The sequence below is a fragment of the Esox lucius genome, chromosome 12 (genome assembly GCF_011004845.1).
Source record: "Esox lucius isolate fEsoLuc1 chromosome 12, fEsoLuc1.pri, whole genome shotgun sequence".
Lineage (NCBI taxonomy): Eukaryota > Metazoa > Chordata > Actinopteri > Esociformes > Esocidae > Esox > Esox lucius.
The window spans coordinates 15,327,974-15,568,417 of NC_047580.1; the positions used below are offsets into that span (position 1 = coordinate 15,327,974).

At 39.2% G+C, this 240,444-nt stretch overlaps 9 protein-coding genes across 21 annotated transcripts in view; 3 read left to right on the plus strand and 6 right to left on the minus strand.

Annotated features, from left to right (window-relative positions):
* tbc1d25 (TBC1 domain family, member 25) overlaps window positions 1-9,061 on the minus strand; it is a 13,320-nt gene extending 4,259 nt beyond the window's left edge. Inside the window, exons 1-4 of one of the 2 annotated variants that reach the window (XM_020051971.2) lie at window positions 8,875-9,061; window positions 1,038-1,213; window positions 506-615; window positions 1-82 (exon numbers count right to left, since the gene is read on the minus strand). The exon at window positions 1-82 is cut by the window's left edge and continues 73 nt beyond it. In XM_020051971.2, the coding sequence (XP_019907530.2) occupies window positions 1-82; window positions 506-603 (180 nt within the window). In that variant the 5' untranslated portion in view covers window positions 604-615; window positions 1,038-1,213; window positions 8,875-9,061. The remainder of the gene's footprint in view (window positions 83-505; window positions 616-1,037; window positions 1,214-8,874) is intronic. The other variant, XM_010875649.3, reaches the window with a different exon arrangement.
* An 8,181-nt stretch (window positions 9,062-17,242) lies between these two features.
* Window positions 17,243-28,552, plus strand: nt5dc2 (5'-nucleotidase domain containing 2). Its single transcript, XM_010875648.3, has 14 exons — window positions 17,243-18,012; window positions 22,096-22,280; window positions 22,797-22,871; window positions 22,979-23,034; window positions 23,160-23,253; window positions 24,239-24,367; window positions 24,954-25,014; window positions 25,363-25,465; window positions 25,604-25,705; window positions 26,314-26,395; window positions 26,700-26,786; window positions 26,943-27,083; window positions 27,239-27,303; window positions 27,445-28,552. The coding sequence occupies exons 1-14, from the start codon at window positions 17,652-17,654 to the stop codon at window positions 27,704-27,706; spliced, it is 1,803 nt and encodes a 600-aa protein (XP_010873950.1). The 5' UTR covers window positions 17,243-17,651; the 3' UTR covers window positions 27,707-28,552.
* A 4,809-nt stretch (window positions 28,553-33,361) lies between these two features.
* ccdc22 (coiled-coil domain containing 22) lies at window positions 33,362-55,119 on the minus strand. The gene is made up of 15 exons (XM_010875647.3): window positions 54,700-55,119; window positions 54,096-54,273; window positions 52,681-52,813; window positions 52,185-52,291; window positions 51,806-51,890; window positions 48,109-48,278; window positions 41,312-41,524; window positions 41,005-41,196; window positions 40,047-40,283; window positions 39,863-39,964; window positions 39,648-39,755; window positions 38,155-38,250; window positions 37,722-37,781; window positions 34,467-34,541; window positions 33,362-34,340 (listed from the first exon to the last, which is right to left on the minus strand). Exons 1-15 carry the CDS (start codon window positions 54,747-54,749, stop codon window positions 34,227-34,229), a joined length of 1,920 nt encoding a protein of 639 aa, XP_010873949.1. The 5' UTR covers window positions 54,750-55,119; the 3' UTR covers window positions 33,362-34,226.
* Window positions 55,120-58,629: 3,510 nt separating this feature from the next.
* slc38a5b (solute carrier family 38 member 5b) lies at window positions 58,630-93,463 on the plus strand. 2 transcript variants are annotated; one of them, XR_828266.4, is made up of 16 exons: window positions 58,630-58,909; window positions 79,331-79,469; window positions 79,934-80,009; window positions 80,122-80,237; window positions 80,918-80,991; window positions 81,327-81,419; window positions 81,712-81,793; window positions 83,798-83,880; window positions 84,125-84,183; window positions 85,915-86,043; window positions 86,347-86,426; window positions 86,712-86,812; window positions 86,955-87,079; window positions 89,856-90,000; window positions 91,256-91,390; window positions 91,754-91,844. XR_828266.4 is itself a non-coding variant. In XM_010875644.3 (16 exons), the coding sequence occupies exons 2-16, from the start codon at window positions 79,411-79,413 to the stop codon at window positions 92,185-92,187; spliced, it is 1,431 nt and encodes a 476-aa protein (XP_010873946.2). In that variant the 5' UTR covers window positions 58,634-58,909; window positions 79,331-79,410; the 3' UTR covers window positions 92,188-93,463. The 2 variants fall into 2 exon arrangements, 1 of the variants encoding a protein (XP_010873946.2); XM_010875644.3 differs by lacking the exon at window positions 91,256-91,390 and adding an exon at window positions 92,083-93,463 and having other exon boundaries at window positions 58,634-58,909; window positions 91,754-91,857.
* A 6,751-nt stretch (window positions 93,464-100,214) lies between these two features.
* LOC105013835 (semaphorin-3F) lies at window positions 100,215-150,285 on the minus strand. 4 transcript variants are annotated; one of them, XM_020051366.2, is made up of 19 exons: window positions 149,708-150,285; window positions 144,837-144,902; window positions 130,270-130,403; window positions 113,084-113,244; window positions 112,087-112,149; window positions 111,229-111,348; window positions 110,968-111,061; window positions 110,749-110,868; window positions 110,496-110,641; window positions 108,224-108,338; window positions 107,989-108,058; window positions 107,702-107,846; window positions 107,323-107,545; window positions 106,834-106,922; window positions 106,124-106,165; window positions 105,840-105,997; window positions 105,622-105,689; window positions 105,191-105,321; window positions 100,215-105,076 (listed from the first exon to the last, which is right to left on the minus strand). In XM_020051366.2, exons 3-19 carry the CDS (start codon window positions 130,370-130,372, stop codon window positions 104,648-104,650), a joined length of 2,277 nt encoding a protein of 758 aa, XP_019906925.2. In that variant the 5' UTR covers window positions 130,373-130,403; window positions 144,837-144,902; window positions 149,708-150,285; the 3' UTR covers window positions 100,215-104,647. The 4 variants fall into 4 exon arrangements, with proteins under 4 accessions (XP_019906925.2, XP_019906926.2, XP_010873944.2 ...); XM_020051367.2 differs by having other exon boundaries at window positions 149,684-150,285; XM_010875642.4 differs by lacking the exon at window positions 144,837-144,902.
* Window positions 150,286-161,235: 10,950 nt separating this feature from the next.
* On the minus strand, window positions 161,236-175,297 carry foxp3b (forkhead box P3b). 4 transcript variants are annotated; one of them, XM_010875639.4, is made up of 13 exons: window positions 175,250-175,297; window positions 174,672-174,731; window positions 168,873-169,048; window positions 168,534-168,614; window positions 168,235-168,364; window positions 167,503-167,683; window positions 167,227-167,314; window positions 167,021-167,095; window positions 166,378-166,528; window positions 165,028-165,104; window positions 164,288-164,389; window positions 164,077-164,198; window positions 161,236-163,849 (listed from the first exon to the last, which is right to left on the minus strand). In XM_010875639.4, the coding sequence occupies exons 3-13, from the start codon at window positions 169,038-169,040 to the stop codon at window positions 163,792-163,794; spliced, it is 1,233 nt and encodes a 410-aa protein (XP_010873941.2). In that variant the 5' UTR covers window positions 169,041-169,048; window positions 174,672-174,731; window positions 175,250-175,297; the 3' UTR covers window positions 161,236-163,791. The 4 variants fall into 4 exon arrangements, with proteins under 4 accessions (XP_010873941.2, XP_010873942.2, XP_010873943.2 ...); XM_010875640.4 differs by having other exon boundaries at window positions 166,378-166,525; window positions 167,227-167,317; XM_010875641.4 differs by having other exon boundaries at window positions 161,236-163,705; window positions 167,227-167,317.
* Window positions 175,298-192,668: 17,371 nt separating this feature from the next.
* On the plus strand, window positions 192,669-211,062 carry gpr173 (G protein-coupled receptor 173). 2 transcript variants are annotated; one of them, XM_010875637.4, is made up of 4 exons: window positions 192,669-192,686; window positions 192,814-193,649; window positions 193,825-193,913; window positions 208,123-211,062. In XM_010875637.4, the coding sequence occupies exon 4, from the start codon at window positions 208,343-208,345 to the stop codon at window positions 209,504-209,506; it is 1,164 nt and encodes a 387-aa protein (XP_010873939.1). In that variant the 5' UTR covers window positions 192,669-192,686; window positions 192,814-193,649; window positions 193,825-193,913; window positions 208,123-208,342; the 3' UTR covers window positions 209,507-211,062. The 2 variants fall into 2 exon arrangements, with proteins under 2 accessions (XP_010873939.1, XP_019907027.1); XM_020051468.3 differs by having other exon boundaries at window positions 192,814-193,550.
* A 7,817-nt stretch (window positions 211,063-218,879) lies between these two features.
* On the minus strand, window positions 218,880-232,839 carry suv39h1a (suppressor of variegation 3-9 homolog 1a). 3 transcript variants are annotated; one of them, XM_020051370.2, is made up of 7 exons: window positions 232,559-232,839; window positions 232,155-232,246; window positions 230,779-230,924; window positions 224,107-224,769; window positions 223,528-223,674; window positions 220,754-220,883; window positions 218,880-219,919 (listed from the first exon to the last, which is right to left on the minus strand). In XM_020051370.2, the coding sequence occupies exons 2-7, from the start codon at window positions 232,198-232,200 to the stop codon at window positions 219,786-219,788; spliced, it is 1,266 nt and encodes a 421-aa protein (XP_019906929.2). In that variant the 5' UTR covers window positions 232,201-232,246; window positions 232,559-232,839; the 3' UTR covers window positions 218,880-219,785. The 3 variants fall into 3 exon arrangements, with proteins under 3 accessions (XP_019906929.2, XP_010873938.1, XP_019906930.1); XM_010875636.3 differs by having other exon boundaries at window positions 232,155-232,244; window positions 232,512-232,839; XM_020051371.2 differs by having other exon boundaries at window positions 232,155-232,839.
* An 850-nt stretch (window positions 232,840-233,689) lies between these two features.
* On the minus strand, window positions 233,690-238,274 carry si:dkey-16n15.6 (organic solute transporter subunit alpha). 2 transcript variants are annotated; one of them, XM_010875635.3, is made up of 8 exons: window positions 238,001-238,274; window positions 237,568-237,719; window positions 237,384-237,457; window positions 237,119-237,274; window positions 235,627-235,738; window positions 235,201-235,453; window positions 234,583-235,044; window positions 233,690-233,713 (listed from the first exon to the last, which is right to left on the minus strand). In XM_010875635.3, exons 1-7 carry the CDS (start codon window positions 238,119-238,121, stop codon window positions 234,620-234,622), a joined length of 1,293 nt encoding a protein of 430 aa, XP_010873937.1. In that variant the 5' UTR covers window positions 238,122-238,274; the 3' UTR covers window positions 233,690-233,713; window positions 234,583-234,619. The 2 variants fall into 2 exon arrangements, with proteins under 2 accessions (XP_010873937.1, XP_010873936.1); XM_010875634.3 differs by lacking the exon at window positions 233,690-233,713 and having other exon boundaries at window positions 234,364-235,044.
* Window positions 238,275-240,444: the final 2,170 nt, after the last annotated feature.

Genomic DNA, 240,444 nt, shown 5'->3' on the forward strand with positions numbered 1-240,444 from the left:
ATCCCAGTCAGACAGAAGTGAGAGATACACTTCTACACCTCCACGGTCTCGAGAGAGGTAACTTATCCCAAAGTTACGCTTGCTAATGAGAAAAGAAGAAGACAGGTGGATTGTATCTATTATACAAAGCATACAATCAAAAGAATTCCATACATCAACCTCCATAATTTCATTCAACTGTGTTGTGGGGAGAGCTCTAAAAACAATACTTTGCAATATTGTCTGCAGAATAGCAAATGTGCATATTGGGGTGTTAAACACAGTTTATCACACCAATACATAATTATCTAAAAATACTCTTGCAGTTTTTCAAATTGCCCGCATCATGGATATAAAAATTTGAATCACGTATTCTGAGCTAATGCCAATAAAATACAAATTGTAAAGATCGGGCAAACAAGGTATTTCTGGTAAATGTATTGCCATCTGTATGCTCCTCCATTATGCTGCATACCATGCCAATCAACAGCACAGTACACACAAAGATGTCAGTGATGCTCCTCACCCATTTAACTCGAAGGCTCGGATGAGGATGTGCTGTAGCACCTCCAGTGATGTAATCTGGGGATCCACAGCAAATGAGCGAAACTCCACTGGCAGCATCCCCTCACACTTCTGACAAAGGTGAGAAATCAATCATGTAAACATTCAGGGAGATACAGTACATTGTAAGCCTATTACTGATCATATCTGCATACATTTCTTACATTTTCAGTAAAAAGCTAAGCCTGGCTTCCACTCCTAATTAATTTCAAAACTTAAACCCAGGCTACCATTCTTAACCCAGTGACATGCAGTACCAATCAAAGATTTGCACACACCAACTCATTCAAGAGGTATTCCTTTATTTTTTATTATTTTCCACATTGTAGAATAGTGAATACATCAACATTATAAAATTACACATATGGAATCATGTAGTAACCAAGGGTTTAACAAATTGAAATACATTAAATGTTTAGATTAGCCACTCTTTGCCATGATGACAGGTTTGCTCACTCTTGGCATTCTCCCAACCAGTTTCATGAGGTATTCACCTGGAATGCTTTTCCAACAGTCCCACATACTGAGTACTTGTTGGCAGCTTGTCCTTCATTCTGCAGTCCAACTCATCCCAAACCATCTCAATTGGGTTGAAGTCGAGTGACACCCCTTCACTCTCCTTGGCCAAATAGCCCTTGCACAGCCTGGAGATGTGTTTTGGGTAACTGTGCTGTTGAAAAACAAATGACAGTCCCACTAAGCGCAAACCAGATGGGATGGCGCATTGCTGCAGAATGTTGTGGTAGCCATGCTGCCAGAGTGTGCCTTGAATTCTAAATAAATCAACAACACACTTGCAAAACAACCCCACACCATCAAACATCTCCTCTTCCATGCTTCACATTGGGAACCAAACAAGCAGATATCATCTGTTCATTCACTCTGCATGTCACAAAGGCACATCGGTTCGACCCAAAAATCGAAGATCCACTTATTCTCTGCAGCAGAAATAACTGGGTCTTTCTATCATATGGCAGTCCTCATGAGACCCAGTTTCATCATAGCACTTGATGGTTTTTGAGACTTCACTCTTAGAAAGTTACAAATGTCGTGACATATTTCTGGTTGACTGACCTGTTCTTCCCATAATATGGCCTACTACAGTAATGATGGTCTTCTATATACCAACACAACCTTGTCATAATGCAACATATTGGGTCTAACGCATTAAGAAAGAAAAGTGCCACAAATGTTCTTTTAACAAGGTACATCTGTCAACTGAAATGCATTCCAGGTGGCTACCTCATGAAGTTGGTTGACACAATGCAAATTGTAAAAAGCTGTCATCAAGGGAAAGGGAGGCTACTTTGAAGAATTTACAATATGAAATGTATTCTGATTTGTTTAACACTTCTATGGTTACTACCATGATTCCATAATGGTTATTTCATAGTTTTGATGTCTTCACTATTATTCTGTAATGCAGAAAGTATTACAACTAAAGAAATACCCCTGAATGAGTAGTTGTGTGCAAACCTTTGACTGGTACAGTTTATATAAACACAGTACAGGGTTAATTGCATCCTAGCCCTATGTTTCAAATGCATTTAGGACACTATAGGCGGTCTAGACTACTTTACCCATTGATATCCCACTAAATTGTTTCTTTTGTATTACAAGCATATCTCTTATCTATATGTTTTGTTTACTATGTACGCATTTCACTTACATAGGAGTATTTAACCGGTGATGCAGAGCTACTGCAGGCGGTCCTTGGGAAGATTTAAAAACAAGAAACCAGCCAAGCCTAGTTCAACAGGCCCGCGATAAAAAGAGTTGCCACCTCGAGATTCAAACCTTGGTCGCCCGCTTGAAATGCTGTGACGTTAACCACTACACACAGAGCTGTACATTTGCTGGCTGTCAGTATAGCCTCTTGTCTATACTGACACCCGGCATCTGTATATCCTGAACAAATCCTGTTTTGCCACTGGTCGTTTTAATAGTTAATTGGCCATTTATGAATGACATTGATACAGTTACTGACTAACGTTTCTTACTAGGTTTACCTACACGACAAATAGCATCTATGTATGCTGTTTGCCACTGGCATTTTTAACAGCGTATTAGCCATTAATAAGCTTTACCGGTATCTACTAACTTACTGGAACAGTCATAAGAATTGAGCAATTGCTGAGTCTGACAATGCTATTTCGTTTCATGGCATAAGAACATATTTTTTTCTTTCATGTCAGAACAACATACTTTTTCTTTCATTCGTGGATGCCATTTATACAGTAACTATCAATAAAGGCGATGATAACTTACTTTTTCATTATATGAAAAAACAAGAGAATCGTGCAATCTAACAGAAATAATTAATAAATGTTGTTGCTCTCAATAGATTCTAACTTAGGTCTTCCACATGAGAGGCATTGTCTTTAACCACTACTTTATGGCATTACACATTTCAGCAGTCATTAGACTCAGAGGATTGTGTTGAACTGACTAACGTTTCTTATTAAGTTTACCTCCACCATAGCGTCTATGAACTGTATTGCTTTTGCCACTGGCTGTTTTAACAGCTTATTAGCCAGTAATAGGCTTACTAGTATCAATGTCAAATGTATTTAAAAAAGCACATTTAACTGTCATTGACCAAAGGGCTGTACAGGACAAAATAACAAAGTATACAAAATATATGAAATTTACAGGTAAAGCATTACGTAGATACACATAAGACACAGACAAAATAGCAGCACAGACATTTAAGGCCAACTCAGCTATGATTAGAAGCCAGAGGGAAAAGGTGGGTCTTTAGCAATGACTTAAAAGTGTGTATAGTCTGGGCATTTCAAATATGCAGTGGTAGTCTATTCCAGAGGATGGGACCACCCACCGCGAAAGCTCGATCCCCTCTAGTTTTTAGCCTGGCTTTTGGGACAACTAGAAGTAACTGGTTAGCTGACCTCAGTGCTCGGGCTGGAAAATGACAATGTAAAAGTTCAGACAGATATAAAGGGGCCAATCCATTTAAAACCTTAAAGACAGCAATCTTAAAATCAATCCTGAAACGAACAGGAAGCCAATGGATAGAGGCCAAAATTGGTGTTATGTGCTCCTGTTTTCTTATACTGCTTATAAGTCGAGTATCTACTAACTTCCTAGGAATAATCATAAGAATTTAGCAACTTCTAGCGAGACTGAATATTAATTATTTTAGGACAGCAGACACCCTTCCCATTTTGCAAAAACCTCTGAAACCCTACCTTTCAAGAGTTTCTAAAATAATATGACCAGTTTAACATGTCTAGCTAACATAGGACCTAAATGTTCAAATTCTACAACTCCCATTTACTATGAATCTTGGTAATTAATCTTTCTGCAATATTTGAAATTATCAGAAAGCATATGTTTCTAAAACAAGTGTTTAAATCAGGGGTGTCAAAATGGTTCCACGGAGGGCCGAGTGTCAGCAGGTTTTAGTTTTTTCCTATACATTGGTTCCCTCGGCCCTCCACAGAACAATTTTGACACCTCTGGTTTAAATGATCATCTAAAGAATTCTCAGTAGGAATTCTCAGTAGGAAAAACTCAACTATCCAAACTGAAGATCACTGATGTGTGACTGACTTTTTTCATTCTTTCTTTCTTCTCAGTCTTCTTGAACACATACTTTGATGTGCTTAGAAGGAAGAGCAGCTCCCTCCTCACAGAAATCCTTGTTCAGAGCTCAATCTGTTTATGACTGGGCTTCTGTTGTGTGTAGTAGCAATGTAAGTTTTCCTAACAAAAATAGAAATACTTTTGTAAAGTGATGGTCATGTTTCTTTGCCATAATATTTCATATTTTCCATGATAATTAATCCACCTAACAGGTTTATCATATCAAGAAGCTGATTAAACAGGATGATCATTACATAGGCGCACCTAGTGTTGGGGACAATAAAAGGCCATCGTAAATGTGCAGTTTTGTCACACAGTGCCATGGATTTCTCAGGTTTTGAGGTACATTATTGTGCAATCGGCAAGCTGAATGCAGGAATGTCCAAGAGCTGTTGTTGGGGAGTTTAATTTTAATTTGGTAGTATGTCCAACCGGCCTCAAACCACAGACCACATGTAACCACACCCGTTCAGGCCTTCCACATGGGGCATCTTCACCTGTGGGATGATCCGAGACCAAGGCTTGCACAACAGATGCATTTTGTGCAAACTGTCAGAAATGATCTCCTCTGCCAGCTCATCGTGCTCACCAGTGGTCTTGACCTGACTGTAGTTCAGTGTTGTATCCAAGTTTCATTGGGCAAATGCTCATCAAGGCCAAAGGCACCCTGAAGAATGCTAGCTATGAGTAACTGTAGCCAACATTATATAAATGACAAGTACTTTGTTAGCTTGATACTGTAAGTAAATTAATAGAGCCACATGCCTACACTGAAAGAATAGCAGAGACCATGTCTGTAGTTACCAAAACATGGAAAGGCACACTTTCATAAATAATAACTTGTATACTGTGTTATAAGCTGGATAAACCCAACTCTTCTGTACATGAACTTGGAAAAATTGTGGCATTGCTGATTATTATTCCAAAGTAATGTGCAGAACGATTACAAATTCCTGCCAAGTTATTAGGCTTACATTACTATAATTGCAGCATCTTGGGGAAGTATTTATACCCATTCACTTTCTCCACAAGACTTGATTCAAAATGTATAAAACATTTCTTACCATCAATCTACACACAAGATCCCATAATGAGATAACAAAAACAAGTTTTTAGAAATGTGTGGCGATTTATTTAAAATAGAAATCTGAAATATCTTATCTACATAAGTCTTCATCCCCTTTATTCAATACTGTGTGGAAGCGCCTTAAGCAGCAATCCTCGCAGTAAAGTTTTCTTGGTAATGCCTCTACTAGCTTTGCTTTCCTGGATTTGTTTCTCTCATTCTTCCCTCTAGATTTTCTCTGTCTGATTTAATGAGGAGCATCAGTGAACTGCGATCTTCAGGTCATAGGCTGTTCAATGGGGTTCAGACCAGGCTTTGGCTGGACTACTCGAGGAGATTCAGACTTGTACCGAAGACACTCCGGCATTGTCTGGGCTGCGTGCTTCAGATTGTTGACATGTTGAAAGATGTATCCCCATCTTAGTCTGAGTATATTTACACTCTGGATCAGGTTTTCTTCAAAGACCTCTCTGAATTTTGCTCTGTTGCTCTGTCCTGACCAGTCTCCCATTCCCAGCCTCTAAGAAGCATCTCCATAGCATGATCCCGCCACTACCATGCTTCACCATAGGGAAGGTATTTTGTTTACCTTAATTTAATCATGAATTACAAAAAATACCTGTTTATAAAAAACAAATACAAACCTATTTCCAAAAGAGTTGGGACACTGCATTAAATGCAAATAAAAACAGAATGCAATGATTTGCAAATCATTTATCCCTATATTAATTTGAAAAAAGTACAAAGACAACATTATCAAATGTTCAAACTGAGAAATGTTATTGTTTTTGGAAAAACATGCCCATTTTGAATTTGATGTCAGCAACACGTTTCAAAAAACTTGGGACAGAGGCGTGTTTACCAATGTGTTGTATCACCCTTTAACCATACTCTGTCAGTGTTTGGGAACAGAGAAGACCTTGCTGTAGTATTGAAAGTGAAATGTATTCACATTCTTGCTTGATATCGGACTTCAGCTGTAGTTTCATTATGTGACAAATGTTTTCAATGGGTGACAGGTCTGGACTGCAGGCAGTCTTTTACCACCGAGTCGTGCTGTTGAAATACGTGCAGGATGTGGTTTGGCGTTGTCTTGCTGAAATAAGCAAGGCATTCCCTGAAAAAGACGTTGTCTGGATGGCAGCGTATGTTGCTCCAAAACCTATATACTTTAGTCTAGAGGATGCAGCGTCCATGATCCCCAAAAATAATTTCCGATTTTGATTTGTCAGCCTACAGGACAGTTTTCCACTTCGCCTCAATCCATTTTAGATGAGCTCAGGCCCAGAGAAGGCGGTGGCGTTTCTGGATCTTGTTTATATACTGTGTTCACAGACAATGTTTTTTGGAAGTGTTGCTGAGCCCACGCAGTGATGTCCACTACAGAATCGTGTCTATTTTTAATGCAGTGCTGCCTGAGGGCCCAAAGACCATGCCCATCCCGTATTGGTTTTCAGCCTTGTCTCTTGCAGAGATGTCTCTGGATTCTCAAAATATTTTCTCCGGATTCTCTAAATCATCACTATAGATGGTGACATCCCCAAACACGTTACAATTTTATGTTGAGAAACGTTATTCGTAAATTGTTGCACTATTTGCCCACGCAGTCTTTCACAGAGTGGTGAATCCCACCCCATCCTCACTTCTGACAGGCCCGTCCTCTCTGGAATGATCTTTTAATACCCAATCATGTTACTCAGCTGTTGCCAATTGACCTAATATATTCTATGGAATATAGAGTTTAAATGATTTGCACATCATTGCATTCTGATTTAATTTACATTTTACACAGCGTCACAACTTTTTTGGAAATGGGGTTGTAGAAATAAACCATTAAGAGCTGTTTGTCACAGCATGCCTTTTACAGGGTTCATACACATTTTGACAATTCCATGACTTTTAACGAAATTTTGAAGATACATTTGTGGCATTTACATATACATAAAATTAATTATGCAAAATTCAGCAAAACAAAAAACATTATATTGTAAGTCCCACTATTGCAAAACTAAGTAATAACTGAGGAATTACACAAATAGGTTGATTCAAACATTTATCAATAGATTTTATATAGAAATAAGCTACAATAACAGCATCAATATGTAAAATTATAAATATGCATACGGTACCTTCACATATGTAACAGCAAAACATTGAGGGCCGGTTTCCCGGACAGGGATTAAACCTAGTTCTAGAGTAAAAATTACTCTCAGTGAAGAATCTCCATTGAAATAGCTTTTTAGTCTAGCACTAGGCTTAATCCCTGTCTGGGAATCCGCCCCAAAATGTACATAACGGGTATTACTATGCATGCGATGGGGGTAAAGGTCGCCTGAGCTGCCACACAGCTGATGTGTTTTGTCCCTCTCATAGAGCTTGATAACGAAGCCTCAACCATATTTGAAACATCAAACTCTTTAACATATACCTTGCATTTTTTACACCCTGGGTTTGGATCTTTGCCCATCGAATATTGTGGCATGTGTAGCCAGGTGTTGTTGAAAGAGCATTGAAGTGTGGGATCTAATTTTATGTGTATGCCTTTCTGTACGATCAATTGAATTTGCCAAAGGTGGACTCCAATCAAACTTTAGAGACATCTCAATGATGATGAAAGGACACAGGATGCCTCCGAACTGAATCTGAAATCAAGGTGAATACTTACATACCTGAGATATTTAAGTATTTAATTTTCAATAAATTGGTACACATTTCTAAATACGTGTTATAATTTGTCATTATTGGAAATTGTGTAATGGACTTCTCTCACTTATACATTAGGTATATAGCACAATAAAATGTGGAGAAAGTTAAGGAGTCTGGATACTTTCTAAAGGCCATCTGGAGTTAACTGAACATCCTTCTGACAAGGCAACATGTGAACTATGGGCAATGGTATGTCCTACCCTAATAAAATGAAGTACTGTGTTAATGAGAGCTATATAACCCAGAATACACAGTAGAGCACTGTTGCTTTTTATCACCAACACTATAAGAATGTTTTTAATTCTACAGACCTTGTCATGAGGAAAAGAAAACCTTTTTAATTTTCAGGTGACTGGTAATGGCAATATTTACTCAATGACTCACTTGTATTAAATATCCAAATAAGCTTTAAACCAACCAGCCACGTCACTGTATTTCATATGAATCACTGAGTTCATTATTTGAAATAAGATAATTACCCTTGCTGTCAAGACTCTCGTGCTCAGTTGACTAAGAAATTGGTTTCAATTTTTTTCTCCTGTGCACGACCACAACGCATCATCACAACAGCAAGTAGGGCCCCCATTATCAATAATCGAATCGTCCTAATCCGTTATTTTAGCATGATACTTAATGACTTTCAATTTCAAGTCAAAAGATCCAAGACAGGGTTACGTTATAACTGTCCACCTCATTAGATGTTAGCAACCAATGCTAAAAACAACAAAGCAATCATCTGGACAGGGGAGATGGTATTGGATGGCCATACGGTAAGCCAAACATAAAGCAGGCTAGCTACAAGCTTGATAAAAGAAAACTGGCTAAAATACATAAGCCACAGAAATGTCAATTGCTAGCTATCTCTACCTGGAAATGTGATACCTGTCAAAAAAACGACAGCTTCGGTACGTTACAGCCGCAGCAATTCCATCATTCATTATAGTATTCCTCACCTTGACTTTGACACGCACAACGCCCCTCTCCTCCTCAGTTGCCATGTTGAGGAGTCCACTGGACACACGATGGTTTTATTTAGTTATTTTTTATTTACATAGCCATTTTCAAAACGAGAAGAGGACGATTGCAGCGACTCATATTTTTTCTGTCGCCGCTTTGTCCAGACATGTACATCAGCGAGAATAAGAGCGATCTATTCTATTTCCTGTTTGTAGGAATGAGCTTTCAAAATAAAAGCACTTATCCTTTTTAAGGACTACATTTCAATTGCAATAAAACATATTTATATTGCAAGGTAATTAGAGAATAAAACAGCTACAATTAAAATAGTAACAAAAGCAGACAATAAATAATCTGAAATATAAGGAAAAATATAATTACTAATTAATAGCATGTATGTACCATGATGGCGACAGAGCATGGCCAGGCAGTGCCACTTGTATAGTACATCCAGAGTTGGGGAGTAACAGATAACAAGTAATTTTCTTACCAAAAAAACAGTAACTGTAATCCATTACGTTACTAACAAAAATATTGTAATTGGATTACAGATCATTTAGATTTTTTTTCCCATTACTTTTGGATTACTTCAATTGATAATTATGACACATTGCATGTTTGAGTTTATTATTTTGTTCACTATAGGCCTTGTTGACCCCTCTCCAAACATAGCACTGATGGTTGTGACCATAAAGCTCTATTTTGGTCTAGTCACTCCAAATTACAGTGTGCCAGATGCTGTTAGGCGTGTCAAGATGTTGTTGGGCATTTTGTAACCAGGCTTTTTTGTGGCATTGGCGCAGTAAAGGCTTCTTTCTGGCAAGTCCACCATGCAGCTCATTTTTGTTCAAGTATCGTCGTATCGTGCTCCTTGAAACAACCTCACCTTTTTCCAGAGCAGCCTGTATTTCTCCTGAGGTTGTCTGTGGGTTTTTCTTTGTATCCCAAACATTTCTTCTGGCAGTTTTGGATGAAATCTTTCTTGTTCTACCTGACCTTGGCTTGGTATCAAGAGATCCCTGAATTTTCCACTTCTTAATAAGTGATTGAACAGTACTGACTGGCATTTGCAAAGCTCTCTTTTTATATCCTTTTCCATCTTTATAATGTTCTATTAACTTGTTACGCTTGTCTTTTGACGGTTCTCTTCTGCTACCCATGGCTCAGTATCTAGCCTGCTCAGGACATCCACGTAAGACCTAAGAGCCAAAAAACTATGTGATAATAAATGGCTTCATATGATCCCTATCCTTAAATAAAATAGAGTTTTTTTTGCAGTATATGACTTTTTTTCAGTCATATTTTCAAAATCAATGCCTAAATTTCACAATTTCTGCCAGAGTATGCAAACTTATGAGCACAACTGTATTACCTCATCATAAAATTGCAGCATTGCACCAGGACACTAGAGGACACTGCTGGTCAGGATCTAGCTATTCACAAGGCTCAAACATGCACCTGCATCCATCAGTTATTTCTGTCTGTTGCCATTTATATTTACATTTGTTATCTTATCTTCTAATAACCTGTCATTCTGAAAACATTCTGGGATTAGTAATAACAGAATTCAGTCCTAAGCTTAATTTGCTCACATAATAACGAAACTATAAATATACAATTCAGCAATGGAACCAGCCACTTAACAACATGAAAACATATTATGGAGAAATAAAGTAGGAGACTAACTACAGATTCTAATTCATCAATTTGCACAGGAAAACATTGAACCTTGAGAAAGTGACGATTTAAAGTTTTATTTATAGCTAGAGCATTGGGCCTCATTCACCAATATTTTCATTCGTTTTTTCTTAAATTTGTTCTTGAGAAAGGTCCTAACAAATGTCTGTCAGATTCATGACATGTTCTTAAACTACAGAATTGTTCGCACCTATGTTCTTATAATGATGAATTCCATTGTCCTCGTAAATTGAAAGCATGTGCCAGTTGTTCCTAATTAGCATTGGTAAATGCCCCGCCAAACCCCATAGAAGGGCATGATGCAGCAGTTCTGAATCTCTGAATCTCAAATTGCATACTTGCATACTATATAGTATGCCAGATTAGTATGCGAGAAGATGTATGTTCCAAGTATGTTCCAAACCATAGTACGCTGAAAATAGTTTGCCAAAAGTTTCCAGGTGGTCTCCAATTTCTGGTGTATTTTTGAAGTATGCATCCGTGCATGCTTTTTGGGGTAAAATAGACCACAACCCCTTGTACAGTAGAGGTGTTTCTACAATTCTTTCTGTCACAATTAGGACAACAAAGGATGTAAACCAAACAGAACAGGTTACGTTCAGGGACAACAGTAAAAACTAAACGGAACAAAACAGAACCTCTCACACTTTCGTCTTTTCACTTGACCAAATAGTCAGTCATCATAACCTACACTGAACAAAATTATAAAAGCAACACTTTTGTTTTTGCCCCCATTTATCAAGACTTTCTCTATATACACAAAAGACCTATTTCTCTCAAATATTGTTCACAAATAAAAAATTATCTAATGCTGAGATGCAATCAATGACAAAGTAGTATAAAACTGTAGAATTGAAAAAAATGCAATAACTTATAATTTGGCACAAACATGCATGTCAGCACTCAAGTGTGCTTAAGTGTGCTCTTGAGTGTGTATAGATTCTGTTCTTACCATAGAACAAATCCCAAATAAGAAAACATTGGTGAATGTCAGAATCTTCGTGGAAACTGCTTAAGTGGGTTTTAACAAGGACTTTCTTCTTCAGAATGGTTGGTGAATGAGGCCCATTGATATCACAGCAAGTAACAATAACAAATGAATGTGCCTAAAGCATCTGAAATTTACTTTTACAATGCAGGAGCCAAAACTTCAATAGAACATGCACTTTCATTACTATTGTAGCAAGAGCTACAGATGATTGCACTTCTTGAGTCCAGGAACAGTCATTAGCTAGAAATTTCCTATGTAGACAGTTTATCAAGCAATTTTCTAGACTGATGTCTAGACTGACTGAATCTTTACATTTACACCAACGTATATATTAAGATCTGTCAGCACAAGAGGAAGGCCTCCGGTCAATTACTCAAGTAGACTATAACACCGCCTTAAGTAGACAGGAAAAGAATGATTCGACCTTCTTTTCAGTGTTCACCATCTTAGGTGCAGAGTAAAGCACACACATTATCTTAGTAATTTGTGTACACCCAACATAAATGTGTTGGGTTTAAGCCAATGTTTTATTATTATGTTTGACAGGCAGTCACCTTGTCCAGTTATTCAACCACTTGGCATCGTATACACATTGGTCACAAGGTCACGGCTGTGTGTAAACAAACACTCTCAACCCAGCTAAACAGAAACCTTACCACAACTGTAGAGAATATCCCTTCAAGAGTTAGTTCAAGAAAAAATCTTGGCTGAGGATTCAGGGTCTTTTTTGAAACATTATTTTCCTTAAGTTATGAACAAACATGCCCATCTCAAGAAAGTCTATAGCAAAAACTATTATAGCCCCTGGTTCAGTTTTAAACTGTCTGAGCTGGTCCACCATAAACACCTGCTTTGGTGCATAACGTTGGCTACTCAGGCAATTAGGAAATTAAAGGTAGATTTTTACAAGAACCAGTGGTTCTGGTCCTAAAAAATTATAGAATACAGTAAAATCCATGGGAAATATATCTACTGACAATCTGCCCAGACTACTACTACTGCCCATACTGGTCCTTCTACTCTCTACAGAGCTCCCCCTCTGGATACCGCCCCATTTCCCCTTTAGGCCTTTACAAGTAAATTAGGTGCAGAAGGAGTTGCTAAAATTGTACCCATACAAGTCTGCTGGTATGGATGATATAAACACTTATCTTTTTAGGCTGTCTGCCAAATAAAATCTCTGCCACTACCACCTGCCTTTTAAACCTCTTGCTACAGTCAGCAGTTATTCTACAATTCTGCCATGCCTTTCTAAAGTTTTTGGGTGACTTGTCGATAGACAGCTCTCCCATCATCTGGAGTCCCATAGTGTTCACTCAGTGGTTAAGTCAGGCTCCAGAGCTGGCCATGGCTTTTTCTCAGCTTCTTTAGACAAAAAGCAGTACTGTGCCATTGTTTTTCCACTTATTTTCTCAAGATCCTCTCAAGCCCTGTCAGGTTGGATATGGAATGTCACTGCGCAGCAATTTTAAGGTCCCTTCAGAGAGGTTTGTTCAGGTTCCAGTCTGGGTCCTTGGCTCAAGGACACTCTCAGACTTGTCCCAAAGCCACTCCTGGGTAAATGTCTTCTTGTAAGGTGAACTTTCTTCCCAGTTTGAGGTCTTGATGAGCAGTACCTGGTTTCCTCCAGACAAAAGATTTCAGTCTTGGATTCATCAGACCAGAAAATCTTGTTTGTCATGGTCTGAGGGTCCTTTAGGTGCCTTTCTGGGAAGGGCTTTTCCAAGCAGGCAGTTATGTACCTTTTACTGAGGGGTGGCTTCTGCCTGGCCACTATACCATCAAGGCCTGATTGGTGGAGTGCTGTAGAGACCATCTCCACACAGAAACTGTGGAGTCTCCTCCCTGACCAAGGCCCTGCTCCACCGAATGCTCAGTTTGGACAGGCGGTCACCTCTAGACTGAGTGTTGGTGGTCACACATATAACATTTTTAACTTCTATGTCTGACATGCTTATTTGTGTAGTAATTTTGTCCCAGGGTGATCTACTACATTAAATACTACATCACTGGGTCTCTGTCAAGTTGGTCAGGAAGTATGACTGTAAAAAGTCGAAAAGGAAGGTTTTGAGTGAGGAACAGAAGCGTTCAATTTGCAGTGGTCTCTTAATTTTAACCCTTCTGTTCCTCACTCAAAACCTTCCAAAAACTTTAACATGCAGGATAAGCTGAACGATGTTCCATTTGAGGTTGGATTGGAACGATTCTAGGGTGAAGCCCTGCAGAATTGCTTGATATCAGTATACATTCACTTTTGTGTTTCAAAGAGTATGAATACGCTGAAAGCAAAGAGGTTTGAAAATGAAATATACTGATTTGAAATGCCATCTTGTCATCAACATTGTAATCAGTGATATTACTGAATGTTATGCAAGTGATTGGAAGGCAAGTAATGAGACAACAAACTGTGAGGTGAGGGAGTTATTTCTTCCAATGAACAGGAACTCCACGTGTATGCTCAAAGTGATTACTACTATCACTTAAACAAAGTCTTGCAAAATGGACATGTGAGTTCTTAGTTAAACATAAGACTGTCAATGTCTTCCTGAAGATACTAAAGGAATGTGTCTATACAGAGCTTCCTGTTACAGCAAGGACCCCGCTTGGCAACAAAGGTGTGATGAGTTTAAAGATTAAGTGCGGAAGCCAGAAATACACGTAGAGTTCTTACATCATGCATCTAGAGAACTATCCTAAAACAGGTGTGAGTGGACCAAAAACCTTAGAACTGTCCCACTGTTTTCATTTATTTGTTTGCCTTGTATGTGTGCTATTCATTTATCCCCAATCACCATATTTTTAAAACCTAAAGTCATTACTTTCTTTAGAGCTCTATTCTTGTGCTTAAAGATATAATAATGTCTTGAAATGGGAAAGCAAAGTGATCCATGGAATCCTAAAATGCATCACATTTTAAATTGTTATCTGGATAATATTGTTTTAAGGATTTTACATCTCACAAGACTGGGTCCATATGAAATGGATTATGTTCCCAGACACAACTGGACTTAATCGGAAAAACGACCAATCTTTCAGAGCTTTTTCAATATCAATCAAAGGATAGAATTTTCTCTGCAATCTTCCCATGTTCCAAATGACTACATGCACCAATGCTGCTTGGGTATCAGGAAGCTCATTTTCATGTGGATGAGTTATAAATCTCCGGGAAGGATGTCACTTCAGCAAATCAGTTAAATCAGCAAAAGACTAGCTGATCGTAAAGCTGTCAATCGCAACTACTTTCGCACACAAGTCCAGTGAATTGGTTCAGATAGATTGCTGGAAAGCAACTGCTGAGGCACTTTCCTTTGTACAAAGGAATGGCTGTGCTTCATGATATACTGCCAGATGACCAGTAAATTCAACATTCCTCCATGCATCCTGATTTGCCCTAAAATTGCCTGCAAGTACAATGCCTTTTCAAGAAACCTACTTCTTTACTTTATAGTGGAATGTATTAAGTTATATTTAAAGGAGCTTGCAGTGTATTATATTAGAACATCTTCCACACTGATTATGATGCAGAGATTTTTGGTTCCATTAATCTCAGTTGGGTAGTGGCCAGAAACAACAGCAGTCTTTTGACAGAAACTAGATCAACAACACAACCATCTCAACTTGGACAGGGAAGACCAGGTGGGCTGTGGAATGCTACAGCAGCAGTCATCAGGCATTATTTAAATAATCAAATCAACCAGGTGGACTTTGGACACTTTGAGTCTTCAGGCCAAGTAGTCCTGAGGTGTGTCCTTAGGGAGCTTGTCAAACTTCAGATCTAACAGGACAACGGCATACATTTTTACATTTTAGTAATTTAGCAGGCACTTTTTCCAGAGCAACTTACAGTTAGCAAATTCATGTTAATATTGTTAGGTTGGACAACCGAACGATCCATGCGCAAGATAAACAACACCAGACACCACCTAAGATAAATGACACAAAACGAAACCAGACGATCCATACCTACCTAGGATAAATGACACCAGACAATCCATTCCTACCTAGGATAAACGACACCAGATGATCCATTCCTACCTAGGATAAACGACACCAGACAATCCATACCTACCTAGGATAAACGACACCAGACAATCCATACCTACCAAGGATAAACGACACCAGATGATCCATTCCTACCTAGGATAAACAACACCAGACGATCCATACCTACCTAGGATAAACAACACCAGACAATCCATTCCTACCTAGGATAAACGACAAGAGGGCAGGACCGACTGACCACAGACCCTAGCAAATATTGTCAATACTGGAGTTTAATACGGGGGAGGGGGGTTTAGGGGCACTGTCCAAAGACAAACAGAAATAGGGCCAATCCACCCATTTTGCCAAACTTAGCCTAACACCAACAACCACCTTGAGACAGAACAAAGTATAGCCCACAAGACCCCATGAGATGCAAAGCCAGATTTGACAAAAAGCCAGAGATTGTGATTCACCCTCCTGAGGAAAATTTTAAAGACAACGTGCTCTTACAGAGGCTAGCTAACACAAGCAAGCAAGCCCCTGTAAGAGCACTTCTGAGAGAGAATGCCAGTAAAGAGAGGGGAGCACCGCAGGAAGAAACAGAAAAGGTTGTTTGTCAATCTAGTGCCTTGCCGTTCACCATCATGCCACTGGGTCAGACTACATTCATTCCCACTAAATAAAGAGTCTGGGTCTCATGCAGGTCAGCAAATCTTTCAACAAAGATTGAGCTCTATGAGCAAAAGCCCAGCCTCCAGCTAGAAATTCTATAAACAGTAAGGAGGCCTGTGTCTTTTTGCAGAAGTGTATATATAGGTTTTCATTGCAGGACCCATTCAGAGAAAAACATAGGAGCAAATCCCTGTAATGTTTTGTAGGCTAGCAGTAAAACTTTGAAATCAGTCCTAGCCTTAACAACAAGTACATGTACAGAAGCTAGCACTGGAGCAAAATAATAATTTAGTTTCTAACTGTTTTTTTCGAAGAAAGATCAGGGTTCAGAGTAACCGCTTCTCACATTAATTCATTTTCATTTCTTGGGAACTATAACTAACATCTCTGTTTTATCACAGATTGAACTATAACATCAACTTGCATATGTTTTCTCCATGTTTCACTGATCAGCTATGAGATGTTTACATTGAACATTATGATATCAGTAAAAGTCAGTATCTATAGTAAAAACAGAAACTATCCCAAACGGAACCTTGAGGAACATCAAAACTTACCATTGATTTGTCACAGGACAGACCACCCACAGACTCATTATATTTTAGAAGATAGGATCTAAACCAGGAAAAAAACGTAGAATAGAATACCAATCTCTGAAAAATAATGTGATGATCAATGGTGTGGAAGAGGCACTAAAGTCAAAAAGTGTGAGGACAGCCTGCGGAAAGATAACAAAGTTAACAATACCACTACAACAACTTACAGTATTACTACATGGTTGTGTAGACACGGTTTCTTCCTTTTCGGTACACTGATAACCCTTGTCAGATAATTGTTAATGAAGCTGTGCTATGTTTACCTTTAGATAATAGTTTTGTCCATTTCTGTACATAGTTAACCATTTTCTGATAATTGTGAATGTAAATTTGCTATATTTACCTTTAGGTGATTGGATCAACTTACATGCACGTGATGTATCATCCAACCAAAGTGGCGCTACAGGCATGCTAGGAGCATGAGAATAGATGGAATACAAGGACTGGGTGTGGAACTCTATGGAAGGGAAATTGACCCCACTGAGCTAACGTGGTTACTTTCACGTCCAGTACCGGATCTAATAGTGCTGGAAAGAATACAGAAAGACGGAGGTTTTTTTAGTCAAGTTGGTAAGAAGGGTTTAGTCCCTCCATGTCTCAGACCCACACTCCAGTACAGCAGATGGCGCTAAAAAAACAGTGAAGTTGGATGGCAACCCCACCGAAGAAGTAGTTGAGCATTGAGTTCCGTCTCTTGTTTGTGCAAGCAATTTTTTTGCAATAGTGTCTAGCGCGTCAGTTTGGGCTGCTGTGTAGTGTACATCATCCACTTTGCTGCGCAGTCTTAATGAGATAGTGTTCTGAAGATACTTTTGACAATTGACAGGTAGTAATGTCCTGTACAATCAGATCGTTTTGTACTGCGTTAAGGCAGACTACTAAGCCGAAATCGCTTTGCAAAGTTTTAAAAACTTCGGTCGCGTCTGTTAGTAGCGTGGCATCTAGTCCGACGACTCAAATAGGACAATGCTGCGAAAACGGACAAAGCTGTGGATCAAATTCAGGTTTCCTGCATGCAACATCGCCAGCCATACCAACTTCTCCATCACCCGCAAATCACACACAAGTAGTGGGCAAGAAACGAAAAGAGTTGTCGCCTGCATTGTCTGAAAGGGCATTAACCACAACACCCAGTATAGATTCCAAGACTTACCTTTGGTCCAGGTATAATGAAATGAAACGACTTGTGCATGGTAAGATTTTTTTTTTGTGTTATGTACGTATACGCAGACATTTTAACAATCGGTCGTACCGTTTCTATATTTGCAAACATTTCTGCCTGAGGGCGTTGCTCTCCACTTTGGCAAAACGCAGGGAGTACCAGACTGCCAGCAAAACAAACAAAAACACTATCGCTTGCTTTTGGATGTTTTTGAACGGATGAAACGCCCTGTTGTATTTGCAAATGCATTTAACGTAAACTAAAGGCTGGTTAGCTGTTGGCACTTCAGCATGTTTATGCAATACCCTTACAAAAACATATTGCAGTCAGATTGTAGTGTAACAGCTGTATATTACCAATAATGCGTCCACTTATATATATATATATATATTTATTATTATTATTTTTATTTTTTATATGTAAACTACAAAAAGACTGCAGAGTGAATCTAGCATTTTGCAACATACTGCAGTTATACTGCAGTCCGACTCCAGTTTTTCCAACAAAATAAGACATTTGATGCAATTTCTAAAAGGCAATCTGCATTGTTGGATGGGTAGTTTAAAGCTTAACTTTTTAAGCCTCTCCGATAGTCCCTTTATGTAGCAAATTTAAGTGCACCCTCTAGTGTTGCCTCTAATAACTGCTGCTGTATTAAAGCCATCTGTAGACGTGTCTTCTGTAGTTATGAAAATCAACAGGCTTGAATAAAATTTTAGGCATTGCGTTTGGAGTCGGTTGCGAGTGTCTGAACACGTTGTCAAAAGCAGTGTCAATGCAAGGCAAGCGGGTCGTCATGATTCAGATGAATTAGAGTAAGTCAAGGACATACGAAAAACTGTCAGCCTCCAATTTTAACCTCTTCAGCAATATTTTATTTTGAAATCCAGTATGCTGGAATACAGAGACAAAACAAAAAAGTTGTGACTGTCCAAATGCTGTAGTGTATGAATGTGACCTGTTAGCTCTGATAACTAAATCATGACACTGTTTATTTTTTACTGTAAGTTAATGAGGCAATAGAGTTGTGCTCAAAAGTTTGCATACCCTTGGAGAATTGGTAATATATGTGCAAAACACGTTTTTTTATTTCTTATGGGATTCACATTCAACTAGAGGTCATAACAGAATGGCACCACAATAAAACAAAACATGGCAACAAAGAAAAAAATGAACTGACCCCTGTTCCAAAGTCTGCATACCCTTAGTTCTTAATACTGTGTATTGCCCCCTTTATCATCACCGACAGTGTGCAGTCTTTTGTAATAGTTGTCTGTGAGGCCCCAAATTCTTGCAGGTGGTATAGCTGCCAATTCGTCTAGGCAAGTTTTTGGTTGTCTTGCATGACCCGCACGTTTGAGATCTCCCCAGAGTGGCTCCATGATATTAAGGTCAGGAGACTGTGATGGCCACTCCAGAACCTTCAGCTTTTTCTGCTGTAACCACTGGAGCAGTGGGGATTTCTTTAAGACTGCAAGGGAAGCTCGGCTTCCCCATAATGTCAAAAAAAATGATGGTCAAATATGTACTATTGTGTAAACATTTTATTGACAAAAAATGTGTTAAAACACATTCATCTCTAAAACTAGTTAGTTCAGAATCAGCTACAGGTCGACTGACTCGATTTTCTTCTCATACAATCCCGCAGCGTCACAGTGCATTTCCCTGTTGAAGCCGAGTGTCCATTGACTTCAATGGGGCTGCTTAGAACAGTTTTTTTCAGTGCTCCGAAAGTAGACTGTGATTGGATAAATGCTGCGATTATGTCCCGCCCACGGACGCTCAGTGTCTCTGGGGGTGAATGAAGAGTGGGCTGGCCCGGACTCCGGGCTTCCACGTGATGATTGGAGGATCTGACGATCTGTCGAACTGCATCTCCTTTTGACTGACAGCGGTACTATAAGAAGTCACTGAAGCTATTTCGCGCTGAGTCCCATGGCAGATTTAAGTGTATTCGAAAGACAAACTGCTGCAATATTTCTTGATATTTGTTTTGTGAAATTGCTAGCCGATTTGCATCATACATTTCACACAATTATAGCCTACACCACAATCCTTGTTTCAGTTTTACAAAGTTTAATGTTTGTTTAGATAGTTCGTTTGTTCGTTCATATACAATAGTAGGCTAGGCTAGCGTCGTACGCGGGTGAAACTGCGCACGATGGCAGACAGTACTAATATTGTCGACCTGATTTTAGCGAAGCTATTTGGAAGTCTTCCTTACGAGGAAAAAATTTGAATTAAACAGCAGGGCAGATCAACACCTAAGATAGATTTAGATGTGTTATTTGGTCAAAGGTGGGGTTAGCCATCTAGTGGTTAAAGTGATTTATAAAAAAAATTTAACTGAATTTTCCAAACAATTGGCAATAATCTTACATTAAACCTTATAAAATTATCCATGGGATCCCCATGAATGAAAGTTAGAAATCTGGGTCTTTTATAAGGTGAATTTTACGTCAAATGCAGTTTTTTTTGTGAAAAGTCTATTTAAATAAATATGTATTTATAGACATTTTAAAGATATAGATCCTCCAAAAACTGCACAAATGTTGAGTAAAAACACTAATAAACAGAGTAAAATCATATTTGTAAAAAAATTTAATGTTCTGTTACAAAATAAATGTTATTGTCTGGGGTCCAAAAGACCCCGAGTGTCACTACAAATGAAGACCATCAGAGGGTTGTTATAATGTAGGGCGAAAATGAGCTTCCCCTCTTTGAAAGACCAGTAGCCGCCACTGCACTGGAGGGTCAATTTGGCCTTGTGCTTAAGGTCAGTGTTGTGCTGGAAAGTCCAAGAGCGTCCCATGCGCAGCTTTCGTGTAGAAGAATGCAAATGGTCTGCCAGTATTTTCTGATAACATGCTGCATTCATCTTGACATCAATTTTCACAAGATTTCCTGTGCCTTTGGAGCTCACCCTCCTTTCTGCCAACTCGACCATGCAGCTCATTTTTGTTCAAGTATCGTCGTATCGTGCTCCTTGAAACAACCACTCTGTTTTTTTCCAGAGCGGCCTGTATTTCACCTGAGGTTACCTGTGGGTTGTTCTTTGTATCCCGAGCAATTCCTCTGGCAGTTTTGGCGGAAATCTCTCTTATTTTACCTGACCGTGGCTTGGGATCAAGAGATCCCCATATTTTCCACTTCGTAATAAGTGACTGGAATTTGCAAGGCTTTAGATTCCTTTTATTTATATCCTTTTCCATCTTTATAAAGTTCCATTACCTTGTTACGCAGGTCTTTTTAGTTATTTTCTGCTCCCCATGGCTCAGTATCTGGCCTGCTCAGTGCACCCACATGAGAGCTAACAAACTCATTGACAATTTATACTCTAATTGCAATTTAAAAAGCCACAGGTGTGGGAAATTCACCTTTAATTGCCATTTTCACCTGTGTGTGTCACCTTGTGTGTCTGTAACAAGGCCAAACATTCAAGGTTATGTAAACTTTTGATCAGGGCCATTTGGGTGATTTCTGTTATCGTTATGATTTAAAAAGGAGCCAAACAACTATGATAATAAATAAATGGCTTCAGTCATATTTTCAAAATCGATGGCAAAATTTCACAATTTCTACCATTTGATTTGACTAAAATGACTAAAAACCAGAGTAAATAATTATTATAAATGTATTAGAACCCCAAATATTTAATGTTTAGCAGTAATAATTACTATGTAAATGTAGGCAATGTTGAAATTGTGGAGATATATTGTTTATATTCTGATTTGCATACTAGTAGTGCTTCGTTCATAGCATAATTAAATGAAATTATAAATTTCTGCATAGAATTGTTACCCCAGACTGGTGTTTAGTTACAAAATGCGTTGATAATGATAGATTTTGTAGATTTGTTCATGTAATGTGTCCCACATAGGGTGGGATAGAGGACACATTTCTGTACATTTCAAATAAGTGCTTTCCCCATTTTAAAGTTGGGTGCCAGGACGTCCAGCTTTATTGGCCAAAGAAACACAATAAAGCTAAAAGTTCCACCCAGTTAACTACTTTAAAATAGTGGACAAACTAAATTAGGATGCCAATGCGATATCAGCCCTTTGTCCAGTAGAGGCTTTTATCCTACTCTATGGTCTCTCCTACTTTTCTTCAGATCTGATTCCTCCAGGTGTATGTAACATACTGAATCCCTCCACCATCTATGCCAACAATGAGGTTGATTTGGACAAAGTGGACATCTATGGCTTTGACTATGACTACACGCTTGCTTTGTACTCCAGCGCTCTGGACAGAATGATCTACGATAAAGCTCGAGAGTTCCTGGTCAAACACTACAAGGTTTGTTTGATGGAAATGATAGTTTGCTTCATATTTTCATATATAATGTTTGTGATGAACACAACTGAAATTGTTACTTTTAAATGGAAATAACAATGAATATGTAAGATATTTCTAAGTTTCTAAATCGCTTGAAGTAATTGTTGGACTGTATTTCTACACACGCAACTCTTTCAGATGGAGCAAGGTAGAGCTAGTGGGAGTGCTGCATCAGATGGTTACATCAGTCGCAGGTTATTCATTTTAACTGTGACAAACTTTTGACACTTAATGTAAATGATATATACCAGAATCCATTGGGGTTATGTTTTTGTTGTTACAGAACATTTAATTTTCACCAAGATAATCGCTTTTTCACAAATTTCACAATTATGTTGCATTCGTACTCACTCAAGCCGGCTCCTCATGAGAGCGAGAGTTGCGTGACCAGAGACAATCCAACAATGATTTCAGGATTTATGAACTTAGACGAATCTTCGATATTCATTGTTGTTCCCCTATAATTCCCCCCAACAGTATCCAGAGGGTATTAGCAAGTATGACTATATTCCCAGCTTTGCTGCACGCGGTCTTCACTATGACATTCAGAAGGTATGTTATTTTATTGGTGCCTGAAATGTTACAAACACTGGAAAAGTATGAAAATAGTTGGAATAGGGTAGTGAAATGGTATTTGAAGCAATTGTTTTTTTATTTAGGGACTTTTGATGAAAATAGATGCCTTCCATTACATCCAACTGGGGACTGTATATAGGTGAGACATGTTTATTTAATATATGGGCATACTTTTGTTTCTAATAACAATACTCTTTGCTTTGCTATGTCTTGGGTTAAATACTGTGGTAGGGAGACTAATGAGAACGATATTGATTCCCACAGGGGTCTGAAGCCTGTCCCAGATGAGGAGGTTTTGGAGCTTTATGGTGGAACTCACCATGTCCCTCTTCAGGAAGTCAGTGGCTTCTATGGAAAGGTTATTACTTCACCACATTCCTTTACAACACATTCTACTACACAACCCTGACCTTCTTGAATAGATGAGATTGATGAAAAAGACCAGAAATTTAAAAAACGAATGTTGATAAAGCATGCATATTGTGGGTAATAGGATTACCCAACTGTAAAACCATTGCAATATGCTGTGAACTTTGAAGTAAAATAGTTAACCGTAACTTTAAGACACATGCTCAAAGACCAAAATAATGCGTGCAATTATCCATTGTTTTCACAAATGCACAATTACAAACTACTACCAAAAGAAACAACACTACAATGAAATGGTTGAGGTTTCTGCATTTTAAAGTCATAGTTGCTACTCACACAAATAACTATTGAAACCACAATGCACTGCGCAACTCGACGTGGCAATTGTAGCCTAACTTAGTCAGGCTGGAACTACCTCAGGGATGAACATCATTTTAAGTTTGAATCCGGTACCTGGTAAACAAGCACTCATCTGCTCTTGTTGCGGCCACTTAATTGACACCATCCCAGCTGTGGTAATTTCATGTAATGTAAAGCTCTGGAAAAAATGAAGAGACTGCAGAGACACTGCAACCCCATTAATCCCCAGTGATCATCTGTGGGGACACTGGATGATTGCAGAGATTGATGTGATCTAAAAGGAAGTATGTGAGAAACTGCAAGTAATGCAAAGCTGGTAGAAGCATACCCAAGACTGAAAGCTGTGATAGCTGCCAATGGTGCTTTTCCAAACTACTGAATAAAAGGGTCTGAATAGTTATGTACAATGATAGTATCCTAACCACATTTTCAGTCTTGTGCTGTACTATAAGAATACTAACATTTAAACTTATTGGTATGCATGAATGTATAACTTTGTAGGATTGTTTGTTTTGGATTGTTATACAGATTTTATTTATAAGATCTTCTAACAGGTAAAATATCAGTTATATTTCTGATTCTCAGCTTGATCTTCTGTCCTGTTTGGCCTACAGGGTCCTGTGATGAAGCAGTTTATGGATGTTTTCTCCATCCCAGAGATGACGCTGTTGGCAGCTGCCAATGACTACTTCAACTCCAATGGAATTGAATATGACCCAGGGCATCTCTTCAAAGATGTTTCAGTGAGTGTATTTGGCAACAAAACACCCAGTCTGAAACTGGAATCCTTTGATGATATAATTTTTATTGTAACATTCAATGTGAAAACAGCTTTGAAAATGGCAGCAAATATCTGGTTCGGAAAAGATTTTAACAAAAAAATACTTTAATGTAGTTAATTTTACAGCTTCATACTGGCTTCTGAGTTAAGCTAGAATCATAATCAAAACCTGAGTGTTCGCTACACATGCTTTGATCGAGAAGAATGGCTTCTTCTTTAGGAAATGTAACTACATTTGAATTAATTTAGCCGATGTGCTCTTATCTAGAGCAACCTACAGTAGACAAATTCATATGTTTTTCTACTGGCCTGTGCATCAGGAAATGTTTTCATTATTGGATTAGTGTTTGAGAACCCTACTATAGGCATATTGTGTACAATGTTTTTATTTTTCTGCATTTCTTCAATTTCTGTGACATTAAAAGCCATACTGCTAATCTCATTTTAAAATACTTGTAGTCACTTTTTTAGGTTCTCTTTCCCATGCCTTTCAACCAAAATGGTGGTACTTTAAAGCGGTGTCAACACTATCTGTTTATTTTCCTCAGGATGCCATTGGAATGGTGCATATCAAAGGCTACATGTACAAGTGGATAATGCAAGACTTGGGTGAGATGCACTGTCATGTTTTTTTCCCCTATTTGCTTTTAGACATAAATGCCAAACATGTTTTAATTAGACTGGAACTAAATACTATAAAAACCTCTTGTTTAAAAAGTGTGTGGTGTATTAGAAAAACAGAAAAGTATTGCAATTCAATGGCCCGGCTGAGAAAATTAAGTGCTTGTAACTTTGCCCAATGGACAAAATGTCCTTCAAGACCCAACATGTGCTAACATGTTATTTTTGTGGAAGTGTGAGATTTTCATGCTGCAATATACTCAATGGGAGATCGTTCTGCTTGAAGTCAGTGGATCCAGTCTAAATTTACCCTCTATTCTCATTTTCTTCCAACAGAGAAATACATCATCAGAGGAGATGAGACGTATGCAGTTTTACACCGTCTGGTCAGCCAGGGCAAGAAGCTCTTCCTTATAACCAACAGCCCTTTTAGCTTTGTGTGAGTGGTACCATCAACCAAGTTAAACTGTCCATCAAATGAATCAGATATAAAGTACTTACAGGTTCATTTCTCTATTTAGTTTTGTAACGACCTTTCCTGATCGTTGCCTAACCAACCGTAATTCTCATTGTTTAGGGACAAAGGGATGAAATACATGGTAGGAAAGGAATGGAGAGATTTCTTTGACGTTGTCATTGTTGAAGCTGACAAACCACACTTCTTCAACAACTGTGGCAAGTAAGTGTGATACTTTGCATATTTTTATATTCCCAACCAGGAAGTTGCTCAATTCTGAAACCTTAAAAGCAACTGCCTCAGCTCGTTAAGACATTGTTTCATGCAGCAAGACAATAATCCAAAAACCATAGACCCTTGGGTATCTTTCAGCGCCAAAGAAAGTCAATCTCCAGATTTAAATCAAGTTGTACATGCCTTTCATTTGCTGAGCATCACCAGAGAACTACGGCCTGGTAAAGTCACTGAGTTGCAGATTTCAGGCAACTATAGCATGCTAAGGATATTAGTAAACATAAAAAAAATATTTTAAAATTGGTACAAGCACTTTATGCTTGTCTGTTGAAATGTTGGTATTTAATCATTGCATCAGAGCATCCTAATGTGCGGCTATTTCCTTTATTCTGTATAATTGTTGTACTTCACTAGTTAGCACCTTGCCTATTTAGTTGTGCGTTAGGTGTGAATCCATTACCATAAACACTGCAAATCTATACTTGTTATTAAGACTTGTAGTATAGAGCCAAAACAAGAAAAAAAGCTTGCTGTCCCAATAATTATGGAAGGACTTTTATTTAGTCTCTATATGACACGTTATTTGCCACTTGCAGACCTTTCAGACGTTTGGATGGCAACGGAGACCTTCAGTGGGACAAGATCAGGAGCTTGGATAAGGGCCAGATCTACAAACAGGTAAGAGTGGAGACTCCTCCCAAGGGTATAGATACAGTTCAGTATAAAAATGAGTCTATTTTGATGCTATGACTCATCCATGCAGTAGTTCCCACTTACCCGACGAGCACTGCCAACATCAGTGACTCACAGTCCAGGCCTATACTTGTCGGTCTTATTCAGTCAAAGATTATATATTGTCATTGGTTTGTTTTAGTTTGCCAATCCACAGTGAACTTTTGTCTTTCTCTGGTTGTAATTTAAACATTGCCGTTTTAAGTTAACCATCCTTTGTAGTGACATTCACAATGTCTCCATGTTGCAGGGCAACTTGTTTGACTTCCTCAGGCTTACAGGATGGAGAGGATCCAAGGTGCTCTACTTTGGAGACCATCTGTACAGTGACTTGGCAGTGAGTCATAATGCATCCATCAAAATGTGTGGTTTACTGACGTTAGTGTGGCTGTGATTTCAGTTAGTGGGAACTGTGTGCTCTTTTGTTGTGGTTATACAGTGGTGTGCTGTGGTTACTCATGATATTGGGCTGACTGCTCATTCTCTCTTGCAGGACCTGATGCTGCGTCATGGCTGGAGGACAGCGGCCATAGTGCCAGAGCTGGAGATGGAGACCAGGGTGGTGAACACAGAGCAATACGCACAGAGCCTCACCTGGCTGCAGGCCCTCACCGGTTTATTGGAACGCATGCAGGTAAACCTACAGTGTTAGGGTGTTTTTGCATAGTCTTTGAGATTGATGCCATAGCTTCTGCTATCCTTCAGCTTTGCAGTGGATACCAGAGACTATGTATGCCCATGTTGAGCTTAATGTATTACAATTACTTTTGTATTGTCACACTTGTGCAGATGCATCGAGATCTAGAGTCTAAGGAAGTTCTGCAGGATTGGTTGAAGGAGAGAGAAGAGCTTCGGTGAGTGTAGTGTTATTATATACTGTATGTCAGTGTTCATTGTAAATATTTAATTCATCAACAGTTGGACCCAAAGGATTCACTGTTATTTTCACCTGAGATTTGTACAGACCTGTGAACTTCCATCTTTTTCTCTTACAGAGCTGTGACAAAGAACCTGTTCAACCCTCACTTTGGCAGCATTTTCCGCACCTGTCACAACCCCACCTTTTTCTCCCGTCGCCTGTGTCGCTTCTCTGACCTCTACATGGCATCCCTCAGCTGTCTGCTTAACTACGACCTCTCCTACACCTTTTACCCCCGTCGCACCCCTCTGCAGCACGAGGCACCCCTGTGGATGGACCAGCTTTGCACTGGCTGCATGAAGACTCCCTTCCTGGAGGAGATGGCTCACATCCGCTGAGAGGGCCTCACGGAGCTCTTGCAGACCTCAACCTTAACACGAAGAGGCAGGAACTGAGCCTAAGCCAAGAATAAGGACCATTGGGTCATAGTGCACAGAACATGCGTGCCATCTCCAGGGTTGTAGTAGCAAAATGTAGAAATATCTGGCTATTGAGGTGACCCATTATCCCTTTTTAGGCCAGGATATTTGGTCATGTTTAGTTACTTTTTAGGTTAGTTTTCTTTAGGTTGTAAAAACATGACTTTATAGACAACACATGGTGTGAAATCTGTTACTTTATTACTTTTTCCCTTATTTTACCATTGTAGCCTTTTCAATGTAAGACTGATACCATGTAGAGACAGATCTTATGGCCTTATCTGTTTGAGTACTTAATCTTGAATAGGCAAATAGTATTAGCTGTTACTTTCTGAGAGTAGCTAAGTTGCATTAAATGTGTTGGGTCATTCTTAAATTGGTAGTTTTGTCCTGTAACTTTGCAACCATGGATACAACTACAAAGACAAATATTATACAACAGCTGTCTTTGTTGATACTGAACTCTTTAAACGCACATGCTTTATACCACAACTCAAAAACCAAATGAGCATTTTAAACAATACGTTTTTACTTTATCTTGAAATGGAGGAGAGGTTAATTTTCCATGTGTCAGCAATTTTATTCAGCAAGGGATTAGGACAAGTTTCCATTTGCTGCAGATGGATCATAGGTGTCTGAGGGTGAGATGTCATCGCGTTCTATGAGTGCGATGTCGTTTCACTGTTCTGACTTGTGAGTCTGCTATTAAGTGATTCATGTAATCCAAGGAAAAGTTCCAATAAAATCATAATGCCTTGTGAAAGTATTCTCCTGATCAATTTTATATATTTACTGAATTATAAATGGTACATTAAAATTGTTTTCCTTTATGTTTTAGGACACTGCAACTCAATCTGTTATGTGGCACTGGTTTTATGTTAATAATTATTTGTCAAAAAAAATTAAGACACTAACCATTTGCCTCCACCTGTGAACCATTACAGTTGCTTACACATTTTCTGGCTAACAACATCATTGTTGTAGGAATATTCATCCGGTTGTGGATCTAAAGGAAAATTACAACCATTCTTCAATATTTAGAAATGAAGTGATACAAATGTAAAGATAAAAAAGGTACACCGTAATATGTTTTAGGTATCCCAGTAAGCACAGCCGGCTCAATGTCTTTCAAACCAACAAGTTGAAGCTCCATCACATCATCCATCCCCAGGCTGTTCCTCAAAACTTAGCTCTCAAACAGGAAGGAGACAGAGGCCAACAATAACTGAAGGAGCTAATCGAGTTCAATGGCCGAAAGTGGAGTAATGTTGTTTCAGTCAACCATATCAGCCGCTCTGCATAAAACTGCCCTGTACTTTATTGAACTTGCATTAGGGGGGCTAGCAAGGCAATCCTTAAAAGTACTGTCTGGACAAAAGTGTCCCAGCTGCAAAGTGTGGAAAGGTTTTATGGTCAGATGTACACTGCACAAAAAAGGGAACACGTAATCATCACAGTATAACGCCAAGTCAATTAAACTTAAAGGCTATCAATATGTCCAGTTAGGAAGTGTCACCTGTTGTGGTGCAAATCAAAGTGACAACAGGTGCACTGGAGAAGCAATAGCAAGACAACCCCCAAAAGGGAATGGTTTTGCAGGTGGTGGCCACAGACAATTGCTCTCTCCTTATCCTGACTGATTCTTCTCTAGTTTTGCGTTTTGCTGGTGTCCTTGTCACTAATGGCAGCATGAGTCGTTACCTGCAGCCCATTCAGGTTGCACAGGCAGTCCAGCTCCTCCAGAATGGCACATCCATACGTGCCATTACAAGATGATTTGCTGGGTCTCCCAGTACTCAAGAGCACGGCGGAGATACCAGGAGACAGGCTGTTACACTAGGAAAGCTGGACAGGGCCATGCCCACTACTGAGTCACATTATAAGTTGCCGTGATGAAATACCTGCAAGTTGGAACACCCTGTGATTTCCGTTGTTTACTTTGATATCCGGTGTGAGTTTGATTCCAGCCCTCAAGCTGTTGGTGATTTTGGTTCCCACTGACCGTTGTTACATCATTTTGTTCTCAACGAATTACACAATGTACACTAAAGATTTTGATCTTTAATACATTTCCTTTATTATGATTTAATTTTTCCCTTATTTATTTTTAGCAGTGTATATAATGGACTGTAATGGAGAAGTGTTGGTTGCAAAAGACATGTCAACAGGTGTTACAGAAGCTAAAATGTAGACAAAGTGTTATAGACAAAACAGAAGACTATGCTTCAAGTCAGAACAATATGCCCTTCTGCTACAAAACATTAAGTAACTTCTTATCAGGTCACCCTCTTAGCATTTTCAGCACAAGTGGAACAGTTAAATCAGGTTGCTTATCTGAACCCATTTCTGGTTATAGTGTACAGTAAACATTGTGCATTAAGTCAGAGTAGTAGGTAGAAACATTTTGTTTGTTGACCATCTGTAATACATCCATTTACTGTGACCCTGATATTAAAGGGATGAAAAATAATTTGTGGTCCTAAATACCGGCACTGTACAGATCACATCAGCATTTTAAAACAGCGTTACAGACAGTGTCCCCACGGCTCTGAATGGTTTCAAGCTGATAGTGAAATGTTATCACAAGAGCCCGACCGAGAGGTTATTTTTGTGTATAATCCTCACTTTTGGGAGGCAGTCCTCACTGATAACCAATATACTATTTGCCCATAGTAAAAATAATTTATTGGTTGATTAAAATGGACACTTTCTTCTTAGGTACAACTGAAATCAGTGGATCAGAAGTAACTCTGCTGAAGCACTACAAGCATCTGCAAATAGATGGGGTAAGATCACTAAGTTTTTGGAGGAGCACAATCCCTGGGTAATCATGTGACTGGAGCACTTTGTTCAAGTAATAATTTATTTTGTATCAATATTAAGCACATAACATGTATTACATCATAAAATCACTGAAATTCACTCACCTATAAGTATAGATTTTGTGTAAATTTTTTCATTGGATTTCCAATATTAGAATTTCGTTTCAGAACAAATATTGGCCAATATATATATATTTTTAAACATGTAACATTTAAAAATGTTTTTGTTCATACCAGGAAATATCAAACCCAGACCTACATCGCAGCAGCACATCTGCATCAGAAGCAGTTACTCCTGGACCACCCATCAAGGCAGTGACTTAAACCACTGAGCAAATCTAGGGCCCCCTAAAAGTAAATATCTACAGCAAAAGTACAAGCTTCCAAGTGGAGAATGTCACTGCCAAAAATATCAAAATCTTGATTTCCAAATTTCCATTATTCCTCATTCCATCAAAAAAAAAAGAATCTTCCATATTTGATCAATGACATGTTCCTGTACTTGCAATGTGACCTCTAACCACAAACTGCTACTGTTAGAAATGATGCACTGGAAGGGCCACACTTTCCAGACTTCTACTTTGGTTGAGCTAACATATGCAAAAAGACACCTTAAGGAGTCACTAGTGTGATGAATCAAGGAAACCATTTTATATTTTTAAATCCCCAAAAGCCCAAACCGCATAAGCCAATTGCACAACCCTCCCAGGAGCCCAGGCAAACCCACAAGCAGTATTTAAGATATACTAGTAACTTGTTGCATATAGTATGAAGGCCTAATGAATATTCTATGAGGCATGCACTTCCAGGTATGATAAAAAAAAAACTGAAAAAAGGAACATCTTTCATTCAAGCTTTTATTAAATTTTTTTGTTATTGTTTCGTCACTAATTAACAGAATAAATGGGAATCAATTCATTATTTTAAATCCAGAAAGGAAAAACGAGCCATTTTCAGTTCGGCTAATATGGGGTTGTTCAGAAAAATAACTTTTTTGTTATTCCGCTTTCATATTGTACAAATGAATCAAATAACCAACATATACGGACCACAGGTGAACATTATTTTCTTTGTTCGGGTTAATGGTTATGGCTACCGGAGCACATGCCATGTTGTAACAATCTGCACTTATTATAGCAGGCTTGGCCCCGCTTTAGCTACCAAGCGTTCCTGTTTTAGTGTCCTGCAAGTGCCGGAGAAAGCAAGAAAGTTCAGCAATGCGTACTTTTGCTGACGCACACAGTGACTCAACTTACGTATGCGGCATCATATTTGACTGTTACAATATCCGCTTCATTAATCATTTTCTGTAAAGTACATTTAACAAATCAAACAGAACGAATGAAGAGGGAATTTTTCGTAAAACGATTTCAAGGAGATCATTGTAGATTCCTCGCAGTTTTGTTATATATCCTTTTGTTGAAACATTTCGAAACGAAAACATTTTGGATTGGTAAAATGGAGATGCATCGCCAGGCTCAATTTAGATGATACAAATGAGTGTAATTCCTCTTCACTTGCTAATTCGGATGTGACTTGACACATGGTCTTGTACTAGAGGATAAGAACAGCAATTTATCATGGCTAAATTGTGACTGTTTAAAAAACATAATTACAGGAAAATTGCAAGAAATTGAACCTATTATTTGCTACCATTCCCGCAGCTTGTAATTGTTTGAGAAGTGTTGACATGGCAAAGGCAGCGATGATAACCGGGCAATTTCAACGTACAACGTAGAAGTGCTGCACGAGGAAAGGCATTATAAAACTCGTTCATTTACGAGAACCGGACATAAGGTATCCCTCCGGGTGACCGGAGATTTCGCGAACAGAAATCTCCAGCAAACTCGGACACTCCGCTTTCATCAAACCTCTAGTCCTGGTATTAACAGTGCTCAACATAATCAGACGTTATGGACTTAATATATTCAAAATGAAATTAAAGCTGCAAGCAGCATTTCCAGGTTTCAGTAGCATTATGTCACCACCAAGGCACATTAGACGTTCCCCAATAATTAGCTCATTTACTTTTCCGACTTCAAACAACGAAAATATGACGCAATATGTCTTCGAAGTACTTTTCACAATTTTCAATGTACTTTAAAACGCTACTCCTCTGCGGCGCATTTCCCAGCATTTTGCTTGTATACTGTCATTTCCCACAGCGGAAAATGAATAATAACAAACCATATGGATCCAAGCTACTGATCTTCTGAAACCAAAAGGTGAAAGAAACAGCACAGTGCTACATTCAAGCCACGTAAATGTTCTGCTCTAAACATATTGTATCTCGTCAATACACGGTTTTGCATGACATCGATCGTTGTGGTTTATTTGTAATCTAGTGTGTTTTAGGACATCAGTGCTCAAAAGCAGATTTGTTTTGCACCAAGGCTCCAAGCCAAATGCAACAGAGCAAAAAGACAAAATCGGCAGTTGACTTAAAGGCATGATAATCGACTCCAATTTGTAAGGGGAAAAAAAGGGTATGAAATATTTCTGCACATGGCAATGGGACATGCCTAACCACAGCTTTGCACTGAAGAAAATGTATAAATTCACCCGAACATTTGGAAGTGCAGTGCAATTCAAATAAGAAAAAAAGCCTGAAGCTGGTTATTACACTGGGTAATGGTGCATGTGACTTCTGAAACATTGAATTGAGTGGGTGCATAACAGACATTTTCACTGCACCCAACCTAGAATGACAAACCCACTGCCTGGGTTTACAAGTGACATTTAAACAAATGAGTACTAAATAAACATGATTATTGTTTAATGACCGACCGAAAAATGTAAGGAATGATCGATATCCTCAAATTCATAGGGGGCATACATCAGTACATCTGTAATTCAACTTGATCATTAAGATATTTGCTTGACAGGTCTATAATAACTCACATTTCCAAAGGTCAGAGCATAATTTACAGAACTTGTTTTTTGACTGGGTTAATCAATATGAAACCAGTGTTTGGACACCAGGGATACATGGCAAATACAATTAATTGCTGTGTTTGTTAGTCACTACAAATACATTTTCTATATTCAACATTGTTTTTGGGTCAGACAGTTTGTGCATTAACATTGTTTTACTTTCAGTACAAAAATCTCCCCTTACTCACATCCTTTCAATGCACCCAGAAGGCAATGCAAGAAGTTAAGGGTGGACGAAGGACAGTGTGGACAGTCAAGCCTGGATGGAGTGTGCTTTCTTGGTTCCACACACGGAAGAGGCAATCTTGAGTGCATTCTATTGATGCAGACATTACAGAAAGGGAGAGACAACTCAAGAGTCACACCCTCATATTTATTTTTACGGAAGAGGGGACAATGGTCTGGTTAGTTCCTCACACACTGAAGGAGTGTACTAGAGCTTGAATCTCAGTAGGCAGGTTTGTTTTGCATGCCCAGCACCCCAAACAGACAAAGTTTATACATTTTAGATCTTTGTAATGGTTCTTGTGAAATTGCCACCCACCTGGGGCATCAGGCCCTGAAACTGGAGGCAATAAGCATACCAGAGTGGACCCTTCTCCATCAAAAAATCTAGGGCATATCTTGAGATGCAGACTTTTCTCAACGGTCACTGCTACCAGTCAGCTTAACCAGCTGACAAGTCAGGCCTCTCTGATCTTGGCCACAAGAACAGAATTCTCCTGGCGAATGGCTTTGTAATCCTCCAAGATCTTTTCCAGGTTGCTTGCAGTCTTCTTACCATTTTCAGTTTCAATCTATGAAGAGAAGGGAACTGAAACATTTGCTCTATGCCAAATACAATAACAAATGTGGCCTTGATTCTGGTGTTATCCAGTAACAGTGCAAGTCAGTGGTTTGGATTAAAACAAAGCTACTAATACCTGTTCCTCCAGGTCTCTGATCTCTCTCATGATTGTGCCGGTATCCTCAATAGTTTGGATCAATTGAGTGCAGTTCTATAACAGGAAAGAAAATTAAGTAAAGAATTAATAACGATGTACCAATTAGAGCACCAGAACATTAACAGCAAGGTCACTAGATCGAATCCCAAAGTTCACACGGTGAACATTAGTTTTTTTGAGCAAGAGAGTTTACCATTATTGTTGTTAATTAGGGCATGCTCAACTACTTGATTTGATGGTATTTTCCTCCATATCAGGTGAACCATATTTAAATGACAGCACCTATCAGTCTCTTGATTTGTAACTTCCATAATTTTTTTTCCTTCTTTTTTTAAATAATGCAACTATTTAAACTTTACTGCTTCCTTGCAGACTCAAGTAGTATTGGTACCCTTCATGAAACAGTGTCAAAGTGAATAGAGACAATAAACAATGAGTAATATTAAGAGTTCCAATATAAGGGGGAATCACACCTATATAACAATATTTAAAAAACAATACATTTGGTTTAGAAAGAATTTTAGCAAAATATGAGAAAAAGTATTGTAACAGATTAGATAAAGGATATTAAAAAAAGACATCAACAATTGAAAATACAACCCAAAGAAAACTGGGACGCTGAATAAAATCAGAATGTAATGATGTGCAAATCATTTGTCCCAATATTTAATTTAAAGTAGAACAAGGACAACATATCAAATGTTAAAACTGAGAAATTAGATTTTTTTGGGGAAAAAAAATACATTTTGGAGCCAGCAACATGTTTTTAACACAGTGTTAAATTGCCTCTTAACAATTCTCTGTAAGCATTTGGGAACTGAGGAAACCAATTGCTGTAGTTTTGAAAATTAAATACACTCACCTAAAGGATTATTAGGAACACCATACTAATACTGTGTTTGACCCCCTTTCGCCTTCAGAACTGCCTTAATTCTACGTGGCATTGATTCAACAAGGTGCGTGAAAGCATTCTTTAGAAATGTTGGCCCATATTGATAGGATAGCATCTTGCAGTTGATGGAGATTTGTGGGATGCATATCCAGGGCACGAAACTCCCGTTCCACCACATCCCAAAGATGCTCTATTGGGTTGAGATCTGGTGAATGTGGGGGCCATTTCAGTACAGTGAACTCATTGTCATGTTCAAGAAACCAACTTGAAATGATTCAAGCTTTGTGACATGGTGCATTATCCTGCTGGAAGTAGCCATCAGAGGATGGGTACATGGTGGTCATAAAGGGATGGACATGGTCAGAAACAATGCTCAGGTAGGCTGTGGCATTTAAACGATGCCCAATTGGCACTAAGGGGCCTAAAGTGTGCCAAGAAAACATCCCCCACACCATTACACCACCACCACCAGCCTGCACAGTGGTAACAAGACATGATGGATCCATGTTCTCATTCTGTTTACGCCAAATTCTGACTCTACCATCTGAATGTCTCAACAGAAATCGAGACTCATCAGACCAGGCAAAATTCTTCCAGTCTTCAACTGTCCAATTTTGTTGAGCTCGTGCAAATTGTAGCTTCTTTTTCCTATTTGTAGTGGAGATGAGTGGTACCCGGTGGGGTCTTCTGCTGTTGTAGCCCATCCGCCTCAAGGTTGTGCGTGTTGTGGCTTCACAAATGCTTTGCTGCATAATCCTTTTAGGTGAGTGTATATTTCCATTCTTGCTTGATATCAAATTTCAGCTGCACAACAGTTCAGGGTCTCCTTTGTTGTATTTATCGACTCATTATGCGGCAAATGTTTTTAGTGGGTGACAGGTGTGGACTGCAGGCCAGCTTAGCACACGGACTCTTGTACTACAGAGCCATGCTGTTGTAACACATGCAGAATATGGTTTGGCATTGTCTTGCTGAAATAAGCAAGGCCTTCCCTAAAAAAAGACATCTGGACAGCAGCATATGTTGACCCAAAACCTGTATACACCTATCAGCCATAACATTATGACCACTGATCAGTGAAGTGAATAACACTGAATCTTGTTATCATGGCACCGGTCAGTGGGAGGGGTATATTAGGCTGAAAAGGAACATTCTGTCCTCAAAGTTGATGTGGTATCCTCCTGGAGCTGCTGCCTGAGGATTCCTGTGGCCACTGCCCACACCCACCAGATTGTCTCAATCCTTGTCCACCTGGATGTGGAGCAGACTTCTATTTAAGGATCACCACCAACGGTTCTGTTAATGATGTGGCCCAGAAGGTCATGTACTTTTAGAATCTTCACCTGGCATAGCCAGAAGAGGACTGGCCACTCAGTCTGGGTCCTCACTAGGTTTCTTCCTAAGTTTGGACCCTACTAGGGAGTTTATCCTAGCCAATGTGCATTACCTAATTTTGCTTGCTCTTTGGGGTTTCAATCTGGGTATCTGTAGAAGCACTTTGTGACAACTGCTGATGTGTAAAATACATTTGATGATCAAATAAAAGGGGCCATTTCCCCAAATTCAGTTTTTATCAATATTATTTATCCTGGTTTAGGATTATATGCACTAATAATACAAGTACTATCATACAAAAATAATGGCAGTCCATTCAGTCACATCAGAAAAAAATATATAGGGCTGGAATATTTTATATTTTGTGTATAATTGTCAGAGTTTACAGGAAGAAGCTCAGTGTTGTTATCCACTGCCGGGGATGATTCCCCAATGTTTGATTGTAAAGGTGCCAATCATTTTTAAATCTATTAATTTTTAAACCCCTATGTTTGAGCCCACAAAAATAAAACTAGCAGTTTGTTATTTTTTGCATTAACGTTTGCTCTGTTTCATGAAGGGTGGGGAACAGTTCTTGAGTTGACTGTAAGAGGCATGCACTATACCCAACCAAGCATCTTTGTGACTGTCTACTGCGTGACACCATCACATTGGCCAACACAGATGTACCTGTAGGTGTACCTAATAAACTGACCAGTGAGCGGTTCTGAGTTACTATTATTTTCTATAATTAGGCTCAGATTGATCTGAAACCCCTCCAAAACAAACAAATGCATCCAACAAGTTTGTGGAGTGATAAGCTAAATACAGTTAATTGTGGAGCTAAATACTAAATTCTCAATCAGCACTTTAACGTAGTATTGCCGTACAGATCCAAAACAAAAAGTGTCATTGTCCAACTTTACAATCTCAATATAGTTACATAACCCTAAAATTACTGCGCACCAGACCCATGGATATATGCATTGGACTTCAGTTTGAAAATATTCCCCTCAAAAAGCCTTTACCTCATGCAATGCTGCCAGGTATTTGTAGGATTTTCGGACAGATTCATCTTTCTTTGCATCCTGCATAGTATGATAGAAAGTACTGATTAAGAAAAACAGAACATCATTGTGTGCTTACCAAAAATATAATACATTTTTATTAGAAGCAAGTGTCAGTGTAAAGTAATGCTTGTGCATCCCCAACACAAAGTTGAAGTTGGTTGCAAGTGACCATGCCCACTGCTAGTGAAGATAGTTATTTTTTTTTAACCCTTTTTCAATAATTTTATAAAAATATAACCACATGCTCACATTAGCCTGGAAATGCTTCTTTTAAACAATTGAAATGGTAGCCATGGTCCTTGGAAGCAAGTTGAGAATTATCAATTGATCTAGCAGAGATTTTTGATCTCAAACTCAAAGTAGAAGCATAAGTTCTTTCTAGGTGATTTACCTTGAAGACCAGCTCATCGGTCACAGCAAACGTTCGGTCCAGTTTTCCAGTTAGGCTGTTAATCTCTTTCTGCAGCTCCTTAGTATCAGACAAAATCTACAAAAAGGGAGCATATAAATACCATACTTCAAATCAGTCACATCAGGTTTACTTTGGTTTTAAAGGAGCATTTCACTCTGGGCAGCCCCTTGGTTAGGCTGTATCATGTTTGATTCCTAGATCACAAATTAGTTTCACCCAATTTTGCCACTAAACTATACACTATTGTGAGAATATACACTCACCTAAAGGATTTTTAGGAACACCATACCAATACTGTGTTTGACCCCCTTTCGCCTTCAGAACTGCCTTAATTCTACGTGGCATTGATACAACAAGGTGCTGAAAGCATTCTTTAGAAATGTTGGCCCATATTGATAGGATAGCATCTTGCAGTTGATGGAGATTTGTGGGATGCATATCCAGGGCATGAAGCTCCCGTTCCACCACATCCCAAAGATGCTCTATAGGGTTGAGATCTGGTGACTGTGGGGGCCATTTCAGTACAGTGAACTCATCGTCATGTTCAAGAAACCAATTTGAAATGATTCAAGCTTTGTGACATGGTGCATTATCCTGCTGGAAGTAGGATTTAACAAGTGGGTATTTCAGTCAAAGTTGCACTTCTATCAGCTTGAATCAGTCGGCCCATTCTCCTCTGACCTCTAGCATCAACAAGGCATTGTCACCCACAGCACTGCCGCATACTGGAAGTTTTTCCCTTTTCACACCATTCTTTGTAAACCCTAGAAATGGTTGTGCGTGAAAATCCCAGTAATTGAGCAGATTGTGAAATACTCAGACCGGCCCGTCTGGCACCAACAACCATGCCACGCTCAAAATTGCTTAAATCTCCTTTCTTTCCCATTCTGAAATTCAGTTTGGAGTTCAGGTGATTGTCTTGACCAGGACCACACCCCTAAATGCACTGAAGCAACTGCCATGTGATTGGTTGATTAGATAATTGCATTAATGAGAAATTGAACAGGTGTTCCTAATAATCCTTTAGGTGAGTGTATATTGAAGTGTGAGCGAGATCTGAAAAAGTAAATGTTGTCATGTTTTGTTCCCTTTGTAATCAGTACAGCCAGGCACAGAACACAAGACAGACAAGACACACAATGGGATAAAAAAAAATATATATAGAATTGTTTTTCAATCCTTGAAGAAGTATATCAATACAGCCATTATGTAGGGAGGCAGTATCTGCATTTGCTATGAAAGCTGGACCATGAATTTTAGGAACAGACAAATACCCAAAAAGTCAATATTTCCAAATTCTACTGCAAAATTCAAATTCGCTCATCCTAGATTGTGTTAAAATGTTTTTGTATTTTTATGACAAATGTATCATTGTTAGGATCAGTAATTAGTTCATTAAGTAGCTGATCTACGGTTTAACTCCCCTTTTAGGAGATACCCAGGACTGTATTCAGGTGTCGTAGATGGTATACCTTTGTAATTTCTTCCTTCTGTTTTCTGATGTTACCAACAATCTCCAGAATCCTCGCAGTGTATGCTGAGCGGGAGACGTCTTTGGGGAGATTCTCAAATTCTGTTATCTAAAGGAGAAGACAGGTGGGTTTCTTTTCAGACAATGCTTGGACAGGAACCAAAATAAAAAAGCAGTTGTTGAAGTAAACCATTCACAATCCATTTTTTGGATTACCAGTTGTTTATACAATCCCTCCTTTTTCTTGGCCTCCTCTGCAGACTGACGAATTTTGATGTGAAGTTCTTTGATTTCAGAAAGTTTTCGGGAGGATTCAATCTACAAAAAATAAAGTTATTGAATGGAAGTTAAAATAAGAGTGTATTTCACACAAAAAAAAGATCCACAAGACAAATGGTACCTCTCTGTTGCTGCAGAGCGTCTTGAGTCTGCGGTGCTCATCTATAAGTGGAGCTCTATGGTTCTCCCACTGGGCGGCCAAGTTAACCACACGCTTGGCACTCCCCTCAACTAGGGCCTGCAGTTTGGCCAGGTTGTTCTCAGCATCCGGCAGCAGGTCAATGGTCTGCTTCTTCACACGCACGGAATCCTCCTTCTCTACATTGCTGAGCTCTTTTTGCTTCAGCTCATCTGATACCTGCACACAGACATGAGACAAGGTATTATTGCAATGCTGTGGTTTGTACATGCCTTTGTTCATTCTACTGCGGTAGCTGTGGTATCAGTCAGGGTCCATTAACAATGGCCAATAAGCTCCAGGGCATTCTGTGTTCAAGTTTGACATTTAGCTGCTCTACCACAAGTCTGCAATAAAATCAACTATAAGACTTACATTAACATCAGTAGACAGCTAGGTGCACCCATCTAGTAACGGGATGGCATGGATGCTACACATTAATATATATGGGTCAATGCTGACACAATTGCGTCAAACAGCTTTGAACAGCCTGTCCCATCGCATCCTAAAGATGCTCTTTTGGGTTGTGATCCACTAGCCTGTCCCATCGCAATCTAAAGATGCTCTTTTGGGTTATGATCCACTAGCCTGTCCCATCGCATCCTAAAGATGCTCTTTTGGGTTGTGATCCACTAGCCTGTCCCATCGCATCCTAAAGATGCTCTTTTGGGTTGTGTCGTCCACTTAAGTAAATTAAACCATGATACATAGCAAGTCACAGGCACACAAGTCAGTCAGAGCGCTCCATGTTTGTGAAGTGTAAGAGTATCTAATACCATAAAAACTGAATATAGAATATAAAACAGTTATATACTATCCAATGTCCAGGCAAGTAGAAAATGTGTTTGGGCCAGATGTCAGAAATACAAAGTTGGCCTGTTTTGAATGAGTCTCCAGTTACCTGATGAATGGACACGGTGAGCTGCCTCATGTCTCCGGCCACCTCCTCTATGCTGAGGGAGAGCTGCTGGAGCTGCCGCTGCAACAAAGCCAGCTCCTCCTGCTGTTGGGCCTGTAGGTCCTCCTCTGACTGATGCGAGCTGGGCAGGGAGATGGCCGCTACTGCCATCTGTTGGGCAGCTTTCTCAGGCTCCTAAGAGATACACACAGGTATGGACCGATTAGAGAAAATCTGGTTTCAGATTTGGCAATTACAGGGGGAAACAGGTGTAGATTTGCACCCAATGTCTTTAGGTACTTTTTTTCACCTGTGTGAAAGTGAATTTCTCAGTGTGGGTGAAGCGGGTGCCTTTGGTGAGGATGTCACCAGCAACAGTGGAGCCCCCAAAGGCCTGCAGTAGCTCTGTTAGATCAGAGCCCGACCTGGGGGCGCCAAGTGTATCGGGGCGGGGCTGAGTCGCAGTCCGCAGCTGCTCTTCGATCCGTTTCTGCAGACGGGCACGCTTCCTAGAGCGATATTCCTGGGTGGACACAAGAGGGGACAGCAAAGGATTCAATGATCAAAACACTGCATTGAAAGCAGAAATATTATTAGTCCAAATTCAAGTAGAATTACAACTTCTCATATGAATGGTTTTAGTACAATGTAACAAGTAGTAACTACCCAAGTACTAAGGGTTCCTGAAACAGATTGAACCGGGACAAAAAAAGGAAACACGACACGAACATACAAAAAGCAATACCATGCCCGAGTAGTGAGTAGTGTATGGTATTGCTTACACAAGTCATAGCCTGCTTATTCTCCACCTTTGATGTTGCGCAGGACCAGTCCAGAATAACCTGGGATTTTCCTGCATATAAAACTCAAAGGCGGTTGCCTTCCCAAAATCTTGCATCGCCTGTGTGTCGGCATGCTTGATGACCGGTGAAAAGGCGATTAGAGTAGGCCTACGTAAGCTACTGCCCCCAAAGACATTATATATGCAATAAACAGTGTAAAAATATACAATTAACATAGCTAAGTCACAAACAATATAAATATATAAATGTGAAGACCCTGGATGAGCACAAGCAGCAAACGCCAAAGTAGCATACAGCTGAAGGGTGTCAAGAAGGGCGTCAAGGCAAGGATGGAGGAAAAAAACAACACAAGGCTGTAATATATAGGCCTACAGCTGTGATGCGTTTTTAATGCAAGTCAAATGAACAAGAACATAGTACAACAAAAATAGACAACAATAATATTGACTGAAAGCTGGATGAGTGATTTCATATTCCTACATCTTCTAATAAACAGTTTTGATGTTCAATGGCTAAATGTCTTCCGGTGGCTCAGACATAATGAAGAGTGAATGATATGCTCTGTATGCTAGAAGCATTGTGGGGCCAATGTGTTTGGGGGCTTAGGAAAATATCCAAGCAGAGACTATAGGCTGGATGCACGTAAATCCAAAGACAGGCAGGGGAGAACAAAAAGAACACATCAGGGTAAAATCCTACATATGTAAAAAAAAAAATATGTACATATGTATTAACATGTGCAACATGTTAATATGTGAAGAATAGATATATTGCTTGTATTTTGGTTACTATTAGAGAGGACATTGTAGCGTGCACTAGCTGCTCAAGTGGACATGGACAATAGGGCAGATTTAACACCAAGTTATTTTTCAAGTGGCCAGATATTATAAAAAGTATATCACAAAAGGGCGTCTGGTAGAGAAGAGTAGCGGGGGTTGGGGTACCACCTTTGACTAATTTTGTGCCAGGAAAAACCCGGATAACCACGCATAATTGGCATTTGCTTGTATTTTGGAATGGTCTAGGACCTGAATACTGCAACATTTCAGCAGGCTAATCCCACCAGAGTCGACCATTTAGTTCAGTTGGTAGAATGTACACTAACCTAAAGGATTATTAGGAACACTTGTTCAATTTCCCATTAATGCAATTATCTAATCAACCAATCACATGGCAGTTGCTTCAATGCATTTAGGGGTGTGGTCCTGGTCAAGACAATCTCCTGAACTCCAAACTGAATGTCAGAATGGGAAAGAAAGGTGATTTAAGCAATTTTGAGCGTGGCATGGTTGTTGGTGCCAGACAGGCCGGTCTGAGTATTTCACAATCTGCTCAGTTACTGGGATTTTCACGCACAACCATTTCTAGGGTTTACAAAGAATGGTGTGAAAAGGGAAAAACATCCAGTATGCGGCAGTCCTGTGGGCGAAAATGCCTTGTTGATGCTAGAGGTCACAGGAGAATAGGCCGACTGATTCAAGCTGATAGAAGAGCAACTTTGACTGAAATAACCACTTGTTAAAACCGAGGTATGCAGCAAAGCATTTGTGAAGACACAACACGCACAACCTTGAGGCGGATGGGCTACAACAGCAGAAGACCCCACCGGGTACCACTCATCTCCACTACAAATAGGAAAAAGAGGCTACAATTTGCACGAGCTCAACAAAATTGGACAGTTGAAGACTGTAAGAATGTTGCCTGGTCTGATGAGTCTCGATTTCTGTTGAGACATTCAGATGGTAGAGTCAGAATTTGGCGTAAACAGAATGAGAACATGGATCCATCATGTCTTGTTACCACTGTGCAGGCTGGTGGTGGTGGTGTAATGGTGTGGGGGATGTTTTCTTGGCACACTTTAGGCCCCTTAGTGCCAATTGGGCATCATTTCAATGCCACGGCCTACCTGAGCATTGTTTCTGACCATGTCCATCCCTTTATGACCACCATGTACCCATCCTCTAATGGCTACTTCCAGCAGGATAATGCACCATGTCACAAAGCTCGAATCATTTCAAATTGGTTTCTTGAACATGACAATGAGTTCACTGTACTGAAATGGCCCCCACAGTCACCAGATCTCAACCCAATAGAGCATCTTTGGGATGTGGTGGAACGGGAGCTTCGTGCCCTGGATGTGCATCCCACAAATCTGGGATAATATGGGCCAACATTTCTAAAGAATGATTTCAGCACCTTGTTGAATCAATGCCAAATGGAATTAAGGCAGTTCTGAAGGCAAAAGGGAGTCAAATACAGAATTAGTATGGTGTTCCTAATAATCCTTTAGGTAAGTGTACGTGTCTACAAAAAAATACCTCACTACCTCTACCAAGGTTGAGAAGACCACGGCTGAGGTATCAGTTAAAAAGGGAAAAGTCCAGCTCATGCCTACAGACAGCGGAAGGTAAAAAACTATTTAAAAAAAGAAACTGTCCCAGCCTCAGTCCAGTGTATTAGATGCAAATAATATGAACAAATGGAGGGGAAATAGCAGAACCAATAAATTATGGCATTGATTTTGAAAATGATCATGCGAATGGAGTGACAAGACCAAAATAGAGCTTTATGGGCACAACCAGAAGTGCCATGTTTGGAGAGGGGTCAACAAGGCCTATAGTGAACAGAATACCATCCCCACTGTGAATCATGGTGGTGGCTCAATTATGTTTTGGGGGTGTGTGAGCTCTAAAGGAACAAGGAATCTTGTGAAATTGATGGCAAGATGAAGGCAGCATGTTATCAGAAAAAACTGGCAGACAATTTGCATTCTTCTGTACGAAAGCCACGCATAGGATGCTCTTGGACTTTCCTGCATGACAATGATCCTAAGCACAAGGCCAATGGTTATATCACAAAAGGTTCTGGAGTGGCCTCATAGACAACTATTACAAAAGACTGCATGCTGTCATTGATGCTACAGGGGGTAATACACAGAATTAAGAACTAAGGGTACGCAGACTTTTGAACATGGGTCAGTTCATTGTTGCAATGTTTTGTTTTATGATTGTGCCATTCTGTTATACAGTTGAATAAGAATCGCATAAGAAATAAGACATGTTTTTCCTGCTCACACATGTTCTCTTTACAAATGGTACATATATTACCAAATTCTCCAAGGTAATGCACACTTCGGAGCACAACTCTTTCTGTCATTCACTGGCCTGGTGTTTTTTTTATCAGAACAAAAATAGCTAAATAACTACCAAATATATCCTAGCTACCTACTGTTCCAGGATTAAAATGTATTTTAATTGTTCAGGCTCTCCATCAGCAAGTATAGGAAGACGTCAAAAAACACAAGTTTTGAAAAAATATTTCTTCAGATTTTGGCTTACAGTCAAACTATTTGCAAAAGTGTTCAAATTTACTGATTAAATTCCTCAGGAATAACCCTAAGCTTAGAATATGGTCGCCCATTTGTTATTGGAATTTGCTATACGTTGTATGACAGTTTAACAATGGGACATTCTAGCTTAAGGAGCATGAACGGGGTTGTGTATACAGGGCTCGACCATAACAATGGTCTGATGGCCCTTAACCAGTAAAGTCATGACGGGACTATTTCAAATAGCAAGTCACTGTCCCGATCGATTGCCAAAAAAAAAAAAAAATAAAAAGATAAAAAAATTATTGCATTATTAACTTGTCATCTTCCAGTTGTTTCGTAATCTGACAAACACACAAAACTACCTTACAGCTCTTTGAGTGCACTGTTGGCCAGTCAAGAGTTGAGCAGCAATGTGACACATGGCTGTCTGGTATTGTTTTTCAATAAAACACTTAAGAACTCGCACAAGTCACTCAAGTGAAGGAGGCAGCGAAGGATAACTACTAGCTCAAACAAAAGTTGAAAATGTTTATTTCAGTGCAAATTTTTTTTTACCTGTTTCAATTTCGATGGAACACAGATGCACTTCATCGTCTGTCGCAAGTTCCCGAATACAGCGGACAAATGTGGGTCTTTTTACAAAGGCACTGAAAACTTTTGCAAACAGTCCCTGACCAGCCATGCCAATAGCAAACAGCACCTGGTCTGGATGAGTCAAGCGGGTGGCTGACAATCAGTCTTCAGGGCCCTTGACCATAATGGTCAGGAATTTAAATGCAGATGCCCATTGGGTGATTGCACGACGTATAACAACCGCACAACCTTGTAACTAAAACCGACGAGCCATTCACCTTGTACCCCTGGGGATGAATGAGTTAGTGTTTTGTCGACAAAAATTACCACAACAAAAAGTAATTTTTAGAATTAGAAAGGTGATGAAAGAAATAAAAAAAGATATATACTGAATGCATTTCATAAAGGATTAAACATGTTTAGTAACAAAATTATTTGGTTATATGCTGTAACACTGAAATTACAACTTTTGGAAAGAGGGCCAGTAAAAATGTTTTGGGTTTCAAACCAGGGCCAGTGGTGATTTTTTTTTTAACTTTGAGCCCTGGTATACATTTGCGCTTACAGGATTCCAAGCCACCATAACCAGTAGCTAGAGTATGAAGAGCCAAGGCAACCATATTAGATTATTTTATTAAAAACTGATAATGTTCAGTTCGGTTGCAGCATGCGGTTTTCAATTTTGAAATAGAGAAGTTGCAGCCCGTTGTAGGATATGACAATATGCTGCAACTAGTGGTTTCTATGTACACAGAAGTGTGGCCAGTACTTTTTTCCCACGGGGGCATCAACATATGCTTCTTTTAATTTTAGATATGTTCTCTACATTAACTTAAGCTCTAACTATTTCTCAATGTGCTCAACCTTATAATATTACAGTGAGGGAAAAAATTATTTGATCCCCTGCTGATTTTGCACGTTTGCCCACTGACAAAGAAATGATCAGTCTATAATTTTAATGGTAGGTTTACTTGAACAGTGAGAGACAGAATACATAATTCTCTCAATCAGAAAGATTTCTGGCTCCCAGGTGTCTTTAATACAGGTAACGAGCTGAGATTAGGAGCATACTCTTGAAGGGAGTGCTCCTAATCTCAGCTTGTTATCTGTATAAAAGACACCTGTCCAGAGAAGCAATCAATCAGATTCCAAACTCCCCACCATGGCCAAGACCAAAGAGCTGTCCAAGAATGTCAGGGACAAGATTGTAGACCTACACAAGGCTGGAATGGGCTACAAGACCATCACCAAGCAGCTTGGTGAGAAGGTGACAACAGTTGGTGCGATTATTCGGAAGAAACACAAAATAACTGTTAATCTCCCTCTGTCTGGGGCTCCATGCAAGATCTCACCTCATGGAGATGCAATGATCATGAGAACGGTGAGGAATCAGACCAGAACTACACAGGAGTATCATGTCAATGATCTCAAGGCAGCTGGGACCAGTCACCAAGAAAACAATTGGTAACACACTACGCCGTGAAGGACTGAAATCCAGCAGCGCCCGCATGGTCCCCCTGCTCAAGAAAGCACATGTACAGGCCATACGGGCCATATACCTTCAAATCTTGGGTAAGAACCTCCTTCCCTCAGCCAGGGCATTGAAAATGTGTCGTGGATGGGTATTCCAGCATGACAATGACCCAAAACACACGGGAAAGGCAACAAAGGAGTGGCTCAAGAAGAAGCACATTAAGGTCCTGAAGTGGCCTAGCCAGTCTCCAGACCTTAATCCCATAGAAAATCTGTGGAGGGAGCTGAAGGTTCGAGTTGCCAAACGTCAGCCTTGAAACCTTAATGACTTGGAGAAGATCTGCAAAGAGGAGTGGGACCAAATCCCTCCTGAGACGTGCGCAAACCTGGTGGCTAACTACAAGAAACATCTGACCTCTGATTGCCAACAGGGGTTTTGCCACCAAGAATGAAGTCATGTTTTGCAGAGATTGAATACTTATTTGACTCATTAAAATGCAAATCAATTGTTTGACATGCATTTTTCTGGATGTTTTTGTAATCTAGTTTTATATATATTTTTCCTATGTAGGCAAATCTGCAAAAAAGTATTATTTCATAGCAAAAATACAGCATTTCCCTACAGACTCATTTTGAAGGCAAAATACAAACCCTAGCCATCAAGTTGTTACAGTTAGCTAGCTAGCTTCTTATCTTTGATTGTCACTCATAGCTACCTGCATTATATCTGCGACTGCCACTTCTTGACAGCTCCATACATAGGTGTGCGAGCATAGACATAGCCAGTTACGTTTCTTTGACTTCTCTTGCTAGATTGATACTCCGAAAGTCGAACGCAGGATGTCTTTGCTCTGCTCTGATAGTGAGGCAGAAAGTTAGGATAATAAGGTTTATAACATTTGCAATTACTCCCTTTTAAGATTGTACCTCAGGTGTGAGGCGGGAGAGAAGGCCTTGACTGTTCCACTCATTCTCCCACTCCTGGGCAGCACTAAGCTCCCCTGCATGCTGCTCCAGCAGGGAGGCTGGCACTGAGGCATGCTGGGAAGGCTGGGCAGTCACAGGCGGAAGGAAATCCTTCTGGTAGTCCATTTCCTCTGGAGAGGGAAAAAAAATATGGTTGGATTGTCTCTTATTGCAGTGGTACAGTTTGTACTACGTCTTATTGTAACACCTGCTTTTGTACTGTATATACACAGTACTGGTCAAAGGCTTGGACACACCAACTAAACTATTTCTTAAGATGAACTATTTTGCACAATGTAGAATAATACTTAAGATATCAAAAGGAAATAACACGTAGTAACCAGAAACTTTTTAAACCGATCAAAATACATATTATAAATACATAGTGTACAAGTAGTGTGGATTTACTTTCCTTAATGTTTAAGCCAATCAGTTGTGTTTTGAACATAGAGAAGGCATAAAGAAGACAATCATTATGTCTGAATTCCTACATGGACTATATTATGGCAAGAACAGCTCAAATGAGCAGAGAAACGACAGTCCATAATTTACTAAGAAATGAAAGTCAGTCAATAGGGTTGCAAATTTTAAGGCTGTTTCTTTATTGACAGCCTACATTTTTAAAGATGAATCAATCGATTAAACTTATTTTAAAAAATTGTCTATGACGTGAAATCTCCAATTGGTAATTTTTTTATTTGACACCATGTAGATTGGCAAATCAGAAAAGCAGCGCAACGCTCTTATATCTCCTTGCTGGATTAAAAATGGAAACAGTAAATTTTATAACCGAAATAGTCAAAAAAAAAAAAGTATTTTTAAACCTAGTCCTGTATTAAAAAAAAAGAAAAAAAGAAAAGAAAATCTATCAGACTCACCATTTTTGAATGAGTACGCCTACCACAAATGAGGCCGACAAAGCACTCTGCAGATATACCATTAATAGTTTATACAACCATATCAAATATGTACAAACAAGATGCAAAAACAAGAAACCTTTCCCATTATTAAAAACGCAACAATTTAAAATGAAGTGTCTTTGGACTCTGATTACTAAACTACGGCAAGCCAATCTGATTTCCAAGCAAGCCTATTGATTTTTATTTTCAAAATGCTCAGGGGCAAAAGGCGAGCAGATGGGGGGTAAGGTTAGTTCAGCAGTTGAAAACACCCACTTGGATGGCACTGAGGTCCCAGGGATGCGCATGTATTGCCAGGGGAATCTCCATTTAGTCAACCTTCCATCAGTCTGTTGGATTTCCATCCAGAAGTGGTGGAATATCCCGGAGAAAGTTACTTTTTACCTCAGAAGCGTTTTTCTATGCTTCCGGTGACTGTGTCTCTAAATGGAACACTATATCCCGGTTCCACCTAATTCATTAACCACAAAAAACCTTCACTGTCAGTAATATTTATTGGCATCATGTCCTTCTCTATTACCCGACAAATCTCGTGTTATCTTCTGCTCGTTGTTGATGACAGTTATTTCTAGCAAACATCAATGTAACGGTCATTTGAGACGAGGACGAACCCTTAGCCAAGGCAATAGGATGTTTGTCCGTCAAGTAATACATTTTTGTCAATTTCTTGAAATGCTGTCGCAAAAACCATCTAGCTATGATGAAACTGGCTCTCATGAGGACCGCCACAGGAAAGGAAGTCCCAGAGTTAGCTCTGCTGCAGAGGATAAGTTCATTAGAGTTACCAACCTCAAAAATTGGCAATTAACTGCACCTCAGATTGCAGCATAAATAAATGCATTGAGTTCAAGTAAAAAACACATCCCAACAACAACTGTTCAGAGGACACTGCATGAACCCGGCCTTTGTGGTCGAATTGCTGCAAAGAAAGCATTATGCTACCGCATCTATTTTGCGCTTACTGGAACTACCATTTGTTTTTCAACAGGACAATGACCCACAACACCTCTAGACTCTAAGGGCCATTTGATCAAATGGGGAGTAATTGAGTCAGATGACATGGCCTCCAAATTAATTTCCAAATCCAATTGAGATGGTTTAGGAGAGACATGGGCAAGATAAGGCCCCGTGGCCGGATCCTGCCCGTCATACATCCAAAACTTTTAAAATAATAAAAAATACCTGACAAGGTCCACAGATTACGTTACTTATTAATGGGAGTCCTGTGGCACTCCAAGTAATAAGTACAGCAGTATCATACTGTCTGTTTAAAATACCTCTAAGTTGAAACAAGGTATTTGCGTTGATATGATACGTAGGGACCAGCACCACAATCTACGCGCGGAAGTTATCATTCGTACGTACTATACCCAATTGATGTCTAGCGATCTCTGGAAATAAGCCTAAGAAAAGTTGATACCCTGCTTTTGTTATTTAAAAAACTATTGACAGGAAAATATTTATTTGCAGATGTCACAGGTAAAGCAACTTGCTTAATATGTTAAGCTAACATCACAGTTTTTAAAGAGTACAATTTGCAGAGGCACTTCCAGAGCAAGCATGTAGCAAAATACAAAAACTGTCACCCAATGCTACAATTCAACAAGTCAAAGCGCAAATGCAGCCTCAATGATGAACATCTTGCAGTAGTACCGCACACTGCTTCAACAGAACCGCACACTGCTTCAACAGAACCGCACACTGCTTCAACAGAACCGCACACTGCTTCAACAGAAATGACTCCTGACTTCACCTCACTTGTCAACGCCCATACGAGTCTCTCCTGTTAATATTGAGTGAGTAGCCCTAAAAGTTGATTACTTGGGTCTGGGCTGCTGGATTCACTGTCGTTAAAAGCACGTAGTACAAAAAATATACTGTATGAAGTTAGATGACAGCAATTATACCAACATTTGCTTTGAGTGAAAATCTTCAGAGATGATTTCACAGGCTTATGTCTGCCCTAATGACTATTATACCTATATAACGGTTATACACTATACCTTATGTAATGTAGCTTACTCTGTTGAGTTGAAAGTTAAGTTTTAAGGCAAATACGTGCTGTAACATTTCTGTTGAGAAATTACCCTAAAAAGGGATTTTTTTAGGTCTTTGCCTGCCATAATAACAACAGTTGTTAACCGAAAAAAGAAAAAAAACATTGTTAAAGAAAATTAAGTTCATTCATGAAAAGGGTGTTGCATGGAAAATAAATATGCATAAATATAATATGCAAGTTAACAGAGTTAGCTAAGTTGTGTATTTTAGGCATGTTGGTTAAAAAAGTAATCCGGCCCACGATGCTCTCTGGCATTTTCAGTGTGGCCCCCCCAGTGAAAAATATTGCCCACCCCTGGTTTAGGATGAATTGGACTGCAGAGTAAGGAAAAACAGCCAACAAGGGATCTTGGGATCTGGTTGAGAAACTGGAAAGAGTGTGCAAAGATGCCAAAATGTGGCAACATCGAAGAATCCAAAATATAAATGTATTTGTGATTTGTTGAACATTTTGGGTTACTACATGATTCCATGTGCTATTTCCTAGCTCTTACGTCTCCACTATTATGCTACAAGGTGGAAAATAGCAAAACTAAAGAACTACACTTGAGTAAGTAGGAGTGAGTAGGTGTCCAAACTTGACTGGTACTGTACGTTATCATTCTAAAATAACTGGAAAAATGGGACTAAGGAATGACAGCCACTACCAGAGTCCTGTGTACAAGTATTTTGAGGATTACCTTTCAATAGTTTTTTCCCAGGCACTTTGAGACAGTATGGTAAACTAAGCTTCTGAGTGTGGAAACTGTGCGACGGTCCTGGGTTCTAAAAAAAACAAAAAAAGAGCACAACTTCATATAAAGGATAAAATGAAATAGGAGGTTTGTTTAGTACACCAATTCAGGAAACATTGAATACAGTAAATATACAGGGGGTCATCAAAAACAGGATACATGTGAAATGGGCTGTGTCTTATTGCCTTGCAATTTTGCATGTATACCAACCAGCCCTGAAATATAGCTTATATTATGATCCAGAAAAACAAGTTGTGCCAGTGTTAATTTAATGTTTCAGGCCACATTGTTAATATTTCTTTGTAACATAGCTGGCAGGACATACCTGTGTTTTACTGAGATGGGGTAGTCGGCAAGTTGGAGGGAGCCAGGGCACAGACAGCTGAGCTTTAATCTGGGCAGCAATGGATTTCCGCAGGAGGGCTAATTTACCTGTGTGAAGGGACAATGTATGTGAGAAGTACCAATACAATTACATAGGAGTGTTTATATCCAGACTACAGACTATACCAGACTACATCTCAGAAAGCAAAAAAACTATGTATAAAGAAAGCACTAAAGCTAAGACTCCAGGGGTATTCAGTATGTACAATACAAGTACAAAAGACACAGGAATCGGGCAGCCCTGCTCTACCGTAGGTTCTCACTCCAACTCTAATTCACCTGATTCTAATAATTAGTTGGATGAAAAGCTTAATTCGGGTTAATCACAAATGGGTTGAAGAGAAAACCTTTAAGATAGTAAATCTCCAGGAACAGGGTTGGGCAGCCCTGCGTAGAGTCAAAGTTAAATTAACTTTTTTCTTTTACCACATCTGTACCTGCTGGTTGGTCCATGGAATCAGCACTTTCTTTGGGCAGCTTCTCCACAAGGAACATGAGTAGGGAGCGGATCTCTGGTTCATTGCTGTACAGAAATGTCTGGTAGCCAATCTCTCCCTTGTAACCTAGATCCTGCAAAGAAATTATGAATGATAAACTACAACAAACTTGAAAAGCATCTGTGTTATTACACAATTCATTTCTTCCACAATGGATTTTAAGATCCACTCCAAATAAGGTCTTACTTTTGTGTAAGCTTACAGAACCTGTAAATATCTTTGCCAGTAATTTTTGTAGGATGATTTAATTGAAATTTGCCAACTACAGCTTGCACTCAAAAAATGTACATGGTTAACAAAAAGCTGAGCCGGGGTAAGCCTGAACAAAACACAGACCTTAAATTTTAAGTGAATCTAAAATCCTTTATGGGATAAATTCATGGTGTGATGACAGAGAGCACATCTACGCAATTTCAGTTTCCTTCTAATCTAAAATGTTGCCAGGGGTTAGCCATTTGTGATTTTTTTTAACCCTTTTTACAAAACTCTATGCCATGTCAAATTGTGTAAAATAGCAAGAAACTGGCTTTTCAAGTAACGTGTTCTTTCCACCATTTTGCACAACATGTATATTAAAAACCTAAATGTACAAAACGGCTCTGTCCACAGCCACTAGCAAATACCTACACGCTACATTTGCGCACACTACTCAAAAAGATAAATAGTTTAATGTTATTAGGCCCTGACTTCACATGGTAGCAGGTCAAATTTGTTGCGGAGAGTCCCTGTTCTTATAAACCTAAATGTACAAAACGGCTCTGTCCACCGCCTCTAGCACATGCCGACACGCTATATTTGCACACACTACTCAAAAAGATAAATAGCTGAATGTCATTAGGCCCTGACTTCACATGGTTGCAGGTCAAATTTGTTGCAGATAGTCCCTGTTCATACCACCAGGTTATGCAGCTGTCTTGGATTCTGTTCAAGGACTCTGGACACAGCGCCCATGCATTTATTTATTGACCTGCTTGTCACCATATCAGGCAAAACTTTTGACGTGGCCCAAAAGTGGGGAGTATTTCCCAGCCACTGTACATTAACTCTTGTTGCTTGCACTTTGGAATTTCAGGCTGGGTATCTGTAAAAGTAATTTGTGACTAATGATGTAAAAAGGGCTTTATAAAATTAATGTGATTAATTGATGGCAAAACTACTGCATAACCAGGTAACCAACATTTAACAATAAAAAAAATCTGTCATAATTACAAAAAAGTGTGGAAGCAAAAGCTGTATTAAAATAAGCAGACTGAAGATGGACATTTGTGTGGTTTAATCTATTTCTGCGCTGAAACCAGAGAATATGGAAGCCCGAAAGAATGGGATGCCCTAAGACTTTCCTTTTGACATCTCACCTGACAGGCCTGTGCCAGACTCATGCCCACTCGGAAGCGGGCAGACATGCCAGGGGGTAAGCTGGGTGACAGCCCACTCCCCAGGGCTGAGTCGATCACTCGCAGACATCTTACTACCGCCTCCACTATCAGCTCACTAGTGAAGTGCTTCACACTCTGCACATCCTTCCCCACATCCCTGTGTAAAGACAAGAGCATGAGCTACAGGTGCACAGGGTTAACATCTCACTAGTCAAGTTAACAGCAGGACACACTTTGAAATGACAATAAAGCTAAAGTCAGGACAACTTGCTAGCTAGATATGGAAGAATTTTGCTCAAACTTTCACAACGACTTTCAGATTGTTGTGGAACATCAAACCAGCCACTTTAGCTAATATTTAAGCTGAAAGCTGAAACTATCAGCTTAAATATTCAATAACAAATGGGCTCTGACGAGTGACTGAATGTAGATCTAGGTGTCATTAGCTTAAAATACAAGAAATTACAAATACACAACAAAGTCAGCCTTGCAAACGTAGCAAGCTAAATTGCTCGCAAAAGTAAATGTACATGTTCTTGATCATGTTACCCTCGCTAACTAGCAAGTTACAGTACCTACTTACGTGCCAGTCTGTCTAAGCGAATGAATTAAAATCTTATCAACTTCCTCCATCACTGTAAGTCCCTGATGTGTCTTGAGATTCCTTTAACAAAAAGCCTCCACTAAATTATAGCGAAAGCATTACTATACGCTTCAAAATATTTCTACTGGCTAAGTAGTTAGCGTTTTCACAGGCTTGTCCATTGGCAGAAAAAAAATAACGTTAGCTAGCCTGTTGTCGTTCACCGGCCAACTAGCTAGCTTTCGTTGTCCCTCATTAGCGCATGAACAAGGCATCGGCTATTTCAGCAACAGTTCCATTTAATACGTTTTAGAGCTTTCCCAAATTTCTTTAAAATTTCTTTTCATCTTGCTAACGAGCAAACTAACATACTCGAATAGCTACTATTAAATATTGCACCCTGACTGTTGGAAGTCATATGGGGAGTACACCTTGTTGCAGGGATTTATGGGATATTGAGTTTCAAACATTTTCAGTGGTTTATGCATTCCGCTAAATTATATGTACGTTTTAAGTTGCTCAACGTTTCAACAAAATAAAGAGGTTACTTGAATTTCTCATGAAGAAAAGGTTTGATGGAAACCTTTAGCAAGTTAATGTTTTTTATTAGAATTAATACACCCTAGTAAAACTGAGGTTTGGCATGTAAAACTCTGATTCCCAGCATGCCCGCAAAGCTAGTCGCATGACTGTCGACTACGTTTTGGCACGTGCATTTTGGAAAGAGAATTACATGTACGTGTCATAATTACTTTTTGCAAAAGTAGTGTCTAAAAGCGTTAAGCCATCTGAGGACGACCCAGTTCTTGGTACATGGTTGACAACACAGTGTCATGATTATTCAAGTTCAGAATGATATCCTGTTTGGCTAATTGCATTGTCAAAGACATTGCCAGTACTGTTCTCAATCTACAGTACCACTGGTACAATACTCGATTTTAATAGAGTATCAAGACATTGCTGGAACATAAAGATTCTGTTCATTCTGTGTCTGTTTTGTGGATCATGACCTAGTCCCCCATGATGCATTTGTTAGATTATACAAAGTCTCCTGACAACTGGAGAGAACCTGGCAAAAGTTGCTTTGGATGTCCTGCTGCTTCTTAACTCGCCCTTCGGTCTGAATGGACAAACATACGATGGGGTGGCAAATATGTCTGTAAAAAACAAAGGAACACAAGCCATACTAAGACAAAAATAGCCACTTGCTCTGTATGTCCATTGCCGTCCTCATTGCATAAATCTTTTCAGACAGCCGGCCTGCACATCATCATCTCTGACATAATGCACTGCAGTGGAAACACAGGTTGGGCTGTCTGTATAGACATCAGGGAAATTCCAAACCCGGTTCAAGGATGTTGCCAGATGTGAAACTGGTTGTTTCTAAACTGAAGCCTCTATGTCATACCAGGTGGACAGTAAGGAATGCTGCAATCCGCTCAGTATTAAGACAGTATGAGTCTGTAGGGCTCAGCTTGGAGGAGATCAGTACATCCGATGGCTCAGTAATAAGACGTAGGGCTCAGCTTGGAGGAGATTAGTACATTAGATGGCTCAGTAATAAGATGTAGGGCTCAGCTTGGAGGAGATCAGTACATCTGATGGCTTAGTAATAAGACAATAAGAGTGTGTAGGGCTCAGCTTGGAGAAGATCAGTAAATCTGATGGCTCAGTAATAAGACAGTATGAGTCTGTCGGGCTCATCCGATGGCTCAGACACAGAAGCAACAGCAAGATGGCTTCTTGAGGACTTTGAGAAAGGGACCACAGTCCTGGGACTCCTTTTAGCCTCTATGGTCATAGAGTTGGGGTGCCTGAATAGGAGCGTACAGAAGAGAACAGCTACAGGTGCTGGCAGGCTTGCTCACATCCGGAATCCACCTAAAGCACTTAACTGGAAATGTTGATTCTTATACTCTCACATCTCCTGAGGATTACTACCAGGCTGAGTTTTATAAGATGCTGGACACTATGGATGCACCACTAGTATAGCACAAGTACTGAAGCTGCAACTATCCTCAGAGACCAGCTGCCTGAGGTCCTTGGTCTTTTCAGTGAGGTAGAAGCACTTGTTTCAATGCTTTAAGAAGACTTAAGACCTGACTCCGAAGTATAATGAAACAAAGCTGCTTAAACCATGTAGCAGTCTGTCATGTCCATCAGGACAAGTTGGATGGATTGGACAGAAAAACTTTTTGCCAGCAGTTTGTCTCTTGGAGTGAGCAAAGAAAACTAAAGCTTTCAGTTAGGATAGAAAAAAGTTAGGATGGAAGAAAATGAAGAGAAGGGAAGTTGGTAAAAGAAGAAAGGGTGGCAAATAAAGAAGGAAAAGGGATGAAGAGAAAATTAGGAATTGGAAATTTGAGTTTAAAAAAAGAAATAGATGGATGGAGAAGAATATAGATATTTTTTCTTTTGGAAGGAGGGAACATCTGCATATAATCCAGCCTTAATATTTATTTATTTATTTATATAATTATTTTAAAGAAAGAGTACTTGAGAAAAGGGCATCATGATGTCTATATGAAGTTATTGTACTTTGCTTTTGTCGTGTTTCAAAATAATTGAATGAAAGCATACAGTATGCTTTTTAAAATATGCACAAACCTATTTATATCTGACTTGCATTTCTTTCATGGGTATTTTATAAATGTTATAATAATGCAGACCTATAGTACTATTACCTTTTATATCTAGTAAAACATACCTGTCCTAGATCTATGACGTGCAAATATTTTGTCCCCCTCACATTTGAAATCAAACCTATGCCCTGGTTTGAGAGCCATGGCAAGGATGCAAAAAAGCATGCAATAATTTCTCTCCTGACTGTTTTACAAATTTCCACCAGGTTTTGAACCTGCAATTTGATGAATGGAACAATACATCAGTGAAACAAAAGTTTTTGGCATTTAGTAACTTGCCTAATACTATGCCAACTACACATGTAGCCTCAATTGATGTGTACACACGTCTGTCTTGAATAACAAATGTGTTGGGGCATAGCTGTGCCTGGCTCCCGTTTGGACCATAGGTGATAGGGCTAAGTCGTTCTTAATGTTTAGGCAATCATTTTGAATGAATTCAGGTAATTTATGTTTTTACTATTAGATGGGAGACCTTATTTCAGAAATTTTGTGACAGACAATTTTTTCTTTGTGTTGCTGGCATGTGGCTATTTTCCCAGACTACCTTAGTTTAACAATGGCCCCTGGACCAACAGAAGTACAGTAAAACAGCTCCATAACATCAAAGATCCATCTATTATTTTACAATAGGTACAAGGTTCTTTACTGAATATGCATCCTTCCTTTGACACCACTGAGAGCTCAAACAGCTCTATTTTCATTTAATTGGACCACCAGACCTGGTTCCAATCCAAGTGCCAATGCCGTTTATCAAACTCCAGGTGCATTTAATATGTTGTTTGCTCTCAACCAAGTTTTTTCTGCAAATAGTAATCTTTTTCCAAATAGTATATTGGCATCGAAGTGACATTAAATTAGCCAGCTAGTCTATTATTTTATTTTGAGATTTCCATTGACAAACACATTTGCAAAAGTCCTGTACACATTAGAATCAGGATGACAACCATCAGAGAGTACTTTACTGTTTTGCCATTTGGTGTTTGGGCATTTGTCCTGCCCTAATGACCTTATTTAATTTAACTGCTTTAGAAAGTTTTCTGTGTAGCTGCATAGTTATTCACTGAAGCTAATCTCATAGCATTGCCTTGTGGGAGCCCATTGTAACTCATTCCACTGGTCCCTACTTGCGCAACTTCAGGTTGATCAATAAACCAGATTTATTTCCAGTGTTGTCATTTTTTGCAGGGGGGAGGGGCGGTCACATGTGAATAACAGTCTGATTATATGACAAGTACATAGGCTTAGCCTAACTCTATCTTTGTGTCTTCCAACAGGCAGTTCAGCACAGTTGTTGTGAGAAAAAAACAGCAGATATAGGAGTGACCATGTGTGACATCACAAGAAACCTGAGACCATTTGAACAGCCCTCTAACGTGCCTTTTCCTCTACATGTGTTCCCACCCTAACCCTGTCCCTTTCCCCCAGAAGACAGGCTCTGTTCTTTCTCTTTGGTTCTAAACTCGGGCCAATTAGAACTAGGCAAAACAACACGTTGGCCAAAAAACTTTTCTTTTCAGGACACAATTTACTATCTTTTTGAAATTGTACATTCTCTGCTTTAGAAGGTAAGTGAATCCAGTCCTTTTTTCTGCTCTATGTATTGTCATGCCACGTGTTAGTTATAAGAAGTACTTGACAAGAAAGTTTAAATATGGGCATTCCGCTGGTCACATTTTGTGGATTTGTTGTGAGGAAACATTTGTGAGAATTGTCATTGTTGGCTGAAGTAATTGTTTTTCTTGACCTCCACAATATATGATGTCTTTCTATTCTTCAATATTCATGATTGGGAAGGTTTTTCTGAGAAGTTTCATGTATGAGAAATATTTTACAGTTTTTGGTTGTCAGTGGTTGCAGCTGTCAAAATCCATTTTATTTCTACAAATATGGATTGAGTTGGTGGGTGTCAAATTTCTTGTTGGAAGACACGTCTGAATATGCCCATTAAGAAATGTTGCAGGCTGACAGTGCTATAAATCAGTTGAGCTCATGAAAGTGATGGCACCAACTGACATGGAATTCGGTGTCCACTGTCTTTTATTTTATGAATACAGAATTTAGTATTGTTCAGAACAGTATTTATAGGTTAGTGCGATGCTTTTGTGAATCCTACACTCACAACTAACTGAGTGTATGATTCACAAAGCATCGCATTTACCTATATCTCAGATCATGACCTCATTGTGTGTATGCAAACATTCCTGACCGAAATGTCACAGTATGTTTTTAACTGTATTTTTAAAATAGAGTTTTACTAAATTAGGCAAGTCTGTTATACTAGGGTCTAATGCAGAGCCTCACATTCTTGTTTTTAACTAAACCTTTTCTCCTTTTCCAATTGATTTAAGAATCAGTAATAATGGAAACCGTCTTACATAGAGTATTCAGAGATTATTTATTTACCCAGTCGAATTGCTTAACTTCAGTGTCAACAGTGCACAACTAAAGTAACTCCAGGACTACTGCGAAAGCATAATAACATCTCAACCAGCCAATGGGAAGTAAGAAAAATATGGACGGTTATTACATAATATGTAATGTATACACCCCTTTATTGCACAGAAAACTGAGGGTTAGAGAGAGTTTACAGTATGTGCTGTGCTCAGCTGTGCAGTATACTTTTTTTCACGCACATGTGTTTCAGTCACTCACACACCAACTCTGAATTTGTATAATACTATAAATAGCTTAATACTATATGCAGGAAGAGAGGGAATTTGTCAAAAGCTGAGCTATCTAAATAGATTCCCATTCCCCATGCCACAGTTGTGTGAGTAAGTCTTATTAGTAGGCTTTTAATTTGTGTAAATAGCCCTCACACAATTTATCTGATGTATATAGGCAATGTGTATGCACTATTACAAACAAGTGTGTTACATTGTGATATGTTCCTCTGTTAGCTGAATACACAGTTTAACTGGCTTTCTTCAACACACCATAACAAGGAAAACGTATAGATGAAACATTCCGCTAGTTAACGTTTTTCAATTAAAGATTATACTATTTTTTAATGGGTAAGTCAAATAATTGAGAATACATTTGAGTCCAAAACCCTTGCCCTATTTAAAAATATTCTCCCATTTCATCATAGTTATAGGGTAATATACTATACTATACTATATATATATATATATATATATATATATATATATATATATATAGTGGATATAGAAAGTCTACACACCCCTGTTAAAATGCCAGGTTCTTGTGAAGAATGACACAAAAAGAAATCATGTCTGAACTTTTTCCACCTTTAATGTGACCTATAACAGGGACTATTCAATTGAAAAACAAACTGAAATCTTTGAGGGGGAAAAATAAAAAATAAAAAACTCACAATGGTTGCATAAGTGTGCACACCCTTAAACTAATACTTTGTTGAAGCACATTTTGATTTTATTACAGCACTCAGTCATTTTGGGTAGGAGTATATGAGCATGGCACATCTTGATGTGGCAATATTTGCCCACTCTTCTTTGCAAAAGTGCTCCAAATCTGTTTGATTGCGAGGACATCTTCTGTGCACAACCCTCTTCAGATCATCCCACAGATGTTCAATTGGATTCAGGTCAGGGCTCTGGCTGGGCCATTCCAAAACGTTAATCTTCTTCTTGTGAAGCCATGCTTTTGTGGATTCGGATGTGTGCTTTGGGTCATTGTTGTGCTGACAGGTGAACTAACTCTTTATCTTCAGCTTTCTAATGGACGCCTGAAGGGTTTGTGCCAAAATTATCTGGTATTTGGAACTGTTCATAATTCCCTCTACCCTGACTAAGGCCCTGGTTCAGGCTGATGAAAAACAGCCCCAAAGCATGATGCTGCCACCATCATGCTTTACTGTGGGAATGGTGTTCTTTGGGTGATGTGCAGTGTTGTTTTTGCGCCAAACATACCTTTTGGAATTCTGGCCAAAAAGTTCAACCTTGATTTCATCCGACCATAACACATTTTCCCATGTGCTTTTGTGGCACTTGATGTTTGTTTTTGCAAACTTCAGCCGAGCTTGCATGTTTTTCTTTGTAAGAAAAGGCTTCCATCTTGCAACCCTACCCCATAGTCCATTCATATAAAGAATACGGGGGATTGTTGTCACATGTAGCACACAGCCAGTACTTGCTAGAAATTCCTGCAGTTCCTTTAATGTTGTTGTAGGCCTCTTGGAAGCCTCCTCGACCAGTTTTTCTTCTCGTCTTTTCATCAATTTTGGAGGGACGTCCAGTTTTTGGTATTGTCTCGCTTTTGCCATATTTTCTCCACTTGATGATGACTGTATTCACTGTATTCTATGGTATATCTAATATTTTGGAAATTATTTTGTACCCTTCTCCTGACCTCTGATGCTTTGGAAGCTCTCTGCAGACCATGGCTCTGATATGCAACTGAGAAAATGTCGAGCTAGAGCAAGTGCAACGTCATCTGGTTATATTGCTTTTCCCCAACTAATGTGATTTGAGAGAAATAACAAATCACTGGTAAAAAACTATTATTTACGTGAATAACAAATTTTCTGTCAAAATTGACACAACCCAATGGATTGTGGTACTTACTATATATACTGATCAGACATAAAATTACAACCACTGACAGGTGAAGTGAATAACACTGATAATCTTGTTATCATGGCACCTGTCAGAGGGTGGGATTTATTAGGCAGCAAGTGAACAATCTGTCCTCAATGTTAATGTGTTAGAAGCAGGTAAAATGGGCAAGCGTAAAGATCTGAGCAACTTTGACAAAGGCCAAATTGTGATGGCTAGACAACTGGGTCAGAGCATCTCCAAAACTACAGCCCTTGTGGGGTGTTCCAGGTCCGCAGTGGTCAGTACCTATATAAAGTGGTCCATGGGCGGCCAATGCTCACTTGATGCATGTGGGGAGCGAAGGCTGGCCCATGTGGTCCGATCCAACAGACGAGCTACTGTAGCTCAAATTGCTGAAAAAGTTCATGCTGGTACTGATAGAAAGGTGTCAGAACACACAATGCATTGCAGTTTGTTGCATATGAGCCTAAGTAGCCGCAGACCAGTCAGGGTGCCCATGCTGACCCCTGTCCAATGCCGAAAGCGCCTATAAATGGGCATGTGAATCACAACTGGACCACAGAGAAATGGAAAAAGGTGGCTTGGTCTGATGAATCACGTTTCCTTTTACATCACGTGGATGGCCGGGTGCGTCGCTTACCTGGAGAACACATTGTACCAGGATGCACTATGGGAAGAAGGCAAGCCAGTGGAGGCAGTGTGATGCTTTGGGGAATGTTCTGCTGGGCAAACTTGGGTCCTGCCATTCATGTGGATGTTACTTTGACACGAGCTACCTACCTAAGCATTGTTGCAGACCGTGTGCACCCTTTCATGGCAGCAATATTCCCTGATGGCATTGGCCTCTTTCAGCAGGATAATGCTCCCTGCCACTAAGCAAAAATGGTTCAGGAATGGTATGAGAATCTGTGGCATGTGCTGGACAAACAATTCCGATCCATGGAGGCCCCACCTCACAACTTACAAGCCTTAAAGGATCTGCTGCTAACGTCTTGGTGCAGGATACCACAGCACACCTTCAGAGGTCTAGTGGAGTCTGCCTTGATGGGTTAGGGCAGTTTTGGTGGCAAAAGGGGGACCTACACAATATTAGGCAGGTGGTCATAATGTAATGGCTGATCTGTGTATATTTAAGGTGAAAAATGTCTGTGGTGGGGTTTAAAGTTTACCTTTTCTAACATTCCCATAAACGGCCTTAGTGCACAAACCATCTTCGGAGGAGATGTTTGTTTTGCTATGGTCACAATGTTGGAATGCCTCAAACAGAGGTGGCATTCAGACCTCGGAAGTCATTAAACAACCTAATCCTAGGTGCACTTTCTTTCCTGGTTGTTGCATATGTGATAGTAGTTAAGTTTTGTTTTCCCTGGTATGGGGGATAGGCTTGTTATTGGCTTGTTCCAATGCCTTTTGTACCTTAGCCATAAGTTCCCTCGCAATGGGCCATACCACTGGACCATACTGCAGACAAATGTTCTCTAAATACGGTAATGTGGGTAATTATTGATGAGAAGGGGAAGGGTTCACCTCTCAATTCTCCTTGGCTAAGTTGAGGATGCCTCTACATCGTTCCCTGTAAAGGAGTTTGAAAGATAGGGTAGTAACATGCTCCAATCTTTTCCATTTCTGGCCACCATGCATGTCAGCAGATGGTGGACAATCTTGTGTAATTGGTTGATTTTGTTAAGCTTGCAGAGGTTCTTCATAAGTCTTGATTGAAAGGCATGGCCTGGTCTGTCTGGATGGTATCAGGTAGGCCCGTGTGAGAGAATAGTAGAAAGAGTGACTTGGCGATACCTTTGGGTGATATGTTCCAGAGGAGTGTGGCCTCAGAGAATCTTTTTGCGTAGTCTGCGATGACCAGGTTGCAGGGGTTCAAAATTCCCATTTGGGGTTTCTGTACTGAACCCTTTCCTCGAGCAGTCATCAGGAGTCTTTGCACCTATACTTTGTGCCTCTGAGGAATTGTAGTTGGAGGGGTGATCGCCTGTAACACTGACATTTCCAGGGAGAGTGGGCTAGTATTGGTGAGGAGCTTTCGTCCTCACCTGTTGTCTGTGCCCCCAAACTTTAGGTGTAGAACTTGCACTGAGGGCCTTGCAGAGAGGGCAGGCCATTCCCAGCCATCAATTCAATTAAATGGGCTTTATTGGCATGAAAGTAAAATTTTTGTTGACAAAGCATTTTACAATGTAATAAGAAAAAAATGCTTACAATTATTATTAAAAGAGACAATGTCTAGGTGTAACTGGGAAATGATTCCAGTTCTGATGTCACAATGACCTTTTGAAGTGACTGACGGTTTGTTGACTGTGGGATGTAAACATACATTGCCCTGTACACAGGAGACAGGAACCATTTCCTGCTCAAGTTGCAGCCCTTTTGTCAGTGGAAACAGTGGCTGGGGAGCTACTTTTGCCAAAGTGTGGGGAGGAGCCAGTGAAGGCATCTTCTCTCTGCCTGGTTACATTAGTTTGCTGGTGTCAAGTTATGTTTCCATTACTTGGGCTAGATAGTTAAAGGAACCGTATGTAGGATTGTGGCCAAAACGGGTACTGCAATCACTTTTAAAATACTGTAGAGCGGTGTACCCCCTCCCCCTCCCCCCTGACTCGAGGTTGCCAGACAAGCTGCAGGATTGGGCAGAAACGTAGGCTGCTTCTACGAGCTTCCAATGGCAAGTGATGACGGATCGTACACAGTAAGTTTTTTTTCTGTTAATTATGTTTATGCTTAATTAACAGAAAGAGATATTTTGCGAAGTAATTATGTATTGCAAAAATTTACTAATTGTCATTAGTCAAATATAATCATAAAGATGTATGCTCGTATGTGACAGTACATTGTTAGAACAGTAGCTGTTAGTCTAACTTGTAACGTTAGGTATCTGTCATTAACGTAAGTACAAGCACAAGCCTATGTCACTATGTGTAACCGATATCAAAGATAAAGCTATTCATTTAGCTGACGCTAGTAGTGAAAGCTGCCAGCTGTATTTTTTTACTTACCCTGCAGCACATGTCCATAACGCTAAAATATGTGATGTGAAAGATTACATGACATTCTACTATTTTTGGCTGTAGAACTTGCATGAAAAACAAGTAGGCTACAAAACGTTCCAAGTGGGCCAACTTTTTTAACGTCATAGGCTACACTGTGCTTTTCATTAGTGTTATGGACATTAGAAAAAGTTATTTTACCTTGGAATTGCGCCTAGTGCTTCCAAACCAACACTAACATAGTGCATAGCCCAAAAGTTAGAGAATGTTTATTTTGAGTTAGGCTTCTGTCTCAATTACGTTTCAAATTGCCATAATGGGCCTGCTAATGTTGTTTTCCTCAGCATCTCAGCATAAGGACAGAGAAACGGGCTCTGATAATGCATTGCTAATGTTAGCATACGTCCATATGAGCTAACGTAACGTTACTTTGCACAAACATGCATAACTTTGTTCGACTGTCATGAATATATGAAATGTCCATTGACATCAAGTACAAGTTAGTCAAACATAGATGAATCTTACCTGTCCAGGAGAAAATTAGCAACGTTGGCGTCTGTCTTCAAATCCTTCTCGGTTTTCAGCCGTCTCCATCTTTCAAAGGCATCTCCTATACAAATTCTTGTTTTATTTCAGACTTTGTCATGACGTATTTCGGAATTATAACAAGGTCTTTTAGATTTCGTAACGTTAGACATTATTTATCCGACTAGAGTTAGAGCAACCCGGATCCTGAAACACTACTGACTTTGTGATTGGTAGATAGGTGGAGGGTGGCGCATCAGGCCAAAACACAACATGACAACGTCAACATCAGTTGAGGGCTGCAACTCTCACTTTTAAATGACAATATCCTGGCCAGACTACTGTTGTCAGTGATATAAGTATTTGAAATGAACATGATTTCTTAATGTCTAGTGACACATCAGGGCCATTTTATGATTAATTGAAATAGATTTCTTACATACGGTTCCTTTAAGGGTCTTGGCATTGGCTTGACCCACTATTCGCTTGAGCTGCGTAGGGAGCTCTCAGAGGGATGAATAGGACTTCAAACCAAGAGGATAAGAGCATTTATCTGTGCCCTTACTGGTTCTTTGCTTTAGAATTTCCATTTGAGGAATGAACTTGTAAGCCTTGACCCTCTGGGGGATATCGTAATGGGCTAGATCTTCTGCCTTTAATTTCTTGGAGTTGCTGGCTTCTTGGGATTACAAGCCATAATATGCGACTTGGGCTGGCCCTGTCAGGAAAGGAGCAACAGTCCCTAGGAGCCAAAGAGTCATCACTCCTCCCAGGTGGCAGTGCATTCAAACAAAGTCTTCAACACCGTCATTTCCAGAGAGTTGAGGTAGGACAGCGTGGGCAGCAGTGTGGCACCCTTCAAGATTTTTGTTTTGTTTAATCACGCAAGCGACACAGGAAAAAAGAAGGGAAAAGCAACTGGTGAGAAACAAGGACACATGCTCAAACTGGATTGACCTAAAGAAGAAAGAAAGACTGAACTATCGAAAAAGAACTAGTACTCGTCCTCCAGAACAGTTGCCCACATACTCCAACAATGTAAACAGGGAACAACCAAACATTAAGCAGAACAGGTGAAAAGAAACAAACCAACAGCAGAGACTGAAGTGTTTATTTTAATATAATATCTTATTCCATTTGTACAACTAGAAAATGTTAAGGATTAAAATATGTGTATTTAAACAATGCAAACAAAATATTGTTTCTCACGAGACAGTTGGTGCTGCTGCTAGGTCCCAGAACTGTGGAACCGTCAGAAAGCCTGCTTCAAATAAGCCACTTTCCACAAAGAATGTCATGCCTTTTTACGATGTCAAAAACATGGTCCCATATAAACACAATTTCACCAACTAGTAAACAAGCTCTTGTGATCATGCTCACTTAACTTGGGTCACGCTTGTGTTGTCCTTATTTGAATGCAGGCTCTTCATTGCGTGTGTCTTCGGAGAAAAATGCTCTTGTCTTGACTTGTTTGTGTGAATCTGGATGCCAACTGGTATGGGTTCTCTTGTGGTGATGTCAAGTTTTCTTCAAGAATCAGTAGCAATTCTTACGCTGCATAGGGGTTGTCATGAAGGAAATGTGTTCCCTGTGTGATCTGCGATTGACTTTGAAAAGTTGCACAGAAACAGGCATACCTGCTTTAGAGAAAGTACAGTAGTTTGTCTCTTTTGCCTGGCACTCTCAGCTATTTTCCAGTCTGTTTAGCCTGGCTAACTGGTCCACTGTTAGATGACAGGAGTGAATCAAAGGCCTCCCAGACAAGTTCAAGAAACATGCCCTGCAGTTTTGATGAGGTGAAGTTGTAAGTACACAGGAAATGCATGGCTATGACTGAAGACTGACGTGGGGGATAGACAGGTTCATTATCTGTGTATTTTCTGTGCATTTACCATTTGTCTGTTAGGATGTCTGGTTCAGGGTCAATAATGCCTCTGGCACATTCCTCCTGTTGGACAAGGTTGGGGTTGATTGAGGAACGTTGATCTGGGCAACAGACTGGTGCTCTGCCCCATCAAATGGTGGGGAGGATTGTTTGTCTTGGGTTGCACAGGCAACTGTCCTCCACTATTAAGCAAAAGGAGGCTCTGTTGCCCAAGATTGGTTGCTTGTGACAATCATAGCATACAAATTCTGCATCATACTGGAGAATAACGACAGTTTAAGGTATCCCTCCGCCCTTTCAGAGTGTAATTGTTATCTGTTCCCCGGGCCCTAGCACCCATGAAAAGAGAGGAGACTCCTTAACACGTGATTAGATGTCAGAGATCCAGGATGACTGGTTCAATATTGTCACAGAGTGCCTGCTGTAACAGGGTAATAATACATTCATAAAGAAGTGTTTTTGGTATTTTAGTAGTATAATGAGATAGGAAGAAGATGCTATGGAGACAGGTATGTAGAGGGAGGCAGAGTGGAAGGGAACAGTTGTCTGAGCAAGTGCTTCCAAAAGTTGAGAATTAAACATAGATCAAAAATGTTAGACGCAAGCGATCTGTGAAGAAATGTCTACATTTATCGATTTAAATAGACGAAAAAATACATGCATAACAATGCATACAGCAGATCTCAATAACAGGCAACAAAGGCAACATGTCAGAACAATATGCTTTTCTCTGAGCAGGCTAACTTAGTAACCTCCCTGTCTCCCACTCATTTTAGAGAGGGTATCATGAACATGGGCATTTACTTATTCAGTGTTTGTTCCTTTCATTCCTGACTTCCCTCTGAAAGGACATTAGGATAGATGATTGAAGGGACCTCACTTCAGACTCCAAAGTATTTAAAGGTGAGGCACAGTATTGAGGAAAAAAGGACAGAAGAAGCAAGCATTTGAAAGTTAGAAGACTTACGGTTATCTCCACTTAGCAGACCCTGATCTAGGTCTTTTCAAAACCCTAGTGGGAAACTTACAATTGTGCTGGAGGTGAAAATGAATTCCCTAGTTAACAACCGTGATTGCACTGACTACCGCGTAACCTCCTCTGTGGAGTCACTAGAACACAAGACTGTGCAGCTTTATCTGACATCTTCCACCTCATCTATGTATACAACATACTTAATATAAGTGTTTTAAACTCTATGTTGAGATATCTGTGTACCAAAAACAAATCTAGCCATGAGGCTTATGACCCGTTATGTTACTGACACCACAGAAACTGACCCTGGGTTTGTTGTTATGCCCCTGTGACAATTGCATGCACATCATGTGTTTTCTAACAGTTGTCATGGTCTATTCAGGGAAGAAAACCACTATAAATCAGGATATGTGGACCTGCCTAAAGAGCCTATTTCATTGTGCATTTCTACAGTAGTTAGTGAAAACAATGCAGAATGCCTGCCATGGGCATGTCAATCCCATAGACCAATACCAGGGAAGTCGCAATAGGCCTTAATTAATTAGCCCCCCCAAAATAAATATATCGGTCAATATATTTTCTCCGAGATGTATTTTTTCCGTCAACCTTTCCATCACATCTAAATTTGTATAGAAATTGTATAGAATCGTGTTCCTTTGGCAGCATGTCGGTTGCGTTTGATGCTTTGAACGTAACTCGCTCATCTGAAGCCAGCTGTCTTCTGTAAATAGTAGCTAAAGTTAATAGTGGCCGGAGTACATCCTCTCAAGTTCAAAATGTAATAGCACTGGAAAGCAACAGTACGTTTTGCTAATCAATATAACCTTTCAGCTAGCCCACCACAATTTTTTATAGAAATGTATGGAGGTAAAAAAAAATTTTGATCGTAAAAATGTAATATGGAAATTGTTTAGACAACCCAGATAGCAATGAGTCGGCGGACCGGAGGCGGTCCTCCAGAGACAGTAGAAGCGTCAAAATGTCGTAATCGCAAACACGTTTGCCAACTCACCGCCAGCGGCAGCCGCTTTTTAAAAGCGGCAGTCGCCTTCCTGCCGCCTTCGTTCTGCGGCTGGCCCGCGGGCCAACCGCCGTTCAGCCGCCGTTATACCGAAGACGGACCTTCCGCAGCAAACGCTATTTTCGAGCGATCTGCCGCTTTTATATATACATACATATTTAATATTTATAGCATGCAGTTTATCAAGAATAATGATTGAGCAAACCAGACAAATTTCCATTTGGCGTTTTAATTCCACATTTTAAAGTACAGTAACTGTCATTGAAACAAGATGCGTCAGATCACTGAAATATTAATAACAATCAGAAAAAATATATATAAATACACACTACAGAACATGCAGATTTCCAATTACATTTTGGTTAAAAAAAACAGCCTTACAAGCAAATTATAACAACATTTAACAATAATTGTTAATAACATAAAGAGGTCAGCTCTGGGATGAAAATAATTACCAGTAAACATTCTAACTAAGTAATGAGGATGTTTGGTGCCAAAGAATGTGCAGGATACCAAATAAATCCAGGTATAACATCACATTTTCAAGCCATTTCTAACAATAGGATAAGTGGTAATAGTTTAGAGTAAAGTTCTGGAGTAGAATAGACCATTATAATGGCATTGCTGACCTGGAGCACAAGATTTACACTGTGCTGCAATAAGATCTGTGTCTCTTGTATCTGTGATAAAGAAAACTTGACATATATATATATATAAAAATACAGACCATTATAACTGCAATGCTGACCTGTGGCACAAGGATTTACAAGCTATATTTAGCAATAGAATAACAGTTAAGCACTGACTGAATGAGAGTAAGTAGAATATTTGGTGCCAGGTAATATGCAATATCAAGTATCAGAGGTATGAAATAGTTTTTCTAAGCTATTATTATTAGAAGAACAGTTAAGCACACTGATGGAACGAAAGTAGAGTTTTAGTACTAGTTAATGAGCAATTTCAAGTAACAGGTATGAAATAGGATTTACAAACTATAATAGAATCGTTAAGCACTGAAATAAGCCAATACTAAAGTTAAAATACAAAAAAAATTTATTTCCACAGTGAACAGGGTGGATTTGGTGAGTGTAGTCTGGCAATTCTGGCTTCTTGAAGTTACTGACTGCAGGATAAATTAAGTGTTCCAGTTGTCAGTGATGCTGGGGTGTCAGTAGTCAGCCTAGGTTTAAGGGGTCGGCTGTGGGTCCCTCTCAGCGGTGCGGCCCCTTTTTCCGCCTTCACGATCAGATGCTCCTTTCAGGTAACGCGTAACACACCTACAGGGGTTCCCAGAATAAAAGAATAAAGTAGTCAGTCCTGGTCCCTCATATACTAAACTATGACATTTACACTCACCTAAAGGATTATTAGGAACACCTGTTCAATTTCTCATTAATGCAATTATATAATCAATCAATCACATGGCAGTTGCTTCAATGCATTTAGGGGTGTGGTCCTGGTCAAGACAATCTCCTGAACTCCAAACTGAATGTCAAAATGGGAAAGAAAGGTGATTTAAGCAATTTTGAGCGTGGCATGGTTGCTGGTGCCTGATGGGCCGGTCTGAGTATTTCACAATCTGCTCAGTTACTGGGATTTTCACGCACAATCATTTCTAGGGTTTATAAAGAATGGTGTGAAAAGGGAAAAACATCCAGTATGCGGCAGTCCTGTGGGCGAAAATGGCTTGTTGATGCTAGAGGTCAGAGTAGAATGGGCCGAATGATTCAAGCTGATAGAAGAGCAACTTTGACTGAAATAACCACTCGTTACAACCGAGGTATGCAGCAAAGCATTTGTGAAGCCACAACACGCACAACCTTGAGGCGGATGGGCTACAACAGCAGAAGACCCCACCGGGTACCACTCATCTCCACTACAAATAGGAAAAAAGAGGCACCAGCTCACCAAAATTGGACAGTTGAAGACTGTAAGAATTTTGCCTGGTCTGATGAGTCTCGATTTCTGTTGAGTCAGAATTTGGCATAAACAGAATGAGAACATGGATCCATCATGCCTTCTTACCACTGTGCAGGCTGGTGGTGGTGGTGTAATGGTGTGGGGGATGTTTTCTTGGCACACTTTAGGCCCCTTAGTGTCAATTGGGCATTGTTTAAATGCCACAGCCTACCTGAGCATTGTTTCTGACCATGTCCATCCCTTTATGACCACCATGTACCCATCCTCTGATGGCTACTTCCAGCAGGATAATGCACCATGTCACAAAGCTTGAATCATTTCAAATTGGTTTCTTGAACATGACGATGAATTCACTGTACTGAAATGGCCCCACAGTCACCAGATCTCAACCCAATAGAGCATCTTTGGGATGTGGTGGAACAGGAGCTTCGTGCCCTGGATGTGCATCCCACAAATCTCCATCAACTGCAAGATGCTATCCTATCAATATGGGTCAACATTTCTAAAGAATGCTTTCAGCACCTTGTTGAATCAATGCCACGTAGAATTAAGGCAGTTCTGAAGGCGAAAGGGGGTCAAACACAGTATTAGTATGGTGTTCCTAATAATCCTTTAGGTGAGTGTATATCTAGGTCTACTACATGTACAGGTGGCCCCAGTGGGAATTTAACTAACAACCACAGGGATTGTTTGCAATTTGTACCTGATTGCCCAGTGCAAGCAAACGTCTTCAACATTGTCCCAACTTGCTTCCCCCTGCTCTTGAAGTGAGCCGCTGTCATCCGAAGCTACAAAATGAAAGGCATATGGTAATTCTGAACCTACAGAACCTACAAAGCGATGACTTTCTCCTATTGATAATCATTGAAGTAAAAATTTGTTTGGAATTACTGCATACATTTAATGAATTGGACTTAAATGTAACACTTAGTTTAGCGCAAGGTATTACATACCTCCAGCATTTTCACCCATATGCTGCCAGGGCAAATTTGCTGCTGGGGGTGAAAAGCTTAGTACTAGACGAGCTGGGGGAACAAACATAACAGCTTTAATTTCACTGCAGAGATTGCAAATTCAGTAATTAAACAATAATTGAACTGTGCAAAGCTAATGGAATGTAAAACACACCTCGACACCTTTCATCCAGAAAGTAAAGTGCCCTAATAAAAAACAGATTATGGATAAAAGGATTCCTCATCTTAAATAGAAGCAATAGTTTCCAAGACAAAAATCATCACAAATAACATCACTTACATGTACTCAAACTCTTGGCTCTGTGAAGTGGAGTCTGGATTACTGGAGAGAAACCTGGTTCTAAGAAAGAGGGAACAGAAATGTGAAAATCTAACAAAGGGTATAGTTGAGTGGCAGGATCACAAATTAAGCATCTGGAATCGATGCAACTTCTGGAGCATGGGGCAGCACTGAAACCTCGTTACCGGGAACAATCTTTTCAAATCTCAAAAGAGGTTGTCGAATAGACAGCACTGCTGGTGTATCTGGAAGACTAGACTCCACTTCATCAAAAGAGGCCTGGGGTCTGTACTTGGAATTTGAGATTCTCTTTCGCTTTCCCTTCTTGTCATCGTCCGTCGTTTCAACGCTGGAACCTGTTTGGAAGCACACCAAATATCTCATCACCTATTGCCAAGATTCTAGATCAGGGAATAATGAATGAAAGAGTCAGTTATGCACCATAAACAGAAAGCCATTTCATGTTGATGTTCATTAACATGAGGATTTCCTTGGTCAAATTCAGGAATAACAGCAAGTAGAGCATTGTTTGCAGCTGCCCTGTTTGTCCCTCTCAACTCCTTTCAATATTATTTTCCTTTTGGCCCAGTAACTAGACATTGTGACTAACAATGCATTTACCTTTAAAGCCAAAACGATTGTCCAACAGTAGGTCTCTTGGGTGAAGATAACCAGTTATGCTCTGGTCAAGGTAGCTGCAAGAAAACGTGAACAAAACCGCATTGTTAACCTTAGAAATATACAGTAGCTATGCTGTGTGGGGGGGAACATTATCAGCCAAATGTGGAACAGTGAAATTGTTAAAAATAAAATGTATTACTTGAGTGTAGTGATTCAAGTGAACGCAGAATTGTCCTCAAACATAAAAAGTAAAGCAGTTCAGAGAATTAGAAATCACAATCGCCTTAAATCCAGTACAGCAGCAACACAGCACAAAACGTGCTAGCCACAGCGTGTACTGTAACAAAGGCAAAACAGCATGTGCTAGCCACTCTAGCTACTGGACTAGCAGCATACTTGTTCAGGCAAACAAAATAATTTAAACAACCTATATACATCGTTATTTTTGTAAGAAAACACAAAAGTTAAACTTAGTCTTTCTAGATGTAAAGCTTTGGCTACCTACTGTTGCTAGTTACATTTCTACATGTACTAGCAACTAACTAACCAACTACTGAAAATACTAATTTCCTATTAATTACATGCTAGCTAACATTTGTATCATACTAATAATCATCAGGAACACATTTGCAAAACTGTGCGTGTTTTACAGATTCATGTTTGTTTGGGTTTGAAGTGAACGTATTGCAACGTATTCTGTTCAGAGGAAGGGAGATCCGGTTATTAAATGTTTCTTTTTTTAATTATGATACATTTTTGAATGACTTTATTTCCGAGATGAATAGGCTAATGACTAAATCTGTTTTTGAAATGATTCTGAATGATTCAGAGAAATCTCGCTAAGAAACAGAATATACTGTATGAAGAAGTTAATTTACAATAAACTATAGTTGACAAAATATATTGGCTATATAATACAGCCGTTTTTGTGACATTAGTTGGTCTGGATGGATGAAGACAGAGTGGACTCTAATTTCTTTATTAAAATGTTTGATATTTGATAGATTTTTGATAGACACCCATTATGCCTCAAAAAATACATGATGAAAATATGTTTTGGGGAGTATGCCGATACCCCCTAAAACGAGGCTTACCCCCCATCCATGAATTTCTAGTGAGGTCCATGACCAATACAAGCATTAGAGGTGGTGTATTCGTTGATTCTATGTCGACTTTTACTGAACTTTGGCCTTTAGTTTCCACGGTTTACCATGGTATTTATTTGTATTTGCTAATACAGGCATCAAACAATATAAAATAGACAAATACAGTATAAATACAGTACTTGAAGAATATTCCAGTTTGTGTGCCATGCAAGAAGGAAGTAATTGCAATCAAGACTCAAAAGTTATGTCAAAGGTCTGGGTCAATATGAAAAATATAATAATGACATAGTAAGACAACAGATAAGCATATTTCTGGTGCTCTGCCAATAATTCATTTGGTTGGACAACAAAACAATATTCAAAGCCATTTTATGAGCAGTTTTTTTGCCTTATTCAAGCCCTTCCAGGACTGTGGTATTGCAGAATGTTCAACGATTCATTATTTTCTGCAATGGCTTCCGTGCTTGACTAATAAACACACTATTTCTTATTGACACAAGCAGAGACTTGTCAAAGCGGACAAACATGTTTAAACAAAGGTACATTTATCCAGAAAGTATTCACAGTCTTGATAGCGTTTGAAAGCAAACAACAATACTCCACAATGCGGGAAAGCAAACACAAAACTACACTGCTCAAAACAATGAAGGGAACACGTAATCATCACAGTATAACTCCAAGTCAATTAAACTGGAGGGATGCCAACCTGTCCAGTTAGGAACCATAAGCCAATGTGAATCTACGTCACCTGTATTGGTGCAAATTAAAGTGACAACAGGTGCACTGGAGAGGCAACAGCAAGACAACCCCCAAAAGGGAATAGTTTTGCAGGTGGTGGCCAAAGACAATTGCTCTCTCCTTATCCTTCCTGACTGATTCTTCTCTAGTTTTGCAATTTGCTAGTGTTCTTGTCACTACTGGTAGCATGAGGCAGTACTTGCAGCCTGTTCAGGTGTCACAGGCAGTCCAGCTCCTCCAGGAAGGCACATCCATATGTACCATTACAAAAAGGTATGCTGTCTCTCCCAGTACAGTCTGAAGAGCATGGTGGAGATACCAGGAGATGGGCCGTTGCAAGAGGAGAGCTGAATAGGGCCATGGAAGTACATCAACCCAGCTAAGGACCGGTATGTGCTGCTTTGTGCGAGGAGGAGCAGGAGGAGCACTGCCAGAGCCCTACAAAATGACCTCCAGCGGGCTGTCAGAAACAGACTTCATGAGGGTGGCATGAGGGCCCGACGTCCTCTAGTGGGACCTATTCTCACAGCCCAGCACCATGCAGCTGGATTGGCATTCTCCAGAGAACACCAGAATTGGCAGGTCCGCCATTGGCGCCCTGTTCTCTTCACTGATGAAAGCAGGTTCACACTGAGCACATATGACAGACAGAAAGAGTCTGGAGACGCCGTGGTGAATGTTATGCTACCTGCAACATCATCCAGCATGACACTGGCAGTGGTTCAGTGTGATGTTCTGGGAAGTTATATCCTTGGAGGGTCACACAGACCTCCACGTGCTAACCAATGGGACCCTGATTGCTGTTAGGTACCTTACGCTGGTGCAGTGGGTCCTGGGTTCTTCCTGGTGCAGGAATATGCCCGGCCTCATGTGGCCAGAGTATATAGGCAGTTCCTGGATGACAAAGGCATTGAAACCATTGACTGGCCCTCACGTTTCCCAGACCTGATTCCAATTTAGAACCTCTGGGACGTAATGTATAGGTGCAACCGATGCTGCCAAGTAGCGCCACAGACTGTCCAGGTCTGGGAGGAGATCCCCCAGGACACCATCTGCCGTCTCATCTGGAGCATTCCCAGATGTTGTCAGGAGTGCATACAGGCATGTGGCAGCTATACACACTACTGAGTCACAATGAGTTGCTGTGATGAAATTCACGCAAGTTGGAACCGCCTGTGATTTCAATTGTTCTCTTGGTGTGAGCCCTCAATAGGTTGGTGATTTTGGTTTCCATTGACCGTTGTTACGTTATTCTGTTCTTAACGAATAACAACATTTACAGTAAAGATTTTGATATTTTATATATTTAATTCATCGAGACCCTACTGTATGCGTGATTTTAGTGTTCCCTTAATATTTTTGAGTGTTGTAATATAACTAGACACAATGAGAAAAAGATGACAAAGGCTGTGTTCAAGAACAAAGGGAGAAAAAAAGACAGAACAGGGCAAAGCCCCAAAACAAAAAAAACAGAACCTCACAATATTATTACATATAAAATATTTAATATACCTATTGTATGGCTGTTAATGACTGTTGGAATCAGGAAGTGAGACAAGTGCTATAAATAATTTCTAATCACAGTACATTTTCCCCTTGCCACTGCATTTTTGTGACAAACTGATCAAAATCATTGCAAATTGAAGGACCTTACACAAGGTACTGAATAAAGGGTCTGAATATATACATGACAAATTTCAGTTAGCTATTTTAAGTGAATTGGTAAACCTTTTAAATGACTTGTTTTTGTCAGTATTCATTAACATTCTTTAAGCATGTTTTATCAACTAGAATTAAATATATATGTATTATTGTGGATTGATACATATCATGTATTTCCATAAAACATTGATAAATATTTAAAACATTCCATAAAAATTAAATGGCAACCATTGATACAACTAGAGACACAGCCACATATTTGTTATTTTATAGTTTGGCCATTATAGTTTCTTTGGACAATTATAGAGCTTACGTGAGACAAGCTTTTGACAGAAAACAAACTACAGTACCAAATGTCTCTAGAGCCAAAACTAAAATTATTATTTTATGCCTGCTTTTTTTCTTGTGTACTTTTTGATTCATTACAATATTTAAATGAACTCCCTATTTGAATGGGAAAAGCACAGCACTAGAATTGTATTGAATACATTTGACTGACCCCACTTGAAACTATATATATTTTTTAAATGAAAAGCATTAATTTGCATGTATAAACATGGGTTTGAAACAGAACCACAGGACAGGCTAACTATATCCCGTTTGAAAAGCACAAGGTTTTTCAAATGATCTAATAGAGAGTTGAATCATATCAAACTTGCATTTGAAATGATAAGTTACAAGGCTGAGATCTCCAGCAACTGGTGTAGATTTGCAGCTGGTAAAAACCTGGACTTATTCCAAACTGCAGCTTTGGAGCCAGAAAGCCACGTATCCATCCCAGGGGTTAGGAACAATTCGGGTTTGCAAATAAATGTGAATTCCAACATCCCACATCACGTCTGCTATAAAACACATCTCTCTAGAGGGTCATTAGGTTCAGTATGTGCAGTACAGTTTCTAAAAGTTACACAAGGCAGTCATGTTTTCTATGGAATAGGTGAAATAGGAAATCACTTTTAAAAGCATTAACTATGGTGTATGACTCTGGTGTTTTATGCAAAATATGGGCTACATCCATTACCTTGTATACTTCTTGTCCATGTATCAAGGCATTATGTATGCAGTTTTACAATTACACTATTTGTTTAGCAAATTGCAGTGTTAATTGTTTGCCAGTTTCATCTGTACTGACATCAGATCACAGCCTGCATATGAGTTGCAAAGGGCTAGTATATTACCATTGAATAACACTGACAACACCAAAACTGTATCCTTCTATATAGTAACTTGCAGTAAAGATGCTCAAGAGCTAAATGCATAACCACTAATACCAGGGATTTCTTGAAATCTGAAAAATTATGGCACACAATCTTGAGAAATATAAATAGGTTGTGTCTGCAAACACAGCCTTTGACCGTGCTAGCCACTCCGAACACTACTTTCTCATAGTTAAGGCTCTGGAACAAATCTGACAAAGAATCTAATTCAATTATGTTGGTCACATGCTTGGCAAACAACAAAGTAATGAGATGCTGAATTCCTTTTCCAGAACTGAAGATGAGTACATCTTTTTTTAAAGAAACAAAGGCACAAGGGCTTTCTTACAGTGAAATAAAATAACTCGACAATTTACAAAGAGTACCAGTACCAAGTTGATGCTGCTGGGATAAAAGGTAATTTAGGTGTACTGTATGTACATACATAACACAGCGCAGTGCATACGTATTTGGGCAGTGACACAGGTTTTGTTGTATGGTCTCTGAACTCCAGCACAATTAATTTGAAATGAAATAGTTACTATGTGTCAGCTTAATCTGAGCTTATTTACAACCATAAACGATGAATTGTGTAGCCCTTTTCATCCCACCATTTTAGAGGAAAATAGTAATTTGACCAATCCTTTGCATTTGATAACTGCTTAAATTTTATGGACCATAGACATCACCAGACATAGGGTATCTTCCCTTGTAATGCTCTGCCATGCCTGTACTGCAGCCATCTTCAGTTCTGATCGGTTTGACAGTTGAAAATAGTTTTTTCTTCACAACTGAAAGCATTCTTCAGTCATCTACAGAGGTCTTCCATGCTCCACCAGGTTGTTTCCTATTGCTGAGCTTTTTAACATAGTAACAGACGCTTAATTTTTACCACATGTGACTATGTAGGAATAGGTCTGTAATTCCTGCACCGTTCATGATTTATAGATAGAAATACCCTCAAATAAAAGTTCACAGTCTGCATTCAAACCTCTTAGTCGTTGTTTGATTTTAAATCCAATGTGCCAAAATTACAGAACTTGTGTCACTGTCCAAATACTTATTGACTGCACTGTATATATACTTAGGGGGTAGCAAGGACACGTAAACAGTAGAAGGAGCAACATAAAGTATGTGTGAAGTGTGTGTGATTTGATCTCACCTCTTTACAGTGGGGACTTATATGGGAAGAATCTCTCACAGAAAAAATCATTTTGGAATGATTACTGTTGGAATAATTATACATTTGTCAGGAATTTCATTGCTGGCAGTGTAACCTGAGCTGTCAATTGGTCGAGGGAAACGATACGTGCTCAGAGAGACTGGTGCTATGGATTCCTCTGGTGGGAAGCAGACATGTGGTAACATAGTGAGAGCAGATACCTTTGCAAGTCCCAGATACCCTAGAGTCTAGACTACACTTTGCAATGTGCACATTTCCTGGAACGTTTTCTGTGTCTATTTTTTTGCTTGAACAATTTGAATGACATCCCAACGATATCTTGGTCATATAACTAAAGTCAATCTTCATCCCTTTTTTTCCAGATTGGAACTGTAACTGTGCTTGTGAATTATTCAATGTGTTTCTCCAGTCAGTGAAGGACCTGTAAACACATTTTGCCAATATGGAACTTCAAAAGCTGTCAAATGGTCTCCACCATGGCTTTGTCCCTTTGGATGATGGGTATGTGTTCCTGTTGAGTGAACATATTTCTACAAGACATGCATGCTAATGATGTTACCACAGTTGTACATGATAGTATTTACATTCCAAAAATGGCAACCAAGAATCTACACATTCCAAGGACACAGAATTTGTGCTGAGAAGCAAGACCATTTGCACCCTATATTCTTCATTGTTTGTTTATATGAATTGTCCACATACCAGTTTGACAAGGTCTTGTGGTGTCAATTGTGGGCCACTAACAACCATGTTTATTTTGCTATAGTTTGTTTTGCTATTTTGAGCAGATTAAACAAGTTAAATAAAATCCTCTGTCATTTTGGTTTTGCAGAAAATGTGTCTGTGTTGAAAATCTGGAAAAATACTTTTTGGTAAACTATAATTTTAAGTGACATTTTAAATGTTTAATGTTTTTTGTTTAACCTAACTGCTTTCCATTTCCTTGGTTTCTGTTCACATAATAGCATCCCAGAGGCAGAAGAGGAAGAAGAAATGTTACCACATAAGTGTGATGGGACGAAGAAGCCCCAGTTCACTGATGTGAGTATACGAAGAACGTATGCTAACAGCTTTGCAGGAAATAGATGTCTCTAGATATCATTATGAGGAGATACAAAAAACTGAAAAGCATTTATCTTTGTGTTCTTGGCAGTTTGAGGGAAAAACATCTTTTGGAATGTCTGTCTTTAACCTCAGCAACGCCATCATGGGGAGTGGAATTCTGGGATTGTCATATGCTATGTCAAATACAGGCATCATTCTCTTTATGTGAGTATCTGCACACTCATGCGCCGTGCCCCTGACAACACTCAAATATGTACACACAGACACCCTCATCAAGTTAAATGTTAACTTGTCAGGACCAAAATCTTGTTATGTTATTTAAACTGCCACTGATCTTCCCAAAATGGTTTGATATGCACTGTCACTGCACAACAAAAAGTGCAACTAAAACAGCCTATTGTTTGTCATACACAGTCTCTGTATGGTTAGAAGAACAGTGAAGAGAAGTGCGTGTTGGTGCGTCCTTATGTAATTTCAATGATGAGATTCGAGACATGAGACATGTGATTCAAATTTCAGGAGTCAAATATAGCTCAGAGGTATCTGATGAAACTTTGCTTGGTTGTGACTACACAACCGCTACGGTGCCTCCGCATGCTTTTCACTTCGGGTCGCTCATGGTCACATTAAGGCCAGTCAGGACTCAAAAATGTCTAATTAAAGAAATGTCTATGAGTGAATCATTTGAGCTTTGTCCCATCAAGTTGCTATCACAGAGGGTTGTTTTTGTTTTGGTAGTGTTTACTTCGTAGTTAACGGTTTGAATAGTCAGTTTAGGTGGGCTGTCCATGGGATATATTATTTTGACACTAGCTAAAACCACATGAAATCAATGAATAATTGCCTTGCCAAAATGTCAAATGTCAGTTGTTTCTACTTCGCAGAGTCCTGTTGACATGTATCGCCTGTCTGTCCAGCTACTCAGTTCACCTTCTGCTTAAAAGTGCAGGAGTTGTGGGTGAGTATGTGTCACTAAAGACCATCTCTAAGAATCAAAGAACATTTTCAAGGTTATCATAACAAGATGAAAGAAATTAACTGACTATTCTGTCAACAAACTTTCCTTCAGAAAAGACTGACACACAAAGAAAAACCTGTAGTAGGGAACCATCATATGGACCAAGCTGTCTGTAAATTAGTTGGGTTTGATCTGCTGTCAGGGTTAAATAAACTCAAATATATGGACCCAGTTTGAAGTTGCTTTAAATATGTTCCTTCTAAAACATAGCATATACATAACTTATGTCCCATTTCTACAGTTTTGCCTAAATTATGTTTCATTTGTCTGTTCAGGTATTCGTGCATATGAACAGCTGGGCTTTCGGGCTTTTGGACACCCAGGGAAAATTGCAGCCGGTGTCATTATAACCTTTCACAACATTGGTGGTAAGGACCTGCAGTAGGCAGAATTGCATAATTTTGATTGAATAAGGCTTCTTTTGATAGTCATTTACTGTAATATATCTGTATAAAGTACTTTAACATGTAGCATGTGTTTTGAAGAGAACCACATAAGCACAATCACGTGGCATCACTGCAGTCGTTCAAAGTTTTCATCCAATTTTTTCTGTGATTTTACTAAGCATTACAAAACAAACTGAAATACTGGTATAATTTGGCATTGTGAGTCTGTGTTTTCTTAAAAAAGTTAACAATATCAATATTTCATCCCCTCTAGCAATGTCCAGTTATCTCTTCATTGTGAAGTATGAATTGCCTCTGGTCATTCAAGCATTCCTGGGCTTGCAGTCTAACACAGGGTAAGTGGAACAGCATCTTACTACACACCTTTATGTAAAACAAAATACCTTTGGGAACAGCAACAGGTTTGGGAATCATTGCAGATTGTTGTAGTAACTCCCATACAGTACTTTTGGGAACAGAAACAGGTTTGGGAATCATGAGTAATTGTTGTAGTAACTCCCATACAGTACCTTTGGGAAAAGCAATGGGTTTGGGAATCATGGCAGATTGTTGTAGTAACTTACAACAGGGATTTTTTTTGTGAAACATTTTCAGGCATTCAACTGAGGAGGGAACGTCTTCGGTAATACAAACCTCCTTTTTAAATGAAAATCATATTCGCGATAAATTCACGTCAGGTTTTAGGGCACGCCATAGCACTGAATCAGCTCTTCGTAAGGTGTTAAATGATTTATTGTTGTTTAGGGACAATGGAAACTGTGATACTTTAATTATACTTGATCTTAGTGCTGCTTTTGACACGATTGATCATGCCATCTTTCTAGATCGTCTTAAACTAGAAGTTGGCATTCAGGGTACCGCTCTAAAGCTATTTACTTCAAATTTGAGAGACAGGACATTTTCTGTAAATATTGGGAACTTCTCCTCTTCTGCATCAATCACCTATGGGGTACCTCAAGGCTCTGTCCTAGGCCCTATCTTATTCTCGTTATATATGCTTCCCTTGAGCTCCATCTTTCAGAAATATAACATCTCTTATCATTGCTATGCTGATGACACTCAGTTGTACATTCCCCTGAAAACTGATGAAAGGAAATCCCTGAAATAACTCTCTGATTGTCTTAGAGATGTTAAATACTGGCTAGTTAAAAACGTTATTCAGTTAAATAATACAAAAATAGAAGTTATTGTATTTGGCCCCACAGATTCCACCAAGGTTATTGTTAATAACTTAGGGCCCCTATCCAACAAAGTACATTGCTATTCAAAAAATCTCTGGATACTTTTTGATTCAGATCTTAACAAGTAAATGCTGTTGTCAGAGGCAGCTTTTTCCAACTCTGGGCCATAGCCAAATTGAAACCCATTCTTTCCTTTAAGGATTTAGAGACAGTTATTCGTGCGTTCATTTCCTCCCGTCTGGACTGTTGTAACTCTTTGTGTATGGGAATCTGTCAGTCTACCTTGTTCCACCTTCAGCTTGTTCAAATAGCAGCTGCTAGGTTTTTAACTGGCACAAAAAAGAGAGAAAGCATCACTCCTGTACTGACCTCTTTCCACTGTCTACCGGTTAAATATAGGATTGATTTTAAGGTTATTTGTTTTTAGGCCCTACATGGATCAGCACCTCCTACATTTCAGACCTCCTTAGCCAGCACTCTTCCTCAAAGACCCTTAGGTCGTTCAACAAACTGCTTTTGTACATTCCATGGTCTTGTCTGAAGTTTAAAGGAGATTGTGCCTTTTCTGTTGCTGCTCCAAAGTTGTGGAACAGCCTACCTTTATATATTAGGTCCTCTACTAGTAGCAACGTTTTTAAATCCCACCTTAAGACCGTTCTTTTTTCGTTAGCATTTGAGTCTGCAAATGGGTAGGAAGTTCTGTTTATGTTTGTCATGTCCTATAAATATATTTAGTTGGCTATATGTTTTGACTGTACAGCACTTTGATCAACATAAGTTGTTTTTAAATGTGCTTTATAAATACATTAGACTTAACTCTCCATTAACATCACAAAGCTGACATTCTAAAATGTCATGATTATAAACCAAACATTGAAGGAATAATGTTGCACTTGTTTTAGTGAATGTAGTTGGTGCATCCAGAAAACCTGCCATATACACTAATACAAATATGTTTCACTGATTGATCCTCCTTTTGCAGATAACAGATAGTTTCTTGCTGTTAATGCAAACTTTAATTACTTCCAGTCTTTATCACCATCCAAAAATGTATGCTGTATTGTATTAATCTAATAGAATTACAGTCTACCCAGTAGTCTACATTAAATGCCATAATAAACAAAAAAGTTGAAATGTGTTTTGTTTGTTTTGAACTAGAGAGTGGTTCCTGAATGGGAATTACCTTATCCTCGTCGTCAGTGTGTTCATCATCCTCCCTCTTGCCCTGATGAGACAACTGGGTATGTGAATGAGTTTTAACCTTCTCGCATGGTCAGAATTTACCTCACAACCTGCCAGTCATTCAGTCTGCACCTCTTAAATTGATATATTCATGAAACAATGATCTACATATTCATGAAACAAAACATTTGGATGATTTTCTGTTTTAGAACATAGAATTAGGAGCATGTTCTGACGATCAACATTACCAGCTCTGGGATGGTTGATTTTGTTGTAGTAACAATCCATGGTTGCATCTTGCAGGGTATTTGGGTTATACCAGTGGCTTCTCCCTCACCTGCATGGTCTTCTTTCTTGGCTCGGTGAGTGATTTTCTAATCTGATGACAAATGTCTATACAGCAATATACAGTACTACACTAAATTTGATCAACAATCATACCTTTCAATATTATATGCTGAAGCTGCAGATGGATTTGACTGTGGTTATTCTTTGGTTAGGTTATTCTGTGGTTAGGTTATTCTGGGGTGTGTATTTTCAAAAGTGTTCTGATTGCATCATTCAGTTGTACAACATTTTAATGCTAGAATTGGAATTTTGAAAAATGAAAAATGGGATTCTGAATATTGATAAGGATTTGGCCATAGTTGTTCTGATCTTGAGGGACCTTATCCCTCTGGAGAGTGATGAGGAGTTTTTATTTTGACTTGTAGTGACATGTAGACTTTATTATTTCATCACAGTACTTTTATTTTATTTATGTACATTTATACATTTATGATATTGTAGAAGTAGTAGCCCACATTTTCCCTAAGAGATGGAAAATAAGTTTCTTGTTTTATCCATACATGTATTTGTCAACCAGCCTCACCATCTACCATACTAGCTAGGTCTATTCTACCCTTTAGGGCAGAAATCAACAACAGACTGCCGCTGAACAAATGTATATTCACAACACACCTTCCACAACAACAATAACATTTTGCTGAATTAATCCAAGCCCCCTGAAAATATAGCTTTAGCAGGTTTTTTTTTAACAACAAAAATAATCATTTTAGTTTTGAGAAAATGTTGCCTGATGAATTTTCATTGTAAATGCTCTTTTACTCTCTGTGTTAAGTGATCAATTACTATTGATAATGTGCTAGATGTGTTTAAAGCATATCATAGGATATGATATGAAACAATGTGGTTTCTAGTAATGTGCCCTATTATAGGCCATTTATGAGAATATAATTGTATATTGTGCCACTCAACCTAGATTGATATTTATTGGTAGCTCCTGTTTCCTTCCAGTGCCGTATCACAATTTTAGCACGATTGCTACAGCCAGAATTTTTTCTAAACTTTAGTAGCCTTATCAAATCTCAAATACACTACATGTCTGGGTTTCCTGCTGTGGAATTCTCTCCAACACCAGGAAGATACAATTAATATATGGCATCTGCATCCATTACTGGATTCATTGCTGACCAGGCCTTGTAGGTTGATGACATTTTCTAAAAACATGGATGACAAATGTCTGTTTTCTGACGATGTTGACATACAGGCTGAGAAGGGAAACGGGGGTCAACGTTAAAGTAGACCAAATTCAGGGCAATTATTATTTACCTTTTTTCAACAGATCATATATTTTTCACTGTCAAATGTTTCTTACTTAAGCACAATCCTACATTACACTACTGTGCAAACTGTTTTGTTGATACAGCCAGAAGCAAATTATAAAGTGGAAATGTACTTTATAATGTTACTTTAAAATGCCTTCCTGCAAGGAGCCACAATGCTGATAAAACAAATGCTTGTTGAACTTAATTTGTTAGCAAAATCTAAATTATGAATAAGGCTTGGGAATGGAATTTGCCATAATTTCATTTTAGTTTTTAGCTATAGAGGATCAACAAGATCATTACAAAAGAGAACTGGTTCTCAGTTGGTTTGCCTGGAAAAAATAAAGGTGAAATAAACAAAATATGCTAACTTTCTCCTTTTTCTCCTTCCTTTCTTTACCATTCTCACCTGCTTTCCTCCTTAACTCTCTCATTCCCTTTGTCTTTCTCTATTTCTCTCTCCCTTTCTCTGTTTGTCTGTCAAAGGTCATATATAAGAAGTTCAACATCCCCTGCCCCCTGGAGCCATATGGCAGCAATCACACAACAATAATCCCCACCAACAGTGTGGAAGACGAACAATGCCAAGGCAAAATGTTCACCGTCAACCATGAGGTTTACTTTGCACAGTTACACAAATATAATTTCAAATAAATTGTTTGTTCCGCGTCCCTTCTGCTCCTAGGTTCCTACTGTGCCACGACCACATAAGGTTAGGAGCTATTTGCAGTCGTAGTGCAGGTTGTTCAATATGCTAATGTCTAATGATATCATGTTACGCCGGGGCAACTGGTTGGCCATGTGTGTTGAGTCAGAGCAGAACCAGCATGGAACAAATGTCCACAAAGTCTTGTGAGTTTGCCTAAGCACTTCTTGTGCGACATCTCTAATACTAGTTACCCTTCATATTGTTTTCAGACGGTGTACACTATCCCGATTTTGGCGTTTGCCTTTGTTTGTCACCCTGAGGTGCTTCCCATCTACACTGAACTGAAGAAGTATGTATATAAAACAATGGGATTCCCCATAGAATTAAAATAAAATATATTAATAAAAAATATGTAAATACAGTATAATATTTTGAAAACACGTATGAGTAGTGACACTTTATTTTGACAGCATTTTGGATTGAATTAAAGTTATATATACATATATATATATATATATATATATATATATCCCATGGCAATATCAAATATTGAATTATTTATTTAATGATTTACAATTGAGTTTTCAAGTAATCCCTTTACCCTAAACAACCTCTGCTCTCTATTCCACCAAAGCGCCACCAAGAGGCGCATGCAGGGCATTGCTAACGTGTCCATCATGGCCATGTTCGTCATGTACCTCCTCACTGCCACATTTGGTTACCTCACCTTCTACGGTAAGACGATCGCTTCAGCAGGGCTTCGGGTGTATGTTTTGAAATGGTTTTACATTTTGAAATATTCTTGTCACTCTACATAACTAATAAATGTGTGTGTCTGTGTGTACGTGCGTGCACTTGCATAAATACGTTCATATAGTGAGCACGGAATCTGAGTTACTGCACACCTACAGCAAAGTGGACCCCCTGGACACCCTGATCCTATGTGTCCGTGTGGCGGTGCTGGTGGCTGTAACCCTCACTGTCCCTGTGGTCCTCTTCCCTGTAAGAGTCTCCTCTCATTAACTCTTTTTACACACTCTAAATACTCTAGGGAAAGTGGGGTAAATTTAGCCAGATTTTACATTTAGAATCACTTGGTCAAGGAAATATATGGGGTTCAAACAAAGATGTCTATACATGCATTTTAGTCTGTTGTGTATTCTTGGAAATAATCTGAATGAATGTAAACATTACAGTTTCAGAAAGAAAACTCGCTCAACACCTAACACATACTTTTTACATAAGCCTGTCCCTGTGGTTACATCATATCCCAGAATGAATGCCTTGTATTATGCATGGGAAAAAAACTCTTGCTCAACTTACATTTTGATTATGTTATCCAACATAGCTACAGGGATGCACTTTCATCCTAGGTAAAGGACCTTGTATTAAAGGATAAACAACAAGTGATACCTAACAGAACAATATTGCATTTATTGAAGATTGTGTAGATAAGTCTCATAATTCATTTTACTTGGTGAAATTCTGTATTTTGGATGGTTTGCTACATTTTCTGCAAGTGTTTCTTTCTTCACAGAATACATAAAATGCTATCATTCAAAATGAAATTATTAATAATTTTGTATTTGGTTTCCTAAAAACAAGAAGTAGGTCAGCTATATGGCTTAATATGTTATTTAAATTTTATGTCTATATTATGAAAGATTATGTCTCTACCTACACAAAACAGAACTGCTCTTTCTCCAGTAGGGGAAGGCATTCCTGCTTCAATACCTCTCAGTCAGAGTTGACTAATCCACGAAAACACAAAGTAAATCTCTGCAAACATCAAAGCAGTTACTCAAGGTTAATGTAGATTGAGTATGCCAAACCCACTCAAGGAGCAGTCCATTTTCTACTCCTCTATATCTGACTTTTTGTCTCTGGACATTGTCCGGTCAATGGGGTGGTAGTGGCACAGACTACTCATCTCTCCAAAGTGGAGATTTTCTCTCTTCCCTCTGGCTTACTTGTCTTGTCATATTTTGAGTTTAATGCATTTATTGAACTTATTTTATGAAGCCCTTCCGTCATCAGCAGCACTTTCAGTTCATGATAGCTTAAAATGGTTGAAAACTAACAGCTCCACTCATCCACTAGGTGCCCTTGGAGACTTACTCTATTAGACGTGCAAATTGATAAGCTTATTTGCTGACAAAGGCACACCACTCATACTACTGGATGACTTGGATGCAAGCAGCACCAATTTTTCTTTTACTGTTTGCAGTTGATTCTTATGAATCAGGTAATACAGTGGATATAAAATGTCTACACACCCCTGTGAAAATGCCAGGTTTTTGTGATGTAAAACAATGTGACAAAGATTAATCATGTCAGAACATTTTCCACTTTTAATGTGACCTATAATGTGAACAATTCAATTGAAAAACAAACTGAAATCTTCGAGGGGGAAAAATGAAAAATAAAAACCTTACAATAATAATGGTTACATAAGTGTGCACACCCTCTTATAACTGGGGATGTGGCTGTGTTCAGAATTAACCAATCTTCATATGAATGGGCTATGGAGTAGGGTGGCAAGACATAAGCCTTTTCTTACAAAGAAAAACATCCAAGCCCGGCTGAAGTTTGCACCCTTAAAAAAAGTATTACTTTAAGGGTGTGCACACTTATGAAACCAGGTTTTTGTTTTTTATTTTTCCCCCTCAAATATTTCAGTTTGTTTTTCAATTGAATTATTCAGGTTATTGGTCACATTTATCTTCGTCTCATTCTTTTACAACACAAGAACCTGGCATTTTTACAGGGGTGTGTAGACTTCTTATATCCACTGTATAGGCCATTATGGGAAATGCATTACCAGAATGTACCATTTGCATCCTTTTTGCGGAGGTGGAGTGCCTTAACAAGATGTCTGTAAATATTAAACCGTTAGTGACACCAATGCATATTATACATCAATCAAAAGGGGAGAGCAAGGGGTGGGTCATCGCCATTTTCCATAGAGCCTTAGATGTAGCTGAATCCATACAGAGACGTCATTGGTGGTTGTCTTGTCACATAGACATTTGCCATCAAATAAGTAATTCCGTTAGCATCAAGAGAGTCTCTGGAACATAATAAAGTCCTTAAAATTACCAGTTGGAGCTAAGAAATACTAAAAATATTTTCTATATTTAGTAGAGTCTCTGGAACAAGGAGGTGATATTGGTTTGGCTCTAGGACACCCACAGGCTGATCTACAATGGTAAGAGTAAGAACAGTAGGCTGTGGGAAAACATCTTCCCCATACTTTGGCTAAAAAAATAGGCAAAGCAAATAAACAAAACTTAATTTCTTTCCACATTTTATGGAAAAGTTGATACATTTTGTAGAATCTACTTGTATGCACAATAACAATAAAGCCCTTCCATTATCATAGCAAATCATATCAAAAAGTACAACTCAATATCAGAATTAAAAATAGTATTTGCAAAATTCTTAAAACGATTGCATATGTTAACGTTGCACTCATGTATAGTGCCCTGATTTAAAAAAACTTCAGAAAACTTTTATTTTCAAGAGTATCTAAAATAAAACCACAGATCTCTAAAATGATTGTTGGTGCCAAGCCTGGACACAAGATTTTTTGAATGGCTGCCTACCGGTGATTTTACTCTCAAATTTGTCTTGGGTTTTACAAAGAATGGTGAAACTAACAAAAAACACCCAGTCAGTGGCAAATTCTGTGGGCAAAAAACCCCCAGACAAAAATAATTGCCATTGTTCAAGTTTATCACAGACATTTCTCAGTCCTCTTTATATGGTTCCTTGCCAGATTCGAAGAGCCATTCTACAGCTCCTGTTCCCAGAGAAACCCTTCCACTGGGCACGGCACATCTCTATTGCCCTCTGTCTCCTCATCGTGGTCAACGTGCTGGTCATCCTTGTGCCGAACATTCGAGACATCTTTGGCATCATTGGTGAGAAGTCAGCACTTTAATTCCATTAAGTATGTATTTGGACTGTGAAATTAAAACCGTTTATTTTTAATGTTATTCAACATATATAAACCCATAAATGTTTGGAAACAAAGCTATGGTATTTCACAGGAAAATATAAATATCTGGCCAGGCAAAGCAGTGATGAGTTTGGTATTGAAATGAGAATGAATGAAAATATTTTTTTTTATGTTTTGCGGTTATGTTGTTTCCACTGGTAACATAACCATTGTAAAGCTCAACAGCAACATTTAAAAAGTATTTATAAACAACAACTTTATAATGTATGGTAATTCCATCCATTCAATTTTGGAATTTTTTATGTTTTACAGTTTCACATTTTTGCACATATTTATCAAGTTTGTCTAATGTCAGATCCCTTTATGTAAAATTACCATAAAATAAAAGTTTTAAATTTGGTAGTTTCCTCATACAGGCATGAAATGTGGTCTTAAATCCAAACTGATTGAATGAAAACACAAATTCAAAGTGAATCTCTCTAAACTCACAAATCAACCAGAGATGCCATATCTCATGATCATCATCTTTATTAACACTATTAAAATATTGACAACATATTGACATATAACATTGCATATGCCCAGTGACGCCGACGGGGGGACAACCGTTAATGTTGTACCGGGCCCAGGCCTGGGTGGCCCAATTGGTTGGCTTAAATATAATTATTAATTAGTCAGTCAATGTTAGTATTCAGTACTATCGAAAGTTACACAGTTATTAAAAAGAAGAATTGCATTGATGAAGGGATTCATGTTTTTTCTCTTTGCAGTTTTTTTATACAGTATAATGATTAAACCTTTTTCTGTAAAAATGGTTTGTTCTACCAACAGCCAATCAATGATACCCTAACACCAACAGCTTATCAGGGTGATACCCTAACACCAGCGACAACGCAACTTTGTTAAAGCTTTGCTAGGTAAGATTTCTTCAGAAAAACAAAACAAAAGTTCAGTGCCAGTGGAATTTCAATTTTTTATTTTTAGAGTGCGCTGCTAATTCCCAGCCAATTCTGTTCCAGCAATCCCGTTCCAGCCAATTGCCCTCTGCAAGGCGAGCTTTCCTCCTTGGCTTATTTTGTGAACACACATTTTATCTGGATGATATTATATACAGCATAAGTATGCCATAGGGAGTGAAGTTCGCTTACCATTATGTATAAACTATAATGGCAGCTAGAGACCAGGACAACAATCAATTCCTCCCTTGTCTACTACAGCATACACTACGACAACGGCAAAGAAGCGAAAGAAGACTTAGACCAACTCTATAGCTAGCTACCAGGAACCCTAAACTTAACACTAGCAAGGCTAAGGAGAACGTCGAACTCTGAGTTAGCGCTTTTTTGGAACAGGTAATTAAAATTTTCATAGTTTTATTCGGAACGGCATTGTGCGGAACTGCTTTCTGACCGGTGAATAATTGCAAAATGCTTTTTTTACTGAAAAAATCCTACTTAGTGCAGCTTATAATTACCTGTGTTGAAAACAAAGGGATTTGAATGTGGCCTAGTTATAAATTAAAATTTTAAACAAATGTTTATGACATGATTTTTGGACAGAAATATAATTACTATAAATTTCTTTTTGACACGTGGTTTGCGTCCTAAATGTTAAATTCTGTCCCAGGCCCTGGGATTCCTGTCAGTGTCACTGCATATGCTTCATACAAGAGTACTTACCAACTAAATAACACATTGTCATTTTTGTCTGTCCAGGGGCCACCACTGCACCTAGCCTGATCTTTATCCTTCCAGGATTATTTTACATCCGGATTGTTCCCACTGAACAAGAACCAATGAAGTCAAGACCAAAGATCACAGTAAGTCTTTACATGACACTAATTTCCATGCCATGGTCAATGGATGTTTATTAATACTCTAGGCATCATATAGGATTTCCCTTTTGCTACATATTGGAGTAGGTGGGTGGTATTACAACAGGTTCTTGTTTCTTTTCTCCCAAAACCTGAGTTCTGTTGGAGATTTTTAACAACCGTGATGATTTGAATGTGAATTCCAACCACTCTTTTTCTGCCTGGTTTCAGGCTGCCTGTTTCACAGCCATGGGCTTTATCTTCATGTCTATGAGCCTGACGTTCATCATCATCGACTGGGTAACTGGGGAGAAACGAGCTGGAGGTGGCCATTAAAGCACATCGATTGACATAGGGGTCCAAACACCACACAGACGCACATCCTGTTGTCGTGCCACTTCTCAATCCTGTCTGGGTTGTGAGAAGGATCTAACATCATCGAAAGGCTGGACCCAAATCATCATGAGTACCATACCAGTGAGATGGTGAAACCATTTCACCTCTAATTCAAATCAAATGGACATGCTAGTATTCCGTAGAAGTAAGTCTTTGAGGAGCACAATGTTATCTTGTTAAAGGAATTCTAGTCAGAGATGTCACCCAGTCAGTGTCGAAGGAGCTGGCAAGGGTGTTGCCCGTGGAAACCCATATACCACTACTTGCTGCATGCGTCAAAATCCGTTAAGCTACTACCTCGTATGGAGAGCAGCTAGTGTAAAACGAAGGTGACAGAGATTTTAGATGATGTGAGGGTTTAATTTTTTCTGTGCAAAGGGAGCTGATCTCTTGAACCAAGCTTCCATCACTACTACCTGCCAAACAATTCACTCCACTGTCGTTTCTTGATCAAACATCGGCAATGGTTTTATCGTTAAGTTTTATGGAGAAGAAAATGTACTTCTAAAATAGATTACTTATGACAAACTATCTGTGAACACCTTGATTTAATTTTTATGAGCCATCCCACAAATCACCTTTTCTACATGGTTATATATATATATATATTAGACAGTATAGTGAGAGCAAAAGTCATAGGTCACCTAAGATAGAAATCTGAATTTTTGGGGTATTTATCTTTAGGAAAATGTATTTATTTGGGTGTTTTTCTGGGTAAGTGTCTATTTCCTCCAAAAAACAATGTATTGCATTACAACAAATACAAATAAACATCAATACAATAAATACTAACAACAATTTCTAAGGTCATTGATATCTTGTGAGATAGCTAGATTTAAAATCATTTGAAATGATTGAATACAGACATGTTGAAGACAGAAAACATGGATGATCCAAAAGGCTGTTTGCATCTAATCGGTGCTTCTAGAGGTTACTTCCTTGAGAGACAGAAGGAAATCTAGTGATGCCTTCTCGCATTTGGCAATGTGCCCCAAAATAAATATATGCTTCGACTTTAAGAAGTTTTACAAGAAATGATCATCTTTGATTGTCAAACATTTTATCTTTCAGCATGATAATGACATTAAACACTTTTTTTAAATGGGAGGACGTCTGCAGATGGAATCTTCACAGTTAGATTGGCCACTTAAAATTGCAAAAAAAAAAAAATTGTATTCAGTTGTTAATGTTTTCTTCAATGTCAGTATATACAGTGGATATAAGAAGTCTACACACCCCTGTTAAAATGCCAGGTTCTTGTGATGTAAAAGAGTGAGACAAAAATAAATCATGTCAGAACGTTTTCCAACTTTAATGTGACCTATAACTTGAACAATTCAATTGAAAAACAAACTGAAATATTTGAGGGGGAGAAATTTAAAACACAAGTGTGCACACCCTTAAACTAATACTTTGTTGAAGCACATTTAGATTTTATTACAGCACTCCATCTTTTTGGGTTTGAGTCTATTAGCATGGCACATTGTGACGTGACAATATTTGCCCACTCTTCTTTGCAAAAGTGCTCCAAATCTGTCAGATTGCGAGGACATCTCATGTGCACAGCCCTCTTCAAATCACCCCACAGATGTTCAATTGGATTTAGGTTTGGGCTCTGGCTGGGCCATTCCAAAATGTTAATCTTCTTCTGGTGAAGCCACGCCTGAAGGTTTTGTGCCAAAATTGCCTAGTATTTGGAACTGCTCATAATTCCCGCCACCCTGACTAAGGCCCCGGTTCCAGCTGAAGAAAAACAGCCCCAAAGCATGATGTTGCCACCATCATGCTTCACTGTGGGTATGGTGTTCTTTGGGTGATGTACAGTGTTGTTTTTGCGCCAAACATACCTTTTGGAATTATGGCCAAAAAGTTCAACCTTGCTTTCATCAGATCATAACACATTTTCCCATGTGCTTTTGGAAGACTTGTTTTTGCAAACTTCAGCCGGGCTAGGGGTTTTTTTCTTTGTAAGAAAAGGCTTCCATCTTGCCACCATACCACATGGTCCATTCATATGAAGAATACAGGAGACTGTTCTCACATGTAGCACACAGCCAGTGCTTGCCATAAATTCCTGCAGTTACTTTAATGTTGCTCTAGACCTCCTGGAAGCCACCCTGACCAGTTTTCTTCTCCTTTTCATCAATTTTGGAGGGACGTCCAGTTCTTGGTAATGTCTCTGTTGTGCCATATTTTCTCGACTTGATGATGACTGTCTTCACTGTGTTCCATGGTATATCTAATCTTTCAAAAATGAGATCCCTCTGATGCTTTGGAAGCTCTCTGCGGACCGTGGCTTTTGCTCTGAGATGCAACTAAGAAAATGTCTGGAAAGTCCTACTAGAACAGCTGAACTTCATTTGTGATTAATCAGCGTCACTTTAAATTATGGCAGGTGTGTAGTGACTTCTATTTAACGTGGGTTTGAATGTGATTGGTTAATTCTGAACACAGCCACATCCCCAGTTATTAGAGGGTGTGCACACTTATGCAACCAGGTTATTGTAAGGTTTTTATTTTTCATTTTTCCCCCTCGAAGATTTCAGTTTGTTTTTCAATTGAATTGTTCACATTATAGGTCCCAAAGTTCTGACATTATTTATCTTTGTCTCATTCTTTTATATCACAAAATCCTGGCATTTTAACAGGGGTATGTAGACTTTTTATATCCACTGTATATATATAGTTGTTTGTTCAGACAAAACACTCTCAGTTCTGATTTACTGTCTATAAAGAAATGCTACGGTGACCTAAGGCTTTTGTGTATACATTTACATACATCATACATACATACATACAGTACATTTTATACAATCATGTTCCTTGTTGCTACATTATGATATTTCTTTCTTTCTATGTATTTGCAGTCAGTCTTTGCTTTTACTATTTATGTCTTTTCCTATAGCATAATTTTTATCCCCAGTGTATAAAATGGGCTCTGGGTTAGCTTAGCCTGTGTTCACCCAATGTCATTATTCTTGTTGTTCATGTCCAATCTATAGCCTTGTGTCATCCCAATAACTCCCAACCCAATAGAGAGCGTTGAAAGTTTTTCTGCATCAAGCTGTGCTGCTTTATTACACGTTGCTATTTCAACCAGAAGGTCAAGCAAGTCAATGAGTGCAAGGGAACACTCACTCACCCAATGACCACAATTTGCTTTCCAGGTGTCCATGCCTTGAACTAATGGACAAACCCAAAATGTGACTAAAGTTACATATTTAAAGCAAATGCATTCAATGGATCTTTCGTCTATTATCCCAAAATATTCATATATTTTTGAAGCTTCTATGCAAGTGTTGATTCTGTTCTAAGCATGTGTTTATTTTCTACTCAGGTTATCCTTGAAATGGTGCTTAAGGTTAGATCAATGCTGAATTATCTGCAAAATGATTTGAAAAAAAACAATGTAACTGTATAACTCAGAACGTTTTAAATGGGTATCCCTGGGATATCAGCTGATCTAGATGAAATTGTGATTATGTTAAGGGATCTCTGTCATTTTTAGGCATAAAAGCTACGTAAAAAAATAAAACTATGCTTTATTCATTTTAGCTTATGATTTTTTTTTTCTCAAATACAATGATTTTCTTTTCTCAAATACAATGTTTCCCTAGAACCTTTAAAAATGTCATATGTTTTTTGCAGGGGAGGATTCTTTAGCAAATCAGTCATTTTAAGTTAGCGATTCCCCTTCAATTGTACCCGTGGCCCTTTATTATCAAAATATAATGTGCCAGGTTTGATGAATCTGTAAGTTACTGAAAGAAGAAACAGTATGAATTAAAGCATTCACTACTGTATACTGCTTAGGACAACAGCATCTACTAAATTACTAAACGTTTCTGCAAGTAAGCCTAGTTTTTCTAAACGTTTTGGTGAGTTCAAAAGTATTTTATTCCACCCATGAGATGAGGTTTTCAGTAACCTCATCTCATGTAGCTACAACACAGATAGACAGGGGCAACATGCTGATAATGAATGGACAGATATTGTGTTAGTTCCGGGTGTGGTAGGGTGATGTCAATGTTGTGTTGATTAGATAGCAACTGGGAGCCTGTGGTGTCTGATACTTGAGAGGTTTATGACAGTTTGCTTTGAAATGTGTAAATTCTCCATGTATCTTTCGAAGTGACTTGTTGAAGACCATGTAGAATAATGATGAAGACTTATGTTGATGGTGCATGGACATTTCCCCCAGTAAAGTTTTAATTATCATTAACAATTAAATGCAATGTTTTTTGTTCTTATGGTAATGTTATACAATGCAATTATAGTTGGTTCTCTTTTGAAGAATACTGAGATAATTGTGATCTTGTAAATATTTAGCTTTCATGTAACTTTAATGTAGGGATTGTTAGGGATTTTGGCAGAGGCCCTGTTTCTAGTTCCACAGAGTGAGATGACACTGAAACCATTTTTATTTTTCTGCTTATAGTAAGAATACATACCAACTGAAGACAAAGTCAAATCACCAGCCAGAGCATTTCATTTAAGCCCAAGCACTACCCATACTCATGACTTCAAGGTCAGTGCTAGCTCACTAAAATCTCCCTTAGCCCAGAGTTACGGCTTGTATCAGCTAATACTATCTAAGACTATAATTGTTGTTTTCAATATCACCACAATATTTAGAACAATTTAATGCAATTTAATTTCAAACACTTTCTAAGCGTGGTGTTCAAAACCCATACAGTATAACTTGTTCATATTTTTTATACTGGTGCTATGCAAATATGGGCAAATTCCAGCCAGAATTGAGCTCCAGAAATGTAAATGTATTCCCTTTGTATGCAGATATTTGTACAAATAGAGATTGTGACTTCAATCCCTAATAGCTTCACCACATTAAAATGCAACTGAACCATGAGTAATGAAAATGAAAAAAATTTGGATTGTAAATACATGCTAAAACAACAATTGTTTTATGTAAACCGTAACCTTATTGAGCCAGATCCAAACATTTTGGCCGTTAAGTTCACAGGAGGGGACATTGTCTCATTTGGTGTTTTTTATGTCCCTAGACTTGAAAAATGTAACTTATGACAGCCAATTACTGCAAACAAAAAGTTATTGCTTATCTTTGCTTATACATAAAAAATATGACATAATATTAATTAATAATAGCTATCCGTAAGATCCATTTTGGGGATTTTAAGTTTAAAACAACTTTGGGTACATTTTAGAATTGCTGAGATTAATAGCTTTAACCCTTTTAACCCTGAAATATTTTGAACTTCAAGTGGTCATGAAAATACCTTTCAAATTATATGTATATAATAGTTACATTGAAGTCCCCAGCTATAACGACTGTCAAAAATAGAGGCACCAAATTACTCAGAAGTTTTTTTTCCAAAACAGCAGCTGAACATATGTCTTCATCTCATCTGTCTTCATCTCCATTTTCTCAAGGCATATCAACATTTCAAATGGAGACTTTGGAAGCAAAAAAAAGCTAGCTAGCGGTGTTACGCTAGGGAAGACAAGTCTTCCTTTCTTTCATAAGAGAGACAAAAAGGAACCCTGGTATCACCCACCACAGTGCTATCGTGTCCTTGTAAACAGGAGTGGGACCAGCGAGGGTATTATGTTAAAAGTTAAGGTCCACCTACACTTTAACCCTGTAGCGGCTGTTTCATATAGTGCAAATCTGCATCAATCGTTTTACTGTACTACAAGGAGCCACCCCTTTTATTATGGTCATCAGCATGGCAAACTTCCACTTCTTATGGCCCTTTAGTATCTGTACACAGCATAAGTCTGAATACCAACAACATGTACATAGGAAAGGCATGAGGAAATCCTCAGTTATTTTTCTATTTACCTGCTTGCAATATTGTATGTAATGTATACTATGTATAACTGTTAAGTAAAAATATTTACACTTAATAGAGTATGTGGAGCAAGAACATTTCGGAGCCCTTGTTGGGCTGCTGAATGCTTATTTAAAAGAAGGACGATGACTGTCTTAACATTGTTATTAAAATTACTTTGTATAATGGTCTGTTTCCTAGTAAATATTTTGTTTGAAATGGCACCATTGTCAATGATGTTCAATAAAGACATGTCCTTCCTATTATCCACATTCTGTATTTAGCTTTCCAAATTATTCCTAAATTAAGTCTTCAAGATGTAGACAATATATTTTAAAGCTATTTATGTCACAATCAAGCTTTTGCAGGTTCGTCTACTGGTTCTACTGTGTGCCTCTTAATTGGTTTTGGTCCCAAGACTATTTATGGCTGGAAAAGGAAGTAGGGGACAAAATGAGATCAGTGCTGAAATTCAAATGACAAATAACTACAATGAAATATAAACAATAATATTATTTAGAAATGTAAATTATGGCCCGAGTCCGCCACCTCCTGCTGGATCAGTGTCACAACAACGATGCCAAGAAAGAAAGCTAACAGGTTCCGTAACCTTCTGAAGGCAGTCAGCCGTACCAGCCCTTCTGCTGCACAGAAATCAAATAAACCCTGTAATTTGGCTAATAAAAGTAAGATATTAGCAAAGACAAAGGTTATTAGCAACTATGGTCGGAATACTAATCCACTCTGATCAGACTAGCTTCACCCAAAAGGCACCTTTTTTTTTTTTTACCTCAAGCATGTCTACAATTACATACAGTGTAAATATTTATTCCACAAAGACATTAGCATTTTTTTGTAGTTACAGTCATGAATAAATAATAGATTCAATTGGGATTCTCTGTTTTATTAACACTGCAAACAAAAGTTTTGAAGGTGCAAAATATGTTTAAACAATAATATGACTTGTCTCTTCCTTGTCTTCCCTTACTGAACAAGAGCCAAATAGTATTATCTAGTCCAGGTTGGTTTAGGATGGGAAGGATAGTATTGCAAATGTCTAAAGCAAATATAACGAGATTACAAATCCATGCAAACTGATAGACGGAGCAGCGAGAAGGTTTAAATGGGGAATATCTCAGGCACTAAGATACATTTAGTAGAATATATATTAAATATTATTTAAAACATTAACTGTAAATGTTTACTGGTTATTATGTATATATGCTAGTACAGTAAAAATCCTACATATTGCCCCTTTAATGTAAAACAAAATGCAGTTTTACTAAAAACTTTCTGTTGTGTTTACTGGATAATTATTTACCCCCCCTTGTGTCAATACAAGTAATAAAAGTAGAAACACTTTTGGCAGAAATTAAAAATAGAAGTCTTTTTGGTTATGTCTCTACCAGCTTTATACATCTGGAACCTACAATTGTTGCCCATTTTATATGGCAAAATGACTCCAGCTCTCCCAAGCTGGATTGGTACCGCTGATTAACAGAAACTCTTGCCACATTAGTTGGATTGAGGACTAGACTTTGACCAAGCCATTATGTGATACTCAGAGCAGCCTTGGTGTGATTATGATCAATGTATTGCTGAAATGTGAACCTGCCCAAGACCCATCTTGCTCTCACTTCTGCCAAGTTCCCTGCCAGTGAAAACAATCCCCATGAGATGATGCTGCCACCGATACTTGACTATGGGGATGGTGTTCTCAGGGAAATGCAGGGCAGTGTCAGTGGTCACTCGGTTTAAGTGGATGGCCTGCTCTAACAAAGTCTTGGTTGTGCCATATTCTTGAAAACATTAATTTTGTTCTGGGAATGTTTTCGTTTGAAAGCTCCTTGGTGTTAAGGGCGTGGTTGTTCTGGCACAATAGAGTTTTTGCTGAAAAGTCAGGGGCGAGATTTGGGATTATACAGAAACAGTATATGTGCACTAGAGGCAACAGCTTAACTGCAGTTGCGCTTTGCTTGGGAACAAAGAAATCTCAGACACCCTTGTCTAGTTAAAACAGACATATTTTCAGAGAATCCTAATCCATTCATGCAATACCCCAGATGTCTATGAAATGTTATTTTGTGTGTTTGCACAAGCGTGTGCACGTGTATGCTTGCATTTTGTGTGCTTCTGAAGGGCTTTAACATTTCATAATAAAATATTATTTATTACAACCATATCAGTTTATGCTAACACAAGTACATCTACGAGTACAAAGAGAAAATACAAATGTAGTCAACGACAAACATTCCCAAAAAACTGCAAAGCAAAAATGCTAAATACAGTTTTCCTTCTGATACTCATGGGTGTGACTAATGGTATATGGAAAACGTACTAAAAAGTTGTAAGTCTGACATGACAAATGCTTTTGAAGCAGGAACAATTCTTCCGCTGATAAGATTTTGATTGAAGAATTTGATAAGAGTTTGATAAGTTATATTCATAGGCCAAAAAAAAAAGGAACACACTGGTAAGCTCATGAACTGCACATAGCCATGCAGGCCAATGAATGTCTACAGTGGATGACCAGAGAAAACTCACCATAAAATAAAAATAACTGCCCAATTTGCACACTAAAATGCAATTGAACAAGCCTTTCATGACCTGAAGTATAGCATAAACACACAACTGTAGATCGATGCAGTACAGACAGAACATCACCAGAGAAGATATCAGCAACTGGTGAGGTCAATAGGTCACAGACAGCAGACAGTTATCACACGCAAAGGATATGCAATCAAATACTAAACTGAAGTGCTTAATTTTGACATTATATGAATCTGTCCCAAAACATTTGGTGCTTTGAAAGATGTATTAAACAAGAATGGAACCAATATTTATACAAATACCTTAAAATAAAAGCTGAGAATCTATACTTTAAAATCATACTAGTAACGAATACCAAATCTAAACATTTGAAGCAAAGAGACAAAATAATAAAAATTGCTTAAATGTTCTAACAACTATGGATGACACTGTATAGCATATACCAATTTATCGAAATTTTTTCAGGTTAATATCTGAAACAACATGGATCAATGAACATTAAAATTGTTATGGTCTAGAACATGTACCGTATCAGTCAAAGGTTTGGACAGACTCATTTAAAGGCAATGTTCCTATGACAATGGAGAATGCATTCATGGTAAACAACATGTACAAGTACACCAAGACTGCTCAATCCTGTTCCTGGAGAGCTACTACCCTGTAGGTTTTCTCTCCAGCCCTAATTTTGCATATCTGATTCTTAAAACTGGCTGGATGAAAAGCCAAATCAGGTTAGTCACAACTCGTGTACAGTATGTTGTTTCAGATTATGTTGGTAAACTGAAATAAATTTAACATATATATTGTGCAGTCTCTAATGCTTCCACGTACAGAAGAGCACTAAAATCAAATAGTCTAAACACTTTCAATACTCAGCATTATGCAAACACATTCAGAATGACCACACAGTGGTGCTATATATTTGTAATTCTTAATCGGTTTGACTTTAGTCATGGAATTTGGCACATACAGTATGCTCTGCAAGGTGGCACTCTTGAACAAGAGAAAAACATTAAAGCAAGCTAATTGGCTCGTGGTAGTCATATGGTTTAAAATAGAGTCTTGAAAGCACGCTAAGGATAAGAGTAGCAATTCATCCTTGGGCGATCTCTCCAATAATGGTTGTTTGTAGCAAGTGGATATTATTTACTGTGTGATATAGGTTTGTATGTTGCTTGTTATTAACTTGAAAATAATGTAATTTACTCATGTCACTCATGAATCAGAAGGAAAATGGTATAGAGTTTCATGATTTTTCTTTTGGAGACATATTTGTTGTTGTACAAATTAACTTAAAGAAATGAAAGAGGTAGATATTTCAGAATTCAAACTCTATAGCTAAGCCCAGGCAAAAACACCATGTAACGCCACAAAAAAATGTGAATATAATTCAATGTATTTTAAATAGAAAACATTCTCATTCAAACTGAGGATTATTTGGCTTCAAAGATGAGCACACGTTCTATAGCACATTGCTATATTAAAGTATGATAGGTTCCCGTCCAGTTTATTCATTAGAATCTTTTTACTTTTAGTTTAAGAAAACCTTTTTCTTGTGAATACTGGTCCAGTCAATCAACAAAACATGATAATAATAATATCCTCTTCCCAGTCCAGTCCTCATACCACCACCAAAGTGCAGAACTTACAGGAATATGTACAGTCTCAAAATAAATATTTTACATGGTGTGAAAAGAAAAACAATGTGAATTAATAAACATAGATCTTTAAGATCTAAAAGTAATTTACATTATTTATATCATATGCACTGTGGTCTCCAACAAAAGTACATGAAAAAAGATGTAAAGATGACCACAGCGTTTGAATCAGGCAAAAATTTGCTCTTGGCAATATAATTAAAGGTGACAGGTAAAGGCTTCTCTGTAGTTTATTTTTATATGTTACTACAGCTAAATAGATCATAAAGTGATCTGCATTCATATTTTGGTCAGAGTAGATTTTGTATCCTTGCTATAACACTTTGATAGTCATGCAAACTGGTCAACGTGCTCCTTTGGAATGCATTGGAATTATGCTGTTTAAAGTCAATATGAAAAGGCCACAACTGGAAAAGATCAAAGTTCTATTTGAAGTACTCAATTTCATACATCTCTGATCTAAAACATGCTAAAAAAAAGCTTGCTAAAATGTGTAATGTTGAGCAAACCATCCGAACTCTATTCCATCCAGGGGCTCCCAAATGATGCAGTGGTCTGAGTCACTGCCTTGCTGCATTATTGCGGTCAGGGGTTCAAATCCTTGTCACGGCATATTGGCAATGCCCGTAAGTCTTGCATAGGACAGTGCAACATCAATGTTTACAGTGAACTATTTAAGGACAGTGCTAAAGTAGTAAGAATATTTGTGGTTGTGAAAATTACTTTGAAAGGAATTTGGTTAGTTAGTTTACATGGATCTAGTCAAGCCACCTGTAAGTTACACTTGTGCTACAGTAGCTTACTATTTAGCAGACCAACTAGTTGTCTGAACGGCAACCTCCAGTCATACTGAATTCACTGACTGGCTATAGCAAGCTAACTAGCTAGACCATCTCATTATCTGCACATGAATCATCATGTTTTATATGTTTATTCACCACATATATCAGTGTCTAATCACATCATGCCAGTATGACTCGTTTCATTTCTCATCCTGAAATGAAACCATCCAGCCACTGCACTATGGATGTTTTTCTTTTATTAGTGTGTGTCATTCTTGGCATTCTACGGTCCAAAAATTGCATCTTCAACAAAAAGATTAAATAAGATCCAAATAAAATGTAGTAAAACACAAAAAAGCCTAAATGACCTTTATTATTTTATGATCTTTACCTATCACCTTTAATAGAACAAAGTGTGTAAGTGAGCTTACTAATTCTGTCTCATTCCTAGAGAACAAATATAATGTGGCCAACTTGTCAAATTTTCATCCTTTCCTGTTTATGTGGGATAGTTTTCATATTAGGTGTCAGGCAACAAGTTAAAATAAGATAGCTCCCATAGAAGAGGTATAATGTGTTGTCACTTCAAAGCAAAACAATGGCAACCCCTTTACTGTGTATTTTTTTCTTCAAAGGTAATATTCTACTTTTTTGATAACCAAAACATTCTCTCTTTATATTTTCTCTTTTAATTCCTCTATAATCTTGAGATGAACTGCGTTTGGTCCAAAATATTGTCTTTGCCTACCACACTGTTGAAAGAGACACAAGGTCAAAGCAATTTTGACTCTAAAGTTGATAGCTTTTTTGATGATGCTAATAGTTTTGTATTCAGTAAGTAAATTAATAATACTGCGTAAAAAAAACAAACAGTTGCATAATGAGTCCAACAAAAAAATTGTAGACTGAAAAGTATTTTACTTCCTACGAACAAAAATATTTGGTCAAATTAGGCAGTATTATCTGATCATACACCTTTTTTGTTACACATAAATATAGAAACTATGAGAACCTTACAAATGTATTAAAATATATAACCTCATTGTTATTTTAGAATCTTTTCAAATGTTGGAAGAAAACAGGATTTGCTGACAATGAGTCAGAAAATGCAAAAAGAGTACTTACCAGTGGTCCAATTGATTACCTTGTCTAATTAGATCAAGGATTCTATTAGGTTTCTAGTTACCAACAAGTTTTTAATCAATTTGGACTGAATAGGGAAGCTCATTTGTTGCCTGACAACTCCTACTGATTTTAATTCTGCAGTTCAAATTACAATCACTATATGGTAAATTATGGTGCTAATTAGGTGCAGAATTAGGCCAGTAGGTTCAATTTCTGGGACCATCCACACATCCAATGTAAGTACACATGAAGGTGAGTCAGTTTGGATAAAAGTATCTGATTATTTTTACCAGGCCATTTGTGTGACAAAAAATAGGATGTTTTAACAAAACAAAAATGTCTACTAGTAAATCTGGATTTAAAAAAAAATCAACAATATCACAATATGAGTTAGTCCGTCCTTCACCACCGTGGCCACTGTGAACCTCCAGAACCTGGCCTGGGCACCAGTGGAGAGGGAGAGAGGAGAGGTCTAGGAGATGATGGGGGTCCCTGAGGAGGCCTCTGGCTGGACGTTGGCATGCCTCCTGCTGGTGCGTTTGGTGGACATGTCAGGTTTCAGCTGTTGCCAGTAGGACTGACAGTATTGGTTGATGAGGCGGATCTCGGGCTGGGAGGAGAACTGCGACGGCAAGGCCTGAGGCGGGGGAGGTGGAGGCGGAGGGTGGTGATGAGGGTGCAGTTGGTGGTGACGATAGGGGTTCTGGTCCTCCGGGAGTCCGTCCGGGGAGGTGAGGGCCTCTACGATCTCCCGGTCCAGGATGTGGAGGGCCACACGGGCCACTGTGTGTTTAAAGTTGTTTTCAGTGGCCAAGCAGTGGTACAGTCCAGCGTCATCGTGGATTAAGAGTTTGAGCAGGATGCCTTGACCTGTCTTCAGCACCTCTCTGTCTCGGCTCAGCTGACAGAGTGAGATAAAGGACCATCAGCACAGGAAAAAAGGGGCATGTGACATTATCCACAGCCGTCACACAAAAGCTGCTTGGACTACATGTTCTGTTAGGCCTTGTCTTACCACTTTCCTTCTGCCATCTGGTTTCTGGTAGAGCCATTTGACTGTTGCTTGTGGAGATCTAGGTTGGCACTCTAGGAACGTGCTGCTCCCTTCCACCCCAAACTGCACAGTCTCACTGAGACGCTTCTCAACTGGAGAGAATCAAATCAATCATCATTTGTAAAGGTTTGCCTATAAAGGGGCAAATTGAAAGGCTTCATACAGAAGGGGTCATTTGATTTGAAAATGTGGTCACAAGAGAAACTGGGGAGAACAATCAAGCCTGAAAAATAAAACATGATCAATATAGTGCTTCCCTGTCATCGCTTGCCTTGCACAGGTGTGCCCAATACATTGTCTGCTAAAAGATACATATGGTTGATTGTAGCAAGTTTACATTTGAAATATATTTAAGGACGATACTGGGTATTGATTTGGCTGTAATCATACACCTTTTGCATTAAATCCTCTGCATTGACGCAAGGGGTCTCCGTGCTTTATATCTTGTCTTCTGCTCCGCCTGTGAACAGGAATGGGAGCAGTACATTAGGCTATACACATTATAAGAACTTCAACTTAAGTTATTTTGAAAAAATTATTATTCTGTTAAATAGCTCAACTAATTATGTACATATTATGGAATTCTGTCATTGGTGCCAAGGCGCCTGACCTTTTGGTAGAAGGGCTAAAGGCCACACAGGTCTCCCCATCCCAGGCACAGTATGGGTCTCTGGCTAGACAGCAGTCTGAGCAGGCCTTTCCATAGATGCCACACCTGTGCAGGGACACCTGGGTAAGCCCCCTCTCTGATGACACATACAGTTGTTGCTGTGGGTCAGAAGGGGAGAGGATGAACTATCAGAGGCATTCCAACAACAGCAACGACAACATCAGCAACACAAAAACAACAACAACAACGGTAAAGATAAACGAGTTGTCATTGATCAAGTATACCCTTTTTGATGATATCTTCAGAGTCTTAACAGGAACTGGTGTCTGCAAATACAAAGAGCACACACTGGAGAGGTCAGGAGGACATAACACAGGATCTGACATCGACATGTCATCAATAACCAGTTTAAAAGGTTTTACTGTGATACATATCACACCGAAGCCCCTGGAGACCCTCTTTTGTCATACACATTTCTGTGAAGCCTACCAATACCTAATCTAGTCGAATCAATAAAGACAAGTCATTTACCACTTTAGAAATCTTAGAATCCATAACTTCTTAAAAAATGGCAAGGCTCTGGTGGCACCAGATGGATTCCCAGCCAAATATCATTCTGAAGACAGTTAAATAGACTCCCGAGTGTGCCTCCTACAGAGCTATCTCACTTATGGAGGCGGATTATAAAATATTTGCCTAAATCCTTGAACTACATCTTTAGATTGCCTTACCCTCTTTAATCAACACCGATTGGACAGGTTTTATAAAACAAATACAAATACTCCTTTTTCAATGTGAAAGGACTGTTTATTATAACATACCCCAACTTCTGCAAAATCAGAACCAGGCATTTGATCGTATAGAATGAAAATCTGACTGTTTTTACTGTATTTAAATATGAATTACTCTAGAAATGTTTAATATGAAATATGAAAACCCCATTTATTCATTCATACCAGTGATTTACATGAAATAGTAAAATGATTATCTTTACCCTGAAAACCTCCACTTCCTCTAACGTGAGCTCTTCTGTTGTGCTGGTGTCTTTAGGAAGTACTATCACCTTTTGGACTGTCCCCCGGTCTACAAGAAGAAGGCAGAACTGTTCATTGTGTAAATAACACTAGTGCCTAAATAACCAAGAAAAAGAAAGAGCTGGAAGGAAGCTTTTCACAATGATTTGATAATGAAATTAGGATTTCAATGATCAGTGCATGTTTTATCCATTTACAGCTGTACAAGCGATTTGAGCCTTATGTATCCAGGAGCTCTATGTATGAAGCATCTCAGATTAGAAATACTGATGAGAGTAGAATCAGACACCCTGCTGTCTGTGTGTTCTGATTCATCTAAAATGTAAAACTCGTGAATCATAAACCTTAAATCAGCACTCCTATTCAGAGACACAAACTGATCCAGACTCATTGTGCGGCCCCAGATTTTCCCCCTAAAAATGAGACAGACCATAGGTATCGTGACATACCTGTGCCCAGGAAAAGCACCTCATACCTCCCGTCCACAGCATCCACCAGGTCTAGCACAATGGAGGTGAAGCGGTAGTCCACCCCCGTTCGGACTACAAGCGGGCGCTTATTTATGGGATAGACAGGGTGGTACATGAGGGGGTGTGCCCTCACAAAGTTCACCGCTTCATCCGAAAACTCCTTTGTGGAACGGAGACTCGGGGTGAACGTTCCTCCAGGACACTGTAGACGAAGTGGATAGAGAGCTCTGGTTTTGAATTGCACAGTGTTTCCTATTATTAGGCTTCTGTAGACTTTTAAAGGTTTTATTTTTTGGGCATTCTAATCTTGTCTTGTTTTCTTTACATGGATATGCAGTATTTTCTGGAGGTTACATACTGTCCCAGGGCGAGGGTAAGGAATCTTTCCAGTGTAGGGGGTCCACTGGTAATTGTGTCCGTGCTTGTGTGAGAATGGGCCATTGAAGACCTTCCGGATGTCAGACATGTGGTACATACACACGGCGGAGCCCTTAAACACAGACCTAAGCGGAGATGGGGGGTAAGGTGTTGGAACAGATTCATTGAAAACTATTCGGTGGGCAGGATGTTTGAACCCTGAACTGATAAAAGACATCGAAATTCATGATTGGGAAGGAATATTTTATGATTTAAAGGATTTACTACCCTGCAGTGGAAAATACGGCATACACGACAGGATTGCGCTCATCTTGTGTCGCTTGAATGAAGACATCCTCTAAAAAGAAACAAATTGACACAAGGTGTAAACAGTAGCTATTCTAGAAACAAATGGGAAAACAATTCTGTCTCCAATTCAATTCAAGTGTGAACACTGAGTAAAGTCGCATTGATCTGCTCCAATGCTGTAATTCAATAAAGTAGCAATAAAGGGCTGTCTCACTCAGCTCGTCAAAATAGGTCTCCACGCCATCAGTCCCTATCACTGAGCACACCAACCGAGCCTTCAGGAAGGTTGTCCACTTGTTAACAAGTGACCTCTGACCCCCATCATCATTCTGGGGAAGGGAAACAAAGAGCATTTTGGAAACATGTTTGCTGGTCAACATTTTGACTTCCACTTTGGCTGCCCACTGCCCTCACGTTCCAGCACAGCCACAAAAGGACTGCCACCCCTCAGAGCCTGGCTCCTTCTTAGGTTTTTTTTATGTCCTGAACTTTCTGAGACCCTTTTCCTAGCCACTAAGCTTAGTATTGCTTCTGTGCTGGCTATCTGAATAAAAACTTTGTGACAACTGCTGATGTAAAAAGAGCTTTAGATAATAAATGTGATTGATTGATTATGAGAGAGATATTTCCACTTTGGCAGTGGGCTGCCAATGTAGAAATATACTGTGACATATTCAAACCAAAAGTTTGAACTAGCATGTACCAAAACACTAGCTGGGAGTGGTTTGTGGACTTCAAATGGGAGATGTGAGAGTGAGCAGAGTAAATCAGAACGTAGCAGCTCAAAAGTTTTTGCAGGTTTACGGTACAAATCTTAAAGCAGATGGAGGCAAAAGGGGTCCTACTTGATGAGTGTTCCTAATGAAGTGGTCAGTGAGTGTTTACATACATGTAACATTCACTGAACAAAATTCTAAATGCAACACATTTGTTTTTGCCCCCATTTATCATGAGCTGAACTCAAAGATCTAAGACTTTCTCTATGTACACAAAAGGCCTATTTCTCTCAAATATTGTTCACAAATCTGTCTAAAGCTGTGTTAGTAAGCACTTCTCCTTTGCTGAGATAATCCATCCACCTTGCAATTGGCATGCTGACTGCAGGAATGTCCACCAGAGCTGTTGCCCGTGAATTGAATGTTCTCTACCATAAGCCGTCTCCAAAGGCGTTTCAGAGAATTTGGCAGTACATCCAACCGGCCTCACAACCGCAGACCTCATGTAACCCCACCAGGCCAGGACCTCCACATCCAGCATCTTCACCTGCAACAAGCGGTGCACAAACTGTCAGAAATCGTCTCAGGGAAGCTCATCTGCATGCTCGTTATCCTCATCGGGGTCTTGACCTGACTGCAGTTAGTCGTCGTAACCGACTTGAGTGGGCAAATGCTCACATTCGATGGCATCTGGCACTTTGGAGAGGTGTTCTCTTCACGGATGAATACCAGTTTTCCCTGAAGACGGCAGACAGCATAGTGTGGGTGAGCGGTTTGCTGATGTCAACTTTGTGGATCGAGTGGCCCATGGTGGTGGTGGGGTTATGGTATGGGCAGGTGTGTGTTATGAACAACAAACACAGGTGCATTTTATTGATGGCATTTTTAATTCACAGAGATACCGTGACGAGATCCTGAGGCCCATTGTTGTGCCATTCATCCACGATCATCACCTCATGTTGCAGCATGATAATGCATGGCCCCATGTTGCAAGGATCTGAAAACAATTCCTGGAAGCTGAAATCATCCCAGTTCTTGCATGGCCAGCATACTCACCGGACATGTCACCCATTGAGTATGTTTGGGATGCTCTGGATCGGCGTATACGACAGCGTGTTCCAGGTCCTGCCCATGTTCAGCAACTTCGCACAGCCATTGAAGAGGAGTGGACCAAGATTCCACAGGTCTCAATCAACAACCTGATCAACTCTATGCGAAGGAGATGTGTTGTACTGCGTGAATGGTGGTCACACCAGATACTGACTGGTTTTCGGACCCCCCCAGACCCCACCCAATACAGTGAAACTGCACATTTTAGAGTGGCCTTTTATTGTGACCAGCATAAGGCACATCTGTGCAATAATCATGCTGTCTTATCAGCATCTTGATATGCCACACCTGTGAGGTGGATGGATAATCTTGGCAAAGGAGAAGTGCTCACTAACACAGATTTAGACAGATTTGTGAACAATATTTGAGAAATAGGCCTTTTGTGTACATAAAGTCTTAGATCTTTGAGTTTAGCTCATGATAAATGGGGGCAAAAACAAAAGATTTGTGTTTATAATTTTGTTATAATGTTCTCTAGCAGCATCAGTATTCTTTAAAACTTTCGTAGCATAAAAAACCTTAAAGGAAACATCAGTCAATGCATTACTTCCCAACAACTACTGTTGCAAGGGCCATGTTCAAACCAACTCCACCATCTAAACCAATGAAACCCCCTGTGTCTGTGTTTGCGGGATGAGGAAGGATATTTCAGGGTCTCACCAGGCAGACTCTGCCCACCCTTGCCAGAACACTCGGGCTGCCCCCCCCAGTCGCATCCAGGCTCTTCTCCCGGAAAAAGAAGTAGAGCTTATCGTCGTTTTTCTCTGAGCTGTCAGGAATCTTCTGGATTTTCACAAACACTGGCTCTGGAGTTGGAGGCGAAGAGATGAGTCAAGATTATTTAAGACAGCATTGGGGAAATGGGGAACAGATATGGAGGACTTAAGTCATGGGCTGGTGAGGACAAACTCACCATTCAGCCAGCGGGAATCATACTGCTCTGTCCTGACGGCAGGTCTGTCACCAAGGGTTCTGAAGATGGCTGGGTCCGTACCCATGAAGTCAACGTGGACCCCTGCATACAGATTGCCACCTAGCAAAGAGGAAACAAGATCGGAAGAAGGATTATGAGCACGGCTATGCGCCCTAAGAGAGGACTGTAACTGTTACAACGGATTCTAGAAGGACTCACCAATAAGGGCCGCAGCGTTCTCCTGCCGAGGGTCATAGGGGCATTTCCCTTTCCCCGAGTCTGCATAGCCGGGGACCAGCCTGAACACGTACTCCTGCACAGAGAAGTCACTACATGGATGGAAGTAGTCTTGTGTGTGCCTGTCTGGGTGTGTGTGTGTTGGTGTGTCCATACCTCTGCTCTCCATCCTCTGTTGATGATGGAAGTATTCTTGTGTGTGCCTGTCTGGGTGTGTGTGTGTGTGTGTTGGTGTGTCCATACCTCTGCTCTCCATCCTCTGTTGATGAAGGTACACATAGGCTTGTAGGCCCCGGTGCCACAGGTGTACAGGTGTGTCCGATTCCACGGTTCAATCAGACGCACAAAGTTTGCACACTCCCCCTGATTAGCAGGGAACGGGAGCCGAGTTAACATCAACACACTTCACATACTGTACATATAGATACAGTGCATTCTCCTCAACCCTAACTAGTGTAAATCTTTGTTGGTAGGGATCCTTCCTTCCCTTCCAATGGTCTCATGTCACCACGCTCCTCGCTACACGCCACTGGCTTTCAGTTAAGGTTTGGATCCACTACAAAAACATGGCGCTTTTCTATGGAGCAGCAAGGGGAAGTGCCACTCCCTACCTTTAGGCACCGCTCAAACCCTACATACACAAGCTCTTTGCTCTGCCAACTCTGATCTCTTGGCCATTCCAATGGGAGGGCAGCTTTTGATCAGCGCAGTCCAAGATATTCTCTGTCCTACCAAAAGTGGAACTAACTTCCCCTTTTAGCTAGGACAGAAGTCTTATTTTTCCTAGCACATACTTTGCAGAAAGCTACATCACTGAGTAAGGTTTACTTTAGACTACTGAATTGTGTGGTTTCCCAAGCAAACTGTCCAGAATAATATATCTAAGTAGCCATTCCTGCACCTGACTCAGAATCCAGGCACTAATGAACAATACCAGAAGAGATGAGCTATTGTTTCAGTCACAAAGCTATCTTAAGATTAATACACTAACATAAGTTGCACTGCATAAAAGTGTGTGCTAAATGATTGAAATATAACTCTAAAACAGTAATTGTGAAGCATTTCTTTAAAAAGCTAATGGTCAGGATTTAAAGTACTCACCTGCCCACCCTTTCCAGTCATTCTACACTCTCCTTTCCTCTGGGTGGTAGCTGGCCAGTGAATCTGAACAAAGAATTAAAAAACATCAACATTGAATTATGTTCAATGTTGACACATATTCTAGTAAGCTTATAATAGCCAATAAATTATTATATTTTCTGGAAACAATTACATAGACTGTAAGAACTTTCCATTGTGTTTTGTAAAGTTCCCCTCTACTGGAGAGAATGTGTACAACACTGAACAGTTTGAAATATGATTTCAATCATACATTTTATTGTCAATATTAAAATATTAATCAAAACATACAGGGACATGGTCAATCCTATCAAATAACCACGAACAGGCAGACTTTCTCACTAAGTTGGACACAACATAGGAACATCCAATTGCTGGAGTAAGATGAGCTACAATCTAATAGCAAAGCAGTAGGTAAGCCCTCTCAAAAACGTTCAGCTTGAAGTTGGCTGACAAAATTGCACCTGCTCTTCTGCAACTTGTCTGCAATGGGAACTTACCACTCTGGCCCTGATATTCATTTCATCGATGCTAAAGCAATTTGATTGACAAATGAAGAGAGATGCCAACATTGGATAACATTCAATAAAGTGGCATATGCTTGCAGCCAGCCTTACACTTCAAAAGATCTACTGGTATAGATGCTACTAGCTGTAGCCACCAAAAAATAAGGTATAAGGCATAGGTATTCAGATTTTAATAAAATCTGGCAAACGTGTTTATAACAATGGTAGGACACCATCTGTAAAAAGTATTTTCAGATCGACCACACAGACTGCTTAACCGTTTAAAATGCACAGATATATAAGCTTAGCTAACCACTGTGTGGTATTGTTTGGAAAGGGGGAAGAAAAAAATGTGCTAGCTCATTGGCTCACTGCAGCCATAATCCTTTAGCTAGACTACGGTGCTTTCCTTGGAATTTCCCAGCACTATGTACAGTCGATATATGAATCATTAACATAGTGTGTGCTTTTACTATGAGGGGCTCCTTGTTGATGTTGTGCATGTCCAGTGCCACCAAGTACTCCCGGCTCCCAACGTAGAGACGACCCTGGTCCTGGTCCATGTGCAGGATGCGGTAGTCACTTGTGTTGAAGGAAAAGGAGAAAGGCCGTGCTGTCCGTGTCTCCATCAGCTCTGGACCAGCAAGCAGGCACGCAAAATAGAGACACAGAAAAAACTATATGAGTCATTTTTATTTAGAATCCCTTTCGTCACAGAAAAATATCTAGGATTTGGCTTCAATGGTGAAACCAGGTCAGTTTGCTACATTGGCCTTCTAAACATCTGTCATTGTTGGTTCTCTACTTCACTGACAGCTCCCAAACCATCATAAAAAAACACCACATCCCAACTTGATATCCTAACAACATCCAACTCAGATCCTGTTCATCTACAGGATAGATTCTCAGGGCACAATTGGGGTAAAGAGGTGATCCTTCCACAGTAACAAGCAAGCCTTAGTAGCTGCAACAAAAATTATAACTGGAGTAAAACTCTCATACAGATTTTATAGATGATATATATATTCATGTCAAGTCACTTGTTAATAATACTTCACAATGCTCAAAAGTTACATTGACTTCAAAATTCCTAATAAAAGAAAAAAACTGTCACAGATTTTAGTTAGTTGAGAGAATTAATAACATATAACAAGGCCATTTTGTGGCTAATTTGTGTAAGCGCCAATGGTTTTGGATGGATTTTGAAGAATGTAACACAGTAGAGGAGCATAACTACTGTAAAATGTCATCCCAACAGGATCTACAGTGGGGAGAACAAGTATTTGATACACTGACGATTTTGCAGATTTTCCTACTTACAAAGCATGTAGAGGTCTATAATTTTTATCATAGATACACTTCAACTGTGAGAGACGGAAAAAAAAAATACATAAAATCACATTGTATGATTTTTTTATAATTAATTAGCATTTTATTGCATAACATAAGTATTTGATCACCTACCAACCAGTAAGAATTCCGGCTCTCACAGACCTGTTAGTTTTTCTTTAAGAAGCCCTCCTGTTCTCCACTCATTACCTGTATTAAATGCACCTGTCCACACACTCAATCAAACAGACTCCAACCTCTCCACAATGGCCAGAGAGCTGTGTAAGGACATCAGGGATAAAATTGTAGACCTGCACAGGGCTGGGATGGGCTACAGGACAATAGGCAAGGAGCTTGGTGAGAAGACCACAACTGTAGGCGCAATTATGTTCAAGATGACGGTCAATCTACCTCGGTCTGGGGCTCCATGCAAGATCTCACCTCGTGGGGCAACAATGATCATGAGGAAGGTGAGGGATCAGCCCAGAACTACACGGCAGGACCTGGTCAATGACCTGAAGAGAGCTGGGACCATTGTCTCAAAGAAAAAAAATTGTAACACACTACGCCTTCATGGATTAAAATCCTGCAGCGCACACAAGGTCCCCCTGCTCAAGCCAGCGCATGTCCAGGCCCGTCTGAAGTTTTCCAAAGACCATCTGGATGATCCATAGGAGGAATGGGAGAAGGTCATGTGGTCTGATGAGATAAAAATTGACCTTTTTGGTCTAAACTCGCTGTGTTTGGAGGAAGAAGAAGGATGAGTACAACCCCAAGAACACCATCCCAACCGTGAAGCATGGAGGTGGAGGTATTCTTTGGGGGTACTTTTCTGCAAAGGGGACAGGATGAATGCACCGTATTGAGGGGAGGATGGATGGCGCCATGTATCGCGAGATCTTGGCCAAAAACCTTCCCTCAGTAAGAGCATTGAAGATGGGTCGTGGCTGGGTCTTCCAGCATGACAACGACCCGAAACACACAGCCAGGGCAACTAAGGAGTGGCGCCATAAGAAGCATCTCAAGGTCCTGGAGTGGTCTAGCCAGTCTCCAGACCTGAACCCAATAGAAAATCTTTGGAGGGAGCTGAAAGTCTGTATTGCACTGCGACAGCACCAAAACCTGAAGGATCTGGAGAAGGTCTGTATGGAGGAATGGGCCAAAATCCCTGCTGCAGTGTGTGCAAACCTGGTCAAAAACTACAAGAAACATATGATCTTTGTAATTGCAAACAAAGGTTTCTGTACCATATATTGTATGTTGTATCAAATACTTATGTCATGCAATGAAATGCAAATTAATTACTTAAAAATCATACAATGTGATTTTCTGGATTTTTGTTTTAGATTCCGTCACTCACAGTTGAACCTATGATAAAAATTACAGACTTCTACATGCTTTGTAAGTGGGAAAACCTGCAAAATCGGCAGTGTATCAAATACTTGTTCTCCTCACTGTATATACAATATTCCAGAATATTGTGAAACCAACTTCCGGATAAGTGTAAACAACCAGTGACAAATGACATGGTAGCTAGCTGGGAGGGGTGCTGGAAAGCGCTCCGACTGGGGACTCTATCGTTCTACTGGGGGACAATGACAGTGACACCTGGAGGGGCGTGATTGGGAGGAACGGCCCCCCTGATCTGAACCCGAGCGGTGTTCAGTTATTGGACTTCTGTGCTAGTCACAGTTTGTCCATAACGAACACCATGTTCAAGCATAAGGGTGTCCATCAGTGCACGTGGCACCAGGACACCCTAGGCCGCAGGTCGATGATCGACTTCGTTGTCGTTTCATCTGACCTGTGGCCGTATGTCTTGGACACTCGGGTGAAGAGAGGGGCGGAGCTGTCAACTGATCACCACCTGGTGGTGAGTTGGATCCGATGGCGGGGGAGGAAGCTGGACAGACTCGGCAGGCCCAAGCGTACTGTAAGGGTCTGCTGGGAACGTCTGGCCGAGTCTCCTGTCAGAGAGATCTTTAACTCCCACCTCCGGCAGAGCTTTGACTGGATCCCGAGGGAGGCTGGAGATATTGAGTCTGAGTGGACCATGTTCTCCACCGCCAATGTCGAAGCGGCCGCTCGGAGCTGTGGCCGTAAGGTCTCCGGTGCCTGTCGAGGCGGCAATCCCCGAACCCGGTGGTGGACACCGGAAGTAAGGGATGCTGTCAAGCTGAAGAAGGAGTCCTATCAGGTCTGGTTGGCTTGTGGGACTCCTGAGGCAGCTGACGGGTACCGACAGGCCAAGCGGACTGCAGCCCGGGTGGTTCTGGAGGCAAAAACTCGGGCCTGGGAGGAGTTCGGTGAGGCCATGGAGAAGGAATATCGGCTGGCCTCGAAGAGATTCTGGCAAACCATCTGGCGCCTCAGGAGAGGGAAACAGTGCCCTACCAACGCTGTTTACAGTAGAGGTGGGCAGCTGTTGACCTCAACTGGGGATGTCGTCGGGCGGTGGAAGGAGTACTTCGAGGATCTCCTCAATCCTGCCGTCACGTCTTCCATTGAGGAAGCAGAGGATGAGGGCTCAGAGGTGGACTCGTCCATCACCCGGGCTGAAGTCACAGAGGTGATCAAGAAACTCCTCGGTGGCAAGGCACCGGGGGTGGTTTGCAGCCGAGTGTGAAGCGGTGGGGATGAAAATCAGGACCTCCAAATCCGAGGCCATGGTCCTCAGTCGGAAAAGGGTGGCTTGCCCACTTCAGGTTGTTGGAGAGTACCTGCCTCAAGTGGAGGAGTTTAAGTATCTAGGGGTCTTGTTCACAAGTGAGGGAAGGATGAAACGGGAGATTGACAGACGGATCGGTGCAGCTTCTGCAGTAATGCGGTCGATGTATCGGTCTGTCATGGTGAAGAAAGAGCTGAGCCGCAAGGCGACGGTCAATCTACGTTCCTACTCTCACCTATGGTCATGAGCTTTGGGTCCCACCGGGAGGAGACCCCGGGGAAGACCTAGGACACGCTGGAGGGACTATGTCTCCCGGCTGGCCTGGGAACGCCTCGGTGTCCCCCCGGAAGAGCTGGAGGAAGTGTCTGGGGAGAGGGAAGTCTGGGCATCCCTGCTTAGACTGCTGCCCCCGCGACCCGGCCCCGGATAAGCGGAAGATGATGGATGGATGGATGGAGAATGACATGGTCAGAATTTGACGTAAACCACATTCATCTATGGATCCCTCCTATCTTGTGTGAATGGTACAGGCTGGTGGTGAAAGAACAGTGTGGGAGATGTTTTCTTGGCACACATTAGGTCCCTTAATATCAATCAAGCATTATTTAATTGCCACTGTGTACCTAAGCATTGTTGCTGACCATGTGCACAGTCCCCAGATTTCAATCCAAAAGAGCACCTTTAGGATGATGTAGAATAGGAGGTTCGCAGCATGAATGTGTGCCAGATAATCTTCAGGGAAAATACCTAAGGAATATTTCCAGCATTTTGTTGAATCCATTCCACAAACCCTACCCTTCTAAGAACTGACCCACAGTATGTTGATGCACTGTGACAAACTAAACAGCAGGGGGACCTCTCTCTTTGTACATGTGAGGTTCCAATGTCTTGAAGCAGATGAACAGATGAAAGATGGGTTCAGCTGTCTCTCAAACAAGGCTTTAACTGATGTTGGTGTGTGTCAGCGTGTTCGCCAGTGTGCATTAGTTTTTGTGTCTGTAAAATAGGAGTCTTGTGTTTATCTCTTATTTTTCTCTATTAGTTTGGTTTGTAGCAGCATTTCCTTGACCTCTGCCGTGTGGATGGATACCATGTCACAATATAATGGAATGCGTTTGATGGTCAACTGTCTAATATACCACAGACTAATAACAAATATGGTGGACTGACAGACATTTTCAAGGATTAACATTCCTATGACTCCTTTATGACTTTAGTCATACATCTCCAGTCATAAGGTTGTGAAGAAAATGCTGCCCTCTGATTATAAGAGAGCGGACAGTATTTGATGATAGGAGCTTGGGGGGACCAATGACAGAGACTAAATCTATAAATTACTCATCAGCCTCATACCAGCTACACTTTGATGTCACAAGGCATTACTCTGTGCCCTTCCAATTGCTAACCTGTCTGGGCTCAGACAGAAACTTTAAATATGTAAAAATAGCCTGAGCCTAGTAGAATGAAGGTCACGGTCACACAATAGCCAAGGATCTGGGAACAGGCTTTGATGATGCTCAGTGTAGAGAATCCTTTCTTACCTTTTCATCAGAAAAGTATAACCTACATTATAGTCCATGGAAGAAAGAACTTAATTTAAATCACACTATGTGTCTCAAAGTATCAATGAATACATAACCATTAAAAGCGTTTCACCTAAAAACAAACTATAAAAGGAAAAACATTTATTTAAAACATTTATGTAATTTCATCTCTTTGAATGTTGCAGGACATAAAAGCCTGTGAGCTTTATATTTACAAAGATATGATAATATGATAATATATATTTTCTCATACATTTTCTTTGGTGTGATTTGTTTGATTGTTTAAATTTTATCAATAAAATGTTTTCATGACACTTCAAATGTATCTCAGATGCGTCCTGTGTCCATTGATCATCCTTGAGATTTTTCTAAAAGCTGATTTGAGTCCAGTGGTGGTGAATTCGATTGATTTGGACATTGTTTAAAATGACACACACCTGTCTGTATAAGGTCCCACACTTCACAATGCATGTCAGAGAAAAAACCAAGCCAGGGAACTTTCCAAAAAACAAGGTTATAGGACGGTTATATATTTTTTTTCTAAAGTACTGAACTTTCCCATCAGCACAGTGTGTTCCATCATTATGAAAAGGAAGTTTGAAAACAAAACAAAAACTCTTCCTAGAGCTGTCCATTTGGCCAAACCAAATAACTGGGCAAGAAGGGCCTTGGTCAGGGGGTGACCAAGATCCCATTTCCTCTCGAAAAGAGCTTCAGAGTTATGCTGTATAGATGGATGAACCTGCCAGAAGGACAACCGTCAATCAGGCCTTTATGATATAGAGGCTAGATGGAAGCCATTAATGAGTAAAAAGCATATGACATCATCTGGTGTTTGCCAAATAGAACTTGGCAAAAATATCCTCTGGATTCTCTGAACCAAAAATCTAATTATTAGGCCTGAATGTCAAAAAACAAGGTACCACTCATCACCTAGCTAATATCATCCCTACAATGAAGCATGGTGGTGGGAGCACCATGCTATTGGGATGCTTTTCAGGGGCAGGGACTGAGATTAAAATACACGCTGGAGTGGCTTTGGAACAAGTCAGGAAAAGCATGGACTTGAAACTGATTCAAAATCTAGAGCAGGGGTTCCCAAAAGTTTTTGGCCAATGACCCCATTTGGATATCTAAAAATTCTCACGACCCCAACCATGTGAAAAAAATATATATAATTGTTATTTTTTTATTTGAGGCTATACGAGTCATTTTTAAAACATTCTCCCCCGACCCCATTTTCATATCAGGTGACCCCACATGGGGTCACAACCCCTAGTTTGGGAACCTCTGATCTACAGTATGGGGAGACCTTCGGATAGCAGTTCACAGAAGGTACCCATCCAATCTGACAGCTCTTGAGATCAGCAAAGAGGACTAAGCAACTGCCTAAATCCAGGTGTGCAAAGCTGGTAGGGGCATGCCCAAGAAGACTAAAAGCTGTGATCGATTCCAAAGGCACTTCTACAAAGCAGTGAATAAAAGGTATGAATACGTATGTACATAAGACTGTAACCTTTTTACATTTTCAATACATTTCCTAAAAGGTAATTTTGCTTTGTCATTATGGGATAATGTATATAGGTTGATGTAATCAATTAAATAAAAAAATAAAACGTGTATTCACCTATAAATTCTCCCTATAACACATCAAATTGTGGCGAAAAGTGAAGGGGTCTGAATACATTCTGAATGCACTGTATGAGTATGTGTGGACATCAGAGAAGACAGAGGGTTGCATGTAAATGTATTTGGTGCTGTTATCTGTCCCTCTAACTAGGTGGCGAAGTGTGGCCGTCTGTCTGTCTCTATCACAGCTGTGTCACTGATCCGCAAACAATTTGTAGAATTCTGTCCGTCACCGCTTCACGGAGTGCCTGGGATTCCGGACACTCAGTGTGCGTAGGGAGAAAGGGGAGGCGATGGCCAGCAGGCTTCTATTCTCAGGACTCCTCTCATCCTATTCCAAATGGCTTTATCCCGAAATCCACTATCTTTGGGCAAGGGTAGGATAGAGGCTGGACTGTTTGAAAAAGGACACACCTGCTGGCCATAAAGATCAAGACTAATGGGCCCCTCTGAGGCTGTATCCACACTGCATGGGAAAGGCTGGCCTAGAGCAGCCATGTTGAAATGTAAATATATATGCTGATATGTGTACATTACCTAGTAAACATTCAATAATGTCTCTGAGGAAGATACTAAGAAAATCATAGATGGGCTGTCGTACCCATTAATATTAGGTACCTTGGGGGTTTGAGAAAGAAATGTTATGGCTTTCCATAACATTTTTCTTTTGGTCAAGCCACAACATTTTAAACTGATATTTCAAGCTTTTGGCAATAAGGTTCTATATCTACTGTACTTCCTCAGTCATGAACTACTGGATAACATGTTTCTGTCTCTGTATTTGAAAGAAGATATAGATCGTTTTGAAAGCTAATGTTAATTAGCATTTGTGCAATGGTGAGAAGTCTATGGTTTCTGTTCCGAAAGGGCAATGACTGGCAGTATATGTGAAAGACCTAAGACCGTACAGAAATGAGAGACCACACTTGAAAACAAAGCCCATAATTTTTTGCTGGTCTGCCTTTCTCCATGCAGGGGTGCCCCAAAGGGAGACATATCACTGGGCAGTTTTTTTCTAGTTGGAGTAAGGAGGGTAGGTGAGCAGGAAGGGACTCTGGCTTGCTTTATTCCCCATCCCAGCCAGAAATAAATTGCTTTCGGTAATTCTGTACTGTCACGGGTCAATACACTAACTCAGGTTAGTGATTGTGCTAGTGCTATTTAGCAAATCGATTCATATGCACCCAGAGATGATACCAAAAATGGTATTCAGAGAGGAATTAGGTGAAGGGCCTCCTTGCCAAAGTCCCGACTATTCACTTTAACAATTTAATGATCCGGCTCCATTGCAAAATTCTAAATCCAACATTGTCTGACAATGAAAAACCTATGTTGTTTTGCCCTTGAGCAAGGCACCTACCCTAAATAGTTAAGATGCTCTGGATAATTACTCAAACGTTGAAAATGAATGAGTGGTTGATCTGGATAACTGTTCAAATGTCCAACATGAATTAGAACAGGGAAGAGATTTAAAATAAACAAATGCAATAACTTACATTTTCTAAATGGATCAATCCTTTTGTTGTAACCTTTCTACCCCACAACCTCCATCTGTTAGCAGTCAACTGGGCTTTTTCCAGTGGTAAACCAAAAATCAGGATTAAAGTATGTGTGGTGGGCGGCTTCAAAGCAAGAGGCCACTGTGTTGAGTCATGCCTGCGTCTTCCACCTTTGTCCTCAATGCAAAAGCAGAGCAACCCTACAGTCACTTTCATTAGTATTCTACTAAATGAAATTCCCCGTTAGCACAGTTAAATAGGTATGTAATTAGCAAAGGATCCCAGTCGTTGTTGACATGGAAACAGTTGTATGTTTCTGGGTAATAGGATTTCAAAAAATATAGCAATGAATACAACCATAATGTTGGAAATAAGTTAATAACAACCTCATGCCCCATTTACGCCTTCTGTAGGACTTCAGCAGTATGCTTATTCGGAGATGATGATCTCAAATACTAATGCTCAACCTACTGCTACATCCAAATGTAGGGTCCGATTATTACACACAGATGAGAATAAGCACTGACAACACAATGTGTTTACAAGCCCAGTCAAATCAGGAGAATTACTGAAGTAAAACATAACAGATTACATCATCATAACTGGGAAGAGTGTACACTTAATTACAAGCTGTTTCCAGGCACTCAATGTTTGGGGTATAGTAGTCATATTTCAGGCCATGGACAACACAAGAGTGTGTGGTTCCAGTTTTCCTGCTTCCCAGTGTTGTTGTAATGGATCCATTTAGTGTTGTTACATCAGAGTGGTAAGTCAGTCATCAGTCGAGTTATATTATCCTGTTTGTTATCTTGTTAATTACATACTTGCTATTGTCTGTGACTCAATCCTGGCATTAACAAAACTACCCAAATCCATGTTAGAGAATCACTGAGTGAAACAGAGCAAGTTTTTGGGGCAGTTCTTTATTTACCACAGTGGAAAATAATTTTGCTTGCCAGCTGGCCATGACTGTAATGAGTGTGTTGTGTGTATGTCAAAGTGTGTGCATGTGTGTTACTGTGTATAAGTGTCCCTGTACAAGGGTTAAAAAAACTGCCAGCTTTTTGTAATAAGATTTATCACTGAGTTACAGAAGGCGGACACATTTTCCACACACAAGATTAACTCCTTATTTTATAGAAACAACTTTGACTTTGTCAAGTGCACATTATCTCTCATTAGCATATTGGGATGACTTCTAGATTAATAACTTTATTGAAGACTTTTGGGGCGTGTCCAGTTTTAGGGCTTGTCCAGTTTTTTGTCCAGTTTTTGGACCAACAAAATAAACTTTAATCAATCATCCATGGATCTCACCTATGCATTGTCATCATAAGTATTTGCAGCATCAGCTTATCTGACCGGGAATACATGGAAAATGTGTCAATCTTGGCCAAGCTTGGACATTAAATATCTTGCCCAATAATTAACCTTCTCCCAACTGTTCATATCCAAGAGGAAGACTCAATGCCAACTGACTTGGTAAACTATATGACAAAGCCTAAACAGCATATCACTGGCCACTAATGACAGCGGCCCCTTTGTTTTCAATCATTAGAAGAACTTATTAGTGGCTTGTAGCCAAGTGCTGGCAGATGGCCACAAGGGTCCATCATAGGGCTTACTAGTTACAAGGCTGTACCAGTCAAGTATCTAATTTGGGCTGAATTCCACAAAAATTCTCAAGGGAAGCAAATGTAAATAGGCAATGCTTGGTTCTCACCCAATGAAACTTGAGTGTCTGTCGGATTTCTATCCATCAATGTTCAAAAGAACATTCTTTTTCCAAATAGAGCATTATCTAATACAACTTTTTGGGCCATTCACATTCTTTCCCTAGTAGACAATTTACAAAAATAAAAAATGAATATTCAGAAAGCATTCAGACCCTTTCACTTTTTATAAACATTTAAATATTCAAACACTTTTCAGGTTTCAAAGACCTATTTGTCTTTGAATATTTGTCTCCATTCATCCTTCCCTCAATCCTGACCTTTCTAGTCCTTACTGCTGAGAAGCATTCCCATTGCATGATGCTCCCACCACCATGCTTAACCATGGGCATATTATTAGCCAGGTAATGAGCAGTACCTTGTTTATTTGCCAGATGCAGCGCTTAGCATTCAGGCCTAATATTTTGATTTTGGTCTTTCCTCATGCTCTCACAGTCAACACAATTCTATCTCAGAGGTCTCCAGAGAGTTATTGGCTTGTTTTTTGCACTGACATGCACTGTGAATAGAAAATGAAGTGAAAAAGTAAATTGCCTTTCTAAATCATGTCCAATTAAAATGCACATGACAGCCTGGCGCTTGGAGTTTGCCAAAATGGACTTAAAAGACTCTCAGCAGGCTGTCATTTGCCTTTTACTCACAAATGGCTTCTGTCTGGCCACTCTACCACCAAGGCCTGATTGGTGGAGTACTGCAGAGATGATTGTCCTTCTGGAAGGTTGTCCCATCTCCACACAGGAACTCTGGAGCGTAATGGTAATCAGAGTTACCATTACGTTCTTGGTCACCTCTCTGATTAAGGCCTTTTTCTACCCAGATTGCTCAGTTTGGCTGGCTCTAGGAAGAGTCTTGGCGGTTCTAAATGTCTTCAATTTAAGAATGAGGCCACTGTGTTCTTGGGACCCTGAATGCTGTAGATACTAGTTGGTACACTTTCCCAGATCTGTGCCTCGACACAATCCTGCCTTGAAACTCTACGGAAAATACCTTTAGCCTCACGGCCTGTTTCTTTCTATGACACCGTCAACTGTGGGACCTTATATAAACAGGTGTGTGCCTTTATAAATCATGTCCAGATAATTGAATTTACCACAGGTGGACTTTAATAACTTTGTAGAAACATCTCAAGGATGATCAGTGGAAATAGCATGCACCTGAGCTCAATTTCAAGTGTCATTGGAAATGGTCTGAAAACTCTGTATGTACATGGTATATTTTCTTCCATATATTAACAAAAATAAAAATAAAATGTGTTTTGGTTTGTCATTATGGTGTATTGTCTATAGATTGATGAGCAAAAACGTGTAAATGTATTTTAGAATTAGTCTGTCACATAACAACTGACCCATTCACAAAAATAAAGAGGACTGAATATTGTCCAAATGCACTGTACAGTAAGATAAAACATTCAGTTGAGATAATAGTAAGTATATTTAAATGTTTTTCATGAAAAATACATTTATTACATACTGACATTGTAAATGCATTAACACATACAACATGTAAAATCCTTCACAATGGTCCTCGGTTGCAAATTGCAGTCATCCTTAAGCTATTTACTTAAGTCGACAAGAAAATTAACCATCCTAAAACCAAGGAGCCAGCTACTGTTTTAATTCACTTATAACCAGTGATAGGGTCAGCAATGATAATGCACTCCAATAGCTATCACATATTTATTGAATAATTTGTAGATTTTTATGTCTTATTTATTCAAGTAATTTAGGATTAAATGTTCAAGTTGGACCCAGATTCTTTGACCATTATTTGGTTAGTTCTTAAATGTAATAACTATAAGCAAAAATTACTAAAATGGTCTATCCTATACGCTCAACTTTGTACCAACATTTGACACTACCAGGTCACTTTAAAGGGATTGTCATTTTATAAGGGATTATCCCTCTGGAATAATTTGGAAGAATGTTGTGGGAATAGCACAGCACCTACCAGGTTAGAAAACACATAGACTAGGCTACGCTTGGATAAGTACTGAGCTAATAATAATTGTGAAGGATCAGTGAAGGATGTTTAAACAACAAAAAGGCTTTACTCTATACCACCATCCAGTGGATGTAGGCAGTATTACACAAACATGTTTGATGGCAAATATTTTTGGCCTTCTCTTTTTGCAAAACTCCACAGTAGGTTTGGGAGAATCAAGATGTGTAGCCTAGCAGTTCTACTTATTATAGTTATTATACCAAGGACGTAATTATAATATATATTACAATACCCCCCCCCCCAAATATACTGATATATAAATTACAAATAAAATCCAACATAATCAATAGCAAATGTAAACATAATCATAACTAAACAAATCGCGGTTATTATTACTACAGGCTCTAGTTTAACGGTTTAGGCTACTGCAGTTCTGCGTCTAGTTTGTCCAGATGCAGTTGCCGTACCCCAGCAGAAGACGTTGGTCGACTGCTGTAAACAGGATTGCAATAACCGCGGGTTTCACCCAAATTGGTCTACTTTTCAAACAATGTCGCGGGTGAAAGTTAATTGTTCGCGGGTGTCGCATTTTTGGCTTGGGGGGGGGGGGGGGTCACTTGTAAAATGTAAAATGTTTTGCACCAACGAAAGATGGGCTAGTTTTCATGCATTTTTGCCTGGTTTTGAGTATTCGTTGTCTCGAAATGTTTGCTTACCCTGGCAAAACTGGCTGTAAGTGCTGTTGGTTGGTACAATCAATGTCGAACACTACTGTCTCTCTATCAGTGACGTCGTTAGCCCTCGGTGTCCGGGGCTATAGACTCGGATCTCAAAAGCAACAAAAATAATAATAATAATAAAATAGCTCCTGATCTATTCATCTGTAATTCCGATCGCGCATTATGACAATGTAGACGTTTAGGCCGACGCTGGCGGGGCGGGACGGGACGGCGGGCTAAGCCCCGAATGTATTGTGATGTGCTCTTTATCTCATTACTTTCAAATGTATTAAAAAGTGGAAAACTAGAACTGTAATTGTGGAAATAAAGTGTCAGTAATTGCACTGAGAGTAAATTTGGTGAAAAGGGGCCGATTGGCAAGTGCTAATCAATCAACCATCAATAATGTTACCTATTATAGCTAAGTTACCTGGAAAGCTAATTAGCCACACATTCATCCTAACTATAATGTCTTACATTAATGATTTTGTTAGATTTCTCAGAAAGCTCATGTGAAGTCTGAGTTAAGACTTCACACTGCATGTGTAATTTGTGCAGACAGTAGTCGTTTTCATTGATTGCATATTCGTATAGTAAACTGTATAGTTGTATTTGCTTAGTGTATGATACATAGCTTTATTGTTTGTTTAATTAAAGTGCAATACGTTTTATTAGTCAACTTTCATTCACAGTGAGTGTCATCATGAGCACGTGGAAGGGTGGCAGTGAGATTTATCAGTTTTCTGAGCAGCCTCAGAGAAGAAAAGTAAGCTAAGATCATTGAGGAAAATAAGTACCAGTCAGATGATAGAAGTATACAGTTGCGCAAGAGGTGAGTCAATGTTTATTGATATAATATTCATTGCCATTCAGATCAGCAATGGTTAGTAATCCATTCCTGAACATCATGGCAAGAAACACAACTTGTTTATTGATTTATTTCATGTTCACTCTGGTGTGTTCAGAGTAAAGAAAAAGGAGAGAGAGAGCATGAGGATGCCAACAGGGCAGGGAGAGCAGGTGAGTGAGAAAAGGGGCAAATATTAATGATCGATCTGATATCGCCAGGTTGGTGTTGTTCCGACAACATCATACTTAATGTTGGCACAACTGAGGTAGGCTTAGGCACAGGCCCCACTGAGGGTAGGTTTAGGAACAGGCCCCACTGAAGTTAGGTTTAGGCACAGGTACCACTGAGGTAAGGTTTAGGCACAGGTACCACTGAGGTTAGGTTTAGGCACAGGTTTCTCTGAGGTTAGGTTTAGGCACAGGTTTCTCTGAGGTTAGGTTTAGGCACAGGTCTCTTAGGTTAGGTTTAGGTCAAAGGGTGGGGAGCAGGGGAATATTCTGCCTTTGGACTGGGGTAACCAACTGACTACATGTCAGCTGCAATGATGGTCCTGGAGCAACATTAATTATGATGTTGTAGGAACAACACCAACGGTTTAGGCTACTGCATGGTGATATCAGATTGGTAATATTGATGGTTAAGAGTCTTGTAAATATTTTAAACATTTTTGAATGCTTTACCTGGGGGGACCTCCAGACCCCCGGCTGATTTGGTCCCCCCCAATGTAGACTCCAAGGCTACTTACTGAACATAACCGAGCTTTCCAAAATAGTTACATATGTACGTGATTCCTGCAATGCTGCGTTGCTCATTCAACAGCTGTCCCTCACTCCCTGGAGTAGAGTCTTTATGATACTGATAATAGTGTTAGACAATCATATATAATTTACTTCTCATGGTGCAGCCAAACTCAAAATCTCCGCCCCATAGAAATTAGTGTTTTTGGACTGAAATGATACAAGTGGTCGATACATTCTAACATAATGTGCTTTGACATTCAGTCAAAGAGTAGGTTAGATACTTACATTATTCAAGAAGATTTCAATGTTGGCCCCCAAGAGGTGCAGCGGTCTACATTTCTCTTTCGCAGTACAGCATGCTGGCCAAGAGTTCAAATTCTGGTCATACCGACAGTGGCCAGGAGTTCAAACTCTAGCTGCAGCATACTGAAAGTGCCCGGGGGTCCCGGAAAGGGCGGGTCAAAATTGGCTTTTAAGATGAACTTTTAAGGTCACAACCTGATGTGAAGTGGTTAAAATGTGGGAAGGCCATATTAGTGTAATGAACATCACGAAAATGGGAAAGGAGCAAAACTGTCATGCTTTGCAAGCAGATGCAGCCTGCATATTTCACATGTAAAATAAGAGAAATGATGACAGTGATGACCTATTTTGAAATAGGTCTGATTCTGATTGAAATGTCCTCATTTGTTGTTTAAGGATACAATATAGAACCTATTATCCTGGTCATTGGGTGTAGGCATAATGAGACGCATTTGGATGATGTATTTTATCAATATATATTTCAATTGAAAGCTGGACAGAGGAACAATGACCTCAACTATTAAATCTGTCAGCGGTCTGGCACCAAAAGAAATGGCACTTACAGCACTTGACAAGATGACAGGCACCGCTCTGCATAACAGGCATGTCTGTGTCGCTTATTGGAGCAGGTTGTTGGATCTGGGCCCTTGCATTCTTTGGTGGGCTTCCCTGTGCATTTGCTGAGGTAAACACAGCAACCATGGCAGGATATTTATACCTCGGTAACACCAAGGCCCTATCCTATTTCTCAGAAGAGGAATCTGTTTGACTGTTACCTACGCACACAATAACCCAGGACAGCACACCACCCCGTCACCCCGTCACCTCCCTCTCCCTGACACCTCTCTCTTTCCCTTCCTTTTACACATTCTTTCTCTCCCTGACTCACTCATCACACACACACAGTTTACATCTATCTCTTTTCCTCCAACCTATATTTCTCTCTGTACTGCCTGTATTAACATATCACAGACTCACAGACCAATTTCTCCTCTTCCTTCCTCTCTTCAACACTCATCCAGCAATCCTGCAATTCTGTGTAGTTCTAATGTTACATGGGCGAGCTAAGACCTCCAGAGACGTGGGCGCCACCAGTGTCCCGTGGGCCCTGGCAGAGGACCAACCAATCCTGTAGCCTTTTCTGTCACATACAGCACATTCAAACAGAGAAGCAGGTATGCACACAGGTATGCACAGATAGCTCCAAAGAAACACAGCCGGGAAGGAAAAAGGTTCTGTTCAGATGAATATAATACTAGTGTTACTAAAGAGTATTATGATACTTGGTAATTTTGTAGTAAACTGAGGTATACTGAAATACTATACTGAACTGAATTCTTACAAGTATATACACTTGTAGTATACTAGAGAATTGTAGAAACCATTAATCATAGCTGGTACTTCCCACCAAATTGTTTTGTATACTGTAGGATATTATACTACACCCACTGTGGTATCCATCAATCGAGTGGTGCCAACTGTTTAATATTAAATATACGGTAGTATAATTATATGATCCACATTCCCTTGATCAAGTAGGAACTAATTTGGAACAGTGTTATCCAAATGGTGTAGTATGCAGTTGCGGCATGCTTCTCTCGCTACACATCTATGAAAGTACATGTAATTCTACATACGGCATGTCCAATTGCCAAATCATAATGCCATAAACCAAACTAAATTACAAGTAACAGACAGGGCCAAGCGCCCAACTACTACCTATTCAAAGCAGCATTAACATTATCCCATTCTTTTTTTTAGCTATTATTGGTTTAAAAAGCCAACGGTAACACAATATCTGGCATTACCTCTCCGGTCTGTTTCTATGATGCATGTATCCTTCTATATCTGTCACTGCATCTGTAGCCAGTTGCTAAAAATAACTATTATGTAGGTAGACAGAAATACTTGTAACTTTCCCCCCCAAAAAATCAAAACTGCAAAGTAGACTAATGTCATGAGTATGTATATAATTTTTATCTACAATCCCGTAAAATAATTATTTGGTAAACGGTTCTTAATGTGGAATCTTTTAGTGTGGTATAATGTGGCTTTGGAACCTGTGTGCTGACAACTTCAATCTGATGGCAGGGGATAAAGTTAATCTGATTTAAATTAGGAAGGCTTGATTGTTTACCAAGGTATTCAAACACATGACCCTAATAATCCCTTTCATTGGGCTGAATTAACCCTCATGCTTCTTTAGACTTTAGCGATTCTAGGTTAGGACAAAATGAAATTTTAGTGTAGTTATATATATATTTTTTATAATCATAATCCTAAAAATAATGTCAGTTGTCTTGACTGCATCAAACCAAGCTAATTAAATGAACTAGCTGACATTACCTAGGCTTACTGAGAATACATACCTTTGAGCCACATGGAGGCTGTAATATGAATTTAGTCTAGTTGGGGTTTGGACTTGTGATTAGACAACAAAAACAAACTACACACACCTCAATCAGGAAAAGCAAGACCAGAAGGTGAAGCACAATGTAGTCAATTTGCGTCATGTTTTTCTTGTTTTAACAGAAACAAGTGGAAAATTGTAATATGAATAATGTGGGTAAGTCATCCACACTGCAACCACATAGGTGAGAACAGCTTGGTTAGATGTGCTTAAAAGGAAATTGACTCGGTTTTTGACTCTCCCAAGCCAAAACAATGTAAGTCAAATGAATACTGAAAATAAAGTAAGCCTCACCTTTGTAAGACAAATGCACTCTGGGAGCAGACCGAGAATTGGCATGGAAACTGTAGACAGATGAACTCAGCATGAAGAGGAAGAGGGCTTGCGTGATCTCCATAGCAGTTACACTAGTGTTAACTGTTGAAGTCCTACGAAGAAGAGAGGTAAAACCAGTACAGATTAATTTAACATCATCATATCATAGCAGCCATATACAGAGATTTTCTCATCCACTGAAACGTCCTTTGCATGGAAAAGTGTCATTTTAAGAAGTCACAGAGAAGATGAGTAGATTTTAATTAGATTCCAATCCTCTGAAATGTCACATTGACAATGAAATCCCCAACTCAAAACACTGACCTTTAGAGTAATCTGTTTGCAGGTCACTGAGCATCAAAGCTTTATTTGTTAGAACCATAGAAAATATACAAATGACCTTTTTACTTTGATATATCATTTTAAGGTCAATAGGAAAAGCAATACCTTTTCACAAAGACTATTCATATCAAGAAAACAATACAGTGCACTTTCAGTTACCATCTGATGCCAAAACTATTAAAAATCAGATAGTGGTTTCCCTGACACAGATTAAGCCTAGTCTTGGACTGAAAGTCTTTTCAATAAAAAATGTGACAAATCGAGAAATTGGCCAATGAATTAAGTGTAACTGAGTTGTATGATTTCCGAAGTGGAAAGAAAATAATGATTTGGAACAAAACTTTGAAAGCATTTGAAAAAAAGTTCATATTAGTATTTATTTTAAGCAGTGCGCTGCGATGCGTCGTACCTAAGAACAGCTCTTAGCCATGGTATATTGGCCATATACCATACCTCCTCATGTCTAATTGCTGACATATAGCACAGCTATTAGCAAATCAATATTCAGGATTCAAACCACCCAGTTCCTAAATCCATTTATACTGTATCACAGTGTTGTTGAATATCCATTGCTGATTGTGTAGAAGTGAGTTATAAACGTGCACATTTATTCCTGATAAACAGGATGGTTAGATGTCCTAGGGACAGAAAATTGGGACATGTAATGATGATGTAAAAGGCCACAAAAACACACTATGTATATACAGTGGATACAGTGGTTTTTGTGATGTAAAAGAATGAGACAAAGATAAATCATGTCAGAACTTTTTCCACTCTTAATGTGACCTATAATGAGAACAATTCAATTGAAAAACAGAGGGGGGAAAATGAAAAATAAAAACCTTACAATAACCTGGTTGCATAAGTGTGCACACCCTCTTATAACTGGGGATGTGGCTGTGTTCAGAATTAAACAATCATATTCAAACTCATGTTAAATAGAAATCATTACACACCTGCCATCATTTAAAGTGACTCTGATTAATCACAAATAAAGTTCAGCGATTCTAGTAGGATTTTCCTGACATTTTCTTAGTTGCATCTCAGAGCAAAAGCCATAGTCCGTAGAGAGCTTCCAAAGCATCAGAGGGATCTCTTTGTTGAAAGATATCATTCAGGAGAAGGGTACAAAATAATTTCCAAAGCATTAGAAATATCAATTTAACACAGTGAAGACATCAAGTGGAGAAAATATGGCACAACAGAGACAGTACCAAGAACTGGACATCCCTCCAAAATTGATGAAAAGATGAGAAGAAAACTGGTCACGGAGGCTTCCAAGAGGCCTACAACAACATTAAAGGAACTGCAGGAATTTCTGGCAAGTACTGTCTGTGTGCCACATGTGACAACAATCTCCCGTATTCTTCATATGAATGGGCTATGGGGTAGGGTGGCAAGATGAAAGCTCACCTTTCAGCACGACAACGACCCAAAGCATACATCCAAATCCACAAAAACATGGCTTCACCAGAAGAAGATTAACGATTTGTGATGGCCCAGCAAGAGCCCAGACCTGAATCCAATTGAACATCTGTAGGGTGATCTGAAGAGGGCTCTGCACAGGAGATGTCCTCGCAATTGGACAGATTTGGAGCGCTTTTGCAAATAAGAGTGGGACTCCTACCCAAAATACTGAGTGCTGTAATAAAATCAAAAGGTGCTTCAACAAAGTATTAGTTTAAGGGTGTGCACAATTATGCAACCAGGTTATTGTGAGTTTTTTATTTTTCCCCCTCAAAGATTTCAGTTGGTTTTTCAATTGTATTGTTCACATTATAGGTCATATTAAAGATGGAAAAAGTTCATGATTTATCTTTGTCTCATTCTTTTACATCACATGAACCTAGGCATTTTAACAGGGGTGTGTAGACTTTTTATATCCACTGTTAAGCAATATACGCCAACATTCATGAAAACTTTTATAAATGTAGATGCCAATGAACAACAGAAATTACATGTTTTTGTTTATATTTACATTTTATTAGTTAATGAATGCCTTTCCATGTTTTTGTTGCTACAGATACATTTTCATTATATTTACAATTCTTTTAATATATTTGAATGCTAATATATGAGTAAAGGTGACATTAAATACAGTAATGCATTTACATTTCTTAGAATTTCTTCGATTATATTAAGTACAGTGGATTGTATAGGTAACTAACCAGTTGGATTGTTTGGTATATTGACTCTGTTCCCATAAAAAAATATACATACACCATCTATACAATCCCTCAGTCAAGTATTCAACTACAAATTCCAGTGAGCTATTTTGAAAGTCTTGTAGAGAAGGGGAGTGATAGCTAGATTACAAATTACAAAGAACAAATAAGACATTTGCTATCTCTTTAAGCATGGCCAAAATAATGATTATGTAGTTGATGATGTATTAAACTACCCAACTGCAAAGGATTAAGCATGGGACAAATCCAAAACAAGGCAACTACACTCTAGTGACCCATGGTTTGTGTTTATATTTGAGGTGTTATCATTGTATTGTCATTATGTGTATGTTTATTTGTTTTATGTGTACACTCTGCCGTTAACAAAATGTCACCCTAGGGATAATGACGATAATAAAGTGAGTTATTGCTGAATGTTAAAACAACACACACTGAACAACTTTTTTAGAATGGTGGTGACTGCATGAAGATATTGGTATGCTTTACTTTGACACAGACTAGGGAGTTTGTCAGATAGAAAAGAAACAGGATGCTAAAAGTAGAAAATCCTAGACAAAAACAGCTTCACATTAGTTACTGGGAGAGGAATTCACCTTCATAACTTTCTACTAGCAAACTTTCCATATTTTTCTAACAACATTACAACAAGTCATAGTCATAGTACAATCCCATGTCCAAAAAAGTTGTGATGCTGCGTGAAATGTAAAATATAACCCAGAAAGCAACGATGTGCAAATCATTTAAACCCTATATTGAATAGAATATAGTACAAATGTTGAAACTGAGACATTTTATTGTTTCTTAAAAAATACATGCCCACTTTGAATTTGATGCCAGCAACACGTTTCAAAAAAGTTGGGACAGGGTCAACAAAAGCCTGGAAAGCTGTGTAATGCTTAAAAATGTAACCTGGTGGAATTTCACAAAACTAATTAGGTCAATTGGCAACAGGTCAGTAAAATGATTGGGTATTAAAGGATCAATCCCGAGAGGATGGGTCTGTCAGAATTGAGGCTTGGAGGGCTTCACCAGTCTGTGAAAGGCTGCGCGCGCAAATAGTGCAAAAATCTAAGAATAAAGTTTCTCAACGTAAAATTGCAAAGGGTTTGGGGATCCTATCATCTATGGTACATAATATCATTAAAACATTCAGAGAATCTGGAGAAATCTCTATATGCAAGGGATAAGGCCGAAAACCAATAGTGGATGGCTGTGATCTTTGGGCCCTCAGGTGGCATTGCATTAAAAACAGACACAATTCTGTAGTGGAACTGCATGGTCTCAGGAACATTTCCAAAAACATTGTCTGTGAACTCATTACATCTTTGCATCCACAAACGCAAATTAAAACTCTACCATGCAAAGAAGAAACCATATATAAACAAGATCCAGAACTGCCACCACCTTCACTGGACCCAAGCTCATTTAAGATGGAACGAGGCGAAGTGCAAAACCGTCCTGTGGTCTGACCAATCAAAATAATTTTTGGGGAATCATGGACACCGTGTCCTCCCTACTATTAGGAGAGGGACCATTCGGCTTCTGATCAACTCACAGTTAAAAAGCCAGCAATTCTTTTAAATTTAAATGCCACTAAAGGAGACTTCAAAATGTTGAGCACCTGAAATCCTATATCAGGCAAGAATGGGAATACCATTCCCTTTCAAAACTACAGTAACTGTTCTCCTCAGTTCCTAAACGCTTTCAGAGTATTTTTAAAAGAGGAGATGCAACACAGTGGTAAACATGCCCATCCCAACTTTTTTGAAATGTGTTGCTGGCATCAAATTTAAAACGGGCATGTATTTTTTAAACAACAATCAAATTTCTCATTTTCAGGTTTTGATATGTTGTCTTTGTACTTTTTTCAATTAAATATAGAAATAAATGCACATCATTGCATTCTGTTTTTATTAGCATTTTATGCAGAGTCCCAACTTTCTTGGAAATGGGGTTGTATTAATAAAAGTTAGCACTAAAATAATCGTTGGCACTAATTTATTGGGTTATAATTTATTTAAGAACCATTTGAGGTAGATTTCTTAAATATAGTTTGTGTGGTTCTTTAAAGAACCCTTTTAAATGGTTCTAGGAAGAACTAAATGGATTCTCCCACAGTTTTAATGTGAAAGACCCTCCAATAACCGTTTCTTTTTAGAGAGTAGCACTGGAAGGAATACAGAAGTAGTTCAGTAGTATTTTTCCAAAGTACTTAAAACCATTTTATGTCACCACAGGAAAATGAGCTAAAGCGTCAACACTTGACTGAGATGAGCAGGCTGTGCTGCTATGGTGAATATGATAGCTGTGGTGCCTCTGGCTGACTTGCTCAGCAGCATTCTCCACTGTCTGCTGCTTCTGCATGGCCGCAGACGTTATCAAGATATTACACTGCCACTAAACATGACACTGACATGTTGTTTCTTCAGGAATCTCACAGCAAAAAAGGTTTTACTATTTGCCCTATAAGTGTTTTAAAAATAACAAATAACAACAAGCTCCTCAGCAAAAACATTTTAAAAGCATTGAATGAAACATCCATATGAGCTCCAGTATGAGAGGGTGTTGTGGAGGAGTCTTCAATAACCCATATAATACTGGTTATAGAAAAAATTGTGTTTCCAAGAAAAAATCTATCAGGAAAGCTATTGTTTACAGACCCCCAGTCTAAAAATTTCAGCCTGAAAATTTCAGTTTCTTGAAAAGCTTAGTTGTGATTCAGTGTTGGAGCAAATACATTCAAATTATCTATTTGACCTTAGGACTATTGCTCTACTGATCTACTGTGATGTGTCAGATACAGTGCCTTTAGAAAGTAGTCAGACCCCTTCCCTTTCTCCACATGTCGTCGTGTTACAGATGTAAAAAGAAAAATGCAATCAATTTTGATTATCCTTGCTAACTTGGAGTACACCTGTGGTAAATTAAATTGATTGAAAATTATTGAGAAATGATGGAACCTCTATAAGGTCAGTATATGCATTGAAAGTTCCCAGGTGCAGAGTGAGCTCCATCACTGTGAAATGGAAGTTTTAAACCACCAAGACTCTACAAAGGGCTAGCCTTTCGGCAAAACAAAGTTACTGGCACAAAGGGCCTTAGTCACAGACATGATCAAGAACCCAGTGGCCACTCTGAAAGAGCTTCAGAGTTTCTCTGCAGAGATGGGAGAACCTGTCAGAAGGACAACCATCTCTGAAGCACTACATCAATCAGGCCATCTTGAAGAGTGGCTGGACACTCCTGAGAAAACGGCGTATAACAAGTCGTTTGAAGGAATGAGAGCATGAGGAAAAAGGGCTGATGACACCAACATTGATTGCTGGAATAACTGAACCAGCATTCATGGTTTCCTTAATGACGTGCACTCCCAAAAGCAGACCCTGACCATGACATTCCCACCACCATTCCTGACTGTTAAGGGATAAGGTTCTTTAGGACGTCGGCAGTGTTGGGTTTCTGCCAAACATCGGTTTTGATTGTGACAAAAAGGGTCAATTTTGGGCTCATCTGCCCAAAGAATGGACTTCCAGAAACCTTCAGGTTTGTCCAGGTGATCTCTCTGGAAAAGTGAAGACATGGGGGTTTGGTTCTTTTTTGACAGCAGACACTTCTTCCTAGCAACCAAATGCCATTTCAATTCAATGTTCTTATTGTTGAAGCATGCACAATAATTTGAGATGCAGGAAGGGAGGTCTGCAAATCTCCAGATGATATGTTTGGGTTGGCCTTTACCCTATTTATTGTTTGTGGCTCATGGGGATATTTTGGAAAGGCATCCACTTCTAGGCTGAGTTGCTGTCATGTTAAATGCTCTTCATGTAATCTTTTTTTGCCTCAAATGGACTGATGAAGCCCAAATCTCTTTGAGATGGTTTTATAGCCTGCCCCAGACTGATGTGCTTTTCTCTGAGATCTATTTTCATCTCGCTTTGGTGTGTTTTGCTTTCACCTGTAAGAGTAACACCAAACTGACCAGGTTTCTTCCAGGAGTCCAGCCCAAATGCTTTCTTAAAGATGCTTTTTTAGATTGGTTCATTTGGTACCTAATTATTTAAACACTTGATTCCCCTTACCTACTTGATTTACCAATGCCACTTTGGTTTCACTTATTTTTTTACCTGAACAAATTACTTTTTTCATTTAGATATTCTACTACATGTACATGCATGATTTCCTGTAAAACAATATATGGAATTGGTAACTATAAACCTGTTATGTCAAATAAAATTGACTGGTTCAGATTAAATAAAGATAAAATGGTAAAAAGGAGAAATGTGTGAGAAAAGGGAAATGAGCATGACAAATTGGACACAAAACATGTTTGAGAAGAAAACAAATCACACAAGAAAAACAGCATTTTCACTCTCATGCATTTTCAATCATGTCCACAATAGATAAACAACAAAACGTCTTCAATTGCACTCAAATGTCCTTATACCCTCCTCTGTGGATTTTAAGACAAATAACAAGAAGCTACTTACACCACCATTTTGGTTGTACTTGCAGCATACTGAAATACTCCTCAAATGTAAATGAGCAGTTGAACTGCATTCAGTGAGGGCATTCAGCCTTTCAAGTGACTAAATATTAGGAGTACATAAGAATTGTATGTAGCGGTGGTCCTATCAAGCCAAAACCATAAATGGGATAAGGAATGAACAGGTCATCAGAATGGAACAAAGATATGAAAGCCTAAAGGAATTTTGGAAGAAAGAGTTATATACTGTAATTAAATGAGCTGGTATTAAGTGTCCAGCAAAGGTTTACATTTTCATTTTAGTCTGAGATATAAACATTTGTTTGACATGTGGAGTGCAGAGTTACTCAACACGCCACGTGACATTACAGTTGAATAATCTGGATTCCATACTGTCATTGACTTAACTTGTCAAAGATATAGCCATGGCTCATAAAAAATGTAATCGCTCACCCATCACTGTCCGCCCACATCTCACGCTGCAATCAGACTAATCAGAATTGCTCCACCTCAGAGAAAACATGCTTGGGCATGAAAACCTGCTGGTAGATGACTTCATTATCGTCCCATATATTCTAAGAACCAAGGACAGGTAATACTTGATCTTAGGATACTGTATGATCATTATATTTATCACTAATAAATTGCTGATTGTTGTTCATCTCATAAGTAGGCTGTGAGTAGTCCTATATTGAAATGCTAAAATTAATGTGCATAAAATGTAATTCATTTCAAAATGTATTAAAATACGGTATGTTATCTGGCAAATTACTCTACACCAAAATGCATTCAAAACATTTTAAATGTATACATTTTCCATATGGGATTGACCTGTTCAAAACCCCTAGACCAGGGAAACTCAACTCTTTCCCTACAAGGTCCGAAAACTGCTGGTTTCTATTCAACCTCATCATTACCTGGATTCCCATGTCTAAGTAAGTCTCTGTTTTGAGGGTTGCAATGAAAGATATCAATTTGAGGTCCAGAATTTAGTTTCAGGGCCCTGGAATAAAGAGTTAGCAGAAGTTAGCAGTAGTAAAGAGCAGAAGTTTACCCAGGAGTTAAAGGGTTTAGTGTCCATAAAGGATGTTGATTTATTTCCAGAAGCCACCATTCATAGTAATCCTCCTGCTCTTGGTTTCTCTATTTTCTATAACAAATCCCCTTTTGGAGGTAGTTTCCTAGATTTTGCTGGCTATTTAGGGAAAAAATAAAAGCATGAAATAAGTGGGTCAAAAGGATTTTTGCATTCTTCCTGCAGATGTGAAGTGCAGATTAAGATCTGGTTGAAGTGAGAGATAGCATATCATGTGTATTGGTGGTGTACATAGTCACAGGGGAAATGGAAGAGAGGCCATATCTTGTGTACATCACCATAGGTACTGTATCTCCAACAGTACATGGCCCTTAGAAATAAACTAGACAAAAACATTCTTCTTCATATATGAAAGCACATTTATGAAGACTGGGATCTTTTTACTACGTCCACCTGTTTAAGGGAGTCTTCATGAAATAATATAAAAAATAGACAGTGCCAAACATGATTATCTCATATCTGACTGATCTTTTAATTAAACATGTCAATGTGCAAGTCAAAAGTTTAACAAAATAAAAAGACAAAATTATATGTATTGCATATAAACCTCTCTGTTAATCAGGTAAAAACTTTTGCACAGTTTAGCATGTTTGGCCTTTACCTAAAATACGCAAATATTCACAGCTTTCCTCCGACTACATCAATCAAGTGAAGTTCCTGAAGGCTAAGGGAAGGCCTGCCGCAATTCCAGTAGTTAATAATGGGGAGTGAGATAGAGGGTCACATAAGTGCTTGGCCAACGATTAGTCCCTGATGTTAGTCTGAGTGGTCGTCCCTTTACAACACGTGCCAGGCCGGGGACAAGGCTGTCAACGTGAGAGCTCATTAGCACGACCTCTTGGAAAGAAAACTGCGACAGGTTTGGAGGGTGGCCCCAAGAGAGACGGAAACCTCCAGCACGGGTCAGTGTGGCTCATGTTTCTACATCGTCTGCAGAAAACCGAATAATTATTTATTGAAGCACATCCCTTGCTGTTAGCGCCGTCTCCCACAACACAGGGTGTCTCTATCTCTGGAATGGCAACAGTACATGCCATACAGATCATAGGATAATATAAGTAAAACAAGTACTTCAGTAAAACCTTCACAAATTCAAACATGTATCACCTATCAGAATCCCTGGAGCATATACAGTGGATATAAAAATTCTACACACTCCTGTTAAAATGCCAGGTTCTTGTGATGTAAAAGAATGAGACAAAGATAAATGTGACCTATTACGTGAACAATTCAATTGAAAAACAAACTGAAATCTTTGAGGGGGAAAAATAAAAAACAATTACCTGGTTGCATAAGTGTGCACACCCTTAAATTAATACTTTGTTGAAGCACCATCTTGATGTGGAAATATTTGCCCACTCTTCTTTGCAAAAGCCCTCCAAATCCGTCAGAGTACGAGGACATCTCCTGTGCACAGCCCTCTTCAGATCACCCCACAGATGTTCAATTGGATTCAGGTCTGGGCTCTGGCTGGGCCATTCCAAATCGGTAATCTTCCGGTGAAGCCATGCTTTTGTGGATTTGGATGTGTGCTTTGGGTCGTTGACGTGCTGAAAGGTGAACTTCCTCTTCATCTTCAGCTTTCTAATGGATACCTGAAGGTTTTGTGCCAAAATTGCCTGGTATTTGGAACTGTTCATAATTCCCTCCACCCTGACTAAGGCCCCGGTTCCAGTTGAAGAAAAACAGCCCCAAAGCATGATGCTGCCACCACCATGCTGCATTGTGGGTATGGTGTTCTTTGGGTGATGTGCAGTGTTGTTTTTGCACCAAACATACCTTTTGGAATTATGGCCAAACATTTCAACCTTGGTTTCATCAGACCATAACACATGTTCCCACGTGCTTTTGGGGGACTTGATGTTTGTTTTTGCAAATTTCAGCCAGGCTTGGATGTTTTTCTTTGTAAGAAAAGGCTTCTGTCTTGCCACCCTCCCCCATAGCACATTCATATGAAGAATACGGGAGATTGTTGTCACATGTAGCACACAGCCAGTACTTGCCAGAAATTCCTGCAGTTCCTTTAATGTTGCTGTAGGCCTCTTGGAAGCCTCCCTGACCAGTTTTCTTCTCGTTTTTCATAAATTTTGGAGGGACGTCCAGTTCTTGGTAATGTCTCTGTTGAGCCATATTTTCTCCAATTGATGATTACTTTCTTCACTATGTTCCATGGTATATTTAATGCTTTGGAAATAATTTTGTACCCTTCTCCTGACTGATGTCTTTCAACAATGAGATCCCTCTGATGCTTTGGAAGCTCCCTGCGGACATGGCTTTTGCTCTGAGAGGCAACTAAGAAAATGTCATGAAAATCCTACTAGAACAGCTGATCTTTATTTGTGATTAATCAGAGTCACTTTAAATGATGGCAGGCGTGTAATGACTTCTATTTAACATGAGTTTGAATGTGATCGGTTAATTCTCAACACAGCCACATCCCCAGTTATAAGAGTGTGTGCACACTTATGCAACCAGGTTATTGTAAGCTTTTTATTTTTCATTTTTCCCCCTCGAAGATATCAGTTTGTTTTTCAATTGAATTGTTCACATTATATTAAGAGTGGAAAAAGTTCTGATATTTCATTATTTTACACAAGAACAAGAACCTGGCATTTAACAGGGGTGTGTAGACTTTTTATATCCATTGTAATTGTGTGGAGTGACTGAGATGTTCCTCCCTGCCTGTATTCAGTGTGTTTCCATATTCGGGTAAGTCAACACTTATTTAAATCTATGGACAACTACTGATTGACCAATCAGAGAGCCTCTGACTTGAAAAGGTAAAAGTTGTATTCACAGACTGCCAATGGGTATGCACCTGTGCTTCAGCAGCAGCTGTGTCCTGGCTCCCTCCACAGTGGCTTAGGGTCCAATTAGTTGAGTATACTGACATTTGCATAGAGCTGAAGAGTAGTGTATGCAGAAAAACTCTGATATTACACAGAAACACAGTTTTGATTTCAATCAAAATCAAAACATTTAAGGACCAAAGTAATAGCCCACCTTTACAAATGACGTTTGCTATTTTGTGGGTGCTTTGTGCATTTTGTTTTGTGCATTTTTTAAATTAAATCGTTATAGCTGCTGTCTGGAAAACACTAATCGCTCCTGAACTCCACTTTGGATTTTGGAGTTGGTTAGAATCGGCTAGGATCCAACATTAAATCTATGCCAATTGGTGACTTTGGAGTTCACTGTTAAGCTCCTGCGTTCCTAAATACAGGATTCAGCACCTCCTGTTAAAGGCTGTTAATCCCCTGCTGTCTTATCTGCTGCTCTTTGAAGTTCTATGGTGCTATGACTGTCTCCTTCTGTAGCTCCAAAACCTGCCTGTCAGCAAGGACATGACCCAGGGCAAGTAGGAGTAGAGAGACAGACTGATCTAATTTCAATATGAAACTACTAAATTGTTAGTTTTTCAGTAGAAATCCACACTTTCAGTGGTGCTGTCAACATAACCTCAATTTATTGTATTTGACGTTCAATGACAGATAAAAGCATAAAAATAGGAACATTGTCAAAAACGGGTCTAGAAATTTACTTTTAATTGAATACCTCTCATATACATGAAAGACACCTCAATGATCCATTGCATTCTGCGCTCCAGAATACAGGGTGACAAGTCTTTATTCGTCACAATGATAAGACCAAAGGAATACATATTGTTTTATTTGAGAGACAGATCATTAACTGACTGCTTTTAAACTCCTGTTGCAGTGCTGCACTGGTGACAGTGGCTTAATCTGCTGGCCCACACTAGGCCACAAGTACCAGAGGTAGAAAACTGTTTGGTTTTAAATTAAAAAGGTTTTGGCCTTTATGGTAAGTCGAAATGGGTAATGGGGAGGAGAGGGGGTGAATTGAGTGGGAGCGGTTTGGGGTAAATCTGAGGTTAACTCATGTTTCTACCCAAATAAATGTCTTTAGTTTGAGTTTCAATTGACATTTGCACAGTACCTGTATCATTTATGCATGCAGTGCTATAGGGTGCCGGGAGGGGTGTACAGCCTAGTGACACAGTACACTATTATCCTCCCTTGCTCTCTTTGAGAGTGAGAGGGCTGCACACTTCAATAGACACTCCAACACTGAGTCAGAGTGGCTTAGCACATAGACACATTTCCCATTGTTCACCTCTAACAGTACTTTTACTTGAGTACAGATTTTCAGTAGTCTACACACCCATGGCAAGCACAAGTCCATGGCTCTTGACACTTCAATACACTTGAGAGGGGCCTCCCACCAGAAAATAGTGGCTAGAGATTGAGATTTGATCATGTTTACATTATGAAATTATCTATCAGCGTAAATGTTCTTCCATAAATTATTGAAATAAACAGTTCCTTTGTAAGTATTCAGACCCAACAATGACAATGCGAAAACAAGTTCTTAGTAATTTTTACGGCAACAGTCATGTATTCAGACTGTTGCCGTAAAACTTTAATTCATCCTGTGTCCTTGAATCATCCTTTAGATGTCTCGAGAACATGATTGGATTTCACCTGTGGCAAACACAATTGTTCAGACATTTGAATCTGCCTCTGGCTACTGTAGATCAACATATTTTCTTTGTTGAGACAATAGAACCTGCCAGAAGGACAACCATCTCTGCAGCACTCTATCAATCAGGCCTAAATGGTGGAGTGGGGAGATGGAAGCCACTCGATAAGACATGCCATGTTGATGGATAATGCATGATGGAAGGGTACATGATTAAAAAGATTCTCTGATCTGAAAAAAACTAAATCAAAGCCAAAAGAGAATCTAACTATTAAGCCTGAAAGCTATGAGCTACATCTGATGTAGGGTACTGCGTATCACCTGGCTTATACCATCCCTACGATGATGCATGGTTGTGTGAGCATCATGCTATGGGGATGCTTCTCCGTGGCAAACACCTGGAGACTGGTCAGGATTGAGGAAAGGATGAATGTAATAAATTGAAGAGTCCTTGAAGAACACCTGATCCAGAGAGCGAAGGACCTCAGACTGGGGTCGAAAATGTATCTTTCAAACACTCTCCTCATCTTTCAAACACATCTTTTCACCGTCAACACCTCAACCTTGGTCAAAAAGGTGCAGCAGTTCCTGTACTTTTTGAGGAGGCTGAAGAAGGCCGTCTGTCTTTTACTGCTGCACAATCAAGAGCATTCTCGCTAACTGCGCCAGAAGGCCCAGCAACGGGTGGTGAAAACCGCCCAGCACATCACTTGCGCCAAGTTCCTAGCCATCGTAGACCTCCAGTGCAAGCGGTGTCTGCATCACCAGGGACCCTTCACATCCATGCCACAAACTGTTTGCCCTCCTACCATCAGGCAGGCGGTACAGGTCCCTTTTTTTCCACACACCAGCAGGCTCAGAAAATTTTTCTTCCCTACTTATGTAACCCTGCTGAACTCTGTACCCAAAACTAACCATACCCACCCACCCACCGCTTAGTACTGCCTGTCATGGATCTTGTTGAACCACTCTCTTTGCACTAAAGGACTGTGACATTGATTTGCAAATTCTGTTAAGGACGTTTTCAGTTGTTACATGTACGTGTCTACCTCGGGAACCTCATTGCTGCTATCCCTGCATTTCAGTTGCTCATGCTACCTTGCAGCTTCAATTTACCTTCACCGCACTTTTAGAATTGCCATTTGTACTTGCAAATGCCTTCATTTCACATTTATACATCCCAGTTATAACACACATTATTCTTAATTGTTTCGCTTGTACGTTTTCTGCAATCTTCTATTTGCACTTCTGCTTAGATTATGCTTTTCGTTGTAGTGTTCTTGAACTTGTTCAGTGACAATAAAGTTTAATCTAATCTAAGACAACATAGGAGTATCTTCCGACAATTCTCGGAAGGTTCTTGAGTGGCCCAGCCAAAACTTGAACCACATCTACAGTATGGGGAGACCTGAAGATCTCAGTTCACCGACGCTCCCAATCCAAACTGACAGATCTTGGGATGTGCAAGGAAAAATGTGATAAACTGTCCAAATCCAGATGTGGAAGGTATACTCAAGAAAACTCTAAGCTGTGATTGCATCTTTTTATTTGATTTAATCAATTATAATTAAGTTTATAAAACAACAAAATGTGGAGAAAGTCAAGGTGTCAGGATACATTCCAAAGTATAATTAGATTGTGAAGTTGAAACTAATAAGGGGCTGGTCAAGTTGCTGCACACACAAATCACTTGATTCCAGCCCACAAAACCTCCCTGTTTAGCTGGTGGTACATGTTCATTTAAATCGAAATACTATGGAAATTATTTTGTAAAATAAGACAAATTTCACTATTGCTTTACTCAATCCGAGTGTAAAAGGGCCCTAGGACCATGAGGCCCTAGGGAGACAAGAAAGGGATGCCCCCTGCCCTCTCTCTTATGTGATAGCACAAAAGAGGAGCTTTTGCGTCACCCCACATTCATGCAGGACATTTAGCCTACCCCGCTTGTCTTTGTTGGTAATCCAGCCCCCCACAGTTCAGCCTCTCAAAGCGAAGGTCCTGTGTTCTGTAAAGGCACAACATGGCCAAGGGAGCATTAAAAGTTATTTTGCTGAGAGAAAAAAAATAGAAAGATCTATGAACACCCTTCCATCACATTCCAACACCTGTTTCAAATGGGCTTGCTCTTTTCATTTAGACAATAAACACTGGATTCCTTTGCAATTACAACAACTTCTTGCCCTACTGTACTATTTATGTCTAACAGCTGTTCTGACATGGGATTGGCCTATGAAAGAACATAGTTTTATTTGTTTTAGTGCTTACGACCTAAATCCTGCAATAAAAGACCTTGAGGAATTGCTGTTATTGGATATAGATTTTACACACATTATTAGAGTACAGCCAAGGCTGCACTAAACATCATGAATTGTAGTTACAATGGAACATGCTTTATTAGAATAAGATCGTAAATATATTACTAAACAACAATATTTAAATAAACAAGAACTTAAATCACCCGGCCAAGACACCAGTGAACAACTGAGCTAAAAATCAAAGTATGGCCCAACAACACCAGATATGATTAATAGCTGTCTAGATTTTCACAGTCGCTGGCTACATATTCATTTGAAGAGACATTTATCATTGGGTTCCCAGACGTTTCCTCAGTTAAAGTGCAGTGGACACAGTAGGCCAATCACTAGTCCCTCAATGTCTATAGTCCTTGCTTGTAAGAAAAAAAACTCTACCTCTGGCAGTGAGCCAGTAATATTCAGAATGGAAGCTTAATACCCAGCAGGCTGACAGCTGCATGGATTAGCTCCCCTTGCTCACTGTCATTGATGCCCCTGTATTGTGCCTTTCCCTGTAGAAGTGGCACAAGGTCAGGTCAGGTGCTTCTGCTTTTGAAGTCTTGTACCTTTTTCACCAAGCCTTAAACCCAACAATTTTACCATATATTTCTTGTGGCAACAGACCTAGTGATGAACAGCTCAGTTCTCTCTGCGGCTCAGTGTGTATTGAGCCGCAGGGATAATACGATCTTATTATCAGCAGTGACTTTACTTTGCTTACTTGGGTAAACCAATCCTTTAGATTATCCATAACTGGCCAGATTGTTTACATTCCTGGATGATAATTTTTTTTTATCAACAGTGTTGTTGTATAGACAAGGCTGTTCAGCGGCAGAACTTAAATTATTGCACATGATGTTAAATATATGTACTGCTAATTTATAATACATGCTTGAATGAGCATAGCAGTCAAGCAGGTTTGCTAGGTAAAAGCTAGCTATTAAGCTAGAATAGCTAGCTAATGCTACCACTGCTAACATAATATATTGATTATCTGGTTTCATTAAGCTTAATGTGGTAGACATTCTACCCCACATTAAGACCAACTGCTTTGGAAATCAATGTTTACTAGATTATAATGTTTCTCTGGGATGTTAATTTTGATCAGCTGTGCACAGGAGTGCCAACATGGGAGTCTGCATGTGTCACGGCAATAACAGGCAGGCAGCTATTCTTGGTGGAAATTCACTAGATAACAATGTTAGCCAGCAGCTACAAACATAGCAATAGTTGCTAGCTAGACTTGGGGGTTTGAATGACTCAGTGCCACTGTGTAATGTTTGTGCACTATCATTTTCAATTGCCTATTGTTTTTATTGATCTAAAAATTTGGAAATATGTATGAGAAAAGAAACCTCCGTATTGTCTGTTTTATATCGCTGTGGGAAAAAGATCTGATTTCAGACTCATTTCCACACCAAACACTGGATGTGCGTACTCAATGTAGTAAATTTGCTTGTAGCACTGGATCTCTCCTCCATCCGAATGTGTGACATTTGTCATTAACCTGACGTCACGTTTTACAAATTGATGTTAAATAGTTCCTAGAAGTCATCTACACAGTAATAACAACTTCTGTTAACCTTAGATAAATGTATATTGGAAGTAATGAAGGAGTGTGAGCATATTTGTTCATGGCCAAATCACTTTTGTAATATTAAACAAAATATGGTGATTTATTTTTACATTACCTCTAGATTGTTAGCCAGCAGTAGCTAAAGATAACTTACGTTTGTAATAGCTGTCCAGGTATTACAGATAGTTTTGGCCCATAAACCACTTTCCAGTTGAAAAGCATAATGCATAAAGATAGTGGCATTCTCCTTTAGAGAACTGTCACAAAATTGGAAATAATTGGAAAAGCACTATGGGAGAAAAAAAGCAATGTGTCCAAAGGAAGAAACCCATTTAAGAAGTGATTTCATGTTGGCACTGCTTCATAAAATATATATATATACCCAAAACAGTCTATATATTTTCATTCTGTCACACTCACTGGTATAACAAATTATTACTCTCTACGCAACTTTCCTCTCCTCTTGACCTCTAGGGTCCAGTCTAGCCCTAATTTTACCCAAATAAAACCAACTGAGGATGTCATGACAACTGTCTGAAGAGGCTAGTTGTATTTCTAGTTACAGCATATGTGGTGGGAACCAGGCAACTGGTTAAATGCATAAAATCCTTGATGATAAATTAGGCAGATTTCTACATTAGCCTGATTTCTACTTAAACATACAATGGCTCTCAAAAGTATTAACCCTCCTTTTACACATTTTATTGTATTACAACATGACATCAAAGTGGAATTAGCAATCAGTTTTTGCCACTGATCAACACAAAATGTATGTATGTCAAAAGACATGTATTAATTAATAGCATAGGTATTCACATCTTTTAGCCAGGTAGAGGCACCTTTGGGAACGATTCTAGCCACGAGTATGTTTGTATAAGTCTCGACCAGTTTTGAACATGTAAACACAGCCATTTTGGCCATTTTCTTCTTTGCAAAATTGCTGAAACAACTTCAAGTTGGATGAAGAACTTGAGTGAAGAGCAATTTAAAAATCTTTCCACATATTCTCAATAGGATTGAGATCAGTGCTTTGACCTTTTTTTTATACAACAGTGTGACTTTGGCTGTATGTTTGGTGTGGTTGTCCTTTCCATTCCTTTATAACAGACTTCTCTGTGCTCCCGGGGATATTCACTTTAAAATGTTCTCGTACTCTACCTCTGATTGGTGCTTATTCCGGTTTTGCATTGAATGTTCCTTTGTCTTCATTATGTCCTTTCTATAAGGAATTGTACTAACCAACTGTGGGACCTCCCAGACACAAGTGTATTTAACCTGAAATTATGTGAAACATTTTGGGGGAAAGGATTGTAGAAATGCATGTTGGACAATATAATCCAAAAGCTAAATTAAGCAATAATTAAATCAAGTTTTGTCCTTGTATAATTTGTCCTTATCCACACCTTTAAGACTACATAATGTTTCATATGTGCCAGAAAGCAGAGCAATCTGTTGAAACAAAACACAAAAAAATAATTCACAACATGCAGTGTTATAAACATTCAGAATACTGTAAGAAATGTCCCTACAGTATTCACATTTCCAGCTAATATCTGACTTACTCAACTGAGACATTAAGATTCAGAAATGTGTAACCATAACCAGTTTTGCAGTCAGATGTCCAATAAGAGAGGAAAACAAATATTTTGGAAAATAACCAAGTTAATGGAAATTTATATTTCTTTCCCTATGTGCCATTTTACTGCTTATATACTCAATTCAATGGGTTAATTTGGTAATTGTGTGGTCAATGGTATATTTGTAATAGTGACATCCATATAAGGACTATAATCTGCATTTCTACCACTCAGATAGACTTTTTCCATTCATGGCAAGTTAGCAACCCTACCATTACTTTATTTTCCCCGTTTTTAGCAATACATATAAAATGCAAAACCATGACATCCACTAAACGGATCTCCTTTAATATTTCAACTATATTTCAACCACTGAGAGCTTTTTCCTGTTTTTGCTTCATGTATTTGTCCAGGCCCTCAACCCTAGCATAACGCTACACCTTTGTTTGACACTAAAATAGGAGGAGCAGTCCAGTAAATGTAGGATTTGTGCGTGGGTTTTGGGTGGCTATAGGTAGTTACACAAAATTCTAATAACAGCCTTGCTAAGAAGATAATAATAAGTTCTGACATTATTCACACATGGGCAGATGGTTTAGGCCACAAAAGTTTAGTGCTTTTAACTTAAAATATATTATGCAAAAGCCCTTCAGCCGTAGGTGGAGTATGAATTATACATATAGCCCACTGAGACGATAATGTGCATTTTAAAACCTCATCTCTGGTCGTTGAAAAAGTTTGCTTTTGGTTTTTTTAACCTTTTAGACACTAAGCAGTCAAGAAGCAGTCATGCATGGACTGATTTCGTAATCTAGTTTACTATAACCATTATCAATCCCATCAGCAAACCTCAGATACGATGACAGAAACCCTAATGGGCCATCAAGAAAGTTTCGTGATTCAGGAAAAAATCTGAGGTATCATTTACCATCATTTGCACTTTTTGAGGTAGGAAAATCGGGGAAAACCCTATATTTGAAAATCATCTTTAAATGCTTAATATATCCTTCATAATTTCATGTTTTTATTGATGTTCCTTAAATCCTTCATAAGAAAAATTAATGGTAGCATGGTACGGCATTTTGCCAAATCTGAAAAGTAAGCGGTACATAACTTTTACGCAACACAGTTTCTACAGAACGACAAAACAGGCATGAATCATGAGGATGTTATTATAGGCTATGTTTCAAATTGTAGCCGATGGCGTATGCATACTTTGTCCGTCTTTTCCAAATAGCGCACTAACTTTGACTGAAGGTATATAACATAATATATGATTGGGTTGAAAGAGAAGTTGTCTATTTAAAGCCAAGAATAGACAGAAACGTACTGTACTCACAAAAATAATAACACTTGAACTCACTTCAAATGCAGGTTGGCTCGGTTGGCGTCGTCAGAGACAAAACAGATGACACATTCCGTGTGAGCCTTCCAAAAATGATCCCGTTTGAAATATGCCTCCAAAGTAGGAAATGTATTTGCTCCACTTATCTGTAGACAAATGCTGGTTCATGTGCTTGAATACGGTTTCGCAAGTTGTTAAAAAGTTAACTTCTTGCAAGAAGACCAATTTTCCTTACATTATTGGCAATGGGAATTAGCCTTCGGATAAATACATATATCACGTTTTCCATTTACTCCTAAATCGTCGTCCTCTGAATACACCGGAATGACAAATCGAGTCAATAATGGCAGGTGTTACGGACTAGTTCTTTTTCCACTGGTCTCTGACTCTGAAGCCGCCAGTCCCATTCTCTCTCCGTTTAACCAGTCAAGCGTGTCACAGTTAACTACCTCAATGCCAGGCAGAGTGAACTGTCACATTTCGTCCTTCAATAGCTAGATGCTTTGTTCTGTATTATTTTTTATAGTTTTATTGTTGTATTTCAATGTTTGTAAGCAAAGCACATGCAAACCAAAAAGCAATAACCTCCAAACATTGTTATAAATATAATGTTTACATCATGGTTGGTCTGCTCTGACTATGACTGTTTCTGAGTGGCTACTTTCCTCCAGCCCTATGTCATAGCTTTTTTACCGAAACAGGGGCGTGGTTTTCTTTGTTACAGTTTGAACTGCTGATTGACACTTTAAGTTAGACATTGCTCTGTTGTCCCTGCTTACGGATTTTAGATTAAGTTGACAATGAAAGAGAAAAGGAGGGAGAGAGGCTGGCATGTCCACTGAGTTCATGCTGTGAAATTTAAGAATGATGTTGCTGCTTTCATTGTTCATGTGGCAGTGTAGAGCACTGGGAAAAGGCAGTGTCTGGGAATTCCAAAGATTCTTACAAAGCTGTCCAGCTTCTCGGCAAACAACAAGAGAGAGAGACAAGGCAACCAATTAATACAGTATTCAAATAAGGCCCAAGACATTCCTTTCCTGCCTGTATACTGTGAAAACAATTAGCAAATTTTATTGGCAGTTGTTTTATGGTAGATTAGGATTACGACTTTAGTCAGAATTCTTCCTTTATGATTAACTGAAAGGCAATGACAAAACAAGAAGGGGTAGCTGCAGCCCAAAACATGGCAACCAGAGTATGGGAAGTGGCTGTATTAAAAGACGTGGGAAAAAGAAAGTGTTCTCCTATATGCAGTAAGGAGGTCAAAGGAATGCATTGTGTGGGATAAGGGATAGGTGTCTACTTATTCTCCTGTCTCTAAGGTGGTTAAAATATCTATAAAAAAAAATATGCAATGGTTTTGTACACAGACCCCATTGGGGATGGGGCTTTTCAGAATATCTGTTGATTTGCTTTTAAACCAAATCTAAAGGACAGCCTGGTAAAATGGGATTCATATGTACCCCCTCAGCCATTACTATCTACCCTTCCAGGAGGAAATGTTCCTGTGTTAGCTGTAATGCTCTCAAATGTAACTTATTTAAGTATAACAACTTCTTCACCCTCATACAGGAAAATAATTAATGTCATGGTTGCAATGTTTGGCTCATTACCTGAAGTGCCAGTGTGGCTATTATTTTGGAAAGTCTTGGAGATAATTTAAAATGAGTATTATAGCGAGCACAAACAACACAAGTCAAACAAGGTATTGTGGTCAAACGTGATGTGTGCCAACTGAGGATCCATTGCTTAAAAGTTATACTGCCACTGCCAAATGAGGTTATAGAGAAAAACTGCTGTTAATTTATTGAGACGTTTGCAGGAAACTGTTCAAAATGTAGGTAAACAATGTACAATGTCTTTGGAAATTATTCAAACCCCCTAATATTCTCCACCTTGTGAAGTGTTATAGACCAATGCAAAATCACATTTTTGACATGAAAACAGGAATATCTCATGTACATAAGTATCCAGACTCTTTTCTATAACACTTCAATGTTTAGAAAGGCACAGACCTGTCTTTCTGCATACACCTCTGAGATATAATTGTGTTGACCATCACCAGGCAAATACCATCCCTACTGAATGATGAAGCATGGTGGTGGGAACATCATGCTATGGGGATGGTTTTCAGCAACAGGGATTGGGAGACGTGTCAGGATTGAAGGATGAATGGAGCAAAATAAAGAGAGGTCCTTAAAGAAAACCTGATTCAGAATGTATAGACCTCAGACTTGAGGGAAGATTTGTCTTTCCTCAGAACAAAAAAAGAGCTGTAATCACTGCCAAAGACTCTTCTATAAAGTACTGGAGAAAGGTTCTGAGTACCTATGTGCGTACGTGAGATATTTCAATTTTTTATTTTAATAAATTGTCACGCATTTTGATGATTTCTTAAGTCAAATTTAAGTGGCCTGGATACTTTCTGAAGGCATTGTATATAGATTAGCGGTCAAAACAAATATGCATGTATTTTTCCTCACTACTAGTGCATTACACTGTTTGGATATTAACTGAGTGCAGGTTTTTCCTTTCTCCTATGGATTCTCAGAGGTGACATGAAAAAAAAGTTTGATAAAACTGCTTCAACTCATGGAACGTTTTGAAGAGTGCCCTTAAGTTTCTGATGCCCATACCAAGATAATACATCCATCTGTCACAGTGCATGAAACAGTGAGCCAAGAGCGGTTCCCTCCAAGTAGTTCCCCCATGGTCCAGCCCTGCTTGGTCCTGGGTGGGTTGGTCATTCTGTCACAGTGCAGGTGAGGCAGGAGACGTGGAGCAGAACGAGAGGGTATCATCCTTTTATTATTTCTCTCCAACAAAAATGTATCAAAAGAAGAGGCATCCCGCAAACTGAAGGCTAAAACACAAAGCTAAAGCCAAACAATGACTAACAAATGAGAGCAGAACTAAAGCAACTTAAATACAATTCCCAATCAGAGGCAATTGGGAGCAGCTGCCTCTGATTGGGGATAATGAAACATAAGCGCAGAGATGCCAAGAGGCACCTCTGCAGTCAGGCCCTGACTTTTTGCCATATTGTGAAACTGATTAAACTGTATGATCATTATCCAGGTGTACATTATGCTAGGGACGATAAAAAGCCCTTCTAAAATGTGCAGTTTTGTCATGAAATGCCACAGTTCAAGTTTTGAAGTTTCAAATTTCCACCAGAGCTGTTGCCAGAAAAAGTTATGAATTTTTTGTATTCACAATTCTTTAAAATCTATATTAGGGCCTATTAAACTTATTTTAATTAACTGATTGTCTTAGATTAACTGTAATTCAGTTAAATCTTTAGAATTATTGCAATCCTCTTTTCTTTCATAAACAGTGGGGAGAACAAGTATTTGATACACTGCCGATTTTGCAGGTTTTCCTACTTACAAAGCATGCAGAGGTCTATAATTTTTTTATCATAGGTACATTTCAACTGTATAATTTTTAAATAATTAATTTGCATTTTATTGCATGGCATAAATGTTTGATCACCTACCAACCAATAAGAATTCGGGCTCTTACAGACCTGTTAGTTTTTCTTTAAGAAGCACTCCTGTTCTCCACTCATTACCTGTATTAACTGCACCTGTTTGAACTCGTTACCTGTATAAAAGACACCTGTCCGCACACTCAATCAAACAGACACCAACGTCTCCACAATGGCCCAGACAAGAGAGCTGTGTAGGAGAGATCTTGGCCAACAACCTCCTTCCCTCAGTAAGAGCATTGAAGATGGGTCGTGGCTGGGTCTTCCAGCAGGACAAATACCCGAAACACACAGCCAGGGCAACTAAGGAGTGGCTCCGTAAGAAGCATCTCAAGGTCCTGGAGTGGCCTAGCCAGTCTCCAGACCTGAACCCAATAGAAAATCTTTGGAGCTAGCTGAAAGTCCATATTGCCCAGCGACAGCCCCGAAACCTGATGGATCTGGAGAAGGTCTGTATGGAGGAGTGGGCCAAAATCCCTGCTGCAGTGTGTGCAAACCTGGTCAAGAACTACAGGAAACTTATGATCTCTGTAATTGCAAACAAAGGTTTCTGTACCAAATATTAAGTTCTGCTTTTCTGTTGTATCAAATACTTATGTCATGCAATAAAATGCTAATTAATGACTTAAAAATTATACAATGAGATTTTCTGGATTTTTGTTTTAGATTCTGTCACTCACAGTTGAAGAGTACCTATGATATAAATTACAGACTTCTACATGCTTTGTAAGTGGCAAAACCTGCAAAATCGGCATTGTTTCAAATACTTGTTCTCCCCACTGTATACAGTATTTATGATCTTCCTTTGCTCATTCTAATTGAGTGGCTCCGCACGTGGCTACTCGAAGGCCTTGATTGGGTCTTGGATTGGAAGGAGTAAAACTTGCCAAAACATTTTCTTCATATACTCTGTACAATTTCACTTCCTGAACCACAGAGCATGTGAGTTTTACAGGTTTTACTTTACAGTCTCTTCCACCCAAACCAAATATCCTAATCTGCTTGCATGCACTTTATCTAAGATGAACTTCACACAAGTTGTTTTAGAACTACCCTTATGGCTAACATTTTCAGAGTACTTTCTATGAGCCTTTTCCTCTCCTCAGACATTGCTGATGCTTGACAGATTTTAAAATGCCTGGATAGGTATTTTAAGTTTCATCTAACCACATGTTACAGCAATCTGTCAGTTGATGACAGAGGAGAATGACTGCCCCCTCTCATTAAAGCCAGAAATGTTAATGGCTGACGGTGGTATTGCTGACATTGTCGGCAGAAAATAGGATCCCTCATTAGGGAAAAGGGAAGGGGATATTTGTTAGTTTACATACAAGGTCCAACCGAGATTTGGCATCTGCATTTAATCCAACCTCTCCAAGTTGGAAAAGTGCAATGAGCTGCCACAACAAGCACTCTGAGAGCAATTAAGGTTAACTGCCATGCTCAGGGACATAACTACATCTTAACCCCACTACTGTGGCAAATGTGCTATTGAGTCATCACATAGCAATGAATGGTGTCACGTGATCAATAGCTTTGTCCATGTTTTGCAGTCATTGGTGAAAGAGACAATAAATGACGTGTCACTTAACCAGTGTTTGATGCAGGCAACAACATGCATTCAACCCCTTCCCTCTGCCCTCTGTTTCCGCATTCAGATGAACCTCTGTCAAGTCTCCCAAAGCCGAGGGAGTTAACATATTTTGGGTCTATGAGCTTATTAGATCCCCCAGGGACCCCTTCCAGCGAGTGTCCAACTATGCATTCACCTCATAATGTTGAAGTTGCACAATTTCACACGAAAGAGTAGATAGGCTTAGTTGTGACACAAGCATTTGTGCTAATGTTGGATTTCAAGACTTGACATGAAAAAGAAGAAATACTGTACATCCTAAATTAAATATCTCTTACTGATGTTATGTAAAGTAAATAACTTGTCACACTGTGCAAGTTACCGAAAGGGGTTTCATCAGCAACTCTTGGAAGACCAAGGAAGATCCCCTGAAGAAGTTGGTAGTGGCAAGGGGCTGAGTAGTTTACTAACCAACATTTCTTATCCTCATGCCACATACAACTGTGGTAGGTGGGATGTTTCCACATCTGAAATTGAACCACACACAAAATCATTCAAATTGGACAAATGTTCCATTTAATTACACATGAACATAGAAGAATAACTGATAGGCCGTGGAAAGGCCATGACATGATCATGCACAAATAGTGAAGACATGATACTAATTATAATACTAATACTAGCCTCCAATACCCTAATGCAATTAATAATTGATTTATTATTTTAAAGTGAGTATAATTCTACTCTAGGCTGTAAGCATTACATGCACTCTGATTTTATAGGGATGTTCATGTTAGACGAAGACCACATGAAAATTAATTGGTCAGTAATGGCCAGCATTTTTTATATTGTGGTCTAGAGAATATAGTTATATAGTCTGTTAGAACGTTCTCTGTGAATGCCAAACATCAAGTTACGTGAAGATTAGTCATTCTGTCCCAAAGGAGTATGGATTTAGGTGTTTTTAAGCTAGAGGCAAATGTCTTACTTGTGTGGAGGCGGACCTATCTACCACATATTACAACTATATGTCACACAAGGTGAGGGGCTTGAGCTGATGAACGTGTCCCAGCATATTGCTTGTTATTGCACCACCATGTATCCAATTGGCATGGCATTGCATGGCACGGTGTAGACCAGTGCCATTTCCAATTCTGCCAATTCTGCACCATCTCACTGGCATTTTATCCTTTAATTTTCCACTGTTGGGAATGAGGAATTATATCTAACATTAACAAACACATAGAGTTCCAACAATAATGTTGTTCATTGATAAAATTAAACAAGTCTTTGCATAAGTAATCAATAGGCTCTCTGGCGTTCATTCAGGGTGTGTGACAGAGTTTCCTGAGCTTGAAACTAACAATATCCCTTACAAAAGGCACAACAGGAAACACAGATTTGACCTTCCAACTCTGTGTGAATGTTCTCTCACAAACTCCTACACACCACCTAGTGTTGAATCAAATGTCAATGTGCTTTAGCCAAAAGCAGACAAATAAGTAAATTTTTTTGACTATGACATACCCTGCTTTTGTGGTCCTCCAGGATCATATGTTCTCTGATAGCCATTACAAAAGTCAATCAAGGCTTGATTTTTTTATAAAGATCTCCAAACTGTATTTTGTTTGATTTTATGATAAACTCTCCCATTCCCTGCATATCTAACATGGGATTAAATTAGCTGAAGTGTGTAATATCTGTTTAAAGAAAACTGAATCATGGATTACAGTTTCTACTGGACAATGGATGGTAAACCATCTATCACCAAGTAAAAAAAATTCACATTTATTTTAGTATGTCAACTTCCTTCAAGTCCTTCAATGTCAGTATGCATTCCAAAGTCAGTAGGTTACTTTCTATCTATATGCATAGGCGTTTGCTAACACTTTCACAAGATAAATAGTACTTATTCAGAAATAAATGTACTGTCTGAATGCTACCTAACCCTTGAGCTGCTTCAACAAGCACACATGTGAAATCTTATCTCAAACACCATTAAGAAAGCAAAATGTTTTTGCATGACACAAATGCTAATGGATGTTACTATAATGTTCTGCATAAATTAGCAATGCCCCCACTAGGCAAAGATGCCATGCTGATTTGATAAATCTGCTCCCTACAGGATCCCTCCAACTGTCACAAACAAAGCACTACAACATTTTTGCAGTTGAATAACTATAACAAAGCCTTGGCAATTGGAAACATTTCCTCCAAAACATACTAATGATAGTGCCTGGCTTGCAGAGATGGAATGGGGAGTCAGGAACATCTGTCCAATGCAACGATAAATCTACAGTATGACAACTTACTGTGTTGTAAGTGTAGAAAATTGTAGTTTATAACTCATCAACGAAATAAGCGCTTTAAATTTGGTACAGTCCGTTCTCCAAGATAACACTTGAAAAGACAGAAAAGCAGAAATGTACAATGCACATATATTAGTTATTTCATACATTTAAGTGCCTATAGTACAATGTATGCTACCTACTGATGCTTCAAAAGTACTTCCAGTAGCATATCTCATCCAGGGACTGGTCAACATCCACCAAGCTTAACAGTAGTTTATATTATGTTTATATTATGTTTACTGAGACCTTGTTCCCCGAGACTTCATCATAGCTGTGGGAAGTAGGTATGGTAGGGCCCCCAACCTGATGGTGTGGCAGGGCCCCTGGTGAGATGGTTAAATGACTTCCCCGTCTATCTCCCTGTAGTCAAAGTCTTCTCCCATTTGGGAACTATATGTACACACATCGCAAGCCTACATCAACCCAAGATACCTACAACAGCATTTTAGAAAGTATAAAAATTCTGCTGGGGTCATCTGGTTTATATATATACAAAATGTTTTGGTTATGTGTCTTTGCCACTGTTTTCACATGTTAATGATTTATCATTTGTGCCTAAAATGCTGTTGTATGTATCTTGGGTTGATGTAAGCTTGAGACTAGATTTATCATATATATGCACAAAGTTTTGCTTAAAAATATGTGAACCCCTTGTGCAATTGTAGATTTCTCTTAGTGTTCACCATGAAATGTTTATTTAATCATTTTTATCTGCTGGTTTAGAGGAAAACATGGGTGTAGTTGAAAAACATGATTAAAAAGGAATTAGTGCTGGTACAAAAGTAAGCTTCAGATTGCATTGATTAATATATCAAGTAGGTAAGTAGAATCAGGTGGGTAAATAATTTGTTATCAAATGAACCAATGAAGGTGGGATCTTTAAGAAACATTTTGGGATGGGAGTCATAGAAGTGGAAGCAAAACACACCAAACCGAGGGAAAGGAGATCTCAAAGGATATCAGGAAGAACCTAGTAAGAGCACATCAGTCTGGGGAAGGATATACAACCATGTAAAAAGATTTAAGCTCCATCAGTCCACTGTGAGGCAAACCATTTTCAAATGGAGAGCATTTAACATGAATGCAACTCAGCCTAAAAGTGGTTGCCCTTCCAAAATGTCCCCAAGTGCCACACCCAAAAAACTGAGTAAATGCCAACCCAAACATAACATCTGGAGATTTGCAGACCTCCCTTGCTGCAAGTTACTGTGCAATGTTACTGTGCATGCTTCAACAATGAGAAAAACAATGAATCAAAATCACATTTATGGGAGAGTTGCTTAGAAGAAGCCTCTGCAGTCAAAAAGGAACGTATACTGTCTTAACTTTGCCAGAGACCGCCTGGACAAACCTAAATGTTTCTGTAAGTCCATTCTCTGGACAGATGGGTCCAACATTGACCTTTTTTGTCTCAACCAAAACCACCATGTTTGGCAATAACCCACAATGCCTATTACCAAAATAAATGATAATAAATGCCACTTCATTTTTGCATCGCTTAAGGGGTTGCAGTGGGAAAATGCAGTGGAATTGGCTTCAAGGGCCAGATTTGAATACCACTGTCCTACAGAATATGTAAAGTACATATGAGGGTCCAGTATACTGAAACTAGCCATTTTACAAAAGCAAGTTTAGTAGATTTCTTCTTAGGCTTTGAGCTATGTTTCAAATGTCTTACACCTTGTTGAGGGCCTTTAATCACCCTCTGAGCAATTATAAACAGCCCACCAACAAGAGAAATAGAGAAATTGGAGAACTCAAGTTATCATCTGTCTCCCCCAGGCTGCTCCATACAAATGGCATGACATCAAAGTGGTGGAAAGTCCTTGGCTGTTAGACGGGATGAAGAGCTGTTCATTTCCTCTGGTGGGATACTCCCATCCAGTACATAGGAAACCAGTTAATGTATTGGGTTCAGATATAGCGTCTTCTCTATCAAAGAAAGAGTGTCACCGTCATAGAGGATTCACTCATGCAATTCCTGTGAACTAAATCCTTTGAAATTTGTATAATCATTATAAGCATTTACACTGTACCAGACATGAATCCCTTAACTGTGTTCTTAGCAAAGTCAAGGAAAAAAATACAATTTAGAAGCCTTTAGATTGAAGATTGGGTTTCAAAAGGCAGGTCTTGGCTTGGAAGACTATGACATTAAGCATGTCCTTTGAACCCACAGTCTGTAACAGCAAATCGCTGTTGTAAAATGACAAAATAAAAATACAATTTGCTGTCACCAGGTCAGGCAATATCTATTTATGAAAATGGATAACAGAACCACATGATTTATTCAAAGGTTACTCCTAATTTATACACAAAGTATTTCAACTTTTGACAGTACAAATGTGAATCATAGCATCAAATCAGTTTGTCATTGATTTGGGCTAACACATTATTTAGTAGCTGCCTTGAACAAACACTAGGTAGTTTTAAGTTTTTGCTTTTGTTATTTAATTGTTATTAATTTATAACACATTCTTTATTTTTCAAACACATTTTTCTGTGAGAACCTTGAACAGACAAGTTCTGGTAAGGATTTATGACTCAAGGTCTGGAAAGTTGAAAATTGTCACCTCCAGAGTCAGTCCTCTCTGGTCCTGTCAAAAAATATCTTGCCTAAGGCCCTTCTCTGCGAGCTATCAGGTTTGTGGATGTAAGATTGTCAGTGAGAGATAAGACACAGACACATTACAGACTTGACACTAAATATGGGGGAAATGGGTATTGGGAAATGTCAAAAAATGTCTGTTTTTGAAAAGAGAGAACAAAGAACATGCAAAGACACCTACTCATGGAAATATTGAGATTTTGCAGTGCTTGGGTATATTTTCACTATATACCCAAGCATTTAATACAGGAATAAGACAAAGATCTAAGTTAGATTGGGTTGTTGTGACTGGGTTTGGGTGCCACAGTCCTTGTTATTCAAAATCAGTGGGGGGTAGACTTTTATGTGCTCACTTCAGGTTAGGATCACAATCCTCTAAGGTCAGATGAACTTGTATTTTTAATTGGTGAAATTAAATATTTAAAGGATTGCTAGCTTATTATACACCCTACCAAAACTTTGAGTTTAATAACATTATTTAAATGTAAATCTGAATTATCATGTGAATTTGGGATCATTGTCGTATTTATGTTGCTGTTGCCTGTGGTATGGAGTGGCGATGTATCATGCCGAGGTACAAAAAGTAGAAATATGCAATATCCTCATTTGCATTTTGGCTTTATTCTACACACTGGCTATTATCTCAATGAGATATGCCATTAAGAAAGACCAAATTAGGTTAATCCCGATTGCTCAAATCCAAGTCTAGTCATGAGCCCTGTGGTTAAGCCTTGTCCAAATCCACGTCAGTGACAGCAATGGTCGGGTCATGAATCAAGTCACAAGTTTCTATGGATGAATGCCTGCGCTCAAGTTTTGGTCAATTCTGGGTCACTGGGTCCACATCAATGCAAAATAATATTTACACAGTGAAACCGAGAGTAATGGCAAGATGATCTTCTTAACTATTTCATTGCTATGCCAATTTTGTTTATTTTTATATGTCGCAAAAAGTTTTAATATAGGCTATTGTCAGTGCTAAATGGGTACCAGGCCTTTATTCATACTATCGAACAAAACATTTTAGTTGCATAAAAAGTTGTCACCAAAACTGGGACAGTAGTTTGGCAGAATGAATACACCCCATGCCCAGGCTGTTATGGAACTGAACAATATGTAGCCTAAACAAATGTGACAGAACTCTGACAGGTGTGAGGGGTTTACCACGACATATTCAGTGATGTACTGTAACTCAGCATTGTGAATCCATCTTTTGGACCATTAACACAAATTAACAAATATCGAAAACCGTAGCAATGAATATGTAATTTTGCAATTTTTTGAGAGTCATGCCTTTTTACACATTGCTAAGATATTTGGTATTCAAATACCTGTAAAATTAATCATACAGTTTATATCACATGACTTAGGACACGTAAATATGTGACAGTCAAATTTGTATAATGTTTTACATTACATTAGGGTACATTACAATGCAGTACTAAAATGTATAATATGTTACAATTTTGCAAAAGGAATGTTACAAATTCTACTAAAATATCTTACGAATTGAGATAGATTTAAGGTTAGACTTAAGGTTAGGTATCAAAGTACTAGGGTTAAGGTGAGGGTTAGAAAGCAACAACAGAACCTCTCCATGGATTAGAATATGTTAATATTGGAGTAAAGGTTAAAGGTGTTTCTGCCCATCCACCAACCCTGAACACAATGCCCTTCTTAGTGCAGTCAGAGTACAAATATCATGCACGTTTCCTATGCAAAACAACGTGTATATAAGTCTAAGTTATAACAGCACACGTGTCAGCAAGCTTCTAGAGCTACTCAGTCAGTTGTCTAAGTTCAACCCACAGGTGTTTAATTAATTGGCTGTCTATTTCACAAAGTAGTGGCCAGCACATAATTGATCAGTCTTGTGGGCCCTCTTTCTAAGGAGTACTCTTCGTGAACTGATGACAACTTTGATGGATTTGTCTTGGCTAATGGAGATAGCTGAGCAGCAGTTGTTGTTTCCTCATCATCCTTGAACCATTGTTTTGTGAAAAATCACATAGAATGAACTTGCTAGCTAGTTCACATTAGCAAAGAATCACCTATCATGTGATTGCAGTTTAATCAATAAAGTCCCGGGAATGTTCAAGCCTGCACAAGTGGCCAGTATTCAATGTGTCTGAGCCACTGGGCACCCCGATAGCTACACCACAGGATTATAGCAAGTGTAGCATAATGTTTGTCATAAAAAATCAGATGGTTACTTTTTTTTCAAGGGACATAAGATATGTATCACATGAAAACACATGAATCGGTGAATGCAATCAATACTGGTGTGCACATGAACAAGCTTAATGGACATAAATATGTACGAACCCATATGGATATATCAGAATATCCATACATCATAAATCCATGGGAAAAAACTATTGCTCCGTAATCTGATAAGGTGGGCTTTTGCATATCTATAAATGAAAGGGGTCCCCAAAAGGAAATACAATTAGAGGTTATTTTTATTTGTGGCCTGTTATTGTAAATGCTGACTCCATAAAACATATATTGTGGCAGAGACACCTGTTTGATGGCCAGGAACAATGGAAAACATAAAGTAGGTAATGAGCACCTGCACAGACATTTTAAAGGTGCCACTTGTTACAGAAATAATAGACCTGGGAAATGTATTTGGTCCCTCTGAGGTGTGCCAGGGGCAAGGAGCCATGATATAGTCTCATATTTTAAATACTTTAACCTGTATCATGCATTTCCATGCACTTTTCTTTTGCAATATAGATATAAAAACTGGAAACCCGTTTCTAGGGAAAGCCAAATTCATAAATATTGACAACTGTCAGCTATGTTAAAAATTTGACTCAGAAGTAAAATTTCAAAACACAGTAGAGATTTTTAGGAATTTCTTTGAACTACTGTATAGACACAGTGTAGCTACATTCTCTAGGGAATGTATGCACATCCCTACACATTCTTCTTCACAGTGGTAGAAATCAGTCAGGGCTAGAAAATGAACCTTAAAAAGGTTTAGGATGATGAAATTGCCTCAAGGGGAAACTCATCCAACATTGGGATGCCGGGAAGATGAAGCAATTTGACTGCTCATTTTGGAGGTGCCCTTCCTATGGCTCAGGACAGTGAGAACACCACTCAGGTAGGGATGCAGGGCTTGAGTACATTGAAGAGTATGGTGACATGGAAGTGCTTGAGATAAAAAAAAAGAGGATATATTGGAAGTGAATCCTTCCCTTTAGATGGGAATGGACCACATTTGCTAGAAGCTCATTCATCACTTAGGGCATGCCATCTCACACCTTGTTTAGTGCAAATCATTGTTTGTTTTGCCACCAAACCCTTGCAACTCATCCAGAATGGTGCAGTTAAACTGGTGTTTAACATGACCAAATTCCCCCTTTTGCTGATGAACAATTAAGGTGAATATATTTGACTACTACTGAGTTGTGTGGTTGTTCCACCCAGCTGTCTTAAATGTTTGCCCTAACTGTCAGTCACTGTGTCTGCTAAATGACAAAAATGTAAATATAAATCATAAATCTTTATGGGAAATTCAAACAGTAAAGATCAAAAGCTAGATACATCCCTTTTGCAATAAACTATACAGAACTGATGCTTTTCACTATAACAATAAGAAAGTGACAGATAAGTAGTTAAGTGAGGAAATGTTTTTGTGATGACTGCAACAGATGATCCATTTGGAGATAAGCAAATATGAATTTAATAACAGGGTATGTCTATCTCATTTTACAAAATGTAAAAACTGGATTAGCTAGCAATGTAGCGTTGCAAAAAGTACAATAAATTACCCTTTTTTTCCTGTGTTTTTATTTACAAAATACCCCCCCTCCCATATTGTAAAATGTATGGACATTCCAGACTTGCACACCTCTTCATGATCAGAGACTATGTTGTAGCACCATCTGCTGCTGAACAAAGGTGATGTTTACTGTTGATACTGTAGAGCAGGACAGGTCAACACTCCTCCTGGAGAGCTAATATGCAGGCTATTGCTCCAGCCCTGTTATAAAATACCAGAATCGGTTAAAGGTCCTGGTGACTTTGTTTTCCAGTAGTTTTTCACTCACTGAAGGGATGTTTATTTATTCAAGGTCCCTCTGGACGATATAAGGAGTAGGGGGCCAGCCATTTCACATGATGATCCCTGAAAAAGTAGTTCATTCTTTTATAATTTAATTTAAAAAGAAAACATACAAAATAACACATGCCTGTGTTAATGTGTTGTTTAACAGGGCCACAATGGAAAAATACTTTTTTGTTGTGTTTATCGGGTGTTTTAATTTTTAAATTAATCAAATTTTAAAGGATAGATGGGTAGAGGCTAAATTAAGAAAGCACACCCAGAGCACATCCACAGCACAAATACTGTACCTGTGGTATTTTTGTCCTTTTCTCCTTTGATATTCCAGTTCATCCACCGTCCAGACGGCCCCCTTTCCTCCCTCCACTCGCACAAAACATTTGTGTAGGCTAAGATTATGACGTACAGCGTTCTGTTGAGGGAAATTAATACAGCTTGGGTTTGGATTTCAAGAGACAATATTGCTCAAAACTGAACATAATAATCAAAGGAAATCCTGACCTTCCATGTTGCCGTGTTGTGTCGGAAGTAGAAGAACATGGTGGTGAACCAGTTGTAGATGTCATTCAGAGAGCGCTGCTTGTCCGGAGACTCCAGTATAGACTGCAGACAGAAATGGTGGACCTTAACAATAGGCTTAAACAATTAAAATGTCTCACATAACATCAAAAGTAGTCCTGCTACACATTTAGTCTGGTACAATTAATATTCTATTAATGTCTTGGTTGGACAGAAAAGTAGAATAACGATGTGTTGCAGTTCAACAAAGATATGTGAAGCAAACTGAATGAGTTGCTTATTGCCGTAGACACCTGTTGAATAGGCCTAGCACCCCATTAGTTCTACCAAGAATAAATCATGAATAATAATGCGTTACGTTTTCAAAATAGAACATATTTCTCTCACAGGAAAATCCTATTCTCACAATTGAAAACAATACCATGCCTCCTCATGCTGTTGATTGACATTACCTGCAGACTCTGAAAACGTTGCCTACAGCTATCCTTGGAGCCCATTTTGTTTTCACTTAGTTGGCGCATTTTACCATCTGACACTTCCAGGGCTTCAATGGAAAAGTTCATGAACTTATTTTACCAATGGTTGCAGTATCTTGCTACTGTAGCTTGGATAGGTAGTGGCTCAATTTCATAGGCACTCTCAATAGTCACCCTTTTCTTTACTCAAGTGCTCATTTACACAAATGTTTAGTGAGACTTTGAAGTCTAAATCAGACCACTCACCCATCTTATTAGACAAGCGTAGGTGAATGGAGGCCTGATGTTGTTGTATTTGTAACACTCAACACTCGGGACAAGATCTGTGTGATAGACAATGAAAACAATCATGCTGGGTTAGTGAGGAAAGGGCTTAGTGTGGAGAGGTGGTAGTTGGGACAGGGGTTAGTGGGGAGAGGGGGTAGTTGGGACAGGGGTTAGTGGGGAGAGGGGAAAGTTGGGACAGGGATTAGTGGGGAGAGTGGTAATGGGGACAGGAGTTAGTGGGGAGAGAGTTTAGTGGAGACAGGGGTTAGCGGGGAGAGGATGTAGTGGGGACAGGGTTGAGTGGGTAGAGGGGGTAATTGGGAAAGGGGTTAGTAAGGAGAGGGTTTAGTGGGGACATGGGGTAGTGTGGACAGGCGTTAGTGGGGAGAAGTTTTAGAGGGTAGATGGGTTAGTGGGGACAGGGGTTTGTGGAGGGAGTGGATGGTGGGGACAGTGATTAGTGGGGACAGGGTTTAGTGGGGACAGCGGGTAGTGGGGTTAGTGGGGACAGGGGTTAGTGGGGAGAGGGTTTGGTGGGCAGAGGGGGTAGTTGGGACAGGGGTTAGTGGGGAGAGGGGGCAGTTGGGACGGGTTAGTGGGGTGAGGGGGAAGTTGGGACAGAGTTTGTGGGGAGAGGGGGTAGTGGGGAAAGGATTTAGTGGGGAGAGAGTTTAGTGGAGACGGGGTTAGTGGGGAGAGGATGTAGTGGGCACAGGGTTGAGTGGGAAGAGGGGGTAGTTGGGAGAGGGGTTACTAAGGAGAGGGTTTAGTGGGGACAGGGGGTAGTGGGGAGAGGGGTTAGTAAGGAGAGGGTTTAGTGGGGAGATGGGGTAGTGTAGACAGGCGTTAGTGGGGAGAAGTTTTAGAGGGTAGATGGGTTAGTGGGGACAGGGGTTTGTGGAGGGAGTGGATGGTGGGGACAGGGATTAGTGAGGACAGGGTTTAGTTGGGACGGGTTAGTGGGGAGAGGGGGAAGTTGGGACAGGGGTTAGTGGGGAGAGGGGGTAGTGGGGACAGGAGTTAGTGGGGAGAGGGAGTAGTGTGGACAGGGTTTAGTAGTGACAGGGGGTAGTGGGGCCAGGGGTTAGTGGGGAGACGGTTAAGTAGTGACAGGGAGTAGTAGGGAGAGGGGTAGTGGGGAGACGGTTTTGTGGGGAGAGGGGTTAGTGGGGAAAGAGTTTAGTGGGGACGGGTTTGTGGGGTGAAGGTTTAGTGGGGACAGGGGTTTGTGGGGTGAGGGTTTAGTGGGGACGGGTTTGTGGGGTGAGGGTTTAGTGGGGACAGGGGTTTGTGGGGTGAGGGTTTAGTGGGGACAGGGGTTAGTGTTACCTGGCAGTACGTGTGGGTGAGTGGCAGCATGCCAATACCCGGGCTGTGCTAGCTCTTCCTGCTCCTTAGTGGCGTCGCGTGCTGCTCCATCTGCATTTTGGGGCAGGACAAGTGCCAGGCTCTTGTTGTAGGGCCAATCTGAACATGCCTTCTAACAGGGAGAGTCATCCAACAACATATACATTCAACATGGACAGGTTGGGTACACAGAAATGTCTTAAAAAGTGGATGGTTATTGGCAATGGTGTTGCCAGTTTATTGTTCACCTGAGGCCATTAATGGGTCATTTCACCAATTTTATTGCCTTTTGGTAATGTGGTTGCAAATAAAATAATGCTTCACTCATTTTAACTGCCACTACAACCACAATTTCAACCTAATAAAAACATGACTATAGTGGTGACTACTTAGTGCCAAATAAAGCGACAGGAGGAGGATTTCAAAGTTTAATTTATGTTCTGTTTAATATAGCAGACCACATGGATAATATGGATAATTTATATAAATAAAGGCTTTCTACAGTGCCAAAACATAGCATTTTAACCATTCCTCAACCCTGTGTCAATATTGAGAACATTCTAACCAATTTTTTTTAATCCAAAGCATTATTTTCAAGGAACAATCCAAGCATTGGATAAATTACCAAGTCAGTCAACTTGTGCTCAGATAGGTGCAGATGGAGTTGCATTGCAAGGAGTTTCTCTTTTTCCACCGTCAGCTAAAAAAGAGAGATTTTTTTTTAACATTTCTAACATTCAACCCTCGTAGGATATGGAACTTGAACTTTATTTGTTGTCAGAATTTACACGTTTTTCTGTAAAATGGTTATTTCTAACTACAGAAGCAAACCTGGTTCTCCAAGAACTGCACAATGTCTTGTTGAGCACGCCACTGCGCAATGCTGTAGCCTCCATGGTCAAGGTCAGAGTGGAGCTGTCTGCTGCATAAAGGTCATCAAAGTCTATTAAGAACACCACCACAACTGCCACACACTGACCAATGAAAAATATGATGCTTGTGACTTACTTCAAAAAAGCTGGAAATTCTTGAAATACCACCCATTTCTTATGTAGGTTCTATATACGCCACACACACACAGATTCTCACAGACCACCCATAACTTACTTGTGATGCCTAGTGATGATGGAGCTTTGCTTAGGACTGGTTCCCCTAAGGGGAGAGGGGTGACGAGTGGGCTCAGGAGAGAGCCCAGGGTGAGGGGGTGAAGACGATCCCTGAATCCCTGTGTCCACCTCCACCTTACACAGTGTGGTGGGTGGAGCAGAACTGGCCTCTGTATATGGTGCTGGAGAAGGAGAAGTTATTAATATATATAAACAAAGAAACACTTTCACTGAATTGAATTTAATATATGTAACAAAACCATGTTTAAGCCACCAGTGTTTCTGTTTAAAAGTACAACTCTATATCTGCATTATCTGTTTTTGGTGAATACTTCGTTATTCACAATGAGGAACATTGCATTGCATTGCATTTTTGCCATTTAAAATAAATTGAAAACTACAATGTTTTTTCTGCCTAATGATAAAATGTGTGGAACAGCAGGATATTTGAAAGCTGCAAAATGTTCAAGAGGTGGGGATTTAACATTTGGTTCATTCTGCTATGCCCTGCAGAATTCATAGCAAAACTCATTGTATGCTTCCTTTACATCAGCCAAAGGATCTCATTAGGGAGTCCCTGATGTATTCATATCACGAAAGGGGTCCCAGCCCCCAAAAAGTAATGGACAGTGTTCCTAGGTTTTTCTCCATAAAGAGATGTTTAGTTACGTCTCCTCTTAAATTTCAGTTGTGTGTTTAAGGATGTTGTAGTTTCCGTCAGAACCGAGCATACCATGGTGTCGTACATAGCCAGCCTGGGCAGCCTGGAGACCCTGACGTAGAACCGAGGGTCTGGGCTGGCTCAACTGGGGACGCCGAGACACCCGTTGCAGAAATGGTCTCAATTCCCCCTCACTGGAACACTGGGACAAACACTCACAATTTAAGTACCACCCTTTTGCCAGCAGGGAGTGCTCTGAACAAACACCAGCTACTTTGCCATGCTAATATCAATGAAACCGAACAACTAAAGTATATTAAAGGTTAGAAGAGGGCATTAAATTATTTTATAACAAGACTGGAAGGCCCAACCTGTTGTAAAAGTATTCCCTGGAGCTGAGATGAGGAGGGCACGAGGGGACCTCCATGTCTCGTTGTCAGTGGGAAGCCCATCTATGAAAAATCATTCCATGTAAAGAAAATACTGGCAACTTAGAAACATTTGCCAGTTTATCAATTATTTAACAAATCCTATTGAAAAAAATATTTCCTATGTATGTAAACACATTTTTTATTGATATTTTTGCACACAAAAAAAAATGACTTCCTATCATGCAATCATCCCTTTTGTGTGGAAAGTCTGTCCCATATTATCATTGAAACAGTTCAACCAGTGAAACAGTTCAACCAGTGAAACAGTTCAACCAGTACCTGCGTAACAGAGTTGCGTGTGTGGAGCTGAGGGGGGACAGAATCACTGGGCTGGGTACGTGGGTCTGCTGCCTCAATGTCTTCACCCCGCCGCTCGCGCTGTTGCTGCTGCTGTCGCCCACTGTTCAGCCGCCCCCTCTTCAGCCTGTCACTCTCAGTCTGTTCCATCACTTGGCCTAGTGCAGAAGGGTGAAAACAAATGGTTAAGTGCAAGTTACACCGAGGAATGCAGGGGAGGATGAAGTTTGGCTCTCACACTGCAAATGGTTAAACAACAAACAGCTCCAAACAAATTGTTCGTATTTGTTTGTTATTGTATAACCATTTTGTTGCTTAGTATGATGTGTTGTGTGCCAATACACTTGTTTTGTGTTGCCTTTTTGAAATTGTGCATATTCCACCCTATTTATTCACACAAAACAAAAAGCACAACCCTCTGATGTTGCAAATGCAGAAATGTTTTTACATAATTTATTTGAAAAATAATGATCATTATAACAATAGAATAGAAAAGAGAGAAAGTGAGATACAATATAAATTATAGGGTACAATTTAAATGTTAGACAGAGAAAGTAAGATGGGGTTTACAATATAAATGTTAGACAGAGAAAGTGAGATTTGGTGACAACATAAATGTTAGACAGAGAAAGTGAGATGAGGTGACAATATAAATGTTAGACAGAGAAAGTGATATTTGGTGACAATATAAATGTTAAACAGGGAAAGTGAGATGGGGTGACAACATAAATGTTAGACAGAGAAAGTGAGATGGGGTGACAATATAAATGTTAGACAGAGAAAGCAAGATGGACAGTACAATATAAATGTTAGACACAGAAAGCAAGATGGAGGGTACAACATAAATGTTGGACAGAGAAAGTGAGATGGGATGACAATATAAATGTTGGACAGAGAATGTGAGATGGAGGGTACAATATAAATGTTAGACCGAGAAAGTGAGATGGGGTTTACAATATAAATGTTAGACAGAGAAAGTGAGATTGGGGGTAACAATACAAATGTTAGACAGCAACACGTTTGGAGGCGTGGAGTCTTCTGTTCCCTGATCAGACGTAATGAAAGGAGGAAGAGTTCAAACAGTCTGGGCTGAGAGATTGTGTGGTTGTGCACAGGTGCAACCTTTGACTACACAGACAGTGGGGGGTTCAAAGATGGGGCTGATATAGCAGCAGGTATCTGTAAGAGGGAAGGGAAAAGGGTGCTCCATTTTTTTTTACTCCACTTGTGTTCATCAAACAGGGTGGCGTTTCATAGTACTTTTTTAGTCATTTTAACCATACTGTTTTACATTACTGTTTCCGTGACATTCACCTTGTATTTTGTAGCAAATCATGTGGTATCAAAGGGGAACCAATTGAGCGTAGTCTAGTTGACATTTGCTGTCACAATGTGTCTAATGTTAAAGCTGTTAAAACCTTTAAAGAAACAAATAATTTAAGGTACAATGTAAATACTTAAACATTTTGTCATTTCGGTGCGGTACAATAACATGATACCCAGGAAGCAATAGAAGCTCCCACATAGAACTATGAACTCTATGCCTTAAATCTGTGAGTCCATGGGCAACCACTGTTTACAGTACATTTGCAAATGCATGCTCGCAACCCAGGAAGAGGAAACAGGAATTCAGTAGAAAGAGAAAGTACTAAAGCGCTTTGTGGCTTTTCACTTTTATCTCCACTTTACCAGAAAAACTAAACATGTTTCCTTTGCAGATAACTCAAATCAAAGCAAAATATTTGTTGAAATGCATGGAGAGGATTGAATCAACAAGTCACATAAAACAGACATTAAATGAATAAGCATATCTTTTGATTAACACTTGCAACACATCTCTCAACTGAGGGAATTTACATTTGGTATGCAGTGCAGTGGGTGGTACTGTGTTGAGTAGGTTTGATTATCAAAATGCCATATTTGCAATCAACTATATATGGAAAGTTAAGCATCACAATCATAACAAAACCTTTTTTTCAGTGAGTTTTCATTACTCACTACGCTTCCATATTTTAAATATCTGTGTGGTGTTTACACTTTGGAAGGAACCTGTGGGTGAAACTAGTTTGTAGATTTGCTTAATTTGGTTTAACAAACGTAACAAACAACATAACAAACGTAATTTTGCAGTGGCCATCTCAGTATTAGGATTCATTTGCAATATGTGGTTTGAAAATGATAGTGTATGGAGAAAACATATTTACAATATGTCCTCCAACTTCAAACATTTTAGATAAAGGCTCAGTGCCAGCATTCCTGCAGGGTAATCATTTTGAATCCTGCCTTTTTCAAAGAACAAAGTAAAATATTATTTTCCCAAAATTGGAACATGCAATTTAGCTCAGTATTTCAATTTTTTATTTAACAAAGTCCTTTTTTTATTTTTATACAAATGTCCTTACCGCACTGTACTGTATAAGTACAGGAATTATTACTTTTAATATTAGATACACAATACAACATTTTAGACCATCATTAAAAAATATATATTATCTATGAGATATGCCTTTGGCAAACACCTAAATATTACATACAATAATAATACATCCTTATTTATTTACAAATATATTTTCTTCTGATTCAAATGTTCTGTCATTCAATATAAAGTAAACATAGCATAGACAAATAGATTAGAGTATACTGGAGTTTTGATTTCAACATCATTGAATTAATCAAAATGGCAAATTCAGCAAGAAATCAAACTTTCATTATTTTCTTCATATACCAGTTTAAAAATCACACTGCACTGAGAAAAGTGTTCATTTATTTTCAGTTGATATTACAAAGTCCAAGATGTTACTTGAACATGAATGTTATGTCCAGCTACTGATCCAAACTGAGAGCATTAACTACATGATTACCCATTTGGAATGATTGGAGCAGCCACATCAAGTGAGAGGGGTAAATGCAGGAGTGAACAAATCCTAAATGCTACAATCACATCATACTGAATGATCCATGGATAACCATAGTCATTACATCACTTTTAACTACAGTGTATTAATTCTATAACATACATTAGAAAATATTTCTACATTCCTTTATCTATTTTTTTGGATCATCCTGATCAGATGTTTTGATTAGTTAAAGTTAACATATCCATTTGAATAAAAATCTTCCATTTGAATAAAAACCTTCCTGGAATATTTTGGGGATCCATTATATGAATGTTCTGATTGTACTAAATGCATTAGTATAATTCATTAATATTTTTTACAATGACTGCAAAACGACAAAAGGGAAAAATGCTATCTATCTGGTTTTCTAAAATGTATTTTATAGTTCAAAAGTAACACACTTGAAAGAGTAAAGTATAACAGTGAAAACCCTTCAACAACATGGCTAGACCAGCCCTGCATATGCATAACCAGACATGATCATGACTCAAGTTAAATTACCAAAACCTAGTGGGAATCAGGTACACTGTGTAGAATCCTGCATTAAACGTTTACGAGACTGAATTTAAACCCCTGACATGACTTGTCTCCTCCTATCCTTCCCTTACTGAACAACACTGGAATAGTATTTACTAGTCCAGGGTGGTTTAGGATGGGAATGATAATGCTGCGAATGTCTAAAGCGAGTATGAGAAGATTACAAGTCAATGGAGAATATCTTAGAGACTCACAATTTTGTAGAAAACAATATTTAAAACATTACCATAAAACATCAAATGCACATTTCTTCTGGTCATGTTTGCGTGTATTTAGGCTAGTAGTACAGTAAAAATAATTGTAAATATGCCCCTTTAATTTAAGGATAGGTTAAAACGCACACAAAACACTCCGGCACATGTTCGTAGACAGAAGTTAGCAGTTTTACCTGGGAAATTGGCATTAGGTTGTTAGTTTTCATGCATTTGTGTGGCAAGTAGCCTTGCGATGATGAGCCAGGAACCAAAAAGTTAGAATCTCTGAGCCATCAGGGTGAAAACAAATGTTGGTTTGTTAATACTTATTGCTCCCTGGGTACCCAGTGTGCCAACTCAATTTGGAGCTGTTGGATTTAAAGCTGGAATTACATTTTGGTTGGTATATATTGTTCAGCTAACAACTAAAAGAATTGTATCCCTAATCAAATTTTGACCTGAATCAAAAAATGTGATTTCTGACAAATTTTGACAACAATTCTGTCAAATAAAAAGTCAAATCTAGTACATTTTTAGTTAGTTTGATTCATATTTGTATTTATCTTTCAAATAAATACTATCTTAGTGGAAACGAAAAAATATTGCTACCTAAGTAAAACACACTACAACCTATTTCATTTAGAGCATTTACATTTTTCCAAAAATAATACATAGGCCTTCATATCCAAGAATTTGGACTTAGTGGAAGCACCATTAGCAGCAAATACAGGGAATGATTTAATACCCCAACCTTATTCAACTTTTAGGGCAACAAATCCATAGTTGTTGTGAAAACGTATCAAAATTAGTTAATTTGGTTGGAAATTGAAGTTTAATAACATTTTTATGCCCATTTAAATCATGAATGAGACTGGTCAATCTGGAGTGTCTTTAGCCTTTAAATAAATATGAATTGTCCAATTAATTCATTAATATTGTCTTCTGTGCTGATGTAGTATTCGTTTATATTTCTTTTGATCTAGACTTATTTCCCTATCTTTGCCGGTGACATGCATACCCATTACATGATGCTTTCAGCACGATTGTTGGAAATTCAGACTCTGTGAGGTTATCTCCAAACCGTACTTGAAAGGTCAGTATTAATTCTGAAAACTGGTTTGATTTTGTATGTATTTTAAATTTTTTAAAACTTTGTCAGAAAGGCCAGTTTGTTAATATTATGAAGTTAGTGAATATTATGGTGTTGATCCACGTGCAGGTTACACAGCTTAGCCAATGAACAATAATTAACTTTTTTATGATCTGTAGTCTCCTGGTGAAGTTCTTAGTATCATAGTGATGGGTGATATGATACACCATCTTGAATTCCCATACTTCAAGCAAACAGAAGTAATTGGAATTATTTTCGTAACCTCCCCTTAACTCTACCTCCCCTTTACTGAAAAAGAAATAAATCTATATCAATGTTTAAAATTTGCTGTACATTGTCTCTGTAACTATGATGTTACAGAGACAAAGGAAGTTACTCTCAAATCTAGAGAACTACCACACTGGTAAACAGATATGTTATACTGAAATATAGGGCAACACAACTTTCAACAGGTATCATCATAAAAATATAATAATATCCTTAAATAATAATATACAGTAAACATTAAGTATGATGCTAATGAAACATGAATCCATCATCAGTTCAACATGTCATGCATATTTAGGTCTTGGATCTAAAACAAAATTCAATTGTTCTCATTTATTTTCTTGAACATACTTAACTCAAATGCATCCACCCCAGCTAGTGTGTCATTTTGTAATAAGACATATCAGGGCACAACACATGTTCTTATCAATCTTCTGATATATGCCTACAATCTCTCATCTGTTTCCCCACTGATGTAGAGTATTGATATTTTTAACCTTTCAGAATATCCATGATCAATAAACTAACCTAAACGATCACACACCAAACCTACAAACAATCCACCATTACAGATAACGCCATAACCTGATTCCACGCTCTTGAGTTTTGCGTATCATTTGAAACTCTATAGCCTTCCACCACAAATTGGGAGACAAAAGCTAACTGAATGATCTCCTATCAGATACACATTATGGTTTAAAACAAATATTCAAGTTGAAAACGTAGAAGTACATTGATAAAATGTAAAGGTCACATGGCAAAGCAGAGTTCTTACCTTACACCTTCAGTCTCTCCTGCTAGCTGTCTGTCTTCCTGTTCTTAGCAGGATAAGACGCTACACAACAAAAAAAGCAAAGAAATGTGTCATAAAGGGGGAGTAGTATTCCAGAAGTGATGTTTGAAGTCTATTACCTTTTAAACAACATACACAACCACACTACTAGCAATGTTTACAATTAAAGTAAAAAAATGGTTAAGGTAGGAGCAAAGAAATGTTGAAAATTGACATTAGGTTATTGAAACATGTTGATACATTTCCAAATGCCTAACAAAATTATATTTCTGTCATGCTATTACGGTATCTTCATATTTTAATTTAACTCACAACAACAATTTGAAGGCAAATAAACCAAAACCTAATCTGCATACATTTTCTTGTCCAATGTATCTTATCCATTGATGCTAATCTCCTCTAATAGTATCTTTTTTAGTTTTTCCAACACTGAGGTAACTTTTACAACAGCTACATTTGAAAATTCTTTATACAGACAAAACATAATCATATGGTCTTTTATTATTCACTCTCAACATAATAGACAATGACACATCATGACCTCTCAATGCAATACTCACCTGAAAATGCCAGAAGCAACGTGTGAGAGAACAGCCGTGTGAAATGTGTGTTGCGGAATCTAGTCTGTATTTATACCTGTCAGTTAGTGTCGATAAGAAACCCTGTCTCCAAAAAAAGTTTGAGACTGCCATCAAAATGGAAATGCACTACGAAACTAGTACAGGCTTAACACAATAAATTTGTTTTAAACTAACTTTCCTTAATAGTCTGAAACAACCTATTTCAGTATAAAGAAATGCTACACACCACAATGGCAGTTTAGAAAGAGTGGTATTGTAACACTTTTGATTAGGTCAGATGTTTTTAATGTCAAGAACCACTAAATATAATGAGACCCTAGAAGAGAACCCCCTAATAAAATAACTTTTTAGCGAGCCAGCAGATAGAGGTTATTAAGAGCCTGCAGCTTGCAAATACTGCAATTACTGCCAGTGGTATTCCAGCTATTTCTCAGATGTTGCTATGAGGCCATATTAAAGCATATTTTCTGCTATTCTACACATTTTGTCAGGTTAATATCATGTTCAAATGCTTTCCAAGCAAGGCTGGCTCCAGTATTTAGGACTCCTAATTTTGCTTTGGTTGGGAGTATGTCTACCTGCTGGAGGCAATAATAATAACAGTGTTACAAGGCTTCTTAAGTTTGGGGCCTCAGAGCATTTCTTTCGTGTCCATCAGTAATAATGCCCTGAATACCACTGATGTACAGAGTGTGACAGGCAAGAGCAAGACTTTTTGGATCTTGATCGGATAAATATTATTGTCACTGGGGGATGGATAGAAATGATTGATCTTCTACAAAACGTTAGTTCTATTAACAATCAATACTACATTTTGTAAAACATATATGGGTCAATTCTTATGGTTTTTTGTTTCCTTTATACAAAAAACCTTGGTTCCTTGGTTTGGTGACCCACCCTATTGCACTAAATTAGATATCTGCTAATTGTATGAAGTACTTGCCCAGAATCGATATATTTGCTTTAGGGGTACATTCACATCTTTCAGACCTCCTCTTCCCTTCCACAATGACCTCAGCAGGTAATTGGCATCAACAGACTAACTGGAACCAATGGGACTGACTGGGTTGGAGCCCTGGTAGTCAACCTCCCATCAAATTGTTTTGACTTGCTGATCTAAAGCAAGTATTCAAGTTGACAGCATGTTTTATCGAACCAACATGCATGGCTGATTGAATCGTCTCTGTTACAAAGGCAATGCCCCAGCGCTCCTAACAGCATGTACTTGAGGTGGCTCCAGTCTGCAGTGATATCGGTAAGCTCTAAACATTATAAAGTTCACATTCCAAATCACATTCTAATGCTGCTTTAACCCTTGTTTTACTATTTTAGTGTATTCTCTAAGATTCTGAGTACCAAGACAGAAACTATTCTTCTGTGAAAGTAGCAAAGATCTCCACCTCTTTCGGTTACTATACCACAAAACGAACTTTTTCTCTATCTGGGATACACCCAGTGCATCTTACCAATGATTCTATGGTCTTCATCAAGTACCCCCGTACGACCTAATATCTTTGTTTGGGATCTACTGCTAACATGCCACTCAGGGAAAACAATGAAATAATGCATTTTCTCACAAAGTATCTGATCACAATCTGCGGAGGAACAGAGAAAGGACAGAGATTGCTCAGTTTTTTACCACAAATTCTGTCATTCCTGACCACACACATACTGTTTTGATAGTGGCTGACATGGTGTTTGAAAAGTAAGTAATATGTTGTCAATTTGCATCCATATGTCTTACATCTTTGGAAGTGATTCATAGTGAAATTCATTGTTTTGTCTCTGATTCAGTTTTTCCTTTTGTGAGGAGTTATTGAAGAAGCGGTGGTGGTGAGAGGCGGTGGTTGATGACCTCAAGCTTTTCTTAGTTGTGAATAGCAGAAGTAAGGTTTAATTTTCATTACAACATTCATGATCAAAACGGTTCATGAAACGTGTATGCAAATATATCCAAGAGTAATGGTGAGATCAAAAGTAGAATTTCTTGTGAAGTGAATTTCTTTCCTCTTGTAAGCAGTTTTTTTTTTGCTCTTGTGTTTAGTTTACATTTTCTATTCTGTAATATAAATAATAAACTACAAATAATAGCACCATCAAAACCCAAAGTGTTTAACATAGAATTTTACAGAGGAAACATTAACATAACCAATGAAAAATAGTCCATTACGCAGCGGGGAAACCCGTGCAAGGTAAAGTATGACATTCTAAGCAGGTGTAAACACTTTGTTCTGAAGAGTCAGGTTCTCAAAGGTCATCTTTCTAAAAGACACCACACAGAACGTTGCACGGAAGCGGTCTGCTTGAGCATTTCCAATTTCCTTCTTCATCTTAACAAACATTACCCTTCTCTTATTAGATAACTACTGTATACATACTTTCAAAACAACCTTTTAGAGGGGTTTTCATAACTGTTTTAATGAATGTTATGATGTTGTTTTTTAGGATATGTTAAGAGCTATAAAACCAGAATGCAATGGTGTGCAAATCATTTATCCCTATCTTTAATTTAAACTAGTACAAAGAAAACATATCAAATGTTTAAACTGAGAAATGTTATTGTTTTTGGAAAAGTATATGCCCATTTTGAATTTGATGCCAGCAACACGTTTCAAAAGAGTTGGGACAGAGGCATGTTTACCACTGTGGTAGATCACCTCTTCTTTTAACAATATTCTGTAAACGTTTGGGACGTTTCTAAAACTACCAATTACTGTAGTTTTGAAAGTGAAATGTTTTCCCATTCTTTCTTGAAAAGTTCCTGAACCCATGCAGTGATGTCTACTTCAGAATTTGGTCTGTATTTAATGTAGTACTGTTTGAGGGCCTGAAGATCACGGCCATCCAATATTGATTTTCGGTCTTGTCCCTTGCATACAGAGATTTCTCCGGATGCTCTGAATCTTTTAATGATATTATGCACCATAGATGATTAGATCATCAAACTCTTTGCAATTTTACATTGAAAAAAGTTATTCTTAAACTCTTGAACTATTTGCCCATGCAGTCTTTCACTGAGTGGTGAGCCCCTCCCCATCCTCACTTCTGACAGGCCCATCCTCTCTAGAATGATCTTTTAATTCCCAATCATGTTACTGACAGTTGCCAATTGGCCTAATCAGTTGTGTGATATTCCACCAGGTTTAGTTTTTTTTAGCATTACACAACTTTTCCTGTCTTTTCTTGCCCCAGTCCCAACTTTTTTGAAAGGTGCTGCTGGCATCAAATTCAAACAGGGCATATATTTTTCTAGAAACGATAAAATGTCTCATTTTCAACATTTAATAAGTTGTTATTTGTTATTTATTAATCAGCCCCCCCTAAATAAATCAATATATCAGTTAATATATTTTAATTTTTTTGGTCAACAATTCCATCACATCTAAACCTCTTACAAATCATATAGAAGTTGTAAAGAATCGTGTTCATTTGATCGTGTTCAGTTGAGTTTGATGCTATGAACATAACTCGCTCATCTGAAGCAAGCTGTGTTCTGTAAATAGCAGCTAACGTTTCTAGTGGTCTCAAGTTCAGAATGTAATAGCACTGGAAAGCAACAGTAGGTTTTGTTAATCAATATACTCTTTCAGCTAGCCCACCAGAATTTTTTATAGAAATGTATCGAAGGTTAAAAAAAAAAATTTGATCTTAAAAATGTCATGTATGGAAATTGTTTACACAAGTTGCAGTTCATGAAATTCGACTTGCACAACAGACCAGACGTCATGTAATATCAAGATCAGTCTTTTTTTTTCTTTACTGGAAGGCAAGAAAGCTATCTACAGTTTTCTAGTTGACACTTTAGAAAACACTAAGATCTGTCATTTGTAATACAAATGAAAAGCAATTATAATGATATTCAACAAAATATTAAGGTGGACAATTATCGAGACATGGATGATAATAGGGGGTCATATTTTTACCAAGTACTGAAAATATACATTTCCCATTAATGACATGCTATCTAAAATTGGTATATCACTAATAATCATCATAAACATTGATGACTTGATCAAATGATTACTCGGTACAAGAAGATGTTTTTCAAAATTACTTTTGGACATGCTGATAATAAGGGGTTTGAGATTAGTTAAGTTCAATTCTTCGGTTCCCACGGAACGCAGTTGCAAAACTGTGCGTGTTTCACAGATTCATGTTTGTTTGGGTTTGAGGTATTGCAACGTATTCTGTTCAGAGGAAGGGAGATGTAGTTATTAAATGTTTCTTTTTTTAATTGTGATTCTTTTTTTAATGACTTCATTCTGAGATGAATGGGCTGAATCACTTTAGAAATTATTCAGAATGATTTAGAGAAATCACGCTTCGAAACAGAATATGTATGAAACAGAGTAAATGTTAATTTATTATAAACTATAGTTGGCAAAAGCATTTTGGCTACGTAGTACAGCCGTTTTTATGCCTTTTGTTGGTGTTGGATGGATGAGGACAGAGTGGACATTCATTTCTTTATTTGGATAGAATTTAAGTCATATTAGGTGTCTAACACAAACAATGATACAGGTATAGTTTTAGATACCCTTGACTAAAAATAACCTTATTTTGATAATTTTTTTACCCGTTGTTACTCTAAAAATACATGATGAAAATATGTTTTGGGGAGTGTGCCCAGACCCCCCTAAACGAGGCTTAGCCCCCTTATCCATGAATTTCTAGTGACGTCCCTGCTTTGTACTATTTTCTATTGAATATAAGGTTTAAATTATTTGCACATCATTTCTTTGTTTTTATTTACATTTTACGCGTCCCAACTTTTTTGGAAACAGCATTGTACATTAGTCTACCATTATTAAAGACAGTAGTGAAAGGATCATGAATTATGATGAATGAGGACCTTACAAGATCATACCCTTCATTCATGATTTCATGACATTATAAGGATTTGTTTTTGAAGTGTTTGGTAATATCTTTACTCAGAATGATTACTCATGTCAATACTCACTTTTTTACTACTCATAATAGAATTACCCAAACAAAAGTAATTACCCACTGCAAATGTCACAATCTTGAGGAGGTTACAGGACATCGGTGTAGAGGTGATGGAACAAACAGGTATTTATTTCCAAAAGCTTGACATGACATGATGAACGTAACATGAGACAATGACTGACAAAACACACTGGGGCAAAAGGAACTTGAATAGGGACATAATGAGGGGGCAGACAAGACACAGGTGAAAGCAATTACACAAACAAGACTAAACTGGACACAGAAACAGACCAACACACAGAACGTAGAAACAGAACGCCCGGCATGGCACATTTCTTGGCTGGCCGTTACAGTACCCACCCAAAGGCGCCGCTCCACCCGTGAGACAGAAATGAGGGAAGGGCGGGACACCAAGGAGGAGGCTCCGTCTCGGGATGGAGGCCGGGAGACGGAGCCGGCGTGTGATCAGGAGCCGGCGGAGGACTGGGATCGAGAGGAGGCGGTGACCCCACCTCGGAAGTGCCTGGATGCAGGGACAGAAGCAGTGGGTGGTGGCAGGGGCTCGTAGTCCCATCCCTCTGGTGGTGGTAGCAGGAACCCCTCTTCCAAGCACTCCGGTGGTGATGACAGCAGCTCCTCGGGGAACCCCTCCAACTCGGCTCCCTCAGAGGGCCCCATAGAGGGCCTCATAGCCCACCCCCAAATTGTTTTGGGGTGGACTCTGGATGGCGGACAGCCACGGAGCAGGCCTTGGATCAGGGTGCTTATCAGGACGCCGGGGAGGTTTGGCCTGACGGATGGCCAGACGACTACCTGAACACTCTATGTGATGTGGAAGGCTGCAAAACAGGGCTTGGAATGGCAGATGGACTAGGCCGGGTAGGACTCTGGGCAGTCCGCTGTTGTTGCCACCCTCGCCGCGGTCGTCTAAATATGTGTTATAACAGGTAAGGAAATGTCCAAATACTTTACACATGGATAATGTGAAGTTAATTCATTTCTTCAATTCAAATATGTTTTATTTAACAAACAGGAAGAACAGTACTTGAACTAAGTGAAGTCATTTTGAAATTATAAAAAAACATAATTTTAAGTAATTTCTAAATAGATACAATTTCCCTCAAACGAAAAGTTCACTGATATTTCCACATAAACATTTCATTTACAATGCATTCTATATTCAAATATATCCTGATTCAGATGCATGCAAAAGCACATCCTACAACAGAAGTTCAATAGAAAAAGCTTCAACCTCCCTCTCTTCTATCAGTATGTGACCATTTCCTTAAGCACATTGACAAACAATGGCAGACTGGGGCAGGCAATGTCCCTCTATTTTCCTTTTTGCTAAAATTGTTCACAGTTTACTCCATTTATGTGTGACAAGAAGCTATAATAAATTATATGTAAATAATGTTACTTAGTCTCGGGGAGCAGGATGGAGCTAGCACCAGTGCAGCATCAGAGGGTTACATTGCTCTGCTCTTACCAAAGCGATTTGACAGAACTTTGACGATTATCTATGTGGAAAATGTTAAGTCACAGCGAAAATGAAAATTGGTGAATTTCAATCACTTCTGGTACATACCACATACATGTGAGAAATATCAGTCACAGGTTTTAAAGTGTACCCAAATTCTACTCTGTAGACATCTTGTGGGCGTACTGCACAAACCAACTTCAAAACGCCTTGACTTTGTCAGCAGAGACACAACCTCTTGTCATGGTTGCGTTTAAAGCTACCTGTAGGCGGTGTAGGCAGCTTGACCTGCATCTTGTAAAGTCTTCATGAACTTAGTGAACCATCAAAAAACTTATCTTTGATGGTGACAGTAGGGTCTAGAAGACACAGAGAAGACACATATCCCTGAAGTCCCCGGGTCGAAACACATCAGAGCTTTGGAAGCTTGAACAATGTGAGGGTAGTGAGAAGGATCTTATGATTCACAGAAGATGTGCACGTCTTCTTCCTTGTTATTCACACTTCCTGTTCTTTTTGTTTTTGCTTGTAGTTTGATTAACTTCATGGTTAATTTCTTACGTTGAATTATTTCACGGTTGATGATTGATAGGGGAGAGGTGAGAAGGAGAGGTGACATTTAACTACTGCATGGTTCATACTTAACTAGGGGAGTGGTGAAAAGGAGAGGTGATATTTGACTGAAGTTCAAATGCTTGACTAGGCGATGAGGAGTGACATTTGACTAGTGCATGGTGATGTTTTAAAAGGAGGAGTGATGTTTAGTAGCAAATAGTTGACATTTGACCAAGGGAGAGTTTAGTATTTTGAGATGGAGGGGTGATACTTGACAAGGAGATGGGTGAGGTCTGAGGAGGTTGGGTGAGAATTGACTAGTGCAAGGTTGGGATTTGACAAGAAGCAAAGACAGTACACAATAATACCCCCATAACAGGTTTTAAGACATTTTTTGAAGCACCTTTGGCAGCTATTACAACATTGTGTCTCCTTGGGTATGACACTACGTTCTTTTAAGCGCCTTCTCTGCAGATCCTCTCAAGCTCTGTCAAGTTGGAAGGGGAAAGTCACGACACAGCTATTTATAGGTCTCTCCGGAGATGTTCAATTGTGTTCAAGTCCAGGCTCTGGCTGGACCAGTCAAGGATATTCACAGACATCCCAAAGCTACTCCTGCGTTAGGGCCTTTGCTGTGTGCTCAGGGTAGTTGTCCAGTTAGAAGGTGAACCTTAGAACCTTTAATTTAAACCATTTTAGAATAAAGCTGTAACATAACAAAATGTGGAAAAAGTTAAGGGGTCTGAATACTTTCCGAATACACTGTATTCCATATGAATCAGGCCAGCCAAGAATCAGTCTCAGTCATTTTACATTTGATTCAGCCTGAACTGGAGGACCACCTAAGAATCTTGCCATTAGGCATGATCACCAGTCACAGACATCAAAGAAAGATAACCCTGTAAGGATTAACCAAGTTCTTAAGGAGTCAGTGAATAGGCATATGCAAAATTCATAGCTTAATCACCGGCTACAGGAGCTACAAGCCAGGATAGATACATTGTCAGCCAATTATACATCAGGGAGAGATAATCACTGTCAGACATCCACAGCAAAGTCCACAGAGCATAAGCTCAGGGACAGCAGGACGTTCCTACAGATGTGGAGAAGATGGCCAATTTGCAGCAAAGTGTGTGGCAGCGGAGAATTCACATAAGGTAACAGAGAGGGTGACTGGGTTGTGTGTAGGCCTCTGAAGGTTGTGTGTAGAGCAGAGAGTATAGTGGGCCTCAAAATGGTGGGTTATCTGTTTGTTTACGAGACAAACAAAACATTAAGTAAGCAGGGCAGGATAGAGAATGGCTTTTACCAGTTTGGATCCAGTTTGTTGCCTTATTTGAACAGAGGGAAGGCAGGCAGCTGCAGCTTTCCAATTTATAGATGATGGTGAAATGGGGGGAATTCTGGGGAAAACTCTTACAGGGAGGGAAAAAAATATTTTGTCCCCTGCTGATTTTGTATGTTTGCCCACTGACAAAGAAATGATCAGTCTATCATTTTAATGGTAGGTTTATTTGAACAGTGAGAACAACAAAAAAATCCAGAAAAACACATGTCAAAAACATTTATAAATTGATTAGCATTTTAATGAGTGAAATAAGTATTCGACCCCTCTGCAAAACATCCCTTAGTACCTGGTGGCAAAACCCTTGTTGGCAATCTGAGATCAGATGTTTCTTGTAGTTGGCCACGAGGTTTGCACACATCTCAGGAGGGACTTTGTCCCACCTTTTGCAGATCTTCTCCAAGTCATTAAGGTTTCAAGGCTGATGTTTGGCAACTCAAACTTCCCTCCAACTTGAGAATCCCTCAAATAACTTTTTCCCTCACTGTACATGGAACAGTAGCAGTAGTGCCATTGTGGGAATGGGCAATGCAGGTTTGTGGCCAACCATTGGAAAGTGGTTATTAAAGCACCATGCATCCCTCAAAACCAGATGTCCTCGACAGAGGGGTTGAAGCCGTTTATATACCTGTGTTCCAATGCCATGTCATGTAGGAAGACCTTCTCACTAAAGACTTTTAGACAAAGTTTGACAATAATAAGAGGAAGGCATTCGACTGAAGTGCTACTGTGAACAAAGGCATGGATACGGTGATAGCTAAGGTCTTTTCAGAAAACTGCAGAGGTGTACTTGGCTGGCATGGTAGTTATCTGGTGGGTTCATCAGTATTTGACAGAGATTCATGGCACTGCAGTTCAAAGGGGGAAGGGGTATTTAGCATGTCCCAGTTTAAATCACCTAACAACATAAACTCACTAAGAGCGGTTAGGGTGCAATTACAGTAGGATCCCATGGAGGTCTACAGAAGGCACCCAGTTAGAGATTTATTTTGTTGAGAAACTAACTTTTACAAGTGATAACTGTAAAAACTGTTGAAGCAAAGACCTTGATAGGATAACTGTTGTGTAGTAATAACTGTAGTGGCTGTCGGCCTCAGTAATTTGAGTCCGTTAATGGGAAGTCATTTCAGGCTCTGTTAGATAGTGGATCTCAGGTTAGGGTGGTATGATATTAATAAACGCATGCCTCTACAGCCTCTGGAAGGACTATCCATGTGGGGTCTTAGCGACAATACTTACTGAATTGGAACTGCCTGATGAGGTGGCTGGTGCATAAGAGATTATGACCATAATGGTTTAAGTATGCCCAAGGGCCACGATGCAGTCAGACCTGGAAAGGACCTGAAGATGTAACATTCCAAACGGGTTCTAAAATAAACTTCACGTGCCAGATTGAGAAGCCCATACTCCAGGTGAGGGCAGGCTGCTCATTGAATTGACTGTTAACACGCCATTGTCGGGTAGGCTTTAGAGTAACCTAGTATGCTACCAACAGTCTTACTTAGTAATGGGAAGTTGAAGTAGGATTAAAGAATCATGAAAAAAGCGGTCAAGATGCCAACATATTAACCTCACTACAACCAAATGAAAGAGAGCCCCAAAGACTGCCCCACTGCATTTAATCACCCATAATGGCCCTTGGGACCTCATCTGCAATGACCTTCTCTCTCTGTCCCCTGATCAATGAGGCATAAGAATCCTGTTAGGGGTGAGTGACCAATTTGCATGTTATAGCCAAATACTTCCCACCAAAGACCAGAAAGCCATAATGGTGGCCTGAGTCCTGAGAAAACTATTTGTTTTTCATCCAGTCTACACCTCTTTGTAGGTTTTGAGCACCAAAAACGGCATTAACTATGAGACTTAGCAGAACTGAATTTTGCTATTGCTATTAATAAGGGGTGAAATATACACTGATCAGCCATAACATTATGACCACTGACAAGTGAAGTGAATAACACTGATTATCTCGATATCATTGCACCTGTCAGTGGGTGGATATATTAGGCAGCAAGTGAACATTCTGTCCACAAAGTTGATGTGTTAGAAGCAGAAAAAAGGACAAGCGTAAGAATCTGAGCAACTTTGACAAGGGCCAAATATTGATGGGTAGATGACTGGATCAGAGTATCTCCAAAATTGCAGCCCTTGTGGTGTGCCATCTGCAGTGTTCAGTACCTATCAAAATGGTCCAAGGAAGGAAAAGCGGTGAACTGGCGACAGGGTCATGGGTGCACGTGGGGAGCGAAGGCACAGAGCAATGGACGAAAGTGGCCTGGTCTGATGAATCACGTTTCCTTTTACCTTACGTGGATGGCCTGGTGAATGTGTGTCTCTTACCTGGAGAACCCATGGCACCAGGATGCACTAAGGGAAGGAGGCAAGCTGGCGGAGGCAGTGTGATGCTTTGGGCAATGTTCTGCTGGGAATCATTGGGTCCTGCCTTTCATGTGGATGTTACTTTGACCAGTACCACCTACCTAAGCATTGTTGCAGACAATGTGGATCCTTTCATTGCAACGGTATTCCCTGATGTCATTGGCCTCTTTCAGCAGGATAATTCACCCTGCCACACTGCACACATTGATGAACAAGATGAAGAGTTCAGGGTGTTGCCACAGCCTCCAAATTCCCCAGATCTCAATCCGATTGAGCATCTGTGGGATGTACTGGACAAACAAGTCTGATCCATGGAGGCCACACCTCACAACTTACAGGACTTAAAGGATCTGCTTCTAACTTATTTGTGCCAGATACCACAGCACACCTGCAGAGGTCTAGTGGAGTCCATGCCTAGACGGGTCAGGGATGTTTTGGCGGCAAAAGGGGGACCTACACAATATTATGGCTGATTTGTGTATACAACCTAACAAAATAACCTACAGTGGGGAGAACAAGTATTTGATAACCTGCAAAATTGGCTGTGTTTCCCACCTACAAAGCATGTACAAGTTTTTATCATAGGTACTCTTGTGATGGAGATCATATGTTTCTAGTAGTTCTTCACCAGGTTTGCACACACTGCAGCAGAAATTACAGACTTCTACATGCTTTGTAAGTGGGAAAACCTGCAAAATCAAATACTTGTTCTCCCCCTGTAAATGAGGCTTAGTAGCTAACCTGGCTATGTATCTTGATTCAGTATAATATCAATACTAGCCACAGTTAACCTAACAACCTAGTTTGACCACAATGCCCATATAATAAAAGATGTGCAGTGAAACATTTCTAAAATGAATAATTATAGCTATTTATACTGTTGGGAATAATTACAGCTTTGCTGTACCGTTGGACTAAGCCCAGAACTAGTAAACTATTCGAAAACACATTACCAAGCTTTCTAATAAATCTGGATATCATCTCATGGTTAATTTAATGGATATGATATTCATTATGGGTGAAAAGTACTAAAAAACCCTCCTATGAATGCCATTTCGATTTTGTGTTCTTATTGTTGAAACATGCACAGTAACCTGAGATGCAACATGGGAGGTCTCCAGATTTTATTTTTGGGTTGTTATATGCCTGATTTACAATTTTTCTTGTGATTCTTGGGGATATTTTGGAAGGGTGTCCACTTCTTAGTCCACTTCTTGTTGTCTTGTTAAATGCTCTAAATTTGTCAATTATTTGCCTCACAGTGGACTGATGGAGCTCAAATCTTTTGAGATGCTTGTATAGCCTTCTTCAGCCTTCTACCCCCTTCCTGATGTCTCCTGAGATCCCCCTGAATATCAACTACTTTGTCACAACACAACTGATTGGCTCATATTTGGGTGAAATTCTGATTCAAATTTGGGTGAAATTCCACTTACTCCGAGTTGTTCTTGAAGGCCCCTGAAGTCATTTTTCACAACAAGCCATTTTTCACCTGTGTCCCGGCTTGGAATTAGCATTATTAGCATCGTCAAAATTCCTGAATTGAAACGGTGCATCCTGAGTCCCAAAAGCTGCATTGCAAGTGGAGATCTACTCCAAAACACTTATATCTGCACACCTGACATTACGCATTGCCTCCACTAGAGCAATAATTAAAAAGTTTAAATTGTTTGTGTAAGCATAAGAGAGTTGCCATGAAGGCTGGGTCATGACCGAAAGAACAAGATCGCGAGTACAAGCGGCTGAAATGGGTTTTCTCAGAAGGGTGGCTGGCTTCTCCCTTAGGGATAGGGTGAGAAGCTCAGCCATCCGTGAGGAACTCGGAGTAGAGCCGCTGCTCCTTTGCATCGAAAGGAACCAGCTGAGGTGGTACGGGCATCTGGTAAGGATGCCCCTAGGACATCTCCCTAGGGAGGTGTTCCAGGCACGTCCAGCTGGGAGGAGACCTCGGGGTAGTCCCAGGACTAGGTGAAGAGATTATATTTCGACACTGGCCTGGGAACGCCTCGGGATCCCCCAGTCAGAGCTGGCAAATGTGACTCGTGAAAGGGAAGTTTGGGGTCCCCTGCTGGAGCTGCTGCCCCCGCAACCCGATACCGGATAAGCGGATGAAGATGATGATGATGATGATGATGCATGACATAAGTATTTGATACATCAGAAAAGCAGAACTTAATATTTGGTACAGAAACCTTTGTTTGCAATTACAGAGATCATACGTTTCCTGTAGTTCTTGACCAGGTTTGCACACACTGCAGCAGGGATTTTGGCCCACTCTTCCATACTGACCTTCTCCAGATCCTTCACGTTTCGGGGCTGTCACTGGGCAATACAGACTTTCAGCGCCCTCCAAAGATTTTCTATTAGGTTCAGGTCTGGAGACTTGCAAGGCCACTCCAGGACCTTGAGATGCTTCTTACGGAGCCACTCCTTAGTTGCCCTGGCTGTGTGTTTCGGGTCGTTGTCATGCTGGAAGACCCAGCCACGACCCATCTTCAATGCTCTTACTGAGGGAAGGAGGTTGTTGGCCAAGATCTTGTGATACATGGCCCCATCCATCCTCCCCTCAATACAGTGCAGTCATCCTGTCCCCTTTGCAGAAAAGCATCCCCAAAGAATTATGTTTCCACATCCATGCTTCATGGTTGGGATGGTGTTCTTGGGGTTGTACTCATCCTTCTTCTTCCTCCAAACACGGCGAGTGGAGTTTAGACCAAAAAGCTCTATTTTTGTCTCATCAGACCACATGACCTTCTCCCATTCCTCCTCTGGATCATCCAGATGGTCATTGGAAAACTTCAGATGGGCCTGGACATGCGCTGGCTTGAGCAGGGGGAACTTGCGTGCGCTGCAGGATTTTAATCCATGATGGCGTAGTGTGTCACTAATGGTTTTCTTTGAGACTGTGGTCCCAGCTCTCTTTTGGTCATTGACCAGGTCCTGTCGTGTGGTTCTGGGCTGATCCCTCACCTTCCTCATGATCATTGATGCCCCACGAGGTGAGATCTTGCATGGAGCCCCAGACCGAGGAAGATTGACCGTCATCTTGAACTTCTTCCATTTTCTAATAATTGCGCCAACAGTTGTTGCCTTCTCACCAAGCTGCTTGCCTATTGTCCTGTAGCCCATCCCAGCCTTGTGCAGGTCTACAATTTTGTCCCTGATGTCCTTACACAGCTCTCTGGTCTTGGCCATTGTGGAGAGGTTGGAGACTGTTTGATTGAGTGTGTGAACAGGTGTCTTTTATACAGGTAACAAGTTCAAACAGGTGCAGTTAATACAGGTAATGAGTGGAGAACAGGAGGGCTTTTTAAAGAAAAACTAACAGGTTTGTGAGAGACGGAATTCTTACTGGTTGGTAGGTGATCAAATACTTATGTAAAATGCAAATTAATTATTTAAAAATCATGCAATGTGATTTTCTAGATTTTTTTTTTATTCCGTCTCTCACAGTTGAAGTGTACCTATGATAGAAATTACGGACCTCTACATGCTTTGTAAATAGGAAAACCTGCTAAATCGTCAGTGTATTAAATACTTGTTCTCCCCACTGTATTTGGATATTATTTATCTAAACTGCAGACTGCCACCTTTAGAGTATTTTCATCAATACCATTTAAAAATTAAAGGACTTTTCTTCCGTGTTTTAGGGAACCAAAATGTATGAACAAATTACTTAATTAAAATAATAAAACGTTTAGTAATTGGCCATATATTCTATGACATCAGTCATGACTACATACAAACTTTTTTGACAGTATATTTTGTTTCCAACAGAAATATGTATTTATGTATTTCTTGATTTTGGAATCTATATTATGCTATTGTAAATAGTAATTCAGAACATCTGAACAGTTCTACATTAATGAGGATGCTTCTGTGATTACGGATAACCCTAAACTAATTGTGAATATTGATCATAAGGAAAGTTATAGAAGCAAATCTCAAAATATCTAAAAAACAATGCTAAATACAAATGCATTCAGTGGGTTTATACAGAGTCAAATGTGATGTAATCACTGAATGCTAGGAGTTTGACCAAGTACAAAACGTTTGGTAAAAATATAGCCTTTAAAATATACTGTGCTCAAAGTCTCTTAGATTAGTCATATTCTCACATGGTCTTTCAATAATTGTTATGTGGATGTCAGTCCTCTACTTTTCTGCATGCATGCATACTTCTTGGCATGGAGGTTGGCCCACCACCTCAAGCTCAGCCTTGACAAGATGGAGATGCTCTTCCTCCGTGGGAAGGCCTATCTGATCCAAGACCTATCCACAATGTCCCCCTCCCAGAATGTGACTTTGGACAACACTGTAATTCGCTGCAAGATTAAAGCAGTAACTCGCTCCTGCATGTTGATTCTCTCCAACATTCATATAGAAAGTGGCCCAAGTAATAATTTAGACACTTTTTACCCCATGTTTGAATTACTGTAGCTCTCTGTTGGGTGAGCTCCCTGCTTGTGCCATCAAACCTGGGCAACTTATCCAGAATGCCACAGTTTGCCTGGTTTTCAACCATGTCAAGTTCTCCTATCTCACCCCGCTACTCAGCACACTCCACAGGCTTCAAGTGGAAGCTTGCATCCACTACAAGACCATTGCACTTGCCTATGTTGTAAAAAGGGGAGCAACCGTTCGCTAACTGCAGACTATGCTCAAACCCTATGAATATACACCTACATTCCACCTAAACGGTTCAAAATACCTTGAAAAAAAGTTATTGCCCATTGTACAAATTCAAACCCAAGGTGCTGCAGAACTGACACAAAAGAACAGATGTGTTGGTTTTAAAATGTAAAGACTGAAGTCTGCATCATGATGACAGTACTGTATATCGGCTGTCCAGTGCGTTAACATTACTGTTTTCAGGTGTTGTTTTTTACTTAATGAATCATCATCACTCCATGATCATCTTTACCTCGTCTTCATCATCCTCAGCATCATGTCTACTATTATCCTCCGCCTAATTCTTATTATAATTATCATCATCACCATCATCCTCTCTACTAATTGCCCCAAAGTAGTAGTGAAAGTCAAACTGAGCACTGTGGATGTATCAGGGCACATGGCTTCACCAGTCTATATGCCTTACTGAAAAAAGCACAGTTGTATATCACATCCCTTGTATGGCTGTTTGTGCCCAATCATTTAATCCTGCTCTAAATCCCTGGTAAAAAGGCGTTTTGTCTCAGCATGGCACACGACTGTGCCAAGTGCCCTCATGCCTGCCTTAACAGCTGTCCAAACCGCTGGAAGCCAGAGGAGCAGATGGCATCTTCTTACAAAGGGCCTATTTTTTCTTTTTGGTTCTGCATTTGAAATCAAACATTGATGACAATGACGTTGAAGTATAGATGCTCACCTGTGATTTGAGGGTGTTTGTAGTATTATGGTGGATTAATATAATATCAGTACAATAACTGACTGAAGTCTGTGACCCATTAAACCCATTAGTTATATATCAATGGATATCTTTACAGGCAATTCTGTGCCAGACCTGTACTACATCTTTAATTTTGCAAATGTTGAGGTGTTTTGCCTAAATTCTCTTCTTCACCAAATTGAAGTAGTGTTCAATTGGACTTATCTTTGGAGATTGGCTTAATCAAGAACTTCCCACTGAAAAACTCACTTATTTCTTTTGAAGTAAGTTTAGGATCTTTTTCTTGCTGTATAATGAAGCACCACCCAATTTAATAGGAGACACTTAGGTAGAAGGGACATTTCTGTATTTCTGAATTAATTCTTACAGTTTCTTTAAAGGAGTCAAGTGAGTTACTTCCATTGGTAGCTACAGTGGGGATAACAAGTATTTGATACACTGCCGATTTAGCAGTTTTTCCTATTTACAAAGCATGCAGAGGTCTGTAATTTTTATCATAGGTACACTTTAACTGTGAGAGACAAAAGCCAGTGCATGTCCAGGCCCATCTGAAGTTTGCCAATGACCATCTGGATGATCCAGAGGAGGAATGGGAGAAGGTCATGTGGTCTGATGAGACAAAAATAGAGCTTTTTGGTCTAAACTCCACTCACCGTGTTTGGAGGAAGAAGAAGGATGAGTACAACCCCAAGAACACCATCCCAACCGTGAAGCATGGATGTGGAAACATAATTCTTTGGGGTTGCTTTTCTGCAAAGGGGACAGGACGACTGCACCGTATTGAGGGGAGGATGGATGGGGCCATGTATCGCAAGATCTTGGCCAACAACCTCCTTCCCTCAGGAAGAGCATTGAAGATGGGTCGTGGCTGGGTCTTCCAGCATGACAACGACCCAAAACACACAGCCAGGGCAACTAAGGAGTGGCGCCATAAGAAGCATCTCAAGGTCCTGGAGTGGCCTAGCCAGTCTCCAGACCTGAACCCAATAGAAAATCTTTGAAGGGAGTTGAAAGTCTGTATTGCCCAGCGAGGACCGAAATCTGAAGTATCTGGAGAAGGTCTGTATTGAGGAGTGGGCCAAAATCCCTGCTGCAGTGTGTGCAAACCTGGTCAAGAACTACAGGAAACGTATGATCTCTGTAATTGCAAACAAAGGGTTCTGTACCAAATATAACGTTTTTCTTTTCTGATGTATCAAATACTTATGTCATGCAATAAAATGCAAATCAATGACTTAAAAATCATACAATGTGATTTTCTGGATTTTGTTTTTAGATTCCGTCACTTACAGTTGAAAAATTACAGACTTCTACATGCTTTGTAAGTGGGAAAACCTGCAAAATCGTCAGTGTTTCGAATACTTGTTCTCCCCACTTTATTTTAAGACCTAATTGTATGTGAAATGGATGAGTATTCTTCACGTATTCGTTCCTTTTATTTTCTCCAGAACATCATATCCCGATTCTAGCTTCGCCGATTCCGAATGGAGCCGAGGGAGAGCCTATGCTCGGTGCATAAACGACAGCCACTGTTTCCAATTCACCTTCACTAACAGGCATTTCATTTTGGTAATTTCTGGTTTTAATTAGTTGTAGAATGACCGAGGCTATATTCCGATTGACGTGATATGTTCGTGAAATATTTGGAGTGATGGTTATCGCCGCAATCAAGGATATTCTTTCTTCGATATCTTCAAAGACCAAACCAGGCGGGTGGATTTTTTTTTTTATGTATAGCGCCTACCGGCACTGTATACATATTTTCACATAGGGTGACTGTATGCTACACTGTGGACGGAGAGTCCGCATATGGCTACAGTTCCATATGCAAGAGGATGTGTTATCACTGAAAGGATAAAGACTGCTCATTGCGTTTGGAGAATGGTGGAAAAAAGACATCCCGGTTATTGATGGAGAATCCAACAAGCGAGGCAAGATTCGTAGACCCAAAGCGTCTTGTGTAATATGACCACCCTTATTTGCAAAGCTTACCAGTGATGGGATTTAGTTTAAAGAAACAAGTATTTGGAAACAGCAAATATTGTACGATTGGAATTACTAATTTGTTCTTTTCTTTCTGTGTGATGGAAATGTATTGCTGAACATTGGGGGAGCTTTATGGAAAACCCGAAGACATGACATGCACACGAAAAAAGAGGAAACGATCCTTTTTGTTCTTTAAAACGTGTGTTTATTTAAGAAGTCTGCAACAGGCTTAATTGACGGGGAGCGCCTTACTAAAGCAACATTATTTGTGCATTAAGATCTACGTGATTCTATGAAGGTGACAATAACCTGTACTCATTCGTTCTTAATTTTTTCCGTAATTTAGCCTAATTGTAAAGTATGTCCACGTTCATTGTGGATTATATAGGCCTATATTTGGAATTTACTCTTTTTTGCTGACCCCTCTGTGCCATTTACTGTTGCTTCACCATGATCTTTGAATCCTTATATAGGCCTATTCAATGTGGATTGCAACAAGATCCCCAAACGGCCTAGAATTAAGTGGTAAGCCTTTGTCTCGACGACAAACATCAGAAATCAGGTAAGATTTCCTTTCCCCTTCCTGCCTTCCTATACGTCTTTGCTAGTTTCTCTGTTTTTGTAATTAGGCTAGGCTACATTGGCCTCAATGTTTTTACTCAGGTAAGCTACCTAAATCCTTGACGCGCATTTAAAACCCATTTTGGTGGCAACAAAACTACTATTACGTTTCAGGCAGACGCATTTCATAGACCAACTGTACACGTAGGCCCTTATAATATTCTTGTAGACACACACACACACACAGACAGACAGACAGACAGACACACACTCTCTCTCACACACACACACACACACACACACACACGCTACTGCAGATTTGAGTGGCCTTTATGTGTTCTAGGAGCTATGGTAAATTACAACAGGGAACCGCATTATGGACACCGGCTGCGAGGTAGATGAGGCTATACAAATCGGTGGCTATTATGACGGGCGAGTATGACAGCAACTATACATGTCATCTATCAATTTAAAACTGCGATGCAACTGAGGTGATGGGATCTCATCATTAGCCCTCGATATTAAATTATTTTCGAAAAATCCATTCTTGAATCCTAACAAGATCGGAGCAGGTTGAATGCTTTAAAATTACACAATATGCCCAATAGGCCTAACACGCAATTCATGTATTTATTTGCTTACAGATATTTCTCGTGCAAGCCTATAACTAAACAACATTTGAATTAAACATTATATTCCTGAGCGCCGAATGCATTTATTCATAATATATCGTTTTTTATAATTGTACTGGGTAGGTGTTGAACAGTGTCAAGAGTGTTTCTGGCTCCTTTGGTTGGTGAATTCCGCGTCGCCTCCTCCCACCAGGACCACGGCAGCGGTACTCGATTGCTGTTGCTATCCAGTTCTTGACAATGGTTCAGCCCTCTACCACCAACCAACTCCCATTTCTCCAGGCCCCTCCCATGATCCATAGCTTTTCGGCATTCCCGTGAAGTTCCGAGGATAAACCTATTAGACCTGTATTCGTTTTGCAATCAAAATTGTATTTTGGTTAAGTAATCATACCTTGACAATCTCTTTGTTTTACTGTAGGCCCAATTTCCATCTTTGGAATGGATTTTTTTTCCATTCGCCTCAAATCAACCAACATATTTTGTGCATGTAGCCTAGGCCTACCTGATAACCTATTCTTCATATACATATTTGTATTTAATATAGTACTCTAAAATGGTGTCACCAAGCTCTGTTGTGTCTTACACCTCTAAGCCTTCTTACAGCCTGTTCTAGCCACCAAGTGTTATATTATTGTCACATGTAATAGGGTTCAAACATAGGTGTCTGGAAGAGGATTGTCAATGATCATAACCCCTGGTGTTAAGTATAAGGTATAGCGTTATCACTGCAGTGTATACATTCCATTTCACCCCAAACAGCTAAATAATGTGTATGTTTATGTAGAGCCATCAATTATACATTTTTCATCCTTTGTGTTGAGAAATAGTGTTTTTACCCTTATAGTGGTTTCAAAGAGCAACAAAACTGACACTAACGTCCACATGGTAGGCATCCCTCAAATTAAATTTTCATCATAACATCCAAGTGTATTTTAAATGTCCCTTGACTCTGCAAAGGAGATTAAGGATTGGAGAGACAACATTTTTAGGGGAAATCTTGGAAGTTGTGCCTCAAAACGACCAAGCTAGACCAATTGTTGTACCTAGCAACCTGACATAGCACTTTGTTAGTTAGCTGCTTGGCTATATATTTATTCCCAAAACTAGTTAGCTAGCTTGTAGTTTGACAATTTATTCCAAAACATTTTAAAATTATAAAAGTATATTTATAGCGAGTTAGCGAGCTAGCTACTTATATTTAATAAACAGCACAGTAAGAGACATCTAAGAGGATCTGTTTGGCTCACTACTGGCTGAAATTATACAAAATATTTACAGTGCAATTGTTAAAAGGGCAATATACACGATTATATATATATATATATATATATATATATATATATATATGCTACTGGTCGATTATATATATAATCGACCAGTAGCATATATGTGGATATACAGTGGGGAGAACAAGTATTTGATACACTGCCGATTTTGCAGGTTTTCCTACTTACAAGGCATGTAGAGGTCTGTAATTTTATCATAGGTACACTTCAACTGTGAGAGAGGGAATCTAAAACAAAAATCCAGAAAATCACATTGTATGATTTTTAAGTAATTAATTTGCATTTTATTGCATGACATAAGTATTTGTATAAGAATTCCGGCTCTCACAGACCTGTTAGTTTTTCTTTAGGAAGCCCTCCTGTTCTCCACTCATTACCTGTATTAACTACACCTGTTTGAACTCGTTACCTGTCCACACACTCAATCAAACAGACTCCAACCTCTCCACAATGGCCAAGACCAGAGAGCTGTGTAAGGACATCAGGGATAAAATTGTAGACCTGCACAAGGCTGGGATGAGCTACAGGAAAATAGGAAAGCAGCTTGGTGAGAAGGCAACAACCTTTTTAATTTGGGCGCAGTTATTAGAAAATGGAAGAAGTTCAAGATGATGGTCAGTCTCCCTCGGTCTGGGGCTCCATGCAAGATCTCACCTCGTGGGGCATCAATGATCATGAGGAAGGTGAGGGATCAGCCCAGAACTACACGGCAGGACCTGGTCAATGACCTGAAGAGAGCTGGGACCACAGTCTCAAAGAAAACCATTAGTAACACACTATGCCATCATGGATTAAAATCCTGCAGCGCACGCAAGGTCCCCCTGCTCAAGTCAGCGCATGTCCAGGCCCGTCTGCAGTTTGCCAATGACCATCTGGATGATCCATAGGAGGAATGGGAGAAGGTCATGTGGTCTGATGAGACAAAAATAGAGCTTTTTGATCTAAACTCCACTCGCCGTGTTTGGAGGAAGAAGAAGGATGAGTACAACCCCAAGAACACCATCCCAACCGTGAAGCATGGATGTGGAAACATAATTCTTTGGGGATGCTTTTCTGCAAAGGGGACAGGACGACTGCACTGTATTGAGGGGAGGATGGATGGGGCCATGTATTGCGAGATCTTGGCCAACATCCCTCAGTAAGAGCATTGAAGATGGGTCGTGGCTGGGTCTTCCATCATGACAACGACCCGAAACACACAGCCAGGGCAACTAAGGAGTGGCTCCTTAAGAAGCATCTCAAGGTCCTGGAGTGGCCTAGCCAGTCTCCAGACCTGAACCCAATAGAAAATCTTTGGAGGGAGCTGAAAGTCCGTATTGCCCAGCGACAGCCCCGAAACCTGAAGGATCTGGAGAAGGTCTGTATGGAGGAGTGGGCCAAAATCCCACTCCAAACAAAGGGTTCTGTACCAAATAGTAAGTTCTGCTTTTCTGATGTATCAAATACATGTCATGCAATAAAATGCAAAGTAATTACTTAAAAATCATACAATTTTCTGTATTTTTGTTTTAGATTCCATCACTCACAGTTCAAGTGTACCTATGATAAAAATTACAGACTTCTACATGCTTTGTAAGTGGGATAACCTGCAATATCGGCAGTGTATCAAATACTTGTTCTCCCCACTGTATATATGCTAGTGGTCGTATATATATACAATATACGACCACTAGCATAAAAACAAGTACAAATGACCAGTAGACATCTTCACTTAATGTTTAAAGTTAATGTTTTGAATCATCTTTATCTTCAAAATGAATCACAGTAACTGTCATATTCCCCAATTAAACTTTCTCGCTGGTCTGTCTGATCAGTTTGCATTGACTTGTAATCTTCTTATACTCACTTAAGACATTCGCAGTACTATCCTTCGAAACCTAAACCACCCTGGACTAGTTAGTACTATACCAGTCTTGTTCTGTAAGGGAAGACGAGATAGAGACAAATCATGTTATTTTTTAGGGGCAGGATTCAATACAGTGCCCCTTGAAGATGGCAATTAAACTGTATCCGGTTTCAACAGGGACTGCCAGTTCAGGTAATGCCTAAAGCGGTGTCACTGTGCCCTGACTATCAGAGAGCAGATACTGTGGTGTCAAAGGATCTTTTAGCAAACATATAATGGTAGCTATTTAGTGACATCAAGAGTTCTTTTACAGTTCACATCAATTGTATCTGATCTGTGATTAGACTATATAGATCAAAATGAAAGCCCTTTCAGAATCTGTGAGACATACAATCTTGTCACTTTTCATGAAAAGTCTAACCCCAAGTCAGAATTTGTGATCATTTTAATGTACTTTACCTGTCCTCCACTGATTTTGTCTCTATGTAAGCTAGGAGGTTATACAACACAAATTGAACCCAACTTTCAAGTAAGCTTGTCTGTATATGGTTCTGTTGCATCAATTTCCAGTACTGCACTACTTAATCATGTGAATAATGTCAAATGATATCACAATCCTGTCTTTAACAATCAACATAAATGCCTGTGGCATTGTTTTGTTTCCGAAAAAAATATGTGGAGTGTAATTGTCATTGCTAATTTGGTAAAGCCTTCTTAAAAGAATTGGTTTGTAACGTTCACCGGATGGAGGCAGAAGCAAACGCAGGATCAAATAAGGAGTTTTTTATTCCACTCTAAACAAAACCGAACTCTGTGCACTGGAAATACAAATATACTGATATATTGATGCGCAATAGCCAATACAAGACATACAGGAAAGTTAACAATGATATTACAATGATCAACAAGGACTAGGAGAAATGAACTGAACTAAATACACAGACTAAAGAGGAGAACAGAAACAGGTGAGGGCTCAACACAGGTGAACAGAATGAACTGAATAACTGAAACGGGAATAGGAAAGACCAAACAAAGACATGACAAACCCAGATTACACAGAAAACATGAACCGTACCGATCCCATTCGGATCTAATGATAATGATGTTAATGATAAATAAGAATGTAGTTTTAAAGGTACATTTATGTATTTTAGTTCCTATTACGTAATACAGTTGTGGTCTAATACAGTGCTCAACACAATGGGAGTCCTCCTTGACAAAATGTCATTGGGTTTTCTCAGCTTAATTTAGCACTCAAACTATAAGAAATCTTATCTTGCATTTAAGTAAAATTGTTCAACAAAATATCATATTTTTAAATATATATTTTGTAAAAAGAAAGTAAAACATGTGCAACGTTTATAGACCCCCCTGTATTTGTGCACTTCCCTGTTGCCAAGATGACAGCAGAGTCTTTTACTATATTGTTCGATGTGGTAGAAAAACACTTAGGAAGGCATCAGTGACCATTTCTTTTTGCAGAATCTCCAGATCCTAAGAGTCCTTGGTCCTCATTTATGAACTCTCTTCTTTAGCTCCCCCATAGGTTTTCAGTGGGGTATAGGTCAGTGGACTGAAATGGCCAATGTGAAAGCTGAATTCTGTGGTTTGTTCCAGTTGATTTATACTTCTTAATTATTGCTAGTAGTGGAGATGGGTATTGTCAGGCATGTAGATATATATTTTTACAGTCATTGTCTAATTTAAGAAGATCAACAACCTTTTGATCAATTACATTTTTGTGTTCTCAGTGTTGATAGATTAAGAGGGGAATAAGTCATGTGTGGCACCTCATGTTCAAACCCCATTAAAACAGGAAGTTATGAATAACCCCTTAAGTGTTTTTTAATTGACTCGAATAAACATGACCAAAAAATGTAAATACATATATTATAACAATTGTACCTCAAATAAATAGCTCAAGATCATAACCAATATAACAACATTTTGTAATAGCCTTTTTTGCTAATGTTTACATAGAATATTTTTTTTACATTGGATATCAATTTACATACAATTTCCCATAATGACAAAGCGAAAACCCATTTTTAAAAATGTGTACAAGTTTGTTAAAAAGAAAAAACTGAAACAACTCATGTACAAACAGTTTATATATAAAATGTCTACACACCCCTGTTAAAATGCCAGGTTTTTGTGATGTAAAAGAATGAGACAAAGATAAATCATGTCAGAACTTTTTCCACTTTTAATATGACCTATAATGAACTATTCAATTGAAAAACCAATTGAAATCTTCAAGGGGGAAAAATGAAAAATAGAAACCTTACAATAACCAGGTTGCATAAGTGTGCACACCCTCTTATTACTGGGGATGTGGCTGTGTTCAGAATGAACCAATCACATTCAAACTCATGTTAAATAGAATTACACACCTGCCATCATTTAAAGGGACTCTGATTAATCACAAATAAAGTTCAGCTGTTCTAGTAGGACTTTCCTGACATTTTCTTAGTTGCATCTCAGAGCAAAACCATGGTCCGCAGAGAGCTTCCAAAGCATCAGAGGGATCTCATTGTTGAAAGATATCATTCAGATTGGTCCAAGATTGAACTTTTTGGCCAGAATTCCAAAAGGTATGTTTGGTGCAAAAACAACACTGCACATCACCCAAAGAACACCATTTCAGTTTCAGTTTTTCCGCATTAAAGGTGGAAAAAGTTCGGACATGATTTATCTTTGTCTCATTCTTTTACATCACAAGAACCTGGCATTTTAACAGGGGTGTGTAGACTTTTTATATCCACTGTAAGTAATCAGACCCCTTTGCCATGACACTCCAAATTGAAATCAGATGTATTCTGTGTTCTATCATCATCATTGAGATGTTTCTAGAACATGGTTGAAATCCTAACTGATTGGAAATAATTTAGAAAGTCAGTTTATGTCAGAGCAAAAACCAAGCCGATAACCAAACTAAGCATATGGGCAAGAAAGGCTTTTTTCAGGGGCATGATCAAGAACCCAGGGGTAACTCTGACAGATCTTCAGAGTTTCTCTGCAGAGATGAGAGAACTATCTCTGCCGTACTTTATCAATCAGGCCTTTATGGTAGGTGGATGCCTCTCGAGAAAATGACGTATGGAATGTTGCCTGAAGGATTCTGAGAACATAATGAAAGAAAAGACAACATTCATACCATTAGGTCTGAATGCCAAGCTCTTTGTCTGGCATAAACAAGGTACCGGTCATCACCTGGCTAAACCATCCCTACAGTGACACATGGTGGTGGGAGCATCATGTTATGGGGTTGCTTCACAACTCCAGGGACTACGAAACTGGTTAGGGTTGATGGAAGGATGAATGGACTGAAATACAGAGGGTCTTGAAGAAAACCGTGATCCAGAGCACACAGGACCTTAGACTGGGTCAAATATCAATCTGTCAGTATAATAATGATCCAATCTACATAACCAAGACAATTCTGGATTGGCTTCAAGACACGTTTGTGAATGTCCTTGAGTGGCCCAGCAAAACCCTGGAATGGAATCCTATTGAACATCTATGGCGATACCTGAAGACTGCAGTTCTACAATGCTGCCCGTCCAGTCTGACAGAGCTTGAGAGTATCTGCAAAGAAGAATGTGATAAACTGCCCAAATCCAGATGTGCATAGCTGATAGAGACTTATCCAGGAAGGCTGTGAAGTTGAAGTTGTGGCCGCTTCTAAAAGTGATTTAACAATGTGCTGAATAAAGTGTCTGAATACTAAAGTACATGAGATATTTCAAATTTTTTTTTTCAATGAATTGTGAAAAAGGTCTAAAATCGTGTTTTTGCTATGTTATTTTGATGATAATTTATTTAACTGATGATAAATTAAGTCCGTAACAAGAAAATGTGGGCATATTGACTGTAGGGCTGTAGGCTGTAGGGCTATGGGGTCCATTTAGGATTGGGCCTACTTCTTTTAGCCTAATGGCTCAGATGAAATAGTGAAGCTGTACAATTCCAGTAATACCTCAGTGTATGTAAATAATATTTGCTATGCAAACTAACTGGCAAAAATGGGCGGTAAACAAGCATGAGCGATAGGGAGACATCTTGTATGGTGCTTTCCGCAAACTCGCTAAACAATATGATGATAGTATACTGTATGTAACTAATAGTAGCTAGCTATCTAGCTATATTGGTACACTAAATAATTCCTTATGTCTTATCAATTCTTTTTAAAGAAATAACAAGGAGTTGAATCCTCTAGGATTGCTTTGATGCCTGTTATACTGGGGTCATATTAAAACATATTAATGGGACCATAAAATTTGTAGTCCAATGTTCAACACAGTATTCAAAGATGTCTCCATTAAAGGAATGGTCAAAACAAAAATGTTGGAATGTTCTGGCCAACCAAGAGACCAAAATCGGAATCATCTAAATCCTGTGGTAAGATCTTTAAAACAAATCAGTTGGTGGAGGGCTCTCAAACACTGAGGTAGAGCGGCTTGCTTTTGAAGAGCAAGCCAAATGACCAGTAGAAGCTCTTTGATGGTTACAACATGCTTCTGTCTGCAGTTAGCTAGCTCTGCCAATAACCTTGGCCATTTGTTGTTATTTTCTAATTAAAATTGTAAATGTATATTCGCAAAACTGATATTGGTTCTCCACACCCCAGAAAATCACACTGAATGTTGTTTGTAAAATCTATCTTGGCATTACCTAACGCCTGGTGTTACATATACATAGCGTGTCTGTACACTGTCAGAAATGTAATTACAGAGGTCATCCAGCAGATGATGCCAAAAAGTTTTACTACAATCTCATCTTAAAGACAGGGGTGTCTTTTTATGTGTTGATCAAGTAGACAATTTCCTAGGTATTTAAAGTTACTGATATGCATTTAATTAGCAGCCCATTATAAATACCCAGTTACCCTAATCAATTGTTGTACTTTATTTATACCTGATTATTGTAAAACAGTCTTCAGCATGTATTCAAACAATAATGTTCAGCCACTGAACTCAAAATTAGTGGGAATATAAATAAATGTGAAGTATACAATGTTTTTTAAATGATACAGGCAAATGTTTTTTGCCACATATGGCCCTTTCATTTTTTTTTATAGTATTGATTGAATGAACAATCTCTGTCTAAGTACCGTTCTAAATTGAAGACTCAATATAACTCAATATGGCTTTTTCTCCAAAGACATGCAGTATTATTGTTCATGATTGATGTTATCTAAAATATTAAACACAAGGCAGTCTAGTTTTCTGCCAAAAAAGAAACAATTTGTGAACATCAAAAGATGTTTATATAAATGTAAATATGTTGAGGGAGTTGAATTTAGCTGGACATGTGAGCACCTGGCTATTGGCTTTGATAGGAACGGGCAAAAGTGAATTCTAATCTACTAATCCTTTTGTAAAGGATCACCTGTATCATGCCCAGAAACCCAGTTCCACAAGAAGGCAATAACTTTCCCCCCCGGTGCAATATCCACCCACAACGGCAAGCTTAATCTAATCTCCTCAATGTAATTTGGCCGTAGCCCACAGCATCAGCAATAAGTGTATAGGTGGTGGAGAGAGCAAGAGGGCTACATCACATTCCTCCACATTTCTCTTATGCAGTTGCACCAGGAGAAGGAAGCTAAATAGGGACACTGAGCAATGTGATAGCAAGACCTGAACCCAAACTTGTTTGAGTACTGCCGTTCAAGAGAAAGGATGCATCACATAGTGTATTCCCTCTGTGTCACTCACAACGTGTTGCACTGTAAACATATCTTCCTTTGCATCCTTCCAGTCCAGGTAGTTTTACCTAATATGGGATCTTGTACATTATTGTTGGGTGAATATGCCCCCCAAATATGGTTCACCTCTACTCTCCTGCAACTACATACAGTACCAGTCACAAGTTTGACTACTCATCAACAGGATTTATTTTTCACTATTTTCCACATTTTAGAATAAGGGCGAAGACATCAAAACGATGAAATAGCACATATGGAACAATGTAGCAACCGAAAAAGTGTTAAATCAAAATATAATTATATTTTTAATTATTCAAAGTAGCCAACTTTGCTTGACGGCAGCTTTGCACACTCTTGGCATTCCCTCAAACATTTAACGCGATACCATCCACTGAGCTATAGGGTCCTCTCCAGTAAATCTCTGTTGTTGCCAACTTGCCACTGTACTTACTTTGAGACCTGCTTGCAGAAACACGCCCATTGTATTTGATTGATATGCAGAGCTGCACAGTCGCTATGAGTAATGAGGAAAGGCAAGAGCAAAATTAAACATTGTTACTACATTCAAGTTTTGACTTTGTCTTAAACCACATAGAGTATGAAAAAGCATTGAGATGTATTTTTTACACAATGTATCACAGTAGGTAAATGAAATCACAAAAGAAAAAATCATTTTCAAATCATATTAGCATTTACATTAGCTCTTTCATTCTGTCAGTGTTGAGAAATGAAGTTTAATTCAATATATTAGCATAGATAAATACATGGTCAAAACATTTTCGCAACAATATTTTCCCTTTGAGACATCAGCTCACACTTTCTACTAATAGTGAAGTCTAGTACAAAAGGTGATTTGCATAGGTAATAATATTAATTCTGTATGTTTCTATTTAGAAAGCAGTGAAGTGGCAATTATTTTAATAAATGATCAACTTCTGAAATAATAAATATTTCAGAAGTTTATCATCTGAATAATATTGAGAGGTGTATATTCACATAGCCATGACTTAAACCTTTCATGATTACACTATGACTGCCAAATTACAGCTCAAAATATCCAATTGAAAATCAACTAATTGTTATACTCAACTAATTGTTAAAGTCATTGCAGATTTTAGCAAAATTGTTATGATGGAAACACACTTCAGGAAATAACTGCTGAATTACTTTAACTTGGCAGGTAACATTTGACTAAGGCACAATAAAATATACAAATAATAATAATAATAACAGACAGGCTAATACACCATACATAACCACCCTCCTTAGTATGTGATGAGAAATTAGCAAAGTTTAGCTAATAGTATGTTTTTGCTATGATTCTTACATATTCTGCATTAATAATGGAACATTTGTGTTTATTGTGCGTTAATTTTTGTTTGATTCATTCAAGTAAAATAAGATCATATGTATTCCCCAAAAGATTTGGGATCAAATACAAAGATTAAGCCTTGTTCTGAAAATGGTGCTTAATGGAATTTATAAAAGCTAATTAATGGTCAATTTGCTCAATGGCCAAAGGTATGACCATTGAGCAAATTGAAAAAAAACAATGAACTGTAGTAATTACTCAGGCCCTGTTATTGTCCCATGTTTTCCCATGTCCAGTAGTATGGTTCAGTAAAGGAAAACTGAGCAAAGCAGCTACAGGCCCAAAACAGGAAAGCATGCCAAGTCCCCACAGCCAACTTCCCACACAGAACACCATGCAAGATATTGTTTCCTGGTTTAGATAAGATTAACTACTTCTCATCTAGTCTTTCTGAGAAACATTGTTGACAATTTCTAACCACTAATATGTTATCTTTGCATACCCCACCAGACTTACCACAATTGGTTTCTTCACTGTAACCAGTTCATTGGTCAGGTATGAGCCATGTGATTGTGGAATGCCCTGCCAAGAGGGTACTCATTCAGGTAGAAAGAGGTTTAGGTTTTAAAACAGATACACTACTGTTCAAAAGTTTGGAGTCACTTAGAAATGTCTTTGTTTTTTACTGAAAAGCAACAAAAAGAAATCCATTAAAATAACATCAAATAGATACAGTGCAGACATTGGTAATGTTGTAAATGACTGTTGTTATTTGAAATGTCAGATTTTCAAAGCAATATCTACATAGGCATACAGAGGCCCATTAACAGCAACCCTCACTCCTGTGTTCAAATGGCACGTTGTGTTGGTTAATCCAAGTTTATCATTTTAAAAGGCTAATTGATCATTACAAAACCTTTTGTAATGATGTTAGCACAGCTGAAAACGTGTTAAAGAAGCAATAAAACTCCAGATACTGTGGAACATCTTCTAAAACTCCAGTATCTGGAGCATCAGTATCTGGAGCATCAATAGTGCAATGGTGGGTGCATCAGCAATCACCAATAGTGGGTTCAATTACAGGCTTAAAATGGCCAGAAACAAATAACTTTTTTCTTATTCTAAGAAATTAAGGCTATTCCATGTGAAAAATTGCCAAGAAACGGAAGATCTTGTAAAATGCTGTGTACTACTCCCATCATAGAAAAGACAAGAAAGAGGAGTGCGAGGCCCTGGTACACAACTGAGAAAGAATGTCTCTTTTGCAAATCAGATGCCAGGTCACAGGTCTTCAACATGCAGCTTTATTAAATAGTACCCGCAAATCACCAGTCTCGAAGTCAACAGTGAGTCCAGAATGACGGCCTACTAGGTAGAGTTGCAATAAAAAAGCCATATCTCAGACCGGCCAATAAGACACTGGACAGAGGAAGATTGGAAAAAAGTGTTATGGACAGACAAATCTAAGTTGGATTTGTATTCACAAAGAAGGGATCACAAAGAAGAACATTTGTCGGACCAATTGATAAATGCTAGAGGAGTGCTTGACTCCATCTTTCAAGCATGTTGGAGGCAATGCGATGGTCTGGGTGTGCTTTGGTGGTGGTAAAGTGGGAGATATGCACAGGGGAAAAGGAATCTTGAGGAAGGCAATCAATCTATTTTGGAATGCCATACCATATCCTGTGTTTAAAGAATATTTATTTGCAAAAGGGACAGACTGCATCTTTTTTTTAATGTACTATAATCAGTGGTGCGTTATCTTCTCCATAGCCTTTCCATACGGCCAGATGTTTGATGTGGACCCCAGGAAAAATAGTTGGTCCCTGAGCAACAGCTAGTGGGGATCCTAAATAAATACAAATGAGTTCATGTCTAGGCTATATCTGTGTCTAGAAAACTGTCCCTTTAAGCTTAGTGTCAGCATGTCAATCCTGGGAGGACTGTGTAAAAGGGTGTCTTTCTTGTTGCAGATCATATCTAAAATCTTTTAGTGCCCATTCCCCACAATAGTGCATAGTCTTACACACAGACACTCACGCGCGCGCACACACACACAGCATAGCACAAGGCAGAGTGGTCCTGTAGCTTAGCAACAAGCTGCTGTAATTACTGTGACTGAAATACATTAGTATGCCTGCACTGAAACAATGGGTCTGAACCCACTCTGTTGGACTCATAAACTGCAAAAAAGAATGAACACGTGCATTCCCCTGATCACTTCCAAAGCTTTCATCTATACAAAATAGGGCTGTGGCCTGGTCAATACAGATTGACTTCCCCCATACACAGAGATAGAAGACTAGGTGTATTTTCGGACACCCACCTACACACGCACAAACCGCTTAGCCATCAGACTGAATCTCAGATATCACTGTGCAATGCAACCTCTTTTGCATATGCCCAATCCAGTGGTCCCCAAAGTGACTGCACCAATGAGGCCTCAGCAAGCAAATGCTGTTGCAACCTCACAAGTGGTGTTTTTTCTTATCACAACCATATCTACTTCATACACACCCTCCCCTTATACACAGAGACCCCCCCCCAACACACACACACACCACACACACACCCTCCCCCCATACACAGAGAACACCCCCCCCACACACACACACACCCAAATAGAAAAAGGATGTAAGGTGCTGTAGCCTAGCAACAAGCGAGGTAATTACCGTGACAGACTAGTTGCTGGCATGCCATGTAGCGTGTGGAGAAAACAGCTGATCTGATTCGTGCTGAGGGGGAAGGAGAAGATGTTCCACAGCATGCTACAGCAGATGCCTATGTGAGCACTGTTTCACCCTTGGAGAAACAATTGATTGATTCCATGGGACCAATGATTGGTGTGAAACAGGATAATGTTTTCAGGGTTGAACGTCATTCCACATCTGTATTGTACAATGGGCTTTGTGTAACATTTCAAGATGGGGACTTTATTACAATGTAGCTATGTTGTATAGACATGACTTTTGGTTGGGATAAACATACATAGGTTGAATTCAGACATAAAGACGGCAAATCTAAAATATCTATCTAAAAAAGGATAACATTGCTATTACCAGTCTTACTATACTACCATGCACTACATCTGTAATTACAGGTAGTTACAAAAAGATTGGTTGTCACATTTCATTCTCTTACCTAACTGCATTTTGATGTAGTGCAATATTAGGTAATCATAGCATATCATACCCACCCTTTTCTGGTAATTGAAAATTTCTGATGAAAACAACTGATGATTCCAAATGTAGAATCTTACAAACAATGTATTGTAATATTAGAAAAGCCTCAACTCCCATGACTTAACCTTTTACAGTAAATTCTCTGAGAAGAGCTTCTACTGTATTACCTGCCGCTAATGTCAGACTCTGATTCCTCTGCATTATTTTTAATGCCTGCTATTCTCACTCCCTGTTAACAGGAGCCTGAGCGGTGAGAAGTAGATGGACCAAGGAAACAAGGGGCTCAGTGCAAAATGGGGCAATGCAGACTGAAGCACTCCCGTTCCATGTGAGCTCAAGTTAAGAGGCAACCACGAGGACGAACGAAAGGGCAGCTGGAGGGGGAGGAGGAGGAGGAGGAGGAGGAGAGGGAGGAGTGGATTTCAGGAGAAAAGAGGGCGGATCACCGGAGCAGGAGGGATGGCCAATGGCAATGAGAGCAGCGAGGGGCTCGGCGGCCCCCTGGCAGCGGTGGTGGCCACGACCGGAGGGATGGCAGTCGGGGGCCCGTCGTCGGCTGTGTCCACTTACATCAAACTGGTCCTGCTGGGGTTGATTATCTGCATCAGCCTGGTGGGCAACCTGGTTGTGTCACTGCTGGTCCTCCGGGACCGGGCCCTGCACAAGGCCCCATACTACTTCCTGCTGGACCTGTGCCTGGCTGACACCATCCGCTCCGCCGTCTGCTTCCCCTTTGTGCTGGTGTCCATCAAGAACGGCTCCACCTGGACCTACAGTGTGCTAAGCTGCAAAGTGGTGGCCTTCATGGCTGTGCTCTTCTGCTTCCATGCCGCCTTTATGCTGTTTTGCATTAGCGTGACGCGCTACATGGCCATCGCCCACCACCGCTTCTACTCCAAGCGCATGACCTTCTGGACATGTGTGGCGGTGGTGTGCATGGTGTGGACACTGTCGGTGGCCATGGCTTTTCCGCCCGTCTTTGACGTGGGCACCTACAAGTTCATCCGCGAGGAGGACCAGTGTATCTTCGAACACCGCTACTTCAAGGCCAACGACACGCTGGGCTTCATGCTGATGCTGGCTGTGCTGATACTGGCCACGCACGTCGTCTACATGAAGTTGCTGCTCTTCGAGTACAAGCACCGCAAGATGAAGCCCGTCCAGATGGTGCCAGCCATAAGCCAAAACTGGACCTTCCATGGGCCCGGCGCCACTGGCCAAGCGGCGGCAAACTGGATTGCAGGCTTTGGCCGTGGCCCCATGCCACCCACCCTGCTGGGCATCCGGCAGAACTTGCACAACCAGAACCGGCGCCTGCTGGGTATGGAAGAGTTCAAGGCAGAGAAACAGCTGGGCAGGATGTTCTACGTGATCACCCTTTTGTTCCTGGTGCTGTGGTCGCCCTATATAGTGGCGTGCTACTGGCGGGTGTTTGTCAAGGCCTGCACCATACCACACCGGTACCTCTCCACCACAGTGTGGATGAGTTTTGCCCAGGCAGGGGTCAACCCTATTGTTTGCTTTTTCCTCAACAAAGACCTGAAGAAGGGGCTTCTGGCCCACCTGCCAGCCTACTGTAGGACTAAACCTAATCTGCCCCGAGAGCCTTACTGTGTCATGTGAGGTGGTGCAGTGGGCAGTGGTTACCTGGGCAGGGTACCGATGGGTTGGGGTGACTGAGTTATTTGGGAGATGTTAGGGTGGATCGAGGGACCATTTAAGTTGTTGTGGCCTTTGATTCAATGCACGATGCTTTAAAATGGGTGAGTGTCAGAAGGCAACTACTAAAATGGTAAGCATTTTAGAATTTGAATAACCTGTGTGATGTATCTGGGTTTCTCCTTGTCTAAAGAAAGCATAGGTATTCAAAGTTAATTGGTGATGTTCTACATTCTTTACAAAAGTTAATCGAGAGTCCCACCACAGCCATATAACGTACCATATTAATTAGTGATCAAAAATTTGATTAGGATGGATGTATTATTTCATCATTTTATTACCTAAACCAAAAAGCATATGTAACTCCACAGTGTAGATTTGATTTAAATTTAGAGATTCTTTACAAGTTTTTAGTTTTTATGGCCTAGGTCAGGAAACATTTAAAAGGGGGATTATTTCTCCACACAGAAAGAATATAAGACTGGGCTGACAATTAAAAGGTCAATCTGAGATGCCTGTACAGTGGCTAGTGAAAGACTAAACCTCCCCTTGCACTGTTCATATTTAACTGCCATAAAATTTAATAATTGTTGCTGTCCATCAATGATTCCCAACCAAACTCACTGAGATTATTAATCTCAAACAAAGTAATTTTGTTTGAAACTATGTATATTTTGCATTAAGAGTTTAGTCTTACTTAAAATTATTGATGTCCTTAATGGAAGCCAAAAACTCATCCACCAAGTATTAGTTCTGGTTACATCACAATGTAGACATGGAATAAACATTATCAATATGTTTTCTTTCCCTTTAAAAATGTGGCATTCATATGAAAGAAAATGAAATCCCTTTTAGATCAAATTTTATTGCAGCAAAATGTGAAGACTCCCTAGGCAGTGTATGTATCCTTACCATCAATGCAATGGGGTACCATAATGGAGAACTATTAAACTGGTTGCCTTTCTAAACAGGCGTGATGTACTAGTCCTGATGTCGTGAAACAGACTGAAATGAGGATGACAAGTGTCTGTGGTTTCTGGGGGTGACCTGGCCATATTGCTCAGTCACTCCCTCATCTGTTCTTTCTCAGACCAAAAGTGTCAGATGGTCATCTGACAGTTTGCTAGTGTGCTAGCACTGCTTCCTTCTTTGGTCTGCTTGAATCAAAGGCATCAGTAACACATGAAAACTAAGAGAAATTATGAGGTTTGTACAGATAGCATATCCAGGCTTTATTGGCTTTATTTGGCTTTGTTTTCTACTCGAAGGAATTATTGTGTTTATTGTCCCATCTTTAAATATATTTCAGTAATTTCTAAATCCATTTAGATGTATGCACAAGGGATACCCTTGAAAGGTAAAAGGATCAAGTGTAGGAAGTTGAAACTGAAAGAATCATGGAAAATGAGCCAAAGTTTATGGCATGGTCACACACAGATTTGGGGACTAACGGATTACAAGTAATAATTTACATGTAACGGATTACAAAAAAACAGTAACTCTAATCTGTTACGTTACCAACTAAAATATTGTAATCGGATTACAGATACTTTTGAAAAAAGATATGATTACTTTTGGATTACTTCAATTGAAAAAGAATATTTGCGCAAAATAATTATAACACGTTGCATGTTTGATTTTTTTATATTATCTTTTAAAAACATCGTTATTTGAACCAAAATAACAATTGCGCATAATCAGAACAGTGACTGATGAAGTGCTAGTTTTATTGGTAAAAACAGTGTATCTACGATAATATCAGAACAATGATAGGTGATATGCCTACCTGGTGTTATATATAAGTTTCAAGGTCTATTCGTCAAACACACTGAACAACACAGCCAGGAAGAGTTTCGAAGATTAGGCAACTTTTTTTGATAGTTGTAACATGTCGCTACCTTCCAGATAAAACATTATAAGGAATTTATCACGACATTTGAGGAGAAAATGTGTTGGTGAGCACTTTGTCAAAGGATGATGATTTGCATTTGACGCAGCCACCTCAACTCCGTCCATACAGGTAGGCCATGTGATCCTGCTTTTGTATCTCAGAAAATTGTGATTATCATTGGCTGCTGACCGTTTTGATTTTAAGATAAGAGTGCAGGTGCATAATCACAGTTTATTTCTTTCATTTGTGTTTTGAAAATCCATCGCTGGTGGCCCTAATAATCACAGGTTACGTTCACGCGGGTAAAGTGTATTTGTGTGAGGGTGTTCACGATTGCAAACGTGCATTCGCGTGCCTGGTGCTTTTGCAAAGTTTTGACAACGTTTGTGGTTGTGGAGCAAAATCTCAGACTACTGCAGATTTAGTGTATGCAAGTGTATGCAAATTCCATTTTTGGCCAGCTATGTAAACTCTAATTTTGATTGATCCCGCAAAATGTGTTCAATTGGTTATAGGCTATACCTATTTGTTTTCTATGCCTCTTAATATTCAAGTAATCTAAAAGTAATCGGATTATGTTACTGAGTAATCAAAAAGGTACGTTACTGATTACAAATGTGGACAGGTAACTTGTAACTGGAGCGGAGTACATTTGAAAAGTAACCTACCAAACCCTGGTCACACATCATAAACATGTGTCATTACAAACAAATTTTGTCAAATATTTTAGATCATTGAAACAAGGAATGGCGAAAAACGTGTTTTTAACAAAAGCCATTCCATTGAGAAGCCTTCCATTGAGAACATTTTGAGCAAGTCTTAATTAGCCTTGAATAGAAATAAGCAGATACTAATTGAGAAATGTTTTGGACAGACTGAAATAAAAAGTGCATGTTTAGGTGATATTTCTGTTATCCCATAATATCTGAGGATAATTTAAACAAAACAATGCCTCAATAGGTCAACAACTATGAGAACCTGAGGCCACTTTATAACAGAAAAACGTTGATATACCGGAACTGCTCTATGCTTTTGCTAAAATACTTTAGTGGAATTATTGCAGATGATTGAATCTTGGAATTGTATTTGATCAATCAGAAATTGTTTAAAAGATAACTGATAGTGATGTTTATAACAGTTAAATCAGAACGTTGGGCTCTTCAGACAGGAAAACGTTATTTATCTTTGATGACAAAATAAACGTCTTGGAAAGGGAGGGAATATTATCTGTCTATTTGAAATCTTGCACATATTTGAGGAATAAAGATAAAAACATTTTTCATTCATGATTTAGACTTGAACCAGAATGCTAAAGGAGTGTAGGCCGGGACACAGAGATTGTAATATCTTTAGTGAATGTCAAGGTGAGGTCTGGAACATGATGCTATCCCTTTGAGGGCACTACGTATCTTTTGGTTTTCTAAATGCTCTGTTTTCTGCAAACAAAAACAAAAACGTAAAGTAACATTGTCTGCGTTATGGCCTTACTCTGTAAAAACAAACATGGTTTGTTTATAACCAATGCAAGAAAGAGTTGACAGCTGAATGCCTCTGTGTGTTGAAGTAATAAACGTCAAGGGATTATTACAACTACTGGGGAAACACAACACTGTGTAATTAAAGACTTTCAGAGGACACATTATCTCTCCCCCTCGCAACCTTAAAAACAACTGCAATCAAAAACTTTAACAAGGATGGTAATAACGAAATAAACACTTTGTTACATGGGAGTGTGCAATTGTACAGTGTGCAAAGGACACAGGAAACTTGAATCCAAAACAAACAATTACTGGAATTAAGAAAAGCCCTTCCTGGATTATGGTGGATTTCTTGGAGACTTTTTGTTGTTTCTTCTCTTATCAATGGGAGGGGGGAGGGAATGAGGCGGGGGTTGTGTATTGATGTGAAAACAAGAATGAAAAAAAAGACATGTGGATTGTGGGGTTTGGGAGGGAGGGAGACAGGGAGTGATTTTTTGATAAGCAGAAATGCCTGACAGTGCTTTTTGGGTTGCTTCAGGCACACTATCTTTTGTAAATTAAATGTGACCTCTGTACTATTTAATGTATTATATGAACAATGGATTAACTTGGACGTTAATTGGGGGGGTCTTACTCATCATATTTTTACCACGCATGTGTGTGTGAGTGTTGCTGTATGTAAGTATGAATGTGCAGATGTTTAGAGGCTAGAAGGATGAATAGAAAGGACGTTAGGGGAATAGGAATGGCCAGAAACATGTGGCATTTAAAAAAAAGTCAGAAATACTTAGTCTTTTTCATCCTCAGCCTGTCTCTGAGAATTGAATGTGCTAAAACCAACGAGGTTCATTCAAAAAAGCTGAGGCAACAAGTGTCTTCTAAAACCATTGAAATGCAGAGCCTCATAAGGTACTTTTTTATTCTTTTTTTCATGCAGTTCTTCTGAATTGGACTACAAGCCTTCTATTTCCATTGGGATTCATTTCTTGCATACATGTATGGAATGAAGGTTAAGTCAGTTTGAGATTGTATCTTGGGGCAAGTGGTTATATCCACACATCTACTATGAATTGCACACTAATTTCCAATGTGTCTCAGTCAAAGGAATAACACCATAATATGTTACCCATGATCTTGGCCAAAAGCCAATTTCACATCTGAATGTCTTAATTGATGACTTTTTTAAGTTCACTGATTTTACAGTGCAGCTGTCGTTATAATAACCCTGTATGTGGAAAGACAACATACATATTCATTTTCTGGATTAAAAGAGATTTGACTGAAAAAGCTCTTCTTAAGATAAATGTGCAACCACAGTATTAGAAATGAACCCTGAATCACAGAACTGAAATTCTTCTTTGACATTACCCTTTAAGCTGAACCCCAAAATATCAAAGGTCACACAAGAATCTGCAGTTGAATATCAAAGGTCAAATACCGGAGGAGGTTTGAAGGATACCTATGTAAATGTCTTTGGACCCCTAAATATCATGGAAGCAGCAAGTCAGAGGGTGTGGTTTCCATTTCTTTTACGTATTATAAAAAAAGGTTGAGCTGTTAAGCATGTCTCTGGCCTTATGATTTTTGTTGTTGGTTTTTGTAATGAAAAATAAATTTCATTTGAAACTATTAACAGATTCCATTGATGAAATGTAAAAGACTGTGTGTATATAAATATGTAAGGTCTACAAGTAATTAGTAAGAAAAACAAGTAAATAAATGCTGCTGTGGATGCTAACACAAGACACAGAAATGTACAAACAGTAGAGACAAAACAGACAAATCTTATATTTTAATATTGTCTTCAGTCAGAAAACATTGACAAGTATATTACTACTCACCTTGACTATTACTGATGAAGTATTATTGATAGTGTTATTTTGTTTATTACACTCTTAATGATTGTGGGACCATTTAACAGAAAGAGGAAATTATCTTTCCAAAAGTATGAATTCAAAGGGTTAACAGGTACAGTACCATATTGCACAGTATGGAAATCACTTTGAAGGTAGCAAAGATTTTGATTTGTTTCCGTGCCATGTTATCACTCTTTAACGGCACCAAATTAACAACATTTTACAAAGTTATGATTAGTCTACAATTAAACCATTAAGCTGCCTTTTAGATGATCATCACTTGGTTAACAATTCTTTAGATAAGCAGAAAAACAAATGGGTCCTCAACCAAAATAGTTGTAACACAGAGTATACTTTAAATTACTAAAAATAGCATTGCTATGAAACACAGGCGGAGTAATCGGTGAGCAGCAGGTGCTTCTAATCAGGCAGCGGTGTACCTCATCTGCTACTCCACAGGTCTGGGTCTGCTGGTCTAATTGCATACAAACAAAAAGAAATGCAGAACTATATGGTGGACTTTTCAGAACTAACTGTAAAAATAAAAAACACCAGACAATATACACACTGAATAATGTTTACACTTTTTGTGACCGATGTAGCTGCAATTCAGGCACTGACTATTTGGCCTCTTTGGAACTCTGTTAGTTCCCTCATGTTGCTCTGAAAACTCCAAGGTGCTAATTGTTAGCCCTCTTTCGTGGCTGATATTTATACTGCTAATGGGCAAGCAACCTAATGTCACCTCTGCATTTTAATTTATAATAGGGATTATGCAAACTAAGATTATTCTATCTATATAATCTCTCGTAATGTAAACAAGCCCTTAGTTTGTATAATTTCTATAGCATTTGAATTACACCGGCATGTTTGAGACATACCACGCAAGATTGTGGAATTTTCATCCCACTTGCAGAAGTCTTTGGGGACTCTATAGGAAATTTGGTGCACACTACCTCAGAAAGCGCCTTGAGGTATCAATCTTTTTAAATGTCAAAAACGATGGTAGACAAGCTATCTATCATCGAAATAAACGCAAAGAAACATGAATACAATGAAAAGTAACAAATACATATTGTATTTAAAACACTTTAAGAATGGATATCTGAAACAATTAAATGGTAGGCCTATGTCATTTTTGAAGTATTGATTTTCTTGCTATTTGCTATAAATATTAACTTTAGCTGCTTTATTTCATCAGTGTGATCCTGCAGAGATTGAATGTTGAGAGATAATTCAGCAAGGTGCCTAGATTAACAATGTTGTTACTCCAATTTGCAAAAATAAAGCTATAAGAGAAGATAAACAGAAGTGTTCAAATACAAAAAGACAAACTGAATTAGATGGAAAAAAACGTACTGTCCAAAAAGCCTCAACTTAAATATTACTTGATTGAAATTGAAAGAACAGAAAGTAGTAATAAATCTTAACTGACAGTTTGCCCTGCATACCCAGTCACATTCCAATTTATTATGTATTTCTTAGTGATTGTAACCAGAGAAGCCAAATCCATGATTGTTGGGTGACTCGGGAAGTGTCAGATGAGAATCTTGAACATAGTAATTACGGCTGTGAATAACTTTTTCTCTTGCAACACACAAATAGGCTGAAAGACAAAACATATATGTACAGTATCCCAGATGCAGTGAAAATAATTAAGAAAGCTCTATGAAAATATATATTAAGATGTTATTTTAACAAATAAAAAATGATTACAATATTTCTAATGGTTCATTAGAGAATTCAATTTCAAATGGTTCTGGCCATTCCTAAGTGGGGACATCAGGGAGCTTTGGCCTATGTTCCTTTTCCTTAGCCTTGTGTTTCTTCACCTGTGCTTGCATCTGTGATCCTCCATGAATGCAGGCTATTAAATAAGGGTCCCAGTAATGTCCCCTCATCCAGCAGTCACCCAGCTTACCCTAGCACAGTGGGTTTCCCTGCAGCCCTGGGCTGTGTTGCTACTAGGCCATTTATCTGGCAAGAGGATTCAGAGCTCTGAGTGTGATACTGCATGATAGCAAACTGGGGGCAGTCTTCTGACTGTTTAACAGGTCAATAAAAGAGGGTGCGTATTGATGCAATCGCATTGACATAGAAAGGAAAAGGCCCATCGCAGCACTCATGAATGCCATTTACGATCTTTTAGAGCTGGGCTTTATGGATACAAATTTATATTGCGTTAAACTGCATAACTTGATGTGATAACGATCAATAGAACAATATATTTATTGCATGGCCGACATCAGCAAAACTCCTGCAGTGGTCGGTATTGCTAATTTTCAGATTATTGTCCTAGCTCTACTACCAATGCAGCCATGACTCAAAAGAGCTCTAGTACATATCCTTGAGCCAAGAGTGGAGGCAGCTGTGGCCTGGTGATTTCATCTGAGAGAGTGGGAGGTGAGAACAGGCAGGGTGGAGGGGACAAGAACAGAAGTGTGTGTCGTGCATGTCTCTGGTACAGAGAGGGACTTGCACTACCACTCACTAAACACTGATGTCATTGTTTTTATTTACCTATTTACCATTGTTTTCATTTGAGCCACTGCACATACTTATTTGACCCAAATGACTATCTAAATTCAGGAGTGTATGCCACATTTTAAACTAGTTGTGTCAGACGTTTTGCTTCACATTGTAGTTTAAAATCCATACTATCCAAACAGTGAGTACTGTTTGTTTGCCTGCCGCTAACTCTAGCTTTCATAACTGTACTGGCAAGTCACTAGAAAATGGTGATCTATAAATTCAAGGGGTGTCATTTCAACATTTTATCAAAAATCAGCATGAAAGTGAAGTTATCTTATTGCAAAAGTGAGCAGTGGCTTAACCTGCCCAGGAACACGTTAATGATTGAGAATTATTTAAGTTGTATTTTATGTTGCCATCTATATAGTACAGTCCAGCTATAAGGTGAGCAAAGACCAACGTTATCGACCACTAATCTACATTTAAAACAAAAACTGTGAGGCATTAGTTGCGAACGTTAAGTTGAATTATTAACCAATTATAATTGTCGATATTTTTCTTTTCATTCAGCAAATTAACTTAAAATTTGGAGGTTTTCATGTATCTCTCCACCTGTGGTCTTATTATTCCCATTGATTGGTGGATAAAATATGCATCTTCTTTGACAAGCTGATGAGGAATATGGTAATGTGAATTATCAGTCACCTGGTGATGTCGCACAGGGCTAGTGTGCCAGGTTATCTGATGACGTTGCACAGGGCTAGTGTGCCAGGTTATCTGATGACGTTGCACAGGGCTAGTGTGCCAGGTTATCTGATGACGTTGCACAGGGCTAGTGTGCCAGGTTATCTGATGACGTTGCATAGGGCTAGTGTGCCAGGTTCTGATGACATTGCATAGGGCTAGCATGCCAGATTGTCTGATGAGATGAGCTACATCTCATCCTAAGGCTGAAGTGTCCTAACGTTCACAATACTGCAAGTTAGTTTCCACCCAATTTTGGTTGATTCGTTGTTTGGTCACTTCATTAGTCCATTTTTTACAAAGTTTCAGACATCTAGATGTTACGAGCTGATGGCAGTGCCTCAGCTCAAATTTGATTCCAAGTTAATTCCATCTTAAGTTAGTTTTCCAACAATTAATACAAACCTAAAACTTGTGTTCTCACATCATTCCTGCTCCACTTTGGTTCCCTGTGGGGTACCTTATAGGGCACTTCAGTTGCAGCTAAACTCTGGATTTCCCTGTGGATACCCTTCAGGACCCATTTACAGTCCACCTTTTCTGTTTTGGTCATCAGTTCCCCATTTGAATAATGACAATTCTAGTTGTTTATTGCGTAACACTGAAGTCCCAATAGATATCCCCAAAATAACTAAAGGTAAAATATAGCAGCCTATTATTTGATCTAAATACATAAGAATGCATTTGCACCATCTTGTGGTGCTGTGGTGAAAGGAAAACCACAATTTGGAACAGGCCCTTAAACATGAAGTGATGCATCATTACGAAAATATTTTCCAGACATGCAAATACATCTGATTAAAACTTTTATTTACAATGTTTTTGCTGGTTGTACACTTACATGTATAAAAATGAATGTGAAAAATATATTTTAAATATAAAACAACTAAAAAAAAAAAACAACACCAAATCTAGCAAAACAAAAAATTTCAGGCCAACAAAACAGGAGCATTGGAATAGAATCATTCACATTTAAGAAAAAAGTAGGCCGATTCAAACCCAATAAGAAGCGGGACGGTTAGGGGTACACAAATTCATACACATTGTTTTAGGACAACAAAATATAGCACTACCTGCAAGAAGTGGGAAATAACTGCACTTAATAGTTATCTACTGCCATTAAATGCATATTAAATCCACATTTTCTGCATTGCAATGACATTTCCGCCAACAAGGCTTGACGCTTAATGGCTGAGTTTAAACAGGGAGCCAATTATTGTAAAACATTTAAAACTTGATTGGTCATCAGTGAGTAGAAATAATTTAAATTTGTCTGCCTGTGTTAATAGCCTATGAACAGCCTAAGAAGTACTAGATATATTTCCGTCAAATCACCTTATTCTTTTGTTTAGAGTTCAATAAAAACATGTGAAATCTAAAAAAAACAACTAATGAGAATTACTGGACTTCCTTTAATATGATCTTAGGTTCCACAAAACATTTTGGGTCACATTTTTAATTTTCAAAAAAAATATGCCATAGGCTATGAACAGTGCACTACAAATTTGTAAGCCCTGAAGAAATCCCAGAAACCAGACTTGTGGAATATGTATGTTTTAGCTGGGTCATTTAGGACAGATAGGTCACTGTTTCACTAAAATGGTTTTCAACATACTAAATACATTTAGGGGCATTTCAAATGAAGGGGGGGGGGGGGTCCACATCAGTCTTGATAAATGTGCCAGTGTGGCTTAAAAGTTCATAAAAATAGAAGAAATACATAAAGCTGTACAAATTTTATAATTCCCAGAAATACTATGTAGTCTGTTCAAGCTTTGTTGTTCCGTTTAGAATTCAGATCAGAAAAGATACTTTCGACATGTGTCAGATCCACACCGGCACTCCACCCGAATGCGCTTTTTGGGAGAGCTTGGGAGTCCCGCTAAACTGAAATTTGAGTCCATCTTTGTGCTCTCTGCATCAACAGGATCAACTGTAATTAAAATGTCAAGAGTTAAATTTAGAATAAAAAACCATAACCGAGAAACATCTGGTTTAGCAGGTGACATGCCTACACCACATAATATTAAAAAAGTTTTTAACAAGCCACATATAAAAGTTTTTTTTTCTAAGCATCTAACTGAAAAGCGTGGAAAGTTAAACAACGTTCATATTTCAAATTTCCAGAGTTCAAAACAGTAGGTTTTCCAAATTACACTTGCCTACCTAGGATTAAGTTTAAGAAATGACCAATAGCTAATATTTTTGAGGAGTAATGGGAGTTAAACCAAGGTGTGCTTGTTATGTCCCCCAGCTACCCCCAGATGTGCCTTGTTAGCAGAGCATTCATTGACCACTCTGTAAAACTCAGATGTGGAAGGAATAAACCCAGCCCAAATTCAACACAGTTGGAAAGTCTATAGATGTGGCTGACCGTAGAGTGCCCCCTCTCCAAAAAAAAGAAAACCTACTTTTATGAACTTTTCTATTTTACACAATTAACTTTTTTGGAAATTAGTAACAATTACCTGATGTGAATTGTGTAGTACTTACAAACAGACAATTATATTACACCTTTCCTATAGGCCTGCATGAATGAAAAACCATTCCAAATGTCAATTCAAGAACAACCAAGACTAGAAGACTAATGGTCAAGTGTGGGCTTGCTGTTTTAAAGGAAAACCCACACGTGAATCAACAGTTGAAAATGTAAGTGACTTGAGTGGGTATTAACTGCAAGAAGCAGAAGTATTACATAGCAGTAAAATCTTTCCTGTGTGAGTCGGAGACATGCTGCAGTCATGTACGAGTGAACCATCACACTTACTTTGCATTTTGTAGTCAAAAGTGAGCTCTTCTCCTGCCCTGATGGAGCGTGTTGAAAATAAAGCTATTCTCGGGAGGCGTTCATCCAGGTTGTCTATAAACACGTTGTATACTTGCAGGTTGGGGTTGCACTGAGAAGAGGGGGGGAAAAGGACAATTTCGCTTGAGAATTTCTTTAATAACTATTTTGATAACTAATCTGTTGTTTATTACTTGACTAACCAGATTTTTTTAAAAACATAAATTCCAGAATGAAATGCAAGGGTAAAATATAGCACCATTTACTAAGACACCAGCCCCAACCATTTACCATTAAATATTCTGTTGGATCACATGGCAGTAAGGACTTACTGTCAGAGATACAGTTGGTTTCAAAAGTATTAAATCCCTTGGATTGATGTCATGTTTTAACACAATCAGGAGGTTTAGACACTGATCAACACCAAACAGCCAAAGTGAAAAATAAAATCAACATATTGTTCAAAATTACAAAGAAAATAAAGTATTATTTTGGTGTGACACCGGAGTGAGCGGTGGATCAACCAATTGTCTGGAGAAGTCATGTAATTAGTTGAATGGAATCCACTTGCAATTCAAATGTTTCACATGATTTCAGTTAAATACACCTTCTTCTGGTAGGTCACACAGTTGGTTGGTACAATTCCTAACAAAAGGTACATTATGAAGACGAAGCAACATTCAAAGCAAATCCAGAATAATGTTTTTACAAAGCACCAACCAGTGGTGGGTTACAAGATCATTTCCAAGATTGATTATCCAAGGACGACAGTAAAGTCCATCATTAACAAATGGAGGAATATGGCTCGACCGTGAATATGTCCACAATTGACCATCCTCAACAAGTATCCGAACGAGAAGAGCACTATTCAGGAAGGACACCAAGAGGCCTCTGGCAACTCTTTCCACGTTTGACAATCGTATTGAGAAGTACATTTTATGTACATTAATAAAATTGGGGGATTTTTCTGTCAGTCTGTAAAACGTTTAAATTGCTTCACAAAAAATGCATCCTTAAATGCATCTGCAACTGAAGACACCTCACAGTGTATGTGCGTAAGACCGTGGGTCGAACTGTCAGTTGAGAAGTTGTCAGCTACACTGTTGTCGTGGCAACAAGGCACAGGAAATTGATAGCAAAACGCAATCAACAGAGGCTGATTCTGTAAATGTTGTTTTCTTTGTACTTACGATTAAGTTTATGATTTCATATTTGATGGAGCAGAAAATATAAACTGAGCTCTAGGGGACTCCTAGCCAGCAGGATGGTAGTAAAGCAGCACTTAACTACCATTGCCAGCAGCACTTACTGCAATGCTTGGGTTGCACTGCGCTGTTTGGGACTTCAAGCCTATTAACTAGTGGCATTCAATGACCAAAAAAGACAATTAAATTGCTAATAGCAATTATTTGTACGACAATTTATCATGCATTGTGCTTGAACAGCTCTTTGCTGTAGTATACTAGCCATATATCACACCCTCAAGCCTTATAATCTACTACTTGCAACAATCACAGAAAGGGATTATAGAAACATTCTTAAAACTTTACACTCTGTAAATCATTAATTTACTGCACAAATGTTCTACACTATATTCTAAAGTTAAATACTATAACATCCTTCAGAAATATGTAGCTGCTTTCATTCTGCTGAGGCTATGATGTTTCACTCTAGTATAGAATAGCAAAATGTCAGAAACAAACAGTGATTTGGTTACTTTGAAGATACGCCTTGTGTTTTTTGCCAGACCACATAAACGGAGCCGGCCAAGAGTGATCGTCTCTTAGTGAGCGAGTGGCTGGCTGGCTCACTGGCTGACTACCCCTTGTTAAATAGCGTAGAGATTAGAGACACAGGCTACCAAACAAGAGGTTCTGCATTCGAGGCTCATCACAGTCAAAACTAATTATGTAGTTTTGTTCAGGATAAACAAAAACTTCACTTGCCACAACCATCAGAAGCTACATTATATTAAGCTTAAAATAAAACTATTTACGGCTATATTGCAACTATTCCTGATGGATTTTCGAAGTACGCATAACCCTAACCCATGCTTTTTGGGGTAGCTAATATAGGCTAGATTCAAACCTCTTGGGCAGTAAGTGTAGGGGTTTCCACAATTCTCTCGTCTTCTCACTTTAAGAAAGTCAGTTATCGTCTCCTATATTGATAGTTATTTTATAAATGTCATTCACAAATTAAAGAAAAACTAACATTGTTGTGCCATGAAATAAAACAGCTTTGGCTATGTGAAGTTCATCTTCAGTCTCACTAGCGATTGCTCAATTCTTATGACTATTCCAAGTAATAAGTTAGTAGATATTAGTAAACCTATTACTGGCTAACAAGCTGTTAAAACAGCCAGTGGCAAAAGCAATACAATTCATAGAAGCTATTTGCGGTGGAGGTAAACTTAATAAGAAATGTTAGTCAGTTTAACACAATGCTTAATGGTGTCTAGCAAAATATTCAATCTTGGCATGATGTTGATGTGTGACAAAATGATCTAATGTTGAGATACTATAGCGACAGCTATATCAACAAACGTATAGCTCTGTGGCATAGTGGTTAAAGACAGTCTCTCATGTGGGAGACCCAGGTCCGCAACCAGTGAAGGCAACAACATTTATCACTTCTAATCGCAGGCCAGCTGAACTACGCCTGCCTGGTTCCTTTTCTGGTTTAAATGTAGGCATGTATGCATGTATGCATGTATGCATGTATGCATGTATGCATGATGATAATGTGCAACTTACACTGTGGTTGACAAAGTGGGAGATGTTGCCATGGTGAGCGGCATCCACTGTATAAACATCCTCAACATAATCCAGGTCAAAAAGGTAGGTGGCACCCTGCCGGTCGTACACGTGCCCTCTCTTTTCTGCCTCGTCTGACGTGATGATCTGGTGGAGACAGAGGAACACATCAGTTTAGCAACTGCTGAAAAACAACCAGAATAGAAACAAAGTACTTAATTTGATGACGTTAGCTAAAAAAAGCTCACATTGTCTATTGTTCATTGTTGATGTAACTTTATATATTAACAGTTTTATGACAATACATGGCTAATGTTTTTACTGTAAACTTAAGTATTATTATGGCCATGCATTGTTGTAAGAAATGCATGCACTTTAATTTCACACTATTTAAGTTGGGCGGATGTTAGCCCAATACCGTTATACTATTGTCATGCAATGAAAACAAAGCTACTTTCAGCAAATGATTTGGCCAGAAAGTATATTATCATTACAAAATGAACAAAATAAACAAAATGGGTTACTTTGTTTGATGGTCTAAAAAATGCTTTTTACCTAAACACCTAAAAATGTACTTACCTCCCCAACATACTCCATGACAAAGGTGTTCTTTCTAATGTGCTGTAGTGTGCGCACACCCCAGCCTCGGCCATTGCCAGTCTTGAAGATGCACAGATCTAGCTGAATGCCATTCTGGACAATGCGATTGGGACAGTCAGGTCCGCAGCTGCAGCGGGCATTACATTCATAGATGGGCTCCCCGGCTCGCACTCGCACCTGGCCCTTCTCAGTATAGGCCAAGCGGTGCAGGGAGGCCCCCGGGCAGCAGCCTGCCACCGGATCACTGAAGCAGTCCTTACAGTCACAGCCCACAGCCATCTCATTGAGAACGATGCCATCGCCCACCTTGTAGTTGTTGATGTAGGTGAAGTCCCTTGGCGGGCCTTCCAGGTCCACCTCATTCACAACAAAGATGCGGCCTGGGTGGTTCCGTGTTTTGTTCAGGTCAGCCTCCCACTGCTGGAGCCTCTGACGAAGCTTGGCTTTCTCTACCAGGGTCCAGGCCACATCCTTGTCTAGCCTTTTAGGACATATGGTCCGTCTCTTCTGCCGCCTCTGCTCATGCTCCAAGTCCTCGTGGAACTGTAACATAAGCTTCCGGCACTTTAGGTTTTTGCGGGGCTCCCAGGTGTTGCACGACTCAGGGTAGCCCTTCCATTTGACTAGGTAGAACTCCTCCTCCTGACATACAACAAAAAGATACAACTCAGGTTGCATATTATGCCACAAAAAATGGAGTTATACATCTAACAAACCCACACATAACTTCCTTCAAACAAAGATACTCCATTTTGTGCACATCCAAGTACCATCAACCCTCCAGGTTAGTGCAATAGGCACTTTTCAAAGGACTCTTATTTGGCATCTCACTCAGGATAAGTGGGCTGATAAATGCCAGCAAAAATCAACACTACAACTGATGAATTCCTAAACAAACACTGAATGAATAGACGGCACCCAGGTTATCTTAAAAGTACCATCCCAAGACTAATATGTGAACCGAATGTTATTCTACTCAATTTGCAGGTGATGCGTAAAATATGCTGCAGCATGTGGTGGCAAAGCAGAAAGTTGATCATTCTGCAGAACCACAATGAGGGCATTTGTCCCTCATAGGCTACAAGGGAGCTGATGAGGATGGGATGCCTAATGGTGATTGTTGAATATACTCACTTAAGGAACAGCATATTTCCCAATGATAAAAAAAACTTGGCCCAATTGTACTCTAGCGAATACATGTTTTACTGGTCAACCAAGCAACAACGGAGAGAGACAAATAATTCTGACATGAATGCAGCATTTAACACATTTGGCACCTAGAGTTCTCTTAGATCAGCGGTTCCCAAACTTTTTTTCCTGCGCACCCCCTTCTATGTCCCAACCGGGTTGGCGCACCCCCAATCCCCACTTCAAAAAAATAAAGAAAATAATAACAACAAAGCTTTGTTTTATCGCCATATAGACTCATGTTTAATCATGCGCAAATAACCAGAACACGCATGACAATAACAACATCAACAATGTTTCAATATAATGCAACAAAGCTAAGCACAAGCTTACACTTTTAAGAGGACAAGTGACAGACACAGGCTCAGAAAGCACGGTTATTTTCAGCCGCGTAAAAGAAACGTTGCAGCAATAGTCGGCTAGGCCTATTTAATGAACGTGGAGCTAGCATCATTTTCATCATCATAACAACTGTTATGGAAATTAGAACGACAGACATTACAATACATTGAATTAAATTGCCATGTTTCATGTGCAGGTGACGACGGAGATAAGACGGCTTCAGACAGCTGTTTGCTAGAACTTCACTGCACAACACGCACGGAGGATTCGGGCAATCTGGATCGCCGATCCATGTGAAGCCCAGACCCAGATAATTGTCATCATATGTCCTTTTTTTCCCTGTCTGGTGTTCACCCTCATCACCTTTTTTTTGCCATCTCCTTCCCTCCTCTTCAGTTACCTCCGGCGCAACTTCTGACTCATTTTCTCTCTCTATTTTCTCCATCCCTGTTGCCTCCAAATCTCTCTCTTGGTCCCTCTCCTCTTTCGTGACTAACAACTTTATCATTAGACGTCTCACTTGACTGTTTCCCTGATTTCAGCCAGTTAAGCATATTTATTATATGTATATGGAATGAATGAATGAAACGAGACGGCACACTTATAGTAGCAGCTGTAGTGCATAAAAGAAAAGCAGTGCGTAGAAGAAAGCATCTGTCTTCTACGTTTCTAAAAATAAAACAAATAAATTATAGTATTTTATTTAAAATAAAAGCGATTATGGAAATGTTTACTGTTCATGTTTTTTTTATTGTATGGAGAAAAAAAAACAGACCGCCATTAAATTTTTCCACTCACGCACCTCCTGGTAGCAGCTCGCGTACCCCTGGGGGTGCGCGAACCACACTTTGGGAATCCCTGTCTTAGATATTTGGGTTGTGCAGTTGCATTCATGTTTAGCATGTTGTTTCCCACAGGCTTAAAGGAATGACTTTGACAATATTTGGGCAGTTCAGGGTGTGTCCAAACACAAACAGACCAAAACGTGCACAAGCGCTGACAATAAAAGTGGTATTAATAAATATAGATTTTCTACCTCCATGCCGCCATAGGATTATTCGATAAAATACACTTTGTAGGCATACGACTATTCTTATTTCCATATGCAAGTACAATTTAGCACAGTTTCTATGCACACTTAGTAAATGCACACTTGGTACATTCATGCTACTCTTCTAAATAGGCTATTTGCATGACATCTAACTGCAGGTTTGGAGAATTCAAGAGGCAACTAAGTTTGGTTAGGTCTGTGGTCTCTGGATTATTCTTTGCCTCCTGAACCATATTTAATATTTCCATATTACTGACACCAATCTTTTAAAGCAAAGAACTAGGGCTTACACCATTTTACAACTAGTCCATTGTTAGGTTGGTAAGTTGTTGGTGGATAGATACTTTTTTGCCAAGCAGTTGCATGGCCACATGAGACCTACTTGATTCCCACCTGGGTCAGTTGCCTACTCCATTGCTGAGGGCTTGAGGAGGGTGGAGTCTATCTATAAAAATAAAAAGAAATATTGTATATGGCTACATTATGTAAAAAAAAAAAAAAAAAAAAAAAGGGTAGGAACAGTACTAAACCTTATCTATTTTTACAAACATGTTTTCCAAATTGATAATGTATGAGGCCTAGCATACCATCAAACACCCCATTTCATTTATCAGCAGTGTTTCTTTGCACCCGGCACATGTGAGTGCAATAGTAGCCAAACATTTCTGTCCCTGTAGCACACAGTTCCCCGCTCGTCTGGCAGTTGAGGTAGAGGCACATTCTCCAACATACACTCACCTAAAGGATTATTAGGACCCCCTTTCCCCTTCAGAACTGCCTTAATTCTATGTGGCATTGATTCAACAAGGTGCTGAAAGCATTCTTTAGAAATGTTGGCCCATATTGATAGGATAGCATCTTGCAGTTGATGGAGATTTGTGGGATGCACATCCAGGGCATGAAGCTCCTGTTCCACCACATCCCAAAGATGCTCTATTGGGTTGAGATCTGGTGACTGTGGGGGCCATTTCAGTACAGTGAACTCATTGTCATGTTCAAGAAACCAATTTGAAATGATTCGAGCTTTGTGACATGGTGCATTATCCTGCTGGAAGTAGCCATCAGAGGATGGGTACATGGTGGTCATAAAGGGATGGACATGGTCAGAAACAATGCTCAGGTAGGCCGTGGCATTTAAATGATGCCAATTGGCAATAAGTGTGCCAAGAAAACATCCCCCACACCATTACACCACCACCACCAGCCTGCACAGTGGTAACAAGACATGATGGATCCATGTTCTCATTCTGTTTACGCCAAATTCTGACTCTACCATCTGAATGTCTCAACAGAAATCGAGACTCATCAGACCAGGCAACATTCTTACAGTCTTCAACTGTCCAATTTTCGCCCACAGGACTGCCGCATACTGGATGTTTTTCCCTTTTCACACCATTCTTTGTAAACCCTAGAAATGGTTGTGCGTGAAAATCCCAGTAACTGAGCAGATTGTGAAATACTCAGACCGGCCCGTCTGGCACCAACAACCATGCCATGCTCAAAATTGCTTAAATCACCTTTCTTTCCCATTCTGACATTCAGTTTGGAGTTCAGGAGATTGTCGTGACCAGGACCACACCCCTAAATGCAATGAAGCAACTGTCATGTGATTGGTTGATTAGATAATTGCTTTAATGAGAAATTGAACAGGTGTTCCTAATAATCCTTTAGGTGAGTGTAGGTTGTCCACACTTCCCATAATAGACAAATAGAATAATGATTAAAATTATGTTGAAATAAATCCAATATATGTACAATGAATATATTATATGGGTGGAATATTGGGCTTCAAGGTGATACAAATGTAGATCTGTCCTTGAACAAGACATTCAATGTTAGTTGCAAAGATGGCTCAAATATTCCTGCATATATTACACCTAGCATATGTGGAAATTAGAAAAACATTGAGCACACCACTAATTATTAATATACAATCCATAATATATTATTAACTCTGAGCCAGCTAGAAAAAATCCCACATTGGCTTAATTTGCCATCTTGATTGTGTACAAATTACTGTTTATAGTTGGGACTTTTATTATTTGCCTAGAAACATGCATGGTTGTCCCTTTGATACGTTATCTCCTGCAACTGCATTTTGAATAGTTGTGTATTGATTGCTTGAGGCCTAGCAAGGTATTCTGCTACACAAAAATGAAATATGTTAATTTAGACTAAATAAATAATTATCCTACATGACAAAGCCAAGGTGATAGCCAATTCAAATATGGAATGAATCCCTAAACCATTGCTGACAAGAGGGAGGCACCAATCTAACCAAACTTTATTTAGACTTTTAATAACATAATCGCAAGTCATGTTTGATAAATGTATGTTAACTAATATTTACAGCTAAAGGCTTTATTCCGTTTACATATTTATTGGGTGTGTTCTTTTTGAAAATAAAAGTTTAGTGCATGTACGCATGTGTAGTATGCAACATTCAGCATGAAGTATATCGTCTAAATCCCCATATGCCTCTAAAATCTAAAAAAATATTCAAAGGAAAAGTGTGATGTAAAATAGAACAGCCAAAATACACGTCTAAAGTCACATCTAAATGTATCTTCCCAATTACTATCTCTTAAAAATGCGCTGTTACAGTAATGAAATGTATATCTGATACTGGGTTTATGTTGGCATACATATGTCAGCAGGTTTGAGGTGTTATCAGCTGCGTAGTCTCCTTTTGTGTGGTGCAGTAGCGGTGACATTCAGTTAATGTTTCATCAACATCTTTGTCCATCCCCATTGTAATATACTGGAATGCCAAAATGCAGTCAAGCTGGAAATTAAAAAGAAACTGGAGGATTTCATGTGTTGGTTTACCAATATCAGCACTCGCCATTGTAGAACTAGTTGTTCCTCCTCGAGTACAGCTCACAAAACAGTTGAAAAAAACGCCCCCAAAAATTTTATAATTACGATTATGATGCAAGTCAAGAATTGTTTAAAACGAATAGCTAAGTCCACATGACGTCTATTTAGATGTTAGCAAAGGTCAACTTCTTCAACCTGCGACTGACATTCATCAAATAAAATGTATACAAGCAGGTACCACAATCAATTGGGGTTCCCCAATTTTGTGTAAATGCTGTGGAAGAACGTTCATATTTATTGACTACTGGGTAAAACTGTATTTCTCACAATCCTATCAAATTACTTAAGTGGGGAAGAGAAATTTATCCTGGCCAAAATTATCCCGATTTATGATTTTATCCCATCTGTAACATACATTATACGTATTACAAGTACATTTCCTACCCTCTTCTATTCGCACTTCTTGTTAGATGCTAACTGCATTTCGTTGTACTGTATTTGTACTTGTTCAGGTATTTGGAACGGATAGGTATTTGCATATAGTGGGAAGTGGAGACGTGATCAGAAACTTTTTGGGTTAGACTAGTACTGTTGTAAAGGAATTGGAAAACGAATTTATTCTTTGTCATTACAATACAATCCCAACTCATAACGACTTAAGAATTTTATTTAGATTTTTATTGTAATTCACAATATTCTTCTATTTATGCAAGCAGAGTCATATGGCTTCATTGATTATACATTGCAGAGGATGTTCAGTGATGTAGTACAACATGAGATGAGATGTGTGCTCCACTTGAAAAATAAAACAAGCAGTCAGGGAAAATTCAGCAACTGGCAGAACTTTTTCAAGTCACTCGTGAGGATTATCTAAATTACGGAAATTCTCCACGATTTCATAATCGTATTTTCCATTGCAATTAGTACTAAAATCATCTAACGTCCCATCCCTACTCTGCACTGCACTTGCCATAGCTTGACCCACCTCTCCCTGAAGGAGAGTTGTGCACCTAGAGACAGTTCAACAACTACTGCAAGCTATTTTTAACATAGACAAATCTTAGATATTCATTGTTACTTCCCTTTCAGAAGCATTGAAAACGGTGTATCTAGCCATTTTTATGCATTCAATTGCATTCACGTGCAAACCAAGTAGAGGTACAGTCATGAATAAGTTTACTGTTACAGCCCGACAGACCCCTGCACACAGCCAATTGTGGGTATGTTCCCCGACGAAAGGACTTTCTCACCTTAGATTTCTTGTAGTCACAGAGGTACTCAACTTCATAATCATTGAAGTTATGCTTGTTCACCCGTAGCTGTTTACAGTGGAGCCTTTCCCGACGACAGACTGCCTGCAAATCATCCAAAGACAGCTTGCAAGATACGCTGCAACCTGCAATGTTGTAATAATAGCAATGTCATCAAATAAAAATTCTAGAAAGCACTTTCAATTTTCTTATAGTTTAGTGGGTCATTCATTTGGGTCTAGAACTGTATGCCAGTGCTGTGACATGTTGTAAAACATTGACTTTGAAAAAGCTATATTCACTGTGCTCATTTGATAGTAAAAGCAGCGTAAGATAAATGGCAGTTAATAACTATAAGTGGAATCAATGTCAACATTCCATTCACAAAATGTTGTCAAACCTCAGTTATGCACACGCTGAAATCCATTGATGACTTGGACAAGTTGTGCTAATATCGTATCATATAAAGGAAAACAAACATTGAGACATTTAACGATTTGTTTCGATATATTAGAGGCTATATATCAACATGAACTAAATCTGATTTAACTATAGCCCAATACAGAAACAATTTAACAAGCATTTTGCCCAGCAGAAAGTCAAATCATAAAATGCATCACCTATGCCTCTAACGCCATTCATTTCAAAAGGACCGGTTTGGAATTTTATCCTCACCACAATCTGTTTTCACCCTATTCTGGAACTTGAGGATTTGAGACAGCACCGAGTATTAATAAAATATATATTATGATCTCTTGGAGGTCCCCTTTGTTATACCATATTTACACCGAAACGTTTAGATTAATTAGGGTATGTGTTTGCAAGCTAGGTTTTGAATACAACAAAAATTACAATCAAATATTAAACTTGCGTACATTCTTCTTGGTTGTAGTTTCGAATTTGGCAGGCAACATTAAATGATGGTTGATTCTGTGAAATACTAGCAAAAAGGCATACAGACTCAGAGTTATGTGTTTTGGCGCGTTAAGAAGTTCTCTGTTGTTTGCAAGTAACATAGCTAGTTAGCTTACTACGGCTGTCAGAAAACCGCAATATTTCTCCTCAAATTGACGTGTACTAACACCAAGGGGTTTGCACACTGGTTATTATATCAGTTTATTTGTATGTTATTCAATATCTATATGCATTCGTTTGACTTTTAAAACGCTAATAACAGTCCTTGTCTTCGTTAGCTTAAGTGCAAATTAAGCTAACTATTCACTTCCATGTTCTCGCTTCAATTGGCCTAGTTATTACATGACATGTGTATTAAATGTATCGGAATTAAACGTAATATAATTTACCAGAGAGAAAATATACAATAAGCCAAAGAACTACGAATACACACGTATTAGCTACATTTCCCCTCTGCCTACCTTTCAAATCTTCCGCCATCTTTTCCGCACCGCCAAAACTGAACATCCTTCGATTGGGGGAAAGACTTTCGAGAAAGCTGTTGATCCATGCTGTTGATTGGATGGAACATAATAAACCATATTTCAATTGGAGCACACATGGCAGCGACTGTTGGCTGCAAAGATTTACCAAGACATAAGCTAGCTTCACGTGTTGTTAGAAATACAAAACTGTGGATTTAAGTAAATCCGACATTATTGTGTCCCGGTGCTTCAGAAATCGGATCAACTCTACAACCAACCAATTTTACGAAATTAGCTTGATAAGTTTGCTAACTAGCTAGTTTGATTCACATTATCAATGCTCAGACTAGTTACGTTATATTTATATGGTTTTAATGGTCAAAAACGAGAGTGTTTCTTATCTTCTTGTTGAAAAGGTCAGTGCAGAAACTTGGCAACTCGGATAAAACAAATAAAAAACATTTGCACACGAAGTGTCATCATTAGTGTCCTACACGGGTCCTGTACTGGTAACCAGAAGCTTCCTTTAACTTCGGCCGCTAGACGCGTACACGCTGTACTCTGAACTAAGAAACCCCGTTGCAACAATCCGCGTCTTCGTTAAACGGTTCAACCAAATAATAAATTAGTTATTTTAGACATTGTCAAGTTCTGACAAGCACGTGTTGTCGGATCATCTCCGAATGACGTTCATTTAAATTAACTGTAGTCGGAATTAAGTGTAAAATTAATTACATTTTGTTCAGTTTGAACATTTTATTTGCCTAGTTCTGACGAGAACATGAACAACTACTGTCAATAATAACAGCACATTGAAAATACTATGTCGAGCTTTATTAATTCAACCATTGGAATAATGGCCAACACTAGAGGGTGCAGTAGACAGTTAAGACAGGTTCAACTAGGTGTTACGCCAGCATAGACTAATATTATATTAATATACACTCACCTAAAGGATTATTAGGAACACCTGTTCAATTTCTCATTAATGCAATTATCTAATCAACCAATCTCATGGCAGTTGCTTCAATGCATTTAGGGGTGTAGTCCTTGTCAAGACAATCTCCTGAACTCCAAACTGAATGGGAAAGAAAGGTGATTTAAGCAATTTAGAGCGTGGCATGGTTATTGGTGCCAGACGGGCTGGTCTGAGTATTTCACAATCTGCTCGGTTACTGGGATTTTCACGCACAACCATTTCTAGGGTTTACAAAGAATGGTGTGAAAAGGGAAAAACATCCAGTATGCGGCAGTCCTGTGGGCGACAATACCTTGTTGATGCTAGAGGCCAGAGGAGAATGGGCCGACTGATTCAAGCTGATAGAAGAGCAACTTTGACTGAAATAACCACTTGTTACAACCGAGGTATGCAGCAAAGCATTTGTGAAGCCACAACACGCACAACCTTGAGGTGGATGGGCTACAACAGCAGACCCCACCGGGTACCACTCATCTCCACTACAAATAGGAAAAAGAGGCTACAATTTGCACGAGCTCACCAAAAATGGACAGTTGAAGACTGGAAGAATGTTGCCTGGTCTGATGAGTCTCGATTTCTGTTGAGACATTCAAATGGTAGAGTCAGAATTTGGCGTAAACAGAATGAGAACATGGATCCATCATGCATTGTTACCACTGTGCAGGCTGGTGGTGGTGGTGTAATGGTGTGGGGGATGTTTTCTTGGCACACTTTAGGCCCCTAAGTGCCAATTGGGCATTGTTTAAATGCCACGGCCTACCTGAGCATTGTTTCTGACCATGTCCATCCCTTTATGACCACCATGTACCCATCCTCTGATGGCTACTTCCAGCAGGATAATGCACCATGTCACAAAGCTCGAATCATTTCAAATTGGTTTCTTGAACATGACAATGAGTTCACTGTACTGAAATGGCCCCCACAGTCACCAGATCTCAACCCAATAGAGCAACTTTGGGATGTGGTGGAACTTCATGCTCTGGATGTGCATCCCACAAATCTTCATCAACCGCAAGATGCTATCCTATCAATATGGGCCAACATTTCTAAAGAATGCTTTCAGCACCTTGTTGAATCAATGCCACGTAGAATTAAGGCAGTTCTGAAGGCGAAAGGGGGTCAAACACAGTAATAGTATGGTGTTCCTAATAATCCTTTAGGTGAGTGTACATTTGTTTGACATATCAATAAACATATTTGTTACTCCAAATGTTTGTTTTACCAGAGATACACATTTATTTTCTTTTTGAAAAACAATAGAAAATGTAGAGAGCATGCTCAGTATAAAAAGTATGGTGAAATATTGGCAGGAGAAAATGTTGACTTCCACGCTGGACCCATGCAGCTGAGGAGTTAATAGAATAAACAGATCCAAGTCTTCAGGCATTATATGATAGAAACCAACAGTGAAAAATAGCTTCTCAAGCAGTGTGGTGTCTCTCTTACATTTCCTGAAGGTGACCCCGATGGAGTTTCCATATTTTCATACAACAGTAACATCCGTAGACTCCACAAAGTTGATTTCAGCAGTAACAGTCAGTTTGGGCATCTCAAAAGTACTATTTTGATCAGTTTCCTTCTCCGCCCTAACTGTTTCTTGAGATCTGGGTTGAAAATAGAAAGGGAAGCGATCTAGTGGGGTGTGCTCTATCTTGCAGAGGCTGTCCTCACTGCTATCACTGTTATAGTCGGGATTGGAGACTCCGACGCCACCCAAGCCAGGGCATGGGTTCTGCCGAAATGGCACCACATCCTCCGTCTGAATTGCTTTCTCCAGCAGAATGCCTCTTTCGGGACTCTCCTCCAGCCCAAAGCTCTCCCCCAGATTAGGCTCCACTTTACGAAAAGTGTGACGGGCAAAGAGGCATATGCAGAACATCTCCACAATCACAGAGTAATGGTAAATTACTGAGAGAGGAAGAGTATAAAAGAGAAGAGGTTACCACCAGCAAAGGTCACATTGATCTTGTCATACCATGCCTTTTTCTACTGTTACATAAGTGACAGAGAGATTATATTGGGAGGGAGATGTATGGCTGATGACTTCCATCACAGTGAACTTACACTGTGAACGCATGAGAACAGACAAGGGAGGGGTGCAGGGTACCACCTCCAAGGCCCCCATGGTCTCCAGGATTCCATTCTGGAGGCCACAAAGCACCAACACAACAATGATACAGAAAAACTTGGCTCTCAGTCCATAGCCAGGTAAGGCCTTTTTGGTGGCCTTATAAAACAGCAGATGGCCATAGAAGGACAGGAAGGTAGACACGGCTATGATGGCGTTCACGTACATATTGGGATTGACAGAATCAACCTGTGAAAAATGGAATGGATATGGTTTTAAAAATAGCAAATGATAGAATATAATGGAATTAACGGTTAAGGCTGGTCTGTGGCTACTATGGTTTAACTGCAAGAAGCAAACCAGTGCAGATTTTGTGTGATCATATTACAGTGAAACCATTTTATCAGCATATGGCAACTTACATCTCCATAGTCATACTGCTCATCTGTCCAAAGGACCAGAGTGACAAAGAACAGGATGGTTCTAACCACAGACAGTTGTAACACAGCAGCCATCATCCAACCCAGGCTGGTCCTATGAAGACAGGGTCAATTTTTTGTATTTTTCATCAAGAAATGTTTTTGCCCATCGGTGACAATAAACACAATACCCCATAATAACAAAGCAAAAACACATTTATAACATTTTCTGCACATTTACTGAAAATGAAAAATGGAATCTCTCTCGTACATAAGAATACAGAGCCTTTGCCATGACACTCCAAATTGAGCTCACATGTATCCTGTGTCCTTTGACCATCCTTGGGATGTCTCTAGGACTTGATTGGAATCCACTTTGGGCAAATTCATTGATTGGACATTGATTGGATGGGCCTACATTTCACAGTGCATAGCAGAGCAAAAACCAAGCCATGAAGTCTAAGAAATCACTGTAGGCCTAAGATATAGCTGTTTTGAGGCATCAATGAATGTTCCCAGGAGCCCAGTTGACTCAATCCTTATGAAAGGAACATGTTTGGAACCACCACAACACTTCATAGAGCTGGTCATCTGGCCAAACCAAATAACCGGGCAAGATGGGTCTTGGTCAGGGAGGTGACTAGGAATCCAATGACCACTCAAACAGAGCTTCAGAATTTCCCTGCAGAGATGGGAGAACTTGCCAGAAAGAAAACCACCTCTGCAGCATTGCATTAATCAGGTCTTTATTGTAGAATAGATGAAGCCGGTCCAGAGTAAAATACATATGACATGCCTGAAGGTCTCAGAGCTTGAAAAAAAAGTCACCAAAATTCAACTATTAGGTGTGAACACCAAGTGTTACGTCTGGTAAAATTAGGGTGCCACTCATTACTTGGCTAATATTATTCCTAAGGTGAAGCATGGCGGCTAGGACTGGGATTCTGGTCAGGATTGAGGAATGGATGAACAGAGCAAAATACAGAGGGGTCCTTGCAGAAAACCAGATCCAGAGCATGCAAGACCTCAGACTAGCAAAACAACGACTCGAAGCACACAGCCAAGACAATGCAGCAATGGATTCTGGTCAAATCTTTAAATGTCTGAGTGGTCCAACTAAAGCCTGGACTTAAACCCAAGTGAACATCTATGGGGAGACCTGAACATTGCTGTTCACTGCCTGTCTAATCTGACAAAAATTGTTTAGAAATTATTTTGCTTTGTCATAGGTTATTGTGTGTAGAGAGGTAGTAAAAATAAATAAAATCTATATGAACAAAATGTGGAGAAAGGGGTCTCAAAACTTTCTGAATGCACTGTAATTCGCATTATTACGATCCAGGCTATAATTGTGAATATATGTATGTTGCATATACCAATATTGTGACGTGGCAATGCAGCAATACATTATGCACTTATCATTATTACAGTGAAAAAATCTATGATTCTGTCATTATTGCAACATGCATGCATCTTATGGAAAATAGTGAAGTACTTGTTGATGGCTATCAAAGGAAGACAGCAGCAGCAACAGCATGGGAATGGATCTGGAGACATCTGCTCTCCAGCTAAGATCTCCAGCATGCGCGCCTTTCCCCCAAAGAAGTCTGTGACAAGCCCCATAAACTTCAACAGTGTGATGGAGTGGTACCTTCGGAGAGAAAGAGAAGCAGAGTTATATTAGAAGTCTCAACCCAGAACGTGAATCATGTTTCCATCGCATTTATACTTGTAGGTTGTAGGTTGTACTAAATACTTACAGAGAAGCTATGAAATTACACAGTGACGAGGAGCGAGGAACATACAGCGCAATGATGGAGGTTAAGCCAAAGACCTTACGCAAAGAAAATGAATGAAATTAGACAACAGTGACAAAATAACTACAACGACAAATACTTGTCTAAAAACTATTGAAATGTAGCAAAAACGCTGAGGGCCCTTTACCGGGTACATGCCCAGTATCCACAGGTAGAGGCTCCGGCGTCTGGATGAGGGCATGTGATGCAGGAAAAAGCCCATCTCTTCTAGGAACAGGGCCAGGATGATCACAGCCAACCCAGCAGGAATGAGAAAAAGCCAGAGCTCATCCTTGATCACTGAGACCAAAACACAAGGACGTGTTGGGACAGCTCACATAAAACACACAGTAGACTAGCCACGGGTGTAGCAGCAGATGCCAAAGTACGAATCAAAACATAAAGACTGCCAACACCAACAGACAAATCATTTAAAAAGCATTGTGCAGTTTTTGAGCCTTCAAGCTCAGACCCATCACACAGAACTTAGTGGTACAGATACAATTAGGATTTAAGTTATCTCCGGTTAGTCAATAACATGACTTATATAGTTCGTGTGAGTGTATGAATGTTGGTCTTACCACTGAAGAATTCCCATGACAGAGGGATCTCCTTTCCTAGCCAGCTGCAGTTGCCTGCTCTATTCATCTTCTCAGAAACAACAGTTCCAACTACCAACATTACAAACACTAGAGTTTTCATGAAAATTTAAATTTAGAGTAACCTATCTATAAACATTTTGGGAGGGACAATTATATTTGAACTAATTGACCTCGCATTGACAGACTGATTGTATTTTGTTAAATTCTTTCTCTTGAGGACGGTCATTTGGTGTCTTTTCAGTTCCGTGTTGAGATGGCGTCCTACTGTCTGAACAATTCCTTTCAGATAGCAGTGATTAATGATTGACAAAAAAAAAAGGTAAGCTGTCAGATGGGGAGCCAAGTCCACTTTGGAATGTGTCATGAGGGAGTTTGAAACAAGACAGGTGTTAAAAATGCAGTCTGAGATGAGAAAATATATTAAAACCCTCTTTAAACATGAATTCTGCTCATATTATTGGCATCTTACTCAGCACCACTTTATATTAAGTTGCCTATAGTAACTATGGCAACTACATAGTGGCCAGTTCTATAGATACACTCATCTAGTCAGGGCCTTTTTCCCCCCAATAGAATTAGTCAGGGCCAGAATCTTAACCAAGTGTCAGGACAGTTACAGCCCATTCCTTCTCCTCCCAAAGATGCTCCATTGGGTGGAGATCTGGGGGCTCCACAGGCCATTCAAGCAAACCGGAAGGTGTAGAAACAGGCAGTGATTTTCCACTCCTGAACTGTCCAGTGTTGGCTGACGACGTGCAAACTGCAGCCACTTCTTGTTTTTTGCTGATAAGAGTGGAACTCGGTCTGGTTGTCTGCTACACCAACACATCCATGACAAGGACTAACTGGTTGTGTGTGCCGAGATGCCATTCTGCACACCACTGTTGTACTGCAAAGTTACAATTATGACTCCACCTATTTGTGACCCATCTGTTAGCTAGCATAATTCTTGCCATTCTAATTCAACCTCTCTTACAAGCTATATTACCCATGTGTCTGCTGCTTACTGTTTGTTTTATGTTTATTACAGCATTCTAAGTAAATGCTAGACAGTTGCCCGTGAAAAGCCCAGGAGGGCGAACGTTTCTGAGATTCACCAAAGATGTATAAAGCAGGCAGATAGGCACCAATGATCATACCATGCTCAAATTTGCTTGGTAATCAAAAACCTTGTTGCTTTTCTGCCTGCTTTATAAAACCAGAGACATGTGACTTTCTTTAGGAGGCTAGGAGGGATCACGTTTTTGAATGGGCCCAATTGTAGGTATTATTATTTTAAAGGCACATGCAGGGCCGGCCCTAGCCTTTTTGGGGCCCTAAGCAAAATTTGATTTGGGGTCCCCTGTTTGATATTGTTCGGGCACCCTAAGGGACCGCCTATGTCGCTTATGCCTAGGGCCGGCTCTGTGTACATGGAAATATGGTTGCAGAATAAATTATTATACAAATGGAACAGGAACATTCCCTAACGTATAATTACATATTTAGTTCCAGAATGTTATTTAACATCTGTAACTACAGATAAAATATGCTGTCCCAGTGTTACTCATTACACGTTTCAAAGTCACCTAATAACCTATGAGCCACCATTTTAATAACTGTGTTACATGCAACTATGATGTGTCATTACAATCAAATCCAATACCAGGGTAATACACTACACTAGTGACCATATCACCTGTAAATCCAGCAAAGGTGGTGTTGCTATACCAATTATTGTGTTTTGTCTTGATATTCTACTGATGACAATGCAGCTTACTCATTCACTTTTCATACAGTAGGTACTGTTTACATGCCCCCTCGGCCAGACACAGCAATCCTCCCTGAATTCCGACCGGACCTCGTAGTCATGGCATATAATATTCAACTTTTAGGTCACGTCAATACTAACAAGGAGAAAGCCCTTGGAAACATATTTAACTCAGTTTGTTTTGTACAAAATATGTGACTTCCCCTTGGCCATAATAATACCCTTGAACCTTGAATGCATCATAAAATGCAAATACAAACAATGTAATGATGTGCAAATCATTTTATCCCTATATTCAATTGAAAATAGTACAATGACAACATACCAAATTTTGAACCATTGAAATGTTATTGTTTTTGGAAAAATACCAGCAACACATATAAAAAAAACTTGGGACGGGGGCATGTTCATTACATTTAACAACACTCTGTAAGCGTTTGAGAACTTAGACCAATTGATGTAGTTTTGAAACTGAAATGTTTTCCCATTCTTGCTTGATATAGGATTTCAACTGTTCAACAGTACTGGGTCTCCTTTGTTGTATTTTTCATTTTCATAATGTTTTCAATGGGTGACTGGTATGGACTGCAGGCAGGCCAGTTTAGCACCCGGACTCTTTTACTAAGCACCATGCTGTTGCACCAGTCAACCTTAAATGAGCTCATGCCCAGAA

Excerpts from the sequence above, each read along its gene's own strand:
- ccdc22 (XM_010875647.3), bottom strand. The coding sequence starts at position 54,749 with ATGGAGGAAGTTGATAAGATTTTAATTCATTCGCTTAGACAGACTGGC. Across the intron at positions 41,525-48,108 it reads TCTCCCGCCTCACACCTGAG|GAATATCGCTCTAGGAAGCG; the intron begins GTACAATCTTAA and ends GTGTCCACCCAG. Across the intron at positions 34,341-34,466 it reads TCAGAGACCTGGAGGAACAG|ATTGAAACTGAAAATGGTAA; the intron begins GTATTAGTAGCT and ends TTCTCTTCATAG.
- LOC105013835 (XM_010875642.4), bottom strand. The coding sequence starts at position 130,372 with ATGGAGATCACGCAAGCCCTCTTCCTCTTCATGCTGAGTTCATCTGTC. Across the intron at positions 112,150-113,083 it reads TCAACAAGGAGCCCCTCATA|ATTCACTGGCCAGCTACCAC; the intron begins GTAAAAGCACAC and ends TTCTTTGTTCAG. Across the intron at positions 107,847-107,988 it reads GCCGTATTTTCCACTGCAGG|GTCTGTGTTTAAGGGCTCCG; the intron begins GTAGTAAATCCT and ends ATCTCCGCTTAG.
- si:dkey-16n15.6 (XM_010875635.3), bottom strand. The coding sequence starts at position 238,121 with ATGAAAACTCTAGTGTTTGTAATGTTGGTAGTTGGAACTGTTGTTTCT. Across the intron at positions 235,454-235,626 it reads AGCAGTATGACTATGGAGAT|GTTGATTCTGTCAATCCCAA; the intron begins GTAAGTTGCCAT and ends CATTTTTCACAG. Across the intron at positions 235,045-235,200 it reads TGTTCTCATGCGTTCACAGT|TAATTTACCATTACTCTGTG; the intron begins GTAAGTTCACTG and ends TTCCTCTCTCAG.
- gpr173 (XM_010875637.4), top strand. The coding sequence starts at position 208,343 with ATGGCCAATGGCAATGAGAGCAGCGAGGGGCTCGGCGGCCCCCTGGCA.
- nt5dc2 (XM_010875648.3), top strand. The coding sequence starts at position 17,652 with ATGTCCTGTACAATCAGATCGTTTTGTACTGCGTTAAGGCAGACTACT. Across the intron at positions 22,281-22,796 it reads TCCTGGTCAAACACTACAAG|TATCCAGAGGGTATTAGCAA; the intron begins GTTTGTTTGATG and ends TCCCCCCAACAG. Across the intron at positions 22,872-22,978 it reads TTCACTATGACATTCAGAAG|GGACTTTTGATGAAAATAGA; the intron begins GTATGTTATTTT and ends TTTTTTATTTAG.
- suv39h1a (XM_020051370.2), bottom strand. The coding sequence starts at position 232,200 with ATGTTCAGTTTTGGCGGTGCGGAAAAGATGGCGGAAGATTTGAAAG. Across the intron at positions 230,925-232,154 it reads GATGGCGGAAGATTTGAAAG|GTTGCAGCGTATCTTGCAAG; the intron begins GTAGGCAGAGGG and ends ACAACATTGCAG. Across the intron at positions 219,920-220,753 it reads TTTTGACTACAAAATGCAAA|TTGATCCTGTTGATGCAGAG; the intron begins GTAAGTGTGATG and ends TTTTAATTACAG.
- slc38a5b (XM_010875644.3), top strand. The coding sequence starts at position 79,411 with ATGGAACTTCAAAAGCTGTCAAATGGTCTCCACCATGGCTTTGTCCCT. Across the intron at positions 81,794-83,797 it reads GGCTTGCAGTCTAACACAGG|AGAGTGGTTCCTGAATGGGA; the intron begins GTAAGTGGAACA and ends GTTTTGAACTAG. Across the intron at positions 90,001-91,753 it reads AGACATCTTTGGCATCATTG|GGGCCACCACTGCACCTAGC; the intron begins GTGAGAAGTCAG and ends TTGTCTGTCCAG.
- foxp3b (XM_010875638.4), bottom strand. The coding sequence starts at position 169,040 with ATGGAACAGACTGAGAGTGACAGGCTGAAGAGGGGGCGGCTGAACAGT. Across the intron at positions 165,105-166,377 it reads TCACCCACACGTACTGCCAG|ATCTTGTCCCGAGTGTTGAG; the intron begins GTAACACTAACC and ends TCTATCACACAG. Across the intron at positions 164,390-165,027 it reads ACGCTTGTCTAATAAGATGG|TCTATACTGGAGTCTCCGGA; the intron begins GTGAGTGGTCTG and ends TTCTGTCTGCAG.